This window comes from Leucopleurus acutus (assembly GCF_964270905.1).
Source record: "Leucopleurus acutus genome assembly, chromosome: 7".
Taxonomy (NCBI): domain Eukaryota; kingdom Metazoa; phylum Chordata; class Mammalia; order Artiodactyla; family Delphinidae; genus Leucopleurus; species Leucopleurus acutus.
The window spans coordinates 55,394,972-55,649,401 of NC_139150.1; the positions used below are offsets into that span (position 1 = coordinate 55,394,972).

General features: G+C 36.9%; 3 protein-coding genes across 3 annotated transcripts; 1 reads left to right on the forward strand and 2 right to left on the reverse strand.

Annotated features, from left to right (window-relative positions):
- Positions 1–991: 991 nt before the first annotated feature.
- Positions 992–164,409, forward strand: JAK2 (Janus kinase 2). The gene is made up of 25 exons (XM_082842536.1): positions 992–1,564; positions 1,874–1,952; positions 66,714–66,963; positions 92,969–93,092; positions 101,300–101,417; positions 116,732–116,877; positions 126,917–127,238; positions 128,007–128,126; positions 129,963–130,120; positions 132,190–132,301; positions 134,206–134,392; positions 135,077–135,204; positions 136,684–136,818; positions 137,938–138,025; positions 139,609–139,736; positions 140,886–141,024; positions 141,923–142,074; positions 142,223–142,373; positions 143,120–143,256; positions 145,508–145,697; positions 147,318–147,442; positions 147,614–147,786; positions 160,972–161,089; positions 162,630–162,743; positions 162,999–164,409. Exons 3-25 carry the CDS (start codon positions 66,738–66,740, stop codon positions 163,104–163,106), a joined length of 3,399 nt encoding a protein of 1,132 aa, XP_082698662.1. The 5' UTR covers positions 992–1,564; positions 1,874–1,952; positions 66,714–66,737; the 3' UTR covers positions 163,107–164,409.
- An 11,452-nt stretch (positions 164,410–175,861) lies between these two features.
- INSL6 (insulin like 6) lies at positions 175,862–189,493 on the reverse strand (the record flags this gene model as incomplete). The annotated part of the gene is given in 6 exon segments (XM_082842343.1): positions 175,862–175,930; positions 175,932–175,954; positions 175,957–176,009; positions 176,011–176,039; positions 176,043–176,284; positions 189,220–189,493. Coding segments are annotated over 6 exon segments (690 nt in total).
- A 31,094-nt stretch (positions 189,494–220,587) lies between these two features.
- Positions 220,588–226,191, reverse strand: LOC309963807 (prorelaxin-like; the record flags this gene model as incomplete). The annotated part of the gene is made up of 3 exons (XM_082842344.1): positions 220,588–220,928; positions 225,684–225,824; positions 225,981–226,191. The coding sequence occupies 3 exons, from the start codon at positions 226,189–226,191 to the stop codon at positions 220,588–220,590; spliced, it is 693 nt and encodes a 230-aa protein (XP_082698470.1).
- Positions 226,192–254,430: the final 28,239 nt, after the last annotated feature.

The window sequence follows — 254,430 nt, forward strand, 5'->3', positions numbered from 1 at the left end:
TTGCCAAGCACCTTCCCTTCTCAGGGTCTTTGCCTTTGCTAGTGTTTCTGCATGAAACTCTTTTCCCAGATAGCTCATTCTCATCCTTCGGATCTCTGCTCAAACGTTAGTTTCTCTGGGAGGTCTTTCCTGGCCACTATAACTAAAATAGCACACTGCTTCCTCACTTCCTGCTCCTTTACTTTTCCTAGCGGCAGTTATACTCTGGCACATTATACTGATAAATTAAAAGCATTTTTGTCGCGTTATCAGAATACAAGCTCCCGTGGGGCAAAGAGTATGTGGGTTGTGTTCACATATCATCCTTGGGGTCCTACAGCCTGGCACACAGTAGATGCTCTGTAAATATTTGTTGAATGAATGAATGAGGCTCTTTGGGATGGTGGAAGTTGTCTCTCCTCCTTTGCCAGGCCTTGCCGCCATTCCACAGGCATCTGGGCACCTCATTCCACCTTCAACCCTTTCCAGCAGAGGTGACTGGTGGGAATCAGACGCACGGAATTGCATTGGCGCGAAACGGTGCGTTGGGTTGCCCCAACCCTCGGCGCTACTTCTCTCGGCCTAGCGGCCTGGACTGTGGAGGGGCAGGTTTGCTGCACCCCGAAAGTGGGAGCAAAAGCAAAAAAAGACAACAGTGCGCGGGAGGGGAAAGTCTCTGTGCGGTGCCAGGCTGTGCGCCGAGGGCGCCTTCCCGGCGTGGCTTACTCATTCCCAGCCGCCTCCGGCCACGCACACGGCCATCCGCGGAGGGCCCAGCCCAGCTCAAGTCTCCCCGCCCGCTCACGCCCAGGGGCCACCGCGGGAATCTCCGCGCACGCTCGCCGACTTCCCGAGAAGCCACGGTCCTGCGTAGCCAGTCCCCGTCGGCCCCTCCGCGCGCGCCGGGGAAAGCGCAGCCTGGGTGGAGAGGCACACGCGCGCACGCGCAGACCGGGGGCGCACGCCAGGCGCCCGCGCCCGCCCCCGCCCCGCTCCGAGGAGGCCTCAGCCAGCCGTGAACCGGCCGCCGCACCCGAGGCCAACTGGGAGGCTGAGTTGGACGTAAATAGGACGTCCCAGACAGTGTCGCCTGCGGCGCTGAGAAGACGGTGTGGCTTGGGAGAGGGTGGAGACGACGACTGTGACGGGCTTCCCGGCTGCCCGAAGTGGGAGTGGTGTGGGCTGCCGGAAGGAGAGAGGAAGAGGAGCAGAAGGGGGCAAGCAGCGGCCTCCGCTAGCGGCCTCCGCTGACGGCCTCCCGGGGCGCTGAGAGGCTGGGCCGGCTCCCGGCTTGCTCGTCAGTTCGTGCCGCCGCCTCGGCCACTCGGCCCCGGGGCCCGGACTTGCGGCGCGCGTCGGGGCGGAGGGCTGCTATCGCCGCGCAGGGAGAGGCCCGGTCCTCGCCGCCGAGGGATGTGAGTGGGAGCAGAACCCGCACGGGAGGGCCCCCGAGGGCCCAGCCTGGCGGACGCTCGGACCCTTGCCCGCTCCAGGGGCTTCGAAGATCGTGGCCGGGCGGAGGCGCCGGGTAGGAGCAGTCCCTGCGGCCTCGGGGCGCGTCCTCGTCGCCTGATCCGTGCAGCGGGTGGGTGTTATTGCTGTCTGGGCTCCGGCAGCAGTTCTCTCTTCACCCTCCCTCCCACCTCCTGATCCCCGCTTTCCCCTCGCTAGTGGCAGTAAACTCGGCAAGAAAATCCTCCTCTTTAAAAGGGAACCTACAACGGAGTGTCTTGCGTTGATATTTGCATCCTTATGTGTCTGATATTCCTCCTCCCCCTTTACTTATTCCTCTTTAAAATTTTCTAGACATCTGAACAGCCTAGAAAAGAGCATCAATTTCCCTTGGATTTCTGCGTTACTAACTGCTGCTTTTTTTTTTTTTTTTTTTTTTTAGGTTTCGGAAGCAGGCAAGGCAACAAGATGTGACCTGTTTCTCTTCTGCAGAAGAGGCCCTTCCTCCCCTTCTCGCGAAGGTGGGTATGCGATCCTGGCTGCTGTCTTTTTTCGCTGCAGTAAAGACGAGGGTGTCTTGAGCTGTTGTGCGTAGGAAGTCCAATGGAAGCGTGTGTCGACGGGCAGAGCTCATTGTCGCTTACTCCTTTGAAAATGGCAGTACTGAACTTTGAATATTGCTCTGGGAGGGTAATTTTGGGGGTTATTGTTGCTCTTGGATCCTTTAAGAAACGTTAGTTGTTTGTTTCTCTGCTGATTGTACATTGTCTTTCTTTGCAGAGAAAACGTTGTCCGTTACCCTTTCTCCTCAAGCAGCCAAAGATTGTTAATCTTTGAACGAGGAACATTTTCAAGTAATAAGAGATACCTATTGAGAGGACACGTTAGCTGCTCTTGCTGGGGTTTCTGCTACCACACTGAATGCTTCGTGAATGGTTTTATCTGCTTAAGTTTGCTGTGTCGGTTGAATTTACCCATTTTGCTTTCCGGTGGTTATTAATCTTTCAGAAGAAACTCCTTTTCTCTGAATGAAAGGATAGAGGCAGCTGAGTATGTCACAGAGGGGAGGAAGAATGTGGAGAAGGAAACTACAAGTGGGAATAAGAGCGATGACGATTGCTTTTGGTTTCATAATAGGTTTGTACAAGTGAGTTGTTGGGCTATTGCAGATATTCTGATATAACACCCTATAGATATGAAGATGAATAATCAACCTTTGGCCTACCTTTGCCTACCCCCTTCACCTTTTACCACTTTAGGTATGAGAATCGCTTGCTTGTATGTGCACATATCTTTTAGTGTGTAACATATCTGCAAAGCAGATGTGTCCAACATTTGCCTTAACAAGTATTTACCTGTACAGGAAAGCTACAGTACTTGCTGACTAGTTAAGCATATAATGCTTGTTTTGGCTCTGAGTGTCCTGTGTTTGGAGTTATTTAGCATGTTTTAGGGACCTGTTAAGGAATAGTTTGTTTCATTTACTGGTTTTTCCTAGTGATTTGAGACAGGTGTCTCAGGTATAGGATGGGAACATGATCTTTTCTCTACTTCACCTGGTTATTGCTGAAAGGTGAGATACTTTTGAGGCAGAATAGGGAAGGACATTGGCTTTGGGGTCAGATCTGGGTTTGAATTCTGGTGTTCCTGCCACTTAATAGTGGTATTATTTAAAATCTCTTTGAGTCTCTCTTTCTTATAAGATTGTTGTGAGGATTGAATAAGATTATGCATGCAAAGTAGTACATTGCTTGGCTACTGTGAAAGTCATGGCTGGGCAGGCAAAGGATATTCAGAGAAGGGCACAATGACTGCATAAGGTGATCTGCCGGTGACCAGTGTTTCTTCCTCTTTAGTACAAGGAGAAAAAGGACTTTTATGTCTTGAAGTGGTTAAGGGGTCTTAGAGCCTTTTTATGGAAAGGTTTGACCCTTATCATCTCTCCGCACCCCCCTCCCCCCCACATTTGTGCCGCCCCTACCAACTGTTGTGCTGCCCTCTTGTGGTTAACCATGCTAATAATAACTTTCTTTTGCTCCTCTCCCATTATTTTTTATTCTTCTCTTTTTTAGGCCCCTTCCCTTTGCTCCCAGTTTCCCAAACTGTGTGCTGAGGTGGCCTAGAGTGCCATTGAACCCAAGCATGAACTGATAGTTAGAGGTAGTTCACAGTTTCAACATTAGATTGACACATTCCTTTCTACAATGTCATGTTTTTGCAAAGGTGTATTTTTAGAGGTTGCTCTGATAAAAAGCAACTACTGTATGAAACAGGATACTACAGTGTCATGTTGTCCAATTTGATTCCAGGTTTGAGAGTTTGTACAGTGTCCAACAAGCACTAAGTTATAAGGACATTAACACTTAAGGGGTTTGAACCCACCTACTTAAGTATTTCTTTTGGCCTAAGGGTGCTATGAAAAAATTACTAAGACTAAGAATTTCCTAAATGGAGAAAGTTTGGGAACCTTTGCCTTAGGTTTTGGTTGGCTTTTCTGATAAATTTTTTTAAATGGGAAAACTGCATTTTTTAATGTTGGTCACTAATTGATTCCCCTCCCCACCAAAATTATTCATACAATTATTGATACAGCCGGTTATCAATTTATTGATAAAGCCAGTACTAGCTGATCATAGCTTAGTATATTTACTCTCCTATTTAATATCTTTATAGCTTCTGTCTAGCTCTTTCGTTTTAGGCTAATCCTATTGATTGTCATTCTAGTTACTTTCTGGTTTTTCCAGTACTGTTTTTCTACTAGTATTTTTGACCATCTCCTTAAACATAACATACCTTAAATGAAAATCATCTTTTTATACCCCTTTGTAATTTCCTTCTCTCCTAGCCATATAGGCTTTAAATTAGATGTCATCTTTAAACTACCTCTTTCATTTACCTCATATGTTAATCCATTCAACATGTCCTATTCATATTTATTTTGTCATTCATATTTCTGCTTCCCCCACTTTTACCACCTGAATCCCGGGACTCTTATCCTCAGCCTAGAATATTGAAAGTCATATCAACCTCTTAGAATCCAGAGTAGTAAGAAATCAGGTTGAAAATGTGGATTGGAATTAGATTATGGATGGTTTTAAGTGCTAGGATGAGAAGAATGTATCAGCACTTTGCTTCGTAGGTAATAGACAAGCTTTAAAAGTTTCAGATTGGGAAGGAACTTGCTTAAAAAAGTATTTTAAGAAAATCACAGTGGCACCAGCACTGGGTAGAGTATGAGTTGTAAAGAGAAGTGATAAAGCTAGGAAAATAATCTGGGCCTGAGGTAATGAGGATTTGGCTTTAGTGAAAATAAGACTGGAGAGATGTCACACAAGGCTTAATTCTGGACTGAATAAGAAAGGAGGATGTAGTGCGGGGAGGGAGAGGAGTAATCAAAAATGACTGAAGTTTTGATCCTCAGTGACAGAGGAAATCAAAGAGTGTTGAAACTCTTAAGATATCTGAGAACATGTGCATTAGGAAACCCAGAGAGGTTTAAAAATTGGCCAAAGTTACTCACCTAGTTGGTGACAAAAAGAGAACTAGGGTTTTATTAATGACAGTACTGACAGAAATAGGTATGAGGTATTAGTAGCTGGTTGACGGGATACGGACAACTGGGCTTATATTTTGGATATGTTGAGTTTGAGGTGACAGTGGGGTAAGTAAATGAAAATAGATAGCCAGACAGTGGGACAATATGACTAGAACGTAATAGAGAAATTTAAGGCTGGAACTGTGCTTAGAGAGAAGAGCAGTGCATCTGAGATTGAGCCTTGGGAACTGCACATAATTAGAGAATGGGTGAAAGAAGAGGAATTGGCAAAGGCGACAAAGATGGAGCAGTCAGTATGTGAAGCAGGTGGGTGGGTAGGTTAAGAAGGTGGGATTGATTAACAAGTTTACCATTGTTGATCACTGCCAAGAAGTGAGAAGAATCAGAATTTTAAAAGGTCTTGGGACGTCTCTGGTGGCACAGTGGTTAAGAATCCGCCTGCCAATGTAGGGGACACGGGTTCGAGCCCTGGTCCGGGAAGATCCCACGTGCCACAGAGCAACTAAGCCCGTGCGCTACAACTACTGAGCATGTATCTAGAACCCTCGAGCCACAACTACTGAGCCCACGTGCCACAACTACTGAAGACCGTGCGCCTAGAGCCCATGCTCTGCAACAAGAGAAGCCACCACAGTGAGAAGCCTGCACACCACAACGAAGAGTAGCCCCCTTTCGCCACAACTAGAAAAAGCCTGTGCACAGCAACGAACACCCAATGCAGCCAAAAATAAATAAATTAATTAATTTTTAAAAAAAGAAAGAAAAAGTTCTTAAAAATGTGTACTGCTGTCTTTCCTAATATAAAACCTAGAAAAGCAGAAGAAAGAAGAAAATTGCCTATGGTTTCCCCATGCAGAAATAACCATTGCAAATATTTTGTTCTCTCTAGTATAACAAAAAACCGTTGAATTTGACTTTTGGTTGATCAGTGGAGACTTCTATTCAAAGCTCTCCGTCCCTGGGACTAATGATGAGAATTTTAGACACAATAAAGACTAGGAGGTATTTTTTGACAGAATGATTGTCATTCATCTGTGTCCTCTCATATCACACTACACAGGGACCCATATTCCTTATGGGCATTAGCCCTGCATTTATATTATTTGAATGAGTAGACATTCAGTGGTTAGCATTAGACATTCATTGGTCTGTCAGTTTAGACAACTAACCTCTAGGTGCAATTGTACTGGTAAGATCTGAATAAAATGATAAGGTATTAATTGCTAAAAGGAAAGAGAAATTCTTGGTTGATAACTTATAAAACTGAAGGTAGTATAATTAAGAGTATTCAGATTAGGAAAGGACAAAGGAAGTGTTATCTGTTTTTGAAGCCTGTACAGTATAGCTATTCTAAAGGTGAATGAGGTAGAGATAGTCCATGGGCTATTTGTTTTGCTTGAATGAGTATTTTGATCTTCACAAGGACACTCTTCTGCCTTTTTTGGTATCAGTCCTTGGGAATAGGGCATTCATTATTGCTTACTAGGTTATTTTAATAAATTCTGATTATGAAATATGCCAGTAGGTAATATTTTTATAATATAAAAGGTAGTGTGATGTGAGGAAGTACACTGTTTTGGAAGTCAGGGGATCAAGGACTGACTGCTGTCAATATGGTGTGTGATTTTGAGCAAGTCACATAATCAGTGAGTCTTGTTTTTTCCTCATTTGGAAAGTGAAGGAGTGGACTAAATTTTTTAAAAAACTGTGTACTTTAGGGCTTCCCTGGTGGCCCAGTGGTTGAGAGTCTGCCTGCCAATGCAGGGGACGCGGGTTCGAGCCCTGGTCTGGGAAGATCCCACATGCCGCGGAGCAACTAGGCCCGTGAGCCACAATTACTGAGCCTGTGCGTCTGGAGCCTGTGCTCCATAACAAGAGAGGCTGCGATAGTGAGAGGCCCGCGCACCACGATGAAGAGTGGCCCCTGCTTGCCGCAACTAGAGAAAGCCCTCGCACAGAAACGAAGACCCAACACAGCCATAAATAAATAAATAAATAAATTAAAAAGAAAAAAAAAAAACTGTGTACTTTAAAAAGGTGAAATCACATGGTAAAGTGTGTATAAAGTTTAAGAAGTAAATGGTTTAAATGTTTATAACAAAAAACAGCAGCCCCTTGCCTCTGCCCCCCTCCCCGCATCTCTGATTCTTGTTCTCCAGGAAACCACTTTCAAATCTTAAAACAGTGTCTTCTGGTACTTAGCTCCATATGTGTAAATAACACAATCCACCATCAATAGGCCCCTTTCCTCCAATTCTGTATCTGTACCTGTACTCTGCCCTTCCCTCCTTTACAATGTATGTACTATTCAGTGTCCCATGTAAGACTTCTTCATCTATTTGGGGAGAGGAAACCATCCCCTTTTGCCTTCAAGGACTTTAGCACTGTATTTCTCTCTCCTTTTCTTGCATTCTCAATTTTTCCCTCTACTGGATCATTTCCATTAGTATGTATTTTAGTTGCTATTACTTTGTGACAAAACCACCCCACAACTTAGTGATGAAAAATAACTACTTTATTAGACTCATATTACGAGTCAGTATTTCAGATAGGGCACACCAGAGATGACTTGTTTCCACTCTACAGTGTCTAGGACCTCAGTTGGGAAGAGTTGCTGGCTGGGGGTAATTTGGAGGTAGAGGGCTAGAATCATCTGGAGGTGTCTTCACTCACATGACTGGTAATTGACACTGGCTGCTGACTCAGATCTCAGCTGGGGCTCTTAACTGGAACATGTACATGTGGCTTGGACTTCCTTAAAATATCGGGGCCTCAGGGTAGTTGGCTTTCTTACCTGGTGAGTCAGGGTTTAAAAGTGAGTATTTCAGTGAACATGGCGAAGTGGGGGTGGGGAATAGACTGCTTCTTGTGTTACCCAACCAGGTTTCTTTGCCTGATGTGCAGGAAGCCACATGCTGAGATGCTGAGGTTTGCAGCAGAGAAAATGTTTACTCATGGGGCAGCCAAGTGAGGAGACTGGAGAACAAATCTCAAATCTGCCTTCCCGAAGGTGAAGCGCTTGGGATATTTATGGAATAAAGGAGAACGGTGGTCTGAGGCATGGGGAAAGGTGATTGGAAGCAGGAAAAAAGTGCAGTAATTGAAGTTCTGCACAGGCACAACTGAGCTACAGGCTTCTACATGGGGTGCATGTTCAGAAAATGGTGGCATTAGTATGATCTGAGGGTGGAGCTTTGGGTCTTCTGACATGAAAAGGTGATCCAATGGACAATCAGGCAGTCCCAGTTGAATGGGTGGTGGTCTCAGCTGGGTTGAGCTGGTCAAGAACTAGCTCCTGAAAAACAACTTAGGCAAGCATTATTATAGTGACTTATAGTCTAAGGTGTTATCTATGAGAAAGCTATTGGGAGTTTAGATATATTGCTTGGCTAATGACTGTTAGCTATATGGATTTTAAAATCAACTAAAGGCAGGCGATTAAAAGCAAGTGAGTCAGGTTAGGTTTGGTGGACCTAATCAGGTTAGCCCTCGGTATAAATTGGGGAGTGGCAAGGTCACATTGTGGAAGAAAACATGGGCTAGGAGATTTTGTTATGGCTATCTCTGGACAATATTATTGCCATAATTGCCATTTTGCCACACTTCACATCCCTCCTATGTCCAAAATACACTAACCCCTTCCTCAGAGACCTCTAATTCACATCCCATAATGACATCGCTCAAAATCCAGTATCTCATCATTGAAATCAGGGCCAGATGAAGATGAGGTTCCTTGGGTATGGTTTCTTGAGAATGATTCCTCTATAACTGAAGACCTGTGAAAAGACAAGTAATATGCCCCCACATAATTAAACTACAAGATTGGAAAGGCATGCATTAACTGCATTAGACATTCCTGTTCAAAAAAGAGGGAAAAAAGGAGTCACACGGCATTCTATAGCAATTCCAAAACCTGGCTATGTGCATGATGGCAGTTTCTTGATTAGAGTTCAGTCCTGTTCCCTGGAAGTTGTTCTTAGTGGGCCGTGGCATCTTCTTTTGGTCTTTGGCTTCACCTTCTGAATCATTTTTTTTTTCCCCAGAAGAACTGACCTTGTTTGCCACTGAGTAAGTTTCTGAGCTTGCTTCCTGACTGTAGTAGTTTGGGGTCCAAATGCCTCCTTTTATTTTATATTATTACTGTCCCTTTCATTCTAAGCTAATGTAACTCCAGTAAAAACTTTGTGGACTTCCTGTGTGTCAGTTCATAGTCTACTCCATCAGACAAAAGTCATACCCACAAATCTGTTTTGAGAGGAACTTTTTGCTACCTTAGGCTTCTGTGAAGCTGCTGTAGAACAATATCCTTAAGATCCTAAGGTAATCTCTTGTTTGAAAGGATCTGTGAGGTACTGATTCAGATCTTTCTGAGGTCTGAACAGTGGGCCCACTCTAGATTTGGTTTTTGCCTTGAGGCCCTTTCTTTAAGAACATTTTGCTGGCTGAAAAGACTGTTTTTAGCCCTTTACATTTCATTGAAATTCCACTCAGAAAGCGAATAGCTCATTTTTTATTTCCTCTTGCTGCTCTTTCACTTATAAAGGCAGATAGAAGAAGCTAGCTGTTTCTTCAACATTCTACCTAGAATCTTCTTAATTTATTAAGTATATGTTTTATTTTCCATGTTACCGTAGGTGATAATTTTGCTAAACTTTACTATATAACAAGGATCTCCTTTTATTTAGCTTTCAATAGTATTTTCCTCTTTTTCCTTTAAGCCCTCACTGACAGCCTCCTTGAGGCCAGTTAAGTTTCCATTAAATCTCTTCAAGGCCCTTTAAATTTGTGAACACAAACTCCAGATGGGTCCCTATCTGTTCCTGGCCTTACTAGAACCGTTCCCTTACCCAGTAGTTCTTTTTTTTTTTTTTTTTGATGTATGTGGGCCTCTCACTGTTGTGGCCTCTCCCGTTGTGGAACATAGGCTCCGGACGCGCAGGCTCAGCGGCCATGGCTCACGGGCTCAGCCACTGCGCAGCATGTGGGATCTTCCCAGACCGGGGCATGAACCCGTGTCCCCTGCATTGGCAGGCAGACTCTCAACCACTGCGCCACCAGGGAAGCCCCCCCCAGTAGTTCTTAATCAGAATTACCTAGAGGTCTTGTTTACACACAGATTGCTGGGCCCTGTGCCCAGAGTTTCTGATTCAGTAGGTCTGTAGTGGGACCTGAGAATTTGCATTTCTGATAGGTTCCCAAGTGATGCTGATGATGTTGGTTTGGGTACCAAACTGTGAGAGTTACTGATTTAAACCAGGATTTGGCAGTATTTCTCTTAAAGTACAGAGAGTAAATATTTTGGGCTTTTCAGGCAAGATTGTCTCTGATGCAACTACTCAACTCTACCATTGCGGTGCAAAAGCAGCCATAAATGAAGAGACATGTAAAGCTTTATATACAAAACAGGCAGTCTTGTAAAGCTTTCTTTACAAAAACAGGTAACTGTCTGAATTTGCCCTGTGAGCTGTAGTTTGCCAATTCCTAATTTATACCATTACTTGACTCCATGTTGTCTTCAAGCTACTGCCCCATTTCTACTGCCTTTTGGAGCAAAGCTCTTTGGAAAAGTTGTCTCTATTTGTCTCTTCTTTTTATTCTCTCTTCAAATGTTTATGTCCTGCTACCTGGCTCTTTGGTGGGACTAATGGCGGACTCTGGGAGGGCTCACGCCAAGGAGTACTTCCCAGAACTTCTGCTGCCAGTGTCCTTGACCTCACGGTGAGCCACAGCCACCTGCCACCTCTGCAGGAGACCCTCCAGCACTAGCAGGCTGCACCACAAGACTTGCAGGATCTTAGTTCCCCCACCAGGGATTGAACCTGCGCTCTCTGCAGTGGAAGTGCGGAATCTTTACTACCGGACTGCCAGATGAGGACACTACGTTAGTTAAACTGGCAAAGAAGGATTCAATCCCAGACAGTTGACTCAGCAAGGTCACCCACCATCCTAGAAGTCTTGCTCCTGGTAGCTGCCAAGCCTACATCTGACTAAATTTAATTCATCTTCTAAAATCTTTTTTAGAAACTCTGAGCCCTGGTCTTGACTATGATGGACAAGTCTTCAAGGAGGATTCCAAACAGAACTAATATGGCACTCAGTCTCAACTTAAATATAGAAATGAGCTGAAAAATGGTTCCAGTAAAAGGATTCTTCATGTTGAATAATCAAGCCATTATTATAGCATTATGACAAAATGAAGACTCATCTTGGTCTAATATTTAACTGAAGGTAAAATCAGAATATTTATGATGACTGGAAATTTATTATAGCTAATTTTTTAAGTACTGGGTTCCCAGAGTTCCTTCAGTAATTTTTCTGGGATACCCTCATCCACCAGAGGGCAGACAGCAGAAGCAAGAAGAACTACAATCCTGCAGCCTGTGGAACAAAAACCATATTCACAGAAAAATAGATAAGATGAAAAGGCAGAGGGTTATGTACCAGATGAAGGAACAAGATAAAACTCCAGAAAAACAACTTAATGAAGTGGAGATAGGCAACCTTCCAGAAAAAGAATTCAGAATAATGATAGTGAAGATGATCCAGGACCTCGGAAAAAGAATGGAGGCAAAGATCGAGAAGATGCAAAAAATGTTTAACAAAGACCTAGAAGAATTAAAGAGCAAACAATACAATAAATGAAATGAAAACTACACTAGAAGGAATCAATAGCAGAGTAACTGAGGCAGAAGAACGGATAAGTCACCTGGAAGACAGAATGGTGGAATTCACTGATGGGAACAGAATAAAGAAACAAGAATGAAAAGAAATGAAGACAGCCTAAGAGACCTCTGGGACAACATTAAACAGCAACATTCGCATTATAGGGGTCCCAGAAGGAGAAGAGAGAGAGAAAGGACCCAAGAAAATATTTGAAGAGATTATAGTGGAAAACTTCCCTAACATGGGAAAGGACATAGCCATCCATGTCCAGGAAGTGCAGAGAGTCCCATACAGGATAAACATAAGGAGGAACACGCTGAGACACATAGTAATCAAATTGGCAAAAATTAAAGACAAAAATTATTGAAAGCAGCAAGGGAAAAACAACAAATAACATACAAGGGAACTCCCATAAGGTTAACAGCTGATTTCTCAGCAGAAACTCTAGAAGCCAGAAGGGACTGTCATGACATATTTAAAGTGATGAAAGGGAAGAACCTACAACCAAGATTACTCTACCTGGCAATGATCTCATTCAGATTCGATGGAGAAATCAAAAGCTTTACAGATAAGCAAAAGCTAAGAGAATTCACCACCATCAAACCAGCTCTACGGCAAATGCTAAAGGAACTTCTCTAAGTGGGAAACACAAGAGAAGAAAAGGACGTACAAAAACAAACTGAAAACAATTAAGAAAATGGTAATAGGAACATACATATCGATAATTACCTTAAACGTGAATGGATTAAATGCTCCAGCCAAAAGACACAGGCTTGCTGAATGGATACAAAAACAAGACCCATATGTATGCTGTCTACAAGAGACCCACTTCAGACCTAGGGACACATCAGACTGAAAGTGAGGGGATGGAAGAATATATTCCATACAAATGGAAATCAAAAGAAAGCTGGAGTAGCAATACTCATATCAGATAAAATAAACTTTAAAATAAAGAATGTTACAGGAGACAAGGAAGGACACTACATAATGATCAAGGGATCAGTCCAAGAAGAAGATATAACAATTATAAATATACATGCACCCAACATAGGAGCACCTCAGTACATAAGGCAACTGCTAACTGCTCTAAAAGAGGAAATCGATGTTTAACACAATAATAGTGGGGGACTTTAACACCTCACTTACACCAATGGACAGATCATTCAAACAGAAAATTAAGAAGGAAACAAGCTTTAAATGAAACAATAGACCAGATAGATTTAACTGATATTTATAGGACATTCCATTCCAAAACAGCAGATTACACTTTCTTCTCAAGTGCGCATGGAACATTCTCCAGGATAGATCACATCTTGGGTCACAAACCAAGCCTCAGTAAATTTAAGAAAACTGATACCATATCAAGCATCTTTTCTGACCACAACGCTATGAGATTAGAAATCAATTACATGGAAAAAAATGTAAAATACACAAACACATGGAGGCTAAAAGTACGTTACTAAATAACCAAGAGATCACTGAAGACTCAAAGAGGAAATCAAAAAATACCTAGAGACAAATGACAATGAAACCACGGTGATCCAAAACCTATGGGATGCAGCAAGAGCAGTTCTAAGAGGGAAGTTTATAGCTATACAAGCCTACCTCAAGAAACAAGAAAAATCTCAAATAAACAATCTAACCTTACACCTAAAGGAACTAGGGAAAGAAGAACAAACAAATCCCAAAGTTAGCAGAAGGAAAGAAATCATAAAGATCAGAGCAGAAATAAATGAAATAGAAACAAAGAAAACAATAGCAAAGATCAATAAAAATAAAAGCTGGTTCTTTGAGAAGATAAACAAAATTGATAAACTGTTAGCCAGACCCATCAAGAAAAAGAGGGAGAAGACTCAAATCAATAAAATTAGAAATGAAAAAGGAGAAGTTACAACAGACACTGCAGAAATACAAAGCGTCCTAAGAGACTACTACAAGCAACTCTGTGCCAACAAAATGGACAACCTGGAAGAAATGGACAAATTCTTGGAAAGGTATAACCTTCCAAGACTGAACCAGGAAGAAATAGAAAATATGAACAGACCAATCACAAGTAATGAAATTGAAACTGTGATTAAAATTCTTCCAACAAACAAAAGTCCAGGATGAGATGGCTTCACAGGTGAATTCTATCAAACATGTAGAGAAGAGCTAACACCCATTCTTCTTGAACTCTTCCAGAAAATTACAGAGGAAGGAACACTCCCAAACTCATTCTATGAGGCCACTATCACCCTGATGCCAAAACCAAACAAAGATACTACAACAAAAGAAAATTACAGACCAATATCACTGATGACTATAGATGCAAAAATCCTCAAGAAAATACTAACAAACAGAATCCAGCAACACATCAAAAGGATCATACACCATGAGCAAGTGGGATTTATCCCAGAGATGCAAGGATTCTTCAATATACGCAAATCAATCAATGTGATACACCATATTAACAAATTGAAGAATAAAGACCATATGATCATCTCAATAGATGCAGAAGAAGCTTTTGACAAAATTCAACACCCATTTATGATAAAAACTCTGCAGAAAGTGGGCATAGAGGGAATTGACATCAACATAATAAAGGCCATATACCGCAAACCCACAGCAAACATCATTCTCAATGGTGAAAAACTGAAAGCATTTCCTCTTAAGATCAGGAACAAGACAAGGATGTCCACTCTCACCGCTGTTATTCCACATAGTTTTGGAAGTCCTAGCCACGGCAATCATAGAAGAAAAAGAAATAAAAGAAATACAAATTGGAAAAGAAGACGTAAAACTGTTTGCAGATAACATGATAATATACTTAGAGAATCCTAAAGATGCCACCAGAAAACTACTAGAGCTAATCAATGAATTTGGTAATGTTGCAGGATACAAAATTAATGCACATAAATCTCTTGCATTTCTATACACTAATGATGAAAAATGTGGAAGAGAAATTAAGGAAACTCTCCCATTTACCATTGCAACAAAAAGAATAAAATACCTAGGAATAAACCTACCTAGGGAGACAAAAGACCTGTATGCAGAAAACTATAAGCCACTGATGAAAGAAATTAAAGATGACATAAACAGATGGAGAGATATACCATTTTCTTGGATTGGAAGAATCAATATTGTGAAAATGACTATACTACCCGAAGCAATCTACAGATTCAATGCAATCCCTATCAAATTGCCAGTGGCATTTTTTTACAGAACTAGAACAAAAAATATTAAAATTTGTATGGAGACACAAAAGACCCCGAATAGCCAAAGCAGTCTTGAGGGAAAAAAACGGAGCTGGAGGAATCAGACTCCCTGACATCAGACTATACTACAAACCTACAGTAATCAAGCCAATATGGTACTGGCACAAAAACAGAAATAAAGATCAATGGAACAGGACAGAAAGCCCAGAGATAAACCCACGCACCTATGGTCAACTAATCTATGACAAAGGAGACAAGGATATACAATGGAGAAAAGACAGTCTCTTCAGTAAGTGGTGCTGGGAAAACTGGACAGCTATATGTAAAAGAATGAAATTAGAACACTCCCTAACACCATCCACAAAAATAAACTCAAAATGGATTAGAGACCTAAATGTAAGCCCGAGCAGTATAAAACTCTTACAGGAAAACATAGTCAGAACATTCTTTGAGATAAATCACAGCAAGATATTTTTTGATCCACCTCCTAGAGTAATGGAAAGAAAAAGAAAAATAAACAGATGGGACCTAATGAAACTTAAAAGCTTTTGCACAGCAAAGGAAGCGATGAACAAGACGAAAAGACAACCCTCAGAATGGGAGAAAATATTTGCAAATGAATCTTCAGACAAAGGATTAATCTCCAAAATATATAAACAACTCATGCAGCTCAATATTAAAAAACCAACCCAATCCAAAAATGGGCAGAAGACCTAAATAGACATTTCTCCAAAGAAGACATGTAGATAGTCAAGAAGCACATGAAAAGCTGCTCAACATCACTAATTATTAGAGAAATGCAAATCAAAACTACAATGAGGTATCACCTCACACCAGTTAGAATGGGCATCATCAGAATATCTACAAACAACAAATGCTGGAGAGGGTATGGAGAAAAGGGAACCCTCCTGTACTGTTGGTGGGAATGTAAATTGATACAGCCACTCTGGAGAACCATATGGAGGTTCCTTAAAGAACTAAAAATAGAATTACCATATTACCCAGCAATCCCACTACTGGGCATATACCCAGAGAAAACCACAATTCAAAAAGACACATGCACCCCATGTTCATTGCATCACTATTTACAATAGCCATGTCATGGAAGTAACGTTAAATGCCCTTCGACAGATGAATGGATAAAGAAGTTGTGTTACATATATACAATGGAATATTACCCAGTCATAAAAAGGAACTAAATTGGGTCATTTGTAGAGACATGGGTGGATCTAGGGATTGTCATACAGAGTGAAGTAAGTCAGAAAGAGAAGAACAAATATCGCATATTAATGCATAGATGTGGAACCTAGAAAATCGTACAGATGAACCGGTTTGCTGAGCAGAAATTGAGACACAGAAGTAGAGAAAAAACATATGGACAGCAAGTGGGGAAGTGGTGGGGGGTGGGGGTTGTGTGATGAATTGGGAGATTGACATGTATTCACTGATGTGTATAAAATGGATGACTAATAAGAAAAAAATAATTTTTCTGATCTTAAAAAAAAAGTTATGTGCTTTTTGAACAGGTAGCACATTTAAATGTTTTAAAATTCAAAAAGTAGTATTTTTGTTCATAAGTCAGTTTGTGTGTATGTGACCATAAATATAGGTTAAATAAATAGAAGAGGAATTGCTTATTTAAAAGTGGTATGTGTTATTAATTTCAATAAATATTGCCAAATTTATCTCCGTAGAAATGCCAATTTATACTTTTCTACACTTTTCAGATGGTTTGATCTTTGCCAATTTGAGATGTGAAAAATGGAATCTCATTATAATTTTAACTTTAAATTTTCTTTTTCTGGGAGCTGTTCACTCTCATCCTGGCTCATTTTCTGTTGGGTTGTTGACCTTTTACTTTGATTTGTGAGAGTTTTTTTTTATACTAGGGAAAATAGCTCTGTGTTTGGGAGATGCATTGTAAATATTTTCTCCACGTATTTTTATCTTTTTTGCCTCTCTTTATAGTGTGATTTCTTTTGCCATGCATATGTTTTTTTTCATTTTTTCAGTCCTTTCTTTCAGTTATCAGTCTTTTATTTTGTTTTTAATCTACTTCATTAGGTTCCTCTCATCCCTGAAATCATGTTTTTGAAACTTTCCCATGTTTTCTTGATTCAGCTGGTATTTATATTGGTGCATGGTATAAAGTGGAATCCAACCTTTTCCTTCAGATCATTGTCTGATTGTTCCAACACTATCTGTTGAATAATCCATCTTTTCTCTGCTGTTGTGAAATGGTAGTGTTTTAAACTGTGTATATAGTTGGGTCTATTTCCTGACTTCGTTTGTTTCAACAAAGGCTTCTGTGAAACTGTACTATGAGTTCTAGCTCAGGGAATATTTCTATTAGTTTCTTCATTTTCAGGTCCTATATAGTATTTGGCATGCAGGAGGTATTCAAATGTTTGAAAATAAAATGAAGAAGTCAACAATTTAGAGACATAAGCAGATCTTTGTGTCAATTATGCAATTTAATTATTATATTTAATTTCCCTTTTTATTGTTTTTTTTTAAAAAAATATTTATTTATTTATTTGGCTGAGCCACGCCTTAGTTGTGGCACACCAGGTGTTTGTTGTGGCATGTGGGGTCTTTAGTTGCAGCATGTGGGATCTAGTTCCCTGACCAGAGATCAAACCTGGGCCCCCTGCTTTGGGAGCGTGGAGTCTTAGCCACTGGGCCACCAGGGAAGTCCCGTTTTTCGTATTTTTAAACTTGGATCTGAGTTTGGTTTTTCCGTTTCTCTTTCACCTTTTTTTTTTGGCTTTATTGTGAGGTCTTACTTTTTGTATTTGATGAATGGATTTTTGCTAACTTAAGATCTTTTCTTCTTTTCCTAATCTATTTTTGGCCTTTAATTATTAATAATTTAACAATGGTTAAATTGTGGTTTTATCTGTATCAAATTTGCATACCAAGAGAAGTTTGTCACTTCATAATGGCAGTCCATAGCCTAGGGTGAATCATTTGAGAACTGGAATACCCAAGGAAAAATTAATGTAAGGGCTGATTATTACATCTGTGATAATTGACCAGAACAGAAAAGATAGAATTAAAGGTGAGTCTGGATTTTATAACTTAATATTTTGAAAAACTGAACTTAGAATAATGTTTTTTAAGCTTTTGTAACGGATGGATACTACTTTGTATATAAAATGTATATAAACAAGAGAATCAGAGTAGTAGCCTGTCCTGTTAAAAAATATTATTCCTGCTTTTACCCCCAACTCTCCTTCCCACAGACTTTTTTAAGGCAAATATTCAGTGATAATTGGAATATACTTATTACCTGGAACATTTTAAATTATTAATAATAAAATAAGTACGCCTTTCATTGTAATAAGTTTCACAGTGTGGCTGATTATGGTGGTCAGTAAAAATACCATTGTATTAGGAACAGTCTTCATGGTAGGAGTTATTTCTCTCCTTTGATACTACTTTCCTTCCTCTACCTCTCACCCTTTGTTTATAGGCAACCATTAGATATATTGGTTTAACAAAGGTTTAACTTGGAAAGATTTGTTTGGAGAGGATTTCAGTACTTGGGGAATGACCAGAGAAGAAAATAGTAAATTATGGTACAAGTTCGTTTGATTTATGATGGTTAATGTGGAAGTGGAAATCCATCCAAAATAGAAAATACGTAAGTGTCTAGAAAATTAAATTTCATTTCCAGGTTTATGTATTCCTGATTCTTGTTTATGCATAAGTGGTTTATTTTTTATCTGACGCATTATAATCTTTACAGAATTACTTCATTAGAATGTCTAAAATAGTATTCTTCTAAAATGGTAGTATTTTAAAAATCAGTATGAACTTAAATTCATACTGATTTAAATAACTTTAGATTTTTTGAATGTCAATAGCAAAAAATAGTGTTAAGTACTTCAGTAGTAGAATTAGTTAAGTATCCTGTGCAATTTTATTTTCTATAGGCAAACTCATCGCTTGTTAATATAAAAAAATTTCTTGGTAGTATAAGCTTGGAGTATGATGGTTTTGAAATGAAATCTTAAGGGTCACTCCTCCCCTCCCCCACGATGCACAGCACTTTCAGAGATCTATTCAAAGACTTTCCCCCATCTTTATTTTCACCTTTTCCTATGTAGTCATCATGAAGCGTGATTCTGAGGAGTGGCTCAAAATGTGTTCCTAGGACGAAAAATAGGGGAAGGAGATAAATTTGCTGAAGAATTTACATTTTCTTTGCTTTCTATTTGTATATAATCCATGGCATCAAGTTTCTTAGGAGATCTTTTAAATTATTGCTTGTCATGCATGTATTTCTGTGACTGACCCAGGGTAAAATGATGAAGTTTGACTTCATTGTCCTTTAAATGTGTACCTGTTCTCATCCTTTTCTTCTCTAAAACCTCAAAGTTGAGTAAGTATTCATCTCAAATCCCTTGCTTCTTATGTGAAAGAATCATGATGTTGTTTTAAAATACATACATTTGCATATGTTTTATATATGGTTTTAAGAGTCAATATTAGAGTAATGTACATGTGTTGAACAATATCTCTTCAAACAGAAAAAGTCAGGTGCATAAACGTGGTCATCTAAAAATTACATTCGTCAATCAAAGGGGAAAAAAAGATTACAGGTCCTTTAGTGATTGGTTTAATAAATTGCTTAATTTTAGTATCTTTCTGGATGTTTAATTTAATTTAATTTTTTTGCACTTAATGGTTTTTTAAAAAAATTTTATTGGGGATATAGTTGATTTACAGTGTTGTGTTAGTTTCAGGTGTACAGCAAGTGAATCTGTTATACATATATCCACTCTTTTTTAGATACTTTTCCCATATAGGCCATTACAGAGTATTGAGTAGAGTTCCTGTTCTATACAGTCGGTCCTTACTAGTTATCTGTTTTATATATAGTAGTGTGTATGTGTCAATCCCAATCTTTCAGTTTATCCCTCCCCCCGCCTTATCCCCTGGTAACCATAGGTTAATTTTCTACATCTGTAACTCTATTTCTGTTTTGTAGATAAGTTCATTTGTAGCCTTTTTTAGATTCCACATATAAGTACTATCATATGATATTTGTCTTTCTCTGACTTACTTCACTCAGTATGACAATCTCTAGGTCCATCCATGTTGCTGCAAATGGCATTATTTTGTTCTTTTTTATGGCTGAGTAATATTCCATTGTATATATGTACCACATCTTCTTTATCCATTCCTCTGTTGATGGACATTTAGGTTGCTTCCATGTCTTGGTGGCTATTGTAAATAGTGCTGCAATTAACATTGGAGTGTGTGTATCTTTTTGAATTATGGTTTTCTCTGGGTGTATGCCCAGGAGTGGGATTGCTGTATCATATGGTAGCTCTATTTTTAGTTTTTTAAGGAACCTCCATACTGTTCTTCATAGTGGCTGTACCAGTTTGCATTCCCACAACAGTGCAAGAGGATTCCCTTTTCTCCACACCTGCTCCAGCATTTATTGTTTGTAGATATTTTGATCATGGCCATTTTGACTGGTGTGAAGTGATACCTCATTGTAGTTTTGATTTGCATTTCTCTAATAATTAGTGATGTTGAGCATCTTATCGTGTACTTTTTAACCGCGCGTATGTCTTCTTTGGAGAAACATCTATTTAGATCTTCTGCCCATTTTTTGATTGGGTTATTTGTTTTTTTGAGCTGCCTGAGCTGTTTGTATATTTTGGAGATTAATCCTTTGTTGGTTGTTTCATTTGCAAATATTTTCTCCCATTCTGAGGGTTGTCTTTTCACTTTGTTTATGGTTTCTTTTGCTTGCTGTGCAAAAGCTTTTAATTAGGTTCCATTTGTTTATTCTTGTTTTCATTTTCTTTACTCTAGGAGGTGGATTGAAAAAGACCTTGCTGCAGTTTATGTCAGAGAGTATTCTACCTATGTTTTCCTCTAACAGTTTTGTAGTATCTGGTCTTACATTTAGGTTTTTAATCCATTTTGAGTTTATTTTTGTGTGTAGTGTTAGAGTGTGTTCCAATTTTGTTCTTTCACATGTAGCTGTCCAGTTTTCCCAGCACCACTTATTGAAGAGAGTGTCTTTTCTCCACTGTATATTCTTGCCTCGTTTGTCTTAGATTAAGTAACCGTAAGTGTGTGGGTTTATTTGTGGATTTTCTATCCTGTTCCATTGATCTGTATTTCTGTTTTTGTGCCAGTACCATACTGTCTTGATTACTGTAGCTTTGTAGTATAGTCTGAAGTCTGGGAGCCTGATTCCTCCAGCTCGTTTTTCTTTCTCAAGATTGCTTTGGCTGTTCAGGGTCTTTCATGTTTCCGTATAAATTATACAATTTTTTGTTCTAATTCTGTGAAAAATACCATTGGTAATTTGATACAGATTGCATTGAATCTGTAGATTGCTTTAGGTAGTATAGTCATTTTGACAATATTGATTCTTCCAATCCAAGAACATTGTATATTTGTCCATCTGTTTGCATCATCTTTTATTTTTTTCATCAGTATCTTACAGTTTTCTGAGTATAGGTCTTTTGCCTCCTTAGGTGGGTTTATTCCTAGGTATTTGATTTTTAATGTGTCAAGTACAGTTTTAAATTAATAGGGTCATCCCATTAATTCTGATTTGTGCCATTTTAACTCAAGAGTGTGTATTGTAGAGACTTTTCCATTTCAGTGATTAGAGATTCATTCATTAATTCATTTATTCATTTAGTCCTTTCCTTATTCAGTCAGAGGGTCACTCAACTCAGTCTGTCACTCATTTGGTTAGTTGATTACTCTCTTGGCTCATCATGCACTCACTCACACATTCATCCTATCAGTCACTTATTCAGCTGGTCAGTCAGTCATTCAAGTCACTCAGTGGGTCAGTTGGTCACTCAGTGTCAATCAGTCCCTCACCCACCTATGCACTCAACCATATCAATCAGCATTTAATCAATCATCCATTAAATAAATAATACAGTCAATCATTCAGTAGATACTTAGTGTCCATTTTAAGCTATGCACTGCATATAATGCTAAGGATAAGTCAATGGACATCATTTTTAATATCCTTACAGTATTCTCTTCGCTAAGTATACCGTAGTTAATTGATCAGATCCCTTTAAGGTCATTAAAACTTCTTTTCATTATTATAACCAGTGTTTCATAGAATTCTTAGTATGCATATTACTGCTCTTGTCCTTTTTAAATGGAAAAAATTTAAATATTATTGTTTTTTTAATATCCTTGCCAACACTGAGTATTGCAGATCTTTTTAATCTGTGCCATTGTGATAGGGAAGAAACAGTATGTCATAATTATTTACTTTTCTCTGATTATTAATCATGTTGACCATGTTTTCAGTTTAGGGAATATTTGTGTTTCTTTTGTGAAATGCCTGTTCATGTTCTTTGTCCATTTTCTTACTGATTTGTAACAGTTGGTTGTATAAATACATTAAACCTTTGTAACATGTTTTTCTTAATTTTACAAAAACTTTTGATTATGATATTTATAATTTTATGTAGTCCAATTCTGTATCAGTCTTTATTTCCTTTATTTCATTTTTTTTTTTGCTTAGATGTTGGGTTTGGAAAGGATGTACATATGTGAAAGGTTTTTTGGTAAGAAATAATTAAAGTGGTAAGGTAGATAGCTAGTGGGAAGCAGCCACATAGCACAGGGAGATCAGCTCGGTGCTTTGTGACCACGTGGAGGGGTGGGATAGGGAGGGTGGGAGGGAGGGAGATGCAAGAGGGAAGAGATATTGGAACATATGTATATATATAACTGATTCATTTTGTTGTAAAGCAGAAACTAACACACCATTGTAAAGCAATTATACTCCAATAAAGATGTTAAAAAAAAAAGTGGATGGATTTAAAATACACTAAAGAAATTAGTGGAAATGTCCAACTTAAAATGTGTAACGGTACGAAGAAGAACATGAGGAAGAGTAAACAGCAATGATTTTTTTTTTTTTTTGCGGTACAAGGGCCTCTCACTGTTGTGGCCTCTCCCATTGCGGAGCACAGGCTCTGGACGCGCAGGCTCAGCGGCCATGGCTCACGGGCTCAGCCGCTCCGCGGCATGTGGGATCTTCCCGGACTGGGGCACGAACCTGTGTCCCCTGCATCGGCAGGCGGACTCTAAACCACTGTGCCACCAGGGAAGCCCAGCAGTGATTTTTAAAGAGAGTATTTATAAGCACTTGAAAATGTTTTAAATCATTTTGAAGGAGTAGGATCCAAATATAAAGAGAAATGAAATAAAGGCATATATTCATTGCACAGATTGTTTCCTAGTGACAGTTGTAATAACTTAGAGGTAATTTTTATATTTTTTAATGCCTTTTAGGAGTTTCTTTTTTAAAAAATTTTCAAGCATACATGTATGTGTATATATATATGCTTCACTGTGGTCAGTTTTTATAAATGGTCCATATGTGCTCAAAATTATATATTTTAGGTGGAAGGCTGTAATATATTTGTCATTTTGTACTGGATTGTTTGTCTTTTTTCAGTTTGTGGAGCTCTTTGTGTATTAGAGATATTGTTTGAGAAATGAATTGCAAATATTTCCCTAAGTCTGTTTGTCTCTTGGTTTTGTTCATGGTCCCTTTTCTGTAGAGAAATTGAAATTTTAATATAATAAATCTTTTTCTTTATTGTAGAGGTAGAAAACTTGAATAATTTCAGTGTCATTAATGAGTATAAAGAGGCTTGTTATGGAAGATAGTAGGGAGAAGTGGAGACCATGGGGAACTGGAGAGTGCCTGTCCTGCCTAATGCATTGAAATTCAAGTGGGAATTAAAAAAACACTTTATTAGTCTAGGGAACTATGGACTTAGCCAATTTGTGTGACTTTTGTTATATGGATGTTGGGTTTCCCATTTTGTGTAAGAAAGTTTTTCCATTCCAGGTAAAGTCCTCTCAAAGGTTCTTCCAGTATTTTCATTGTTTTATTTTTTACATTAAACACTTAATTTTTATATAATTTATTTTTATATAAAGCATATAGTAATAGCATGTTTTTTTCCAGTTACACTATCAGTTATTCCAGTGCCTTTTGTAAAAAAAAAAAAAATCCTTTTCTACTGTATAGAAATGTCATCATTATCATATTAAGTTCCTATACGTACTTGGATTTATTTCTGGATGCTCTTTTGGTCCACTGATCTGTCTAGTGCATACCAATACTATTTTGGCTAGGGTTGTTTTATAGTAAGTTTTAATATCTGATAGGGTAAATATTTTCCTGTAATTTTCCTGACAAATATGTTAAGAGTTTTGATAAATTAATTATAAACACACAAATATGCCAAAAGACAAGAAAAAGACTGACACCGTTCATAAATCTACATGGACAACAAATATAATCATCCTTTCCAGTAATAAGGAGAATTCAATTAAAATTGAACTAACTTCCTCCCTCCCTCCCTCCCTTCCTTCCTTTTTTCCTTTGCAGTACAATATTTTTAATAGCTTGAATTACAAGCCATACAAAAAAAAATCCCATTCACAATAGTAAGAACTTTTAAATGCTTATGAAATACATTCAAACAATATAACAGGGTCTATATTTTAAAAAAAATTTCTCTTGAATTTAATCATGTTTATAGGACATAGACTTAAAATTTTTTTTTAATTGTAGTATAGTTGATTTACAGTGTTGTCCTAATCTCTGCTGTACAGCAAAGTGACTCAGTTATACACATATATGCATACTTTTCTTAAATATTCTTTTCCATTATGGTTTATCACAGGATATTCAATATAGTTCCCTGTGCTATACATTAGGACCTTGTTGTTTATCCATTCTAAATGTAATAGTTTGCATCTACCAACCCCAACCCCATTCCAGTCCATCCCTCTCCCCCTGCACCTTGGCAACCACAAGTCTGTTCTCTATGTCTGTGAGTCTGTTTCTGTTTTGCAGATAGGTTCATTTGTGCCATATTTTAGATTCCACTTATAAGTGATATCATATGATATTTGTCTTTCTTTTTTTGATTTACTTAACTTAGTATGATAATTTCTAGTTGCATCCATGTTGCTGCAAATGGCATTATTTTGTTCTTTTTTATGGCCGAGTAGTATTCCATTGTATATATATACCTCATCTTCTTTATTCATTCATCTGTTGATAGACATTTAGGTTGTTTTTATGCTTTGGCTATTGTGAAACATGCTACTATGAACATATGGTTGCATGTATATTTTTGAAGTATAGTTTTGTCTGTGTATATTCCCAGGAATGGGATTGCTGGATCATATGGTAATTCTATTTTTAGTTTTCTGCAGAACCTCCATACTGTTTTCCATAGTGGCTGTACCAACTTAACATTCCTACCAACAGTGTAGGAGGGTTCCCTTTTCTCCATATCCTGTCCAGCAGTTGTTATTTGTAGACTTTTTAATGATGGCCATTCTGACGGTGTGAGTGGTACCTCACTGTAGTTTTTTTTTTTTTTTTTTTTTGCGGTACACGGGCCTCTCACTGTTGTGGCCTCTCCCGTTGCGGAGCACAGGCTCCGGATGCGCAGGCTTAGCAGCCATGGCTCACGGGTCCAGCCGCTCCGCGGCATGTGGGATCTTCCCGGACCGGGGCATGAACCCGTGTCCCCTGCACCGGCAGGCGGACTCTCAACCACTGCGCCACCAGGGAAGCCCCCCTTCACTGTAGTTTTGATTTGCATTTCTCTAATAATTAGTGATGCTGGGCATCTTTTCATGTGCCTACTGGTGCTCTGTAGCACATACATATTTTTATGTAGTGGCATTCTTATTTCATCCTAGACACTGTTCCTCTTGATTAATCCAAAGAAGAAGTTCTTTTGCACTATTATAGCATTTTGTAGGTGAATTTCAGATGAAGAAAGAGTCTGTAAATGCACAAGTAAAGAAAGATCAGCAAATAGCCTACTGCTTTCTGTGTAGCATCTTTTGGTTTAAGGTATCACCTTCACAGAGAAACGTTTTCTTTAGCAAACACAAGTTTTGGATAATGAAGGGATATAGCATTTCCCCTCCCACAACCAAATTACTTTTGTTTTAAAGCATTAAAAACTCCTCTGTTTACAAATTTTAGCCTATGGCTTTAGACTAAATGTGCCCCTACATGTGGAGATCCTGACTCTTGATCAGTGATGCTTTCAAGGAAAGATTTTCATCAAAAGGGGAAAATGTGGAATAAATTAAAGAAACTTGAGCTAAAATTGGGGCAGGCCTTTAGGGGGAGCTCTCAGGCCCTGCCTTGCATCTACCCAGGTAAAGGGAAAATTGTATGCCCCGTTATTTACACCATTGATAACTCCAAAGACATGCCTATTTTTTTTTTTTTTTTTTTTTTGTGGTACTTGGGCCTCTCCCTGTTGTGGCCTCTCCCGTTGCAAAGCACAGGCTCCGGACGCGCAGGCTCAGCGGCCATGGCTCACGGGCCCAGCCGCTCTGCGTCATGTGGGATCTTCCCGGACTGGGGCACGAACCCGTGTCTTCTGTATCGGCAGACGAACTCTCAACCACTGCGCCACCAGGGAAGCCCAAAGACATGCCTATTTTAATGAAACCAACAACCTTAAGCTAGCTTTCATTAACTAAAATTTAATCCTAGATCATATGAACTTTTTAAAAAAAATTATTTATTTATTTTTGGCTGTGTTGGCTCTTTGTTGCTCCATGCAGGCTTTCTCTCATTGCAGTGAGCGAGGGCTATTCTTTGTTGAGGTGCGCAGGCTTCTCATTGCAGTGACTTCTCTTGTTGCAGAGCACAGGTTCTAGGTGCACGGGCTTCAGTAGTTGTGGTACATGGGTTCAGTAGTTGTGGCTCACAGGCTCTAGGGTGGAGGCTCAGTTGTTGTGGCGCATGGGTTTAGTTGCTCCGTGGCATGTGGGATCTTCCCAGACCAGGGCTTAAACCCGTGTCCCCTGCATTGGCAGGTGGATTCTTAACCGCTGCGCCACCAGGGAAGCCTGATCACGTGAATTTGAAAAGGTTTTGGGTTGGTTTCTGTAATATTTCTTTAATTCATATAAGTGCTTGTTTTTTGGGTTTTTTTTTTTAGCATCTTTATTGGAGTATAATTGCTTTACAATGGTGTGTTAGTTTCTGCTTTATAACCAAGTGAACCAGCTATACATATACATATATCCCCATATTTCTTCCCTTTTGCGTAAGCCAATTAAATAGAACTCTTTTACAAGTAAATTTTAGCAATACCTTCTGAAGGTAGAAAAGAAAAAATACAACACGTTTTACAGCATGTGTGTATATACACGTTGTAAAGATACATATTTACAATATGTATACACCCACATGAACATGCAGGCAGATGGAAACAGGGACCATGTAATTTCATTAAAAATTTTATGTGTGCTGATACAATTTGTATTTGTGTGCTGTAAGGATCTTTTTAGAGCTGTTTTTGGAGTCAATTTGTCTTTTACAAGCTTCTGCTTACCAATCAGAAAATGCATTACATTGTCTCCCAAGAGGTTTGGAATCTTCTCTTTTAAGGGTGCCTCTAAAGGTGGACTTATTTAAAACAAGTGTTTCCCCTTTTGAGCAGGTTGGGTGACTTACCAAAAGACTTTAACAAAGAGAAACAGAAAGCAAGTTTTCTTCTAGGAGTTTTGGAATATATTTGCCTATTACCAAAAATCTGGGGCAATTACTGTTTGAAATTTTTCTTCCAGTTGTTTATTTGCTCAAGTTAACTTAGAAACAGTAATTAGGAGTCTAGCATTTGGATCTTCAGAGGGTCCAATTTTAAAGGGGTAGGTTTTTGAAGAGGAAGAAAGAGAAAGATGGCATGGGGGTGGGGCTGAGCACAAGATGGCTGCTGGGGTGGAGTCTGAGACAAATGGGTGGTCAGGGAAGACACACAAGGTGGCTCCTGACACAAAGAAGTTGGGGGAGGGGAACACAAGGAGCATGAGGCTTCAGAAGCCATTTTGTTCTTTTTAATTTTTTTTTGTTTCATCCAATTTAGAAATGCTGTCTTGCAAAGTGGAAATTTTAGAGTTTTGTGCACATTTGGATATATTTTGTTTAATTTTAGAAAGGCAGTGTTCTAATTTAATCTGAAGAAAAACAAGTTTGGGGAGATTGAATGTTCCCTATACTGGCCATTGTAATTCCAATTACTTGTAGTTTGTTCAGGTTACTTAGTTAAAAATGTGCATGTTGGGGGTCCATAGTTTTTAAACATGAAACTGGCTGGAGTCCTCAGAGGGCTCTGCTCAGAGCATTTAGATAACCAGAATCCCATTTCCCTAATATGACCTGAGAACCCAAGAAGTTTGATAAGAGTCCTAGCCAAGACTCCAAAAGGAATAAAATAAATTCTTGGATCCCAGTTACCTTGATCCCGCCCTCCTCCCCCCAAAAACCCCTCACTACTACACACTGCAGAAAGCAACTGAGTACTCACCAAAGTCAGAGCCTTGAACCAGAAAGGACCAAGCCTTTCCAGATCCTGAGTAAAGTCAGAAAGCTCAAAATGCAAGAAGAGCAGAGCTTGGAATTTGAGAGGAGACTTAGCAAACTGAAAACTTGTAGCAGCTCACGACAGCGATGAGCACAAGGGGCTTGGTGTTGGTACCTCGCTTGATTCTGGGAGTCATCGTCTCTTGGGGTTCACCTTGTTTGGGTCCTACTTCTGACACCAAAAATGTCAGGTTTAGTCATACAACATCCATTTATTTTACCAGCAAAAGTTGGTTTATTTGGGAAGAGGAATTGCAGTTTGGGAAATGAAAGCTGTGGTGGCCCATGGGCAAATCCAGAGAACAAAGAAGGGGAACTTAATTTTATAAGGAAAAGGGGGAAGCTGGGAGGGACTGTGTTAACCAAAGAGTCCATTGATAGAAGCTGGGAATGCAAAGTATGATTCTCATTGGTTGGGCTGCTACAGTCTGATTCGCTGAGCTTTCGTGGAGCACAGAGTTGTTTTCTTCTTCCTGCTGGATAGTAAAGTAGAGGCACCTTTCTGTCAGAAATACAGGCATATGGCTTCCTGTTTGGAGCAGTTGATGATGCATGGCAGGGCCTCTACAGGCCTGTCCCTACTCCAATTATAGCTGAGATTTCTTTAGTTAATTGCACACTTAATATAATAGTCTATGGCATTTCTAGCAAAAAGATTTTTAATGTTTTTATTCAAACAATGTGTGCAGCATAATGGATTAGATGATGTGAGTGTAAGATAAAAACATTAAAAAACCTATCTCTTAAAAAAATTCCCTTCTAAATTTTCCTCGTATATCTAGAGTCCATTTTTCTTAGGTTGTGTGAGGAGGACATTCCATTTTTGACAAAAAAGAAATTCTCAAAATCTCTTTAATGATCACACGAAATACTTGGAATAAAAAGAAAACATATCTTTATTCAGTTTAATGTAATTAAAATGAATGTAACTCAGTGTTTAAGTGAAAAATTGAGGAAGAACAAGTTCTAGACTAATTAGCCAGTAGAGCTGAGACCATATTGCCTGCTTTTGTTCTCTTTAAATAACAGCCTAATTGTACACTATGGCACTGGTAGCTGATGCTGTTACTCTGAAACTTCCCTGGAAGTTTCACATATTACAAGGTGAGCTGGTAGATTGCTTCATTATTTCATTTCATTAATCCCTTAGTCTTGAAAATAGGTCAGTTCAGCCAAACAGTTGTGTCTCATTTTAGGAGGTGGTGATGCAGCTGGGCTCCCAAAGTTAGTCTTATATTGTGCAATAAATCAGATATTTAATAAGACATTTCTATTGAAACAAAAGAAAAACAATGGTTAATGATTAGAGCAGACTATAAATCCTGGTTCTGAAGGCAGTCATTTGAGAAGATTTCTTGATGTCTGGCTGAAGTATCTTCAGATGGAGTAAGGGTAGACAGTGGCAATGTGATAGATTTTCCTAGTTTGCAGTTTGAATGTCTCTGGTGATCTTTCTGAGTGGTCATATAGCAACAGGCATGAAGATTGTCTATGAAGATTAAGCTGTTGTGTTGATTTCTCTGAAGTTTATATCAAGTTGTCCAAATTTAGTCTGTATGGCTTTGGATGCTTCTAAGTCAGAAAGGTGGGAGAAAAAAATCAGAAATGTTAATTTGAAGCGCTGTAGCCAAATACTGGAGGAACTGAGAATTCAGGATTTAGTCCAGTTTACAGGTAGAGAACAAGACCTAAAAGACAATTAACAGAACTAGAATCTAATATCCACAAGTGTGTAATATAGTTTCTACTGAAACATAATTTTTTCTCTACAGTCACCCCTCCCAATTCTATTAAAGATAACCGTAGTAAGACTAATTTTTTTGCAAATTAAGTCTAGTTTCAATAAACTTCGCTTATTTACATAAGAGCAGCAAGAATAGCAGTCGACTATATAGGCTCTTTTAAGTCTGCTTTGCTGGAACTTTTCATAAAGAATCTGAGATTGAACTTTTAAACGTCTCTCAAGGCTAAGAAGTTGAGCTAAGAACTTGCCATGAAACTTGGCTTGCAATACCTATAGATTTGGGTGACTTTCTGTCTTCTCAAGGTCCCCCAAATATTCTGAGGTTTTTGTACCTGCCAGGAAGTGACTTTTTTACTCACCTGGTAAGGCTGCTGGGGATTGTGTAAGCAAGGTAGAAGGTTGATTTTTTTTTCCAGAGGGCTTTATTGACTCCATAAAGTCAACCATAGTTCCTTAAAGCGGTCTAGTCAAAACTTAGTCAATGTGTATCTTTCTCAAGTATGACCAAATATTACCAGTTAAAGCCTTGGTAACATGACCAATGTTTCTGATTGTATCCTGCTACAAGATCCTTGTAGACCAGATCCTTATTGAACTCATGCAGAGAACTATATTGCCATGAAAATAAGTATACTCACTGAGAGTTTCTAAATTCTGGAGGGATGAGGTAGGAAGAAAAAGGTAAGTGTGCCATCTTTGCTTACAAAGGTGTATTTTATCAAATTGTTGTAGGCCAAAATAGTTTAAGAGAAAAGAAGAAGGTTTTCTTAAACCTGAGAAAACAAAACATTAAAGAAAGAGCAATATTTTAAACAAAAAGTCATAAATATTATAATCATCCTCCTTAGTTTATTCAGTCCTATTTAATTTTTGTTGATCTTGATCTTTTGTCAGCAGTTTCATGAAGCCACCATTGTCTCTATTAGACTTATTGAAATTCTTACCCAGTTCAATGGTATGATTTTTTTAATTTTATTTATTTATTTATTAATGGTATGATTTTTTAAAAATATTTATTTATTTATTTATTTGGCTGCACCGGGTCTTAGTTGCGGCACACAGGATCTTTGTTTCAGCGCTTGGGATCCTTGTTGCTGCACACGGGATTCTTTAGTTGTGGCATGTAGGATCTTTAGTTGCGGCATGTGGACTCTTTAGTTGTGGCATGCGAACTCTTAGTTTCAGCATGCATGTAGGATCTAGTTCCCTGACCAGGGATCGAACTCGGGCCCCCTGCATTGGGAGTGCGGAGTCTCAACTGCTGGACCACCAGGGAAGTCCCAATGGTATGATTTTAAAGTTACCAGAAACTTGTATTCTAGAGTACTTGTCAGAGTCCTTTATATGAATCTCTGTGAAGGTGAAACACTTTTACAGGAACACTAAAAACGTAAAAGAGTAAAATGTTAACTGTCTGTTCATTTTAAAAAAGACTTAAAAATGCCCATGGTTAAAGATTTGATGAGAGTGTATTATGCAATTGAGAAGGAAATTTAGTCAATTTTGTGACATATGTTTTAAGATAGTAAATAGAATTACAAGTAATAACTATACGAGTACATATCAGATTCTTTTTTGAATTTCATATAGTCATTGAACACTTGTAGTAATAACATTTACACATACAATATAAGCTAAGAAGGTTTATCTTCACTTACTTGATAATGTCTCCCATGTAATTTAATAACCAAATAAGCTTAATTAGTTTAATATTTCCTTTTATAAGGAGAGAGAACAGATCTTTTGAGATGTTCCAGGGGACTCTCTGAAAAATCCCAAGTTTGTTCAAGGTCAAATAGACTATTTAGAATTTGAATTTTGGGAATTTTTCCAAAAATACTAAAAGGTTTTAAAACACTAGATTAAATAGGATCATAGGTCACTGTGAAATAATACTTAGTCATCCATCTAACTGCAGTGACAATTAAAAGATTTCAAAGGCAAATACAGAAAGTTACATAGTTGTAAAAAAGCTTAGCTCTTTTAATAGAGAAGACTCAGTTATTTTTTTAAAAGTAATCCAAGACCTGATAAAACAACAAGAAGCACAGGAAATTATTTTGATAAAACTCAGAATCTTTGTTTCCTATGCAGATTACTTAAAGGTAAAGAAAAACCTTTCTTTACCCTTTTTTTTCTTTAATTCAAGTATAGTTGATTTACAATATTGTGTTAGTTTCAGGCGTACAGCAAAGTGATTCAGTTTTATATATATATTTTCAGATTATTATCTAGTATAGATTATTACAAGATATTGAACATAGTTTCCTGTGCTATACAGTGAATCCTTGTTGCTTATCTATTTTATGTATAGTAGTTTGTATGTGTTAATCGCAAACTCCTAATTTATCCCTCACCTCCCTTTTCCTTTTTGTAGCCATAAATTTGTTTTCTATGTTTGTATGTTTCTGTTTTGTATATAGGTTCTTTTGTAATTATTATTTAGATTCCACATATAAATGACATTTATGATATTTGTCTTTTTCTTTCTGACTTAACTTATGATGTTCTCTAGGTCCATCCATATTGGTGTAAATGGCAATATTTCATTTTTTTTAAGGCTGAGTAATATTCCTCTGTGTGTGTATGTGTGTAATCTCACATCTTAAACCAGTTGTTGATGGGCACTTGAGTTGTGTTAATATATTGGCTATTGTAAATAGTGCTGCTATGAACATTGTAGTACATGTATTTTTTTGAATTAGTGTTTTCATTTTTTTCTGGGATATATACCCGGAGTGGAATTGCTGGATCATATGGTAGTACTATTTTTGGCTTTTTAAGGAACCTCCATACTCTTTTTCATAGTGGCTGCACCAATTTACATTCCCACCAACAAGCATATGAGAGTTGCCTTTTCTCTACATCCTCTCCAGTATTTGTTATTTATAGCCTTTTTGATGATAGCCATTCTGACAGGTGTGAGGTGATACCTTATTGTGGTTTTGATTTGCATTGCTCTCATAATTAGTGATGTTGAACATCTTTTCATGTGCTTATTGGCCATCTGTGTGTCTTCCATGGAGAAATGTCTATTTATGTCTTCTGCCTGCAGACCAATAGTCTAGGAAAACTTTGTTCTTTTAGAAAACCAAACCTAGTTTTTCACCAGTATACTTTTGTTATTAAAATTCATTCATTTTTTAAACTCAGTTAAATCCATCCCAATCTTAACCAGCTTGAGCACACATAAAGTTCCTTTTTCAATATTCCTTTTCCACACACCTTCTGCACCTTTCTGTACCGACTCAGCTTTTGTCCTGTCTTTTTTCTTTCTTATTCTGGAACAGTCATTTTACTTTAGTTCAAAATTGCTTTCTTTTTTCTTCTCCCTTACCAAAAATCCATCTCCATTCTTTATACTTTATATTATTGTAAACACACATTCTGCGTTTCATATACAGTCATTTTCTCTTACCCTTAGTATTTCTAGTAGTTTTGTAAAAAAAAAAAAAAAAAACTCAGGTCTTTTACAGATCAGTTTTGACAGGGGAAGTTCTATAGCAGTCTGTATTTTTTTAAAAGCCTATTTTTTTCCCTGAAAATTTAAACCTTATTAGTTCAAATATTATTTTCTCAATTTCAGAAGCTTACGAAGCTTATGTGCAAAAGAAATTATGCAAGGCAGTTGATACCGAATAATTACAGATTTAGAGGATAGCATAATTGACTATGTGCTACATTAAATGAGTATAAACTGCTTCTATATAATATAATTAAAACGAGCCGTATGCTTTTTGGAAATTACAATATGAGATTCACTCCTGTCTACAGGTTCATCCTGACATTGCTCTACTACACTGTGATATTATAGAACAGGCAGGGGCAACAGGATCCCCATATTATTGCTGAAGACAAACTCTAAGTTGAATAGGCAGAATAAACATTTGAAAGATGGGACAACAACTTCTAAACTGATGGCAGAGCTATGAATATCTGGGAAGCCACCATCAGAATTCCCAGTCTTGCAAATAGTTGTAAGAAATGGAGGAAGGTCTTTTAAGCAAAGATTGCTGCCTGATTGCAAATCTGAAAAGACAAGGTGACAAAGTATGAGCATATCAGAGAATGATAACAGCCTGGCCTTAAGGAGTTATCACTGTGTCTGTACCTAACAGGAAGGGTGATCTTGTCCTGGCCTTTCAGCTGGCTGTGTAGACCCTTTTGTTGTTCAGTTTACTGTGGTATAAGAGCAGTGGCTTTCAAACACATTGGGTCATTCCACAGTAAGAAATACACTGTATATTATGGCTCGTCACACACCTACACATGCAAAACCATGTAAGTAACTGAAGTAAAAGTTTAATAAACTGACATATATTTCCTGTTTTAAGTATGTCATGCATGCACTCTATTTTACACTTTGTGAAACTATTCTATTTGTATATAGATAATAAGGGCTTATTTTACCTATCTACAAATTATAGATAAAATTGAAGATATATATTATCCATTTATCGATATAAAATATAGATAACCTGTGCATTTTTTTCAAATGTTAATCATAACTCACCCATATTCCATGACCACAGTTTCAAAAAGTTACATTAAAATTATAGAAGTTATAGTAAATCCTTCCACAGTAGGAGAAGGCACTCACGGGTGCTCCACTGCTTCTCACCTTCCAAAGATGGCACCTACTCTGTTGCATGCACTCTTTCAGCACCAATGCACACAGTCTGTGTAGAGTTAATTTATGCTTATTACTCTGTGTTCTGACATTTTCTCTTTAGTTCACTTTGTAGTCTTAGCTCTTCTTCCAACCTTTTAAACTATTTGTAATCTTTGCTTTCCACTGAAAACTAGGAAGCAGGCAATTGTGAAGTATCCTATATTAACATCCTGTAGTAGTTTAGATTAGCAAAATTATAAATTAAAAAATTTTTAGAAGTGTATTTTTATAATAAATATTTTTCATTGTGGCCTAAAACGTATTTATTAATGGACCCAAGTATCCTTTGCCTCTGCAAAAATTAGGAAGTCAAAACTAGACAAACTATGTTTAGCAATCGATATCTCAGTATACCATCCTATCTGGAATATCCATTATTTAGTTAACTAGGTATAAACTCTTGTCTTATTTAAATTTATTTAAAACACTTGTTTGTAACAATTATGCTTGGCTTAGACATTAAATAGTTAACCATCAACTTAAGTTATTTTTCTTGACAAATTTTGAAGACATGCTTGCTTTTCTTAAACCAATAAACTTTTTTTAAAAATTAATTTATTATTTATTTATTTTTTGGCTGTGTTGGGTCTTCGTTGCTGCACGCGGGCTTTCTCTAGTTGTGGTGAGAGGGGGCTACTCCTCGTTGCGGTGCGTGGGCTTCTCACTGTGGTGGCTTCTCCTGTTGAGGAGCATGGGCTCCACTAGTTGTGGCATGCGGGCTCAGTAGTTGTGGCTCGCGGGCTCTAGAGTGCAGGCCCAGTAGTTGTGGCGCATGGGCTTAGTTGCTCTGCAGCATGTGGGATATTCCCGGACCAGGGCTGGAACCCATGTCTTCCAAATTGGCAGGCGGATTCTCAACCACTGCGCCACGAAGGAAGCCCTTAAACCAATAAATTTAAGCTAGCTTTTATTATCGAAGATTATCCCAGATCATATGAACATGAAAAACATTTGGGTTAGTTTCTGTATATCTGAGAGTATATTTGGTTTACATAAATGCTTACTTTTCTCTAAATCAATTACATAGAGCTCTTTACCAATTAATTTTGGCAGCACCATCTGGAGGTAGAAAAATATACTATAACGTACGTACATAGATCAAATATACAGACTGACACAGATCTTAGAGCTTTATTCCAAAACTTTAACCATGAATCAAGTGACTAAAACAAAACTAATTTATACATAATTGTGTCTCTTGTGGAACAAGTTCAAGTTACCTGCTTTAAAGCTTTTTGTTAATGTTTATGAAGAATACTTTTAAGATTTGTATTTGTTCTTGACAAGTGATCTTAAGGAGGCTGCGTTCTAGAGTTTGGGCAAGAGAACTCTTTTAGCAGTTTGTATTTTAAAAAGGCCTCTTTCTCTCTGTAGTCTCAGGTGAGTTTGGGCATTGTTTTATACACCTGGGATATTTCATTCCAAAGATACAGTAAGGTTTACATCTTTAAGGGACAGAGAAAGAATGCAGGTTTTCTCTTGGGAGTTTTGGAGTGTATTTGCCTCTTACCAGAACTCTAAGGTAATTACTATTTAAATTTTTACTTCTTAGTGCATAATATGACCTTAGTCCAATACACTGTAGGGGAGAAATCCTCTAATATCATTCCTATCATGCCTTGAATATTAGCCTCTAGCTGAGTCATTTCCTGGTCATTTGCAGGCAGTCCTGGGAGAGGTTCTGGCTATCTCTTTCCTCCATGAGGGGTGGTATTTAGACCATTGTCCCATAGACCCAAATGGTCTTCCAGAGGGTCAGGGATAGAGCTGGGGACAAGAGGTGTGTAAGAGGGAGAAGGGAGATTTATGTCAGATTTGATTTTTAATTTTGTTCTGAGTTTAATTTCTGTTCTTTTATATCGTTAAAGGAGTAATCTAAGGCTAGTCGTTATACTTCTTTGTATGCACTTTTAACTTTGGTCTTTCCATAGGTACCAATAAGACAGTTAAGATGAGAAAACTTAGAAGTTTTTCCAGTTCAAAGGATCTACTGTCTGGGCATTGACAAGTAGGATCTTCTTAATAGCAACTTAAACCATAAATAAGCATTTTTATGGCTTAACTATGGATGCAAGAGGTGTCCCCAAAGAGAGGACAAGAGATGCAGCTCTCACATTATTCAGAAAGTTCATACCCCCAAGATAGTCTAAGAAAGCAAAGTCCTTTGTTGCATAGGTGTAAGAATTGTGTAGTGAAAACTGTATCTCTGGTTTCCCCAAGAATGTGAGACACCTCTGATTACAGACCTGCTAAACTGTAACACTAGGCGGGTGTTACTGGAATGGGACTTTTCCAGCACTAACAAAACAACAAAGGTTAGATGACAAAGGCCCCTTATGGACTGGGACCCCTTATGACAGATTACCCTGAGATCTCACACTGCTGGACAGAGTGCTGCTTGTGACTTCATGTCTCAGTACCCCAGTATGTTTGATTGGTCACCTTGGTACACCCAGGGAAGTGTACCTTTCAGATGGTAGAGATAAGAGAGAATACTTTCACTGGACACAAAGCCAAGCTCTCAGGATGTAGAACAAGGTGAAATGAAAAAGCTCATCTGGTTTTTACATAGGGAACCCACAGCAGAGTTTGTCTAAACAAATACTGGTTTGATGAGAACTGAACTCTCTAGTCTGTGAAATCTGGTTCAAACAACAGGCTTATAGGGCTTATGCCTATGTTCTAGCCTGTGGATTTTCCTCCTTAGTACAAATGACACAACAGAGACAAATAAAAATGATGACCATCTCTGGGAGGAAAAGGATCAATAAAAACCAAAAGTACTCATATTAAATTTACCAGAGTTTCTATGCCAAAGAAACTTGTTACACAAATATTTTCTTCTGTTAATCTAAATTTAGAAAGAAAAGGGCTGTCACCACTTTTGCTTTCGTTGGAACCCTACAGACAGAGATTCAGAAGGTGGACATGGTAAGAATTCTTACCGGCTGCGAGCTCTTATCAAAGGTTTCAGGATTTCTCAGCTGTTGCAGTCCTGGGAACAGGCAGTTTTCCAGCAAATGAAGATCCTACTGACTATGCCAAAACTGTTGAGGAAGTAAAATTTCCCCTCTACTTCTCTTGGTTCTTTTGGCTGGTCTAATAATTAAATTGGCTCAAGAGGGATTAACAGGAGAAAAACAAATTTTATTTGATACATATGGAGGTCCCATAGATACGGGACCTAAGAAGTGACCAAAGAAGGCTGTTGATATACCCTTTTAGACAAAGAAACAATTATTTGTGAAGTTTTGGGACAACAAAGGGATTTGGGCTTGGGGTAGCAAATTAATGAAGTAACTGAGTTTATATAGCTTTCTCAACCTTGAATTCCCTGTCTCTGGTGATAAGGATGCCTTCTATCCTCCTAGTGTATGGAGGATACCTTCACATGGGAGATTTATTTCCCGCTTTCAAGAAATAAAGGTGGGTCAGAATGTTCTTCTTATACCAGCTGTTTCTTAAGTAACTTTAATTCAAAATAATCAGTATGCCAAAATGGCATATTTTGGGGTGGCCTGCCCTGAACCCTATTATAGATAAGAAGCAATCAAACACCCTCTCTTCTTACTCTTGTATAAAGTTTCAGTTTCACATATTTCTTGAGGTGTTTTTCCCCTTTCACTTAAAAACACCTGTCATTACCTAATACCATTCACCAATAATTTATCAATTTTGGTGCTTACTGCTGAACCTTAAGTGCTTTCTGTCTGAATTCTCTTCTTATTAAAATGTATCTTTTAATAGTTCCTTTAGTCAGAATATGTGTGTAGTTTAACATTTTATCTTTATATGGCTTTGAAATGTCTGAAAATACCTTTTTTTCACTCTTGAAAAATAGTTTCCTTGATGGTTTTCCATGTCTCTTAACTATATTTTCATTTTTATTGTCTTTATCATTGTTGCTTTCTGGTTGAATTTCTTAGTACTACCTTCCAATTTACTACTCCTCTCCTCATCTTTTTCTAGGTTATCATTATCCCACATATTCTGCTGAAATTATTTTCTTTTATAGTTCTTCTTTTCATGAATGTTAATCTTTCCCTTGTATCTTTGATCATGACTAATAATTATTGTAAAGTTTCTATGAGACCATCATATCGTTCCTTTGATCTCAGGCACTGGTATTTATAGAGTTCCCAGTGTTATTCTAACTTGTAGCCAGGGTGAGAACCATTGTTTTAAATTATTTCAGTACAATGTACAGTGATTGTATCATTATTTTAAAGATGAAGGAAGTCAAAGAAGAAATGTGGTGAACAATGTGATGAGATTAGACAAGGGACAAGAATTGGGATTAGTAATTCTTAAACTAGATTATAAATTAAATATTTAAGTATAGTCAGGGAAAAGTTTAAAAAGGTATCTTTCATAAGTTCTTACAATGCTTTTTTTCTTGCAGATTATTTAATACAAACTGGTTTTGTAAAGGAGAGTGTTAAGTTTGATCAGATATTTTAGAAATACAATGGTGATAGTAGTGAACATCTTAAAAATATCCTGTTTGGGGCTTCCCTAGTGGTGCAGTGGCTGAGAGTCTGCCTGCCGATGCAGGGGACACGGGTTCGTGCCCCGGTCCGGGAAGATCCCAGATCCCGCGAAGCGGCTGGGTCCGTGAGCCATGGCTGCTGAGCCTGCACGTCCGGAGCCTGTGCTCTGCAACGGGAGAGGCCACGACAGTGAAGAGGCCCACGTACCACTAAAAAAAAAAAAATCCTGTTTGGGATATTTTTAAGGATAATTAGAGACACTTTTTTTGTCTGAATAGAAATAAATTAAACTTTTACTGCATTTAGAGATCAGTATCTCTAAAAGATAGCTTTAGCAAATTTTACAGAGTTCTTTAACACCTGCATGAGAGGTGAATTATAAAATACAAAATAAAATCTGGGACTTTATATTCTGAAATTTTCTTATTGAATAACCTGAAAACATTCTTCTTAAGAAATGCTAGATAAAATATAAGACATCCTTTAAAAAATCTTTTTTGTTAGGGAGAATTTTAAACATAAAGAAGTAGAGATAATGTATAATGAACTCTCATACTTTTATCACTCAGCCTCAGTAGTCCTTATAACCTGTGGTCAATTCGGTTCTATCTATTTTCCCCACTACTGTGTTATTTTGAAGCACATTGTAGACATCATATTTTTTTTCCTTAATATTTCTTTACGTACCTCTAAAATATAGGAACTTTTTTAAAAATAAAGGAATCACAATTCCTTAATATCTATAGGTAGTTAGCAAGTAATTAAATTTCTAATTGATATATCATAAATGTTTTTTCTTTTTTATAGTTTTTTAAAAAATACTAAGATCCAAATAGGTCTACAGCTGTGACTTTACAGTTTCTTTTAATCTATTGATATATGTTTCCTTCATCTCTTCTCTTTTTTGCTTTTTTAAATTTTTTTCCTGTACGCGGGCCTCTCACTGTTGTAGCCTCTCCCGTTGCAGAGCACAGGCTCCGGATGCACAGGCTCAGTGGCCATGGCTCACGGGCCCAGCTGTTCCACGGCATGTGAGATCTTCCCGGACCGGGGCACGAACCCGTGTCCCCTGCATCGGCAGGCGGACTCTCAACCACTTTGCCACCAGGGAAGCCCTTTGCTTTTTTAACTATGTTGGTTCTGGTTTCTCACAATACAGGTTTTGCTGATCATATCCTCATGGTGTAATTTAATGTTTTCCTCTGTTCTCTGCATTTCCTGTAAATTGCTATTTTACAGGCTTGATTGAATTCAAAATTCTCATATACTGCCAGAAAATATTTTACGTATTATGTCTTCTTAATACTTAGTCCTTTCTATAAGGTCCTTCCAAATTCCTTATTCCCTTATAAATTGGGTTTTCTGTAGCATCATTTTTCTTCTGCTTTCTTACCTTCATTGAATGTTGCCTTGCCTAAAGATATTGCGTTACATCTACCCTCGGGTCTAGAGGAAGTATTTACACTGCTGTTTCTATAACATCTACTATGCTAATACAAAAACAAAAAATCTTGTCCTTTGAAATGATTATGATGCAGCTTATATCATCCTCAGTCTACCCTGATGTTGTCTGCTACTCTTCATTTGTCTACTCCATGTCATTAATTGAGAATTTTTGGCATCTAACTTAGTTTTTCTTTAAACCACTTCTCCTAACATTATCATAGTTCATTTCATTATCTGCTGAAGAACTCACCCAAGGACACCTTACAGTTTCTGTCTTTGACTCTGCAGTGTTGTCCATACTTTACAACAGTAGTCCATCTCTGAAGTTGTAAACTGTTAATTATACCACTCTGGTTATATCCTCCTGTTTTTAGCTTTCTTTTTGCACACTGTGCTCTTGATCTTGTTGTTCCTTTCTATCTTTTCTAGGGCTAACACCTCATTCCTTTGTTTGTTTTTCACCACTTTCTTTGGTATTATCATTATTTTCCCCCTCTAGTAGCTCAAGACTATGTTTTAGCTTATTTTTATATTCTCCTTTGATTTTTAACTATCAGCAGTTATGTATCCTTTTTCTTTTCTGCTCTTCACCCTTAAGAATAGCCTTGCCACCTTGATTTTCTTATTTCCTAATTACTCTCTTATTTTTTTCCCCTAGATGTTTCATTTACATTGGTTTAAAAAGTCAGATCACACAGAAGAGCTAATAATCCACAACAGTCCAGTTGCAATGAAAAGCTCTGTTCTTCCAACTTTAATCCTTTTCTCCAGAGGGAGACCATTTTGACTCTGTTAACTTCTGGTATTTCAATCTCTTTGTTACCTATACCACTGTGTTCCTCCTCTTTTCCTCAGATTACACATTTCACTATTTTATTTCTTATATTAACTATCATTGTAACTTAGGGTAATATATTTGTAACTTTATTTCTTGTTCCAGCAACCATTGGCAATATTTGTTGATTTCTCAATTTCTAAGGTTAACGCTTCTCTCCCAAGCTTCTGGTTAGCTTCCCTCCTTGCTTTCACCTCTCAGCCTCTAAAATTTGTACTTTTATGTTAAGACTAACATCTATGTTCTGTTCAGTAACCATACTTAACACTTTAGTGCTTTGTAGGTAATTTTAAATTTGAAAAACAACAACAATGCTTATATTGAGGATTTTTTGGTATATTATATCTTAAGAAAGTAACTTCTTAAATGCTGCTTTTGAGGTAAACTTTGAATCTTCAAATGTTTGGGAATGCCTGTATTCTTCTGGGTAAGAATTCTAAGTTGAAAGCCTTGCTTGAGATGATAAAACTCAAAATAATGAAACCAAATGAAAATAAAAAGCCATTCTTACCCTTCAGATCCTTTCCCTATAGGTAGTCTTTACTAACTTCTTAATTACCAAGTACAGTGAATTTTTTCCCTTCTGTTTCTGTCTTATTTAACCTCTTCATAATACTTGATAACTCTTCTCATAAAGCTCTCTGCTCTTCTTTTCTTTTCTAAGGGAACCTTATTTTTATTAAAATACAAAGAAAAATGCAGTAATCAATGACTTTTTACACAGTTAATTCTAGTTTTCCTCTTATTTCTGTCCGTTTCTTTTCAAGTTCTTTGTTACATTCTTTTTTATGCCCTCCATGCCTGACATTTCTGAGTAGTCCTTAAATGTGTGACCTCAAGGATTTGATCTATGACCTTCTTCTCGTCCTACCTTATACCTTATATCTGGGCATCATATATGTCTATGATTATAGCTACCTTCTTTATGCATAATGACTATGAAATCTGTAGCAAAAGCACATTATGTTCCCGTTAGCCTTCATAAATCTAGTGCCTATAGGATATCTCAGTCTGGATATATTATAGGTAACTCATTTCAGAATGTGCCAAATTGAATTCATCATTCCTCCGAAACTATCCTTGTTCTGTATGTCCTATTCTGTGAATTGTAATACTGGATACCCAGCCTCTCAAATCCCAAATCAAGAAATCCTTCCTAACTACTCATATATCAAGCTGATTACTACAAATCTTCCTTTTAATTGTCTTGTAGGTGCTTCTGACTCCAAATATCTAAAATTCATCTTTCCTTTCAAGCTTATTCTTCTTCTGTGTCTTGGTGCTTCCTATATACCTACACAGTAAGAAATCTCAGATTCAGGATGGATTCCTCAGGGATCAAGGTATGCAGTGCACAGCCCAGTCATTTTCACCATATATATTCTGTTATAGTTTCTGAAATACTTTATGTATTGTTTCATATCTGAGACCTTTTTAAAACAATAGTTACTGAAAAGTAGATCCAAATTCTTATTCACTGATGATTTCTGTTGAAAACATGATGTTCCCATTACCATTGACAAGAAGCTCAAACTGGACTGTCTCTGCCCTTGTGCAATTTATGTTATGTAATTTTCTTGGCTGTCCCCATACTTGGTTGTTTGGTTATAGTTTAGGGAGGTATTGCATTAGATATGATTGATCAAATGTGAACTGAAAAGTATGTTTGGCTAGCCAAATATGTGGTAGAAATGGACAAACTTAAAGTAGAAATGAGAAGCGATAAAGACAACAAATGTTTAGTTGTTTTGATGCTAAACAGGTATCTGGGGTAATTGTTTAACATTTCTGTTTTTCCTAAAAATACACATACTCAAAAAAAAGTTTTATTGAGACATAATTCACATACCATATGGTTCCCCCCCAGCCATACATTTTAATTTTAAATTGAAGAAGCAAAACTAGAATCTGTATGAGCATGAATAGTGAGAAATTGTATTCAGATATTATTCCCAACACCTTTAATAATAGAGTTTATATTTTTCTCAAACCATTCTCAAGGAACTTTTTAGGTTTAGTAGTTGAGGGTGAGGGATTATGGAAAAGACAACCATTTGTCTTCTAGAATGGTGTTAGGGACAAAGGAACAGAAGGAAAGGATTTTCCGTGTTACAGATTTTCCAGTCATAACTTTTTCCTCACTAGTTTCTGTGATTTTGCAGTAAATATTTCTGTGCTGTGCTTCAGCAATTTCTTTTGCTTCTGTTATCAGAAACTGCTAAAATCAGACCTCAGGATGGAAACTGGTGAGAGAATGCCTTTTTGAATAAATTTTTTTAAAAAATAAATGTACTTTTGTGTGAAATCCTTTTGATTTAATCCTGTACTATCTTGAAGATAACATATCTTCTTGACTAGGTTTGAATACAAGTAATATTTAGCATAAATGCAAGATAGAATCCTGGAAGGGCAGCAATTCAAAGAAAAGATTTACTTATTTATTGAAATGTTTTAGGTTGCATGAAGAGTTGAGAGTATATCTGGAGAAGCATATCAGTTAGGATTTGGTTTGGCTGCATATTACCGAATATACAAATAATAGTGGATTTATGTTTCTCTGAAGTAAAATAAGTTTGAAACTGTATAGATTATGCTGGACTTGGTGGCTCCCTGGTTGTCAGGAAGCTACTTACTTGTGCTCTTTCTCTTCTTCCAACCTTTGCACTGACTTCCATTCTCAGGGTCACCTATGGTTGCAAGATGGTCATTGTATAGCTTCAGCTACTGTGTCTTCATTCTAGGTAGACTGAAGGAGGAAGGGGCAAGGAAAAAGTATGCACTTTATAGCTAAATCACCAAGGAGTAGAATTGTTGGATCATAGTGTGAATGTATGTATAACTTTGTAAAAAAGTGCTGAACATTTTTGCAAAGTGGCTGTTCAGTTTAACATTCCTACCAGCAATGAGAGTTCCAGTTGCTCTACAACTTTTTAAACATTTGGTATTGTCAGTTTTTTTAAAATTTTCCATTTTAATGGGTGTGTGAAAGTATCTTTGGTTTTAATTTGTATTTCCCTAATGATTAGTGATATTCAGCTGTTATTCATAAGTGCTTTTGGGCAATTTTATATCTCCTTTTTAAGTTTGTTCAAATGTTCCCCACCTCTTTTTTTTTTTTGGCGGTACGCGGGCCTCTCACTGTTGTGGCCTCTCCGTTGCAGAGCACAGGCTCTGGACGCGCAGACTCAGCGGCCATGGCTCACGGGCCCAGCCGCTCTGCAGCATGTGAGATCTTCCCGGACCGGGGCACGAACCCGTGTCCCCTGCATCGTCAGGCAGGTGGACTCTCAACCACTGCGCCACCAGGGAAGTCCCCCACCTCTTTCTTTATTACTGAATTAGAGGAGTTTCTGTTGTCATGTAGATATTCTCCATTTTTCTCTGGAATCTTTATTCCAGAAAAATGTCTATTCCTTGTTTATTACTTGTACATATATTCATTTGTATTACTTTTTAGATTCTACATGTAAGTGATACCATACAGTATTTGTCTTTCTCTGACTTATTTCACGAAGCACAACTTTCTCTAGGTCCATCCACATTACTTTAAATGGCAGAATTTCATTTTTTTTTTTCTCGCTGAGTAACATTCCATTGTGTTATATACCACATCTTTTTTATCCATTCATCTGTTGCTGGGCATTTGAGTTGCTTCCATATCTTGACTGTTGTAAATAGTGCTGCTGTGAATGTAGGGGTGCATGTAGCTTTTTGAATTAGTCTTTGTTTTTTCTGAGTATATACCCAGGAGTGGAATTGCTGGATCATGTGGTCATTCTATTTTTAGTTTTTTGAGGAAACTCCACATTGTTTTCCATAGAGGCTGCACCAATTTACATTCCCACCAACATTGTAGGAGGGTTTTCTTTTCTCCACATCCTCTCCAACATTTATTATTGGTAGACTTTTTGATGATAGCCATTATGACAGGTGTGAGGTGATATCTCATTGTTTTGATTTGCATTTCTCTAATAATTAGCAGTGTTGAGTATCTTTTCATGTGCCTGTTAGCCGTCTCTATGTCTTCTTTAGGAAAATGTTTATTCAGGTTTTCTGGCCTTTTTTCTTTTCTAACAATGATTTAGTAGTTTTTATTGCAGAGTTCTTGTAGATATTTCAATAGATTTGTTCCTAGATATTTGAATTTTTGTTTAGTGTTGTTTACTGTTATAAATTATATTGGTTTAGAATGTTCATTTTTTAATTGTTTCTGGTATATGGTATTACAATATTTTTATATATTGATTTTGTATCTTGCGACCTTACTAAATTCACTTAGTAATTTGCATTTTTTTTAAGGGAACTTTATTTTTATTTATTTATTTATTGGGTGCATTGGGTCTTCGTTGCTGCCTGGGCTTTCTTTAGTTGCAGCGAGTGGGGGCTACTCTTCAGTTGCAGTGTGCGGGCTTCTCATTGTGGTGACTTCTCTTGCTGCAGAGCACAGGCTGTAGGTGTGTGGGCTCAGTAGTTGTGGCTCACGGACCCTAGAGTGCAGGCTCAGTAGTTGTGGCCCACAGGCTTAGTTGCTCTGCGGCATGTGGGATCTTCCCAGACCAGGGTTCAAACCTGTGTCCCCTGCCTTGTCAGGTGGATTCTTAACCACTGTGCCACCAGGGAAGCCCACTTAGTAATTTTTAGATTCTTTTAAGTTTTCTATGTACACAGTCATATCATGTGTGAATAATGATAGTTTTACTTCTTCCTTTCTAATCATTATACTTTTAATTTCTTTTTCTTGCAATATTGCACTGGCCATGACCTCCACTACAATGTTGAATAGAAGTCTGGATTTTGGACATGCATATTAAGTTTTTGAACTCAAGAAGAACCAGATATATATTTTGCCATTAAGTAATTAATTTTAGGTCTTTTGTAGTTACTGTTAATCAGAATGAAGAAGTTTGCTGTTATTTCTAGTTTGCTGAGTTTTTTATCATGAACTGTTTTATAATTTTAATAGAGGCAATTTTGGCATTTATTGAAATAATCATATGTTACTTTTCTCATTTATTCTAATAATGTGGTAAATTATATTGATCGAATTTTGATTGTTCAGTTAACCTTGCTTTTCTGTTGTAAATAACTCAGTCGAGGTTTTTTCTGTTTTTTGTTTTTTTTCCTGCACCACATGACTTGCAGGATCTTAGTTCCCTGACCAGGGATTGAACCTGGGTCCTGGAAGTGAGAGTGAGTGCCAAACCCTAACCCCTGGACCGCCAGGGAATTCCCAAACTCAGTCAAGATTTATTATTCTTTTAAAAATTACTGGATTCAGTTTGCCAGTGTTTTTTTGTTGTTGGTTTTTGTTTTGGTTTGTTTTTTTTTAGTATTTTTTCTTATATGCTTTATGAGAGTTATTTAGCCACAATTTTCTTTTCTTGTCATGTCCTTCTTACATTTTGGTATCATGTTTGTGCTCTCTTAAAATATGTAGAGAAATGTTTTTTAATTTTTGTTTACTGAGTTTGTGTAAGCTCATTGTTTATTTGTTCATCAGATGTTTGGAAAAATTCACCGAGAATGTCACTGGGCATTCATTGAATATTCTTTGTAGAAAAATTTTAAATCATACATTCAACTCATTTAACAAATATTAAAAATTTAGAATTTTATATTTTTTCCTGTGTCAGTTTTAATAAGTTGTGTTTCTAAAGAAACTTGCCCAACTGCTTAGAATTTTTCAAACTTATTGCAGAATGTTTTTGTACTCTTAAACATTTTTAATATTTAAGTTTTGGTAATGATGTCAACTTTTCAATTCCTGATTTGGGTAATTTATGTTTTCTCTCTCTTTTTTCTTTATCAGTCTTTCTAGTATTTAAAAGCAGTTTATTAATGCTTCTAAAAAGCCAGCTTTTAAAGTTTTCTTTGGTCTATTTTCCTTTTCACTGATTTCTGCTTATATATTTTTCCTTCTGTGGTCCTTAGCTGATTTGTTGTTCTTTTCCTAGCTTGTTGAAACAAAAGCTCATTAAATAATTTTGTTCAACCTTTCTTTTTAATTGCATTTCACTCATTTTTTGGTTTTCATTGAATTTAAAGTATTTTCTAACTTTTTCTTTGTCCCATGGATTATTTAAAATTACATTGCTTAATTTCTGAATATATGGGGATTTTCTAATTATTTTTCTGTTATTGATTTTTAGTTTAATCCCATTGTGATCAGAGAACATTATGGAAAATAAGTACATGTTGTGATACTTTTATCAGTGGCCATATTTTTCATAAGAAATTTTTAATTTAAGTGCCATTAGTAAGTTTACATCAGTTCAAATGCAGATCTTTATATTTTTCGGTGTTGTTTGTTCTTGTTGAAGTATTTAAAATAACACGAATTTACAGAATACTGAGTATTATTGACTTTTGAAAAATAATTTAATATAGTTTGTAACTGGAAAAATTTTCATCAAACTCTTAGGAGTGTTGATACACACTTCGCTGCACAGCAGAAATTAACACAACATTTTGAATCAACTATACTTCAATAAAAATTTTTAAAAAAGAGTGTTGATTCAGAGAATGAAAAGAAATTTTTAAAAAAGTGTTGATTCAGAGAATGAAAAGAATAGGTAGTGATAAAGCTGACTTTCACATTTTTCCGTGGTCCTCTTCAGTGTTCTTATTTCTTCAGTATTTTAAAGAATTACATAAGTTAATCATGGTCTCTAACATTTAATCAACATTATGGGTCTTAAATAGATGAAATAGTTGCTTGCTCCATTGTTTATATTTTGAATGGAAATCATATAGAGTATGATTCCTTTAGTATTTGTTGATAATTGCTTTGTGGCCTAACATGTGGTGTACTTTCATAAATATTTCAGCCACATTTGAAAAGGGTGTATGTTATCAGTTGTTAGGTGTTTCCTTTTGATTGCTTGTATTTCTCAGTGAAATGTAGGAAGTGGAAGTTAAGAATGGGGGTTGCAGTTTTGGTGATTGAGGAGACAGGAAAAGGTATGAGTTGTCTAGAATGAGAGTAAATGAACTAAGGAAATATAAAATGATAGGTGAGCAGCACTAAAGACCCATTTGAGGTTATCATTTATGAATTTAAAGAGCGATCAATCTGAATTCATGTATGTCTCCATCAGGCATAATTATATGTGTAGGTGGAAAATCTGAATAGTCAGAATTAAATTGAACTCTTTTAGAGTTTCCCCATTGTCTTTGGTGTTCTAACCCATTGCTTTGATCTGTGCAAGTGTAAGTCTTTTTAAAATTAATCTTTATCTCAGAAGATTCTTTTAATATGAGCCGAGGTATCTTTAACACCAATTAAGTTTTTTCTTTTATTAAAAATTTTTTTTCTTCACTGTGTTCTTTTTCTTTCTCTATCTAGAGGGCTTAGAGTTGTACTTTCTCTGTTGATCCTCTACATTTCTTAGTTTTTTGCCTCTCTTTCTCTCTATCTCTGATACAGTAAACTGGGAGTTTGTTTTGACTTTGTCTTCCAGATTATTACTTGTTCTCTTTAGTTGTATTCAACCCTTTCATTGAAATGTAATTGTTTAAAAAAATGTAAACTGTTTTTATTTTCTGCTCCTTTTTGATGATCATCTAATGATACTTCGTATTTTCAAAATCTTCTGCAATCTCTCTGAGGGTAACAAGTAGATTATTTTTTAAAAAGTTCTCTTCCTGTATTATCTCTGTTTCTTTTGGGATCAGTTCTCTTCATTTAAAAATTTATTTATATTATTTTTATTTTTGGCCGTGTTGGGTCTTCATTGCTGTGTGCGGGCTTTCTCTAGTTGCGGCGAGTGGGGGCTACTCTTTGTTGTGGTGCACGGGCTTCTTATTGCGGTGGCTTCTCTTGTTGCAAGGCACAGGCTCTAGGCACACGGGCTTCAGTAGTTGTGGTACATGAACTCAGCAGTTGTGACTCGTGGGCTTTAGAACACAGGCTCAGTAGTTCTGGCGCACGGGCTTAGTTGCTCAGTGGCATGTGGGATCTTCCTAGACCAGGATTGAACCCATGTCCCCTGCATAGACAGGCGGATTCTTAACCACTGTGCCTCCAGGGAAGCCCTGCTCTTCATTTTGATTTGACTTTTTTATGCTTCCTTCCTCTACCCCAGCTCGCAGTAGACGATGATCTTTGATTATCTTTGGATATTTGTGCTTTTTGTATGTGTGCAAAAAACTTTTTTTATGCTTGTTGATGCTTTCTTCTTTGTACTTTAAATAGAGTGTATTTCCTCCGCTCTCTGTCACCTGTTCCTATCTATTTTTAATCTTTCAGGAATTCTTCTACATTTCTGATTTGCTGCTGGCACCTTTTCTTCTTTTTCCAAGCTATCATGAATTTATTTGTATAAAGATTTTGTTAATTCCTTTTCATCCTGTTTAGCTATTGATGTCATCTGTTTTACTTTGACATGTATTATAAGCTACATCATACCTTATTATCATTAATGCTTTAAACAGTTGTCAGTTGTCCTTTAAAAATTTTAAGAAATGAAATAGTCTGATTATCCACATATGTATTATTTTGGGGTTCTTCATTCATTTTTGCAAATATGAATTTGTATCTGGTATCATCTCCCTTTAATCCAGAGAATTTCCTTGAGCATTTCTTGTAGTTTGGGTTTGTTGGTGGTGTGTTCATGCAGCATTCATTTATCCAAAAATAATGTTTTGCCATAAATTTTGAAGGTTATTTTTTGTGGGTCATAGAATTTTAGGCTAACAGCTTTCTTTCCTCCCTACCAGCACTTTGCCTTCTGACCTCCAGTCTTTCTGAAGAGATGTCAGTTGTATTTCTTATCTTGGTGTTACTGTATGTTTGTGGCTGCTTTAAGATGTACTCTTTGCCTTTTATTTTTAGAAGTTTGATTATGATGTAACTAGGTATGGATTTATACTGATTGGGGTTAGGTAACTTTTTGGATTAGTGGACTGTTGTTTTTTAAAGAAGTTAGAAAAAAACTGGCTAATATTTTTCAAATATTTCTTCTGTCTGTATATATTTTCTCTACATCACATTTTTCTTTTGATGTTAAGTAAGTTTCAACTGATGGTTGTCTACTGTGGGTGATATATTGTATAAGCTCTGGATAGTGTATATTTTAATTTTTCTCTAAAGTATTGAGTTTTGTTCTAGTAGGCAGTTCAGTTAAATCTACTGGCAGATTGCTTGATCCTATGGAAACTTGGTTGTAGGCTCTGTTAGGACAGGTCTCTTTCAGTTTTGCCTTTAATTCTGATGTGGTTCTTATTCCTCAAGTATGGCTTTTCTGGAAGTTTAAACGGAAAGCCTGAGGTATTTACCTTTCAACTCCATATTCTGCCTCTCCAAGGACTAAGCAGCTGTTGAAATCTCTTCACGACTCTTTCAGGTTTCCAGTTACTGCCTCTCCCTGGGCTTCTTGGATTTTCATCTCATACACAGAGGGGAGTTCAGGAATCAGCCCCCCCATGTCTCCCTTTTTTCCCCCCTGGGATGTCTGCTTTCAACTTCTACCTCTTTTAGCAGCTCCAGAGTTCATTCCCTAATACTTCTACCCAATAAGACTACAGCTTTGTACAAGAGCCCTATCCTCTTCTCCATTGCCTACATATGCATTACACAGACTGTATAGTCCCCTCAGGATAAAGATGGATAAATGTGGACCTCATTCATTGTGATTTCATTCTTTCAAGGATCAGTTCCCATCAAGTTTCTCTCTGCTTTTGTTTGCTTGCCAATGCCTTCAAACAGTGTTTTTAAAGATAGTTTTCCAGATCTTGTAATTCTTCTCAGCAGGAGCATTAGCCCAGGATAAATTACTCTGTCATTACAGGAAGTCTGTATTTTTTAAATGATTTAAAATTATCATTATTATTATTTACCATTTCACTGGTGTTTGGAGCTGAAGGGGAATGCTCATGATTGTTTCAAATTTCTCTTTAAGGGAATCAATACAGTCTTGGTCTTGAGACCTTATCCTTGAGTTTTCCACACACCAAACTCCTGTAATTGTACTGTATGAAATTAATTCATGATTATGAGCATGGTATTCATTCATTAAATATTTAGTAAGATCTACGTTTCAAGACTTTTCTAGCTGCTGAGAACCGATTGTTGAACAAGGCAGATGAGACCTTTTTAAATATTACAAGGTATCGAAGCCTATAATTCAGTGTTGAAAGGAGCACGTAAGAAGAGATACATGGTGAATTGAAGACGTAGGCAGCAGACAGGTAATGTAGGACTCGTAGAGTTTTATTCTAAGTGTAATGGAAAGCCATGAGTGCATTTACAGGACCCTCTCCCAACCCCTGCCTGTAGCTTTAGACACAGGTCTAGTGCAGCACAGGCAAAAATGCCTGTGCTCCTTTCTCCTTGGAAGGGGCTTAATACATACTTTTCCAGATGTTGCCTGAGGGTCTGGCTTCTAATCAGCCTGCATCTAGGGCCTGAATGCAGTATTCCTCTTTGAGACATGATGAGTCTTAGCACACCCTCAAGTACTGGGAACCACTAGGAACAAAGAAGGTGACTTGGACAGCCACAAAGGTTTGAGAGACATTGAGGAGCTTGGGCTGGGCTGATTGATGAGGTTCATCCCCTACACTAGATCGATCTGTCAAGACTGGGCGAGGTGGCTGTTTTATCCAGTGCACAGAAACCAACACAGAGAGTCAAGGAAAATGAAAAAAACAGAGGAATATGTTCCAAACAAAAGAACAAGATAAATCTCCAGAAACAGATCTTAATGAAACAGAGGTAAGTGATTTACCTGACAGAGAGTTCAAAATAAGTTATAAAGATGCTCACTGAGGTTGGGAGAGCAGTGCATGACTGAAGTGAAAATTTCAAATAAGAGATTGAAAATATTAAAAAGTACCAACAGAAATCACTGAGCTGAAGAATGCAATGACTGAACTGAAAAATTCAATAGAGGGATTCAACAGCAGACTAGATTGCGCAGAAGAAAGGATTAGTGAACTAGAAGACAGGGCAGTGGAATTCATCCAATCAGAGGATCAATTAAAAAAAAAGTGAATATAGCTTGCGGGCCTTATCAAGAAGACTACTATATGCATTATAGGGTTCCCAGAAGGAGAAGAGAGAGAGAGAAAGGGGCAGAAAGCTTGTTTGAAGAAAAAATGGCTGTAAACTTCTAACTTGAGGAAAGAAACAGACATCCAGATCTAGGACGCCTGAGAATATCAAATATGATGAATTTAAAGAAGCTCATACTGAGGCACATTATAATTAAATTGTTAAAAGTTAAACACAGGCAGAGAATCTTAAAAGCAGCAAGAGAAAGCAGTTACCTAAAAGGGAATCTGTATAAGGTTATCAGCAGATTTTTAGCAGAAACTTTCAGGCCAGAAGAGAGTGGTCTGATACATACCAAGTGCTGAAAGAAAAAATAAAGCCAACCAAGGATACTCTACCCAGGAAAGCTGTCCTTCAGGACTGAAGGAGAGATAAAGAGTTTTTCATACAAACAAAAACGAAAGGAATTCATTACTACTAGACCAGCCTTACAAGAAATATTAAAAGGAGTTATTTGAGCTGAAACGTAAGGATGCTAGTTAGTCACAGTAGAACATATGAAAGTATAAAACTCACTGGTTAAGATAAATACCTAGTCAAGTTCAGAATACTGTAGTGTTGCAAAGTTGGTGGGTAAATCACTTATAACTCTAGTATGAATATTGAAAGAAAAGTATTAAAATAACTAATATGTTAATGGATACGCAATGTAAAAAGATGTAAATTGTGACATTAAAAACATAAAATGTGAGAGGGGGAAAGTAAAAATGTAGAGCCTTTGTGTGCATTAGAAATTAAGCTGTTATCAGCTTAAAAGAGATTGTTACAAAAATAAGATATTTAATTTAAGCCTCATGGTAACCACACAAAAAAACCTATAGAATATAAACAAAAGAGAAAGAGATCAAAGCATTTCACTACAGAAAATCGTTAAATGTCAAAGTAAAAGAGCATGAAAGGAACAAAGGAATTAGAAAATGACCAGAAAACAATTAACAAAAGGGCAATAGTACATTCATAGTTATCAATAAATACTTTAAATGTAAATGGACTAAATTCTATAGTCAAAAGATACAGAGTGGGGCTTCCCTGGTGGCGCAGTGGTTGAGAATCCGCCTGCTGATGCAGGGGACACGGGTTCATGCCCCAGTCCAGGAAGATCCCACATGCCGCGGGGCGGCTGGGCCCGTGAGCCATGGGCACTGAGCTTGCATGTCCGGAGCCTGTACTCTGCAACGAGAGAGGCCACAACAGTGAGAGGCCTGCGTACCGGGAAAAAAAAAAAAAAAAAAAAAAGATATAGAGTGACTGCAGCAAGAGAGTGGCAACCGAGGAGCAGATCACTTCACCATTGAACTGACAGAGAACTTCCAGCAGTTCCAAGCTGAGCATGACAGACAGGCTAAGGAACTGTTCCTATTGAGGAAGACCTTGGAGGAAATGGAGCTGAGAATTGAAACACAGAAACAGACCCTCAGTGCCTGAGATGAGTCTATTAAAAAGCTTCTTGAGATGTTGCAAAGTAAAGGTTTGCTGTCCAAAAGTCGAGGATGACAGTGAATGGACACGTAGGATGGCAGAGGCTGAGTCTCAAGTCAGCCACTTGGAAGTGATTTTAGACCAGAAAAAGAAGGAAAACATACATCTTAGAGAGATGAAGAAGCCAAAGATCAGAGAGAGGAAGTAAGCTGCTCAAGGTCATGAAGTAGGAGCTGGTAGAAGAGCTGATTGACTCTAGGGTGCAAGAGCCTACAGTATGCATGGGTGTGCCCAGTGTTTTCTGTTTCCCCCTTTGCACTGACATTCCTTTAACTCAGTTGTTCTCGCCCCTGGAGCTTACGAGAACATTCCAAGAAGCTTAAAAATGCATGCAAGTTCCACCCCCAGATCTGATTAATTCAATTAGAATCACTAGAAAGGAGGCCCAGGTGATTCTCCTGTGCAGAGAAGGTTGGCCGAGCATTCCTCTCCTCTCTGCCCTTTATTCCTGGTCAGTTTTGTTTTGTTTCATTAAAATAAATAAATTTATTTATTTATTTAAAAAAGGAAACTCATTTCAGCTTTAAAGACACACCTAGACTGAAAATTAAGGGATGGGGAAAATATTACGTCAAATGGTAGCCAAAAGAAAGCACGGATAAGTATACTTATATCAAGACAAAGTAGACTCTAAACCAAAGACTGTACCAAGAGATAAAGAAAGTCATTGTGTAATGATGAAGGGGTCAGTTCATCAAGAGGAACTAGTAACTACTTATGTACCCAAAAGAGGAACACGTAAACATATGAAGCGAACATTAACTGATCTGAAGGGAAAAATATATAGCAAATACAAAACTAGTAGGGGACTTTGATACCCTACTTTGAACAATGGATAGGTCAGACAGAAAATCAATAAGGAAATACGGGAATTAAATTACAGTTAGGTTAAGTTAGATCATATGGTCATCTCAATAGAGGCAGAAAAATCATTTGACAGAATTCAACATCCATTTACAATAAAAACTCTCAACAAATTGGATATAGAAGAAGTGTTCCTTAATTATAATGTCATGTATCACAAGCTCACATCTAACATCATACTCAGTGATGAAAAGCTGAAAGCTTTCCCTCAAGATCTGGAATAAGACAAGGTTACCTATTTTCACCACTTTTATTCAAAATAGAACTGGAAGTTCTAGCCAGAACAATTATGCAAGATAAGAGAAATAAAAGACACCAATATGAGAAAGGAAGAAGTAAAAATGTCTCTATTTGTAGGTGACATGTTATTATATGTAGAAAACCCAAAAGACTCCACCAAGAAACTGTTAGAACTGATAAAGAAATTTATTATAAGTTGCAGGATATAAAGGCAGTATACAAAAATGATTTTTGTTTGTATACACTAAAAATGAACTACCAGAGAAATTAAGAAAAACAATCCCTATTACAATAGCATCAAAAATAATAAAATATTTGGGAATAAATTTAAGCAAGGAGTTAAAAAACTGTACACTGAAAACTATATGACATTGATGCAAGATGTCAAAGAAGACACATATAAACAGAAAGATATGCTGTGCTCATAGATTGGAGGAATTAATACTGTTCAAATGTCCATGCTACCCAAAGTGATCTGCAGATTCAATGCAGTCCCTATCAAAATTCCAATTGCATTTTTCACAGACGAAGAGCAAACCTAAACTGTGTATGGAACCACAGAAGATTCCAAATAGCCAAAACTGTCTTAAGAAAGAACAAAGTTGGAGTAATCATAATTCCTAATATTAAACTATGTACAAAGCTGCAGTAATCAAAACAGCATAGTATTAAACAAGCAAACAAACAGTATGGTATTGACATTAGAAACAGATGCATAGATCAGTGGAATGGAATAGGAGAGCCCTGAACTAAACCCATGCATATATGGTCAATTAATTTTTGACAAAGAAGCAAAGTCTATACATGCGGAAAAGATGGTCTCTTCAATATATGGTTTTGGAAAAACTTGGTAGTCACATGCGAAAGGGTAAAACGAACCCTTATCTTACACCATACAGAAAAATCAACTCAAAATGGATTAAAGAGTTGTACTTAAGACCTAAAACATAATGGTTATGCTCTGTTGCATTCGTCTTGGCAATGATTTTTTTTTTTTTGACTTGACACAAAAGCAAAGCAAACAAAAGTAAAAATAAGCAAGTGGGACTACATCAAACTAAAAAGCTTCTGCTTAGCAAACGAAACTATCAACAGAATGAAAAGCCAACCTGGAGAAAACATTTGTTAACTACCCATCTGTTAAGAGGATAGTATCTGAAATACATAGGAATTCAAACAACTCAATAACAACAAACCCCCAAATAACCCAATTAAAAAATGGTGGCGGCTAACAGCGTGGACCCCAGAGACGGGCATGAGATGCTAAGGCTGCTGCTGCCACCACCAAGAAGCCTGTGTGCGAGCACAGGTCACCCTCCACACCTCCCCTCCTGGGAGCCTGTGCAGCTCGCCACTGCCAGGGTCCCGGGATCCAGGGACAACTTCCCTGGGAGAACGCATGGTGCGCATCAGGCTGGTGCAACGTCACGCTAGCCTCTGCCGCCACAGGCTCACCCCGCATCGTGCCCCTCCCTCCCCCTGGCCTGAGTGAGCCAGAGCCCCCGAATCAGCTGCTCCTTTAACCCCGTCCTGTCTGAGCGAAGAACAGACGCCCTCAGGCTACATACACGCAGAGGCGCGGCCAAATCCAAAGCTGAGCCCTGGGAGCTTTGTGAACAAAGAAGAGAAAGGGAAATCTCTCCCAGCAGCCTCAGATGAAGCGGATTAAATCTCCACAATCAACTTGATGTACCCTGCATCTGTGGAATACCTGAATACACAACGAATCATCCCAAATTGCGGAGGTGGACTCTGAGAACAAGATTTATGATTTTTTCCCCTTTTCCTCTTTTTGTGAGTGTGTATGTGTATGCTTCTGTGAGAGATTTTGTCTGTATAGCTTCGCTTTCACCATTTATCCTAGGATTCTATCCATCCGTTTTTTTTTTTTTTTACTTATAAAAATTATTTTCTTAATAATTTTTATTTTAATAACTTTATTTTATTTTATCTTTATTTTATTTTCTTTTATCCTTTCTTTCCTTCTACTTTTTTTCCCTTTTATTCTGAGCTGTGTGGATGAAAGGCTCTTGGTGCTGCAGCCAGGAGTCAGTGCTGTACCTCTGAGGTGGGAGAGCCAACTTCAGGGCACTGGTCCAGAAGAGACCTCCCAGCTCCGCGTAACATCAAACAGCAATAATCACCCAGAGCTCTCCATCGCAACACCAACACCCAGCTTCACTCAACGACCAGCAAGCTACAGTGCTGCACACCCTATGCCAAACAACTAGCAAGACAGGAACACAACCCCACCCATTAGCAGAGAGGCTGCCTAAAATCATAATAAGGCCACAGACACCCCAAAACACACCAACACACGTGAACCTGCCCACCAGAAAGACGAGATCCAGCCTCATCCACCAGAACACAGGCACTAGTCCCCTCCACCAGGAAGCCTACACAACCTACTGAACCAACTTTAGCCACTGGGGACAGACACCAAAAACAACGGGAACTACGAACCTGCAGCCTGCAAAAAGGAGACCCCAAACACGGTAAGATAAGCAAAATGAGAAGACAGGAAAACACACAGCAGATGAAGGAGCAAAATAAAAACCCACCAGACCTAACAAATGAAGAGGAAATAGGCAGTCTACCTGAAAAAGAATTCAGAATAATGATAGTAAAGATGATCTAATATCTTGTAAATAGAATAGACAAAATGCAAGAAACATTTAACAAGGACCTAGAAGAACTAAAGATAAAACAAGCAACGATGAACAGCACAATAAATGAAATTAAAAATACTCTAGAAGGGATCAATAGCAGAATAACTGAGGCAGAAGAACAGATAAGTGACCTGGAAGATAAAATAGTGAAAATAACTACTGCAGAGCAGAATAAAGAAAAAAGAATGAAAAAAAACTGAGGACAGTCTCAGAGACCTCTGGGACAACATTAAACGCACGAACGTTCGAATTACAGGGGTTCCGGAAGAAGAAGAGAAAAAGAAAGGGACTGAAAAAATATTTGAAGAGATTATAGTTGAAAACTTCCCTAATATGGGAAAGGAAATAGTTAATCAAGTCCAGGAAGTGCAGAGAGTCCCATACAGGATAAATTCAAGGAGAAACATGCCAAGACATATATTAATCACTGTCAAAAATTAAATACAAAGAAAACATATTAAAAGCAGCAAGGGAAAACCAATAAATAACACACAAGGGAATCCCCATAAGGTTAACAGCTGATCGTTCGGCAGAAACTCTGCAAGCCAGAAGGGACTGGCAGGATATATTTAAAGTGATGAAGGAGAAAAACCTACAACCAAGATTACTCTACCCAGCAAGGATCTCATTCAGATTTGATGGAGAAATTAAAAACCTTACAGACAAGCAGAAGCTGAGAGAGTTTAGCACCACCAAACCAGCTTTACAGCAAATGCTAAAGGATCTCCTCTAGGCAAGAAACACGAGAGAAGGAAAAGACCTACAATAACAAACCCAAAACAATTAAGAAAATGGGAATAGGGGCATACATATCGATAATTACCTTAAATGTAAATGGATTAAATGTTCCCACAGAAAGACACAGACTCGCTGAATGGATACAAAACCAAGATCCATATATATGCTGTCTACAAGAGACCCACTTCAGACCTAGAGACACATAACAGACGGAAAGTGAGGGGATGGAAAAAGATATTCCATGCAAATGGAAACCAAAAGAAAGCTGGAGTAGCAATTCTCATATCAGACAAAATAGACTTTAAAATAAAGACTATTACAAGAGACAAAGGAGGACACTACATAATGATCAAGGGATCAATCCAAGAAGAACGTATAACAATTGTAAGAATTTATGCACCCAACATAGGAGCACTTCAATACATAAGGAAAATACTAACAGCCATAAAAGGGGAAATTGACAGTAACACATTCATAGTAGGGGACTTTAACACCCCACTTTCACCAATGGACAGATCATCGAAAATGAAAAAAAATAAGGAAACACAAGCTTTAAATGATACATTAAACAAGATGGACTTAATATTTATACAACATTCCATCCAAAAACAACAGAATACACATTTTTCTCAAGTGCTCATGGAACATTCTCCATTGTTCTCCATGGAACATCTCTCTTGATTTGGGTCACAAATCAAGCCTTGGTAAATTTAAGAAAATTGATATTGTATCAAGTATCTTTTCCGACCACAACGCTATAAGACTAAATATCACTTACAGGAAAAGATCTGTAAAATATACAAACAAATGGAGGCTAAACAATACACTACTTAATAACGAAGTGGGCACTGAAGAAATCAAAGAGGAAATCAAGAAATACCTAGAAACAAATGTCAATGGAGACACGACGCCCCAAAACCTATGGGATGCAACAAAAGCAGTTCTAAGAAGGAAGTTTATAGCAATACCATCCTACCTTAAGAAACAGGAAACAATTCGAATAAACAACCTAAACTTGAACCTTAAGCAATTAGAGAAAGAAGAACAGAAAAACCCCAAAGTTAGCAGAAGGAAAAAAATCATAAAATTCAAATCAGAAATAAATAAAAAAGAAATGAAGGAAGCGATAGCAAAGATCAATAAAACTAAAAGCTGGTTCTTTGAGAAGATAAAGAAAATTGGTAAATCATTAGCCAGTCTCATCAGGAAAGAAAGGGTGAAGACTCAAATCAATAGAATTAGAAATGAAAAAGGAGAAGTAACAATTGACACTGCAGAAATACAAAAGATCATGAGAGATTACTACAAGCAACCCTACGTCAATAAAATGGACAACCGGGAAGAATTGGACGAATTGTTAGAAATGCACATCATGCCAAGGCTGAATCAGGAAGAAATAGAAAATATGAACAGACCAAACACAAGCACTGAAATTGAAACTGTGATTAAAAATCTTCCAACAAACAAAAGCCCAGGACCAGATGGCTTCACAGGCGAATTCTATCAAACATTTAGAGAAGAGCTAACACCTATCCTTCTCAAACTCTTCCAAAATATAGCAGAGGGAGGAACACCCCCAAACTCATTTTACGAGGCCACCATCACCCTGTACCAAAACCAGACAAGGATGTCATAAAGAAAGAAAACTACAGGCTGATATCACTGATGAATATAGATGCAAAAATCCTCAACAAAATACTAGCAAACAGAATCCAACAGCACATTAAGAGGATCATACACCATGATCAAGTGGGGTTTATCACAGAAATGAAAGGATTCTTTAATATACGCAAATCAATCAATGTGATACACCATATTAACAAATTGAAGGAGAAAAACCATATGATCATCTCAATATGTGCAGAGAAAGCTTTCGACAAAGTTCAACAGCCGTTTATGATAAAAACTCTCCAGGAGCTTCCCTGGTGGTGCAGTGGTTAAGAGTCCGCCTGCAGATGCAGGGGACACGGTTTCGTGCGCTGGTCAGGGAAGATCCCACATGCCGCGGGGCAGCTGGTCCCATGAGCCATGGCCGCTGAGCCTGTGTGTCCAGAGCCTGTGCTCTGCAACGGGAGAGGCCACAACAGTGAGAGGCCCGCGTACGACCACACACACAAAAAAAACCCTCCAGAAAGTAGGCATAGAGGGAACTTTCCTCAGCATAATAAAGGCCATATATGACAAACCCACAGCCAACGTCATCCTCAATGGTGAAAACCTGAAAGCATTTCCTCTAAGATCAGGAACAAGACAAGGTTGCCCACTCTCAGCAGTCTTATTCAACATAGTTTTGGAAGTTTTAGCCACAGCAGTCAGAGAAGTAAAAGAAATAAAAGGAATCCAAATCGGAAAAGAAGTAGTAAAGCTGTCACTGTTTGCAGATGACATGATACTATACATAGAGAATCCTAAAGATGCTACCAGAAAACTACTAGAGCTAATCAATGAATTTGGTAAAGTAGCAAGATACAAAATTAATGCACAGAAATCTCTGGCATTCCTATACAGTAATGATGAAACATCTGAAAGGGAAATCAAGAAAACACTCCCATTTACCATTGCAACAAAAAGAATAAAATATCTAGGAATAAACCTACCTAAGGAGAGAAAAGACCTGTATGCAGAAAATTATGACACTGATGAAAGAAATTAAAGATGATACAAATAGATGGAGAGATATACCATGTTCTTTGATTGGAAGAATCAACATTGTGAAAATGACTCTATTACCCAAAGCAATATACAGATTCAATGCAATCCCTATCAAACTACCACTGGCATTTTTCACAGAACTAGAACAAAAAATTTCACAATATGTATGGAAACACAAAAGACCCCTAATAGCCAAAGCAATCATGAGAACGAAAAACGGAGCTGGAGGAATCAGGCTCCCTGACTTCAGACTATACTACAAAGCTACAGTAATCAAGACAGTATGGTACTGGCACAAAAACAGAAAGATAGATCAATGGAACAGGATAGAAAGCCCAGAGATAAACCCACGCACATATGGTCACCTTATTTGTGATAAAGGAGGCAGGAATGTACAGTGGAGTAAGGACAGCCTCTTCAATAAGTAGTGCTGGGAAAACTGGGCAGGTACATATAAAAGTATGAGATTAGATCACCCCCTCACACCATACACAAAAATAAGCTCAAAATGGATTAAAGACCTAAATGTAAGGCCAGAAACTATCAAACTCTTAGAGGAAAACATAGGCAGAACACTGTATGACATAAATCACAGCAAGATCCTTTTTGACCCACCTCCTCCAGAAATGGAAATAAAAACAAAAATAAACAAATGGGACCTAACGAAACTTAAAAACTTTTGCACAGCAAAGGAAACCATAAACAAGACCAAAAGGCAACCCTCAGAATGGGGGAAGATATTTGCAAATGAAGCAACTGACAAAGGATTAATCTCCAAAATTTACAAGCAGCTTATGCAGCTCAATAACAAAAAAACAAACAACCCAATCCAAAAATGGGCAGAAGACCTAAATAGACATTTTATACAGACTGCCAACTAACATATGAAAGAATGCTCAACATCATTAATCATTAGAGAAATGCAAATCAAAACTGCAATGAGATATCACCTCATACCAGTCAGAATGGCCATCATCAAAATATCTAGAAACAGTAAATGCTGGAGAGGGTGTGGAGAAAAGGGGACACTCTTGCACTGCTGGTGGGAATGTGAATTGGTACAGCCACTATGGAGAACAGTATGGAGGTTCCTTGAAAAACTACAAATAGAATTACCATATGACCCAGAAATCCCACTACTGGGCATATACCCTGAGAAAACCATAATTCAAAAAGAGTCATGTACCTAAATGTTCATTGCAGCTCTATTTACAATAGCCAGGAGTTGGAAACAACCTAATTGCCCATCATCGGATGAATGGATAAAGAAGATGTGGCACATATATACAATGGAATATTACTCAGCCATAAAAAGAAATGAAATTGAGCTATTTGTAATGAGGTGGATAGACCTAGAGTCTGTCATACAGAGTGAAGTAAGTCATAAAGCGAAAGACAAATACCGTATGCTAACACATATATATGGAATTTAAGAAAAAAAATGTCATGAAGAACCTAGGGGTAAGACAGGAATAAAGACACAGATCTACTGGAGAATGGACTTGAGGTTATGGGGAGGTGGAAGGGTAAGCTGTGCCAAAGTGAGGGAGTGGCATAGACATATATACACTACCAAACGTAAAATAGATAGCTAGTCAGAAGCAGCTGCATAGCAGAGGGAGGTCAAGTCGGTGCTTTGTGACCACCTATAAGGGTGAGATAGGGAGGGTGGGAGGGAGGGAGACGCAAGAGGGAAGAGATATGGGAACATATGTATATGTATAACTGATACACTTTGTTTTAAAGCAGAAACTAACACACCATTATAAAGCAATTATACCCTAATAAAGATGTAAAAAAACACAAGCAATGGTCAAAGGATCTGAATTTTTTCCAGAGACATACAAAAATGGCCAACAGGTACATGAAACGGTAATCAGCGTCATTAATCATCAGGGAAATGCAAATCAAGACCATAGTGAGATATCACCTCACACCTATGAGTATGTCTATCATTCAAAGGATAAAAGATAAAAAATACTGGAGAGGATGTGGAGAAAAGGATCCCTTGTTAGTTTTTGGTGGGAATGTAAACTGGAACAGCCACTATGGAGACAGTATGGCATTCCTCAAGAAATTAAAAATAAAGCTACTATATGATCCAGCAATCCCACTTCTGGGTATATGTCCCATTGAAAGTTAAACATTATTCTGAAGAGATATCTGTACTTCCACATTCATTGCAGCATCATTTGCAACAGCCGAGGTATGGAAACAACCTAAGTATCTGTCAGCAGACGAACAGATGAAGAAAACGTGGTGTATGTATATGTGTGCGTGTGCACACGCTCGAACACATACACAGAGGAATATTATTCAGCTTTTAAAAAGGAATACTTGTCATTTGTGACAACGTAGATGAGCCTGGAGTACATCATGCTAAGTGAAATAAGCCAGCGAGAACCACAAATCCTGCATGTTATTACTTATATGTGGAATCTTAAAAAGTTTAGGAAACAGTAGAAGAGTGGTTGCCAGGGTTAGTGGAAATAGAAATGGGTAAAAGGGTAGATTTTCACTTATAAATAAGTTCTGAGGATCTGTGTATAACGTGACTGTGGTTGATAGCACTGTGTTGTAGAATTGAAATTTTCTAAAGAGTAGAATTTAAATGTTCCCTCACCCACCAAAACGGTAAATTCATGAGGTTGATGGAGGTGTTGACTTAATGGGGGGAGCCTTTCACAATGTATACATATATTAAATCATCATGTTTTATACTTTAAATATTTTATTTGTTAATTATACCTTAGTATAGCTGAAAAAAATTTATTTCAAAGACTACAACAGAAAAACCCTTAATGCCTCATTGAGAGATCTACTAAAATATATATTTCAATAAGAAAATGTGAGTCCAAAAGGAAGGCATAGGATCCAAAATAATGGTAAGCACAAACTGATGAAATTCTAGCATATTTGCTCTTTAATGGCTAAGAATTCATCTGATGGCTTTCTATAGCTTAGTAATAGAGATAGTGTAATAGAGTACGAGAAATATTTTTTTAAATTTCTATTTTTGAACAAATTAAAATTGTTTAAATTTGCATATCCAAATGCAGAGGAACTTCAAAAATCTGGCAGTTTTGCTCACAATTGCCAATTTTTTGTTTTATTTTTACACACTGATAGTTTTATATTATTTGAATAAGTATTAACTCTAGTATTTTCTCTAATAGAATAAGGTTCTTGTAGTTGAATGTAGAACTGTGTTTCATATTGCAGTTCACTTAATAATCACTTTATTTATTTAATATCTGTATTTAGAACGGTGCCTGGCATATAGTAGATGTTGTGCAAGTGTGTTTGCTATTATTCCCGTCCTCTTCCTTCACGTAGCTCATGATTTAAATGATTATGTCTGTGAGGAAGGTTGTCAAATTTTCAGGTCTTCCAAATGTCAGTCTCATGTTTTAGCTGCCAGCTAGATTTTGGTCTAATTGCCCTGCTTTCGTTCCTAATAAAAGTCTGTAAAACAGTAGTCTTTATTCTCCTCACCTTCCAAAGTCAAGGGACAAAGTCCTTCTAATAATGGTATTACAGATCTCCCAAGTTTGAAATCCTCATACTATCTTTTACTTCTGGCTTCTATATTCAGTTAGTCCTCATGGTGCATCAAGTCTTCCTCTTTTATTACCTCTAACCATCCAACTGTTGCTGTTTCAGTTCAGGATCTTAGTACTGCCTAGGTTATTGTAATAGCTTTCTAACTATATCACTTCACCTTTCTGATCATTATTGACTGTGGGATAAAGTTTTAAATTCTTTGGTCTGACATTTGGACCTTCTTTTATTTCGTACTGTATCAGTTAGGATTGCACGTACTTATACGTAATAAGGTGTCTGGTGGTTGGTAGGGGATTCCTGACATTGATTCAGCTACTTAAGGTTACCAGGTCATTTATTCTCTTGGCCTTTCCTTCATGGTTACATGGTGTTAAGGTGACTGCCCTACCTATATTCATGCTTAGATTCAGACAGAAGGTGAAGGGGAAAAAGTAAAAGGAGACATGCCAGCTACGTCAGCCTTTTTTAAAGGAGTGGTCCTGAAAGTACCACCCAGCAACTTTCACGTAAATCTCATTTGCTTAAACTGGTTCACATGGCTATCCATCTGTGGGGAAGTAGAGGTTTTTTTGGGGGGTACATTGGTATACCCCCCCATTTCGGCTTTTGTATCAAGGAAGAAGGGCGAAATGCATACTGGGTATGTAGCTGCAGTTTTGTTACAAGTATCCAGGTCTTAGTTGTGGTGTGCAGGCTCTTTGTTGCAGCATGCAGGCTCCTCTCTAGTTGTGGCGTGAGGGTTTTCTCTCTCTAGTTGTGGCGCACAGGCTCCAGGGTGCGTGGGCTCTGTAGTTTGCAGCACACGGGCTCTTGTGTTGAGGCGTGGGAGCTCGGTAGTTGTGGCGCGTGGGCTTAGTTGCCCCGCGGCATGTGGGATCTTAGTTCCCTGACCAGGGATTGAACCAGCGTCCCCTGCATTGCAAGGCAGATGCTTTACCACTGGAGCACCAGGGAAGTCCCTATCCATCTGTATTTTTAATCTTTTCCTAAATGGTATAATTTCTCAAATACTTCACTCAGACCAATAAATTATTGAACATATCTTGTATCTTTCTACTCCTCAGAACAGTTCCACTCTTCCAGAACGTTCTTCCTCTTCCATCCATCAAAATCCAATCCATGCTTCAAGAACAGTTTTAAATATGACCTCCTCTGATAAAGCTCATCAGTTAATCCCAGCTTGAAATGTTATTTTTCCCTTCCAGATTCCAATAAGCAATTGTCAGAGTAATCTGTTGAGAAATCATGTCGCTTTGTGGAATCTCTTCTTCTGTTGTCTGTAACTGATTTTGTTTGTTCTGTTAGTGTTATATATTTATATTGTGGTTCCTCAGTGTATAAGCTTCAGTTTTATTGTCATTGTCCACAGGAAGTTTATAATTTTGATAACTCTCACTGTGCTTTGTATATAGTAGTATAGGCATACCTCATTTTATTGTGCTTCCCCGATACTGGTTTTTTACAATTGAAGGTTTGTGGCAGCCCCGTATTAAGCAAGTCTATCAGTGCCAATTTCCCAAAAACATTTGCTCACTTCACGTCTCTTTGTCACATTAGATACTTCTTGCAATATTTCAAACTTGTTCATTATTATTATATTTGTTATGATCTATGATCAGTGACCTTTGAAATACTATTGTGAAAAGATTACAAATCGTTGAAGGCTCAGATGATGGTTAGCAATAAAGTATTTTTAAATTAAGGTATGTACAATTTTTTTTTAGACATAATGCTATTGCATACTCAGTATACTACAGTATAGTGTAAATATAACTTTTATAGGTACTGGGAGACCAGTAAATTTGTGTGACTTTAGTGCACTGGTCTGGAACAGAACCCTCAGTATCTGTCTGAGAAATGACTGTACATGATACTTATTCAGTTAATGGATTTGACAGAGTCATTGCTGTCAGTAAAGACTTCTTTATATATGAAGGATAACTTATGAATATCACTTCCATTTGTAACTTTGGTTTCTCTTACAGGCAAATGTTCTGAAAAAAGACTGCATGGGAATGGCATGCCTTACAATGACAGAAATGGAAGGAACATCCTCATCTCCTGTACATCAGAATGGTGATATTCCTGGAAATGCTAATTCTGTGAAGCAAATAGATCCAGTCCTACAGGTCTATCTTTATCATTCCATTGGAAAAGCTGAGGGGGATTATCTGAAGTTTCCAACTGGGGAGTATGTTGCAGAAGAGATTTGTGTTGCTGCTTCTAAAGCTTGTGGTAAGTGTAAAAAAAAGCAGTGTTTTTCTTCTTATTAATATATCCATGCTTTAATTATGCTACTCTTAACACAACGTACATGTATAATGTATTTTTATGCTTCTGTGACTGACAAGTGTTTTCATATGCATATAAAATGAGAATATCACTAAAGTAGAATTTAAGGTAAATTCTGTGTTGAGCTAGTGGTATAGACTGAATGTTTGTGTTCCCCAAAATTCGTGTTGAAACTTACTCCTCTAATGTGATGAGTTTGGAAGTGGGGCTTTCGAGAGATGAATCAGTTATGAGGGTGGATTCCTCATCAGTGGGACTGGTATCTTTATTAAAGAGACCACTGAGAGTTCCTTTGCTCCTTCTACCATGTGTGGACATAGCATGAAGATGAATAAGAATATGAACTATCTATGAACCAGGAAATGGGTCCTCGTTAGACACCACATCTGCCAGCACCTTGATTTTGTACTTCCAAACCTCCAGAAATGTGAGAAATACATTTCTATTTTTTTTATAAACCACCTTGTCTATGGTATTTTTGTTACAGTATCCTGAATGAACTAAAACAAAAATTGGTACTGAGAAGTGGAGGGGTGCTGTAATAAATTCCTAAAAATGTTGAAGTGGCTTTGGAACCTGGATAATGGGTAATGGAAGAGTTTTGAGGTGCATGCTAGAAAAAGCCTACATTGTTGTGAACAGGAGATTCTGGTGTGGACTCGAAAGGAGGAGAGGTGTACAGAAAAACCTCAATCTTCTTAGAGAACACCTGTGTAATCCTGCGCAGAATATTGGTAGAATTGTGTACTGTAAAGACCATTCTGATAAGATCTCGGGTGGAAATGAGGACTGTGTTATTGGAAACGGAAAGAAAAGTGATCTTGTTGTAAAGTGTCAAAGAATTTGGCTGAGTTATGTTCATGTTTTAGTGCTTTGTAGAATGTAGAGCTTGTGAGCAGTGAAATTGGATATTTACTTGAAGTAATTTCTAAACAAAGGTTTGAAGGTGTGGCTTGAGCCCTCCTAACTGCTTATAGTTGTAAAAAGTTAATAAACAGAAACCTCAATAAAATAGAATCAGGAGACCAGAAGGGGGAGTTCTCATGCTCTGCCAGGATACCAGAGCCCAAGAGGAAGAAGACTCCTCCTCTTTGCTGGCAAGGACTCAAACAATGAAAAACCTTGGGCTTCTTGTTTACTGTAGCCCTCCCCTCTAGGACAGTGTTCTCCTTCCCTTGCCTTGGGGGAGCTTCCATGTGGCTCACCACGATTGCAGACCCCAGATTGCAGTTCTCTGCTGATCCCAAATAAATCCATCTTTTCTGGAAAAATACCTGGCAGCCTGTTTGTTTTAGGTCAACATAGTATAATTAGAGAGAAATAACTTCCAGACATAATTATAAATGTGAAAAAAGAAAGGAAGCAGGACTTAAAAATTTGGAAAATTCCCCACCTATCCACAAGATGAGAAAACCTGTTCAGTAGAGAACACTAAGGGTGTGGCCAAGCAACCATTTGTTAAGATTAGTGTGGATAAGCCATCTCAACAGGAACCAGATGCTGCTACCTAAAACAGTGGAAGAATGACCCTGAAGACAGTTCAGAAATCACCAGGGCTGCTGTCTTAGCACAGGGCCTGGAGGCAGAATGATTTCAAAGGAGGAGATGCCAGTGTTGGGAGACCTTGAGCTTGCTGCTTGGTGCTACCTCACCTTGAGGGCTCTGCTGGTGCACTGCTGGTGCTGAGCTCCTTGGCTGCCCCAGGTGTGATTCTGGCAGCCCCTGGTGCAGCAGCTGCCTCTCAGCAGGCAGCAAACTGGTGGAATAAGCCATCTCCACTAGAGGAGAATGCACAGGCCCAGGGGGCATGTCTGACTCCACCTAGATTTCAAAGAACAGGAGCCACCCAAATCCACTAGGGCAGGGCTGCCAGGAGCCTTAGGTGCCCACCCTCTGCCCAGCAAAGCTGAAGGGGCAGGAATGCTGCCCAAGTGGGTCCTGTAGGTAGGACCTCTGCTTCAGTGGGCCTGGAGGGCAGAGTATCAAGTTAGAGGATTATTCATGGACCTTAAGGTCTAATGGAATTTGCCCTGTTGGGTTTTAGACTTGCTTGAGACTTGTCACACCTTTCTTCTAAATATCTGTTCTGTGCCTGTTCTGCCATTGTATTTTGGAAGCACATAACTTGTTTAATTTCACAGGTTTACAGCTGGAGAACCTCAGGATGAATTGTACCTTGAGTCTCATCCAAATCTGCTTTAGATGATATTTAGATGAGACTTTGAACTCAGACTTTGAGTTGATGTTGGAATGAGTTAACACTTTTGGGGCTGTTGGGAATAGAATGAACATATTTTGAATGTGAGAATGATATTATTTTGGGGGGTCCAGGAACAGAATGCTGTAGATTGAATGTATCTCTTCTCCCTCAAATTCATATGTTGAAACCTCATCTCCCAGTGTGATTGTATTTGGCGGTGGGGTGATCAGGTTATAAGGTTAAGTATCACCTTATCTCAGTTGCTTTTCTACGCATTTGTGGCTCAGTTATAGAACTTGTCTCTTTGGATTATGGATATTCGTGTCTCTTTTTTTCAAGATACAGTCAGTTGTGGTATAGTGTGAAATAGGTGTTCCTAAAATGCACTATGCTCTGCAGAATTGTGCAATAAAAACCATAGGGCTTAGAGGAAAAATGAGATTAGTGGCATAACATTATAAACTTCGTGACATTAAAAAAAACAATAAAAGTAGCACATGTTAAATGGTAACAAAATATATAAAATCTGAAATATATTTGGCACTTTACCTTAAAGTCTTGAAGCTTGCTTGTGGAAGTGGGTGCTGGAAAGGTTGCATCTTGTGAGTTAGTGTGAGGCTGTAGAAGGAAAGTGTCTGAGATCACATGAGAAGTTGTAACACCACATATAGATGGCTGTGGCTCATAACATACATGGTAAACTGTATGTTCCATGTATGTTCTCAGTTTGGATGCCAGGCTGAAGGAGTACCCCCTATATGAGACACGATGTTCTCCTGGTAAAAGGCAAAAGAACATGAGGGCTGCTGGAAACGAAATACCTCCTACTGCCTCTGCTTGGAACTAACACAGTCTCAGTTCTGCTCAGATTCCATTGGCCAAACCAAGTCATATGGCCAAGCCAGTGTTAGTCAGATGGGGTGGTCCTCTCAGGGACTGGGAAGAGAAAAGTGAGTATTTGTGAGCAGTAATGTAGTCTGCTACACTTTTCCCTCTTGACCACAAATAATTTCTTTCTTCAATATTGAGAATAAATTTTCTCCTTCTCCAGTGAGGATACCCAAAGGTGTCATTGAATCAGGCTTAAAATCCAGGCTCTCCCTGTATTCTCTCAGTCATGTCCAGATGTTTTTCTGCTTGATTCAGAGAATCTGTGAACTGAAAAGACAATTATTCTGATATCATATCTACAGCCTTAACAAGTTATATTTCAAAGATATGATATGAGATAGTTTTCCCTAGCATAGAGACAGCAAGGTTTAGACAAAATAGCTATGTAGAGTTATCTTTTGGAATCCTCCCACCTCTCTCTGAGCCCTATGCCAGTTACTCTTTCTTGACTGAGGTACTCACATATCTAGTATCCTCATATTCCTTTCCATTCCCATCCCCAAATGCCCTTTATTGTATCTAGCTGCAATCAGAACTTATGTTGATAACCCTTTGTTAAGTATGGTTTTGATGATAAAATAATTTGCAGTAAGTTATAAATGACAAATAGTTTTAATATTGAGATATTTGTATTTAATGAAGTATCTTGATCTGTAGTAACCTCTAATTGTAAAAAATGTTTAGGGGAAATGTATTCCTTTAAAATGACCTTTATTCTTTTCTCAATCCCCAAAGAGTAGAATATGGAGTTAATGTTATAGCTGTACCTCATTCACCTCTTTCAGCTAGCTAAAATTTATTGACACTGTGTTAAGTGCTTTATGTGTGTTACTCAATTCTTACAGCAGCACTAGGGTGTGTAGATGTTGTAGTGTAAGCACCTGACAATAAGCTTTTTAAAAAATATTTTACTTTATATTGGAACATAGTTGATTAACAATTTGTGTTAGTTTCAGGTGTACAGCAAAGTGATTTAGTTATACATATACATGTATCTATTCTTTTAGAAATTCTTTTCCCATTTAGGTTATTACAGAATATTGAGCAGAGTTTCCTGTGCTATACAGTAGGTCCTTGTTGGTTATCTATTTTATTTTATTTTAAAAATTTATTTATTTTTATTTTTGGCTGTGTTGGGTCTTCATTGCTGTGCGCGGGCTTTCTCTAGTTGTGGCGAGCGGGGGCTACTCTTCAGCGAGGTGTGCGGGCTTCTCATTGCAGTGGCTTCTCGTTGCAGAGCATGGGCTCTAGGTGTGTGGGCTTCTGTAATTGTGGCGTGTGGGTTTCCGTAGTTGTGGCTTGTGGGCTCTAGAGCACAGGCTCAGTAATTGTGGAGCACAGGCTTAGTTGCTCTGTGGCATGTGGGATCTTCCCAGACCAGGGCTCAAACCCGTGTCCCCTGTGTTGGCAGGCGGATTCTTAATCACTGCACCACCAGGGAAGCCCGGTTATATATTTTAAATATAGCAGTGTGTACATGTCAATCCCAAACTCCCAATCTATCCGTCTCCCCCATCCTTCCCCACCGGTAGCCATAAGTTCTCTAAGTCTGTGAGTCTGTTTCTGTTTTGTAAATAAGTTCATTTGTATCATTTTTTTTTAGATTCTGCATATAAGTGATATCATATGATACTTGGCTTTCTCTGTCTGACTTACTTCACTTAGTATGATAATCTCCAGGTCCTCTATGTTGCCACAAATGGTATTATTTCATTCTTTTTTATGGCTGAGTAATATTCCACTGTATATATGTACCACATCTTCTTTATACATTCCTCTGTCAATGGACATTTAGGTTGCTTCCATGTATTAGCTATTGTAAATAGTGCTGCAATGAACATTGAGGTGCATGTATCCTTTCAAAACATGTTTTTCTCTGGATATATGCCCAGGAGTGGGATTGCTGGCTCATATGGTAGCTCTATTTTTAGATTTTTAGGGAGCCTCCAAAATGTTCTCCATAGTGGCTGTACCAATTTACATTCCCACTGTTGTTTGCACAATAGTGCAAAAGAGTTCCCTTTTCTCCACACCCTCTCCAGCATTTATGGTTTATAGATTTTTTGATGATGGACATTCTGACTGGTGTGAGGTGATAACCTTGTAGATTTGATTTGTATTTCTCTAATAATTAGCAATGTTGAGCACCTTTTCATGTGCCTCTTGGCCATCTATATGTCTTCTTTGGAGAAATGTCTATTCAGGTTTTCTGTCCGTATTTTAATTGGGTTGTTTGCTTTTTTGATATGCATGAGGTGTTTGTAAATATTGGAGACTAATCCTTTGTCAGTCACATGGTTTGTAAATATTTTCTCCCATTCTGTGGGTTGTCTTTTCGTTTTGATTATGGTTTGCTTTGCTGTGCAAAAGCTTTGAAGTTTCATTAGGTCCCATTTGTTTATTTTTGTTTTTATTTCCATTTCTGGAGGAGGTGGGTCAAAAAGGATCTTGCTGTGATTTATATCATAGAGTGTTCTGCCTATGTTTTCCTCTAAGAGTTTGATAGTTTCTGGCCTTACATTTAGGTCTTTAATCCATTTTGAGTTTATTTTTGTGTATGCTGTTAGGAAGTGTTCTAATTTCATTCTTTTACATGTAGCTGTCCAGTTTTCCCAGCACCACTTATTGAAGAGGCTGTCTTTTCTCCATTGTATATTCTTGCCTCCTTTATCAAAGATAAGGTGATATGTGCGTGGATTTATCTCTGGGCTTTCTGTCCTGCTTCCTTGATCTATATTTCTGTTTTTGTACCAGTACCATACTATCTTGATTACTGTAGCTTTGTAGTAGAGTCTGAAGTCCAGGAGCCTGATTCCTTGAGCTCCATTTTTCTTTCTCAAGATTGCTTTGGCTATTCGGGGTCTTTTGTGTTTCCATACATATTGTGAATTTTTTTGTTCTAGTTCTGTGACAAACGCCATTGGTAATTTGATAGGGATTGCATTGAATCTGTAGCTTGCCTTGGGTAGTATAGTCATTTTGATAATATTGATGGTTCCAGTCCAAGAACGTGTTATATCTTTCCATCTGCTTGTATCATCATCAATTTCTTTCATCAGCATCTTAATAGTTTTTAGAGTACAGGTCCTTTGTCTCCTTAGGTAGGTTTATTCTTAGGTATTTTATTCTTTTTGGTGTGATGGTAGATGGGATTGTTTCTTGAATTTCTCTTCCTGATCTTTCGTTGTTAGTGTATAGAATGCAACAGATTGCTATGTGTTAATTTTGTATCCTGCAACTTTACTGAATTCATTGATGAGCGCTAGTAGTTTTCTGGTAGCATCTTTAGGATTTTCCATGTATAGTATCATGTCATCTGCAAACAGTGACAGTTTTACTTCTTTTCCAACTTGGATTCCTTTTATTTCTTTTTCTTATCTCATTGCTGTGGCTAGGACTTCCAAAACTATGTTGAATAAAAGTGGTGAGAGTGGACATCCTTGTTTTATTCCTGATCTTAGAGGAAATGCTTTCAGGTTTTCACCATTGAGTATGATATTAGCTGTAGGTTTCTCATATATGGCCTTTATTATGTTGAGGTAGGTTCCTTACATGCCCACTTTCCAGAGAGTTTTTTTATCATAAATGAGTATTGAGTCAAAAGCTTTTTCTGTATCTATTGGGATTATCATATAGTTTTTATTCTTCAATTCTTTGATGTGGTGATTCACACTGATTGATTTGCGGACATTGAAAAATCTCTGCATTCCTTGGGTAAATCCCACTTTGGTCATGGTGTATGATCTTTTTAATGTATTGTCGGATTCGAATTGGTAGTATTTTGTTGAGGCTCTTTGCGTCTATGTTTATCAGTGATATTGGCATGTAATTTTCTTTTTTTGTGGTATCTTTGTCTGGTTTTGGTATCATGGTAATAGTGGCCTCATAGAATGAGTTTGAGAGTGTTCCTTCCTCTGCAGTTTTTTGGAATTGTTGCAAAAGTTTAGGTATTAACTCTTCTGTAGATGTTTGATAGAATACGCTTGTGAAGCCATCTGGTCCTGGACTTTATTAGTTGGGAGTTTTTAAATCACATTTTCAATTTTAGTACTTCTGATCCATCTGTTCATATTTTCTATTTCTTCCTGGTTTAGTTTTGGGAAATTGTACCTTTTTAAGAATTTGTCCACTTCTTCCAGGTTGTCCATTTTATTGGCGTATAGTTGCATGTAGCAGTCTCTTATGAGCCTTTGTATTTCTGTGATGTCCATTGTAACTTCTCCTTTTTCATTTTTAATTTTATTGGTTTGCGCCCTCTCCCCCTTTTTCTTGATGAATCTGGCTAAAGGTTTATCAATTTTATTTAACTTTTCAAAGAACCAACCTTTAATTTCATTGATCTTTTCTTTTTTCTTAGTTTCTATTTCATTTCTTTCTGCTCTGATCCTTATGATTTCTTTCATTCTACTAATTTTGGGTTTTGTTTGTTCTTTTTGCTTTAGGTGTAAGGTTAGGTTTTTCATTTGAGATTTTTTCTTGTTTCCTGAGGTAAGATTGTATTGCTATAAACTTCCCTCTTAGAACTGCTTTTGCTGTGTCCCGTAGGTTTTGGATTGTCGTGCTTTTGTTTCCATTTGTCTGTAGGTATTTTTTGATTTCCTCTTTGATTTCTTCAGTGATCTGTTGGTTGTTTAGTAGCACATTGTTTAGCTTCCACGTGTTTCCGTTTTTTACAGTTTTTTTGGTCTTGTAGTTAATTTCTAATCTCATAGCATTGTGGTCGGAAAAGATGCTTGATATGATTTCAGGGTTCTTAAATTTACTGAGGCTGGCTTTGTGGCCCAGCATGTGTTCACTCCTGGAGAATGTTCCATGTGCACTTGAGAAGAATGTGTATTCTGCAGCTTTTGGATGGAATGCTCTATAAAAATTAAATTCATCTGGTCTAATGTGTTATTTAAGTCATGTGTTTCCTAATTGATTTTCTGTCTGGATGATCTGTTCATTGATGAAAGTGGAGTGTTCAAGTCCCCCACTATTATTTTGTTACTGTCGATTTCTCCCGTTATGGCTGTTAGTACTTACCTCCTTTAATGAGGTGCTCCTGTGTTGGGTACGTATATATTTACAATTGTTATATCCTCTTTTTGGATTGATCCCTTGATCATTATGTAGTGTCCTTCTTTGTCTTTTGTAACAGTCTTTATTTTAATGTCTATTTTGTCTGATATGAGTATTGCTACTCCAGCTTTCTTTTGATTTCCATGTGCATGGAATACCTTTTTCCATTCCCTCAGTTTCAGTCTTTATGTGTTCCTAGATCTGAAGTGGACCTCTTGTAGTCAGCATATATACAAGTCTAGTTTTTGTATCCATTCAGCCAGTCTTTGTCTTCTGTTTGGAGCATTTAATTTGTTTACATTTAAGATAATTATCAATATGTATATTCTTATTGCCATTTTGTTAATTGTTTCGGATTTATTTTTGTAGGTTTTTTTTTCTTCCCTTACTCTTTTGTTCTCTTGAGATTTGATGACTAACTTTAGTGTTGTGTTTGGATTCCTTTCTCTTTTTTTTTTACGTGTATCTATTGTAGATTTTCAGTTTGCAGTGGCCATGAGGTTTTGATATAGCAGTCTGTATATAAACAAAATTGTTATAAGTTGCTGATCTTTTAATTTCAAATGCATTTCCAGTATCCTGCAGTCGTGCTCTCCTCTTCTCACAACTGCTGGTTTTGATATCATATTTCTGTGTTGATGACTTCCTACCTTTACTGTATGTTTGCCTTTACTGGTGAGCTTTTCCATTCGTAATTTTCTTGTTTCTAGTTGTGGACTTTTCTTTTCAGCTTTGAGACGTTCCTTTAGCATTTGTTGCAGAGCTGTTCTGGTGGTGCTGAATTGTCGTAGCTTTTGCTTGTCTGTAAAGCTTTTGATTTCTCTGTCGAATCTGAAGGAGATCCTTGCTGGGTAGAGTATTCTTGGTTGTAGGTTCTTCCCTTTCATCGCTTGAAACATATTGTGCCACTCCCTTCTGACCTGCAGAGTTTCTGCTGAGAAATCAGCTGATAACCTTATGGGAGTTTCTTTGTATGTTATTGGTTACTTTTCCCTTGTTGCTTTTAATATTTTTTCTTTGTCTTTAATATTTATCAGTTTGATTACTGTGTGTCTCGGCGTGTTCCTCCTTGAATTAATCCTGTATGGGACTCTCTGTGCTTCCTTGAGTTGGGTGGCTGTCTACTTTCCCACGTTAGGAAGTTTTCAGCTATTACTCTTCAAATATTTTCTCAGGTCTTTTCTCTCTCTCTTCTCATTATGGGACCCCTATAATGTGAATGTTGGTGCTTTCAGTGTTATTCCAGAGGTCTCTGAGGCTGTCCTCATTTCTTTCATCCTTTTTACTTTATTCTGTTGTGAGGCAGTGATTTCCACCATTCTGTCTTCCAGCTCACTTATGCATTTTTCTGCCTTAGTTATTCTGCTATTGATTCCTTCAGGTGTATTTTTCATTTCAGTTATTGTGTTGTTGATCTGTTTGTTCTTTAGTTCTAGGTCTTTGTTAAACATTTCTTGTATCTTCTTGATCTGTGCTTCCATTCTTTTTCCAAGATCTTGGTTCGTCTTCACTATCATTACTCTGAATTCGTTTTCTGGTGGATTGCCTATGTCCACTTCATTTAGCTGTTCTTCTTGGGGCTTATCTTATTCCTTCATCTGGGACATATTCCCCTGCCATCTCATTTTGTCTTTCTGTGATTGCAGTTTCTTTTTCACAGACTGCAGAATTGTAGTTATTGCTTCTGCTGTCTTCCCTCCGGTGGATGAGGGTATGTAAGAGGCTTGTGGGAGGGACTGGTTCCTGCCCATTGGTGGGTGGAACTGGGTCTTGTCCCTCTGGTGGTCAGGGCCATGCTCAGAAAGACTTTAAACCCTGTCTGGTGATGGGTGGGGCTGTGTTCCTGACCTGTTGATTGTTTGGCCTGAGGCATCCCAGCATTGGAGCCTTCAGGCTGTTGGGTGGGGCTAGGTCTTGGGGAGAAAATGGCAGCCTGCAGGAGGGCTCACATGGATGAGTACTCTCCAGAACTACTGCTGCCAACGTCTCTGTCCCCGCAGTGAGCCACAGCCACCCCTTGCTCTGCAGGAGACCCTCCAGTACTAGCAGGTAAGTCTGGCCTGGTCTCTTAATGAGGTTACTGCTTTTTTCCCTGGTCCCTGGTATGCACGAGACCTTGTGTGCACCCTTTAAGAGTGGAATTTCTGTTTCCCCTAGTCAAACCCCACTGGCCTTCAAAGCCAGATTCTCTGGGGGCTCCTCCTCCCATTGCCTGACCCCCAGATTGGGGAGTCTGACATGGGGCCCAGGAGTTTCACACCTGTGGGAGAACTTCTGTGGTATAATTATTTTCCAGTTTCTGGTTCATGCACCTGGTGGGTATGGGATTTGCTTTTATTGCGATTGTGCCCCTCCTGTCGTCTTGTTGTGGCTTCTTCTTTGTCTTTGGATGGAGGATATCTTTTTTGGTAGGATCCAGCGTTTTTTTGTCAATGGTTGTTCAGCAGCTAGTTGTGATTTTAGTGTTTTCGTAAGAAGGGGTGAGTTCACGTCTTTCTCCTCCACCATTTTGAGACTTTCCCAGGAAGATTAATTTGGAAGAGGGTTCATCTTTAGGAAACTTCTTGCATGAATGGCTACCAGCAGAGAAGAGCTTTCTGCTCACCACACTCCTAGTTAGTACTGTAGCCAGGAATTCCAGCTGTAGCTATTTCTTGGAAATCACAGTGAGGCTGAAAGTCAGGATCCTGAAGGATTGTTTGCTCCTGGAGTTATCCTACAACTAGCTTTGTTGATTGCAGTGTGTCTGGTATTAAGCTTTTGATTGTCTAGGTAGCCACTTGAAAGACATCCATTTCAAATAAACAGATTGCCAGCTATAGGACTAGATAAAGAGCCAGACCACCCCACCCATGAAGTTTCTTTTTTTAAAGAGGTCTGACTTAGATAAGTTAGATACTGACCATTTGACCTCTTGCTTTTCTCTTCTTGTGCTTCTTGTGCTTTCATTCCTGCTTTATGTTTTAAATTCATCAATAAAAAGAAACCTGTGAAACCCTAGGCACCTCACTCTCAACCCCAGTAAAGACAGAACCCCGGGTTGGCATTCACTAGCTCTCTACCTGTGACCTTGCTGTGTGGCCAGGACTTGTGAATAATAAACGTTGTTTATTTTTCACAGTTCCCTGGTGGTTGTTGCTGAAGTACGTCTTGTAATCATAGTAAGATCCATAAGGGCTAGTCCAGCCACAGTATTGATTCTGGAAGGGGAAATGTCTGTGGTGGTTGCCTTAGTTCTGGGTGGGTCTTTAGGTACTTCTGGCCAGTAGCAACGTTATTGCTAGGCTGAGACTGACACAGAACAAGGTACTATGTGTATCTCTCTTTTAAAGTGAGGAAATTGACCAAATGACTTTTATTCTTTAATTTGATCTTAGAATTCCTTTTGGAAGTAGAGTTTTCAGGGCCCTAATCTTTCTTTTTTTTTTTTTTGCGGTACGCGGGCTTCTCACTGCTGTGGCCTCTCCCGTTGCGGAGCACAGGCTCCAGCTGCACAGGCCCAGCGGCCATGGCTCACAGGCCTAGCCGCTTTGCGGCATGTGGGATCTTCCCGGACTGGGGCACAAACCTGTGTCCCCTGCATCGGCAGGCGGACTCTCAACCACTGCGCCACCAGGGAAGCCCCTGGCCCTAATCTTAAATACTGAAAAGTGTGACCAGTCACGAGGTGGTTCAGGCATTCATTCAGCCAAGCCAACACCCATGGAGCCATCAAACCCTGAATCATACCAGTGGGTGTGAAGTAGTATCTCATGTTTATTTTTTGTAAAAGCTGTATTGATATATAACTCAATATCATACATTTCAAGTAATACATTTCATATATTTTTGCAAAAGCTTTATTGATATATAATTCAATATCATACATTCCAAGTCATATATTTCATGTTTTAAATATGTACAATTCAGTAGTGTGTACTATCCTCACAGAGTTGCCCAACCATCACCACAATCAATTTTAGAACTTTTTCTTCTCCCCCAAGAAAACCCTGTGCTTATTGGGTATCACTTCCCAACTCTCCATCCCTCCCCAGTCTTAGGCAACCACTAAACTACTTTCTGTCTTAGTAAATTTGCCTTTCTGTCTCAATAAATTTGGATTATATAATATTTGGCCTTTTTTTACTGGCTTCTTAAACTCATATAATGTTTACAAGTTTCATTCATGTTGTATCATTTATCAGTACTTAATTCTTTCATGGCTGAATAATATTGTGTTGATATACTACATTGTGTTGTGTTGATATACTTCTTGTTTAACCACTGATCAGTTGATGGATATTTGGGCTATTTCCAACTTTTGGCTATCATGAATAATGTTTCTGTGAACATTTGTGTACAAGTTTTTCTGTGGACGTATGACTTCATTTCTGTTGTGTATAAATCTAGGATTGCTGGGTCAAATGGTAATCTTTTTTTTTTTTTTTTTTTTTTTGCGGTACGTGGGCCTCTCACTGTCGTGGCCTCTCCCGTTGCAGAGCACAGGCTCCGGACACGCAGGCTCAGCGGCCATGGCTACTCCGTGGCTTGATAGATCCCCTATCAAGTATATTATTTGGATATATTTTCTCCCATTTTTGTATTTTGTCTTTTCATTATCTGGATCTGGATGGTGTCCTTTGAATCAAATATTTTTAATTTTAATGAGGCCCAGTTAATCAACTTTAGTTATTGTTGCTTGTGTTTTTATGTCATATCTAAGAATCCATTTACCAAATCTAAGGTCATGACAAATTCCCCTTGCATTTTCTTTTCTAGGAATTTTACAATTTTTGCTTTGATTCATTTTGAGTTGATTTTTGCAGATGGTCTGAGGTAGGGATTCAGTGTTATTCTTTTGCATGGGAATATCCATTTATTACTGACTTATTCCATTTTGTATAGTGTTTATAAAGTTCATCCATGTTGTACCATATATTAGTACATCATTCTTCTATGGCTGAATAATATCAAATACATGGTACAACATGGATGAACCTTATAAAAATTGTGTGAAGTGTAAGATGCTAGTAACAAATAAATGTTTACATGTAGATCACAGCACTCTTTGATGAAGAGACTTTGATTTCCCCACTCAGTAGTCTCAGATCACTTGGCAAAATCTCGTTGGTCCATAGACAAATTGGCTTTTCTCTGGATTTTCAGTTCTATTCCATTGGGCTGTATTTCTCTCCTACTGCCAGTACCACACTGTTTGGATCATTATAGCTTTGTAGTAAGTTTTTTTTTTTTTTTTTTTTGCCCATTTTTGGATTGGGTTGTTTGGTTTTTTTTGATATTGAGCTGCTTGAGCTGCTTGTATATTTTGCAGATTAATCCTTTGTCAGTTGCTTCATTTGCAAATATTTTGTCCCATTCTGAGGGTTGTCTTTTTGTCTTGTTTATGGTTTCCTTTGCTGTGCAAAAGCTTTTAAGTTTCATTATGTCCCATTTGTTTATTTTTATTTCCATTTCTCTAGGAGGTGGGTCAGAAAGGATCTTGCTGTGATTTATGTCATAGAGTGTTCTGCCTGTGTCTTCTTCTAAGAGTTTTAAAGTGTCTGGCCTTACATTTAGGTCTCTAATTCATTTTGAGTTTATTTTTGTGTATGGTGTTAGGGAGTGTTCTAATTTTATTCTTTTACATGTAGCTGTCCAGTTTTCTCAGCACCACTTATTGAAGAGGCTTTCTTTTTTCCATTGTATATTCTTAGCTCCTTTATCAAAAATAAGGTAACCGTATGTGCGTGGGTTTATCTCTGGGCTTTCATCCTGTTCCATTGATCTATATTTCTGTTTTTGTGCCAGTACCGTCCTGTCTTGATTACTGTAGCTTTGTAGTGTAGTCTGAAGTCCAGGCGCCTGATTCCTCGAGCTCCGTTTTTCTTTCTCAAGATTGTTTTGGCTATTGGGGGTCTTTTTTGTTTCCATACAAATTGTGAAATTTTTTGTTCTAGTTCTGTGACAAATGCCATTGGTAATTTGATAAGGATTGCATTGAATCTGTAGATTGCTTTGGATAGTTTAGCTATTTTCACAATGTTGATTCTTCAAATCCAAGAACACGGTATATCTCTCTGTCTGTTTGTATCATCTTTAATTTCTTTCATCACCGTCTTAATACTTTTCAGAGTACAGGTCTTTCATCTCTTTAGGTGTGTTTATTCATAGGTATTTTAATGTTTTTGATGCAGTGGTAGATGGAATTGTTTCTTGAATTTCTCTTTCTGGCCTTTTGTTTTTAGTGTATAGAAATGCAACCAATTGCTGTGTGTTGTTTGTGTGTTTTTTTTTTGTGGTACGCGGACCTCTCACTGCTGTGGCCTCTCCCATTGCAGAGCACAGGCTCCGGATGCGCAGGGTCAGCAGCTGTGACTCACGGGCCCAGCCGCTGTGCGGCATGTGGGATCTTCCCGGACCGGGGCACAAACCCGTGCCCCCTGCATTGGCAGGCGGACTCTCAACCACTGCACCGCCAGGGAAGCCCTGTGTGTTAATTTTGTCTCCTGCGACTTTACCAAATTCATTCATTAGCTCTAGTAGTTTTCTGGTATCATCTTTAGGATCCTCTATAGTATCATGTCATCTGCAAACAGTGACAGCTTTACTTCTTTTCTGATTTGGATTCCTTTTATATCTTTTTCTTCTCTGATGGCTGTGGCTAAGGCTTCCAAAACTATGTTGAATAATAGTGGTGAGAGTGGACATCCTTATCTTCTTCCTGATTTTAGAGGAAATGGATTCAGCTTTTCACCATTGAGAACAATGTTAACTGTGGATTTGTCATATATGGCCTTTATTATGTTGAGGGAAGTTCCCTCTATGCCTACTGTCTGGAGAGTTTTTATCATAAATGGGTGTTGAATTTTACTGAAAGCTTTTTCTGCATCTATTGAGATTATCATGTGGTTTTTATCCTTCAGTTTTTTAATATGGTGTATCACATTGGTTGATTTGTGTATATTGAAGAATTTGGGATAAACCCCACTTGATCATGGTGTATGATCCTTTTAATGTGTTCTTGGATTCTGTTTGCTAGTATTTTGTTGAGGATTTTTGCATCTATGTTCATCAGTGATATTGGCCTGTAGTTTGCTTTTTTGTGACATCTTTGTCTGGTTTTGGTATCAGGATGATGAAGGCCTCATAGAATGAGTTTGAGAGTGTTCCTTCTGCTATATTTTGGAAGAGTTTGAGAAGGATAGGTGTAAGCTCTTCTCTAAATGTTTGATAGAATTCACCCACATGTAAAACCATCTGGTCCTGAGCTTTTGTTTGTTTTAAGATTTTTAATCACCGTTTCAATTTCAGTGCTTGTGATTGGTCTGTTATATTTTGTATTTTTTCCTGGTTCAGTCTCAGAAGGTTGTGCTTTTCTCAGCATTTGTCTATTTGTTCCAAGTTGTCCATTTTATTGGCATATATTTGCTTGTAGTAATCCCTATGATTCTTTGTATTTCTGCAGTGTCAGTTGTTACTTCTTCTTCATTTCTGATTCTGTTGATTTGAGTCTTCCTTTTTTTCTTGATGAGTCTGGGTAATGGTTTATAAATTTTGTTTATCTTCTCAGAGAACAAGTTTTTAGTTTTATTGATCTTTGCTATTGTTTCGTTCATTTATTTTCCATTTATTTCTGATCTGATCTTTATGATTTCATTCCTTCTGCTAACTTTGGGGTTTTTTAGTTCTTTTTCTCTAATTGCTTTAGGTGTAAGGTTAGGTTGTTTATTTGAGATTTTTCTTCTTTCTTGAGGGAGGATTGTATTGCTATAAACTTCCCTCTTAGAACTGCTTTTGCTGCATCGCATAGATTTTGGGTCGTTGTGTTTTCATTGTCATTTGTTTCTAGGTATTTTTTAATTTCCTCTTTGATTTCTTCAGTGATCTCTTGGTTTTTTAGTAGTGTATTGTTTGGCCTCCATGTGTTTGTATTTTGTACAGTTTTTTTCCTGTAGTTAATATCTAGTTTCATAGTGTTGTGATCAGAAAAGATACTTGATACCATTTCAGTTTTCTTAAATTTACCAAGACTTGACTTGTGACCCAAGATATGATCTATCCTGGAGAATGTACCATGAGCACTTGAGAAAAAAGTGTATTCTGTTGTTTCTGGATGGAATGTTGTCCTCTAAATATGAAGTCCATCTTGTTTAATGTATCATTTAAAGCTTGTGTTTCCTTGTTTACATTTTGGATGATCTGTCCATTGGTGAAAGTGGGGTGTTAAGTCCCCTGCTATGAATGTGTTACTGTGCATTTCCCCTTTTATGGCTGTTAGCATTTGCCTTATGTATTGAGGTGCTCCTATGTTGGGTGCATAAATATTTACAATTGTTATATCTTCTTCTTGGATTGCCCCCTTGATCATTCTGTAGTGTCCTTCTTTGTCTCTTGTAATAGTCTTTATTTGAAAGTCTATTTTGTCTGATATGAGAATTGCTACTCCAGCTTTCTTTTGATTTCCATTTGCATGGAATGTCTTTTTCCATCCCCTCACTTTCTATCTGTATGTGTCCCTAGGTCTGAAGTGGGTCTCCTGTAGACAGCATCTATACAGGTCTTGGTTTTGTATGCATTCAGCCTGTCTATCTTTTAGATGGAGCATTTAATCCATTTATATTTAAGGTAATTATCGATATGTATGTTCCTATTACCATTTTCTTAATTGTTTTGGTTTTGTTATTGTAGGTCTTTTCCTTCTCTTGTGTTTCCTGCCTAGAGAAGTTCCTTTAGCATTTGTTGTAAAGCTGGTTTGGTGGTGCTGGATTCTCTTAGCTTTTGCCTGTCTGTAAAGGTTTTTATTTCTCCATCAAATCTGAATGAGATTCTTGCTGGTTAGAGTAATCTTGGTTGTGGGTTTTTCCCTTTCATCACTTTAAATATGTTCTGCCATTCCCTTCTGGCTTGCAGGGTTTCTGCTGAAAGATCAGCTGTTAACCTTAGTGGGATTCCCTTGTATGTTATTTGTTGTTTTTCCCTTACTGCTTTTAATATTTTTTCTTTGTATTTTATTTTTCACAGTTTGATTAATATGTGTCTTGGCGTGTTTCTCCTTGGATTTATCCTGTATGGGTCTGTCTGTGCTTCCTGGACTTGATTAACTATTTCCTTTCCCATATAGGGAAGTTTTCAACTATAATCTCTTCAAATATTTTCTCAGTCCCTTTCTTTTTCTCTTCTTCTTCTGGGACCCCTATAAGTCATATGTTGGTGTGTTTAATGTCATCCCAGAAGTCTCTGAGACTGTGCTCAATTATTTTCATTCTTTTTTCTTTATTCTGCTCAGCATTAGTTATTTCCACTATTTTATCTTCCAGGTTACTTATCCATTCTTCTGCCTCAGTTATTCTGCTATTGGTTCCTTCTAGAGAATTTTTAATTTCATTTATTGTGCTGTTCATCATTCTCTGTTTTCTCTTTAGTTTTTCTAGGTCCTTGTTAAACGTTTCTTGTATTCTCTCCATTCTATTTCCAAGATTTTGGATCATCTTTACTATCATTACTCTGAATTCTTTTTGAGGTAGAGTGCTTATCACCTCATTTGTTTGGTCTGGTGGGTTTTAACCTTTCTGCTTCATCTGCTGCGTACTTCTGTCTTCTCATTTTGCTTAACTTACTGTGTTAGGGGTCTCCTTTTCGCAGGCTGCATGTTTATAGTTCCCGTTGTTTTTGGTGTCTGCCCCCAGTGGGTAAGGTTTGTTCAGTGGCTTGTGTAGGCTTTCTGGTGACGGGACTGGTACCTGTGTTCTGGTGGGTGGGGCTGGATCTAGTCTTTCTGGTGGGCAGAGGTGTGTCTGGTGGTGTGTTTTGGCATGTCTGTGAACTTATGATTTTAGGCAGCCTCTCTGCTAATGGGTGGCGTTGTGTTCCTGTCTTGCTAGATGCTTGGCATGGGGCATCGAGCACTGGAGCTTGCTGGTTGTTGGGTGGAGCTGGGTCTTAGCATTGAGACAGAGATCTCTGGGAGAGCTCTTGCCAATTGATATGACTTGAGGCTGGGATGTCTCTGGTGGTCCTATGTCCTGAACTCAGCTCTTCCACCTCAGAGGCTCAGGCCTGACACCAGGCTGGGGCACCAAGACCATTTTGGGAACTCTGAGGTCTTCTGCCAGCCTTCACTAGGTGTTCTGTAGGAGTTGTTCCACATGTAGGTGTATGTTTGATGTACTTGTGGGGAGGAAGGTGATCTCACGTCTTACTCCTCCACCATCTTGAAGGTCCCCCCGATTCTTTTTTAATATAGGTGTTTACAGCTATAATTTTCCCTCTATCCTCTGGTTTTGCTGCATCCCAGAAGTTTTGATATGTTGTGTTTTTGTTTTCAGTTGTCTCAGTGCTTTTTTCAATTTCTTTGATCCATGGTTTCTTCAGGGTGTGTTACTTAATTTCCACATATTTGTGAATTTTCCAGTTTTCCTTCTGTTATGATTTCTACTTTCATTCCATTGTTATCAGAGAAGATATTTTGGATGATTTAATTCTTTTTAAATGTGTTGAGATTTTTTTTGTGACTTAACATATGGCCTACCCTGGGAAATATTCCATGTACATTTGAGAAAAAAATGTATGTTTTGCTATTTTGTGGTCGTGTTCTGAATATGTCTGTTACATCTAGTTGATTTATAGTAATATAAATCCTCTATTTCTGTATAGTTTTTCTGTCCTTTATTGGGAATGGGGTATTGAACTCTCCAACTGTTATTGTTGAACTGTTTTTCCTTTCAGTTTTCAATTTTTAGTCCATATATTTTGGGGCTCATTTGTTAGATATGTATATGTTTATAATTGCTGTATCTTCTTGAAGGATTGAGAATTTCATCAATACATAATGCTCTTCTTTTTCTTTTTTAACAGTTCTTGACTTAAAATCTATTTTGACTGATATTAGTATAGCCATCCCAGCATTCTTTTGCCTGCTCTTTGCATGGGTTATCTTTTTCTGTGCTTTCCCTTTCAACTTAAAATGTCTTTAGATTTAAAATGAGTATCTGGTGGACAGCATATAGTTGGGTCATTTTCTATTTTTTAACCCATTCTACCAATCTCTGCCTTTAATTGGATAGTTCTATTCATTTATGTTTGTAGTAATTCCTGGTAATGAAGGCTACTTTCTGCTATTTTGCTCTGTCTTTTATATGTCTCAGATGTTTTTTACTCCTTGGTTCCTCCATTATTTCTTTCCTTTGTGTTTAATTTTTTTATTATAACATTTTGATTCCTTTCTCATTTTCCTTTCTGTGTATTTTTTAGTTATTTTCTTAGGGGTCACCCTAAGGATTTTAATTAATCTCTTGAAGTATGATAATCTATTTTTAATTAATACCACCTTAGCTTCAATAGTATGCAAAAACTGCTTACATACATACACCTCTGTCCCACCTCCTTTTTGTTGTTGTTTTACAAATTACATCCTTATATGTTACATGCCCGTTAACATAGATTTGTAATTATTGGTTTATGCATTTTTATATTAGAGCATTAAGGGTTAAAAGAGGAATTACGACTTAAAAAATACAGTAATATTGGCTTTTGTATTTATATATAGATATCTTCATAACAGTTTTAACATTTTTTCTCATGACTTTGAGTTACTGTCTGATATGTTATCATTTCCACCTGAAGAATACTTTTTAGCATTTCTTGTGGGGCAGGTCTGTTAGCAGTGAACTCCCTCAGCTTTTGTTTATCTGAGAATGTCTTCATTTCTACTTCATCTTTAAAGGATTATTTTGCCAGATGTAAAAGTCTTGTTTGACATTTTTCCCTTTGAGCCCTTTAATTATATCATCCAGTTTCCTCATGACCTCAGTGGTTTCTGATGAGAAATTGGCTGTGAGTCTTACTGAGACTGCCCAATTGAGGATTCCTTGTATGTAATGAATCATTTGTCTCTTGCTGTTTTCCAGATTCTCTTTATCTTTGGCTTTCGGTGGTTTGATTTTAATGTGTCTCAGTGTGCATCACGTTGCATTTATCATCTTGGAACTCACTGAGCTTCTTAGATTTGTGGGATTTGTGGTTCTCATCAAACTTGGGGAGTTTGGAGCCATTATTTCTTCAGATATTCTTTCTGTCCTTTTCTCTACTTTCTCTCCCTCTGGAACTCCCATAATGTATACGTTGATACACTTGAAGGTATCCTACAGGTGTGTTAGTTTTCTCCATTTTTTTTCCTTTCTATTTTCTTTTTCCCCCCTACTCTTCAGAGTAGGTAGTTCAATTGACTTGAATCAGAATCAGTTAGCTGATACTTCTGTTTAAACATGCTTTTGAACCCCTCTAGTGAATTTTCAGTTTCAGTTATTGTAGTTCTTTGCTCCAGATTTTCTCTTTTTATACTGTTCATGTCTTAGTTGATTACATCCTTCTCCTGGTTTCCTTCAGTTCTTTGTCCATGGTTTCCTTTAGCATTTTTGAGCACGTTGAAGGCAGCAAATTAAAGTCATTTTCTAGTAAAACCTACGTCTCTGTTCCTCAAGGTAGTTTCTCTTAATTTCTTCTGTGTATGGGAATTCTTTCCTCTTTCTTTGCTTGCTTCATAATTTTTGATTGAATATTCAACAAGTTGGATCTTTCAAATCTATAATGTAGTAACTGGAAATTTGAGTCTTCTCTCTTCTGTGTTTTTTGTTGCTTGCTTTAGGTGGCAGTTGTTTGTTTGCTGACTTTTCGAAACTATATTTATGAAGTCTGTATTCTTTGTCATGTGTAGTTCTGAAGTCTCTGTTCCTTTAGCTTGTGGTCAGGTTTTATTATCAGAGATTTCTTTGAATTCCAAGAACCAGAAGAAAAGAAATGAGGACCAAAAAGTCTCCCAGTCTTTGCAGATTGGCTCTCTGTTTGATCATTCGTTCAGTGTTTATTCAGTCTGTGTACAACTTTGCCTTAGCCTTTTCTTTCTGCTTGTGCTGAGACTGAAGATCAGCCTGAGGTGAAAGCTTTAAGGGTCTTCTCTTAACTGTCCTTCCTTGGGCATGAATATGGCTTTCCTCTTCTCCAGTATATAAAGGTGCTTTTCAATGCTTTAATTCCCCAAAGAAACTTTCTCCCCATCATTTTCTCTTTAGCTTTCAGCATGTCTGTTTTGGGCCGCAGCTTTAGAACTTTTGCCCCAGGTGGCAGCACATTGGTCATTTGCCTTACAACATTTTGGAGGAATTACCTCTATGAAGCTGCTTTTCTGCTCTGAGAAAGTTCCAAATTTGGTGAAACATAGGTATGTTCTTGCAACAATTCTTCTGTCAGTTTCCAGTCAGGTCAAAAGAGACAAAAATCAGTTCCTTGAGATTAAGGTTGGCTCTCTTCACTCCAGAGCCATGAACCAGAGTTTCACATTGGGAATACCAGCTGCCATCTCTAAGCCCTTCATGAGCAGAGAGGAAAGTAGAAATGCTGCCAATTTTTCCTACCATTTTAAAATTGTCTTTTTCCTGACTCAACAATTGCTTGGTTGTTGCATATCTTTGACTGTTTTCCAGAGTTCTCATGAAGTTGATTCTGACAGTTTTTACTCAGTTTTTCTTGTTGCTGTATAGGGATATTCCATTTTCACTGATGTCACTCTTCCTTTACTTCTGTAATCATGGTTTATTCTAGTACTTTGAACATATTTATAATGACTGCTTTGAAGATTTTGTTAAATCTCACATCTGGGTCTTCTCACAGGCAGTGTTTGTTGCCTTCCTTTTTTCTTGCCCAAGGATTACACTTTCCTGTTTCTTTGCATATCTCATAATCTTTTTGTTAAAAACTGGACATTTTAGGTAATATAGGAGATCTGGATTCTGATTCCCTTGGGGATTTTAAAATTATCCATCTGTTACTGATTTTTTTGTTTGTTTAATTTTCTGTGGTCATAGTGTATACTCTGTATAATTTCAATCCTTTGAAATTTTTTGAGACTTTCATTGTTACTTAGGTTATCAACTGTCTTGTTTAATATTTCACATGCATTTAAAAATGGTGTGTATTCTGCACTTGCTAGGTGTAGTGTTCTCTAAATTTGAATTGGTTAGTTTTTAAATTTTATGTCCTTTTATTTTTATTTTTTTGTCTTTTCTCAGTTTCTGAGAGATTTTGAATGTGTTTCTCCTTCTGGTTCTATGTTTTTTTGCTTCATGTATTTTGTAGCCATGTTATTAGTTGTACACACATTTAATATTATTATGTCTTCCTGTTGAACTGACCCTCTTATCACTGTGAAGTGTTCCTTTTTATCACAACTAATGCTTCTTCCTAAAGTTTATTTCATCTGATGCTAATGTTGACTCATCACGTTTGTTTTGGTTTGTGTTTGCATCATATATAATTTTCTTACTTTTTAGCTTCAGCCTATCTGTGTCTCACATTTAAAGTATCTCTTGTAAATAACACAAAGTTTTTTTTTATAATCCAGACTGATAGAGTATGCATTTTAATTGGCTCATTTACATTTATGTAATATAATCAGTAATTACTGATGTATTTGTGTTTAAATTTATTATCTTGTTTGTTTTCTGTTTATCTGTCTTCATTTTGTTTTCCTTTTCTATGTTTTTTAGGTTGATCAAGTATATTTCTTTTCTTTACTTCATCTCTTCTATTGGATTTTTTGTACTAGTTTTGGTATTTTTCTGTTGATGGCTACCCTAGATATTATAATGTACATTTTTGGCTTATTACAGTCTTAAACTAGTAGGTTATTTTTCAAACAGTTCAAGAACTTTATAACAGTTTAACTCAGTTTACTTCTTTTCACATTTGGTGCTATTGATATAGTATATTTTACTTTTGTATATATCATAAACACACAGGGCACTTATATTATTATTGCTTTAAATAGTCATTGTTCTTTTATCTTTACCCTTTCCCATGTTCTTCATTTTTCCTACAGTTCCATGCTTTCATCTGTCGTCATTTTCCTTCAGTTTAAAGAACTCCTTTTAATATTTCTTGTATTGCAGATCTGCTGGGGACAAATTCCTTCAGCTCTTGTTTATCTTTACTCCTCTTGAACCTCTTGATAAATTTTTTACCTCTGTTAAAGGAAACCAGAGCCAAACAAAAGTTAAAGTGGTAAAGATGGACTTTATTTAAACAACTATTGTAGTAGGGGAAGCTACTCCAGTAGAGGAGTGGGCTTAATTCTAGACACAGTCTGAACAAGTGGGAATTTATAGCCAAGGAGCAAGTAGGGTGGGGGCATTGGTGAATGGAACATTACTAGAGGAGACATCAAAGTCTGGGAATATTTTTGGCTGAACCAACCTAACAGAGGATTCTTGCTGAGCAGGCCAAGGTGATCATCTACCACCTGGGGGATGGTAGGGGTGAAGAATTTGATCAGATATCAAAGGTGGCGAATTCTTGCTAAAAGGACTTAAGCAGGATTCCTGCTTAAACTGGATTCTACAAGGAAATACATGGTTGGGGCTTGTTAAGGAGAGGGTTCAGAGGAGCCTGACTAAAATTTGGTCAAGCGAAGAATCTTTGTCACCTCTCTGTACTTTTGTTTTTTCTTGTTGTCTTTACTGTCATTGCACTTAATTCCTCGAATTGTAATTCTCTAATGGCTTCTCTGTGTCATCTACTACACTGTGAGATCCTTAGAGTTAGGCACTATTTTCATTTTTGTATTTTCCATACCTATCTTGTGCATATTATAGAATAGGGACTCTGTTAATATTAGTGGAATGATGACTATTCTTGGTCTAGAATGATACAGAATTGAATCACAATTCTGGTAATAGCTTGAAAAAGAAGAAACATTTGAACTAATTAATATTATTTTATTAATAAATAAAAATAATTTGGACTTGGTGTGTAGGGAAAGAAAGGGAGTTAAAAATGACTTTGAGGTTTCTTTGAGGTCCAATCTATTCAATATAATGTATATCTCAAACACAGTATCACTGCCTTTTCTTCCTTCCTAAGACAGTCCAATTAACATGAACTAGTAAGAAAACATGAAATAAGTATTAATATATAATTGCCATTTTGGAATAAGGTAGTGTGACTAAACATGACTATAATCACTGTCTTCTGCTTTTTTTTTTTTTTTGCGGTACGTGGGCCTCTCACTGTTGTGGCCTTTCCCGTCATGGAGCACAGGCTCCGGACACACGGGCTCAGCGGCCATGGCTCATGGGCCCAGCTGCTCTGCGTCATGTGGGATCTTCCCGGACTGGGGCACGAATGCGTGTCCCCTGCATCGGCAGGCAGACTCCCAACCACTGAGCCACCAGGGAAGCCCTCTCCTCAACTTTTTAAGTGCTTAGATTGTTTCTTTAATAGTTATTTTTCTTTTGAAGTTTTAAAATTCTTGAATCCATTTTTTAAAGTAATGTAGATTTTCAAAAATTGTCCAGTTGTCTACATTTTCAAATTTACTACCAAAATTTATTCTAACACTTTTTGTCTTTATAACATACACTTGTAATTATACTTTAAAAAATTCTTAATGTTTATCTATGCCTCCTTTTTTTTTTCTTGATCAGGCTGGACAAAGGCTTATTTATTTTGTTAGTAATTACAAATAATCAGATTTTATTTTGTTGATTCTCTTTATTGAATCTTTATTCTCTGTTAACTTCTACTCTATCATGTCCTTCTTTCATCTGTCTTTGGGATTAGTCTGTTGTTTTCTAATGTATTGAGTTAGATAATTTAGGTCATTATCTGTGATTTTGTAATATAAGCAGGTTAAAGCTACAATTTTCCCTCTTGAATATCACTTTAGTTATATTCCATCATTTAATACGTGGTATTGGTCATCATTCATTATAAGTGCTTTCTAATTTCTGTTATAATTTCTCCTATGACCTGTGAGATATTTAGAAGTATTTGTAAATTCAAAAATGATGCAAGGATACAGTTTCAAAGTTGTTATTGAATAATGTTTTTATATGTAACTAATTGAAATTGTTACATATTTATGAGTAGACAGTTACGTTAATAACTTAAATAAAAAATTTAAATCTTTGTTGTCAGTGTGTCAGGTTGATGTCATTTTGCCTACAGTGGAAAAGAATGAAAACATCAGTAGAGTAAACATACTTTCTGTGAGGCTTATGTTTACAAATATATAGGATTAAAATTTTTTTCCTTAGTATTCATTTCTGATTTAATTGAAGTGTGATTAGAAAACATGGTATGTATGATCATTCTCTGGCATTTTTGGAGACTTGTTTTTAGTCTCCATATGATTGGTATTTATTTGTTTGGGTGAATGTACGTGTGAATGTTCTGTATGTGCTTGGAAATAATATGCGTTATTTAATTGTGTGACTTAGGTGTTCTGTATGTTTTTTTAAAAGTCCACTGTCCTTCAGCCTTTTGTTAATGTACCTCCTAAAATATCTTTGAAAACAATTCTTGCATTTTAAGTTGATGTTTAAAGTATTTCATTGTAAGTTTAAATAGTGCAGAGGATATAATGACTGGTATATTGTGTAAAACTTGACATTTAAAAATAAAACTGTTTCACTGTTCTCTTTAAAGCATCTGATGACTCCTAAATATTTTAGTTATTTGGTACCCTCATGATTATTTAAAACACACGTAACTTTGTATCAACCTTACTGTACAGGACAACTAAAATACTAGATAAAATATATTTTATAATGTGCTTGAAAGAATCGTAGCAATCAAATTTCAAAATATAGGGGAAAAATATATTTAATTAAGAATTCAGTTGTGAGTCATGTTGAACGAGAAGATTTTGAATGCTACTGCATTTTGTGCTGATTTTAAGTGTTGTTACTTCAGCCCCATTGCAGATTATAGATGTTATGTAAATGTACTTCACTATCTAATAATTTTTTTCTGCTTCTTTCCTAGGAGTCACACCTGTGTATCATAGTATGTTTGCTCTAATGAATGAAACGGAAAGGATCTGGTATCCACCCAACCACGTCTTCCATATAGATGAATCAACCAGGCACAATGTACTCTACAGAGTCAGGTACTTTCTCCAGTAAAGTGACTAATTAACTTAATAGTAAAAGGGCAAAGTGGGAGAAATTATCAACCATATTTTTTAATTGCAAGGTCTTTAATATCAGAGACCAGAACCAATTAGCATCTAATCTTCTTCAATTAAGACTCTCTTTCCCCACTAGAGAAAGTGTTCATACATGTTCTTTAACTAGAATGCTCTGAGAATAAAGCTGTCCTGGTGAGATGCTACTTTACCACTTAAGATTATAGTTAAATTTTGAACAGGTCAAGAATGGCCTTTACTAGCAAAATCCTAAATGTTTGGAATATTGATAGTTTCCCAGGAAATTTGATGTTTTGTTCAATAATATGTAATCTCACATTTTTTCTTTTTAATAACTTTTTTTTTAAGTTGAAGTGAAGGAAAGGTAAGATTTTGCCAGTGATTATTTACAACCTCAAATTATAAGTTACTTTATTGGATAATCTTTGGTAATATGTAGTACCAATTTAGAGAAATCCAGAGGTACTTTTCCATTCAAAAGGATGAAACAAAGAAATAAGTTTGATCTCTGGTTCTTACTTATGAAATAGATCCATTCCATACAGAGTCAGTGTTGCATAGTAAAAAAGAAAATGGACTCATTCATGTTTTTAAAAAGAAAAGAAAAGGAGACCGTAATAAACTAAGACTTAAGAGAGGCATCCTTACCACGACAAAGGATATCTGCAAAAAACATGTGGCAAATAATATTCTTAAATGGTAAAATGTTAGAAGCATTCTCTTTAAAATCAGGAAAAAGATGTATAGAAAACAAAGATAGCCATGATCACTGCTTGTATATAGGATTTTGGTGGAGTTCCTAACCAGTATAGTAAGACAGGAAAAATAAATAAAATATTTCATAATTGAGAACAAAGAAGCAAAAAGTCATTATTTGGGGATGATATGATTGTTAACATAGAAAATATGAACAAATCTACAGGCATCAATAATAATCATTTAGCAGAAGTCTAGATTTATGTGATCAGTATGTTAAAAAATTAACTATTTCCATACACCACAAACAAACAGAAAGAGGTCACTTAAAATAATGACTAATAACAACAAAAAACATAAGGGACCTAGGATTAAATCTATTCAAGTTATGTAGGAGTTATGCAGATTTTAAGACTTTTCAATTTGTGTTATTTAAAGAAGCAGGTAATATGCATATGTTTCACAAAATATCAGTATCTTATTAAGAATATTTTCTTTATCACTTTCTATAATTACTGTACTTTCTGCAATCAGCAAGTAGTATATCTTTTTATTTTAAAATGTTTGTAGAGCAGTGGTCTGCAGTCTTTTTCTATAAGAAGCCAGATAGTAAATATTTTAGGCATTGCAGGCCATACTGTCTCTGTTGTAGTTATTCAACTCTATTATTATAGTGTGAAAGCAACCATAGACAGTAAGTAAATGAATGGCCATGACTGTGTTCCAGTAAAACTTTATAAAAATTGGTAGTGGACCAGATTGGGCCTGTGAGCCATAGTTTGCTGACCTCTTCTTAAGAATTAAAAAATAAGTCCCTTATCAAATTCATGACTTTCTCATATTTTTAAACTAAGGAAGCACATATCCATCGCTATCTATAATCAAAAGTTCCAAGGATAGTCTAACCAGAAACTACCCAAAAGGAGATTTTATATAATTAAAAAAATAATTCCACCTGCCTTTTTTTTTTTTTTTTTTTTTTTCCGTACGCGGGCCTCTCACTGTTGTGGCCTCTCCCGTTGCGGAGCACAGGCTCTGGACGCGCAGGCTCAGCGGCCATGGCTCACGGACCCAGCCGCTCCGCGGCATGTGGGATCTTCCCAGACCGGGGCACGAATCCGCGTCCCCTGCATCGGCAGGCGGACTCTCAACCACTGCGCCACCAGGGAAGCCCTCCACCTGCCTTTTATTCAGAGGCTATTCTTCATTTCCTTTATTACATATTTATGGGTTATTTCAAAATCAACATAAAAGAGCAACAATTATAAAACTGTGTTGGAGGGCTTATAATGTATAAAGATGTAACTTTTATGACAAATATAGAATAAAGGGAATGGAACTGAATTTCTGTATTTTATTGAAATTAAGTTGATATGAATAAGAACTAGATTGTTTAAGTTAAAATGTCTGTTGTAATCCTCTGGGAGACTCCTATGAAAATAACTCAAAAATATATAGTAAAAGATAAAACAAGAGACTTAATGTATATAATACACTAGAAAATATCTATAGCAATAATGGAGGAATATATGAACAAAAAATCGAAAAAAAGCCTAATAGAAGCAAAATGACAGACATAATAAATACTTTATTAACAGTAATTGCCTTAAATATAAACGAATTAAACACTCAGGTCAAAAGGCAGAGATTGGAGGACTGAATTAAAAAAAACATAAATTACATGCTGTCTATTAGAGGCACACGTTGCATTCAAAAACACAAATAACTTGAAAGTAAAGGATTGAAAAAGATAAAACAGGCATTCAGTAACTGAAAGAGAGCTGGAGTAGCCGTATTAATATCAGACAAAATTGTCTTTAAGATATATATTGTTGCTAGAGACAGAGGAGGGACATTTTATAATTATCAAGGAGTTAATCTGTTACGAAACATAATAACATTTGTTTAAAATTGTTATAAGTTGGATCCAACTACAGAGCTCCAAAATAAATGAAGCAGCAATGAAAGAATTAAAGGGAAAACTAGACAATTCAACAATAATAGTTGGAGACTTCAATACGTCACTTTCAGTAATGGACAGAACAACTAGACAGAAGATCAGCAAGGAAATAGAAGACTTGACCAACACTGTAAACCAGCTAGACATACATATATAGAACACTGCACCCAACCATAGCACAATACACATTCTTTTCAAGTGCATATGGAATATTCTCCAGGATAGATCATATGTTAGTCCACAAAATGAATCTCAATAAATTTACAAAGATTGAAGTCATACAAAGTATGTTCTCTGACCACAGTGGAATTAAATTAGGGATCATTAACAGAAGGAGATCTGGAAAATTCACAAATACATGGTAATTAACAACACATTTCTAAATAACTGAGGGGTCAGAGAAGAAATCACAAAGGAAAATGGAAAATACTTTGATATGACTGAAAATGAAAACGGATCATGTCAAAACTTATGGTATGCAGCTAAAACAATGCTTAAAGGAAATTCATAGCTATAAGTGCCTATATTAAAAAAGAAAAAAGTTCTCAAAGCTATTAACATTCCACTTTAACAAAGTAGAAAAAGAAGAGTATATTAAATTCAAATCAAGTTGAAGGAAGGAAATAATAAAGATCAGAGTAGAAATAAATGAAATAGAGAATAGGAGGACAACAGAGAAAATCAAGAAACCAAAAGCTGGTTCTTTGAAAAGATCAACAATATCAGTAAACCTTTAGCTAGACTGACCAAGATAAAAAGAGAGAAGCTTAAATTATTAAAATCAGGAATAAAAGAGGTAACATTACTGTGACCTTACAGAAATAAAAAGGATTATAAGGAACAACTGTATGCCAACAAACTACATAACCAAATGAAATGGACAAATGTTTAGAAAGACACAAACTGTAGAACTGACAAAGCAAGAAGTAGAATGTCTGAATAGACCTTAACAAGTAAAGAAATGGAATTCAATTAGTAATTTAAAAAAACTTTCCCGGGCTTCCCTGGTGGCGCAGTGGTTGAGAGTCCGCCTGCCGATGCAGGGGACACGGGTTCGTGCCTTGGTCCGGGAGGATCCCACATACCGCGGAGCGGCTGGGCCCGTGAGCCATGCCTGCTGAGCCTGCACGTCCAGAGCCTGTGCTCCGCAACGGGAGAGGCCACAACAGAGAGGGGCCTGCGTACCTCAAAAAAAAACAAACAAAAAACTTTTCCACAAAGGAAAGCCCAGGCCCAAGTGGCTTTACTGGTAATTCTATTAAACTTCTAAGGAAGAGTTGATACTAGTTATTCACAAAAAGTGAAAAGGAGGGAACACTTCCTAATTCATTCTGTGAGTTCACCATTACCCTGATACCAAATCCAGACAGACATCTAAAAGAAAAGAAAGCTACAGACAAATATCCCTTATAAACATAGTTGTAAAAATCATCAAGAAAATACTAGCAAACAAAATTCAGCAATATATAAAAAGGATTAAATATTGACCAGGTGGACTTTACTCCAGGAAATACAAGGTTGCTTTAACATATGAAAATCAATCAATCAATATAATGTACCATATTAGTAGAATAAAGAATCAAATCTTATTATCATCTTAATAGAGACAGAGATAAACATTTGACAAAATCCAACATTCTATCGTGATCAAAATATTAAACATAATAAGGATGGAAGGGAACTTAGTCTGATAAAGGGCATCTGTGAAAAACCCAAAGCTAACCTTATGCTTGATAGTGAAAGGCTGAATGCTTTCTTCCAAAGATCAGGAACAAGACACAAATATCTGCTGTCACCACTTCTGTTTAACACTGTACCATAGATTCTAGCCAGGGAAAATAGGCAAGAGAAAGAAATACAGGGCATCTATATTGGAAAAGAAGTGGTAAAACTCTCTGTTCACAGATGATATGATCTAGTATATGAAAAATCCTAAGGAATTAAGAAACTGTTAGAACTAATAAATGAGCTCAGCCCAGTTACAGGATAGAAATACAAAATCAGTTGTATTTCTATATGCTAGCAATTAGAGAAGAAATGTGAAATTAAGAAAATTCCATTTATCATGGCATAAAAGAATACTTAGGTATAAACCTGACTAAAGAAGTGCACAGTTTGTGTACTGAGAAATATAAAATATTATTGAAAGAAATTAGAGAAACACCTAAATAAATGGAAAGATAATATAGGAAGACTTAATATTGTTAAGATGGCAATGTTCCCATAATTAATCTGTATATTCAATGCAATCTCCACTGAAATTCTAGCTATCTTTATTGCAGAAATTGAAAAATTGGTCATAAAATTCATAAAAAATCAAAGGGACTTGGAATAGCCCAAACAGTCTTGAAAAAGAACAGTTAGAAGATTCACACTCATTTCAAAACTTCATCCACAACCACAGTAATCAAGACAGTGTACTGCTGACTTAAGGTTAGATAATAGATTAATGGAGTAAAATTGAAAGTCCAAAAATAATCTCTCATACTATGGTAATAGACTTTAGACAAGGGTGCCAAGACAATTCATGGGGAAACAATAGTCTTTTCAACAAATGGTGCTGGGACAACTGAATATCCACATGTAAAGTAATGAATTTAGACAACTCACACTGTTTACAAAAAGGTAACTTAAAATGGATCATAGACCTAAATCTAAGAGCTAAAACTGTAAATTCTTAGGAGAAAACAGGATCATGTGTTTGTGTACTTAAATTAGGCAGTGATTTCAATATGGCACCAAAAACCTAAGCAACAAAAGAAAAATAGGTTAATTGGGATTCATCAAAGTATACGTTTGTGCATCAAAGGATACTGACAAGAATGTGAAAAGACAACCTATAGAATGGAAGAAAATGTTTGTAAATTATATATCTGACAGATGTCTTATATCCAGAATATATAAGGAACTCTTACAGTTCAGTACAGTGACAACTAACACAATTAAAATAGGGGCAAAGTTTTGAATAGCCCTTTCTCTAAACAAAACATACAACTGATAAATAAGCATGTGAAAAGATACTCAAAATCTTTATTCATTAGAGAAATGTAAATCAAAACCACAATGGGATACCATTTTACCCACTAGGATGGCAAGCATTAAAAAGATGGACGATAACACATTGTTATAAATTTGTCAAATTAGGGATTTCCCTGGTGGTCCAGTGGTTAAGACTCCATGTTGCCAATGCAGGGGGCATGGGTTCAATCCCTGGTTGTGGAACTAAGATCCCACGTGCTGCGCGATGTGGCCAAAAGATTAAAAAAAAGAAATTGTCAAATTACCTCTTATTAAGTGGAACATAGGGTGCCAGATGGTGAGCCACATTTCAACAACAGACTACAAGAGGAATTGAAGTAGAAAAATGTTTATTACTCACAGGTTCTTGAGGAAGTACCCACATGCCTTAAGGGGTCACATGGAGAGGTCAAGGCACAGTGCAGATAGAGAGAGTCAGGACCTGGAGCATGTGCCTTTATTAGGGTTTAAGTGTAGAGTGCCTTGAGGTTCCTGGACTAAGGCCAGACTGGTCAATTCAAAAGAGTTGGGTTTTGGTAAGTCACGTAGGGATCTTATTGAAGAGGTGCATAGGACTAGGCACTGGGAGGCAGGGATGAGTGTTGATCACAGAGGCTGTTGGGGAAGTCGTATAAGGAACTTACATTTGCTTGTGACTCTGCAAGTTGTTCTCTAGGCCAGCGTTTGTGTGGGAGCTAATGTCAGTTTAAGGTCACTACAGGACTCTTGACGAAACAAAATGAATGCTGAGTCAGCAGCACCATAGAGTAACTTAGCTAAACTCTCCACCCAAGTGTTGGCAAGGATGTGACCTATTGGGACACTCATACATTGTTAGAAGTATAAAATAGCGCTGCTTTGAAAGACAGTTTGGCTACTCCTTTAAAAGATAAACATAGAATTATCATATGATTCAGCAGTGCCACCCTAGGTATATATGCAAGAGAAATGAAAACATACTTCCACCGGAAAGAAAACTTGTATATGATTATTCATAGCAACATTATTCACAATAGCAAAAAGATGGAAACAAACCAAATGTCCATGAAGTCATGAATGGTTAAGCAAAATGTGGTATATCCATACAATGGGAATTTAATTGGGCAATAAAAAGAAGTGAAGTACTGATACTGCTATAAATGTGGATGATCCTTGAAAACATTATGCTAAGTGAAAGAAGGTAGAAAAAGCCACATATTATATGATTCCATTTATATAAAATATGCAGAATAGACAAATTTATAGAGGTAGACTAGTGGTAACTTAGGGCTGAGGAGTAGATAAAGGTGGCTTGGGTAGGGAATTTCTTTTATGGAAGATAAAGATGTTCTAAAGTTAGGTTGTGGTGATGTCTGTACAGTGCTTTGAATATACTAAAAACATTGAATTGTATACTTTAAATGAGTGAACTTTATGTGAATTTTATCTCAGTAGAACTGTAAATAAAAAAAGCAATATAGAATTTTTTTGTTTCTCTGAAGGACAAGTTTGTAACCTCCATTTTTTTTAACTGAAGTGTAGTCGATTTACAATGTTGTGTTAGTTTCTTGTGTACAGTAAAGTGATTCAGTTATACATATTTATATATATTCTTTTTCATATTCTTTTCCATTATAGCTTATTACAGGATATTGACTATCCCTGTGCTATATAGTAGGACCTTGTTTATCCATTCTATATATAATAGTTTGCATCTGCTAACCCCAAACTCACAATCCAACCCTCCCCCACTCCCCTTCCCCTTTGGCGACCACAAGTCTTCTCTATGTCTGTGAGTCTGTTTCTGTTTCATAGATAAGTTCATTTGTGTCATATTTTAGATTCCACAGATAAGTGATATCATATGGTATTTCTCTTTCTCTTTCTGACTGGCTTCGCTTAATATGATAATCTCTAGGTCTGTCTGTGTAGCTGCAAATGGCATTATTTCATTCTTTTTTATGTAATCTCTGTTTCTTTAAAGAAGAAGCAATTATTTGTTTTCACACCAAATTAGCATTTTCACATTCCTCTACTGATGTTCCTAGAATTACATTAAAAAGTTTTTTTTGAATTTTATTTTATTTTTTTAATATAGCAGTTTCTTATTAATTATCTATTTTATACATATTAGTGTATATATGTCATTCCCAATCTCCCAATTCATCCCACCACTACCACCCCCCCTGCTTTTCCCCCTGGTGTCCATACTAAAATTTTTTTTGTTAATGTTTTATTTCTACATTTCTCTATTTTCTATTATTTGCTTCTATGTTCTGTTCATGGAAGAAGGGAGAATATGGATTTTAAACTTATGTTTCTTGTATTTTCTGGCTGTATTATTACCATGGCTTTACCCATATTTCCTTTTGTCCTCACTTTGTATTTAACACTGTTAGTTGTGTTTTCTGATTATGGGATAATACCTTTTGGTAGATCGGAAGTGGTTATATATATACAGTATGTTTATATTAGAACTGTTAGAGGCTGACTGATTGTTTTAATTGTCTTGTAGATTTTACTTTCCTTACTGGTATTGTAATGGCAGCAACAGAACCTATAGGCATGGAATATCTCGAGGTGCTGAAGCTCCTCTTCTTGATGACTTTGTCATGTCTTACCTTTTTGCTCAGGTATGTACATGTGTTAAATAATAAATATCTGGCCATGTAAATGTATCTCTTAATCAGAAAAATATTCACATATGGGAAAATTGATGTTCTGTCTGCATAGCAGGTGCAGAAAGGTAACAAAATTGAGTCTTTTATCACTAATTTTTAATCCCATGGTTTATGGATAATAGAATCTATCTTATAAAGATTCCTAGAATTGCCCCTTTTGAATTTTCTTTTTATTTTAGTGCTTTAGATCATTTTAAGGATTTCACAAGCTTAGACTGAGTTTTACAACATGATTCATGTAGACCTAAGTGGCTGGAATATAGGACAGTGAAATTTCTTTAGAGAAAAATTTTTTTAAATTCCTAAACAATTTCAGACTTAATTAGTGGGTTGTAAAATGTGAAGAATGTAAGTAATTGCATAAAAAATGAACTACAGTAGTTTGTGTAGCCCCTCATAGGAGGGTGGCTGGTTGTTGATACTTAGTCTGAGAACTGTGTTCCAGTTGTTTATTAATATTGTTAAATTTTTGTGGTGTTTTTGAACATTTTTAAATGCTTTTATCTATTGCCTTGATTAGTGCTTTTGTGTAAAGATACACTCTTGATATCCCCAAGGTATCAGATCAAGGAGTTCTAAATCAGATCTGCTAATATCATGGGAAATAACCTCACAGATCCTCATAGCTCACATTTCTAACATGTGTAGTAGGGCTAGTTCAGTTTGTGAGCAACAAATTGAAAAATACTTCTCTTTTGCAATATGAGAGCAACCAACTTTTTTGTGTGTGAGGGGGTAAAATATACTTAATAAAATTTACTATTTTAACCATTTTTAAGTGGTCAAATCAGTGGCATTAATTCAGTACCTTCATTTTTTTTTTCTTTTTTTTCGGTATGCGTGCCTCTCACTGTTGTGGCCTCTCCCGTTGTGGAGCACAGGCTCCAGACGCGCAGGCTCAGAGGCCATGGCTCATGGGCCCAGCCGCTCCGTGGCATGTGGGATCTTCCTGGACTGGGGCACGAACCCGTGTCCCCTGCATCAGCAGGTGGACTCTCAGCCACTGCGCCACCAGGGAAGCCCAGTACCTTCATATTGTTCTGCACCCATTACCACCATCCATCTCCAGAACATTTTTCATCTTCCTAAATTGAAACTTTATACCCATTAAAAAATAACTTCTCATTCCCCTCTCCTCCTGACCCCTGGCAGCCACCTTTCTACTTTCTGTCTCTATGAATTTGCTTATTCCAGGTAGCTCATATAAGTAGAATCATACAGTATTTACTCTTTTGCGACTGGCTTATTTCTCTTACCATAATGTCTTCAGGATTCAACCATGTTGTAGCATGTGTCAGAATCTCATTCCTTTTTAGGGCTGAATAATACTCTATTGTATGTACCACATTTTGTTTACCCATTCATCTCTTGTTGGATAGTTGGGTTGCTTCTGCCTTTTGGCTCTTATGAATAACACTGCAACGAACATGGGTGTACAGATATCTCTCTGAGATCTTACTTTCAATTCTTTTGGATATCTATCCAGAAGTGGGATTACTAGATGATATGGTAGTTGTATATTTAATTTTTTTGAGGAACTGCCATACTGTTTTCCATAGCAGCAGCACCGTTTTACATTATTACCAGCAGCACACAGCATTCCACATCCTCACCAACACTTACTTTCTGCTTTTCTGATGATGGCCATTCTGATAGGTGTGAAGTGGTATCTCGTTGTGTTTTTTTTTTTTTTTTTTTTTGCGGTACGCAGGCCTCTCACTGTTGTGGCCTCTCCTGTTGCGGAGCACAGGCTCCGGACGTGCAGGCTCAGTGGCCATGGCTCATGGGCCCAGCCGCTCCACGGCATGTGGGATCTTCCCGGACCAGGGCACGAACCTGTGTGCCCTGCATCGGCAGGCGGACTCTCAACCATTGCGCCACCAGGGAAGCCCTGCATGTATCTTTTTGAATTACAGTTTTTTCCAGATATATGCCAGGAGTGGGATTGCTGGATCATATGGCAACTCTATTTTTAGTTTTGAGCTACCTCCATACTGTTCTCCATAGTGGCTGCACCAACTTACATTCCCTCCAATAGTGTAGGAGGGTTCCCTTTTCTCCACATCCTCTCCAGCATTTGTTATTCATAGACTTTTTAATGATAGCTATTCTGACAAGTGTGAGGTGGTATCTTGTAGTTTCGATTTGCATTTTGCTCACAATTAATGATGTGGACCATCTGTTCATGTGCCTGTTGGCTACCTGTATGTCTTCTTTGGAGAAATGTCTATTTATATCTTCTGCCCATTTTTCAATTAGGTTATTTGTTTTGTTGTTATTGAATTGTATGAGCTATTTGTATATTTTGGAAATTAAGCCCTTGTTTGTCACATCATTTGCAGGTATTTTCTCCCATTTTGTAGATTGTCTTTTCATTGTGTTATGGTTTCCTTTGCTATGTAAAAGCTTGTAAGTTTGGACTAGGTCCCAGTTGTTCGGTTTTGCTTTTATTTCTATTGCCTTGGTAAACAGACCATTGGTATGATTTATGTCAGAGAATGTTTTGCCTATGTTCTCTTCAAGGAGTTTTCTGGTATCATGTCTTATATTTAAGTCTTTAAGCCATTTTGAGTTTATTTGTGTATACAGTGTGAGGGTGTCTTCTAATTTCATTGATTTATATGCAGCAGTCCAACTTTCCCAACACCACTTGCTGAAGAGACTTTTTTCCATTGTATATTCTTGTCTCCTTTGTTGAAGATTAATTGACTGTAAGTGTGTGGGTTTATTTCTGGGCTCTATATTCTGTTCCACTGATCCATATGTCTGTTTTTGTACCAGTACCACACTATTTTGATTACTGTAGCTTTTAATATTGTCTGAAGTCTGGAAGGATTATGCCTCCTGCTTTGCTCTTTTTCCTCAGGATTGCTCTGGCAATTCTGGGTCTTTTATGGTTTCATACAAATTTTAGGATTATTTGGGAATTCCCTGGTGGTCTAGTGGTTAGGACTTGGCACTTTCAATGCTGGGGCCCAGGTTCAATCCCTGGTCAGGAACTAAGAATCCTGCAGGCTGCACGGCACAGCCAAAACTAAAAAATGAAAATTAGGATTATTAGTTCTGTGAAAAATGTCATGGGTAATTTGAAGGGATTGCATTAAATCTGTAGATTTCTTTGGGTAGTATGGCCATTTTAACAATATTAATTCTTCCAATCCAAGAGCATGGGATATCTTTGTATTTCTTTGAATCATCTTCAGTTTCCTTTATTAATGTTTTATAGTTTTCAGCATATAAGTCTTTCACCTCCTTGATCAGCTTTATTCCTAATTATTTTATTTTCTTGGATGTGGTTTTAAAAGGGATGGTTTTTTAACGTTCCTTTTCTGATATTTCACTTTTAGTGTAAAGAAATGCAACCGTTCTGTATGTTAATCTTTTATTCTGCTACCTTGCTGAATTCGTTTATCAGTTCTAGTAGTTTTTGTGTGGAGTCTTTAGGGTTTTCTGCATCTAGTGTCATGTCACCTGCATGTAATGACAGTTTTATGTTTTGAGGTAATTTTTGTATGGTGTAAGGTAAGGGTCCATCTTCATTGTTTTGCATGTGGATATCCAGTTTTTTCAGCACCATTTGTTGAAAAGACTATCCTTTCTCTGCTGAATGGTCTTGTTGCTCTTGTCAAAAACCATTTGAAAACCAACCAACTTTTTACAGCTTCCTTTGTTTCAGTAGTCATTAAGAAAAGAGAGAGGGCTTCCCTGGTGCCTCAGAGGTTGAGAGTCTGCCTGCCGATGCAGGGGACATGGGTTCGTGCCCCGGTCCGGGAGGATCCCACATGCCGCGGAGCGGCTGGGCCCGTGAGCCATGGCCGCTGAGCCTGTGCGTCTGGAGCCTGTGCTCTGCAACAGGAGAGGCCACGGCAGTGAGAGGCCCGTGTACTGCATTAAAAAAAAAAGAAAGAAAGAAAAGAGACAGGCCTCTGAGAAGAGTGTACTATGAAGTTATGACTTTATACTGCTTTTAGAATTATATTATTTCATCTATTCTGCAGATCTGGTTTATTTTGATGGAATGCTAGTTAAGTTCCATTAATAAGGCAAGTTTTCCTAAACTATTCATTGATCTACTTTACCCTAATATTACTACTATGACATCTCATACTTCTTTTTCTTTTTTTTCTTTTTTTTTTTTAACATCTTTATTGGGGTATAATTGCTTTACAATGGTGTGTTAGTTTCTGCTTTATAACAAAGTGAATCAGTTATACATATACATATGTTCCCATATCTCTTCCCTCTTGCATCTCCCTCCCTCCCACCCTCCCTATCCCACCCCTCCAGGCGGTAACAAAGCACCTAGCTGATCTCCCTGTACCATGCGGCTGCTTCCCACTAGCTATCTACCTTACGTTTGTTACTGTGTATATGTCCATGACTCTCTCTCGCCCTGTCACAGCTCACCCTTCCCCCTCCCCATATCCTCAAGTCTGTTCTCCAGTAGGTCTGTGTCTTTATTCCTGTCTTACCCCTAGGTTCTTCATGACATTTTTTTTTCTTCTTAAATTCCATATATATGTGTTAGCATACGGTATTTGTCTTTTTCTTTCTGACTGACTTCACTCTGTATGACAGACTCTAGGTCTATCCACCTCATTACAAATAGCTCAATTTCATTTCTTTTTATGGCTGAGTAATATTCCATTGTATATATGTGCCACATTTTCTTTATCCACTCATCCGATGATGGGCACTTAGGTTGTTTCCATGTCCGGGCTATTGTAAATAGAGCTGCAGTGAACATTTTGGTACATGACTCTTTTTGAATTTTGGTTTTCTCAGGGTATATGCCAAGTAGTGGGATTGCTGGGTCATATGGTGGTTCTATTTGTAGTTTTTTAAGGAACCTCCATACTGTTCTCCATAGTGGCTGAACCAATTCACATTCCCACCAGCAGTGCAAGAGTGTTCCCTTTTCTCCACACCCTCTCCAGCATTTATTGTTTCTAGATTTTTTGATGATGGCCATTCTGACTGGTGTGAGATGATATCTCATTGTACTTTTGATTTGCATTTCTCTAATGATTAATGATGTTGAGCATTCTTTCATGTGTTTGTTGGCAGTCTGTATATCTTCTTTGGAGAAATGTCTGTTTAGGTCTTCTGCCCATTTTTGGATTGGGTTGTTTGTTTTTTTCTTATTGAACTGCATGAGCTGCTTGTAAATTTTGGAGATTAATCCTTTGTCAGTTGCTTCATTTGCAAATATTTTCTCCCATTCTGAGGGTTGTCTTTTGGTCTTGTTTATGGTTTCCTTTGCTGTGTAAAAGCTTTGAAGTTTCATTAGGTCCCATTTGTTTATTTTTGTTTTTATTTCCATTACTCTAGGAGGTGGGTCAGAAAGGATCTTGCTGTGATTTATGTCACAGAGTGTTCCGCCTTTGTTTTCCTCTAAGAGTTTGATAGTTTCTTGCCTTACATTTAGGTCTTTAATCCATTTTGAGCTTATTTTTGTGTATGGTGTGAGGGAGTGATCTAATCTCATACTTTTACATGTATCTGTCCAGTTTTCCCAGCACCACTTATTGAAGAGGCTGTCCTTGCTCCACTGTATATTCCTGCCACCTTTATCAAAGATAAGGTGTCCATATGTGCGTGGGTTTATCTCTGGGCTTTCTATCCTGTTCCATTGATCTATCTTTCTGTTTTTGTGCCAGTACCATACTGTCTTGATTACTGTAGCTTTGTCATATAGTCTGAAGTCAGGGAGCCTGATTCCTCCAGCTTCTTTTTTCGTTCTCAAGATTGCTTTGGATATTCGGGGTCTTTAGTGTTTCCATACAAATTGCAAAATTTTTTGTTCTAGTTCTGTGAAAAATGCCAGTGGTAGTTTGATAGGGATTGCATTGAATCTATAGATTGCTTTGGGTAGTAGAGTCATTTTCACAATGTTGATTCTTCCAATCCAAGAACATGGTATATCTCTCCATCTATTTGTATCATCTTTAATTTCTTTCATCAGTGTCTAATTTTCTGCATACAGGTCTTTTGTCTCCCTAGGTAGGTTTATTCCTAGATATTTTATTCTTTTTGTTGCAATGGTAAAGGGGAGTGTTTTCTTGATTTCTCTTTCAGATTTTTCATCATTAGTATATAGGAATGCCAGAGATTTCTGTGCATTAATTTTGTATCCTGCTACTTTACCAAATTCATTGATTAGCTCTAGTAGTTTTCTGGTAGCATCTTTAGGATTCTCCTTGTATAGTATCATGTCATCTGCAAACAGTGACAGCTTTACTTCTTCTTTTCTGATTTGAATTCCTTTTATTTCCTTTTCTTCTCTGATTGCTGTAGCTAAAACTTCCAAAACTGTGTTGAATAAGAGTGGTGAGAGTGGGCAACCTTGTCTTGTTCCTGATCTTAGTGGAAACACTTTCAGTTTTTCACAATTGAGGACGATGTTGGCTGTGGGCTTGTCATATATGGCCTTTATTATGTTGAGGAAAGTTCCCTCTATGCCTACTTTCTTCAGGGTTATCATAAATGGGTGTTGAATTTTGTCAAAAGCTTTCTCTGCATCTATTGAGATGATCATATGGTTTTTCTCCTTCAATTTGTTAATATGGTTTATCCCATTGATAGATTTGCGTATATTGAAGAATCCTTGCATTCCTGGAATAAACCCCACTTGATCATGGTGTATGATCCTTTTAATGTGCTGTTGGATTCTGTTTGCTAGTATTTTGTTGAGGATTTTTGCATCTATGTTCATCAGTGATATTGGCCTATAGTTTTCTTTCTTTGTGTCATCCTTGTCTGGTTTTGGTATCAAGGTGATGGTGGCCTCATAGAAGGAATTTGGGAGTGTTCCTCCCTCTGCTATATTTTGGAAGAGTTTGAGAAGGATAGGTGTTAGCTCTTCTCTAAATGTTTGATAGAATTCGCCTGTGAAGCCATCTGGTCCTGGGCTTTTGTTTGTTGGAAGAGTTTTAATCACAGTTTTAATTTCAGTGCTTGTGATTGATTTGTTCGTATTTTCTATTTCTTCCTGATTCAGTCTTGGCAGGTTGTGCATTTCTAAGAATTTGTCCATTTCTTCCAGATTGTCCATTTTATTGGCATAGAGTTGCTTGTAGTAATCTCTCATGATCTTTTGTATTTCTGCAGTGTCAGTTGTTACTTCTCCTTTTTCATTTCTAATTCTATTGATTTGAGTCTTCTCCCTTTTTTTCTTGATGAGTCTGGCTAGTGGTTTATCTATTTTGTTTATCTTCTCAAAGAACCAGCTTTTAGTTTTATTGATCTTTGCTATTGTTTCCTTCATTTCTTTTTCATTTATTTCTGATATGATTTTTATGATTTCTTTCCTTCTGCTAGCTTTGGGGTTTTTTTCTTCTTCTTTCTCTAATTGCTTGAGGTGCAAGGTTAGGTTGCTTATTTGAGATGTTTCCTGCTTCTTAAGGTGGGCTTTTATTGCTATAAACTTCCCCCTTAGAACTGCTTTTGCTGCATCCCGTAGGTTTTGGGTCGTTGTGTCTCCATTGTCATTTGTTTCTAGGTATTTTTTTATTTCCTCTTTGATTTCTTCAGTGATCACTTCATTATTAAGTAGTGTATTGTTTAGCCTCCATGTGTTTGTATTTTTTGCAGATCTTTTCCTGTAATTGATATCTAGTCTCATGGCGTTGTGGTCGGAAAAGTTACTTGATACAATTTCAATTTTCTTAAATTTACCAAGGCTTGATTTGTGACCCAAGATATGATCTATCCTGGAGAATGTTCCATGAGCACTTGAGAAAAATGTATATTCTGTTGTTTTTGGATGGAGTGTCCTATAAATATCAATTAAGTCCGTCTTGTTTAATGTATCATTTAAAGCTTGTGTTTCCTTATTTATTTTCATTTTGGATGATCTGTCCATTGGTGAAACTGGAGTGTTAAAGTCTCCTACTATTAATGTGTTACTGTCGATTTCCCCTTTTATGGCTGTTAGTATTTGCCTTATGTATTGAGATGCTCCTATGTTGGGTGCATAAATATTTACAATTGTTATATCTTCTTCTTGGATTGATCCCTTGATCATTATGTAGTGTCCTTCTTTGTCTCTTCTAATAGTCCTTATTTTAAAGTCTATTTTGTCTGATAATGAGAATTGCTACTCCAGCTTTCTTTTGGTTTCCATTTGTATGGAATATCTTTTTCCATCCCCTTACTTTCAGTCTGTATGTGTCTCTAGGTCTGAAGTGAGTCTCTTGTAAACAGCATATGTAAGGGTCTTGTTTTTGTATCCATTCAGCCAATCTGTGTCTTTTGGTGGGAGCATTTAGTCCATTTACATTTAAGGTAGTTATCGATATGTATGTTCCTATTCCCATTTTCTAAATTGTTTTGGGTTCGTTATTATAGGTCTTTTCCTTCTCTTGTGTTTCTTGTCTAGAGAAGTTCCTTTAGCATTTGTTGTAAAGCTGGTTTGGTGGTGCTGAACTCTCTCAGCTTTTGCTTGTCTGTAAAGGTTTTAATTTCTCCATCAAATCTGAATGAGATCCTTGCTCGGTAGAGTACTCTTGGTTGCAGGTTTTTCTCCTTCATCTCTTCAGTATGTCCTGCCAGTCCCTTCTGGCTTGTAGGGTTTCTGCTGAGAGATCAGCTGTTAACCTTATGGGGATTCCCTTGTGTGTTATTTGTTGTTTTTCCCTTGCTGCTTTTATTGTGCTTTCTTTGTATTTAATTTTGACAGTTTGATTAATATGTGTCTTGGAGTATTTCTCCTTGGATTTATCCTGTATGGGACTCTCTGTGCTTCCTGGACTTGATTAACTATTTCCTTTCCCATATTAGGGAAGTTTTCAACTATAATCTCTTCAAATATTTTCTCAGTCCCTTTCTTTTTCTCTTCTTCTTCTGGAACCCCTATAATTCGAATGTTGGTGTGTTTAATGTTGTCCCAGTGGTCTCTGAGACTGTCCTCAGTTCTTTTCATTCTTCTTTCTTTATTCTGCTCTGCAGTAGTTATTTCCACTATTTTATCTTCCAGGTCACTTATCCGTTCTTCTGCCTCAATTATTCTGCTATTGATCCCATCTAGAGTACTTTTAATTTCATTTATTGTGTTGTTCATCGTTGCTTGTTTCATCTTTATTTCTTCTAGGTCCTTGTTAACTGTTTCTTGCATTTTGTCCATTCTATTTCCAAGATTTTGGATCATCCTTACTCTCATTATTCTGAATTCTTTTTCAGGTAGACTGCCTATTTCCTCTTCATTTGTTAGGTCTGGTGCATTTTTATCTTGCTCCTTCATCTGGTGTTTGTTTTTCTGTCTTCTCATTTTGCTTATCTTACTGTGTTTGGGGTCTCCTTTTTGCAGGCTGCAGGTTCGTAGTTCCCGCTGTTTTTGATGTCTGTCTCCAGTGGCTAAGGTTGGTTCAGTGGGTTGTGTAGGCTTCCTGGTGGAGGGGACTAGTGCCTGTGTTGTGGTGGATGAGGCTGGATCTTGTCTCTCTAGTGGGCAGGTTCACGTGTGTTGGTGTGTTTTGGGGTGTCTGTGGCCTTATTATGATTTTAGGCAGCCTCTCTGCTAATGGGTGGGGTTGTTTTCCTGTTTTGCTAGTTGTTTGGCATAGGTTGTCCAGCACTGTAGCTTTTGGTCGTTGAGTGAAGCTGGGTGCTGGTGTTAAGATGGAGGTCTCTGGGAGATTTTCGCCATTTGATATTATGTGGAGCTGGGAGGTCTCTTGTTGACCAGTGTCCTGAAGTTGGCTCTCCTACCTCAGAGGCAGAGCCCTGACTCCTGGCTGGAGCACCAAGAGCCTTTCATCTACACGGCTCAGAATAAAAGGGAGAAAAAGTAGAATTAGTAGAAGTATGAAGAAAGAAAGAAGGAAAGGAGGGAAGGAAGGAAGGAAGGAGGGAAGAAAGAAATAAGTAAAGAAGAAAAGAAGGCAAGAAGGAAAGAAAGGGAGGGAGGGAGGGAGGAAGGAAGGAAGGAGGGAAAGAAGGAAAAACAGAAAGAAAGAAGATACAGTAAAATAAAATAAAGTATAATAAAGTTATTGAATTAAATAATACTTATTTAGAAAAAGAAAAAAAAAGGGACGGATAGAACCTTAGGACAAATGTTGGAAGCAAAGCTATACAGACAAAATCTTACACAGAAGCATACACATACACCCTCCCAAAAAGAGGTAAAGGGGAAAAAACCATAAATCTTGCTCTCAGAGACCACCTCCTCAATTTGGGATGATTCGTTGTCTAAAGGAGGGAAGGAAGGAAGGAAAGAAAGAAAGAACGAAGGTAAAGTATAATAAAGTTATTAAAATTAAAATTATTAAGAAAAAAAATTTAAAAAACCATGGACGGATAGAACCCTAGGACAAATGGTGGAAGCAAAACTATACAGAGAATAACTCACACAGAAGCATACACATACACATTCACAAAAAGAGGAAAAGGGGAAAAAAATCATAGATCTTGCTCTGGAAGCCCACCTCCTCAATTTGGGATGACTTGTCTATTCATGTATTCCACAGATGCAGGGTACATCAAGTTGATTATGGACCTTTAATCCTCTGTTCCTGAGGCTGCTGGGAGAGATTTCCCTTTCTCTTCTTTGTTCGCACAGCTGGGGGGCTCAGCTTTGTATTTGGCCCTGCCTCTGCATGTAGGTCGCTGGAGGGCGTCTTTTTTTTGCTCAGACAGGACGGGTTTAAAGGAGCCGCTGATTCGGGGGCTCTGGCGCACTCAGGCCGGGGGGTAGGGAGGGGCACTGCGTGCGGGGTGGGCCTGCGGCGGCAGAGGCCGGCATGACGTTGCACCAGCCTGAGGCCCGCCGTGCGTTCTCCCGGGGAAGTGTCCCTGGATCCCGGGAACCTGGCAGTGGCGGGCTGCACAGGCTCCAAGGAAGAGGGGTGTGGATAGTGACCTGTGCTCGCACACAGGCCCGTTGGTGGCGGCAGCAGCAGCCTTAGCGTCTCCCGCCTGTCCCTGGGGTCCGTGCTTTTAGCCGCGGCTCGCGCCCGTCTCTGGGGGTTCGCGCTTTTAGCCGCGGCTCACGCCCGTCTCTGGAGTTCCTTTAAGCAGCGCTCTTAAACCCCTCTCCTCGCGCACCAGGAAACAAAGAGGGAAGAAAAAGTCTCTTGCCTCTTCTGCAGGTGCAGACTTTTCCCCGGACTCCCTCCCGGCTAGCCGTGGTGCACAAACCCCTTCAGGCTATGTTCAAGCCGCCAACCCCAGTCCTCTCCCTGCGCTCAGTCAGATACCAAAACCCGAGCCTTAGCTCGCAGCCCCGCCCGCCCCGGTGGATGAGTAGACAAGCGTCTCGGGCTGGTGAGTGCCGGTCGGATCCTCTGTGCGGGAATCTCCCCGCTTTGCCCTCCGCACCCGTTGCTGTGCACTCCTCCACGGCTTCAAAGCTCCTCCCTCCGCCTCCCGCAGTCTCCGCCCGCGAAGGGGCTTCCTAGTGTGTGGAAACTTTTCCTCCTTCACAGCTCCCTCCCACTGGTGCAGGTGCCGTCCCTATTCTTTTGTCTCTGTTTTTTCTTTTTTTCTTTTGCCCTACCCAGGTACGTGGGGAGTTTCTTGCCTTTTGGGAGGTCTGAGGTCTGCCAGCCTTCAGTAGGTGTTCTGTAGGAGTTGTTCCACGTGTAGATGTATTTCTGGTGTATCTGTGGGGAGGAAGGTGATCTCCGCGTCTTACTCTTCCACCATCTTCAAGGTCCCCCCCTCATACTTCTAATCTAGAAAAATTATGGGTTATTTCCAGTTTTGTCTTCCTAGGAGGGATTTTCTTATTTAGGATGGCAAAATAATTTCACAGTAGAATCCTAAATTGTGTCTACACACTACCACATGCAATTTTCTATTACTTAATGTTTCTATTTCTCTAAATCCATGCCTAGAAAATAAATAAGGTAATAATTAACTTATTCTCAAATTGTATTGATATCAGGTTAGACTTTATGCATATTATAGACTAAATATAGCAGATTTGATCAGTGATATCACCAGATTGTAAGAAAACATTGACATTATAAAATAACTGAAAAAATAGTTCAGCCACTAAAGTTTTTAAAGCACAGTATAAAAGACAGTATTGTAGAAAGATAGATTTGGAAGCAGTAAGCAAATAAAAGCTAAAAGTGAGATGGTCCTTTTTGGCTGTGTTGGGTCTTCGTTGCTGCACATGGGCTTTCTCTAGTTGTGAGCGGGGGCTACTCCTCATTGCAGTGCACGAGCTTCTTATTGCAGTGGCTTCTCTTGTTGCGGAGCACGGGCTCTAGGCGTGCAGGCTTCAGTAGTTGTGGTTCACAGGTTCTAGAGCGCAGGCACAGTAGTTGTGGCTCACGGGCTTAGTTGCTCCGTGGCATGTGGGATATTCCCGGACCAGGGCTCGAACCCGTGTCCGCTGCATTGGCAGGCATATTCTTAACCATTGAGCCACCAGGGAAGTCCCGAGATGGGCCTTTTAAATTCATTTTTCTACTGAAGATTGTCTTTATATCATCAACTTTGTCTACTCAGCCAATAAATATACTGTTGCCATGTGAGTAACCTTTAATTAATTCATGTATGTTCAGCCAAAAAGTGGATATTTACTTTGTGTTCTTTCTTGGTTCATCTTTGATTCTGTGACTGTAACTGTTTTCTTATTTTTCTGGCTGAATGCAGATAAAATTTCTTGATTCAAATGTTGTTTTTAGCTACCCATATGAAAAACTACTTTTCTACAGTTTTAATTAAACAAAATTTTTATTGATACATACTGTAGGAAGTAGGAAGGCTGGTTTAAGATAATATGCTTTGGCATTTGGGACTGTATTTCATTTGTAACTTTTCTCTAATGGATATTTGGTTGATTATCTTGTTAGCACTGCTCTCACTAATTTTATCTTTGGGTCATGAGTTCCACAGAATATCCTCATAAACAGAATTTATTATCCTCTGGTCCTACATAGTATATGAAACAAAAGCAAGCTATTAAAAATAATCTACCTAGTCATTACTAATCTGTAGCTCTTTCTTAATCAGAATGACTTACTTACATATTTTCAAATATGTGGTGAAATAAGTATTTGAAATTGAGCAAAAAGAAATCTAACTCCTTCTATGAATTAATTTTGTATTGCAAACATTTAGACCTTTGTTTGGTTAATACTGGTTATTTCATGGTTTGTGTCTTTTAAGTAATATATTTTCTTATACAAAAATGTTTCTAATTTGTTAATAGAAAGTTAAATATATTAAAAAAATTGTTTTATTGGAGTATAGTTGATTTACAATGTTGTGTTAGTTTCAGGTACAGCAAAGTGAATCAGTTATACATATACATATAGCCACTCTTTTTGGATTAATCTCCCATATAGGCCATTACAGAGTATTGAGTAGAGTTCCCTGTGCTATACAGTAGGTCCTTATTAGTTATCTATTTTATATATAGTAGTGTGTATATGTCATTCCCAGTCTCCCGTATTATCCCTCCCCCACTTAGCCCCTGGTAACTGTAAGTTTGTTTTCTACATGTGTAACTCTATTTCTGTTTTTGTAGATAAGTTCATTTGTACCCTGTTTTTTAGATGCTACCTATAAGTGATATCATATTATATTAAACAAATATACTTTTAAATGCGTATTTATTTCTTTTAGTAAAATTTTTTTAATTCATGTAAAACTTTAATTTCATGAGTTGTTTTCATAGCAAAGAAGGGAGATACCTATATAAAATATAGAAGATCCTTTATTTCTCTTATTTAGTTTAAACCTTGGTTGGTATTTCAGCCAATATTATGGCTTTTACCTTTCTTATAAAGAAAATTGCTATTATTTTTAGAATATTGGTGCTTTTAACCTTCTACCCCTTTCTTTCTCCCCATTACATGTCCAGTCTGATTTTATCCATGTCCCTAAATCATCCAGATCAAAATCTTGGAACTTCTCTTTTCTTCATTCTTTATATATAATTAGGAAGTTAGCAGTTTTTTCAGACTCTTTTACTGTCTTCTGTTCTCTACATCAGATCCTTACTATCTCATATCTGAACCGTTACTGCAGCCTCTTAAAGAGTCTCCTTGAATACTTTAGTTTCTTAAAGCACTTCTGTCATTGCTACTTCTACAAATGAAACAGGCTTGATGCTTTAAGAAAAGATTCTTTAGAAACTGCTGCTTTGGGAATTCCCTGGTGGCACAGTGGTTAAGAATCTGCCTGCCAATGCAGGGGACACGGGTTCGAGCCCTGGTCCGGGAAGATCCCACATGCCGTGGAGCAGCTAAGCCCATGCGCCACAACTACTGAGCCTGCGCTCTAGAGCCTGCGAGCCACAACTACTGAGCCCGCGAGCCACAACTACTGAAGCCTGCACGCCTAGAGCCCATGCTCCACAACAAGAGAAGCCACCGCAATGAGAAGCCTGTGCACTGCAACAAAGAGTAGCCCCCGCTTACCACAACTAGAGAAAGCCCGCATGCAGCAACGAAGACCCAACACAGCCAAAAATAAATAAATAAATTTATTAAAAAAAAAAAAAAGAAACATGCTTTTAAGAAAATGGTTCTGTGTTGCTTCTAGGATCAAGTCATTGAAGGGTACCTGCAGTCTGACCCCAACTTACTTTTCCAGGTTTTAATTCACTCTGTTCCCTTACAGTTGTGTGCCCCAACCAAACTACTTCACATCTCTGAACATGCCTTGTGCTTTCTTTTTGTGTCATTTCTTCTATTTCCTCATCCTCTTTTGTGCTCATCAAAAATGTCTTCATGTTCAAAGAATACATGAAATTTAAAATTTTCTGTGAAACCTTCCCTAATTACCCCTACTGGATATAATCTCAATTTCTTTTATGTTCCTAAGGTATCTGTTGTGTGGTACTTACTATACAGTGTCTGTCATTATAATTTTTTGTTTACTTGTTTCACGTCCCTCCTACATTTTAGTCTCCTTGGAGGCTGTGGCCACATGTTACTAAGGCCAAAACAGTCCTTAGTAGAATGCTTTGAGCATATTTGGAACTCAGTACATATTTAATTAATATCTATTTTAATTTAGGTAATTTTGATGTAGAAGTTATAATTGAAAATATAAGCAGTGAATAGATTGATGTCATAAATATATTCTATAATTGGGAACCCAATTTAAATCAGTTTCAATTTGCAAAAGAACTTATACTAAAATTTTATGGCAAAATGTTTCAAAATCAAGGGAGGAGTTTTTGTTCTTTTTAAATGCATATATTCTGGAAATTACGTTATAGGTTAAAATACAACAGTAGATTAAACTGTGATAGTGAAACTAATGAGATATTTTCTTCTAAATTTCTTTTCTTTTTACTTTAGTGGAGGCATGATTTTTTGCATGGATGGATAAAAGTACCTGTTACTCATGAAACACAGGAAGAATGTCTTGGGATGGCGGTGTTAGATATGATGAGAATAGCCAAAGAAAAGGATCAGACCCCCCTGGACATCTATAGCTCTGTCAGGTAATTTCCTTATGTAAATCCATATTCATAAATATGAACAGTTACAGTTTTTATATAAGTTATTTGTGTTTTCTGTGTTTGCCCATACTTTTTTTTGGTGTGGGTTGTTTTTGTTTTTATTGAATGATTCTTTAAATTCTATAGTGCTTTACAATTTTCAGAAGTTCCAAACACATGATTTCATATAATCCCATAATCATTTTTTTCCCTCTACCCCTATAGTATCCCCTCCTCCTTTCCCTCTCCCAACTGGTAACCACTAGTTTGTTCTCCATATCTGTGAGGCTGCTTCTTTTTTGTTTCATTCACTAGTTTGTTGTATTTTTTAGATTCCACATATAAGTGAAACCATACAGTATTTGTCTTTCTCTGTCTGACTTATTTCACTTAGCATAATGCCCTCCAAGTCCATCCGTGTTGCTGCAAATGGCAAAATTTCATTCTTTTTCATGGCTGAGTAGTCTTCCATTGTGTGTATATATGTATGTACGTATGTATATACCACATCTTCTTTATTCATTGACCTGTTAGTGGACACTTACATTGCTTCCATACCTTGGCAATTGTAAATAATGCTGCTGTGAACATTGGGGTGCATGTATCTTTTTGAATTAGTGTTTTTGTTTCTTTTGGCTGTATACCCAGGAGTAGAATTGCTAGGTCCTATGGTAGTTTTAATTGTAATTTTTTGAGAAGCCTCCATACTGTTTTCCACAGTGGCAGCACCAATTTACATTCTCCCTCTCCAACATTTGTTATGTGGTTTTTTTTTTTTTGGATGATAGCCATTCTGATGGGTGTGAAGTGATATCTCATTGTGGCTTCGATTTGCATTTCCCTGATGATTTGCAATACTGAGCATCTTTTCATGTGCCTGATGGCCATCTGCATTTCCTCTTTGGAAATATGTTTATTCAGTTCTTTTGCCCATTTTTTAATTGGGTTGTTTATTTTTTGATGTTGAGTTGTGTGAGCTGTTTATATATGTTGGATGTTAATCTTTCATCAGTCATATCATTTGCAAATATCTTGTCCCATTCAGTAGGTTGTCTTTTCATTTTGTTGATGGTTTCCTGTGCTGTGCAAAAGCTTTTAAGCTTAATTAGGTCCCATTTGTTTATTTTTGCTTTTATTTCCTTTGCTTTAGGAGATGGATCCAAAAAAATATTGCTGCAATTTATGTCAGAGACTGTTCTGCCTATGTTTTCCTCTAGGAATTTTATAGTATATGGTCTTACATTTAGATCTTTAATCCATTTTAAGTTTATTTTTGTGTGTGGTGTTAGAGAATGTTCTAATTTCATTCTTTTACATCTAGCTGTCCAGTTTCCCCAGCACTGCTGAGAACTGTCTTTTCTCCATTGTATAGTTTTGCCTCCTTTGTCATAGATTAATTGACCATAAGTCTGTGGGTTTATTTCTGGGCTCTCTATTCTGTTCCATTGATCTCTGTGTGTCTGTTTTTCTACCAGTGCTATACTGTTTTGATGACTGTAGCGTTGTAGGATAGTCTGAAGTCAGGTAGAGTGATTCCTCCAGCTCCGTTTTTCTTTCTAAAGAATGTTTTGGGGGCTTCCCTGGTGGCGCAGTGGTTGAGAGTCCGCCTGCCAATGCAGGGGACACGGGTTTGTGCCTCGGTCTGGGAAGATCCCACATGCTGTGGAGTGGCTGGGCCCGTGAGCCATGGCCGCTGAGCCTGTGCGTCTGGAGCCTGTGCTTCTCAATAGGAGAGGCCACAACAGTGAGAGGCCCACGTACCGCAAAAAAAATAAAGAAATAAAATGTTTTGGGTATTTGGGGTCTTTTGTGTCTCCATACGAATTTTAAAATTATTTATTCTAGTTCTGTGAAAAATGCCATTGGTATTTTGATAGGGATTGCATTGAATCTGTAGATTGCCTTGGGTAGTATAGTCATTTTAACAATATTAATTCTTCCAGTCCAAGAACCTGGTATATCTTTTCATCTGTTTGTCATCTTCATTTTGTCTCATCAGTGTTTTATTGTTTTCTGAATACAAGTCTTTTACCTCCTTAGGTAACTTTACTCCTAGGTATTTTATTTTTTGATTTTATAATAATTAAGTATTGTATGAGTAACTTTTCTTCCTTATGTAACGTGGACTTTGTGAGATAAAAGAAATCATTATTTTTTCCTTTTTCTTTTTCCTGTTTTATTGAAATATAGTTGACATATAGCACTGTAACAATGTAAGGTGTACGGCAAAATGACTTGACTTACATAATAATGAAATTATTATCACATTAGATTTGGTTAACATCCATCATCTCATGTAGATGGAAAAAAAGAGAAAGAAAAAATATCTTTTCCTTCTGATGAGAACTCTTAGGATCTACCTTCTTAACAGCTTTCAAGTAATACCATACAGCAATGCTAACTGTAGTACATTACATTCTGAGTACTTATTTATTGTATAATTAAAAGAAATTACTGAAAGAGTTGGAGTACTACAGAAAATATCATAGTGTTAACTGAACTCGGGTTTGGCTGCTCACTGCTTGAAAGCCAATACTTGAGAGACGAGTGCTTGTAGGAATGGAAAGATTGCTTTATTCTGGAGGCCAGCAACCTGGGGAGAATGGAGATTCGTGTCCCACAACCACCTCCAAATATTCTGCTCAGCCATGAAAGTTTTTAAAGGGAGAAAGGGGAAGTAATCTCAGTCTGTCATTGAGGCAGGAGTCACATTCTTCACCATCTCCCACTGCATGTGAGTTTGTCGACTCCTAGTGATCTTTCTTTAGATGGTATCTTTTTCACACAGTTTGCTCATGAGATTACTGAAGGGGAAGCTGGGGAAAAGAGCTTATCATCTCTTAATTACTTATTCTTCATTTCTTCTTAAATCTAAGAAAAGTATCAACAGGTTAGGCGAGGCATTGGGTGATCAAAAGATTTGAAAGATGTGCTTGGGCTGGAGGCTGGTTAAAATATAGCTTTGCTAAAGTGACAAGACAAAAGGGGTCCCCTGCAGAGAGCTGCTTCCTGCAAAGGGTTGCTTCCTGCAAAGAGCTGCCTACAAATCCCCACTGTCAGACACCATTCCATTTCTATGGGATTATGGGTGAAGGTCTGTCTTCTGTAACTTCTTCATGCTGACATAGGGTGTGCTGTATTCTTAGAGTAGAAGATGTCAACATGGGTCTGTAGCATCTCTTTGCTGGCAGTTTTAGTTGCCCACTTACATATACGGGTAGAACAAGCTACAATTATTTTGAAGCCCACAAAGATACAGATTATTAAGAGCAATAGTGTTATTCCCATTCTCTTGAGGCTGGTTCTTGGAATTGTGCTAGCCATAGATTCAGTACATCTCAAGATGGAGCAGCTTATGTCATGGTCACAGTCTGGTCATCATGCAGTTAGCTCTTCCCCTCTGGTGGCAGTTATAGTATCTGTACAACTCAGGAATGTACATCAGACACTGAAAGGTTCTGTGACTCTATTGTCCTAATTATTAATTTCTTGGGCCTGCTCTTTGTGACTGAGGGAGTCCTGGGAGACTTAAGCTTTTTTATATACAAGAGGAGCCTTTGTACTTGGGTGGGAGCCCACAAGGTTCTGCTTGGTTTTAATAGGTGTTCAACACCTATTTATTATTTAGTTCATTGATTCTGAAACGACTAGGTAAATTCAAAGGAATGAAAAAAACACCTGGAGACATAATTTCTGGTAAGCACAAATTGTATGAATAATTGAGTCAGTATTTCTCCATATTTTACTTGAATTAGTATCACCTGAGGTTCCTGTTAAAACAGAAGATTCTTGGGCTCTAACCCAAGAAGTTGGAATTAGTAAATCTGAGGTGATGCCTACAAATATGAATTTTTACAAGTGTTGTAGGAGATTTTTAAAAATTTCAGCTTTATTGAGGTGTATTTGACATATAAAATTGTTAAGATATTTAAAGTGTACATCATGGTATATATACATATGCATTGTAAAACGATTCCCTCTATCTAGTTTATTAACACATCCATCACCTCACATATTTTTCTTTTTTTTTTTCTTTTTGGTGAGAACATTTAAGTTCTACTCTCTTATTAGCAAATTTCAATAATAGACTACAGTATTATCAGTTATAGTCACCATGTTTTACATTAGCTCCTCAGACCTTATTCATCTTATAACAGATCCAGCAGATTCTTATACAAGTGATCCACATTCTCCAAATTATTCTTCTGCAAATTGAATTCTGACAGTCAAGCCTATATGATTTTTTGAAACACTACTCCTACAGCCCAGCTTTAATGGCTATAAAACTTCCACTCTTTTTAAAGGTATATATGACTATTATAAGAATGCTTTGACTTTTTTTTTGAAGTTTGAAGACTAAACATTTGTTTTACATATTATATGCTTACCTGATTAGAAGTTTGAGGACGTCATGATCTGGTTAAAATTCCTTTTATTCCTAGAAATCCTTTTCTCAATAACTGGCTTCAGTCCCTCCTTTGCTGAGTGCCCTCAAAACAGTTAAATACCCAATTTACAGGTTATCAGTTTCTGTGTTTCCCTCTTTGGTTTTAGGTATTCTTGTTTTATTTTCAGATGTCTGGTAGTCCTTAACCTGAGGGTGCAGGCCATAGGGTATGATTTCAGGAACTCAATGAGGTGTCTTGAAGATTCCAACATCTAAAGGAAAAACGAAAACATTTCTGTTTTCCACTAATGCCTTGATCTTTATTAAAATACAAACACCTCTTAGGATAGTAACTTATTCATTTGTTCATTCATTCATTCATTTAACAACTTTTTATTGAATACCAGCTACAGCAAGACCATAGTAGAATGGAGTGAGGGAAGGAGTATCTTAGATGTCGTTAATAGAAACTGAAGGGGCTTTGCTGGTGGTGCAGTGGTTGAGAGTCCGCCTGCCAATGCAGGGGACATGGGTTCGTGCCCCGGTCCGGGAAGATCCCACATGCCGCGGAGCGGCTGGGCCCGTGAGCCATGGCCGCCGGGCCTGCGCGTCTGCAGCCTGTGCTCCGCAAATGGGAGAGGCCACAACAGTGAGAGGCCCGCATACCGCAAAAAAAAATAAATAAATAAATAGAAACTGAAGGAATTGAAAGGAATACAGTTGAAGAACAGAAACTTTGAGCCACTGAAAATGAGTTTTTAAATATGAAGCCATCTCTAGGCTTAAGCTATGATAGAACACTTATGCTTTGGAGACCATAATATTGTCCAAAATCAGTGTCCTAAAACAAGTGAATGTTTAAAAATTGTATTTCTCTGATTATCTTTACCAGGATATAAATGCATCTGCAAAATTCTGCATCATTTTTCCTTTATTTTACTTTTAAAACTGTGAAGATATTCATTATATTGATAAGATTTCATGATATTTTAAAACAGTTTTATTCAGGTATAATTTACATATCATAAAGTTCACTCATTTTAATTGTACAGTTCAATTTTTTTATTGAGTTGTAAAGGTTCTTTATATATTATGAATACAGGTCTCCAGATATAGGTTCTCCTATTTATGATTTGCAAATATTTTTCCCATCCTGTGGATTCTTTTCACTTTCTTGAAAGTATTATTTGCAGCACAAGAGTTTAAATTTTGAAGTAATCTAATTTATCTGTATTTTCCTTTGTCTTTGGTACCATGATATTTTAATATTAGATAAATAATTTATGCCTCTACTGAGGGAAAAACATGCCTGATTTGCTTGACTTCTTAATGTAATTTAACTCACTGATGTTCTCTGAATTTTCACTTCCAGCTCATTTCTGAGAAATAATCAAGGAACTCTACTCATTTTTAAAATTTTCAGGAATAATGGAAGAACAGATGAATGATTAGTTCTTGGCAGAATGAAATAAGCTTCTTTGTTCCTAGAAATATCCAGTAGAGTATGGATCTCTGACTAGTATAACTAAAAACATATTCTTTCCCAGACTTAAAAAAAAATACGTGTAAGATAACATCTCTGTGTGTCTGTGCCTGTGTGTTAGGTGCATCTGTGTCTGTGAGCACATGCCTCTGTGTGTACATATGTACCTGTATATATCAATATGTCTTTGTACATCTCTTTGTGCATGTGTATGTATAAGATACTTACTCTTTTGTATGCCAGTTCCTAATTGGACATTGTGGCTTAGGTATTGGAGTGCAGAAAATAAAGGAAACAAATAAGATTTTTCTGTTTTCATTCTCCATCTGCTCTTTAAAATCCTAGGTTTGCTAAAGGGTGGGAAGAAGAGAGCTGGGAAATGGAAAGAGTTTGAAGGAGACCCTGCTGAATTTGCAAACACTAGGCCAGGGCCAAGGCCACTTACATAGCAACTGAGGTATATTATATACCTCATATCACTAGACTCCCTTTCTAGACAACTAAGCAAATATTAGAGTTTCCAGTGGCCTACTCCAATTGTAATAATAAGATGCAGGTTTCATTTTATGGTACAAAAATAGTATAATAAGGCAAGGCTTAATTTCAGAACTTTTAGAGCCTGAATTTTAGGCTACTTTAAAAATTCAATATAAGAAAAACATCAGGAAAAATGTTTTTATGCTTCAAAAGTTAACAACTATGTCTCTTGAAAAATTTTAGTGTTTCTAACAAGTCTGGTTCGGATAGCATGACATCAAAGTGGATTCACTATATTTAAGAAATCATACATTACTGTGGTGTTAGCAAAGGATGTATGTCTGGTCCTTTATTCCAGGGATCAAAGTGGAAAGACTTGTAGTTTGTTATCTTAAACTCTTCTTTTTATGTCCAGATAAGCTTTCAAAGCCTTGTTAAATCAAGTAGCCATTGGTGTTTATGTAAATTGTAATCCAAATTTATTAAGCCTCTTGGTATAACTAAAGTTTTTGACAGAAGTAGATAAAGTAGGAATCATTTGTATTCTGATTGTATTTTTAAACCTTTTCAGTTTTTTTCCCCTACACTTACTGAGGCTCTCCTATATCCTATCAAGACTTTAATTAAATTTTATATATCTGTTTATCTACAAGTATATAATTGCCATGAAAAGGAAAGGAGTGTGACTTTTGATATCTGAAAAATGAGTAGAATTTAGTGGGTGGAGAGAGGTAAGTGTTGGAGGTGGAGAGTAGATGCTCATGGAAGAGGCCTTGTAGCAGAAGGGACCATAGGAAGAATGAAGAGAGTCAGTATGGCTAGAGCTCAAAGAGTTAGTAGGTGATGAGGCAGGGACTAGACTATGTAGAACCTTAGCAACGTGTTGATAAGGGTAAGAACACTAAGAAACTATTTAAGAGTATTAAGCAAGGGTAAAAAGATTAGATTTGTGTTTTTAAAAGATCCCCATGACTCCACACCAGTGTAGAAAACAAATCAGAGGGTTGGAAGAGAAAATGGAAATGTGGGTCAACCAGAGAGTAAGGCCACTGCAGTAGTTCCTCCAGGAGATGCAGTTGATTGGGTTAATAATGAGGAAAATGGGCAAATTAGAGAAATATTTAGAAGGTAAAAAATCAAAGGAAAATGGTGATGGATTGAATAGTGGGGGTTGATAGAGAGGTGGTATGAGGGTGATTCCTGAGTTTCTAGGGCTTGTGGAAATAGGGGAACTGTAGTGCTGTGTACTCGGATAGGGAATGCTGTAAGAGGATCTTTCAGGGGAGGATGTTAGGGGGACTCATGAGTTTGGTTTGACACATTGTTTGAGGCACTTTTGAGACATCCATGTTATAAGGGTAAATTGACTTGACTGTGGAAGATATGGGTCTGGAGCTTAGAGATCTGGGCTACAGCTAGAGATATCACAGTCATTTGCATATAGAGTGTCTAGTGCGAAAGAAAATGTAGATAAGAAGAGAAGAGGGCCCATAATTAAGTCTTGAGGAACTCCAACAATTATCACCAGCTAAAGGGGATTGAACCTGTAAAGAAGATTGACGAGTAGCCAAAGAGATGGGAAGAAAATCAGGAAAGCTAAGGGGAGACAGTTTCAAGGAGAGCATGATCAACAGTGTTGGATGCTGCTGAAAAATGACAAGTAAAATGAACAAGGAATTTGGTTTTAGCAACATGGAAGTTTTTCTTGATTTTAGCAAGAGAAGTTTCTACGGAATGATGGAACAGAAGCCAGATTGGGGTGAGTTAAGGAGTAAATGGAAGGAAGGAAAATAGAAATGGCTATATAAACTTCAAAAAGAAGCCAGATAGGCTGTAGCTGGAGGAAGATGAGGGATAAGGAAATTTTACATTTAAGATAGGAAGAACATTAGTATTTTTAAAACTTGTGGATAGAAGAGAAATAATATATAGGGTAAAATTCCCCAGAGGGTGGATATATATTAGAGGAAAAGAGGGGGTATAGGTAAGTACATGTCAAAGGAATGGCTTTAACAGATTTATACCTTATTTATTGTAACAGGTGGGAAGGAGGAGAGAATGAGTGCAGATGTATGAAAGTTTGCTAGCAAGATACTGAGGGATCTCTGCTTAGAGAAGCTTTTTTTACTTTTTCTCCCTAAGAAAGAGGTGAAGTCATTTGCCGAAAGTGAAGAGAAATGTAGCTGAGGTTTAAGGCAAAAGAAAGCTAGGAGGTTTGAGGATTTTGGAGAGGGTTTGACATAGTTGTGGGACTTGGGAAAATTAATTAAACAGAGAAATGTCATAAAAGTGATGGCAGTGATAAAAGCCTATTTGAAATTGGTGATTACGAATTTATGATGCAACCTATCTACCTTGTCAAATGACTTTCTCCAGCAGCTTTGGCTACTTGAGTACAAAACTGAGAGTTCCTTAAGTGGATTAGGGTAGAGAGGGAAAGGGAGTAAGTAAGCAGTGGTGTGCTGGTAAATGTTTAACAACCAGTTCTTAAAAAAAAAAAAAAAGGTCTGATTTGTTTGTAATTTTTGCTGATATCCATGGTTTAAAAACCCTCTCTGTGGCCAGTTTCAGAGTATCAACCTGACATTACTGAATACGGAATTGAAAAGAGATGAGGAATAGCAAACCTTTTCCACCACTCGGATATGATAGACATTTATACCTCAAAAGCATAGATAGTAGCAAAATGTAAAATAAAATTAAAAATGTAAAATAATTAGGAAGTGATGCCTTTTGAGTAATCGTTACCTATATTTTAAATATACTTAATTTGTAAGTTTATTTAAGTTAAATTTTAATGATCACTGTTTAATAATCAGTGCTATTTAACAAATAATCCTTAAAATGTAACAATAATCTCTAAACATTAGCCAGCTCCATCACTCAGGTACGGTAGAATGTGGTAAGTGATATTATGGAATGGTGCACAGAATGCTGTCATACAAAGGGAGTAGCATCTAACGAGGTTATAGAGGTCCAGAAAGGTTTCCTGGATTTGATGATGCTTGAGCTGAGACTTGTAGAATGAGTAAGAGCTAACCAGATAAGAGATGGGTGATGGGAAGGAGGATTAGCATATGTGAAGGCATGGAAATTTAATATAGTTGTACCTTCAGAAATAAAATGTTTTTCATTTGTGAGACATTGGAGCAGGAGAGAAATAAGTTATCTACCTTCCTTAGGATATTTTACATAGAGATGGAAGTACAAAAGATTCAGAACATTTCCAAATGGAATGTTTTGATTGCAAAGGAATTATTAGGAGTTATTGAAGCTTGCCTGAGAAAAATAATGCATACAAAAGAAGTGTGTTTACCTAATGTATATCGGTAGCATCTAACAAAATGTAACAATTTCCAGAATTCAGATACATTTTAGAGTACAGCCAAAAACTGGTATATAAGATAATCAGAGAAAATAAATTTTTAGACTCCAATGTTAACTAGACTATGTCTTCATTTCATTATGGAAGAAAATTAATCTCTTGCTCTAAAAATTTATGGTGACTCAGAATTTGTAAAGGCATTCACATCATCAAACAAAACCTTAAGGTTTTATACTATATGGATGGTGGCTGTGTCACTTTTTTCCATTTGACTACTGTGCTGTTTACTTATTATGGAGAAAGTTGGTGACTTCTCTTTTAATTTTGTTTTCCAATTTGTTCTGCTCTCGTGTGTGCTCTTTACCCCTAGCTACAAGACATTTTTACCAAAATGTGTTCGAGCAAAGATCCAAGACTATCATATTTTGACAAGGAAGCGAATAAGGTACAGATTTCGCAGATTTATTGAGCAATTCAGCCATTGCAAAGCCACTGCCAGAAACTTGAAACTTAAGTATCTTATAAATCTGGAAACTCTTCAGTCTGCCTTCTACACAGAGCAATTTGAAGTAAAAGAACCTGGAAGAGGTCCTTCAGGTGAGGAGATTTTTGCAACCATTATAATAACTGGAAACGGTGGAATTCAGTGGTCAAGAGGGAAACATAAAGAAAGTGAGACACTGACAGAACAGGTAATCCTCAATGATATGTTCTCATTCTTTGTTAATTTAAGTAGAATGGCAGTAGAAGCAAAGTACTTTTAGTCATTTGAAACATGGTCTTGCACTTCTCTTCTCCCATTGATACAAATGGAAGTTTTTAATAACGTGATGCCAACAAGGTCATACCCTATTGTTCTTTTCCCATTGTTCTTAAATGGCATTTTATTTAATTTTTTATGACTAAATAATTAGTAATGGTGTTCTTGTAGTTTCACTCTTGAATTCTAAGAGTGATGTTTACGGTAGTTTTGCTTCCTTTTTTCCTTTTACTATTATGAAATCATGAAATTTAATTAGTTCGAAAAGATTAATTTTCATTGATTTTATGATGTATACTTGTTAAATAATTTAGTTTTTGTTTGCATTACAAATTTTAAGTTTGTTCATATCTATGTGGTTCTTAGGATGTTATCTGATATATATACATTTTTTATCTTCATTCTTTGGTAAACTCAATTTTCTGGCAATGGTTTCTATTAATGTTGATTGGATTGAAGGGTACTATAGCACTCTTTAGATTCCTGGCACCCTTTAATGCTCTCATTTTTAAGTGAAAGCAAGATACAGTGTAGTTTTAGGGTTACATTATTGGGGGAGAGAATCCCATTTAATGCTTAATCTATTGGTATCAATATTTTTTAAAAAGAATTTGGAATGAAATCTCCTTCATAAGAGTCTTGTTTTAAAATGGCTCCATAAATTCTACCTGTTTTTAATATCAACTGCTCTTAATTACAGGATTTACAGTTATATTGTGATTTTCCTGATATTATTGATGTCAGTATTAAACAAGCAAACCAAGAAGGCTCAAATGAAAGCAGAATTGTAACTATTCATAAGCAAGATGGTAAAAGTCTAGTAAGTTTGCTTTATCATTAATAATGGTTATGTCTTACAGTTGTCAGAAATAAGTATTTCAGAATCTTAATACCAAAGTTACTTTCTTGTAGGGATGTTGATTATAGTTTTAAATAGAGCTGTAAACATAAACAACAATTTAGTAAGCTTTTTGATTACATCTATCTTTTTGTATCACTACCAACACTATCTTCCCATAGAGTATCTTGTACATTAATGTATTTTTCAGTCATTTTCATAATTAGAAAAAGCACCAGTTACCTCCTGCCTTCTCCTCCCCCACCCCCAGCCTCAGTTGTGCTAGTTCCCTGTTGTAATGCTCATTCCTCACTACAGTCAACCCTCTGTATCTGTGGGTTCCATATCCACAGATTCAACCAACCGCAGATTGAAAATATTCAGGAAAAAAAATTCCAGAAAGTTCCAAAAAGCAAAACTTGAATTTACTATGTGCAGGCAACTATTTACATAGCATTTACATTGTACTTACAACTATTCATATAGCATTTACATTATATTATGTATTATAAGTAATCTAGAGATGATTTAAAGTATATGGGAGGATGTAAGTAGGTTTTATGCAGATAATATGTCATTTTATATAAGAGACTTAAGGATCCACGGATTTTGGTATCTGTGGAGGGAGAGATAGATACAGAGGGATGGAGGAACAACTGTATAATCTTTTTTACCAATAGAGATGTACGTAATTCTGGTCATACCACCTTTTTATATAACAAAATGTAAACCAATCCCAAGTGATCCCTACCCAAACTGTGAGACATGTTTGACTCTAAAAGATTAACCCCTTCTCTTTTTTAAAATAGCTTCAGAGGGAATTCCCTGGCAGTCCATGGTTAGGACTCTGTGCTTCCACTGCAGGGGGCATGGGTTCAATACCTGGTTGGGGAACTAAGATGCCCCATGCTGCATGGCGTAGTCAAAAAAAAATAATAAAATAAAACAGAATAGCTTCAGACACCCCACTTACTTTAATTGAAAGGGAAGAAATGAATTCCTTTATACTCTGCTCTTAAATTGCTTATTTTTCTGGCTCTGTTTTCTTTCTAACTCAGATATTTCTTGTACTTGGGGCTTAAACGTCATATTAATGTTATTTGTTTATTTAACTTAAGTATCTATATGACTTACCTACCAGGCCATTTCAGGGTTTTATGACCAAAATTATAAAACTTGCAACTCACTTTCGTCAGCATGCCTTCCTTTTCTTAGGTATTAATCCTTTGTTGTACAGGTTTGCAGTTTGCCAAGTCTTTTAATATTGTTTATGGTATCTTTTATAGTACCTATTTTTATGGCCTATTTGTGTTAGCTAGATACCTTTTATAGTTCAGATACCTCACACAGTTCTCTCCTTATTATAATTTTTGATATAAGTCCATACTCTGTGTTCTCATTGTGACTAAATATTGCTGAGCCAAGCATTATATCGTGATCACATGTCCATTCTTGTACATACAACTTTTTGTTTTTCTGGGAGTTGATCATACCTTCAACTTTTTTCAGTATTTCTAATTAATACAAACTTTTATATCAGATTAGATAGATTTATAATTAAGATGACTAGCACAATTGTCTAATAGGTGTATTGGAAAATACAATAAAATTATGGGTGTAGAGTGAACTATAACTAGAAAGGCATGATAAACTCATATTTGAGAGGGCCTTAAATATCAGACACAAGAATTTGTAATTCACTTTGGGTAATTGGGAGCCTTAAAAGACATTTGAGCAATTTAGAAGAAACCAATTTAGAAGAACTATCTAACAACATGGAGTGAAAATAATTTTCTTCTTTTTCTTTTCTCCACTTAGGAAATTGAACTTATGTCATTAAGAGAAGCTTTGTCTTTTGTGTCATTAATTGATGGATATTACAGGTTAACTGCAGATGCACATCATTATCTTTGTAAAGAAATAGCACCTCCAATGGTGCTTGAAAATATACAAAGCAACTGTCATGGCCCAATTTCGTGAGTAATACAGACTTTAAAAGTAAAATTTTTTTAAAGTAAATGAGGTATTTACATAGAAGAGTTTACACAACAGAATGATATACCTAGGTTTAGGAAGTTTAGGAAAGAAATATTATCTTAATCTGACAGAAATTGTTTTTCTTTTAATGAAAGCCTATTTCCAATCAGACTACATAATAATTAGAATTATTTAGAATATAACTTACCATCTGTATCCCAATCTATAATACTAACTTGCTGTATAAGTTTGATATTTAGTTCCCTAGGTGTGTTTAATTAATTCTTCAGTGTTAATTTTTTTTAAAACCTTCCAATTTATGTTTCATTAATTTGGAAATACTGCAGAGGAGCCACAGTGCAAAATTTGATAATCATCATTATTTTTGGATAATCCATCTCCTTCTACTGAAAGCTTTGAACACAAAATGTATATGATGTCCATATTTCTAGACTAGTTCTGTGCAGTATGTTCCACAGTGATGAAAATGAAAATGTTCTATATCTGTGCTGTTTAATAATTGCTGCTAGCCACATGTGGCTATTTAGTATTTAAAATGTGGCTAGTGCAACTAAGGAACTGAATTTTTAATTTAATTTAATTTTAATAACTTTACATTTACAGTTGACCCTTAAACAACACAAGGTGTTAATCCACATATAATTTATAGTCCATCCTCTGTATCAGTGGTTCCTCTGCATCCTTGGATTCAAACAACCACAGACTGTGCAGTACTGTAGTATTTACTATTGAAAAATCTGCGAATAAGTGGACCCTCACAGTTCAAACCCACGTTGTTCAAGGGTCAACTGTAAATAGCTTCATGTGGCTACTAGCTACCGTGTTGATACACACAGTTGTAAACCTTTACTTTAACACTGATAAAGCCAACTATCATGCACAACATCTATTTACCCCAAGTCCTAGTTATATTTCAGCAAGGATGTGCTTTATGATTGGCACCAGGTCTGAAGGACTTGAGCAGAAGAAACAATCTGGGATTTTGAGCATACGTTTTTTACCTTAACCTATCCTTAACTATTTGAGAAATCATGTCCTGACTGGTATTTAAGACTGATTTGGCCTATACCTAATGTCTATTTAAGAAGTACGGTTGATATGAAAAAGTTGCACTACTTGAACATTCTATAATTTACATATTCAGTATTTTAAAAAATCCTACATCCATTCATTCATTATCCATTCATTCATTATCCATCCATCCATTCTTTCATTTATTTGTAGAACATTTACTGAGTACCTGATATGCACCAGGCACTGGTTTAGGTATGAGAAATACAGTGATAAGTGAAACAGATAACTCTTGCTTTCATGTAGATTGCACTTCTTTCAAGATGTGCAGCTTCAGTTAAACATGTAGCAAATTTTAAAAATTTGTAGTCTTTGTTGCTTGCCATGGGTCTTCTGTTAGACTTTGGTATTATATTAAATATTAAAGATGCACAAATTTTTATATTAGCAATTGCTGTGGTAGAAGAGACATGAGTGTTTTATGACATATTGTTTGTATAGTTTATGGTTTTTTTTTTGTGGTACGCGGGCCTCTCACTGTTGTGGCCTCTCCCGCTGTGGAGCACAGGCTCCGGACGCGCAGGCTCAGCGGCCATGGCTCACGGGCCCAGCCGCTCCGCGGCATGTGGGATCTTCCCGGACTGGGGCACGAACCCGTGTTCCCTTCATCGGCAGGCGGACTCTCAACCACTGCAACACCAAGGAAGCCCGAGATTATGGTTTTTAAAATACTAAATTTGAAATCAGAAGGCAGAAAATTCATATGAATGAATTGTTCTTTGTGATTTTGTATGTCTTATAATACCTTTTGTTTTTAAAGCAATATAATTGGCCCTTGAATCGGCTTGAATTTATTGCAGAATAGCTTGGTACTTTAATATTTTTCCTTGTAAGATTATTGATAAAAATATAAAGTAGAGGAGACTTCTAAAAATTCTGAGAGTTTCAGATTTGACTTTCGCCTTTTAGATGACATTTTGGTCATAATGTCATGGTTCTTGCTACATTATCATGCAAATTACTTCTTCACCTTTAGAATGGATTTTGCCATCAGTAAACTGAAGAAAACTGGTAATCAGACTGGACTCTATGTACTTCGATGCAGTCCTAAGGACTTTAATAAATATTTTCTGACTTTTGCTGTTGAGGTTAGTATGTCACACTAATTAATGGTAACATCTTTATTTAGTGCATATAATTTCCCTTTTGTAATATCTACCATATTTCCTTTTTAATACTCAGAATGATGGCTTTGGATATGATGGCTTTGGATATGATAACTAGCAATTAAGTAAACTTAATTTACCTCAGCTATTCTTCATAAACAAGATATAATTTCTAGGACTTATGTTAAAAATTATTTGTAATATCTTACTATCTTCTGGAATTTGTTTTTTTGATGTTTGGGTGTTACCAGTGTGTTAACTTTCATCAAGTCTCTTGAAGTCTCTTTTTTCACAAAAATGCATATCTTTACCAAAACATGTAGAACTAAATAAATCAGAAGTAAACTTTCCTTTTACAGATAATGGTTATAGGATTAGAGTGAAATAGGGTAATAACAAAGAAAGAGCCATTATTGCACTTTTAACTAGTGGTTTTCCAATATTAAGAATAATGATCTACAATGTATGTTTTAAATGTAAAACTGCAAGGAAATCTCACTGTTAATACAGATCATTTTGGATCTCAGCTAAGATTGTTTACTATCCAAAATTATCTAAAAAGATACTATCACTTATAAGGCAGTTTCATGGTATAAATCTTGAGAAACTTTGTAGCTGCTTACAAAATTTATCTTTTTAAAATTAGAGAATGTAAGGATTGTGTTATTAATTTTTATAAAAAGCAGTCATCTTATATTTAGCATATGTAAAGTGGAGTAATTGTCCGTAAATACAATACATAAAGTAGGTTGCTCCATGACTTTAACGTTGTAAAATACTGATAATCTATCCTAATTTCACAGTATCTTTACTGTCATATATGACAGTCTATTATATTCAATTATCATATCAAAATGCATATATTTTTTATATTTACTGTCTTTGCCCAGCATAATATGAGGGCTAAATATCAGGGAGTCTATGCTATAACCCTGCTTCAAGAAATTTATCTTTTGGAAAAACAAAAATAAAGTATACCAGAAAATACTAAATCGAGTATTGTTTATTACCCAGTATATCCAGTGTAAGCAAATATTGACAATAAGAGAAGGGATTACAATTATTAAGAAAGGTCCTTTGGAGTAGGAAGCACTTGAGACTGACTGGAGATAATGAGTCAGTTTTATAAAAATGGTTCTAAGTCGGTTGAATATGTTTATAAGAAGCAGTTCAAAAAATAGATGGTTGAGCAAGTTCATAATAGAGCACATAAGACAAACATTGAAAAACTGAAAAATATTAAAATTGCCATATTAGACATCATTAACAAATACAGTAGAGGCACAATAGGTAGTCACCTTTGCTTATGGAATGGGGTCAGAGTTAGGGAGGACTTCACAGAAAAAGTGGAAATTGAACTGAGTTTTAAGGATTGAATAAAAACTACATTGCTCAAAAGGAAAGGATGTACATTCTGTAGAGAGCACGTACAGTTATCAAGGCATGAAACGGCATGGCATTTGCTTGAAAAATTTTAGGTCACCTAGTGTAGCTAGAGCATGGGTTGTATGTTGAGAGTGGCAGGAGTTGAGGTTGGGGATGGAGGCAGAAGCCAGCTTATGGAAGGCCTTATATGCTAAAATAGTTTTAGACTTTATTCTGTAAATGGTGGAATGCTGTTAAGGATAGTATTATTATTGTTTATTGTTATTGCTTTCTTCCTTGCCTTTCAATAAAATAACCTTTAAGCCATTTCTGTAGGCTAGGCAGTTGTAATTAGATGCCTTTTTGAGGAACCAAACACCTCTCTCACCTTATGCTGGTATTCATGGTTCAAATGTCTAAATGTTCTTTTGGTTGTTTTGTGATATCATTTTTGTCACAGTAATCACTATTATGTCTGTTGTGATTTTTCCTTCCCTCTCTTTATAATTAAACTTACATAGAGAGAAAACGTCATTGAATATAAGCACTGTTTGATTACAAAAAATGAGAATGGAGAATACAACCTCACTGGTACTAAGAAGAACTTCAGTAATCTTAAAGATCTTTTGAATTGCTATCAGATGGAAACTGTTCGCTCAGACAGTATAATTTTCCAGTTTACTAAATGCTGCCCCCCAAAGCCAAAAGGTAAAATAGATTTCTAGTTATTTTTAAAATATTGGCCATGGATGGTGTATATGGTGGGAGCTATTTTCAGCATGTTGATTTCAAAAGAAATAGGAAAGAAGAAGCTCCAAAAACAAATTAATTTTTTCCTGATATGTTGTATAGGCATCCTCTAATAGAATTGTTCAGTTTGGTTTGTGTTTTCTAGAAGTGACTTAAAGTTTTGTAATTCTAAAATGTACTTAAAAAAAATAATTTCATGGTATCAATAAGTCACTTATTTATTGAACTGAAAGACCTCAGTACCAAATTCTCATATGTTATTCTAAGTAAAAACTTTCAGATTCTTTTAGAATTTTAATTTCTTTTAAATTATCTTTTAAAATAAAAATAGTAAGGTTGGAAATCCTTTAAAGTAACAGGCATATTAAAATTATTATTAAAATTCCTGAAAAATTATACTAGTTAAGGAAGGGATTATAATTTTGAATATATAAAATAACTGGTTAGAGTACATCAAAGTTCAATGAATAAACTCCTAAAATAATTTTCTATGAAAAAAAATGAACAATAAGAGGCTGTTAAGCATTTCTTTTATATAGAACACATTTTATTTTATCCCTTTGGAGCAATTTATATCCTCAGTGTGTTTTGATTTTATATATATATATTCTTTTCATTCATTCTGTCCTTTTTTTTAAACAGATAAATCAAACCTTCTAGTCTTCAGAACCAATGGTATTTCTGATGTACCAACCTCACCAACATTACAGAGGCATAATAATGTGAACCAAATGGTGTTCCACAAAATCAGAAATGAAGATTTGATATTTGTAAGTCATTAGATGCTGATTATTGTCTTTTTGTCTTTTTAAAACAACAACTGTTTTCTTCATTTTCTAACCCACATTACATTCATATGACATTTGGAACTCTTTTATTATAACCTATGTTATAAAAATTTTATAGCAGTTCACATATTTTTATTTCTTGTGAAAAGGTGATACCGAACTTAAGTTAATTATTTTAAGAATGGAATTGTATTCTCTTTTCAGGAATTAAAAAATTTTTTAATAAATTAAAAGTCTTCCTCTAAAAAAGTATCTTAATTCTCAAGTTCTCAAGAAAGTAAGGGAAGTTCAAAGAAGATACTGAAAACAAAGTAGTACATAAGAGCTGATGTTTGGCCACAGAACATTTTGGGGGATCAGGATTACCAGGACCCTCACGTAAATACATCCTCAGTGAAAAATAATTGGATTGTGAAAAATTCACCTGCTAGCAAAAAGAGAAGAGTGTTGTATGTTTTAGTTGAGCTCTTAGTTATGAAAAAGTCTGTCCTGAGAATTTGTAATTATAAACTTTTGAGTTTGGGTTTCTTTATATCACCTGCATGGTTTGAGAAACCCTAAGCCAATAAATTAAATTAACAAGTAGTATTCCCCGAGTAACACCCTGTGGTGGTTGGCAGAGCAAATATAAAATCTTTTTGGAAGAATATACTCTTAATCTAGGCCACCGAAGATTCCCAGTTAAAATGACTCCAAACATGAGCTTTTAATTGAAAATTTTAAAACATACAGAGAAATAATCCCAGATTAAGCAAGAGTCAGAAGACTGACAAATATCAAATTATACTTCAAGAGCTTCATATAACAGACTTTTCAGATAGAGATTATAAAATACATATATATATGTGTGTGTGTGTGTGTGTGTGTGTGTGTGTATATGTATGTTTAAAAATAAAAAAGGAGTTGAAAACATGGGAAAAACCAAGACATCAAAACAGCCCAAAAAGATTTGGTGTGGGGGGAAGTATAGAAATGAAAAATACACTCATTGACATTAAAAAAATGAACAAATTAAAAAGCAGTTACTCATAGCTGAAGAGAAAACTAGTGAATTGAAAGTTAGATCTGAAAATTATTCAAAGGCAGCAGAGAGGGAGAAAGAAATGGAAGTTATGAAACAGAACTTAAGGGACATGGAGAGTAGAATGAGCAAAACCAACTAATGTCTGAGTTCCTTAAGGAGACAATAGATAGAATTATCCAGAATTATAAAGATATGAATCCTTATGTGAGTAACAAGAAGCAGAGAGTTGCCAGGTAACCTGACTAACGTTACAAAACTAATAATAATAGATTGCAGGCAGCCCTGCTTCAGAGTACAGTCTTTCAACAATTATTCTGTAAAGATATGCAAGAAGTACTAGTGGATTTTTTAAGACTGTTTGTCATTGAACATATTTCCTTATTCCCACTTCTTTCTCCATCTTTATTCATTCTTTCTTTCCATTTTTTCTGTTAAAGCATGAAAGCCTTGGCCAAGGAACTTTTACCAAAATTTTTAAAGGTGTAAGAAGAGAAGTAGGAGACTATGGTCAACTGCATGAAACAGAAGTTCTTTTAAAAGTTCTGGATAAAGCACATAGAAACTATTCAGAGGTTTGTATATTCCTTTTGTAGTTCATATAGTTTATGATATTTAAAGATATGCTCTCATATGTACACAACACATTCATGTATGCAGCTTTTCAAAATTGTAATTTTTATGAGTATATATGTCAAGAACCTTTCTGAGGATGTATTCTGGTGGGTCTAAAAAAATATGGAATTTTTTCATAATAACTAATTTCCAAACTAAATATTAAGCATTGTGTTATGTGTATTATTACATCTTTGTATATACTAAAGCAGTGGCTTTTAAATTTGGCTCCCCAGAGCTTCATGGGTTCCACAGGTTTCCTCTATAATTTCGCCTACTTAAAAAAAGTTTGAAAGGCAGTGTACGTGAGGAGCACTCTAGGTGAAATGTTGTTACCTCTGGGCATCATCCAAAGATGCTAGCCAGCAGAAACCCAGCTGCCAGTTGCCAAAGTCCTTAGTATAGTAAGATATCACCAAACATGATGTAACAAACATTTATGATACTTAAAATGTCTTAAAGGATGTTAGTAGAAGATAATGTGAAACATAGAAGCCGAAGAGTTGTTCTAATCCAGAACACCACAGTGTTGGTGATTGTGATCTTCAACAGCCATACCCAGAAGTTCAAGGCATAGTTTAGTTGAGTTAGAGTGATGTTAATACCATGCCAGTTTCCTGACATAGTTGTTACACTATTTTATCTGCACAGCGATCATTCTTAATTTTTTAGGAAGTGTTACTTGAAGCTCCCATCCATTTACTGCAGTCCCACGTCACTGTCTTTGGTGTCTGTCTCTGTTCGTACCTCTGTTCTCTATTCTAGGTGCTATGGGTCTAAGCCTGTTAATCTTGCATCATTCATGTTGCTCTGTACCAACCACTATTGTTCTTTCACATTGCTGTGTGCTTGAACCAAGCTTACTCAAGGTTTTCCTGAGAATGAATTCTAACATCAAGGTTGATGGCAGTTGTAACTCCATCTGAAGGGACTAAAGCACATTGTAACCTTATCTATAGTCCTGCTAATAGGAGAAAGTGCATTTCTCTTATGGCAGAGAGAATCTTTCTGAACTATGAATGCTTTTAGACACAAAAAATAATTCTTTTGCATCTTCTGTATATTTTTCTTTTCCTTAGTCTTTCTTTGAAGCAGCAAGCATGATGAGCCAGCTTTCTCACAAACATCTGGTTTTAAATTATGGAGTATGTGTCTGTGGGGAGGAGAGTAAGTAAAACGACTGGCTTCCTTATGTTAATGTTATGCCTTTCTCAGAACATCCATTTTTATTTATATAGAAAATTCAATTTCAGGATAATAGATATCAATATAAACTATAACAGGAATTAAATATTGTTGAAACCAAAAACACTGTGGAACTGTTCAGTTATATCTTCTTATAAAGGAAACCAATGAATGAAATTAAAATACAGTAAACAGTTTAATATGGCTTATGTTAAAATGCCAGAACAGTACAGTATTATAGTAAACAAAAGCAACCTTTTCTGTTAACCATAGCAATACAGATTATGGCTGGTTCAACATAACATTGTCATAACTGGCCATTTCAGTACAGATCTCTTTGAAATTATTAAGACAAAGCATATAAATGTTAGATTGAATTGTAATGGAACTGACTGAAATGATTGGATGTTGATATAGATATAATTTATGGCTAAATTTAAACTGTTCATAAAAACCCTCAAAAGTTTACATTCAGAAATTACTTATGTAATTAATTTCCCATTTTCCATTAGTAATGTGATTAAATATGCATCCATACTTATATAACATTTTTTCATGTTTTTGAAAATTGATAGTCTTTTCAGAGGCAGTGGTTTTCAAATCTGTTCTGTAGAGGTATCTCAGGGGACTGATGAAATGGGAGTAAATCTAAATGCAGAGTGGAGAGTTCTGCCTCTCACCGCCAACTAAAGTGGTTCTGTATTTCTCTTTTTTATTTATTGATGTTTCCCATAAATTTTCATCTAGGGGAAAAAAAGAATATACTTCTTTACAAAGTTTGAAAACAATGTTTTATAGCAAATAATCCCAGATCTTACATTTGCTTTTATACTTATTTCATTGATTCTGTGATACATTTTTTTCACATTAAAAATATCTGAAATTAGGAAGTGTGATATAATTGATGGCATTTCATAATTTAATTGGCAATTTTTAAAATTTTATGACACATAATAATGGGACATATGACAGTCAGTGGTATCTGTGAAATATAGTAGGTCTTACATGCCACATAAAAAAGTTTTACTAAGCTCTTGCTCATTGTAACTCTTAGATCTTTTTTTTGACACTTGCCCTGATGTAAATTTCCCTGCAGTCAGTTCTTTATTATTGACATGTTGACTGTTCTCCAAATTAACTATAGGCATAAAAACTTTCATAACATTTGTTTTAGTTACCCAGCAAGGTCCAAAGGTAGTTTTGTCACCAAAAGTTGTTGTATATCATATGAAAACTAATTTTAATATTAGATGAAGCGGAATCACAATTTGGGATTCAATCTACATACATCTACATATTATTATACATAATGTACAATTATATATAATATTGTGTTTATATGTAATTGTTTAGACTTTACCTCTTTCTGTTGTGAATAAACTAAAACCCCAATATACATTTTATATAGCTGTTAACCTTTCTTTAAATTAGTGAATTTTACGTAGTTTAATCTCTTTACCTGTATCATCACATATAACTATAAATATAATTATAAAAGTTTAAAATTATATATATTTTACTGTACTGTACGTGAGCCTTATTATTATCATTATATTTTAATGCAGATATTCTGGTTCAGGAGTTTGTAAAATTTGGATCACTAGATATATATCTGAAAAAGAATAAAAATTCTATAAATATATTATGGAAACTTGAAGTGGCTAAACAGCTGGCATGGGCCATGCATTTTCTAGTAAGTAATTATTATATTCTTTTGTCAACTTACTGTTTTAGATTATGAAGCAATGTGAAAGGATCTTGACGTGGGACCAAGAAATAAATCTGTAAATGGATGCTGAGTCAGTTAAAATAATCTGTGTTAGTTGATGAAAGGGATTATTTTAGGCGTATATTTATGTGAAATCAATTTTGAAAGAAATAGTTTTGTCATCCCATCAATCTCTTAGAACTGCTGATAGACAGTCTGTAGTTTGTGTATCTTGGCTTCAGAGAATTTAACGAAAAATTATCAAAAAAATGTTGTGCTAACTATGAATAGCAAAAAATCCCTGCAGAAAATCCCTTGTTATGGTATTTGTGGGTAATTGGACATTATGTCCATTGAGAAAGCAGTTTTGCCAGAGAAGCAGAACACCAGAGGGCCAGCTAGTGATCAGATCCTTAAGAATGCACCTACTGAACAGAAACAGTATTTCTTGCTGTTAACTACCACCTACAAATATATACTATTTAAAATCTCAGCTTAATAAAGTGAACTGGCATTAAGTAGTTTTAAAAAGTATTCGTGGGACTTCCCTGGTGGCGCAGTGGTTGAGAACCTGCCTGCCAATGCAGGGAACATGGGTTCGATCCCTGGTCCAGGAAGATCCCACATGCCCCGCGGAGCAGCTAAGCCCATGCCACACAACTACTGAGCCTGCGCTCTAGAGCCCGCGAGCCACAACTACTGAGCCCATGTGCCACAACTACTGAAACCTGTGCACCTAGAGCCTGTGCTCTGCAACAAGAGAAGCCACCGCAATGAGAAGCCCACTCACTGCAATGAAGAGTAGCCCCCGCTCGCCGCAACTAGAGAAAAGCCTGCACGCAGCAACGAAGACCCAACGCAGCCAAAAATAAATAATAAATAAATAAATAATTTTTTTTTAAGTAGTTGTTTCTTCGTGGGTATAGAGCATTGTTTCACTTAAAATGTAAAACACAAAGTATGGTGATGCCATAAAATTTCGTTTTATTTTCTCAAAGTGCGCCTCCAATTAATGTTTATTAGTACTGTTTTCTTATTTTTACTTTTTAAATCCATTTTGGGGTCTTGGACATATTAAGTGCTCAAATTATTTGTGGATTAATATTTGAATGTATATGCATTTAACTTTAATAGGAAGAAAAAACCCTTATTCATGGGAATGTGTGCACCAAAAATATTCTTCTTATCAGAGAAGAAGACAGGAAGACAGGAAATCCTCCTTTCATCAAACTTAGTGATCCTGGCATTAGTATTACAGTTTTGCCAAAGGACAGTAAGTTCTACAAGGATCGAATTTAACTTTATTAAGCTTTGCTTAGAAAGAGGCATAAAGATCAGGCTGTTAATTTTTCTCAAATTCTATTTTATTGACATGTTCTTGATTAATAATAAAATTTAGTTACCATTTTTAGCAATCTAAATTAAGTTATAGTTACATCCTAGTCTCTGTTTCTCCTTTCTTATAAGCATGTTTCTATGTACTGTAAGATGATTTTTTTAAAACAGTGTTAATCCCTAATTATATATGGAATATTGGATTTTATCCAGTTTTATTGTGAAATTTTTAAATATCATTCTTTGAGCCACAAGTAAATTCTTCTAAATTTTTCTTCCCTTTAGTCGTTAAATAAAAATTTGAGAAGATATATTATCAAGTTTGAATTTTTTATTTAGTTTAATTATTCAGCTAATTATGACTTCTTAAAACTTTTGTGTTGATAACCTTCTCCTTAACACAATTAATTAAAGTAAAAAATTCAGTCAGATAACTGAGAGGCATTTTTTTGATCCAAATAGTGTTGTAATTGTATTTCATTACATTAGCTAATTTCTCTAATTGAATGTCTAAACTTAGAATCCAAATTTATCAACTTTTGTACACTGATGGCATGGTTTCCTATTTCAGCCAGTAGTACTTAAACTTGGTGCCTTTATATGAAGTGAAGACAGAGACTGTAGGGCAGAAAATGTTATAGGATCTTAGTTAGATCTGATACTCAGGGGGACTTTACCCTTTGGAATGGGATGTGAAGAAAGAGAATATATATTCATATGGTGAAGGAGAAAGGACTCTGTACTCTCTTAATTATACAGCAAAAATTATTAACATATATAAGAATTGTTTAATTGTGGGAACTCTTTAACCATACTTTGTTCCTATCATTTGAAAGTTCTGCAGGAGAGAATACCATGGGTACCACCTGAATGCATTGAAAATCCTAAAAATCTAAATTTGGCAACAGACAAATGGAGTTTTGGTACCACTTTGTGGGAAATCTGCAGTGGAGGAGATAAGCCCCTGAGTGCTTTGGATTCTCAAAGAGTAAGTTCATGTAAACGGTGAAGTTGGAATTACCTTGTGATCCCTGATATTTTTTGCACATGATTTGATATTCTTTAGCCCATTTTATGTAAAAAAGGTTGATACGGCATTTATAATTTATTATCAACATGTGGTTCTTTAATTATAGAAACTACAGTTTTATGAAAATAGGCACCAGCTTCCTGCACCAAAATGGACAGAATTAGCAAATCTTATTAATAATTGTATGGATTACGAACCAGATTTTAGACCTTCTTTCAGAGCCATCATACGAGATCTTAATAGTTTGTTTACTCCAGGTACGTATTGATGGAGCAATCTTAATGAGTCTCCAGCTATCTTTCTATCTTTGTTGTATTTAATAAATCCTTACTAATTTTGTAATCCCCTCTGGAAAGTTCCCTGATATCTTTTTGACCCTCTTAATTTCTTACGTTCATTTGACTTCCTACTTTATACATTTTCTGGTCTCACTGATTGTGAAGTATTTCCATTTTTAAAAAAGGCTTTTTCCCTTTTAATAACCTCATTTTAGTTTGCCAGTTAATGAGTAGTAAACTATAGAAGTTTATTTGACTTATTTGACTTTTTAAAAACAATCTTTGTTTTTTTTAACTAGTTCTCATATATTCTGTTATTAATTTTGTAAACATGAAGTAGATTTGTTTTTGTTTGTCCTCTCCTCCTTTAAAATACACAGCTAAATATACATGTGTCTGACCTATAAGTATTTCCTGTTCCAATATTATTTGCTCTTCTCACCACAAAAATCGGCATATAATCTTACTTTATAACTATTAAAACTACCTATTTTGGAAAGTATTCATTTATCCTTTGCAAAAATCTTTACTGAAAACATGTTAGATTATGGGTTATAATTCAAGGCTTCCATTAACATAATCAAAACTATTAGAGTTGCCCTGTATTGATTTGTATTTAGTATTTCTAACTCATTCTGATTATTTTGGTCAGCTTGAATATGTATTATTTTAACCTAGAGAATGGATTTGCCAGGTTATGGTAGAAATATTCTTTATTTCTCCAGATTACGAACTATTAACAGAAAATGACATGTTACCTAATATGAGAATAGGTGCCCTAGGGTTTTCTGGTGCTTTTGAAGACCGAGACCCTACACAATTTGAAGAGAGACACTTGAAATTTCTACAGCAACTTGGCAAGGTAAGATGTCAGAAGATTTTTAAATAGTTGAAATATAATCGTAAAACATTTTATTTAGGGAAAAAAAGGCTTAAGAGATTCTCTAAAGTTCACTTTCCACAAAATTTTAAAGACTGTTTGTATAAGCAACAAGGATCTACTCTATACCACAGGGAACTCTGCTCAATATTATGTAACAACCTAAATGGGAAAATAATTTGAAAAAGAACAGATACATGTATATGTATAACTGAATCACTTTACTCTACACCTGAAACTAACAAACATTGTTAATCAACTATACTCCAATATAAAATAAAAAGTTAAAACAAAGTGTTTGTAGAAAAAAGGTTTAGTTGTCAGATGTTGAAGAAATGCTGTGTTAAATAAACAGCTGTCTTTACTGAAGAACTTCTCAGAACCTTTAACATGTACTGTGCATTGAACATTTTCAAGAGATGGATAAATTAGGCAGTATTTTCCCCAATTAATTTGACCATGAGACTCTTGGTAGAGGGCGCTTTGGTTATGAGATACAGAAAGGAACAATTAATTAAGCCTCTCCACCGATGTCCTTTTTCAGTCATCTCAGAGAGAAATAATTAATCTGCTTGTTCAGAGTCTAGATGTTGACTGGACCATGTTTACTAGCAGACAGTCTCTCCCTGTTGAAAGGTCACACAGTCATGCATAGCCTACATATTTTAAGTAAGACCAAGAAAACCTTAGTTCTTAGCAGGTCCAATCATAGTGGTAAAGCCCTCTTTCTTCCTCTAAGCTTGCTAGTATAGGGCTCTGTACCATGTAGCTTTATGAACTGGATTTTGGCTTGGATGTATTATGAAGGCCTCACTTAGGTATTGAATCTAAACTAAATGTTCTGATCCAGCTTTACCAGAGCTAAACATTGGGTGTTATATTATGTATTGGCTTAGTTATATTAATACTTTGCTGTCATTCCTGGTTTGTAAAATAGTCTCGGGAATGTTTCAAAGTATGTAGCAATGACAAAAAAAAAAGTATGTATTTGGGTGTATTAGTTATCTATTGCTGTGCAACAGATCACCCTAAAACGTAACAGCTGAAAACAAAAAAGCATTTATTATCACACAGGTTAGGCGAGTCAGGAATCTGGGAGTAACTTAGCTGGGTGCTTATAGCTCAAGGTCTCTCACTAGACTGTAATCAAGGTGTCAGCCAGGTCTTGCAGTCTTCTCTGAAGGCTTGACTAGGGGAAGGCTTACTTCCAAGCTTACCACATGGCTATTGACAAGGCCTCAGAATATCTGCTTCCAAGCTCACTTACACGGGCCTCTCCACAGGCTGCCTCACAACACGGGAGCTGAGAGCAAATACCCAAGATCGAAGCCATTGTGTTTTCATATCCTAATCTCAGGAGTGGCATCTTATCACTCCTGCCATATTCTGTTCATTAAAAATGAGTTAATAAATCCAGCCTACACTCAAGGGGAGGGGATTTTAAAAGAGCTTGAATGTCAGAATGTAGAGAACATTGGGAGATAATCACAGAAGCTGCCAACCACACAGGCTGACCTTGGCTTAAACAGCAGACATTTATTTCTCATAATTCTAGAGGCTGAAAAGTCTAAGATCAAGGTTCCGGTAGGATTCAGTTTCTGATGAGGGCTCTTTTCTTGGCTTGCACATGACCACCTTCTCACTGTGTCCTTATATGGCAGAGAGAACTGGTGTCTCTTCCTCTTCTTATAAAGGCACCAGCCCTACTGGATGAAGGACTCACCCTTGTGACCTTATTTAATCTTTATCACCTCTTCACAGGCCTTATCTCCAAATACACTCACATTCAGGGTTAGGGCTTTATCATATGAATTGGGGGGGGATGGGCATGGACATTCAGTCTGTAACATACCCTTATTCCATATAGCTCACTGACAGTGACATCAAAGGCTATATTGTGAAGAAGAAAAGTTCTTTCTGGAAGTTAGTGATAGAAATTTAGGAATTCCCTGGCATGTCCCTTGGCTTATCTTAAAAATTAATGTTAATGATTTGTTTAAATGCTTTTTTGAAGTTTTTATATTTCAGCCTGTAATTCCTTTTGAAGAAATTAAATATTTAAGTTTACTACTCACCTATTGAAATATTATCTCCTTTTCTTGTTCTGAAAGTTGTTTAATGTGAGTTTCGAGATACATCTTCTAGCTGCTGAAAATTGCCTGTATAATCAGAATTTATTAGTACTTTTTCTAGAAAACTTGCGATTTCTATCTTAATGTGATGTATTATTTAGGGTAATTTTGGCAGTGTGGAGATGTGCCGGTATGACCCTCTACAAGACAACACTGGAGAGGTGGTGGCTGTGAAGAAGCTCCAGCACAGTACTGAAGAGCACCTCAGAGACTTTGAAAGGGAAATTGAAATCCTTAAATCCTTGCAACATGACAACATTGTAAAGTACAAGGGAGTGTGCTACAGTGCTGGTATGTTGCCCATTGATACCTTTTTTGAACTCAGGGTATGTCTTTGACATCCTGGGTAATATTGTAGAAACTTATAATGCCTCCAGATCTGGACTTAAAATATTCCAGTACCCAGAGAAAGAAGCATTCTGTATGACTGGAGATTGTACTTGGTGTTAGGAAGTCCTTGACTACTTGATTGATCATTCTCTTCACTGAGGATGGTGGTTACCATTCTTGCTTAAACTTACCAAGGGAATGTCATTTTTAAAGAAAGAAATTTTCTGTGAAAATATTACTTTTTAAATTAGATGCTTTTTATTCAGTATAGATGAAGAGAAAGGAAGTTTTCTCATCAGCTTATTTTGGTTTGCATAATGGGTTACAGAAGATTAAAACATAACTATTTTTAAAACTTCTATTCAAATCTTTTTGATTCAAAAAGTCATTGTTCTTGGGCTTCCCTGGTGGCGCAGTGGTTGAGAGTCCGCCTGCCGAGGCAAGGGACACGGGTTCGTGCCCCGGTCCGGGAAGATCCCACACGCCGCGGAGCGGCTGGGCCCGTGAGCCATGGCCGCTGAGCCTGCACGTCCAGAGCATGTGCTCCGCAATGGGAGAGGCCACAACAGCGAGAGGCCCGTGTACTGCAAAAAAAAAAAAAAAAGTCATTGTTCTTAACTACTACATCACCTTTAATTTTATAATCAGGTTTTGTCATCTTAGACTCAGATTTTTTTTTATTAATAACTCCAGGACTTCCCTGATGGCACAGTGGTTGAGAATCCACCTGCCAGTGCAGGGGACGTGGGTTCGATACCTGGTCCAGGATGATCCCACATGCTGCGGAGCACCTAAACCCGTTTACCACAACTACTGAGCCTGTGCTTTAGAGTCCGTGAGCCACAACCACTGAGCCCACACACCACAACTACTGAAGCCTGCACACCTAAAGCCCGTGCTCCACAACAAGAGAAGCCACCGCAGTGAGAAGCCCATGCACTGCAACGAAGAGTAGCCCCCGCTCGCTGCAACTAGAGAAAGCTCCTATGCAGCAATGAAGACCCAACGCAGCCAAAAAAAACCTCCAGTCATGCTTTATTACTATTATTATTTTTTTTTTAGGTTGCACTGGGTGTTAGTTGCGGCTCCAGGGCTCCTTAGTTGTGGCACACAGGCTCCTTAGTTGTGGCATGCTAACTCTTAGTTGCAGCATGCATATGGGATCTAGTTCCCTGACCAGGGATCAAACCCGGGCCCCCTGCATTGGGAGTGTGGAATCTTATCCAGTGCACCACAAGGGAAGTCTCTTAGACTCAGATTTTATATATCTTTTAAATCTTTTTTTTTTTTTTTTTTTTTGCGGTACGCAGGCCTCCCACTGTTGTGGCCTCTCCTGTTGCGGAGCACAGGCTCCGGACGCATAGGCTCAGCGGCCATGGCTCACGGGCCCAGCCGCTCCACGGCATGTGGGATCTTCCCGGACCGGGGCACGAACCCGTGTCCCCTGCATCAGCAGGCGGACTCTCAACCACTGCGCCACCAGGGAAGCCCTTTAAGTCATTTTTATATGGTTGTTTTCTAATAGTTCATCAGTAAAGTATAGCAGAGTAAAACGTTATGTTCTCATTTGTGTGTTAATAGGCCGGCGTAATCTAAGATTAATTATGGAATATTTACCATATGGAAGTTTACGAGACTATCTCCAAAAACATAAAGAACGGATAGATCATAAAAAACTTCTTCAGTACACATCTCAGATATGCAAGGTACCTAATACCCTGGCTGTTTGTTGTAGATGAAGAGAATATGTTGAAGTAATTATTAAGAAATCCTCTAAGGTTTTTCTTAGATAATTAAGGGAGTAGAAAGATACAAGACTATTTAAATTGTTTATGTTTATAAAGCTAGCTGAAAGAAAAATGTTATTTTATTCATAGGGTATGGAGTATCTTGGTACAAAAAGGTATATCCACAGGGATCTGGCAACGAGGAATATATTGGTGGAGAATGAAAACAGAGTTAAAATAGGAGATTTTGGCTTAACCAAAGTGTTGCCACAAGGCAAAGAATACTACAAAGTGAAAGAACCTGGTGAAAGTCCCATATTCTGGTGAGTATATTTCAGTGCAGTAAAATGAAGTTTTGGAGCACAAACTTCAAACTTTATTTTTACTATTAATAGTTTGTCATTTATATATTTATAGTAATAATCAATGAAGTTATTTCCTATGTTTTCCTCTGGGAAATTTATGGTTTTAGGTCATACATTCAAGTCTTTAATCTATTTTGAGTTAATTTTTGTATGTGGTATAAAATAGTGGTCTAATTTCATTCTTTTGCACATGTCTGTCCAGTTTTCCCAACACCCTTTATTGAAGAGACTGTCCTTTCTCCATTGTATGTTCTTTGTTCCTTTATTATAATTTAATTGTCCATATATATATGGGTTTATTTCTGGGCTCTCAATTCTGTTTGGTTGATCTGGGTGCCTGTTTTTATGCCAGTACCAACCTGTTTTGATCACTGTGGCTTTGTAGCATATCTCGAAATCAGGGAGCGTGCTACCTCCAGCTTTGTTCTTCTTTCTCAAGGTTGTTCCCTTTCTCAAGGGATCTTTTGTGGTTTCGTACAAATTCTAGAATTTGTTCTAGTTCTGTGAAATATGTCATTGGAATTTTGATAAGAATTGCATTAAATCTGTAGATTGCTTTGGGTAGTATGGACATTTTAACTATTAATTCTTCCAATCCATGAGCATGGACTGTCTTCCCATTTAATTGTGCCTTCTTTGATTTCTTTTATCAGTGTCTTAAACAGTTTTCACTGTACAGGTCATTCACCTCCTTGGTTGAATTTATTCCTAGATATTTTATTCTTTTTGATACAGTGGTAAATGGGATTGCTTTAATTTCTCTTTCTGTTAGTTTGCTATTAGTGTATAGAAATGTCACTGGCTTGTGTATATTGATTTTTTTGTTTTTGGTATCCTGTGACTTTACTGAATTTATTAGTTCTAAAAGTTTTGTTTTTTTTTTATTTCGTGGAGTCTTTAGGGTTTTCTCTATATAGTATAATGCCATCTGCAAAAAGTGACAGTTTTACTTCCTCCTTTCCAATTTGGATGCCTTTTCTTTCTTTTTCTTGCTTAATTGCTGTGACTAGAATTTCCAATACTGTGTTGAATAAAAGTGGTGAGAGTGGGCATCCTTGTCTTGTTACTGATCTTAGAGGAAAGGCTTTCAGGTTTTCATTGTTGAGTATGATGTTAACTGTGGGTTTGTCATATATGGCCTTTATTATGTTGAGGTAGGTTCCCTCTATACCCACTTTGTTGAGAGTTTTTATCATAAGTGGATGTTAGAATCTTATCAGTTGCTTTTTCTGCATCTGTTGAGACAATCGTATGGTATTTATCCTTCATTTTGTTCATGCAGATGTTGAACCATCCTTACAGCCTTGGAATAAATCCCACTTGATCATGGGATATGATCCTTTTGATGTATTGTTGAATTCAGTTTGCTAATATTTTGTTGAGGATTTTTGCATCTATATTCATCCAGGTATTGGCCTGTAATTTATTTTTTTGCGGTGTCCTTGTCTGGTTTTGGTATTAGGATAATGTTGGCCTCATAACATGTTTAGATGTGTTCCCTCCTCTTCAGTTTTTTTGGAAGAATTGAGAAGGAAAAGTATTGAATCTTATTTGAATGTTTGGAAGAATTCATCAGTGAAGCTGTCTGTTTCCTGGACTTGGCGTTTGTTGGAAGTTTTTTGATTACTGACTCAGTCTCCTTACTATTCAGGACTATTCAGGCTTTCTATTTCTGTTTCTTCACGATTCAGTCCTGGTAGATTATATGTTTCTAGGAATTTGTTCTTTCTGGGTTGTTCACTTTGTTGGCATATAATTGTTTGTGGTATTCTCTTATTATCCTTCGTATTTCTGTGGTATCAGTTGTGACTTGTCCTCTTTCGTTTCTAATTTTATTTATTTGAGCCCTCTCCTTTTTTTTCTTGGTTAGTCTAGCTAAAGGCTTCTTGATTTGTTTATCTTCTCAGAGAACCAGCTCTTGCTTTTATTGATCTGTTCTATTCTATTGTCTTTTTAGTCTCTATTTCTGCCCTCATCTTATTATTTCCTTCCTTCTACTACCTTTGGGCTTTGGTCTTTTTCTAGTTCCTTTAGGTGCAAATTCAGGTTGTTTATTTGAGACTTTACTTGTTTCTTGAGGTAGGCCTGTATTGCTATGAACTTCCTTCCTAGAACCACTTTTGCTGCATTCCATAGATTTTGGTGTGCTTTATTTTTGTTTTTATTTGTCCCTAGGCTTTTTTTCTTTTTTCTCCTTTGATTTCTTCATTGACCCATTAGTTGTTTAGTCGCATGTTGTTTAATCTTCATGTTTTTGTGGTTTTCCAGTTTTCTTATTGTGATTCCTAGTTTCATACCATTATAGTTGGAAAACATGCTTGATATGATTTCAGTCTTCTTGAATTACTGGGACATGTTGTGGGCTAACACATGATCTATCCTGGAGAATGTTCCATGTGTACCTTAGAAGAATGTGTATTCTGCTGCTTCTGGATAGAGTATTCTGAACATATCTGTGAACTCCATCTTATCTAATGTGTCATTTAAGGCCAAATGTTTCTTTTTTGATTGATTTTTTTGTGAATGATCTATCCATTGCTGTAAGCGGGGTGTTAAAATCCCCTACTATTATTATATTGCTTTTAATTTCTCCCTTTAGGGCCAGTAATATTTGCTTTATATATTTTGGTGTTCCTACGTAGTGTGCATATATATTTATAAATGTTTTATCTTCTTGCTGGATTGACCCCTTTATCATTGTATAGTGCCTTTCTTTATCTTTTATTACAGGCTTTGTTTTAAAGTCTGTGTTATCTGCTGTGAGTATAGCTACACCAGCTTTCTTTTCATTACTTTTTCCTCACATCCAGTCTGTGTGTGTCTTTACTTCTGAAATAAATCTCTAGGCAGCATATAGATGGGTCTTGTTGTTTTTTATTTTTTTAATCTATTAGCCATATATGTCTTTATATTGGCTAATTTAGTCCATTTACATTTAAAGTAATTGATAGGTATGTACTTATTGCCATTTTGTTTATTGTTTTCTGGCTGTTTTTATAGTTCCTCTCTGTTCCTTTCTTCTTTCTGTCTTCCCTTTGGTTTGCTGGATTTTTTACAGGCCAATACCTGGATGAACATATATGCAAAAATCCCATGTGGTTTGCTGGATTTTTTTAATATTATGTTTAGATTCCATTCTCATTTTCTTTTCTGTGTGTACTGTAAGGTTTTTCTTTGTGGTTACTGTGGTGTTCACATATAACATTGTATGTATATAGCAGTGTCTTCTAAGTTGATAACAACTTAAAATGTAAAGCAAAGCTTTACATTTTTACTCTCCCCCCTGCCACATTTTATATTTTTGATGATGCCTTTTTATTTTATTTTATTTTATTTATTTTCCAGTACGCGGGCCCCTCACTGTTGTGGCCTCTCTCGTTGCGGAGCACAGGCTCCGGACGTGCAGGCTCAGCGGCCATGGCGCATGGGCCCAGCTGCTCCACGGCATGTGGGATCTTCCCAGACCAGGGTGCGAACCCGTGTTCCCTGCATTGGCAGGCGAACTCTCAACCGCTGCGCCACCAGGGAAGCCCTGATGATGCCTTTTGCATATTCTTATTTTATGCTTCCCTTAAGTATTACTGTAATTTGAGTTAACTTTACTACTTTTGTCTTCATACTTGCTTTATAAGTGACTGAGCCACTACCTTTACTATATGTTTTCCACTGAGATTTTTATTTTCATATATTTTCTTATTATTAATTAGTGCCATTTCTTTTTTAGCCTAGAGAAGTCCCTTTAACATTTCTTATAAGGCCAGTTTAGTGGTGATGAAATCCTTTAGCTTTTGCTTATTTGTAAAATTCTGCATCTCTTCTTCAGTTCTGACTGATAATCTTGACTGGTAGAATTGGTAGAGAATTCTTGGTTGGAAAGTTTTTCCTTTCAGCATTTTGAATAGGTCATCCACTTCTTTCTGGCTGATAAAGTTTCTGCTGAAAAATCTGCTGATTTAGGGATTTCCCTTGTACTTAATAGGTAGTGTTTTGGGGGTTTGGGGGGCTTTTTGTTTGTTTGTTTTTGCTGCTTTTAAGATTCTTTATCCTTAACTTTTACCATCTTAATTGTAATGTGTCTTGGTATGGTTCTCTCTGGGTTCATCTTACTTGGAACTTTCTGAAATTCTTAGACCCAGAATGTCTGCTTTCTTCCCCAGATTAGGGAAGTTTTCATTCATTATTTCTTCAAAATTTTCTGACCTTTTCTCTCTTTCTCTTTTCCTCTGGGACCCCTATAATGTGAATGCTGTTCTGCTTGATGTTGTTCCAGAAGTCCCTTAAGGTACATTCACTTTTTTAAATTCTTTTTTCATTTTGCAACTGTGTCTGGGTGATTTCTATTTGTTTCATTTTCCAGCTTGCTGATTCGTTCTTCTGCTTCATCAAGTCTTCTGTTGAAACCCTCAAGTGTATTTTTCAGTTTAGTTATAACTTCTATTTAGTACTTTCTTATATTGTCTACCTCTTTGTTTAAGTTCTTGCTGTGTTTATCCAATCTTCTTCTGAGTTCAATGAGCATTTTTATGACGATTGCTTTGAACTCTTTGTTGAGTGAGTTGCTTAGCTCCATTTCATTAATGTCTTTTGTCTTTTTCTTTGGTTTGGAACATATTCCTCTGCCTTCTCATGGTGCATAACTTTCTCTATTTGTCTAAATTCATTAGGTGAAACAGCTACCTCTTCCAGTCTTGTTCTTGTGTAGGAGATAATCCATAGGGCCCAGAAGCACAATCTCCCTGGCCACCAGACCCAGGCACTCACGGGTGTTCTTCACGTGGACTGTGCACACCTACAAGCTGTGGTGGGGCTGCTGCTATGATGTAGGATGTGTGGGATTTGGGGTGCTCACCTGCTGGTTGTAGTGAGCTGTTGCATAGTGTGGACTGGGTTTGGGGAACTTGCTCATCCCAGTTATGGTGCAGCTAGTGTGTGGGGAGGGTGGGGTATCATGTGTTTGTCCAGCCCAATTGTGGTGTGACATCTGCACTGGGTAGGCAGGGCACTCAAGGTACTCGCTTTGGCTCAGTTGTGGTTCAGGGTGGGAGGAGCACACCTACTGGTGCTGGGAGGCTAGAAGAAGGGCACCAAAAATAGTGCCCACTAGCTGTATCACCAGCAAGTTAGAATGAGATTTCAAAGATGTCATCTACCAGTGCTTTTGTCTCCAGAGAAAGTCCCGTTAGGTTCCTGCCTCTCTAGCAGCTGCTCTAAGATCAGTAAGTAGGTCTCCCTCTCTTATGGTGTAGGTGTTTTCACACTGTTGCTTTTGTGCTGTTTCTCATGGTAGATGGGTCTGTGTGAACTCTTTAAGAGTGGGTTCTTTGTTCCCTACAGTTATGTGGTTCTCCTGGACTTAATCCCCATTGATTTTCAAAAACAGATGTTTTAGGGGCTCGTGTTCCCAGTGCTGCACTCAAGGGTTGAGGTACGTTATTTGGAGCTCAATCCCTTTACTCCTTCTTTTTTTTACTCCAAAAAGTTAAATATTTTTGTTATCCTTCTGATTTGCTCCTGGGATGGGGTCCTGGGTGGGACTGTCTCTCTGCCTCTCCTGCCTGTTTCAATGAGTCTCTTTTATCTTTTGTTGTGGAGGTGCTGTTCATCTAGTTATCATATACTTTTCAGAGGAAAATTACTTCATGTGTAGCTGTAAATTTGATGTGTCTATGGGAGGAGGTGAGCTCAGAGTCTTCTTAGGCTGCCATCTTGAACCCCTTACACAGGAGAATGATTTATAATGTCATTGTGAATGTGTTTTAAAGAAGACTGCTTATGTTTTAGAGATGCATACTGGGATAGTTATGGTATGAAATATGGTTGAAATACTGTCATATCCAGAACTCATTTCATATAAATACTGTTGTGTGCTGGTCGGGAGGAGTAGATAAAACCAGGTGGGCAATGAATTTAGCTAAGTGACAGGTACATGGTTGTTCATTGTTCTCTAATTTGTATATGTTTGAAGTTTTTTATAATACTAAAAACATTTTAAAGGAATATCCTGATGATAATTATGAGCATTAGCATTATCTAATTATTTTTAGGGTTTAAGTGAAACTAGAAAATAAAACTTATCAAACTTGGCTGTCTTATTTTGGTCATGTCCCCAGTGATACATGAATTTCATTCTGTTTTTCCAGAATGAGAAATTAGAGAAGTTAAATGGAATTAACTAGCAATCCATAATGATTAGTTATATGGATTTCCAGTGATTTTGGCATACTTAGTGAATACAATTTAATAAATACTTATTAAGCACCTACTTATAAAGCACCTACTGTGTTCCAAACATCATACAAGGAAATTGGAATAAGAAGATAGGATCAGCATCAGAAAAAAAAGAACTGTCCCTTACAAGGAAGGCTGAACTAAGTGGAAAAGTTTGATACGGCGTGGAAATTCAGCTGACAGGTCCACTATCCATAATCCTTTGCCTTTTAAGGTCTCTTAGTTTAGGAAAAATCAAATGTGTAATCCAGTCATTGCAATGCAGTATGTAAGTGCAATAATGAAGAAGATGATGCAAAAACATTAGAGTGCAGTAATTCTGCTGAGGGTTTAAATTAATCAGAGAAAACCACAACTAAAAGATGACATTTCAACTATTGATTAATAGTTCACCAGATGGACAAGAGGAAGGGTATTCCATGAGGAGGATGACAAGAACAACAGGATAAGCAGGGTTGTAAGTGAATGGTGTTAACACAGAACAAACGGAATAATACTGCGTTGTGTGTGCCATGTTAGTGCGTTCAGACATTATTCATTAGACAGTGTGCAGGTGGGATATTAGAGGCTTTATCCAGGGATAATGGTGAGATTCATATTTTAGGAAGGTAGCTCTACTTTTGGTGGAGAACAGCAGTTCTCAAAGTTTGGGGACCTCTGGTACACCCTTTAGGGAGTCTGTGAGGTCAGAAGTATTTTTATAATAATACTAAGATGTTATTCCCCTTTTTCACTCTCATTTTACACATACAATGGAATACTACTCAGCCTTAAAAAATAATGAAATTTTGCCATTTGCAGCAACATGGATGGACTTAGAGGGTATTGTGCTGAGTGAACTAAGTCAGAGAAAGACAAATACCGTATGACACCACTTATATGTAGAATCTAAAAATTACAACAAACTAGTGAACATAACAAAAAAAGAAGCATACTTACAGATATAGAGAACAAACTAGTGGTTACCAGTAGGGAGGGGCAATATAGGGATGGAGGAATGGGAGGTACAAACCATTGGGTATAAGATAGGCCAGCAGTCCCCAACCTTTTTGGCACCAAGGACCGATTTTGTGGAAGACAGTTCTTCCATGGTGGGGGGAGGGCAGTGGATGGTTCAGGCAGTAATGGGAGCAATGGTGGGGATGGTTCAGGCAGTAACGCTAGTGATGGGGGATGGTGGGGAGCGGCAGATGAAGCTTCACTCACTCACCTGCCGCTCACCTCCTGCTGTGTGGTCCGGTTCCTAACAGGCTGCAGACCGGTAGTGGTCCACAGCCCGGGAGTTAGGGCCCTTTGAGATAGGCTACAAGGATGTATTGTTCAACATGGGGAATATAGCCAGTATTTTGTAATAACTGTAAATGAAGTATAACCTTTAAAAATTGTATAAAAACTTTTTTAAAAAAACCACTCACAGAAAATGTCTTCTATTAAACCAACATTAAACTTACAAAAATGTAAAACATACTACTCTAAATACAAAATTTTTTGTTTTGGAAAATAGTTATTTTTTTATAAAAATGTTATTTATGCTACATTACTGGGTTTATACTTATACATTTCCTTAATTTTGAAATCTAATATGGTAAATATTGGTAAATACAACCCACATAAATGAAAGCTTTTGGGGCACTTCAATAACTTTTAAGAGTATGGGGACTTCAGACCAAAAGTTTTGAGAACTAGAGGTATAGAGGGTACATTGTATTGAGAAGAGGCTAACAGCAGAGAGAAGACTAGTTAGGCAACTTTTGCAGGAATCTAGGTCATTGATTTTCAAACCCTTTGTGCATATATACCCATTGAAAGAATTATCAAAAGCTATATTCTTTCTGGCACATTTTTAAATTGATAGCTAATTTTTTTCCTTTGTAAATTTAGATGGTTGTAAATAATATATTTTATAAAGTATTGTACATAATGACACTGAAGTATGGTATATCAATCTTTTAGATGTATACAAGGAAATCCAGACACCACAGCAATTTGATACCCATTGTCACCCACTTAAAAATGTATAGGAACAGACGTTCTTCTTGATAGAAACTTTGCATTATTCCTTTTTCTTCTTAAAATTATATTTCCACTTCCCATCTCAAAATTTTGTATAATGTATTATATTTTGTACTTGGAAAATCTTTTGATTACCTATCTCCGTTGTAACCAAAATAAATATATAAATTTAAATTAATTTTAAAATTTCCTATGACCACAAAAAAAGTATTCACCTTTTTATTCCAGATTAAGTTATCATCGAAGTTACTGCCAGGATGAAATTTTCAAAGCAATATAAATGAATTACTAATTTGAATAATTCTTTAAAATTTTTTATTGGAGACATTTCTTTTTAAAAAAAATTTTTTAACATCTTTATTGGAGTATAATTGCTTTACAATGGTGTGTTAGTTTCTGCTTTATAACAAAGTGAATCAGCTATACGTATACATATATCCCCATATCCCCTCCCTCTTGCATTGGAGACATTTCTTAATAAATGGAGCTTTTCTTTCCCCTCCAACTAGTCCATATATCCTTAGATAAATATTATTTACTTCAATAATGGGACCAGATTCAACATAAATTCTAATTTTATTTCTGTATTTGTAAACATGGAGAAAACTTTTTTGTATAAATAAGGAGATGGGAAAGAAAGAAAGGAGTTTTGTCATAACAATGTCACTCATTTCTGTGACTCCTGATACGTACGTAGCAAAACAGTATATAGTGATCTACCAGTAAAATTTGTTAGCTGGCAATTTCATTAGATCCATTCTTTTTTCAGTTTCACTGAAAACAAAGAATTAAACCCACTTGATTTTCAAAAGTGGATTTACTACCAAATCATTAGAGTCATTCATTTTCTGTTTCTGGGAAGTATACCAAATATCTTTTAAAATTAGTTCAAATTATGATATTACTCTCATTTAGAGGCATCTTGTTTAAACTGATACATTTGTAAAATAGAATATTGTTAGTTTAAATACGGTAGTTTTTAATAACATCTTTTATCACATTTTAAATATGTGATTTAAATATGGCAAACGCTTGCACTGCCTCAAAGATAGAGTCACTTAATGAAGAGTGTCCTTCATTACAATCTATTTGGCAATGCCAGGCCTCATAAACAAATATACTTAATTTCCAACAGAAAAGGTCTTACTTCGTTTTCAATTCAAAAATATTATTTTAAAAAACAGATATAAACTGCAGAACACATGTGCCAGAGGCATGTTTACAATGAAGCTAACAAAGCATATCCACCAGAGTGCCTTCCTTTCAAGATTCCTTCTTTTCTAATTTTAAATATTCGCTTTCACACCTCATTTTATATTTTTTGTCATAAAGAAAGCCCCTAAAACTTTGGGCCCAGTATTTCTCCCTGCATATCTGTAAAGATTAACCACAAGGGCAGTCAGGATAAGCTTAAGATGATATATATCTAATATAAATAATTTCATAATTAAGTTATGAAAATAAGAGAAACCACTTCTCATTACTTAATTTCTAATAAATAATACAGAATAAAATATAGTTAAGATTATAATTTATGAAGTAAGGAATATGGTAAAAGGCCTGTTATTCTTTCAGTAAATGTTTTGGGGAGATTGAACTCTGATGTTTGACTTTGGGGAATCACTAATAAGCTTGTATAAAAATCAGAAAGAACATTTTCATCTTGGTCAAAATTTTCTTATGTATTTAATGAAAAAAGAAAGCTATATACTGCTAAAAACTTATCAGATGGAGAGTTGACATACAGTTTTATTTTTATATTAGCAAGTAAAAAAATATGTTTTATATAATGAAATGAGGTTAACTAATTTTTATATAAATATTTCAGAATGAGTTGATAGATTTTACCTAACTTGTTGAGTAACAAACACTAAATCTGTAGTCTGAAAGAAGTCACATAATTTTTATCCATAGGATTTAGCCATCATATCTTTAAAAAAATACAGTTTCACTTAAAAGAATCACTGTCATCTATATTGCTTTTATTGTTCAAAAGTATTCTTTGTTTAGCTAACAGCATGTCCTGTGGGGTGGTATTAAGAAGAACTGCAGGGAAAATGCTTCTGCTAACGTATTTTTTTAATTGTTCAGGCAGGGTTTTGGACTCATGGAGAATCCTTATACGGTTCTTGCTGTAGAGCCCCTTGGAAAATCTTTGTATATCCTTGGGCTTATTACTCTTCACCTGGTTTGAAGATCTCTGTACTAGTCATGAGATAAGGATCTAACCTAAGACTGTAATAGCAGTATTGGTTAGGAGACTGATTTGAGACTTTTTTTTTTTTTTTTTTTTTTTTGCTGTACACAGGCCTCTCACTGCTGTGGCCTCTCCCGTTGCAGAGCACAGGTTCCAGACACACAGGCTCAGAGGCCATGGCTCACAGGCCTAGCCGCTCCACGGCATGTGGGATCTTCCCGGACCGGGGCACGAACCCGTGTCCCCTGCATCGGCAGGTGGACTCTCAACCACTGCGCCACCAGGGAAGCCCTGATTTGAGACATTTTTAAGACATACTTTAGTGGCTCAGTAGACTTGGGAGTGAAAGATGAGTCAAAAATAATTCTTAAGATTTCCATTTTGGGGAGTTAGATAGATTGTGATACCATTCATTGCATAGAGAAAATAAAATAATCAGCAAGTGTCAGAGAGGTGGGGATGGAGTTCTTTTTGCCTGTGCAGAACTTTAATATGGAAGTGTTCAATAAGTCTGAAACACAAAAGAAAGGTCAAAGATAGGGTGGTTATAAATTTGGGAGACTGTAGTATATAAGTGAATGATACTACCTAAGAGAAATTTTTTTACAGAGAGGAAGAGATCTGGTGATGGAACCTTCGGGGAAAGGTTAACACAGGAAATGAACCTCTCCACAAAAGCAGAATAGAAAGAAAACAGTTTCATTACTGAATAAGCAGTAATCCAGAAAGTAATGTGCATCATAAGCAATCTGCTAAGAGATTTCAAAAACAGAAAGAAATCTCACCCTTTTATAAAATGGCCAAACAGATTCAACCCGTTACATACATGTTCTCAGCATAAACAGTAACTAGTCCTCAAGTAAGAGGACTTGACAGCACCATCTGTCATACATTGTTCATCCTAAATTCACTTAGTAATAGGAGTGCCCATCTGTGTTAGCTAATTGGCTTTATCCAAAAGAAAAATAAACTTCTCATATCTTTATGATAGGAGATAGTTTTGCAACTTGAAGGATACACCTGCCCAAGTTAGGCTCCTGCCCTGCCATTGAAACTGGGAGGTAAGGGCATGATAATCCTTAATGATTACATTCCAAAGAGGTAGTTCCCAGGTTCTTGAGAAAGACATTCCTGTATGTAAACCTGGCAAGAGGCTTTTAAGCAAAAGCTTTTAAAAAGATTTTTACATAAATTTCAAAGAGACAGAGAATTCACAATTTTAAATTTTCTAAAGTAAATGCTCTAAGAAAAGAGCATTTTCTCTCCTTTTCTCTCCTTTTCCACATGGACTTTTTTTTTTTTAACTTTGTATTTATCCTTACTTAAGTAATGGGAAAGAGAAAAACAGCCTTGGAGATGAAGGGGGAAATTACAAAGAGTGCTTTCATGAAAGCCACAGCAAGAGAATATTTTTCAAGGGTTGAGGGAGTAGTACTGCCTTCAAGGAGGTTATATTCCATTTGTGGGGTAACACTAGCATATATTTTAAAATAACATAAATATGTAACTTTTTAAAAAAACTAAATATAAAAAGAATATAACATTACATGGTTAATTGTGTAAGTATAGACTATAAGTACTTTAGAATTTCAGTAGCATGAGGTCATTATGACCTTAAGTAGTCAGAGGAGGATTTCTGGAAGTTGGATTTTGAAGGAGAGGTTCATTTTATGTAATTCATATTTTAAACCTCAGTCTAAAACAGATCTCCATTGCAATTCTCTATAATAGGATAAATTTAGCAATGGTACCATGATATTCATAATCCATTGGCCAAAATTCTCAGTTGGGTAGTGTTGATACTTGAGTAGAGGATGACACCATTTTCCCCTATGACTTTCTATTTTCTGTGCTCCCTCTCAAAATCACCCCCTTTCAGATTAACAGGTTATTTCTTTTATATGTTAGTAGCTTCAAGTCTTCTCCAGCTTAAAAGGTACTTTTTCTCTAGGATTCTTATCTGGATTCATTTTAAGCTTAACTTGCAAAGATCAGCTATTTTTCAGTTCTTGGAAGGTACTTTGCAGTTAACCCTGATGTTACTGAGATAAACATTATTTTTTTTTTGGATTTTAGTTATCTTTGTGTTTTGGAGGTTCCGAAGCCCACCCTCAGGTTTGATGATTCACTAGGAGGACTCATAGGACTCAGCATACAGCCATAAGCATGGCTATGACTCATTATAGGAAAAGGATGCAAAGCAAAATCAGCAAAGAGAAAAGAAAAGGCGTCTGGGGGAACACCTGGAAGAAACCAAGCACAAGTTTCTAAGTGTCCTCTCCGAGTAAAGTCATATGGGACACACTTAATTCCCCCAGCAATAAACTGTGACAACATGTGTGAAATGTCATCTACTAAGGAAGCTCATTAGAGACTCAGTGCCCACAGTTTTTATTGGGACTGGCCATGTAGACATTCTCTGCCTGGCACATTAACAAGATTCTAGACTCATTTGTTTGCAGAAATGGTTTAGGTACAGTGAGCCACTTTTATTATCATTTAGGGAATTGTGGAAACCCTCCTGAAATCTTAAGATCCCAGGTACCGGTCAAGTGTCAACATTGCAAACAGACCTTTTTGAAGATGGCAGCCTCAGGCCTGCTGTGTTAACCCTTTTCTCTACAGCTTTTTTTTTTTAATCCAGTGATTTGCAAATAAAATCAAGAATTGACACATCAAGTAACTGTCTTTTAAATATACTACAGGTATGCGCCAGAATCACTGACAGAGAGCAAGTTTTCTGTGGCCTCAGATGTTTGGAGCTTTGGAGTGGTTCTGTATGAACTTTTCACATATATTGAGAAGAGTAAAAGCCCACCAGCGGTCAGTTTGCTTTTTATTTACTCTCAAGGTTTTTTTTTAACATGAGAAAAGCTTTTTCCAAAGAATAATATAGTAAGCTTAGGGTTATTTTAGAGCTCCTATTGCTTATTTGTAAGACAGCATCCAACAAAATAATCCCAAACTTACTCATTAAATTAACTTGATGTTTTAAAAAGTGGGGATTGGAGTACTATTTAGTATATTCTCTTAATATTATCTTCAGTAAATCCGATAAACTCATTCATTCCAGGAATTATTGCAAAAGTTAAACCTTTTAAAGTAATATTTTTTCTGTTCATTGTATAATTTTAATATAGGAAAGTATAAAAAAGAAAATAAAAATAATCTCTAATTCAACTACTCAGAAATAACCACTTTAATACCACTTTAATAACCACTTTAATGTTTTCTTACAGGCTTCTTTTAATTTTATATATAAAAGCAAAATTTTATTAAAAAGATTTCTTTTATAACAGGTCATACTGTACAGTTTGCTATCCTGCTTTTTCATTACATATCATAGCATGGATATTTTCTTATATTAGTAAATATTTACTGCAAATATGACTTCTAATTCCTTGGTAGCATTTCATCATAAGGATATAATTTCTGGACAATTATTTTTCAGTCTTTTAAGTAACACTTCATTGAACATAATGCACATCCTTATATATATTTATGTTCATCTCTGGTTGTCATCTTAGAGAGTAAAAGTATAATTATAGGTGAAACTTTATGAACTCTTTTATAGGATTTTCATTATTTCAAAATACTTTCCAGGAAAGCTGTACCAGATTAGACTCTCAGTAGCTGTGCATAGGGGTATACGTTTTATCATTTGCCAGTGTTGACTATTATATTTCTACACAGTTTTGCCAAATTGATGGGAGAGAAGTTGTACCTGTTGGATTTTAATTTGCATTTCTGCTATTAGTGTGATTGAATACATATTTATTGGGTATTTGGGGTGAGTCTGTGCGTGTGTGCATTGTATCTTCATGTACTTTGCCCATTTTTATATTGGTAATTTTTCTTACAAGTATATAAGAGCTCTCTGTGTTTAAATAAACGATGTGTTCATTGTAAATACTTCTCTAGCTTATGGTTCAGACTTCAATTTTATGAATTTTAAACATAGAACTTTTTCTCTCCGTTCCATTTATGCTTAAATATTCATTCTGTATTTTCTTTTTATTATGTCTTCTTTTACATTCAACTTTTTATTTCACCTGACATGTAATATGATGTGTTAAAACAAAGTAAGTGTTTTTAGTTCACTGGTTTTGAACCTTTTCAGGGAATTTGTGCTGAGTATGTTACAGTTATGGAAATGGCATTATAGACGTTCCACATTTAACAATCTTTTCTGAACTGTGACTGAAAACAAAGTTTTTGAAGTTAAAATAGTCTGTTTTTAAAATGTTTCAAGGTAAGGAAACATACAGGATTTTTCCCATTTACTGGAAGAAGTTGAGAAAGAATTCTGATTCAAATTAAATGTACCAAAAATGTGTCATTGAAAAGTGGGTTTGTGTTTCAGGAATTTATGCGTATGATTGGCAATGACAAACAAGGACAGATGATTGTGTTTCATTTGATAGAACTCCTGAAGAATAATGGAAGATTACCAAGACCAGATGGATGCCCAGATGAGGTAACAAAAAATTTTTTTTATCCACAGTAATCATGCATTTTCTTTCTCTCTTTACTCAAGGATTTCAGGTCAGTTTATGTAATTTAACTTGCTGAGGTTGTAGAAAAATAGCATAATCATGACTGTGGATATAGGTATATCCATGATACATGCCTGTACAGGCAAATTAAGTGGGAGTTCTGAATTTATGTCTTCACCAATTAAAAGATGGCACTTTGTGCTCATTGTAAGTTTGGTTTATTTTCCCTTTTACAGATTTATGTAATCATGACAGAATGCTGGAACAATAATGTAAACCAACGCCCCTCTTTCAGAGACCTAGCTCTTCGAGTTGATCAAATAAGAGACAGCATGGCTGGATGAAAGAAATGAACTTCACTCTGAGACCAAAATAGACTTACAGAACAAAGTGTTGTATTTCACATTACTGTGGACTGTTACTACATGTATCATTATTATGTATATCATGACTTTAGCCAGCAAAGGTGTGGAAATATCCGCTCAGAGCTTTCAAAAGTTTAGTGAGTTTTTCTTCATGAGGACACCAGCCAAAGACACTGATGAAAAGTCCTTAGCAAAGAGTTTTGTAAAAAGTTTCGTGAACCTAATCAGTCAGTTAATATCACCTTTGGCAAAAGAAGAAACAGACTTTTTTCAACTCAGAATTATGAGAGATGAAAAAATTGTAAATGTTAAATATGCACAGAATACGTATGTACAGTTTTTACCACAGTGAATGTATAATACCTTGGCATCTTGTGTGATGTTTTACACAAGAGCTGGTATTCATAAATAATGTTTTCTAATTTTTCCATAGTTGATCTGTAATAACTTCACTGTATAAATTAAGATGCTCAGATAATTGAATAAGCACCTTTGTGTCCTTGTTCATCTATATCACTGGCCAGCAATATAAGCAGGTGTATACTTTTAGCTTGTTGTTCTATGTACTGTAAATATTTTTCAAAGCAAAGGGAACAAATGTTTAGTTTTATTTGTATAGGGAATTTCCCTGACTCTAAAGAATACATTTTGAGATGGAACAAGTTTACAAAGATATAACACAATCTATTTTCTTATTTCTCTCCCTTGTATCTGTTTGTGGCGAGTATGTTTTTTAAATAGAACTGTCTCCAGGCTTTTCTAAGACTACAGTGAACAGTTTTCTTTTAAAATTTTGAGATGACGAATGCCAGGAATATTGTCATCCCTTGAGCTACTGGCTGCCAATAAGACTCTTCAATCCCTGGAACCTATAGTCATGGATTAAATTTAAGTGTAAGCCATAAAATAGATTGTTTTTCATATATATATGCCTATTAAGATGCACAGTGGGTTAGGAATTTTTTCTAAAGAATTTATATTTTAGGGATTTCAGAAATCTATTGCCGTTATAAAAGAGATTTTCTTTTGTTAGATTCTTACAAGGGGGAAATGAGAGTAAATTGGTAAAAAAAAAAGTATGCTTGTTAATTTTATTCAAGAATGCCAGTAGAAAATTCATAATGTCTTGAAGAAAAATCAGCATTTTTCAACTGAGTATACAGGGTCATTTGTTACTGTTGTCGTTTGTTTTAGTGCTACTCCATTTTAGACACCATACCTAAAATTTGGTGGGGTTTTTTGTCTGTGTGTTATTTATACAAAGTTTAAAATACTTGGCATTTTGGTTAAAAAGAAAATAGTTTCTTTATTTTCAATGCTATATGCTTTTTTTCTTTTAACTTGAACTTAAGACTTTTGATTATCTTTCTATTTTTTGGAGCTGGTTTTAAAATGAATATTATATAAGAAAAAAATGCCTCACATATAAAGTTTGAGGTTTTTTTGGGAAGGAAAGAGAAGAAATGCTTTTTATGCTATCTTTAAAGCATTTTACCAAATAGTAGTTACACCAAATGCACAAATCATCTAAAATAATATATTAGATTTTAAAAGATTTCTAGTAAACATTATATTTTGATGAAAGTTGAATATATTTTTTGTTTAATTTGTAAAGACTCCTCCAGGATCTCTGTATGTAATGCATTTAAGAGATCTTCTGTTCTGCTACTTTTCATGTCAAAAGTAGCATATCATATAATATGGTTGATTGCAAATTTTTGTACTAAAACTTAAGTACCTAAAAGTAGATTCTTAAAGGTTGATAACATTTTGTTTATAAAAACGAGGATGTTAACTAGGTTTCTTTTTTAAAAGTTTTTCTTTTAATGTTTCCATTTTTAGTTTTAGGAGAAAAATCCCACATAAACATCTTAAGTTTTTAGAATGGGATGACAGCCTTATTGTAAAATTCTAAGTTTTCAAGAAAATTATTATTTATTGAGGGTTTGTGATGTTTTAAATTTTGATTCTGACCATACATAAAAGGAAATTAACCATGCAGCTGTTTAGTTGGTTCTGCACAAGACACAGGTAAGTCAGTATTGTACCAGTTAATGCCAAAATGTTTCTTCAAAGTAATACTCTTCAGAAATGAGCGTAAAGATTTTCTTAAAATTCTGCAATTCTGTAAATATTCCAGTATTTTAAGTTACACAGTCTTTATATAAATAATTCCCTGTATCCATGACTACCTGCTTTGGGAAATAGTCACTTTTTCATGTTATTTATGTATGCTGCCAGTAGCACTATAATTTGCTATGGAAGAGTGCTTTCTTACAACCCAAGACTTCTGCTTTAAAGTCAAGTGAAATTTTTATCAAAACCATAACTCCTGATATTTAAATTTTATTTAAAGAGTTTTGTTATAGAGTAGACTTTAGAAAATACCTATAGTTCTATACCTGGGGAGCCATTCTTTTTGGGGTGGCATGATGTGGTCAGATTGAGACTGTATTATTTTCTTCATTGTGCCTTTAGCATGTTCAGTTCACAAAACTGAAATACTCATGTAATAAATATTCCGAAGTTATTTTCTTTTGTATTGTCACCTAACCAAGGAACTGCAGGTACACACATTGATTTAGGGATATGCAGAGAAAGACTTTTATAAAGTAAACTTACCTTTCAGTTTAAAAGAAATGCTTCCTAAGAGTGCTATCAACTACTTTGTGCTGCTTATGAACACTGCTATATCCACCCTAGGTCTGGTATGTAAATTATTTCTAATGAAAGTTTCTCTAATTTTCCAGTACAACTTACTAAAGATCTTTAATCTCCTATATTAGAATAAATAATAACAGTAAGTCAGCAGAATTATCCAAACAAAAGACTAGGTTATATGAGATAATCTTCATTTTATTTAAGAAAAAAAAAGTATAAATATCAGAAAATACTTTATATTGACACCCTGATTTGGGTTGGTTGTACTTAATTTCAAGATAACTAGCTGCTAACTGTTTTATGATACTGACAGTAACATTAGAGAGATTTCAGAATGACAGTGAGAGAATTTTTAAACTTTCACATTAGTCAAATGCATATGATATGCACATCACATTATATACCTAAATATTAAAATTACCAATTTTGTTTTACTTTATTACAGTATGTTCTCCATAGGTTAAGAAATTAACTTCTACTGTGCTTATGCTAGATGGCATTGCTTAGTGCAGGCCCTAAATATTGTTCTTTTCCAGTCTTACAAAATTTATAAGGAATATCCTTATCTCCAACTGAAACACCAATTGTTATTAATATATCTTTAAAAGTTTTTAATTATCATTTTCTATTATAAGGCCTTTCTTTGCATAGCAAATTGCTTAACATCTTATTTTGAACTGGAACAGATATATAACATGAGATCATTAAAAGAGCTTCTAGGAGTCTCTGTTCCAGTTATCCGTATTCTTAGTTTTTGTGAGTATGTGTTATGTTTTTAATACCTGTACTAGGAAGCACTCCTATAGATGCTATTTATTGGGGTCAAGCAAGTCAACTTTGAGCAGTGTAAACAGACAGTAGCATAGCTTTTAAGTCTGACAACAGGTAAATAGCATTAATAAACAAAACAAGGTGGTAAGGAAAAGGCATATAGCAGGATTTTATAGAGACAGCAGGCAGCTGGAAAGGCAACTTACCAGTTCCAGATGATAAGCAGAACAAGTACACTAAAAACACAAATGAAAGTATGCAATAGAAAGGTTTGTTCATCAATTATCCTTTCAAGATCATAGTTGAAAATGTTTAGGTGCTTTTCACACACAAAAAAGATAATTAAGTATTTTTAATGAAAAAGTTTAGGGTGTTTCAAATGCTTGGAATATATGTGAATCTCAGAGCGTGAATTTTCTAGTAGCATGGAGTATAAGCTTGTGAGTTGCAATTTATTTACTGAAACTACAAACGTTAGAGATTAAGAAAGTCATAGATACTAAAGAAAATGGAAATAAAATGAGAAAGATAAACCTACACTCAATTATGAAAATATCTACTTGAAATTTCTTTCAACTTCAACAACTTGAAATACACATATGATACTTTCTTCTTCTGCAATAATAGTTTTGTTGAAGGTTGCTGTAATGAACCTTTATAACTATCCCAAATTTTAAGTATATAAGAACAAAATTTATTTTATGTCCTTAGTAACATTTAGGATGTTGGATTAATTTTGGTTGGAGAGGAATGAAAAGAAAGTTGTTTGTAGAATCAAAGACTTCACCTTGATTCTTAAGAGCAAATAACTGAATTCTCCAACAGTACTGATTAAAATACTTTTAATCTGCATAACCAAGGTAGCCCAAGCCCTTGAGTGCAAGCTGCAGGTAGCGCAGATCTAAATGACAAATTTGAAGTAGTTTGTGTCAAATGATAGCACTTATTGTCTACTGTTTACAAAGCATTTTAAAAACAAGTCACTGTTTCCCACAAATTCTGCCAGAATATTGTTTTTCTTCTTTCTTTCTTTTAAAAAGTGTTGTAAATCCTTGTTTCTATCAGTAATTTGAGGATAGCGTGAATCCCATGGTACCACTTCTTTTCCTTCCTGTTACTAGTTTTGTAACATTATCATGCAGCTTACTGAATAGGAATTCTTGATAATAGAGTAAAGGTATTGGTGACAAAGAAAAAAAAATTGAAACAAAGTCTTACCTTTTTATTGAAGGACTTTGAGAAATGCTGAAGTTGAATTCTAAAACTCTTGAGTATACCATTGTAATTCTTTACGGTGGCCCAGTTTACTTCCAAAGCTACTATTACAGAGGAAGAAATTTCCAAAACTTGAGAAATAGAGGAGAGTCTTTTTCCTAAAAATGATTTGGAAATCTGAGACCTAAGGAACAATGAGTGTGGTGATGGGAAAAGGGAATTTTTAAACTTCTGTCAGATCTCAGATTAAACTCACACTTAATGGGAATTTTTTTCTAACATCTTGAATTTCTCTTATTTTAGGATTACTATGATAAATGTAGATGGTTAGAGTATGGATAGCTCAGTCAAATGCCAACTACTATGGGTCTAGTAATTCTCTAGGTCATTTTCTTATAGTTGCTCCAACTTGGCCACTTAAGGGTCAGATTCTTAGTAGAGTCATTTTTCTTTTCTAAACTTAAAAAAAAAAAAAAAATGACCATATCCACATTGTATACCACTTCAGACCTTTCTATATATGCACTCACTTACCAATGCTGACAAATGCAAGCTCCCTACGACTTTCAAGTTGCATCAGATAATTCATGTTAATGGTTGTAGTAATGAAGCCATCACCTCTTGATAAAATCCTAAATCCCATTCACATATTCAGAATAAAGAAGAGTAGATAGTGCAGTTGTGGATATAGACAAAGGAATCCTGGGTAATCTTATGGGAGGGTTAATCCTGAAGGTATTTCACCTTAGAATTTCCTGTTAAGTAAACATTCAGAGAAAACCAAAAGATTTAAACTTTCAGTTCTGCTGCAGCTTTGAGGATATGAGCCCTAATCATGGTGTTTTCAGGGAATCTAGTTTGGTGTGGCCCCAAATGATCTCAAATATAAAGGATCCACAGAAAGGATATCTTGGACCTGGGCCTAATATGAGAGTTGGAGTTTCGTGTATTACTTCTCTTTAGAGCATGCTTTTTCAGCAGAGGTGATATCAACTCTCGGGGTGAGTACTGATGAAAAACCTCGTTCTTTTTATGTATAAAGCACAGAAATACATACAGTACATAAACAGGTATGCAATGATATGAAAATTTCATGGTGAAAGAGATTAGGAGAAAATGTCTAAAAACCTCCTTCCAAGGATGGGGGATAATGCAAAAAAAGTAGAGAAACACTGCTCTGAAGTGTACTCATGTGGACATGGGCCAAACCAGCACTACCTCAGAAGTGACTTCAGTAAGAGAGGGAAGATATGTCAGTGTGAGGACACTGAGAGTATTATATCTTTTTGTTTTTTATTTATTTATTATTTTTATTATTTTTTTTTGGGGGGGGCTGTGTTGGGTTTTCATTGCTGCACACGGGCTTTCTCTAGTTGCAGCGAGTAGGGGCTACTCTTTGCAGTGCGCAGGCTTCTCATTGCAGTGGCTTCTCTTGTTTTGGAGCACGGGCTCTAGGTGTGTGGGCTTCAGTAGTTGTAGCACGCGGGCTCAGTAGTTGTGGCCCATGGGCTCTAGAGCACAGGCTCAGTAGTTGTGGCATACAGGCTTAGTTGCTCCAGGACATGTGGGATCTTCCTGGACCAGGACTCGAACCTGTGTCCCCTGCTTTGACAGGTGGATTCTTTTTTTTTTTTTTTTGCTGTACGTGGGCCTCCCACTGCTGCAGCCTCTCCCGCCGCGAAGCACAGGCCCTGGACGCGCAGGCCCAGTGGCCACAGCTCACGGGCCCAGCCGCTCTGCGGCACGTGGGATCTTCCCGGACTGGGGCACAAACCTGTGTCCCCTGCATCAGCAGGCAGACCCTCAACCTCTGTGCTTGGGAAGCCCAAGCATCTTTTAATATGCAATTTTATTGGCCATTTTTTTAATCTTTGGAGAAATGTTTAAGTCATTTGCCCATTTTAAAATTGGGTTCTTTTTTTGTTAAGCTGTAGAAGTTCTTTCTGTATTCTGGATATTAATCCCTTATCATATATATAATTTGCAAATATTTTTCCCATTCTGTGGGTTGCCATTTTATTCTGTTGATTGTATCCTCTTATGCACAAAAGTTTTTAATTTTGATAATTCCAACTTATCTACTTTTACTTTTGCTGTCATATTCAAGAAATCATTGCCAAATCCATTGTTAGAAGAAAACATTGGGAAAAAGCTTCAGAAGTGTTTTATGTCTCTAACTCTTGACGTTTAGGTCTTTGATCCATTTTGGGTTAATTTTTCTGTATGTTGAAAGGTAAGGGTCCATTTTTTTGCATGTAGATTTATAGTTTTCCCAACGCCGCTTCTTGAAAAGAGTGTCTTTCTCCCATTGAATGATTTTGGGGTACCCTTGTTGAAAACTGTTTGACTATATACATTAGTGATTATTTCTGAGCTTTCTGTTTTATGCCATTAGTCTTTATGTTTGTCTTTATGCCAGTACCACACTGTTTTGATTACTGTAGCTTTTGTAGTAAGTTTTGAAATCAGGAAGTGTGAGACCTCCAATTTTGTTGTTCTTTTTAAAAATTGTTTTGGCTATTTGGTGTCCCTTGAGATTGCATATGAATTTTAGGATGGGCTTTTCTATTTCTGCAAAAAAAATCATTGGGACTTTGATAGGGATTGCATTAAATCTGTAGATTGTACTTAGGGTCGGGGTAGTATCCTCCTACATAGATTACCTCATTTTATCCTCACAACTCTGAGGTAGGTACTATTATTTTTCTCATTTTAAGCATGTAGACATTGAAATTTAGCAAGATACAAATTTCCAAGTCCCACGTTTAGAAAGAAGGGATGTTGGAATTTGAATTTAGGCAGTCTGAGTCCAATGCCAGAGTTCATAACCACTTCACTATGCTGCCTTTCACAGCTTTGGCAGCATGCATATAAAGCAGCAATAAACTAGATAAGCTTTCTGCAGTGATCCGTGATTGTATTTCCCAGGTGGCAAGATGACAGAATCAATCATTTCAGTTCCCAGTGAAAATTATTTGAATATATTTTTACATGTACTCTCACATCCTATCCTCCAAAAAAGATTTAAGTGCACGACAATTTGATAAAATGTAGAAAAGTAAATCTTTGTAGAAGGAGCAATGTAAGGGATAATAATACCTTTTGCTAGATGACAAGAGAAAGTTGAAAGTAAATAAACTTAAAAAAAAAAAAAGGTTTGGGAGGTACAACATGACTGAGCTAAACAGGAAGGAGCAGGTGTAGCAGATGCCAGGACGGCGCACAGAAGGTCTCTGGGACCCAGGGTACCAGCACCCAGGGCAAAAGCAGTGACTTCATAGGAGCCTGGGCCAGACATACTTGCTGGTATTGGATGGTCTCCTGGGGAGGCAGGGGGTGTCTGTGGCTCTCTCTGGGGTCATAAAAGCTGGTGGTGGAAATATTTGGGGAGAGTTCATCTACTGGAACTCTTGCTGAAGGCAGATATTTTGCTTGGGTCTATAGCACCAAGACCTGGCACCACTCAACAGCCTGTAGACTCTAGTGCTGGGATGCATCAGGCCAAACAACCAACAGGGCAGAAGCACAGCCCCACCCATTAGCAGACAGTCTGCCTAAAAACTTCCTGAGCCCACCTCAGACATGGCCACCTCGAGACATGGCCCCTGACACGGCCCAGCCCAGCAGAGGGCCAAGACCCAGCTCTATCCACCAGTGGGCAGGCATTGGCCCGTCCCACAAGGAAGCCTGCACAAGCTTCTAAACCAGACATCTGCCAGGTGGCAGACAGCAGAAGCAAGAAAACTGAAATCCTGCAGCCTGTGGAACTGAGTCTGCAAACACAGGTCAGAACCTACCCTGGGACCAGGTGGTCCCTGGCCCTTGGGCAACAAGAGTGGAATCAACTGCTAGGACACATGGGACATCCCCTACAGAGGGCCACTTATTCAAGGTTGAGAAACATAACTAACCTTCCATATACATAAGAATACAAATATAAATTTAGATAATGAGACAGCAGAGGAATATGTTCCAGATGAAGGAACAAGATAAAACCCCAAAGCAACAACTAAGTAACATGGAGATAGGCAGTACACTCAAAAGAACTTAGAATAATGATCGTAAAGATGATCCAAGAACACGAAAAAGAATGGATGCACAGAGCAAGAAGTTACAAGAAGTTTTTAACAAAGAGAAAATATAAAGGACAAAAAGAGATGAACAATAAAATGAAAAATATACTAGAAGGAATCAGCAGACTAACTGAGGCAGAGGAATGCATAAGTGAGATGGAAGACATAATGGTGGAAATCACTGCATGGAACAGAATACAGTAAAAAGAATGAAAAGAAATGAGGATGGTCTAAGAGACCTCTGGGATAACATTAAATGCACCAACATTCGTATTATAGGGGTCCCAGAAGGAGAAAAGAGAGAGGCGACCTGAGAAAACATTTGAAGAGATAATAGCTGAAAACTTCCCTAACATGGGAAAGGAAACAGTCACCCAAATTCAGGAAGCACAGAGAGTCCCACACAGGATTAATGCAAGGAGGAACACACCGAGAGTAATCAAATTGACAAAAATTATAGACAATAAATAAATAAATAAAAGCAACAAGGGAAAAGCAACAAATAACAGACAAGGGAACTCCCATAGGTTATCAGCTGATTTCTCAGCAGAAACTCTGCAGGCCAGAAGGGAGTGGCACAATATATTTAAAGTGATGAAAGGGAAGAACCTATAACCAAGAATACTCTACCCAGCAAGGGTTTCATTCAGATTCTAAGGAAATCAAAAGGTTTACAGACAAAAGCTAAGAGAATTTATCACCACCAGACCAGCTTTGCAACAAATGCTAAAGGAACTTCTCTAGGGGGAAAAGAAAAGGCCACAACTAGAAACAAGAAACTTACGAATGGGAAACCTCACCAGTAAAGGCAAACATACAGTAAAGGTAGGAAATCATCTGCACACGAATATAACAAAATGGGCAATCGTGAGAAGAGGAGAGCACAAATGCAAGATATTGGAAATGCATTTGAAATTAAAAGACCAGCAACTTAATCTTGCTTATATATAGACTGCTATATCAAAACCTCAGGTTAACTGAAAACTGAAAATCTACAAGATATACACAAAAAAGAAAATGGAATCCAAACCCACACTAAAGATAGTCATCAAATCACAAGGGGGAAAAAAAATCACAAGAGAACAAAAGAGGAAGGGAAAAAAAGCCTACAAAAACAAATCCAAAACAACAAAATGGCAATAAGAACATACATATTGATAATTACCTTAAATGTAAATGGATTAAATGCTCCAACCAAAAGACACTGGCTGAATGGATACAAAAACAACACCCATATGTCTGCTGTCTACAAGATCTGGATCTGAAGACCCACTTCAGATCCAGGGACACATACAGACTGAAAGTGAAGGGATGGAAAAATGTATTCCATGCAAATGGAAATCAAAAGAAAGCTGGAGTAGCAATACTCATATCAGACAAAATAGACTTTAAAATAAAGACTATAAGACTGTTAAAGAAATAAGACTGTTACAAGAGACAAAGAAAGACACTACATAATGATCAACAGATCAATCCAAAAAGAAGATATAACAATTGTAAATATATATGCACCCAACATAGGAACATCTCAACATACGAGGTAAATACTAACAGCCATAAAGGGAGAAATCAATAGTAACACAATAATAGTGGGGGACTTTAACACTCCACTTATATCAATGGACAGATCATACAGACAAATCAATAAGGAAAAACAAGCCTTAAATGACACATTAGACCAGATGGACTTAACTGATATTTATAGAGCATCCCATCCAAAAGCAGCAGAATACACATCTCAAGTGTACATGGAACAGTCTGCAGGATTGATCACATGCTGGCCAACAAAGTGAGCCTTGATAAATTTAAGAAAGTTGAATCACATCAAGCATCTTTTCTGACCACAACACCATGAGATTAGAAGTCAACTACAAGAAAAAAATTGTAAGAAAACACAAACACATGAAGGCTAAAAAATATGCTACTAAACAGTCAATGAATCACTAAAGAAAGAGGAAATTGAAAAGTACCTAGAGACAAATTAAAACAAAAGCACGATGATCCAAAACCTATGGGATGCAGCAAAAGCAGTTCTAAGATGAAGTTTATAGCAATCAGTCTTACCTTAGGAAACAAGAAAAATATGAAATAAATGACCTAAACTTACACCTAAAGCAACTACAGAAAGAAGAACAAAAAAACCCAAGTTTAGTATAATGAAAGAAATCATAAGGATCAGAGCAGCAATGAATGAAATAGAGACTAAGGAAACAATAGAAAAGACCAATGAAACTAAAAGCTGATCCTTTGAAAAGATAAACAAAATTGATGAACCTTTAGTCAGACTCATAAACTAAAAGAGGGAGAGGGCTCAAAACAATAAAACTAGAAATGAAAAAGGAGAAGTTAGAGTAGACATCACAGAAACACAAGGAATCATAAGAGACTACTACAAGCAACTATATGCCAATAAAATGGACAACCTGGAAGAAATGGACAAATTCCTAGAAAAGCACAACCTTCCAAGACTGAACCGGGAAGAAATAGAAAATATAAACAGCAATCACAAGCACTGAAATTGAGACTGTGATTTAAAATCTTCCAACAAACAAAAGCCCAGGACCAGATGGCTTCACAGGCGAATTCTATCAAACATTTAGAGAAGAGCTAACACCTATCCTTCTCAAACTCTTCCAAAATATAGCAGAGGCAGGCACACTCCCAAACTCATTCGACGAGGCCACCATCACCCTGATACCAAGACCAGACAAAGATGTCACAAAGGAAGAAAACTACAGGCCAATATAACTGATGAACATAGATGCAAAAATCCTCAACAAAATCTGGCAAACAGAATCCAACAGCACATTAAAAGGATCATACACCATGATCAAGTGGGGTTTATCCCAGGAATGCAAGGATTCAATATACGCAAAAAAACTCAAACATATTAATGCACTGTAAGTGTATATTATATAGATATAGATATGTGGAAAAGAACCTTTGTCCTAAGAAATAACAGAGCCAAATAGGAATTTAAAAATTTAACTGAAAAGAACATTACAGTACATATTTGGGAAAGAAACTAGAAAAAGATTTCAAATGATACTTACCCCCTAATTAATGGCAGAAAAGTAGGAAATTCCACTTTTGATTCTATGTATAAACTTTATATGTAGCATTAATATGTAGCATTAAAAAAGTTTCACATGTGGACATAAAGTGGAAAAACACACCAAAAACTTAAGTGTTATAACATCTATATTGAGTTGAGATACGAAAGCACATAAATAGCAGAATTTCTACAATATTCATATAGTGACTCTATTACCAGTGGTTCTCAACCTTTAAGCTACTTCAGAATGACCCAGAAGGCCTATAAAAACACAGACCACTGAGCCCTATACCCAGAGTTTCTGATTCAGTAGATCTGGGGGAGGACATTAGAACTATATTTCTAACAAGTTCCCAGGTGATGCTGACACTGCTAACCTGGTCAGCCCTCTATTCTGACCAAGGCAGAATAAAATTTCACATTATATCAGTACCTTCAAAGCAAAGACAGAGGATCCTGGAGAGAGATTACAACCTAAAGAAAGTCACTGAACTCTAAGTCCTCAATAGAAACTGAAAAAACTTCTGACTGACCAGTTACTATTATAAAACACAAAGAATTTTAAATGTACCTACTATTACAGTATAAGAGCTCCTACTAGGAGTAGTAGTTGATTAGTTAGTTTTAAATTGGTAGGACAGATGTATTAGCATACTAGAGTGAGCGTAATAGTCATGGGCACCAGTCTGTATATCATACACATGGAATGCAGAACATTCCGTAATCCATTTAAATGTAGCTTAAGAGAGTTTCAATCATACTGACAAGAATAAACAGGTTAATTCTTAGATGTCTACAATGATCATGCCATGTCCGGTAACATCTTCTTCAAATATAAAAATATATGAAAAATAGGGCACCAAAGAAAATAGTAAGATTCCTATTACCACCATAAAATATTGTCAAGTGCTTGCAAGTACATTCAGATGTTGTTCACAGTAGAGAACTTACAAGGACAATCACCAAAAAAATAAAATAAAAGTAAAATATAAGCTTTTTATTAAGTTAGTATAATTCCTATGATGGTTAGTACATCTCAGTCACAACTGCTGATGCTTCTTTAAGTTTTTATAATCAATATATGGAAGGCATGCAATAATAAGTTCTTTTTGTACATCCCTTCAGACAACATTTTTCTCAGTATCCTCTGCACTTTCTTTGGGGATGATTCCCCCAAAACAAATTGCTTAAGGTTTTAATTTTGTTTGTATTTTTCTTCTGAAATTCTACAATCTCATGAATATATGGACTGGTATCTTGTGATGAGGAAAATATCTCTTGTCTTGTCTTAAAAGGCAAGTTGGCCTTTTTGTACTGATGCTCAGACAGTGACTGCATCTTCAAATTGTTTAATGCTTCTTCCTGAGAGGCAAAAGTAGAGACTGTTGAGAGACAAGAAAAAAATCCTACTTTATTAAAATCTTCGTTTAGCTGAAAATTTAATCATAATGCTGTAATACTAGAGTCAGCTAATTTTGAAAACACAAGTAATCACATTTTAACTAGTAAAATGGTTATTTGAAAGCAATGTATATTTTTAACTAAAATAGTTGTAGGTATTGTTTTCCTATAAAAAAGGCCTAGAAACATTTGCACATTTTTATGCAAAAAATATTGAGATATAACTCATATGCCATAAAATTGAGCATTTTAAAATATACAATATATTCACAAGTTTGTGCAAACATCACCACTACCTAATTCCAGAACATTTCTATCACCCACAAAAGAAACCCCCACCCATTAGCAGTCACTCCCATTTCCCTCTTCCTCCAGCCCCTGGCACCTACTAATCTACTTTCTATTCTATGGATCTGCCTAAATCATACCATATGTGGCCACCTGTGTCTGGTTTCTTTCACTGAGCATATTTTCAAGGTTCAACCATGTTGTAGCATCTCTAGCAATACTTTATTCTTTTTATGGCTGAAAAATTTTCCACTGTATGGATATATCACATTTTGTTTAGCTGTTTATCAGTTGATGAACATTTGGGTTGTTTCTACTTTTTGACTATTATGAATAGCACTGCTCTGAACACCCACATACAAGTTTTTGTGTGAACACATTTTCAGTTTTCTTGGATATATACCTAGGAGTAGAACTGCTGGATCATATGGTAAATTTGTTTAACTTTTTTAGGAACCGCCAAACTATTTTCCACAGTGGTTGTACCATTTTACAATCCCACCACTAGGCTTCCAACTGCTACACATCTTCACCAACATTTGATATTTTTCATATTTTGATGAGAGCCATCCTAATGGATGTGAAGTGGTATCCCATTGTGGTTTTAATTTGCAATGACCTTGCAACTAATGATGTTGAGCATTTTTCATGTGCTTATTATATATCCTCCTTGTAGAAATGTCTATTCAAATCCTTTGCCAATTTCTAATTGAGTTATTTGTCTTTTACGCACATTTTTAACTAAGTGGTTAGTAGAAGCCATTTTGGTTTTTGTTGAAATATAAAGAAATGGAGAAGTAGTGATACACTCAATGAACTGATTATTTCTATTATACTGCTCTTACTCAATATTACTGATAATAAATTAAAATAAGACCAGAAGGTAATTAATTGGCGGCTTGTTGGATTTCCATCATTGCCCTTGCCCATCTACAGTCCCTTTTGGGAGATATATTTGCCTCTAGCCATTGCTGTAGAGTCACCCTTAGGCAGTCATAGGGTGATTCCACCTTATATCCACAGATGAATAGTCAGGAGGTTGGCACCTGACCCCAAACAAACCAATCTACTACAGTGGCCAGCAATCCATGCCATGTGAAAAATAAGTTGGCTCAATCAGATTTCCTCTCTTTAAAATTAGAACTAAGAAGTAATGAGAACAAGATGAGTTAGAACCAAAACTGAGAGGATACTATGAAGCTTATCATGACAAGCTAAAGTTATAAAGGAACATAGATATTAGAGGAGAAAAGATTCAGAGAGAGAAAGAGAGAAGGTGATTTTTAGCACTGACTTGATTCCTTAGGCTTTCCAGGGCCTTTCCAGATCCATTTACAGATCTTGTTTTTATAATAACTATCCTCTGCTTTTTTCTTGAGGGTATTTAGGAGAAACTCTGTCTCTTGCAGTGACAGTCCTATTAGAATATTCTGTAATAACTTTGTATTTAATAAATGCCTAAGACAAAATGTGGAGTAGTAAAACTTTAGGACAGATATTAATCTATTCTAAGGTAGCAAATAATGTCATCTAAGACAGATAAATATGTGATCAATTAAAGTGTGTCACAATGAACAGAGTACACTGAAGGGAAAAGTGAATTAGGTTGTCTACGCAGGTTGAAGAAAGACCTTCTTGGATGAGATGTGCCATGTTCTGCCACTTAAAGGGAAAAAAAAAAGGCAGACAATAAGAAGGAAACTTGTTCATGAATGAAGGCAACTAGGGACTAGTTAATGAAAAGTACATGTCAAATTGGAGAGGGAACTTAAAAGGGAAACAAGCTGTACTCATCAGGAAACAAGAAAGGTTAAAAATGAGTATTCAAATCAATGAATTTGAAAAAGAGCAACAGAGATAACCCAAATAAGTAATAAGGAAAGAAATCAATGAATTATAGAAAGAAAACAATATAAAGATTTAGAAAACCAAAAGTTGGCTCTTTTAAAGGATTAATAAAATATAACTTTAGCCAGACTAATCAAGAAAAAAAGATGAATGTGAACAAAATACACTAGGAAAAAAAGGACTACAATACAGATACAACTGTGGTTCATACAAATCAACATCAAAAAAACAAAACAACCCAATCAAAAAATGTACAGAAGAACTGAACAGACATTTTTCCAGAGAGGAAATGCAGATGGCCAACAGGCACAGGAAAAGATGCTCAACATCGCTAATCATCAAGGAAATGAGTCAAATCAAAACCACAGTGAAATATCACCTCATACCTACCAGAATGGCTATCATCAAAACTAACACAACCAATGTTGGCAAGGATGAGGGGAAAAGGGAACCCTCGTACTGTTGGTGAGAATGTAAACTGGTGCAGCCACTCTAGAAAACAGTCTGGAGGTTTCTCAAAAAACTAAAACTAGAACTACCATATGACCCAGCAATTTCACTTCTACGTATATATCGAAAAGAAACAATACACTAATTCGAAAAGATACAGGCACCCCAATGTTCATAGCAGCATATTTACAATTGCCAAGATATGGAAGCAACCTAAGTGTCCATCAACATATGAATGGATAGAAAAAGTTGTGAGATATATATATATATGTATGTATGTATATGTAATGGAATCTTACTCAGCCATAAAAAAGAACGAGATTTTGCCTTCTGCAGCAACATGGATAGACTTGGAGGGTATTATGCTAAGTGAAGTAAGTCAGACAGAGAAAGACAAATACTGTATGATATCACTATATGTGGAATCTAAAAAATACAACAAATAGTGAATATAACAAAAAAGAAGCAGTCTCACAGATACAGAGAAGAAATGAGTGGTTACCAGGGAGGAGAGGGAAGGGAGGAGAGGTAAGATAGGGGTGGGGGATTATGAGGTAAAACAATTATGTATAAAATAAGCTACAAGGATATATTGTACAATACCAGTAATATAGCCAATATTTTATAATAGCCAATATTTTATAATAACTATAAATGGAGTATAAAAATTGTACACCTGTAACATATAATATTGTACACCAACTATACTTCAATTAAAAACATTTTTTTAAACCATAAGCCCATTTCACTTACAAATGTTTGTTTGAAAGTCCCAAATAAGGTATTAGTTAACTGAATCCATGAACGTATTTTACAAATATATTAAGAAAGTGTTTATCCCAGAAATGCAAGATCACAAAATCTATCAATGCAATTTACTATATTAATAGACTCCCATCCTCACTCAGCTGGTTTTGCTTTCTACTTTATAAGAAAATTGAAGGAATCAGAAGGGAACCTGTATTTGCTCCCTTCACTGTCTTTTTACTCATCTCTTAACATCTGTACCCATAATTCTGCCTTCCTAAGTATTTCCATAGGTGAATTATCCACTCTAAAACCAATTCCTCCACTTATGGACTAGATCTATTTCCTCCTGCCCACTCTGGGATATCACTCCAGCAGTGCTTCTCTTTATCTTTCTTTCATCATTATTTTTTCACTTCTAGCAAACCACTCCTATCAGCAAATGTGCTATTTCTCCCACTTAAAAAAAAAACAAGAAACACTTCTCTTGGCCCTGCTTACCATCCAATTTCTTTTCTCTCCTCTGTAGCAAAACTCCTTCTGTATTTATTAATTCACTTCTCTTACTCTGTCTGATACGCATTCTATACAGGCTTTTACTGCATCACTCCACCAAAACTTCTCTTATCAAGCTCACAAACAACCTCTATATTGCTAAATTCAACAGCCAACTCTCATCTTATTTAACTAATAAAAACCACTCCTTCTTGATATGCTTTCTTCACTTGGTTTCCAGGATACCACATTCTCTCTCCTTCCCACCTAACTATTTGCCCCTTTCTACCTCCTTTGCAAGTACTTCCTCTCAGTTTTTTTTAATGTTGATGTCTCCCAGAGCTCAGTCCTTGGTACTCTTTTCAATCTATACTTACTCTCTTCATGATCTCATCCAGTCTTATGGCTTAAAAAATTATCTATATACCTATGGCTCCTTAATTTCTTTCTTCAAGCAATTTTTTTCTTCCAAACTCCAGATTCATATGTCCTACTTGCTACTCAACATCTCCACTCTGATGTCTCAAACTCAACATGTTTAAAACTCCACCTGAACTTTTCAAACTCAAAATGTCCAAAGATGAACTACTAATACTGTTTTCCAAACCTGTTCCACTTGAGACCTTTCCTATTTCAGTTGATTTGATAGTAACCCTATCCTTCCAGGTGTTCAAAGCAAAAGCTCTGAAATCACATATTTTTTTTAACATATTGGAGTAATTCCTGATTTTTCTTTTTTCTCATATCTTACATCATATCTGCCCAAATATATCTAGATTATAACAGTTATCACTGCTTCCACTCACTGCTACCATCCTTATCCAGATGCTATCCTCTCTAATACCTTCCTAACAGGTCTCTCTGTTTCTACTCTTGCTTCCCTACAGTCTATCCTTAACACAGTTGTCAAAGTGATCCCTTTAAAATGTCAATTATGTCACTCCTCTGCTCAAAAACCTGTAATGACTCCTTGCAAATGCTATAAGAATAAAAAAAAGAAGAGTGGTATAAAGTTTAGAAAGTAAGTGACAAAAAACTATTAAGATAGTTCCACATAATTACTGGATTAAAATCAACCTGTAAAACTCAACTGCATTTCTCTAACCAATGATCACTAACTAGAAATATAATTAACAAGTATTTACAATAGCAACAAAATTAAAGTATTAAGCATTAACTTAACCAACAATACAGAAAGTCTCTATAGAGAAAACTTTAAAATTCTAATGACAGAATACAAAGATATTCCATGTTTTTGGCTGAGATGACTTTTTGTTAAAAAGATGTCAATTCTCTTCAAATTATTCTCTGTAATTCCATGCATCCCATTTAAATTCCAGATGGGTTTTTATAAAATAAATTCAATAAGCTTACTCTTAAATGCATATATAAGGATAAAGGCAGAGGATTAGTTCAGTCAACCTTAAGGGAAAAAAATAAACATTGGAGACTTGCTCTCCAAGATAAATGACATCCTACAGAGTCATAGTACTAAAACAGTGTAGTAATAATACAAAGTCAAACAAAAAGACCAATTAAATAAGAATCTCAGACAAACTTAATAAACAATAAAAGTGGCTCTACAATCAATGGGAAAAAACCGATTGTTCAGTAGATGGTATTCAGAAAATTATATCTTCATGTAGAGAAAAGTAAGACACTGAGAAAACTAAGATAGTATCCCTAGCAGAACAGAACCAAAAATGGGCCCCAGAATTAAGGACCTAATGAGAACAGTAAAACTATAAAATTAACAGAAGAACAGAAAAGGAACCTCTAAAACTTTTGAAAGTTTTGTTCATACTTTTGAAAGTATGAACAATAAGGCAAAACACTTATCGTCTACTTGTATAAAAATTAAGACTTTCTGTCAAACACCAGTAGACAGATGACAGAATAGGAGAACATATTTGTAATATCTAAAACCTACAGCTGATTACTATTGTATCTAGATTTTGAATAACTCTTACAAATCAACTGGAAGATGACAATTCCAACAAAAAGTGAGCAAAATGTATAAACAGGAAATTTTCAGAAAAAAGGAACCCAAGAGGCTAATATGTATATGAAGAGGTGCTCAAATTCAGAGCAAATTAAGACAAAAATGAGACACTATTTCACGCCTGTGGCACTGGCAAAAGTTAAAAATTGTATAATGTTAATTCTTGACAGGGATACAAGAACACAGGAATCCTCATGTACTAGTGGTGCAACTATAAATTGGTGTAGCCATTCTGCAAAGCAATCTGAATGCACCTCAAGTAAATTAAGCATAATATATTTTATGATACATCAATTCTACCCCTAGGTATATATCCCAGAGAAATGTCCACACAGATCCATAAGGGGGCATATACAATGATGCTCACTGCAGTGTTATTTATAGTGGCAGGGAGTTGAAGGCTATATAGGTTAGATGTTCATCACTAGAAGAAAGAATAAGTAAAATGTGAGGAATGCGTATGAATATTATGCAGCAGTTTGAAGCAATGACTAAAAGTTCACATAGCAATAATAAGATATAGATCTCAAATACCATTTAGATATATTTTTAAAATACATGCACAGGAAATAATGCACAATTTGCAATAAAACATATAAAAACAAAAATACATAATAAAACATTAGAATGGCTGCCTATGGGAGGAGGAGAATGGGCATGAAGAAAGGAGATATGTGGAGACTAATTATCTTCTAACATACCATATAATTTATTTATGTTTATTGTCTATCTTCACTATTCTGTAAGCTTCATGAAGGCAAGAACCTTCACTGCCTCCTGAGTGAAAATGTTCACTCTTATATCCCAAGCAGCATGAATACTAACTAATATACAACAGGCACACAAATTTTGTTGAATTAATATATAAATAGAGAGGTTCTGCATAGCCAGTTGTGATAATGATATCTAAAGAAACAAGAAAATAAACAAAAAAACAAGAACAAATGAATGAAGACCAAGAATGGGGGAATACAGCCTATCTAACTGGAATAGGGGTTATTGATTATGAAAAACTGGTGATGAAACTTTGATGATTTCACCTGGCACTAAGAGTTAGGCAGCACCATACTCAGCCAGAATTTAGAAATATGACGTTAGCTTCATGGTGCCACACTATGAGGTAAGCATGAGACATGGCCCATACATTCAGGATCCACTAACAAGGAGCACACATCTCAAATTCAAGTTATGCATGAGTAGTCCTGAAAAAAAGCATTTTTGAATATGAGTGTATCAAACTATCTTTTCCTGTGTCAGACTCAAATAGATCATCAGAAGATTAAAATTGTTGATAACTGACTTGATCTAATATAGAAATATATTCTGCTGATATAAGCTAAATAAAAATCAATCAACTTTACAGCAACATTCACATGTAAAAGAAATTGCATACTTGTATATTCTACATTGGAATTCTATATTGGAAACACATACCTCTCTACAACTTCTAAATTAGTCACTAGAAATTAATAGGACTACATGTCGTCTTTCCTTATAGATTAAGAATTCTTTAAATTTTAATACACATTCATATTGATAACCTAAATCCATTTTTTGTTCTTCCATATATTTTAAAACAACCATGGTTTTATTGCCACATGATATTTCCACTTCAGCAAACTGTCCTTTATATAGCTCCCATAGTAACAAGTTTAATGGGTATGAGAACTCTGAAATATTATCAGATGTATTTTCATTTCCTACGAATCCTGTTTCATTGCAGATCCCTCCTCATTGAATTAGTGACATGTTCTCCTTCAGGGGATTGTGAATAATACCTGAGACAAAGGAGTGATTAATCAGCTCTGAGTTTTAAAGTTGACTTTTTATTAATGAGAAAAGAGTTTCCTCCAGAGTAGGCTTTGTCGAGAAAAAGGATTCTAAACTCTTTTTCAATAATAAACTCAAGCTTGGATGACTGAAGGTAAAATTTTGACTAGGTTATAGGTAATGAGAGCACAGTATTTGATGTGAGAGAAATGCCCACTGAACATGAAGTAGAAAGGGTAGGTCCACCTTGCATTTCTGGGAGAAAAGAGTAACGAAGAAATAGAGAAGTGAACTATTCCCTTGTTACTCAAAGAGCAGTGTCCAACTAACAGAATAAGCATCACCTGGGAGCTTATAAAACTGTAGACTCTCAGGCCCCACCCCAGACCTACTGAATCAGAATCTGTATATTAACAGTATTCCCCAGGTGATTCATATACACATTAAAGTGCGAATATCAACTGAACTAAGGTACAATTTAGAGACTGGTGAGAAACAATTCCTTCTTTATAAGAGCAGGATAAAGTGAGTTTATATGTAGGTGGTTTTGATGGTGGAAAATGATTAAGATTCAGTCTGATCCTTTCTACTGTTTCTGTCTTTAAAAGTTTCATTCCCCTTATATGCAGATGGCATGATACTCTATATAGAAAACCCTAAAGACTCCACACAAAAACTACTAGAACTGCTAAACAAATTTAGCAAGGTAGTAGGATACAAGATTAACATACAGAAATCTGTTGCATTTCTTTCCACTAACAATGAGATATGAGAAACAGATAGTAAAAAAAAAAAAAATCCCTTTTAAAATCACATCAAAAAAAACCACAAAAAAAACCTAGAAATAAACCTGACCAAGGAGTGAAAGACTTATACCCTGAGAACTATAAAACATTGATAAATGAAACTGAAGATGATTCAAAGAAACGGAAAGATATCCCATGCTCTTGGATTGGAAGAAATCTACAGATTTAATGCGATCCCTGTCAAATGACCCACGACATTTTTCACAGAACTAGAACAAATAATCCTAAAATTAATATGGACCCACAAAAGACCCAGAATTGCCAAAGCAATCCTAAGGAAAAAGAACAAAGCTGGAGACACAACCCTCTCAGACTTTAGACAATACTACAAAGCTACAGTCATCAAAACAGTGTGATATTGGCACAAAAACAGACATAAGGATCAACTGAACAGAATAGAGAGCCCAGAAATAAACCCACACACCTATGGTCAATTAATCTTCAACAAAGGAGACAAGAATATACAATGGAGAAAAGACAGTCTCTTCAGCAAGTGGTGCTGGGAAAGCTGGACAGCCCCATGTAAATCAATGAGGGTAGAACACTCCCTCACACCATACACAAAAATAAACTCAAAATGGCTTAAAGTCTTAAATATAAGACATGACACCATATAACTCCTAGTAGAGAACATAGGCAAAACATTCTCTGACATAAATCATACCAATGTTTTCTTAGGTCAGTCTCCCAAGGCAATAGAAATAAAAGCAAAAATGAGCAAAGGGGACCTAATCAAACTTATAAGCTTTTGCACAGCAAAGGAAACCATAAACGAAATGAAAAGACAACCTACAGAATGGGAGAAAATATTTGCAAATGATGTGACCAACAAGGGCTTAATTTCCAAAATATACAAACAGCTCATATAGCTCAATATAAAACAAAACAAAACAAACAACCCGGTCAAAACTGGGCAGAAGAACTAAATAGACACTTCTCCAAAGAAGACTACAGATGGTCAATGGGCACATGAAAAGGTGCTCAACATTACTAGTTATTAGAGAAATGCAAATCAAAACTACAATGAGGTATTACTTCACACCGGTCAGAATGGCCATCATCAAAAAGTCTACAAATAATAAATGCTGGAGAGGGTGTGGAGAAAAGGGAACCCTCCTACACTGTTGGTGGGAATGTAAATTGGTACAGCCACTATGAAGAACAGTATGGAGGTTCCTTTAAAAATTATTGGGTTGGCCAAAATGTTCATTTGTTTTTGTTTTTGTTTTCCGTAAGATGGCTCTGGTAGCGTTTAGGTGTCTTTAACTTCATTCGAAACGATTTTGTTAGTTTGTATTGTGACAGCTGTCATATCAGCATATTAAAAAAAAAAAAAACTTATTAGGGACTTCCCTGGCGGTCCAGTGGTTAAGACTTCACCTTCCAATGCAGGGGTTTGGGTTCAATCCCTGGTCAGGGAGCTAAGATCCCACATGCCTCTTGGCCAAAAAACGAAAACGTAAAACAGAAGCAATATTGTAACAAATTCAATAAAGACTTTATAAATGGTCCCCACCAAAAAAAATCTAAAAAGAAAAAAAACCTTATCAAAATTGGTGAATTTTTGTGTAGCCATTTTAATACTGAAGATGGAAGAAAAATAGCAACATTTTCGGTTTATTATGCTTCGTTAATATTCCAAGAAAGGTAAAAATGCAACTGAAACGCAACAAAAAATTGTGCAGTGTATGGAGAAGGTGCTGTGACTGATCGAATGTGTCAAAAGTTATTTGTGAAGTTTTGTGCTGGAGGTTGCTCACTGGACGATGCTCCATAGTCGGGCAGACCAGTTGAAGTTGATAGTGATCAAATCGAGACATTAATTGAGAACAATCAAACGTTATACCATGCAGGAGATAGCCAACATACTTAAAATATCCAAATCAAGCAATGAAAATTATTTGCACTAGCTTGGTTATATTAATCACTTTGATGTTTGGGTTCCACATAAGTTAAGCAAAAACCTTCTTGACCATATTTCCACATGTGATTCTCTACTGAAATGTAATGAAAACATTCCGTTTTTAAAACAAATTGTGACAGGCAATGAAAAGTGGACACTGTACAATAAAGTGGAATGGAAGAGATCATGGGGCAAGCGAAATGAACCACCACCAACCACACCAAAGGCCGGTCTTCAGCCAAAGAAGGGGATGTTGTGTATATGGTGGGACTGGAAGGGAATCCTCTACTATGAGCTTCTTCCTGAAAACCAAACGATTAATTCCAACAAGCACTGCTCCCAATTAGACCAACTGAAAGCAGCACTCAGTGAAAAGCATCTGGAATTAGTCAACAGAAAACACATAATCTTCCATCAGGATAACACAAGACCACATGTTCCTTTGATGGCCAGGCAAAAACTGTTACAGCTTGGCTGGGAAGTTCTGATTCATCTGCCGTATTAACCAGACACTGCACCTTCAGATTTCCACTTATTTTGGTCTTTACAAAATTCTCTTAATGGAAAAAATGTCAATTCCCTGGAAGATTGTAAAAGGCACCTGGAACAGTTCTTTGCTCAAAAAGATATAAAGTTTTGGGAAGATGGAATTATGAAGTTGCCTGGAAAATGGCAGAGGGTAGTGGAACAAAATGGTGAATACATTGTTCAACAGTTATTGGTGAAAATGAAAAATGTGTCTTTTATTTTTACTTAAAAACCAAAGGAACACACACAATGGAATATTACTCATCCATAAAAAAGAATGAAATAATGCCATTTGCAGCAACATGGTGCAACCTAGAGATTATCATATTAAATGAAGTAAGTCAGACAGAGAAAGACAAATATCATGATTATCACTTATATGTGGAATCTAAAAAAATGATACAAATGAACTTATTTACAAAACAGAAATAGACATAGGAAACAAACTTATGGTTACTAAAGGGGAAAGGGGGGAGGGACAAATTAGAAGTATGGGACTAACAGATACACACTACTATATATACAATAAATTAAAAAAGGACTTTCTGTGTAGCACAGGGAACTATATTCAATATCTTGTAATAACCTATAATGGAAAAAATCTGAAAAAGAATATATACAAATATACATATATAACTAATCTAATAACTAAACTAATATTATATATAAATACAACTGAGTCAATTTGCTGTACACCCGAAACTAACACAACATTGTAAATCAAATACACGTCAATAAAAACAATTTTATTCTCTTAGCAACAATAATCTTATAAGATTTATTCATTCATTCATTAAAGAAGAATAAGTGCTTATCAGAATATAGCCAATTCTTTATAACTTTAAATGGAATATAATCTATAGAAATTTTGAATCACCATGTTATACACCTGAGACTAATATTGTAAACCAACTATACCTCAAAACAAAAAAAAAGAATAAGTGTTTATAATGTGCTAGGCAATGTTTTAGCTTGTTTCAGTCATCTACATTAGGGTCTCTCTTTTGGCACGATAGTCTAACTCCTTTCCTTAATTTCAGAAATCTTGACTTTTGCAAAATTTGTCCAAATAGAATCAATTGGATTACTATAAAAGGCAATAACTTCAATGACACTACACTCTATAGACCACAGTCTACAAATAAAGTGCATTTTCTTTTAAAATGGCAAACATATTGGGACTAAAATGTGTTAGTCACAAAATGTAAAAACAGAAGAATGGATCTGAAACAAAAATATTCTTCCTAAAGACTGCTTAAAAGCATTAAGTATAAATTCAATACATATTAAGCACATACCCTGTGCTCAGCCCTCTGCTAGACATTTCAGATAAAAACATACATGAGCAATCCCTATAACATGGTATGGCATACAGGGCTGGCATTAAGAGATTGAGACTTGCCAGTAGCACAAGCCTAGTGCTTAGAAAGACCCTGCATTTTGTTTAATGCTCTGTTGTCCCAGTCTTGAAATTCTCAATAATTTTATCTTTTGACTTGTATGTGAAGTCTGATGGGACAGAGGACCATGTGTTTGAGCAGAGGAGATAGGCACAAGAAAGGTAAAAAGCTTTATATTTTAGTACCTTTAACAGTTTTTCCTGCTTTTTGAACAAGGGGCCCTGCATTTTTATTTGCACTAGGCAGGGCCAGTTATGTAGCAGGTCCTGATTATAGTTAAATATTACAGTTAAATATAAATAGTTAAATAGAATTATGTGTTAGATATTGCGGTAGAATGGAGAATGGAGTGAGTAGCTATGAAATGGTCAGTGATGAGTTCACAGGGAAAATGATACCTAAATCAGGCTTTGAAGGGCAAAATAGTTTGCCAAGTGACAAGGGCACTGCAGAAAGGGAAAGCGAGGGAAACAGCATTATTCTTATACAAATGTGTAGACTTACATGTGTACGCTTCTTTCCTCCAAGTTACAACAAACAAAAACAACGACTTCATGGCTTTTGTATATGTATTAGGCACAAATTCCATTTCCTGCAGAAGTTCCATGCCTGGCAGGGCAAATTCGGGAATAAGAAATGTACAAAGATGAAAAAACATGCCTCTGGTTTAGATTTTTACCTGGGTTCGTCGCTCTCCTCCAGACCGGGAAAGTGGTTTGCGAGCTTTCTAACCGGTCAGGGATAAAGGTTTCGACCTTCTCCGAGGCCTGGGAAAGCAGCTGTGTGAAAGGCTTTTCCTCCTCAATGTGGCTCCAGTTAACAGTGCCACAGAGTTTTACTATTTCTTGCAGCAGATGCCTGCCGCACAATCTCCTGGCTCGACTAATGTTGTTCAGCTCACGGGAGACCCGAACTAGCAGGAGCCCGACACACAAGCAGAAGAGCCACGGCATCCCTGGACACCCAACACAGACAGATCCGCCGAGGGCCCTAACTGCCGTCTGTCCCACGACTGCGCGTGCGCACCTGGCGACCTTCTGATTTTCGCGTGCAGACCTCGCGAGAACTTCAAGACTAGGTGAGCGGCGCCGGCGCCTAAACTTCCCGTGTTACGCGGGGCTCTCAGGCCATCCCAGGTGGCTGCCTGTTAATTTTTAAAATGATTGATTAGTTTTTCTTGCCATCCTCACTAGGGAGACTCATCAAATGAAATATGGGGCCGTAGTTAACGCATCCCTCTAGTGGAATGCGTTTCCCGCCTCTTTTGCCTGTTGGGACGTCGCTTCCTTCGAGAAACCTCTCATTTTCTTCATGGCGTTTATCTCGGTAGGTTTCCTCACATTTATTTTTGCGCCTGTTTGATAATTTCTTCCCCTAATCCCCGGGTTTCACGAAGGCAATGCCGGCGTCTGTTCTTGCTTCCCATTGTACCTCAGGGCCTGACGCATAGTTGGCAATCAAATATGTGGAAACATGTGTGCACGTTTTAAAGTCAGATGCAAAGCTTTCTGAGGAAATTCCTACCAGTTCTGCAGGGAGAAATGGGCCTTAGCCTCAATCTCCAGAACAAAGAGAGGATTTGGGATAATCTAGTATTTTTGTTTATAGATTATAGAGGATTGCCCATTGCCAAATTATTAGTGCCAAGTTTAGTACTAGCTGGTTATTTTATCAGCAGAAGTGAGTTTATTCAGGAATAGCCAGAGGAATGCAATTCAGGACATGTGAACCTTGACAGGCCGTATGCAAATCCAGAGAACGAGGAAGAGAACTTGCTTTTATAGAGAAAAGTGGTGGAAGGTGGGAGGGGGTGTGATAACCAAAGAGTCCACTGAGGAAGCTGGGAGTCCAAAGTATGGGGTTTTCTCCTTGGCTGGACTGCTTAGTTTCCGATTGGCAGGGATATGTGGGCCGGAGAGAAGCTTTTTTTCTTCCTGCTGTATTATAAGTAGAGGTGCCGTCCTCTTGGTTATGTAGGCAACTGTCTCTTCCTGTGTGGAGCAATTGATGATGCATGGCAGGGCCTGAGTGCCCCCTTCAGGTCTATCTTGGCTACAATATTAGTTGATGGTGTGACAGGGCCTTGTAGAGGATTTGTCTTGTAAGAATATCAGCATTTCGCTAAACTAAGAGGGAAGGGGCAGGGAAGTGCAGCATAATCGGTATAGGTTGCCTTGTCATTTTCAATGAAATTTTATTTTATTAGTGTGTGTCGGCGCTGAAGGATGTGCTAGTAGCCACAAGGGGGCAGTCAGGGGCCGTCTCAGGAGTAGTCAACTTCAGGATGCCAAAGCTTCAGAGGCTCCAGCAATTGTCAACGCTATCCTCACCTCTTTGCTTTAAAATGTTATTTTTTTCCCCTTCTCCTTTCTGCCTTCTGCCTCTATGCCTTTTTCTCCATTTTCTGTTCGCCCAGCTTTGCCCTGCTTCCCAGGGGCATCCGTGAGTGCTGTTACATTAACTGGCAGTCGGATTTTTTTAAAGATTGATGTAATTTGATTAGCACAATTTCATCACCTACTTTGAGAAACAGTTCATGTCCAAACTATAGTGGCCATGAGTCCTAGGCAGAACTTTATCTGGGAAACCCTGTGAGAAAGGAAAATTATCATTATACTGAGAGGAAGATTTTTTTTAAAGCAAAAAAAACCCAAAACCAAACAAAAAAACACCTCTCAAGCAATGTATGTCAGAACCAAGCAAATTTATACTCCCATTCTCTTTGTACTCTCTATATTCTCACCCTCCTTTGTACTTCTTCATACCATTCATTAAAGACTGACGTAACTATATATTTTACTTCTCCATATTTTTTGTCTCCTCCTACCGATTGTAAGCTCCATGCAGACAGGGATTTTTGTTTATTTTGTTTACTTTGGTATCATCTTTGCCTTTAAAGACAAAGACATTGTTAACAGTGTCATAGTAAGTTCTCAGTAATAATTTAATGTAAATAATTATAGTGATTAATATGAACAAATAATAAGTAAAATGTTAATATCAATAATCATATAATATTTGGTAAATGAATATAAACTCCCTGAGAATTGACTACTTGTTCCTTTATACCCTATTTCATACTTATGTCATAATTATTCTTTATTGCACTATGGTGAATTTTTAAAAAAATCACGTAATTATCTCTTCTCTACTAGTTGTAAGCTCATTAAGGGCTGGAACTATTTTTGTTTCATATTTATTGATAATATCCAGTGCCTGGGACAATACCTGCTAAGTAGACCCTTAATAAACATTTATTGAATGAATGAACACATTCTTAACTACTGCTACTACTTGTTATCAAGAGTCAATTAATTTATTGAAATGAACAAATTATTAGTGAAATGGCTTATTTTGAATGAATAAGTTACTATTAGTACTGAATGAATTCCTGACTTATTTGTTAGTATCCTATCCTAGCTACCTTATTCCAGAACATTGTCATAAAATTGGAGCTGCCCAATAAACCATATTTGAGTATTTATAAATGAAAATTCCATTTATGCAAGAAAAATATGGAATTGTTAGTAATTATACTGGAATATTTGTTTTTCAAGTTATTTTAGCATTTTATGTTGATATGGGAACTAGGATTCCCGTGATTGAGTCCCTAAAATTTTTAGCTTAACGATATTAATTGTGGGTACAATTAATTATAGTAACTATAATTAATGCTTGATTATAAAACAGCTAATAGGTAATATCTTTTTTATTTACTTTTCTGCTTTCTGTTCAATTTGTTGTCTGTCTTCCCCACTATAATGTTGGTCTTGTTAACACTTTATTCTTGGTGTTTACACCAAGTCTGTACATACAGGTAGTACAGAAATAGTAATAATAGTACTATTGCTTTTGAAAGAGCGATAATAATAACACATCATTTGTTGTGTGATTACTGTATGTCAAGCATTACTCTAAGTGCTTGTACACATTTTACCCTATTTAATCCTGTAGTAATCATATCAAATAGTATTGAAATTATTTCTAGTTTATAGATGAGGGAGCTCATCTTAGATAGATTAAGAAGCTTGCCTGAAATTAGAGGGCAAGTAAGGGGCAGAAGGCTGATTAAAAATAGTCAGTCTGGGGCTTCCCTGGTGGCGCAGTGGTTGAGAGTCCGCCTGCCGATGCAGGGGACACGGGTTCGTGCCCCGGTCCGGGAAGATCCCACATGCCGCGGAGTGGCTGGGCCCGTGAGCCATGGCCGCTGAGCCTGCACGTGCAGAGCACAGATAGTCTGTCTCTGGAGACCAAACTCTTAACCTACTTTATATAACCATAATTTGTCAAAAAAATTACAAAAACAAAGAATCTGGTTTGGTGATGGCAGTACATGGCAGCATAATATCAGAGCAAATCTTTTTAGACCAAAACCTTAAATTAGAGGAAATAATAATTTGGACACACACACACACAAAAAAGCGTACACACACACTAAAGTAATTGCCTCAGAATGAGTTTAAAAGTTCACTCCATTGGTAATAAAGACACTTAGAGGCTGGTCCCAGGCACAAGAGTAGGTAGCTGTACAAACTTTTACAGACATCTTATACCCCAGTTTACTTATGTGTGTCATGAATATAAGAACATGTGGTATATGTTGAAGGTAGATCATAATAGTACCTTCTGACAGTGCTGTTAAAGGATTATATGAGATAATATATTAAATAACACATGAGATAATAAATGAGAAAATACAATGCCTGACACATAATAATAAGTATTAGCTGTTATAATTATTGCCATCTCTATTTTGTTGGAATGTGAGAATCAAGTGAGATAATAGGTTCAATGTTCTTTAAAATAAATGTTGTATTCTTTTGTATATCAGATACCAGACTGTTAATTTGGCAAGAGCTTGAGAAATGCATTTAAAATCATTTTTCATCTTTTTATTTCTAGTACATAAAGGATAGTATGCAGTCAATATAGGCATGGTCCAGTCCTACAAGAAGAGGTTTTCCATTAAGTCAGTTGGGGAAAAAAGTCTTTTGTGTTTAGGAGTTATAAATGAAATAAGTGAAATATCTTTAAGCACCAGAAGCTTAGACTTCTTATTCTAATTATGTTGAAAACATATTGGAGTAAAAACATCATTGGTTAATTGTTGAAATGAATTGTGGAAAATTTAAGTAAAATAATTTATAGAAGGGGGAGACTGGTATGAGCTGCAGTGGTCTTGGAAGACTTCATCTAGGAGACAGAACTTAACCAGGCTTTGATGGCAAGATACGTAGTACAAAAGTGGGGCTGAAATTTCAGGAAGAAGAGAGGATGGCAGGTGCAAACGCATGGAAACAAGTGAGCAAGGCATATTCTAGGGAAAAGAACCTATAATAGTGATGTTAGGGATTAGTAGAAGATGGAATATTGCTAGCAGACAAAGGGGACTTTAAAATTCAGACTAAGGAGTATGGATTTTATTGTTTTTATCCTATGGAGAGTAGAAGGTTATAAAATAGTTTGTGGATAATGTATGGACAAGATGGAAATTGAAGCTTAAAGTAAGTAACTTGACTCTAGTGTATACAGAAGTGGAAGGAGAAGAATTGAAAATGGAGAAACCAACTAGAAGTCCACATTTTTGATCCGTGAATTGTCAGGAGCCAGCAGTAGTATGGAAGGAGTGGGAATAAACAAAAAGGACCCATAAAAGTGATTTTTAAATGAACTGTCATTGGATTTGGTGACTCATTATGTGTAAGCTATATGTGGGAGAGAGAAAAAAATTTAAGAAGACCAGGACTTTTTTAAAATTGAAGTACAGTTGACTTACAATGTTGTGTTAATTTCTGCTGTACAGCAAAGTGACTCAGTTATACATATATATAAAAATATATATACATTCTTTCTTATATTCTTTTCCATTATGGTTTATCTCAGGATATCAAATATAATTCCCTGTGCTATACAGTAGGACCTTGTTGTTTATCCATTCTATACATAATAGTTTGCATCTCCTAACCCCAAACTCCCAGTCCATCCCCTCCCCACCTCTCTTCCCCTTTGGCAACCACGAGTCTGTTCTCTATGTCTGTGAGTCTGTCTCTGTTTCATAGATAGGTTCATTTGTGTCATATTTTAGATTCCACATATGAGTGATATTATATGGCATTTGTCTTTCTCTTTCTGACTTACTTCACTTAGTACGATAATCTCTAGTTGCATCCATGTTGCTGCAAATGGCATTATTTAGTTCTTTTTTATGGCTGAGTAGTATTCCATTGTATATATGTACGACATCTTCTTTATCCATTCATGGATGGACATTTAGGTTGTTTCTAGGTCTTGGCTATTGTAAATACTGCTGCTCTGAACATAGGGGTACATGTATCTTTTTGAATTATAGATTTGTCTAGATATCTGCCCAGGAGTGGGATTTCTGGATCGTATGGTAATTCTATTTTTAGTTTTCTGAGGAACCTCCATACTATTTTCCATAGTGGCTGCACCAACTTACTTTCCCACCAACAGTGTTGGCGGGTTCCCTTTTCTCCACACCCTCTCCGGCATTTGTTATTTGTAGACTTTTTAATGGTGGCCATTCTGATTGGTGTGAGGTGGTACCTCCTTGTACTTTTGATTGGCATTTCTCTAATAATTAGCAACGTTGAAAATCTTTTCATGTGCCTATTGGCCATCTGTATGTCAGGGAGACCAGGGCTTTGAGTTGTAGAGAATGAAAAGCTGATGACACTGAGGAAAATCATGAGGGGAATTTAATCCCACAGTAAAGTTTTAGACATGATGAATTTTAGATAACAGTTGAATATTCAAGGAATTCCCTTAATAAAGCAAATGGAAATGTGGGGCTGGAAATATGCTAAGATGTCTAACCTGGAGGTCCAGATTTGGAAGTCAACAGCAAAAGAGTTGTGAGTTAAAGAAATAAAATTAAATCAACTCTCTGACTGATGGACAGGCATACAGTTTCAAGGCAGCAAAGAAGAGGGAATTTCATGTGGTAAGAAGCAAGAAAAGAGATAAAGAAGGAGAAAAGATAAGCATTAAAGAGGATGTAATCAGAATAATGTCATTTCAGAAAAGCAAAAAGGGAAGAGAATTTTTAGAAGATGGGGTCATCAATGGAGCAAAATATGAAAGAGAAGTAAAAGAGAAAAGAATTAAGATTAAATTTTGTGATTGGAGGCCAGTGTGGACTCTAACAGGATAAGAGTCAATTAGGGAACAGTTCTTAGTGGGTCCCAGAGGGAATGAGGGGTGAAGAACTAGGAGCAGTTCTATTGATTTGGCAGAGGAAGAGTTGATGCAAAGACAGTTTTATTTGTTTATTGAAAAATATTAGAAACAGAGGAAGATTCCCATGCAGAAGGAAAGGTTGATAATATGCAAGGTCAAAGAGTGTGGCAAAATAATTAATTGAGACATTACATTTTCTCAGTATATTTTTCCGTTTGGCCTCTCACACCATCACCCCACAAATTTAAACCAGTATCCAGAGCCTAAGTGTTTCCCTACCTGATGGACTTTTTCAGGGCAGAAAGCAGAAGTTGCTTAAAGTTGCTCTTACCATGACCCCTAAATACGGGAAGAGGCCAAAATTATGCAGGTGTCCCCAGTGGACAAGTAAGAGAGAAATGGAGATGGGGAGGGAGAGGGAGAGATGGTGGGGGGTGGGAGGGGAGATTTTCCTTATACTGGAAAGAGGTTGAAGGTCTGGAGTCCTGAAATAAAGGATTATTTCCGTTCAGTGCTCAGTGGCAGTGACCAGGAGAGGAGAAGCATCAGAAGGGATGGCCGTATGGTATACCTAGGGAAACAGGACACTGAGTAGAAGAATAACTACACTTGGCAAAGTTCTGCTGACCCCCAGCGAGGGAGGCAAGACCTGAATTGAGGGGACAATGCAGGCTAGGATAGTAGGTGTCATGGTGGTAGCCATTGAAACTATGGGTCCTGGAGACTTAATGCTTTGGTGCTAAGACCGTGAGTTTCAAGTACAGCTTAAGGGGAAAGTTCCATTAGAATAATGTCTGATGCTAAATTCCAAATTCAGTGACAGAATTTAAACATATCAATTTGTTAAGAATAAAGTAGTTGGGTATTTGTTTCACACTAGAGACTGTGCTTGCAAATTCATACCTGTTACACATAGACACAGTCTTTTAGGAATAAGAAAGGCATGGGTCATAACTTATGCAGGCAGGTGAAGAGGTTACATTTGGGGGATACTTTTCCATCTAAAATGGAGGAAGAGATAGGCTAGGAGTAGTGGTATATACTGGAAGATGAAACTTAACTGGGTCACCAGATAATGGTGAAAGACTTCAGTGTTATTCAAGTATGATGTGAGAACTAGTCAGGTGGGGAGCAGACCTCAGAGCAAATGGAGTTCTGGAATTGACAATGAGCAATGTGCTGGGGAGTAAGTAAGATATGAATGGGAGTGTTAAAATCAGCAACAAAGATTTCATGATGAAAGTGTAACTCTTGGAAAATGTTGACTTTCTCCCTGAAGAGTTACATTCTTTTGGTCTCTGCTTCCCTAATGAGAAGGAGCTCTTTGGGAGGTGGCCTTGGGGAGGACATGATGAACTTCAGAGTTTTGGTTATGATTAGCCATGTCTGGGGATTTGTAGTATAGGAAATGCTGTCTTCATCTTCTGTAATTCTTCATCTCCAGACATTTGATGGAGGATATTAACTTGTTATAAGTACATTTTCTCTACAAATGCTAGCTAACAACGTATTGATATGTAGGTTAAAGAAACTGACTAAATACTAAGATGATACTGCGCTGGTTTACCATTCTAACAAATGTTCATATCATTTCACAGTTTATTTTGCTTACGTAAATGTTCCGTAAATTCTAAAATGGTGAACCGGAATGCATTATTTTTTTACCAATCTAGTTCTTTTCTAAAAAAAAAACCATTGACTTATTTTTTCAGTTCTCTATATGACTGTTCATTTATGTCATTTAAAAATATTTACTTGAATCTCTTAGAAGCATGAAAGTACTGTAACTTGAAAAACAATTGAGTTCATTTGGGCGCAAAAATCCAAATGTATCTGGTGTTGAATCTGACTGTTTTCAAACATTATTTCAACAAGACAAAAAACAAAAGAAAACACCTGCCATGGCTCAAGTAGAAAATTGCTAGTTTTGTGGTTTAATGTTCACATAGTGTATATTGACAAGATCAATTAAATTTTTTTATTACTTTTGTTGGTACCTGGTGTTAGGTGTGTATAAAATGAGTTATTATGTCAGTTAAATAATAAAGCTTTTAAAATCATTATAAAGTTAATAGGATACAAAAGTAATTGATGCAATGATACCATTAATAAAAAAGACAAAGACTTCTTTAGCAGGAAAAGGATTAATTTTTGAGAGAAATTATGATGTGGGAAGACAATACTGTTCCAGGACACTTGAAAAATGTAAACACTAGTAATGATTACTCATATTCTAATAATCAGTGGTGACTGATTTGGACATTGGTAAACGCATCATTGAGAATATACATGAAGGTAAATGAAAAATCAATAATTACTCTATATTGTGCATATTTTAAGAAAAGGTTTTTGTTGTCGTTGTTGTTACAACATTTTTCACAACATAAGTTAATTATATTGATTGCTTCCTTTTCCTTTTGTTCGGAAAGTAGTACCTCCATCAAAGACGGCTGCCTTTCAGACAGTGTTGTCTTCAGCTCCTGTGGCAAATTAGGAATACTTTCTGACATTGTATTTAAGGTTTCTGCATGTTTATTGATGGAGGATAACAAGATTTCTGTTAAATTAAAAAAGAGAGGTGGGAGGTGTGGAAAAATATTCATGTCAAGCAGAATCAGGAAAACTATAAAATTTTGCATAGACCAAAAGGTAACCATTGCTTCAGTGTAATTAAATATGAAACAGAATCAGCAAGTGTCCCAATAGCTAAACTTAGCTTACTTAGAGTTGAAGCATTACATTACCAACTTCTGCCTCCTCCACCCAGTCCCCCTCTGGACTCATCCCAAGACTGCATTAATGCTGGTCTCGTGGTACTTTTGACTCTCCCTCAGATTATTTGATAGATTACTTCCATCTGCATCAGCAGGGTGGAGCTGAGCGCAGGCAGCTAATGAGCTTTTGAGCTGGTGGTGCATATTGCCATTCCAGTTGGTTGGCAGCCTGATGGCAACCAATGGGAGTTATGGACCAGCAGGGGCAACAGCGTTCACCTGCAGGGGTTTCAGGTCCCAGTAGCAGCTCTTCCTGGATGTTGGAAATTCTCTTGTGGCATTTCTCACACATAACCATCACAGATTCTAGGAATTTGATGTCACATAACTTTACCTTTCATCACTCACCTACTGGGTCGTGCTTTCTCTAGAGAGTTGGCTCAGCATCAGCCAGATTCCTAGCAGGTGAAAAAAAATAGGCTCCACATCCTGGATCTGGTCTCTCCTGCTCTGCCAGTTCAGTTTTTTCTGGTGACTGCAGCTGCCATTGCTATGGCCTTCGCCCTGTATGCCTGTCCTGAGCTTCCGAATATTTTTCCTCCCTGACTCCAGGTAGCTTTTAAAACCCTTGGGCTATCACTCAGCTCTTGAGTCAGTGGTCCCAACCCTTTCCGAAACAGCTTCCAAAGAATTTTCTCTCTCAGATCTTGTTCACCCTCTACCCCTCTCCTCCCCACATCCCATTTCCTTCCATGCTCTCAGTGTTTTTCTACTTCTGGCTTGTTTTAAAATTTTAATTTACCTCTTCTTCTTCCTTTCCTCCTCCACAACTATTTTTGTACTTACTTAAATATTTGTAATTTTTAATGTCATTTTCTCATGTAAAGGTATGGCATGGTCATTATAGAAAATATAGTTAAAATAAAAATAAAGCTGACCTGTAAACTCATCAGCTTGAGATTATCTCAGTTGGCACTTGCTGTATAACTTATTATTTTTCCAAAGTATCCCTGAATTTATTTGTATTTCTTCTGCAAAGCATTAAAAGACTATAATTAGATTGATTTCTGTAGTGCCTTGTGTATCCATCTATAGTATTATGATGGGTGGATGGAAAATTGTTCACAAAAGAAAGAAAACTGATTATGTTTGAACCAAGTTATGTGAAAAGTATTAAAATTTCCTAAATATCACTTTTAGTTTGTACAGTGTTTAAAGGTTACCCAGATTTTCTTATTCATTATTGCAGAGGACCAGAATCTTAAGGCTGGAGGGAACTTCAGCTCTCTAGCGATTCTGACAAGGATTAAGAAAACACATGGACCTCTAGGGTTGCCTTTTTTTTTTTTTAACATGTATATACTGCAGTTTTATTTCAATTGCACAAACAAAGTTCGTGTGTAGGAAATTTAAATGAAACAGTACAGTAAAAAAAGCAGAGAACCAAAAACTCTAAAAAGGAAGTACACCTAAAGCATGAGAATTTAACATTCAATAGTGTTTCATCTTCAGTTTTGATTGACACTTGATGCTTGCAAATTTTGAAACAAACTTTGAGATCATAATGACTATCCTGAAGAGATTTCAGCACCAGCACTAAGATTTGTATGTTCAGTTGGTTTGCAATTGACTTGTTAGCCATTTACATAGTGTATAGTACAGATTTGTCACAGGTAGGGTTTCCTTTTAAGTCTTGGAAGAGCACCGGATTGGAAGATCTTCTTACCATGGTAGGTAATCAGACTCTCACTTTATACCAATTTTTTATTTTCTTCTAACTTCCCTAGGTGATTGGTAAATTGTTACCAGCTATCTGAACTTTTTAATTTGAAATTGTTATCTCTAGAGACTGGAGGACATATACACACACACACACACACACACACACACACACACACACACACAAACACACTCAAAACCAAAAGGCAAGGAAAAGCAATAGAATTTCACAATCCCAGGAAGAATAGGTTGGTAACACATGTTCGTGTGCAAAAACTTATATCTTTATGATGGATTTATGGTATTCTATGTTTGTTGTATTTTGTGATCCGAAGTTTGTATCACTGTTTAAATTTTTAAGCAAGTCAATAGGGTTTGGGGTGCAATGAGCTCACTAAATGACTCTCAAAGTATACATAAACTTTTAAATGCAAATAGGCCCACATATCTATAAACCTGATTAATTTGTGTTCAAAATCTAGTCAAAATCCACTGAGGTAAGCCTGAGGGCTTGATGGAAGTTATGATATTTTGGGGTTTTTTTTAATGTTTTGTAATTTTTTAAAAAATAAACTTATTTATTTTTGGCTGCATTGGGTCTTTGTTGCTGTGTGCGGGCTTTCTCTAGTTGCGGCGAGCGGGAGCTGCTCTTCATTGCAGTGTATAGGCTTCTCACTGTGGTGGCTTCTCTTGTTGTGGAGCACGGGCTCTAGGCGTGTGGGCTTCAGTAGTTGCAGCACGTGGGCTCAGTAGTTGTGGCTTGCAGGCTCTAGACGCAGGCTCAGTAATTGTGGCGCATGGGCTTAGTTGCTCCGCAGCATGTGAGATCTTCCCAGACCGGAGCTCAAACCTGTGTCCCCTGCATCGGCAGGTGCATTTTTAACCACTCTGCCATGAGGGAAGTCCAGAAGTTATGGTACTTTTGAAATAAACTAGTAAATACTCTTAGATTCCAATAAAAAAGATATGATCTAGGTCCCTCATAATTGGAGGAAGACGTAGTCATCATTCATCAAATACTGGGCATTGTGTAAGTCCACATAATACCTGTCTAGAGCTACAGAATGGGGTGGTCGTAGTAGTCATTCTAGGTGCATTTTTCATTAAGACAAGCAGTTTGGGAGGGTCTTTTCAAAACTGAGGTTTTGAAGGTATTTTATGGGTTAACTGATTTTGGAGAACATTCCACGTGCAATACTGTTCTACAAAGTAATTGATTATTTTAAAAATGAATTTCCAGGTGTCTGTTCATGTCATGCTAAAAATTCTTTCTAAACATTGTTTTCTATTTTATATGTTCTGGATATTAAACTTTTATCTTGTATTTGATTTGAAATTGTTTTCTCCCATGTTGTGAGTTTCCTTTCACTCTTATGATAGTGTCTTTTTTTCCTTAATATTTTATTTTATTTATTTACTTATTTTTGGCTGCATTGGGTCTTTGTTGCTGCACATGGGCTTTCTCTAGTTGCAGAGAGTGGGGGCTACTCTTCATTGCAGTGCACGGGCTTCTCATTGTGGTGGCTTCTCTTGTTGCGGAGCATGGGCTCTAGGTGCGCAGGCTTCAGCAGTTGTGGCACGTGGGCTCCGTAGTTGTGGCTCACAGGCTCTAGAGCACAGGCTCAGTAGTTGTGGCACATGGGCTTAGTTGCTCTACGGCATGTGCGATCTTTCTGGACCAGGGCTTGAACCTGTGTACCCTGCATTGGCAGGTGAATTCTTAACCACTGCACCACCAGGGAAGTCCCTTATGATAATGTCTTTTGATATACAAATGTTTTAAATTTTGACGAAGCCCATTATATCTTTCTTTTGTTGCCTGTGCTTTTGGTGTCATATTTATTAAATCATTGCCTCATCTGATGTCAAGAAGATTTTCCCTATGTTTTCTTCTAAGAATTAGAAGAAAGATTAGAAGAACTAATTAGAAGATTATTTTTAGCTCTTACATTTAGAGTTAAATTTTGATACATTTAGTTAACTTTTGCATATCCTGTGATGTCAGCATCCAAGTCCTTCTTTTGCAGGTGGGTAATCAGTTTTCTCAGCACCACTTGTTGAAAAGATTGTCCTTTCCCCATTAAATGTCTTGACACTGTTGTCAAAAACCATTTGACCAAAAATGCAAGTTTTTTTCTGGGCACTTTGTTCTGTTCCACTGATTTACATGACTGTCCTTATGCCAATACCTCACTGTTTTTATTACTGTAGCTAGAGCTTTGTAGAAGGTTCAAAATCAGGAAGTCGAGTCTGCCCACTTTCTTCTTTTTTAAGGAAAAAAAAATTTTTTTCTGATTGATCCTTGTTCTATTTCTGCAAAACAAAAAAAAAAGTCATTGGCATTTAAATAGGAATGACATTGAAAATGTAGATTGCTTTGAGTAGTATTTACCTTGTAACAATATTAAATCTTCCAATCATGCATGTAGTATGTGTTTCCATTTATTTATGCCTTCTTTAATTGCTTTTTACCAATGTGTTGTAGGTTTCTCCTAATTTAACTCTACTCCTAAGTATTTTATTGTTTTTGATGCTCTTGTAGATGCTCCATTTCATTTATGGATGTTCATTGTTAGTATATATAAATACACCCAATTTTTACATGTTAATTTGGTATCCTACTTTACTGAAATTGTTTATTAGTTCTAAAAGTTGTTTTGTGGAATCTCTAGGTGTTTCTACATGTAAGAGTATATCATCTTCAGGCAGAGAATATTTTACTTCTTTTACAGTTTGCATGCCTTTTAAAATTTTCTTGTCTAATTTCTCTGGCTACTACATTGAATTGAAGGTGTGAAAGCGAGCATCTTTGTCTTGTTACTGATCTTAAGGAATAAGCTTTCAGTCCTTCATCACTGAGGATGATGTTAAGTGTGGGTTTTCCATACACAGACTATCATGTTGAAGAAGAGTATTTCTATTCCTAGTTTTTTGGTTGTTTTTTAATCATGAAATGGTGTTGAATTTTGTTGTTCTTTTATTACATGTTTTTTCTTCCTTCATTCTATTAATGTGGTGTAATACATTAATTGATATTTGTATGTTAACCTATCCTTGCATTCCAAGAATAAATCTCACTTAGTCACGGTGTATCATCCTTTTAATATTCTGTTGAATTCAGTTTGCTGTTTTGTCAAGGATTTTGGCATCAATATTCATAAAGGATATTGGCCTGTAGTTTTCTTTTCTATGTAGTGTCTTTGTCTGGCTTTGGTATTACGGTAATTTTGGCCCTGAGAATAACTTAGGAAGTGTTCTGCCTCTTCAGTTTTTTCTATAAGTTTGAGAAGGATTGTTTTTAATTCTTCTTTAAATATTTGGTAGAATTCACCAGTGAAACCATCTTGTCCTGGGCTTTTCTTTGTTGGCAGGTGTTTGATTATTGATTCAATCTCCTTACTAAGTACAGTTATTTAGATTTTCTATTTCTTCATGATTCATTCTTGGTATAGTTTCTTTCTAAGAATATATCCATTTCATCTCCTTACTCCTTTTGTATACATACAATAGTTAATAGTATTCTGTTATAATACCTTTTACTTCTTTACAGTCAGCAGTATTGTCCCTGGTTTCATTTCTGATTTTAGTCAATAGAGTCTTCTCTGTCTTCATTAATTAACCAGCTAAATGTTTGTCAATTTTGTTGATCTTTTCAAAAAAAATGGAAATCTCCAACTTGTGTGGTAGAGCTGTATACTTCTCCATTGAATTCTATCCATGTTTGCTTCATATATTTTGGAGCTCTGGAGAATGTTATATATATGTTTGTAACTGTCATATATTCTGAACGAATATGCCTGTTTATTAATATATAACATTCTCATTGTCACTTGTAACAGCTTTTGACTAGGGGGTCTATTTAATCTGATATTAGTATAGAGTCTCAGTCTGTTCAGTCTGCCATAACAAAATACTATAGGCTGGGTGGCTTATAAACAACAAACATTTCTTTCTCGCAGTTTCAGAGGCTAGAAGTCTGAGATCAGGGTGCTAGTATCGCTGAATTCTGGTGAAGGCTGTCTTCTGGGTTTCAGACTGTCAACTCCTCGCTGTGTCCTCATATAGTGGAAGGTAATGGAGAGCTCTCTGGGGTCTCTTTTATAAAAACGTTAATTCCCATTCATGAAGGCTCCCCCATCATGACCTAAGCACCTACTAAAGGCCTTACCTCCTAATACCATTACATAGGGCATCAAGCTTTCAACATATCAATTTTGAGGGCACGCAAACATTCAGACCATAGCATAACGCTTTTATTTCAACCTTAAGGACTCCCTTTACTATTTCTTTTAGGGCAGACGTGGTGGTAAACTCCCTCAACTTTTGCTTATCTGAGATGTCTTTTATTTTTGAAGGACAGTTTGCTAGATATAGAATTCTTAGTTGGTGACTTTTATCTTTCAGCACTTTAAATATGTCATCCCACTGCCTTCTGGACTCCATGGTTGTCACTGAGAAATCAGATGATAAAGTAATTGAGGAGCCCTTTTATATGATAAATAGCTTCTCTCTTGCTTATTTAAAGGTTCTTTCCTCACCTTTGTCTTTTGTTATTTGCTTTGCTTATAATGTGTCTGTTTGGTTTACTTTGTATTTATCCAACTTGGAGTTTGTTGAGCTTCTTGGGTTATACATTTTTGTCTTTCATCAAATTTAGGAAGTTTTGGCCATTATTTTTTCAAGTAATTTATCTTCCCCATCTCCCTCTTTCTCCTCCTTGTGAGATTCCCATAATGTGTATAATGGCCAGTTAATGGTGCCCCAAAAGTCCCTTGGGGTCTATTTATTTTGCTTCATTTTTAATAGTTCTGTTTCTCAGACTTAGTTATTTCAATTGTCCTTTCTTCAAGTTTCCTAATTATCTCTTCTGACTGTTCAAATCTGCTGTTGATCCCCTCTAGTAACTTTTCAATTTAGTAATTTATTTTTCAGCTCCAGAATAATAAATTCATCTTCATTAATATATTTGTTTGGCTCCTTTTAATAATTTCTATTTCTTTGTTGATATTCTCATTTTGTTCACATATCAATTTATTAATTTCCTTTAGATCTTTGCACATATATTCCTTTAGTTCTTTCAGCATACTTAAGAGTTTTATTAAAGTGTTTGCCTAGTACATCCAATGTCTGGGCTTCCTTGGGGTTGTTTTTTGTCTATATTGTTCCCTTGAATGGTCTGTTTTCCTCTTTCTTTATATGCATTGTGATTTCTGGTTGGAAATGAGACAGTTGGAATTACAGTCACCTCTACCACTTTTTGCAGGTTGTCTCCATACTGGTGCAGTCCTTCACCAATGAGTTAGACTTGCTCTGAGCCTAGAGATCAGCCAAAGATGAAAGGTTGTTCTTTTCAGGTCTCTTCTAAGCCTATGTCTTGCTTTGGTCTTCCTGTACTTTACTTAATTCCTTTGTATACACAGCTGCTTTGAAATTTACTAATTTCCTAAACAGTCTTGTCCCACTCTTGTCAGGGCCTGAGTTTGTCTGTTGTGTGTCTGTGCTCATAATCTTTTGCCCCACTTGTCTGTGGGTCTGTAGTGTCATTGCACCTTTCTTGAGCAGTGCCTTCTATTTTCCCACCTGAGATCTGAGTTTGGTTAAACAAATGTCAGTCCTTCAGATAGCTGTCAGACATACATGATAATTTATAAATAATGTCTGCTCTTCACTCTGGTTCAAGAGAGGGAAAGGGTTACTGGACTGCCTCCTTTTCCAGACCAACACTAGCACTCCATGTAAGGGTGGGGTAAGGGCAATTAAAACATCACAAATCTTCCCTACTGTTCTGAAGGTGGCTTTATCTTTTGGGGCTTTTGTTAAGTTACTCTAATCCAGTTTTTTTCACGGTTTTCCAGAATTATTCTGAAGTTCTACCAATTTCCACACAGGGGAACAAGATCTTGTAGCTTCCAACTCTGCCATTTTGCTCTGTTTTCTATTATTCAAGGACATTTTGTAAAATATCCTTAATCTTCCTTAGCTGAAATAATGCAGTGCAAAAATAGAAAAATACTTTACAAATATACTGAAGTCCTTAAATTGAAAACAACATGATAGCTATAACTTATTTCATGTTTTTACACATTTTATGTTTTTTCATGTATATTTCATGTATTTTTTCACATCTTTATCTGAAGACACATCTTGTTTCTTCTGCAACGCGGAAAGATAATGCTCATTATTTTCTTTTCAATGTAGCATAAATTTTTTCAGGTACTTTTACTTTTTCTTTGAAATTCTTTCAACTCTGGCAAGAGAAACTAGTATCAACTCATCTGTGTAAGAAATAATTGAGCAAAGCAGCAAAGAATTATTTGTTCAGACTATCATTTGTGGTGTACCTAGTACATAATAGGCACTGTCATAGGAGATTCAAAGAATATGAATATAAGATTTTCAACTCAAGGGGCTCATAAACTGTTTAGACATATTTCCTGAGGCCTGACTGCCTTGATGAATGAGAGTTAAATGGATCATAAAGCATCCTAAGCAGACCATAGATTGGAATTGAGAAGAGGAAAAGAACACATATAATGAGTGCTTAAGTGGTTTGCGGTTACCCTACAAGGGTGGTATTATGGAGTCCTCACCACTGACCACTGATATGTTCATTTTTCCTACTTTACAAAGACAGGAATCAAGTTAAGAGGGATGAAGGAACTTTCCAGTGTAACTTTGACTTGTACATGTGCAATATATGTGCTTACCTTCTAGTTAAGGGTCACTGAGAAATTCAGGATTCATGGCCCTTTGGGGTACAGCTAAAGTGCTTTGCATGTACTTAAATACTAATATGTATAAAACAGATAATGAGAACCTGCTGTATAGCACAGGGAACTCCACTTCGTTGTACAGTAGAAACTAACACAACATTGTAAAACAACTATACCCCAATTAAAATAAATAAATAAATAAATAAAAGATTTGTAGTAAAAAAAAGAAACCAAAAAACTATTTAAAGAGAAAGTATAAATGTGCCAATGAATATAGCTGGTGAGTTCTGGACCTGGGATTACTGCATGTCTATTGGATTCCAAAACCCCTTTTTTGTTGCCATTGTATCCCTTGAATCCAGTTCCAGTTGGAGTTAACCATAACAGTGAAGGTAAGTAGATGCAGATTAATGTCTTTGAATGGGTAATTGGTGGTATCAGAGCAGCAAGCATGAGCAAAATTTTAGTTAGGTTGGCTGACCCAATCTCCTTTTTAGCCTCTTCTCCCCTGATTATTTCAACTCTTGAGGCTGTTGGTGATAGAAGTGATTTCCCAATGTCTCTTGCAGTGTTAATGGACTTAATTGTGTTCACCCCGTCCCAGATTCATTTGTTGTAGCCCCAACCCCCAATACCTTACGATGTGATTGTTTTGGGAGATGGGGCTTATCAGGAGGTAATTAAGTTTAAATGAGGTCATAAAGGTGGGTTCTTAATCCAGTATGACTGATGTCCTTACAAGAAGAGAAAGGGTCACAGAGATGTGTGCAAACAGAGAAAAAGCCATGGATATAGCAAGGAGGCAGCTTTCAGGAAGTCAAAGAGAGAGGTCCCAGGAGAAATTAAGCCTGCCAGCACCTCCAGCTTCAGAACTGTGAGAAAATAAATTACTGTTGTTCAAGCCACTCAGACTGTGCTGCTTTAATATGGCAGCCCTAGCAAACTAACAGATTTTGGTACTGAGAAGTGAGTTGCTGCTGTAACAAAAACCTAAAAATGTGCAAGTGGCTTTAAAACTGGGTCATGGTTAGAGGCTGGATGAGTTTTGAAAGTACGCTAAAACAAGCCTAGATTGCCTTGAAGAGATTGTTGGTAGGAATATGAATGGTAATGGTGTTTCTGTGTGAGATCTCAGACAGAAATGAGGAATGTGTTATTGAAACTATAGGGAAGGTGATCCCTTATTATAAAGTGGCAAAGAACTTGTCTGATTGTGTTTTAGTGTTGTGTAGAAAGTAGAAGTTAAAAGTGATTAATGTAGATAATTAGCTGAGGAGATTTCTAAGTAAATTATTCAAGGTACAACCTGTTTTCTCCTTACTGCTTAAAGTAAAATGCTAGGGGAGAGAGATAAAGTGAAGGAATTGTTAAGTAAAAGGGACCCAGAATTTGAAGATTTGGAAAATTCTCAGCCTATCCATATTGAAAAAAATGGAAAATGTATTCTGGAGAGGACACTAAGAATGTCTCCATAAAGAGATTACCCGTGGATCTAGGCACCCATCTCAGCAGAAACCAGGAATAAAGATGGGTCTATAGTAGCAGAAATACATGCAGCTTGGACAAAAAGGACAAACACAAAACAAAATGAAGGAAGACTCTCAGACTTCTAGGAGTCTACAAAATGGAACAATAGAGCTACTCAGCTGTGAATATACATTATTCTTCAGGAAAATGGAAGAATGATCCCATGGGTGATTCAGGGATTGGCAGGGCCGACCCCCTGCACCACAGGTCCAGGGACAAGACTGTCTCTTCTCTGGTTTCAAAAGACCAGGCTGCTACTTCCCATTGCCTTGGGGGCAAGCCTGATGTTCACAGTTGTGGGGCAGTCCACTGCCCAAAGTAGAGCCCCAGTGGGCCTGAAACAGCATTGAGCCAAAGAGGATTATACTCTAACATTAAAATCTAATGGAATTTACCTTGACATGTTATAGACTTGCTTGGGACCTATCACCTTTCTTTTTCTTTCTTTTTTCTTTTCTCCCCTCCCTCCCTCCCTCCCTCCCTCCCAACCTCCCAACCTCCCAACCTCCCAACCTCCCAACCTCCCTCCCTCCCTCCCTTCCTTCCCTCCCTCCCTCCCTCCCTCCCTCCCTCCCTCCCTCCTTCCTCTGTTCCTTTTGGAATGAGCATGTCTATTCTATGCCTGTCCCATTGTTTTCCACCATTATATTTTGGAGGCATACGAATTATGTGGTTTCACAGGTTGTCAGCTGGAGAGGAATTTTGCCTCAGGCTGAATCATACCTCAAGTCTCACCCATACATGATTTAGAAGATATTTTAGATGAAACTTTGGAACTAGAATTGAGGCTAGAATGCGTTAAGAATTGGGGGCTGTTGTGATGGGAGTGAATGTATTTTGCATGTGAGGATGACATGAATTTTGGGGGTCTAGGGGGTGGAATTTTACAGACTGAATTGTGTTCCCTCAAAATTCATATGTGGAAGACCTAAGACCTAAACCCTAGAACTTTAGAATATGACTGTATTTGGAGATAGAGCTTTTCAAGAAGTAATTAGGGTTAAATGTCATATAGTGAGGCCCTAATTTAAATGACTGGTTGCCTTATAAGAAGAAGAAGAGACACATAGAATGTGAGCACACAGAGCAAACAACACATGAGGACGCGGGAAGAAAGCAGCTGTCTGCAAGCCAAGGAGAAAGGCCTCAGGAGAAACTAATTCTGCAAGCACCTTAATCTTGTGCTTCCAGCATCTAAAACTATGGGAAAATACAGTTCTATTCTTTAAACGATCCAGTCTGTGGTATTGTGTTATGGCAGCCGTAGCAAACTGATATATGCAGGTAGCAGTATTTGTGTGACACAGTTCTGCCCAATACAACATAAGTACATATATGGAAGTTTCTGGCAAAGCCTTTGCTTTCCTGATCCAGGCACTAAGCCTTCTTGTGTCTTCGTCTTTCCCTGCTTATAATGCACACTGATACTTGAAAATGCAGCGGTCATCTTGGAAGCATGAGGTGGGAGCATATGGAGGAATGCCTATATGGTAAGCATAGCTGATAGGAAAAGTGAGAGGAACCTGCTGGCATCACTGAATTGCTGGACCAGGGTTGGATGTTTACTACTTAGGCTTATTTAAGTCACTGTGGTATGGTATTCTATTATTTACAGAGAACACAATCCTAACCAATACAAATATATAAGTGGTGTCAATTTTTTATGTGAAATAAATTAAGCATACATTCATCAGTTTCTCATGAGAGTTTTAGGCAAACTTTAGTAGAACTTGAAATAGATATCTAAAGAGTGAATCTCTTGTTCTTTTATATTTCACAACCAATATCTTTCCAACTGCTTTATATCTTCCATGGATTCCTACCCTTTTGCCTGAGTGTCCACAGCAAACAATTCACAATGAATCCCTATGAGTCTTAGGGCTTTGAGGAATTTTTTAAATTAATTTTTAAATTTTGGGATAATATAAATTCACACATGTGAATGAATGTAAGAAATCATGCAGAGAGATCCCTTTTCTCCAGTGGTAACATCTTGTAAAATTATAGTACAATATCACAACTAGGATGCTGACATTGTTATAGTCAAGATATAGAACCATTCTAATACCACAAAGTTCCTTATAGTCATACCAACTTCCCTCCCAAACAACTCCTCCTGGCCTTAACCTTTGGTGAAATGGTTCTCCCTTTGCATAACTTTGTCATTTCAAGAATGTTTATAAAGAAGTCATACAGTATGTAAACTTTAGGACTGGCGTTTTTCACTCACCCTAGTTCTGTGGATTTTCACCTAGGTTATTATATTCATCAATACTTGATTGCTTTTACTTGCTGACTATTATTCCATAATATGTACCATGGTACCAACAATCTAACTTTATACCTTAATAAACTAGAAAAAGAACGAACAACTCAAAGCTAGCAAAAGGAGGAAAATAATATTAGCAGAGATAAATAAAATAAGGAATAGAAAAACAATAAGAAAAAATTTTAAGGTAGATCTTTGTAAAGATCAACAAAACTGACAAAATGCTACTAGCTATATTGACAATGATAAAGAGAAGACAGATTACTAAAATCAAAAATGACATTGGAGACATTACTACTGATTTTACAGAAATGAATTATAATAGTGTACCATGAACAATTGTATGTTATCAAATTGCATAACTTACAGGAAATGGACAAATTTCTAGAAAAACAAAACCTCCCTTAATGTATCATGAAGACATAGAAGATCTGAATAGACTTATAAACTAGTAAAGAGATTGCATCAGTAATCAAAAACCTCCTAACAAAGAGAAGCCCTAGACCAGTTAATTTCATTGGTGAATTCTACCTGACATTTAGGGAAGAATTATCAATAACCTTTCTCAAACTCTTCCAAAAAATTGAGGAAGAAGGCACTCTTCCTAACTCATTCTATGAGGTCAACATTACCCTGATACCAAAACCACACAAAGACACTACAAGAAAAACTACAGACCAAAGCCACTTATGAATATGGAGGCAAAAATGCTCAACAAGGGCTTCCCTGGTGGCGCAGTGGTTGAGAGTCTGCCTGCCGATGCAGGGGACGCGGGATCATGCCCTGGTCCGGGAGGATCCCACATGCCGCGGAGCCGCTGAGCCTGCGCGTCCAGAGCCTGTGCTCAGCAACACGAGAGGCCACAACAGTGAGAGGCCCGCGTACCGCAAAAAAAAAAAAAAAAAAAATGCTCAACAAAATATTAACAAACAAAATTGAGCAGCATATTCTAAGGACCATATACCAGGACCAAGTGGGATTTATTCATGGAATGCTAGAATGGTTCAACATCTGAAAATCAGTGTAGTATACCACATAAACAGAAATGACAGAAGAAAATCCACATGATCATCTCAATTGATGCAAAAAAGCTTTGACAATATTCAACACCTTTTCATGAGAAAATACTCAACAAACAAGAAATAAAAGGAATACTTCAACATAATAAAGGCTATGTATGAAAAACCCACAGCTAATATCATGCTCAATGGTGAAACACTGAAAGCTTTTCCTCTAAGATGAGGAGCAAGACAACAATGCCCATTTTTGCAACTTCTTTTCAACATAGTATTGGTAGTTTTACCCAGAACAATTCAGCAAGAAAAAGAAATAAAAGGCATCCAAATTGGATGCCTATTTCATATGCCTATTTCATATGCCTATTTCATATCATCTATTTCTAGATGATATGATGTAGAAAACCCTAAAGATCTCACACACACACACACACATACACACATACACACATACACACAAACTGCTGGACTAATAAATGAATTCAGTGAAATGGCAGTATAAAAAATCAATGCGAAAAAATGAGTTAAATTTCTATACACCAACAGTGAACAATCTGAAAGGGATATTTTAAAAACTAGTCAATTTAAAATAGCATCAAAAAGAATAATATTTAGGAATAAACTTAATAAAGGATGTCAACGATTTGTACACTGAAAACTACAAAATATTGCTGAAAGAAACTAAAGAAGGCATAACTATGTGGAAAGACATCTGATGTTCATAGGTTGAAAGACTTAATATTGTTAAGATGTCAGTACTGCCCAAAGCAATATGCAGATTCAGTGCGATCCCTATCAAAATCCCAATGATTTTTTTGCAGAAATAGAAAAACACATCCTGAAATTCATATGAGATCACAAGGGACCCTGAATAGCCAAAACAATCTTGAGAAAAAGAATAGAGTTGGAGGTCTGATACTTCCTGATTTCAAAACTTACTACAAAGATACAGTAATCAAAGCATTGTTGTAGTGGCATTAGAAAGGACATATAGATCAAAGGAATAGAATACAGAGCCTAGAAATAAACACTTACACATATGTTCAAATTACTTCTGACAAGGTGCCAAGACCATTCAATGGGGAAATGACTTTTTTTCAATAAATAATGCAGGAAATCTGGATATCCACATGAACATGGATGAAGTTTAACCCTTAGCTTATATCATATAAAAAATTAACTCAAATGGATCAAAGACCTAAATGTAATAGCTAAAACTATAAATCTCTCAGAAGACAACACAGGGGAAAAACTTCATGACAAATGATTTGGGAATCATTTTGGATGTGACACCAAAAGCATAGGAAACAAAGAAAAAATAGATAAATTTAACTGGAGAACTGTCAACCCTCTGAAACCTGGTGCAGATGCTACTAGACTATCTGTGTGTTTTGAAGTTTCTGCCAAATCCAAATTGGAAAGAACACTTTTCATACAAATAATGCACAACATTGAAAGTTAGGCAACTGGTAAGTTAGAGCTGCTTTCCTGGGGAGGAGGTTTGACTTCATTAAAAATGGTGGTTGTCGGGCTTCCCTGGTGGCGCAGTGGTTGAGAGTCAGCCTGCCGATGCAGGGGACACAGGTTCGTGCCCTGGTCCGGGAAGATCCCACATGCCGCCGCTGGGCCTGCGCGTCCGGAGCCTGTACTCCGCAATGGGAGAGGCCACACCAGTGAGAGGCCCGCGTACCACAAAAAAAAAAAAAAAAAAAAAAAAAAAAATGGTGGTTGTCATAAAGAGAACATAGGCAAAATATTCTCTGACATAAATCGTACCAATGTTTTCTTAGGTCAGTCTCCCAAGGCAATAGAAATAAAAGCAAGAAGTTTAAATTGGACCTTGTCAAACTTACAAGCTTCTGTACAGTAAAGGAAACCATAAACAAAATGAAAAGCAACCTACAGACTGGGAGAAAATCTTTGCAAGTGATAAGACCTACAAGGGCTTAATTTCCAAAATATACAAACAACTCAACGAGAAAAAAACAGACAGCCCAATAGAAAAATGGGCAGAGGATCTAAATAGACATTTCTCCAAAGAGGACATATAGATGGCCAACAAGTACATGAAAAGATGCTCAACATCCCTAATTATTAGAGAAATATAAATCAAAACTTCAATGAGGTACCACCTCACACCAGTCAGAATGGCCATCATTAAAAAGTCTGCAAACATGTGATACAGCAGAAACTAACACAACATTGTAAAGCAATTTTACTCCAATAAAAAATAAATAAATATTAACAAAAGGTCTGCAAATAAAAATGGTCATTATTATGGGTTGAACTGTGTGTTCCCACACCCCCCTTTCATATGTTGAAGTTCTAACCTGTAATGTGACTGTATTTGGAGATGAGGCACTTAATGGAGATAGTTAAGGTTCAAGGAAATTGTAAGGGTGGAGGTGTGATCCTTGTAAGAAGACGAAGAGACACCAAAGATCTCCCTCTCTCCATGCACTTGCAGAGAAGAGGCCATGTGAAAACATGTGTGAAGGTGGCATCTACAAGCCAGGAAGAGAGGCCTCACCAGAAACCAACCCTGATAGCAACTTGATCTTGGACTTCTAGCCTCCAGAATTGTAAGAAAATAAATTTTGTTGTTTAAGCCAAAAAAAAAAAAAGACTATCAATAGAGTGAAAGGCAACTCATGGAATGGAAGAAAATATTTTCAAATTACATATTGAAAAGGTATTAACATCTAGAATATATAAAGAACTCCTACAACTCAACAACATAAAAACAAATAAACCAATTAAAATAGGTGAAGGACTTGAATAGACATTTTTCCAAAGAAGATGGCCAATAAGCACATGAAATGATGCTCAATATCACAGGTTGTTAGGGAAATGCAAATCAGCACAATGAGATTTCACTTCACATCCATTAGGATGGCTATTAACAAAACAAAAATAAGTGTTGGCAAGCATGTGGAGAAATTGGAACTCGTGGGCACTGCTAGTGGGAATGTAAGATGGTACAGCTGTGGAAGACAGTATGATGGTTCCTCAAAAAGTTAAGAATAGAATGATCATAGGCTCCAGCAATTTTATTCCGCGGTATGTACTGAAAAGAACTCAAAGCAGGAACTTAAATATTTATACACCCGTGTTCATAGCATTATTCTCGAAAGCCAAAAGGTGGAAACAACCCAAATGTCCATCAATGGATGAATGGATAAAGAAAATGTGGTACATACATACAGTGAAACATTATTCCCCCATAAAAAGGAATGAATTTCTGATATGTGCTATAAGATGGATGAACCTTAAAACATTATGCTAAGTGAAATAAGCCACACACAAAAGGACAAATATTGTATGATCCTACTTATATGAGGATCTAGAGAAGCAGTTTCATAGAGACAGAAAGTAGAATAGTGGTTACCAGAGGCTTGCAGGGGTGGAATGTGGAGTTTCTATTTTGTGGGTACTGAGGTTCTGTGTGAGATAATAAAAAAGCTCCAGACATGAATAGTGATAATTGCACAACAGTGTGAATGTACTTAATACCAGTGAACTGTACACTTAAAAATGGTTTTGAAATGGGGGACTTCCCTGGTGGTCCAGTGGTTAAGATTCCACGCTCCCAATGCAGGGGGCCCAGGTTCAATCTCTGGTCAGGGAACTAGATCCCGCATGCCGCAACTAAAAGATCCCGCATGCCGCAACTAAAAGATCCCACATGCCGCAACTAAGACCCAGCACAGCCAAAAAAAAAACACCTCCCACAGAGGTGGATGCTATTTTAAAAAAATCGTTAAAGTGGTAAATTTTATGGTATATGTATTTTATCACAATAAAAAGAAATGCAAAGCTATAAACCTCCTAGAAGATACCATTGGAGAAAATCTGAATGATGTTGGGTTTGTCAATGACTTTTTAGATATAATACCAGAAGCATGATTTATGAAAATATAAATTGGTAAATTGGACTTAATTAAAATTAGAACCTTCTCTACGAAACACACTCTTGAGAGAATGAAACAATAATCCATAGACTGGACAAAATATTTGTAAAACACATATCTAATAAATGACTGGTATCCAAAATATAGAGAACTCTTAAAACTCAACAATAAGAGAACAAACATCCCAATATAAAAATGGACAAAAGATCTAAACAGACACCTCACCAAATAAGATATACAGATAGCTAATAAGATGGATTTGAAAAGATGCTCAACATCATACATCATTAGGCAATTGCAAATTAAACAACAATGAGATACCACTACCTATTTGTTTGGCCTAAATCCAGAACACTGACAGCAACAAATGCTGGTGAGTTGTGGAGTAAAAGGAACTCTCATTCATTGCTGGTGGAAATGCGAAATGGTTCAGCCACTTTGGAAAACAGTTTAGCAGTTTTTTCAAAATTAAACATATTCGGGCTTCCCTGGTGGCTCAGTGGTTGTGAGTCTGCCTGCTGATGCAGGAGACGCGGGTTCGTGCCCCGGTCCGGTCCGGGAGGATCCCACATGCCGCGGAGCGGCTGGGCCCTTGAGCCATGGCCGCTGAGCCTGCGCGTCTGGAGCCTGTGCTCCGCAACGGGAGAGGCCACAACAGTGAGAGGCCCGCGTACCAAAAAAAAAAAAAAACTAAACATCTTCTTACCATATGACCTAGCAATTATGTTCCTTGGTATTTACACAAATGAGTTGAAAACTTATGTCCTGCACAAAAAAACCTGCACACGAAAGTTTATAGCAGATTTATTTATAACTGCCAAAACTTGGATGCAACCAAGACGTTCTTTAATAGGTGAATGGATAAACAAGCTGTGGTATATCCATATAATGGAGTGTTATTCAGTGCTATCAAGAAATGAACTATCAAGCCTTGAAAAGACATGGAGGAATGTTAAACTCATATTACTAGGTGAAAGAAGACAATCTGAAAAGGCTATATACTGAGTGATAACTATATGAGTTTCTGGAAAGGCAAAACTGTGGAGACTAAAAAGATTGGTGGTTGCCAGGGTCTGGGGGGAAGGAGGGAGTACAGGGGATTTTTAGGGCAATGAAACTGTTCTGTATGATACTATAAGGATGGATACATGTCATTAAACACTTGTCAAAATCTGTAGAATGTACAACACCAAGTTTGAACCACAATGTAAACTATGGGCTTTGGCTGATAATGATATGTCAGTGTGGTTCATCAATCCTAACAGATATACCACATGAAACAAATATACAAATGTTGGGGGGAAGCTGGGAAGATGAACCTTCTGTACTTATCACTCAAATTTTCTGTGAACTTAAAAACTGATCTAAAAACAAATGATTATTTTAAAAAAACACAGAATGTACAACAAAGAATGAACCCTAATATAAACCACAGATCTTAGTTAGTAATAATATATCAATATTGGTTCATCAGTTGATGCAATTTTACCACACTAATACAAGATGTTAATATTGGGGAAACTGTATTTGTGGATGAGAGGGCAAATTGGAACTCTATACTTTTCACTATATTTTTCTGTAAACTAAAACTGCTTTAAAAAATAACGTCTATTAAAGAGAACCCTCAAACACTGTTGGTGGGAATGTAAATTGGTACAGCCACTGTGGAAAACAGTGTGGAAGTTTCTCAAAAAATTAGAAATAGAACTACCATATTACCCAGCAATTCCACTCCTGGGTATATATCTGAAGAAAACAAAAACACTAATTCAAAAAGATACATGCACTCCAATGTTCATAGCAGCGTTATTTAAAATTGGAAGCAACCTAAGTGTCCATTAACAGATGAATAGATAAAGAAGATGTTGTATAATACACACACACACACACACACACACACACACACACACACACACTAACACACATACTACAGGAATACTGCTCAGCCATAAAAAAGAATGAAATTTTGCCATTTGCAGCAACATGGATGGACTTGGAGGGTATTATGCTGTGAAAAGTCAGAGAAAGACAAATACTGTATGATATCACTCCTATGTAGAATCTAAAAAATGCAGCAAACCAGTGAATGTAACAAAAAAGAAGCAGACTCACAGATATAGAGAAGAAACTAGTAGTTACCAGAGGGGAGAGCGAAGTGGGGAGGTGCACTGTAGGGGTAGGGGAGTAAGAGGTACAAACTATTATGCATAGGATAAGCTATATAGAAATATTGTACAACACAGGGAATATAATCAATATTTTATAATAACTATAAGTGGAGTATAACCTTTAAAAATTATGAATCACTGTATTGTACACCTGTAACATAATGTACAGCAACTATAGTTCAAATAAAAAATAATGTCTGTTAGAAATTAAAATGTTTTCAGTCCAAACAAAAGAAAGACAGCTTTTTAAAGAGATATATTAAATGTGCCCATGCATGTAGCTGATAAGTGCTAGAGCATTCCTACCCATGTCTACTGGATTCCAAAGACTTCTTTCTTTTTCTCATACCATTTGGATCCAACTCCAGTTGGAGTTCATCTTAATGGTGAAAGTTAATAAATAAAGATTAATGTATTTGAAACAGACATTGTAGGTACAAGAACAGCAAGTATGAGCAAAGCTGTAGGTTGACTGATCCAATCTCCTTGCTAGACCCTTCTCCCTTGCCTACCTCAACTCTCTAGTCTCTAAGTGGTAGAAATGATTTCCCAATGTCTCTTGCTGGTAATAGTATCCATGTGACACAGTTCTGGCTAATTTGAAATAAGCACACATGTGGAGGTTTCTGGCAAAGCATTTGCTTTTCTGATCCAGGCACTAAGCCTTCTTATGTCCTAAAATGTACACAGATCTAGATGTGCAGCAGCCATCTTGGGCTCATGAGGAGAAAGAAGTGTATAAGGAGGAAGGCCTATGTGTTAAGCAGAACTGACTGGAAAGGTGGTAGGTGCCTGCTGGCATCATTCAGTGTTGGATGTTCACTCCACAGTCTTCTTTGAAGCCACTGTTGTAGGGCTTTCTGTTATTTACAGGGAACACAATCCTCACTGATACATATATATAAACAGTGGGTTTTTTGGGCTGCATTGGGTCTTCGCTGCTACGCACGGGCTTCTCATTGTGGTGACTTCTCTTGTTACGGAGCACGGGCTCTAGGCACGTAGGCTTCAGTAATTGCAGTACGTGGGCTCAGTAGTTGTGGCTTGCGGGTTCTGGACGCAGGCTCAGTAATTGTGGCGCATGGGCTTAGTTGCTCCGCAGCATGTGGGATCTTCCCAGACCAGGGCTCGAACCCGTGCCCCCTGCGTTGGCAGGTGGATTCTTAACCACTGTGCTACTGGGGAAGCCCCCTGAGTAAATTTTTTATATGAGAAATAAATTAAGCATACAATCATCAGCTTCTCATGAGAGTTTTAGGAGGACTTTAGCAGCCCAAGAATTAGATATCTTAAAGATGTTAACTGATTATCGTAGTATTTATAGTAGATGGTTAACCACAGACGGTCTTTGTAGCACTTAAAAAGTGATATCATCAGAGTTAGCGAATACAGATTCTTGGGCTAGGAGCCCTGTTTTCAGGGCTTTTGTGGAGAAGCAGATGAGGGACATGGGCCAGGGCAGGGTCTGGGGAGATGCCTCTTGTGTCTGGGGATGCCTCTTTGTCCTTTCTGGGCTGTAAGCTTCCTGGTCACTGCCCTTGTTCTCCTGTGTTGGGTTTTCCATTTCAGACAGCACTCTTCCAGGCTTTGTCCAAGGTGGCTTATGGCCTCTGAGGTTCCACAGCCTTTTATGAAGTTTTACAAGGTGGCCTTAGTTGGAGGCCTGATTATGATTAATCATGTATGGGAATTTGAAATATGGGAGTTGCTGTTTTAATCCTTTTAAATTCTATTTACAGACATATGATGGAGATTAAATTACTATTTAAGTGTAGTTTTTTCTATAAATGCTGCCTAAAAATTTAAGTGTATGTAAATCAAAGGAACTGGCTAAACACTAAGATGATAACTCTGTTAATTTACTATACTAATAAGTTTTCATATCATTTCACAGTTATTTTGTTATAGAAATGGTTTGTAAATTCTAAAATAGCAAACAAAGTATGTTTCCTTGCTAATACAGTTTTTCTATAATATATGACACTAAATTGTTTATTCTCTTTTATATGTATTATATATTCATTTTTCTCCTTAAAAAGTTATAATTTACTTTTTAGTGTTTTAGACAGTAGAATTAAGGTAAGAACCCTAGTTTGAAAAATACTTGAGTTTGTATGGCCTCAACTAAATTAAATTGATTTAGGGTCCAATCTGATTTTTTTGCAATTAATAGTTCAGTAAGACACAAAAAATATTTTAAAATCTACTAGAAAAGTTCAAATCTTGTGACTGCATATTCGAACTAAGAGTTAATTTCAATAAAAAAGTTTTGGTCCATTTTATGTACCTGGTGTTAGGTATTGTGTAAGTTATTTTTAAATTTTTATTTATTTTTTTGCTATTAAAATAATTCATTTGATATTAAGTTGTGAAAGAACATTTGGGCATTATGTTTGGACGGAAAATGGTGACAGATTATAATTTATCAAATACAGATTTCAAAAATAGACTTGTCCATTCTCACTTATGCAAGACATAGCATTTTACTAAGCTATCTAGTTCTAAAATTTTCTTTGAGTTATTGTGCGTGGCTAAAGTGATAAAGATTTTATTGTCATTTTAAGTTAATAGCATTAAAAAAGCAATAACATAATTATATCATTAATAAAAACCAAAAATATCTTCTCACATAAAAAGTATTATTATCAGAAACTACAATAATGCAAGGGACATTTTCTTACACATCAACTGAAAAACCTAAACACTAAAAATAATTTCTCATATTCTAGTAATCAGTGGGGCGACAGAGGCATCGGTGAATGTGTCAGTGAGAATACATGTGAACATTAGATGAAATACACAGCTTCCTCTCAGCATAATCTAGCAATATCTTTTCTGATACAACCTACTTGACAACATTTCTCACTCAGTGTCATACGGAACAGTCTCTTTTTTCGGGAATGTTTATCTAAGCCTAAGTTTTTTAATTCTGAAAGACTTTTGTCTTCTGCTTCATTTTGTCTATTAAGAATAATTTTCTTAAATTCTTCAAAGTTAAAATTTGAATCCTTTAATGCAGATTGTTGTAGCTCTCTCAGTGATGGTTGCCTCTCAGACAGTGTTGCCTTCAGCTCCTGTGGCAAATTAGGAACGAATTCCAACAGCATCTTTAAGGTTTCTGCATCTTTGGTGATGGAGGGTGGCATGATTTCTAATTTAAAAAAGAGGGGGAAGAGAAAAAATATTCATGTTAAAGTACATCAGGAAAACTATAAAATTTTGCATAGACACAAAGGAAAGCATTGCCTCAATAGAATTCAACAATAAAACAGAATCAGCAAGTGTCCTGATATCTAAAAAGCTTAGTTTATTATAGTTGGGCAGGTTAAACAACATTACCAAAGTTCTGCTTTACTCCACTCGTACCCTTGTCATCTCTCCTCATGTCCCTTTAATGCTTTCACCATAGCACTTTTTTATCTCTGACACTTCTGAAGTCATCTTGATCCTCAAAAACACTCAGTTTGACCACAGATGAATTTTTATTACCTGAGTAATTTATTTCCATGACTAAGCAACTTCTGAGTTATGATAGTAATCCTTGAAAAGTATATTAATTATTTTAAACTATCAACTGTTCCATGGTGGCAAGTTACTGCTTCAGGATAAAGTTAAAAAGCAGAATTTCCAACTGCTCTGATCTAGCAGGCAGGAGATACCAGTCTCTGATGCTCCTCATACATGTATTAATAATTTCTCTTCCCTAGAGTATTTACTGCAAATCAGTAATGTTTTACTTTATGGAGAAATGGGTTAAAAGAACACTAACCAACAAATCACTGACTATAGGAGATTTTTAATCTGTTGTGGTGTGTGTCTACTGACTACTGTGTATGGTTTTTGTTCCAATGTTGTAGATCATAAACTATGCAAGTTCTGTGTGTTCCCTAGGAAGGGAGCCTGGTCTTAAGTAGCATCCCAGGATTGGGTATACATGAAGGTTGAGAATTGGGCTGGCAACTTTCAGGGACCAGCTGACATCTTCCTTCTTTACACCCATTCAGTTCAGTTGAACATCCTTTGATAGTTTCCATGTCTCTGGCTCTGCCAGATTAGAGATATAAATAAAAAGAAAACATCTTTCCTGCCCTCAAAAAACTTCCAGGTAAATTCTATCCTAACCTTACCTATCCCCATTACACAATTTTGAGAGTTACAGCACCAAAAAAAAGTTGAAACACAGATGAAGTTTAAATTATAGTGTAAACCTGGATCACTACTTGTTGTTTTTCATGGACAGCAAAACTGTCCATTTCAGCTTATAATAAGACATTCCTCCTGAAATAGTGGAAACAATGAGGTCAAGAGATATAAATCTAAACATGGAAAGTGGATTCCTGGGCAACCACTGATGCTTACAGATCAGAGAAAACCATGCCCCCTCACCCAGGCAGGAATGGTCTCAGCTTGTTCACTTCCTATGAGTTCTGTAGCAAGGATCTCAGCCAACAACAAACTTCAACGATTGGAGTTTTCAGTGGAAAGAAAACAATATTCTAACATTTTATTTTTCCTCCCAATGTTTTCTCTCATTCAAGTTCCAAACTGGCAATGACAGATGAGAATTTATACCATTTTTTGGTAGTCAGAAATGTTCACATTTTCCCTCAGTAAGACATCCTAAGTTCAATTCAATCTCTTCATAAAAACTCTCCTTGCTCTAACTTAAACCTTTTCTAATTATTGAATACAAAGAAAAGCTGATTGTAACTTTCCATATACTTGAAGCCAGTTAATGAATCAGGCAAAACATTTGTAGTTTCTATTACATTTATTCATAGGTTGTTGTTTTTGGCACTTTTTATTTTCAATTTAAAAACTTGTTATTTTGAAATACTTTTAAAGTTACAGAAAATTCACAAAAATGTGACAGAGTTCCCAGAGTTCTTTTTTTTTTTTTTTTTGTTAAGAACATTTAACGTGAGATCTACCCTTTTAACAGAATTTTAAGTGCCCAATACACCATGATTATCTATAGGTACAGTGTTATAAATCAGATTTCTAGAACCAATTCATCTTGCATAATTGAAATTTTATACATGATAATTAGCAGCTCCCCATTTTTCCCTCCTCCCAATCCTGGTAACCACCATTTATTCTTTGCTTCTATGAGTCTGACTATTTTAGATACTTATAATAGTGGAATCAAGTAGTATTTGTCCTTCTGAGACAGGCATTTTTCACTTAGCATAATGTCCTCCAGGTTCATCCATGTTGTTGCATATTTTAGGATTTCCTTTTTTAAGGCCAAATAATACTCCATTGTATGTATATACCACCTTTTCTTTATTCATTCGTCTGTGGATGGACATTTAAGTTGTTTCCACATCTTGGCTATTGTGAATATTGCTGCAGTGATTATGGGAGTGGTAATGTCTCTTCAAGATACTGATTTCAGTTCTGTTGAATAAATACCAGAAGTGGAATTGCTGATCATATGGTAGTTCTTTTTTTTTTTTTTTTTTTTTTGAGGAACCTCCACACTCGTTTCCATAGTGAATGCACAAATTTGCTTTCCCACCAACAGTATACTATACATGGGTTTCAATTTCTCCACATTCTTAACCACACTTCTCCTTTGTTTTTTGATAATAGCCATCCTGACAGGTGTGAAGTGATAGCTCATTTTGGTTTTGATTTCAATTTCCCTGATGATTAGTGATATACAGCATTGCTTCTTATACCTGTTGGCCATTTGTATGTCTTCTTTGGAGAAATGTCTATTCAAGTCTTTAGCCCATTTTAAAACCAGGTTATTAGTTTTTTTGCTATTGAGTTGTAGGAGTTCTTTATATATTTTGGAAATTAACTCCTTATCAGGTACATGGCTTGCAAATATTTTCTCCTATTTCATAAGTTGCCCCTTCGTTATTGAGTATGTCCTTTGCTGTGCAGAAGTTTTGTCTATTGATGTAGCCTCACTTGTCTAATTTTGCTTTTGTTGCCTGCATTGTACTCTTTATTAAAATTATTTTTTAAATTTATTTTGAAACATTTTGCAATTCACAACAACTTTAGGTTCTGGAGTCTAAAAGATAATATCCTAATCAACCTGAATTCATACAAATGCCTCCTAGTCAGTATATTTTGGACTAAACTCTTACTAACATAGACTTCTTCTAATTAAAAATATCTATCTTGTTTTTAAAACGGTACAGTGAGTATTATTTCTGCACGCATTGTGGGAAAATAATTTAATAATGTACAAACAGATAGAAACTATCGAACAATAGAGGTTTTAAACCTCATGAATCACAGATTATTGACATGTACTTCCAAAGTGATTCTTAATTAGTAATTTAAACACTTCCCTTGATCCTCACTTGCAGGCAATAGTTTGTTAGATTATTTCCAGTTAAATTATGTACTGAGCAGTGACAAAGACAGTTCTTTAAAAATATTTTAAAATCACTATCCTTTTCTACAGAAATAGAAATTTGGCCAAATATCTAGATAGGTATAAATGTAGTCAGAAAACCATTTTTAAGCAACAATCTGGAGACAACCTAAATGTCTGCTAAGAATGGTTAAATATATATGGTAGATTTATGACGTGGAATACCAGAAAGAAATTTTAAATTATCTTTTTGGAGTCTAACAATGTGAGAAGATGCTCACAATATAATGCTAAATGAAAATGCAGGAGATACACATACCTATTGCCAAATATTAATATTGCTTTCCATTTCCTCATTTAATATAGATATTTTCATTTTATCATTAAATTCACAGATGTTTTTCAGTCTTTAATATCTAATGGTGCTTTTCATTGTTGTATTTAGGTACATTTTTCAGTCTTTAATATGAGCATATTATTTATTCAGAAAAAGTGAAACAATGAAGCAAATGCAATCTGGTCTTGCCTACTTTGAATCAGTGAATTCCTAAACTCTGTGGTACTCTTCTATTAATATTATACAAGAAGTATGTAAAAACTTGCATTAAATAAATCAGTCTCTGACCAACAATGTAGAAAAGTTAGGTAAAAAACTTTATAATCATATTTTAAGTCCCATAAAAGGACAGTAAATGTACTTAGTGTGCACAATGATTTTACATGAGGGTCACTTATATAGAGGATATGCATATAGCCTATAAATATAGTTGTGATTTATCATAAATTGCATGTGTTATGAAATATAAAACAATTATTCATAATTGAGCTTGCCCTCTCTGATTTTAACATGACCCATTACAGTGATTAGATTAGGCTATACCTCAGTGAAAGTTTCCATTGTTACTTAAACTTAGCTTCCAATTTATCTTTATAAATGCTTTATAACTTAACAGTGATTTTTTAAAAAAAATTCCAGATTTGATTCTGAGATCTTGGTTTTTTAAAGGAAATCCATTGCAGCTTCTAAATGCTTGAAGCATCAATCACGTTTTCTGCTTTGTTTGGCTGAAGGGCAAACTTCCCTTGACTCTTGTTCCCCTTCAGTTTCTCTTGTAGACCATCAGGTCCTTTTCTTTCTCTTTAATCCCTTCTCTCACACATGAACTTCAAGACTCAGTTCAAAGAAGTGGGAGGCTAGGTCCTCCCCTTTGGTGAAGTTAACAAATAAAAATAAAAGAGTAAGTTTTCGATGGCATGGGCCACAGCCGAGATTGCTTTTTTTTAAAAAAAAAAAACAAAGGAGGGTCGTTAAATTTAAGGCCCCCTTTTATGTTTACATTTCAGGACCCTATCATAGGTCTCTGCCCTATGCCCTTTGGTGCGCAAATACGCGTGATAACCAGCTCACACCTCACTGTTTGCCCCCTGTCATCTCAAGTTAAGATGCCCTGTCCAGTTGCCCCATCCATCAGCAAGCCTTCAGTCCTGCCCTCGGACTGATCCTCTGGCCTGAGTACGGATCCTCCGGGCTGAGTACGCCCCGCCTACTGTGGGTCTTTGAGCACTTACCTCCCTCTGTAGCTTCCTCCTTCTCCCTCCCTGCCCCGCCACCCGGACTGCCAGGAGGTGAAGGCACCAAGTGCCTCTCAGGTAAGGCCACTTGCTGTTCCCGCTGCTTTCTCTCCCTGTGGTGAAATCCCGGGTGAAATCCTGACTAGAAAGCAAGTTACGAGGCAAAATCCCAAACTTTTAGGCACCGGCAGCTTCAGAGTCATGTGGGCAGCCCTTCCCATTGCTCGGCAGCCGGACAGCAACCAATGGGAAGTGCAGAGCGGCTGGTCGGGGGCGGGGGTTGGGTGCTCTCACCTGCGGGCGGTCCGGATCCCAGCCAAGGCTCCTCCAGGCTCAGAGCCGTTCTCCCCCAGGAGACCGAGCCACAGATCTCGACCCAGAGGCGGACTAATTCTCGGCCGCATGCCTTAATAAGGTCGTTCGTCCTCTGGCCTGAAATCTCTCTGGGAAGTTGACTCAGTAGCAGCCAGACCCCTAGCAGGTGGGACAAGAACTGGCGCGGCATCCTGGACCTGATCTCGTCTGCTCTGAGCGTTTTAGCCTTTCTCGAGATACTGCACCTGCTGTAGCCTACCGGCCTCCGTCAGCGTGCCAATCCTGGCCTTTAGGTTGCTTTCCCTGCCTGGCTCCACCAAGCTTTTATAGCCCTCTGGCTACCGCTTAGACCTTGAGTCAAGGGTCCAAGCTCCACCCCTTTCCCCACCCACCTGTTTGAAATACCCGCTTCCCCCACCAGCTCTGGTTTACCCTTACCAACTTTTCTCCATTTGTCCATCCTTTTGTTCGTGGCCCTTTTACAGTTGTTTGGGGTTTTTTTCCTCTCTTTTTTCTTTCCCTCAAACCATTTTGTATACTTGGGTAGGGTTAGTCAATATTTGAAGTCTTTATTATAAAGCTAGGCATGGCCACTGTGCTAAATTATATCAAGAATAAAATTGAAATCACCCATATTCTCACAACCCAGCGTGAGCCTTCAAATCTAAATAAGATTATAGTTAGATTAATTAATATTGTGTCTGGTATATCAGTAAATAAAAATATGATGAATGAATGGATATATCATTGACAAGAGAGGGAGAACTGATGACTTTTTATCTAAATTCTGGTGAAAACATTAAAATCCTCAATGCATCGCTTTAGGCTTGTACAGTGTCCTAAGTTTACAATGCACTTTCTCCACTGACTTTCCTTGGACTCCTCTGGAACATAGCTTGATTGTAACCAGTTACTTGAGTATTTTAATTTGAGATTGTATTCTGTGTCTCGAGAGAGACCAAAAAAGAAAAGAAAAAAAGCAATGGAATCCCACAGTTCCAGAAAGAATATTTTGGAATATAATGCAGATTACAGCACAAAAATAATATGATTATTTTATTTTTGCTGTACTCTATGTTTGCTGTATTTGGTGAGGTAATTTTTAACACCTTCTAATTTAACTTTTAAAGAATTCAGTATAATTTGAGCTGATATGTTCATTAAGGTTTTCTAGATGGACAGTAAACTTGTAAGTTCAAATAGGTTCATTTTTCAATAATTTATTTGCTTGTTTTCATAATGTACTCAGATTACCTCAGCTCCACCAGGTAAATCAGAGACCTGGAAGAAGTTAGGGTAGCTCTGAATTTGAGTAAAAAGTCAACAATCACTTAGTTACAAATATAGCTATGGAATAGAATAGTTCTAATTTGTAGATTGCTGCTAATTTTAACAGGGTGCACTCAGCACTGGTCATATGCTATGCATTGCATAATTGCTCAAAAAAATCTGACCAAAGCTGTGGAATGATCACGATAGTGCTTTTAGATGGGTTTCTGCTAAGACAAGCAATTTGGGACAGGCTTCTCAAAACTGAGGTTTGACGGTATTTTTGTGGGTTCACAGTTATTGCAAAAAATAATCCATTTACAGGGCTGTCCTCCAAAGTAACTGCTCATTTAAAATATAAATTTCCAGGGGAGTGTAATTTTTTACCTTTCTTAGGTAATCTTATAGAGTCCTCACAACTGTCCAGTGAAGTGGCCATTTTCTCATTTTACAGAGAGAGGAAGCAAGCTGAGAGTAGTCAAGTTAACTTGTGCAACCTTGTCTAGCACATGTGCCAGATGTGGGCTTGCCGTACTGTTAAGGGTAACAGGCAAATTCAGGATTCATAGCCTTTATAAACACAACTAAACGGTATTTCATATTCTTAAAACAAACGCAACAACAAAACCCAAAGAAACCTCTTTAAAGAGAAAAACCAAATGTGTGCCATGCACACACCTGGAAAGTGCTGGAGCTGGGATTCCTACCCATGTCTACTGGATTCCAAAGCCCCCTTTCTTTGATTCCACTGTATCCCTTGGATCTAGCTCCAGTTAGCATTAATCTACATGGTGAAAGTTAATGGATAAACAGTAATGTCTTTAAAACAGCTGTTGGAGGTACAAAGCAGTAAGCAAACCTATAGTAACAGTAAGTGAAATTGCCTCAATCTCCTTTTTAGACCCTTCACCCTTAACTACCTCAAGTCTGTCTACCAAGCTCAAGCTGTAAGTGGTAGAAATGATTTTCTAATGTCTCCTGCAGGTAACAGTGTCCATGTGACACAGTTCTGGCCAGTAGAACATAAGCACACGGGTGGAGGTTTCTGGCAAAGCCTTTGCTTTTCTGATCCAGGCACTAAGTCTTCTTCTGTCCCCTTCTTTTCCTATCTGAAACACGTACACTGAGCAGCTATCTTGGAACCAAGAGGTGGGGAAAATAGGAGGTAGCAACAGGAAAAGTGTGAGGAGCCTACTGGCATCATTCAGATGCTAAACAGGGTTGGATGTTTACCCCACAGACTTCTTTGAAGCTACTCTTTTAGCATTTTCTGTTATTTACATTTCTAATTGATACATATATATAAGTGGAGGAAATATTTTATACAAGAAATAAATTAAGTTTACATTCATCAGTTTCTCATGAGAGTTTTAGGTATGCTTTAGTAGTGATTGAATTAGATATTTTAAAGATTGCAGTAATTATTTAAGTGCTTATGCTAGATGGTTTACCACAGATTATTTTTGTACCACTTAAAAACCCGTCATATAATAAGCAGTGAATGCAGATTCTGGGACCAGGAACACTGCCTCCAGGGATTTTGTGGAGGAGGGGATGAGAGACATAGGTCGGGGCAGGGTTTGGGGAGCTGGTTTTTGTCTCTGGGGCTGCATCTTTGTCCTGCCCAGGGTATAAGTTTCCTGGGCACTGCCACTGTTCTTCTGGGTTAGAATCTCCATTTCCAATAAACTTTGTCCTGGGTGGCAGACACCCTCTGAGGTTCTATAGTCCTTTATTGAATTCCCTTGCTGGTGGCCTTCTATCTGCATTACCTTCCAGCCTCCACTATATCCAGTTGGTGTTGGCCAGTGGTTCTCAGAGAAACTCACTTTTTAAAAGATATGAGACTCTGCTCTTTTATATTTCACCACTAATATCTTTCTACAAGCTTTATGTCTTATAATAAATTTTCATTGTTTTCTCTGATCTGTCAATAGCAGATAACCCCACTCAATCCCCATGATAATCAGGACTGCACTGGATCTATTTTTGCTTGTATATTTCTTCTGTCATTTAACTGGGATTTGGGGAAGGAGGAGAGGTAAACCTTTGTAATTTTTCGAGCATCCTGGTCAGAAGTCATTGCTGACTCTATATCTCATAGAGATAAGATGTTTTGTGCTTTCACTTCAGGTTATCATGCTGCTTTATCAAGAAGACTGAAACAAAAAGTAAAGGGAAATTGAGGTCTTCAAAAAGTCCTCTGGTCATCAAACCTTTGGAAATCTCTTGGTTAAGAGATTAGAAAAGATAAATAACTTCATTTTTTTCTTTCTTCTTATTTCTACACAAATAATAATACATGTGCTAAGGGAATGTTCAGAAAGAATCATGCCACCTGATGGAAACTCCATGTGAATAGGGATCTTAGTTCTGTTCACTGATGATACATGCTTGTCATGTGGTAGGCACTCAATAGGTCTGCAAATATGCTAGTTTTTAAAATCAACATAAATGTTAATATACTGAGTCTAAAATTAAGGCCTGATATTATATGTTGCCTTAATATCTGGTGAAACTAGGAGGGACTTAAATGGCTTAACCACAAGTTCCCCTCCCTATTCTGCTCCCACAGATGGAGTCCACTAGTCCCTCCTCAGCAAGAGGACCAGGCACAATTCCTGCTTATCTCTGAGTAATGGGTTTCATTTCCCTGCTAGCCAATGGAATTATTCAAAGCCAATTACATTTTCTCACAGTAACCAGGGTTACCTCTCTCTCTTGATACTACAAGGCCTGTCTCCCACAGCCCCTGGTTGTTCATTCTGTTCTGAATACAGCTCCCATGTCACCTTGTGTGGCATGCAGTGTCTTCCTACCCTGGGCTGTGAGTATATGACTAATAAACTGCTGCCCATCTCATCTCCCCATTGTCAGGTGTTTAATGTTGTATGTGGCCATCCTATAACTCTGGGGTGGAATTCCCTCCTTACCAACTGGATAAAAAGGAGGCAATTAAAACAATGGCATCATGAACAAGATGGCCAGTCATCACCAAGGATACTTGTTCAGCTTTAATGAACTTCTCTTGGCTAACTAATTGGTTCCATGTTATGGCAAAGGCCACCTGAGACAGAACTACCAGTTGCTGTAGTCCTATGGTTTGGGTATACTTTTTGTCTTTGTCGGTATTGCCAACTCTTTCTACCCTAAAATACTCTCATTCCCAAGACAAGAATTGTCATTAATTTACTGTACCACAGCTTGATATGTTGTTGGGTTTGGCCCGTTTTTAGCAGGTGGTCTCCGAGGCTCCTACCTGTTAAGGTGGGGACAGCTAACCTTAACTGATTGGCTCTTGAGTTCCAATTTTCAAGGATCCAGCTAGAATGATCTGGTCACTGCATCTAGCCTGGTGATCGTAACTGGCAGCTTGGGGGCAGCCATATGGATATTGTTTGTGATTTTGCTCCTCTGAGACAGGCTCAGGGATGGACCTCTGTGAGGTTTGTGAAAAGGAAGGACACCACCATCCCCGGGAGAATTAAGCATGGCACCCCAGTTGCTTAAGAAGAATTGTTGCTCAGGCAAAGGTAGTGCCTGTCTCCTGTGCTGCTGCTTCCCTTGCTTCTGTCATATGTACTCTTTTGACCTCCAAGTGTATCAAGGTGTAAAGCCATAAAGGCCTGTGGCCAGGGGCTGAGGAGAAAAGAAAAGCAGGGGAGCATTTGGTACCAGCCCCTCCCAAAACACCAGAGGATGTAACTCAACTGCTCTCCTATTGCAAAATCCCTGTCCAGTGTACCTCAGCTTTGCTCAGTGTTGCTGATTACCAGGATGCCAAAGGGCTAATCTGACAATCCCAGAGCTTGATGGCCCTCAAACAAGCCATAGACAAAATTACCTTCTTGGATGTGGACCCTGACTCCTGGGAGATTGACTGGTATTCCCTGAAGGAAGAGGTGGCCACCCACAAGGCTTACTGCTCAGCTCCTGAACTTTTCCCACAATCACCCAGAAGATCTGCAATCTAGGTGATTGGATGGAGACAGAAACTGAAAGCCATGACTTTTTGTAGCTAGAAATACAAAATGTTCTGAGGGAAATTGAACAGAGAGAGAGAGAAGCCAACAGGTTTGGTGCTGTAGTTCACATACCTAACAGCAGACAGCGCAGCAGGACCCTTAAATACCTCTTCTGTTGCTGCTGCTGCCTATGCTTCTGTCACAACAAACATCCTGCGCCTCAGGGTTATAGGGAAAAATATCCATAGCATCCCTGTGGCACAGCAAAGGAGTTAATTCAAACCTGACTTAAGCCTGGGGTCCTTAAACCCTAAAAAGCAACCGCTGCCATGGAAGTGGCCCCTAAGCCTGATGATTTGAGACTCTGGAGGAAGAAATTTATAAATAAGTGCAGGGTAGAGAGCACCCCCTCCCCGAAAAAAAACTGTATCTAGTGACCAACCAAAAAAAGGGAGAGGGAGAAAGAAAAAAATGGAGACGGGGAGAGAGGGAGGAAGGAAGAAAGGAAGGAAGGGAGGAAGGAAGGAGGGAGGGCAGGAACCTAGGTATAGGGGAAGGAAAAAAAGAAAAGAAAAAGAAAACAGAAGCAAAGATCCATAATTTGACCTAATTAGAAATCCAAATTTACTCAAATAATGTGTATAGCAAAGATATACAGGTGTGCTGGTTGGCTCTTGAACCTCTTACAACATCTGCTGAAATGCAACTGTTGGCAAACTTTCATGGACTTAATCAATACTGGATCTCACATTACAGTTATACCTGGGGATCCCACTAAATATTAACATGGCACCGCCTATGATCATAAGGGAGTTACTACATATGAAATAGAGAACCAATAGGTATGACTTGACCATTGGAACTATTGTTTTGCCTAAATTCCCCATTGCACCCATTGGCCTAAAATAGACCATAGTAAGCATAGATGCTCTGACCTAATGAGTGATAAATTAAAATTAAGTCTTTGGCACTTACAAATTGCCTTCACAAAATGGGACCCCACTGACCACCTCCCTCCCCAATTAAAATAGCTAATATGGCCCAATGTAAATTAAAACAGGGCCTTCAAGAATTGAAGCTTATAAGATCTAATGAGGGAAGGGGTGATTATTCCCCCTACTTCTCCATTTAATAGCCCAATTTGGCCTGTTCTTAAACCCAGAATGAATGAATGAACGCACCTCATTGTAAATTATCGCAACCTTAATGTAGTACCATCCATTAAGGCCCCAATAGCCAGTACCCAATATTTTTGAAATTACTAATTCCATCTAATCAGCAACTGGTAAATATTTCACTATTATAGATTTAGCTAATATGTCTTATTCAGTGTTTATTTCAACAGCCTTTCAGCTGTAGTTTGCCTTCACCTCTGAAGGGATACAATGCATATTTACCTATGAGGTACCTCAGCAGCCTTGCTATCATACACAATCTTTGCAGGCAAAATCTTAACATCTCCTTCCTCCAAGAGCACAGGTATGACATCACCTTGATGACATTCTCCTCTGAGGAGACTTATTTGACATACTCATTAAGAACATAACAAATACAAAGGAGCTCATGAAAGGGATGGGCTGTTGCTGCACACATAATGAAGGCCCTTCCACCTCTTTTAAATCCCTGAAAATTATTTAGTAAACGGAGGGCTTCTCCACCCCTGACACTGTCAAGAAACAGCTGTTGACATTCTTAGCACCCACAGTGTTGATACAAATCCATCATGTTTTAGTCCTTGTTGGGTTATGGAGTAAACATATTCCTTATTTACAACTTTTACTTAATCACACTGATACTGTAACTTACAAATCATCCCACCTGGAATGGGCCACGCCCCATAAAATGTCTCCAGAATTGGTCCAATTTGAAGTCAAAGGGTACTCCAGTTAGTGCCTTACAAGATGCCTTCACTGTACAGGCTTTAATAACCTCCTTTTGTGCCTTCTGGAGTCTCTGGACCACCTATGTTGGTAAATTGCCCATGGGCTTCTGATGCAAGAAACTGCCCTCCTAGGCCTTATACTATACACCATTAGAGCAACAGTTGCTGGCCACATACTTTCCTCTCCTGGAAACAGAGGTTCTTAGAGCCCCTGGTCCTGTGACCCTCCATACCCAGCTGCCCATTATGTCTTGGGTCATGGAAGCAGCACCCCACAAGCTGTAGAATGTCGCCATATCTGGACCTGAAGAAAGAGATGGCCTTCCGTGTCCTCAAACCCTCGCAAGATGGCATGATGCTGGAGGAGGGCACCCCTCTCCCAGACCCCTTGGGTACCTGGGGAGTCCTTTGGGATCAACTGAGTGAACAACAATGGAGTTAGTATACTTTATGGATGATACGATCTCCGTATATGGGCTGAAGCAACATTCAGTGGAATCCCTTAACTTGGATTTCCCTCATAAAGGGAATCCAACAATCAGCACAGCTGGCCAGACTTCAGGTAGTCATCTTAGCACTGGATGCCTTGGCCAATAAATGGCTCCATCTGCACATTTTTACAGACTATTCAGAAATTGTGTAAGAGTTGCCCCAGGACACTACTTATCCCCATCCCCCTACTTATCCCCATTCCCCATAATGTAGAATTTTTTCTTGAATAGGATGACTGATCCTTCAGATTAGCCAATGGTCCGTGGCTCCCACTCCCAACCTGGGCCCTTACCTCACCCCAAAGTTTCACCAACATTGTAGCACATTAGAATCACCTGGGGAGCTTTAAGAACCCCCCCCCCCACTAATACTTATGTTGCATGCCAAAACAATTAAACAGGATAGCCTGGTGTGGGAACCAGGCATCAGCACTTTTAAAGATCCCTAGTTAAAAAAAAAAAAAAAGATCCCTAGTTGTCTACAGTGCACCATGTAGCCACTGGCCAAAGACTCTGGTGAATGATTTTGGGAATAATTTCATTGAATTTGTTACTTAATGAAATCCTGAAGAAATTAATAGAGTTAAAATTCCTAAATACAGCAGTCTTCAGCATAAATGGGTTATGCAGTACTTTAAATGTGTTATAAAGAGCTAATGTCAGTAATACAAGGATATGCTAATTAATATGGTGAAAAACAAAAACAAATGTGTATGTATGGAAAGGGAAATATATTTTGTAACTAGAACTTCTAAGGTTCTAGCCAGTGTTTTATAGAAACACATTAATTACTCTACTTCAATCTTACAGCAGTGGAATACATGAAAATTTAGTATGAAAATGTTTACTCATGAATGTAGAACCTGAACAATCATACTTCATTCCTTCCTCCTTGACTTTCAACATTAACATTTTATTATGCAGGGGCGTCAAATGTCATTTATAATTTGGATATATTTGAAGAAATTAACAAGTTATATTTGTACCTGGCTCAACATACCAACCTTGAAAGATCTCAGAATAATCCTTATTAATTGTTCTCAAACAATTCTCAAGCACTTATTAGCATGCCAGAGATGACATTTTAAGGCTTTAGAAAAACATACAATTCTGTTGCTATTCAAAAAGTATTGTTTTCATAGCAGCATTTGAACAGAATTGTAAGTTGTGAATTGCCCTTCTTATAAATGAAGTTTAATTCTACTTTTTATATTGACATTGAGTGATAGGTGTGATTGGCTATATATGTAATTTTTTAAGTAAGGGGGCTACCCAAAAACATTTGACAAACGAAAATCATTCTGAACTAAGCTGACCAGTGGAGAAGAAAATTGATTAAGAATCTAGGGAAAGTTGTATGCATTTATATGATTATGAACTCTCTTCATCTATGATTCAGTGGTTTCTAACAAGTGATTTATTAATTTTTGATGAGGGTGATCTTCCTACTGTTTGCTGTGTGTGCATAATATCTGCTCATTTCATCACAATGAATGGAGATACCTTCTTCTCACTTCTAGGGTTTGAGTCTATTGGTCTGAAAAACCAGCTGTTTTAAATGCCTAGGACTGCTTCCCTAAAAGACTATTTTCTCTGAACACCCCATTTTCCTGTTTTCAGGTTTTTTTTCGTCCACAGGGCCAGATACCTCACATTCTGGATTTTCCAAGACAGCTGTGATTTCAGTTTTATTCTTTTCTGTAAATATCATTTGTTTAGTGCACATCTAAATATTAGTTGAATTTATACCTTTTTTGTGGTTTCATCTAGATGTGTCAGTCAAATATGGTCCCCTGTCACATCACTTACTGTAGTTTTAATGATCAAATATGTTCACTGTTTCCATAGCATAGTCATTTTCTGAGAAATAAGGTATACAGTCAACTGCTTAACAGAGAAGGGTTTGCAGTCAGCTATCAGTTTCTCCTGTGTAAAGTAGAACTCATCAAGTTGTAGGGTGGAGTGAAAATAGCAATAGACATGGAATATGTCTATTTTGGAGAATGTCAATAAACATAGCACAATACTAAGAAATATTGAGTTCTTATCATCTGCCAAACACTATGCATTATTTCATTTTTATCCCTCTCAGCAGCCCTCTGACCTGAGGAATATTTATATCATCAAACTACAAATGAGGTGATAGAGGAACACAGATTCAGTCACATGTTCAGGTCTTATGAGCTGAGAGAGGGGTGAGGGTTTAAACAGACTGTCTGCCTGCAGAGCTTGGGCTCTTAACACTTGGCTGTCAGGTGCAGTTTCCTGAGAAATTTTACAAACATGATTTAATTTTGCCCATACAACAATCATGTTACATGGGTATTTGGTCCATTTTACAGGTAAAATTCAGAGTTGCTTTGCCAGAGATCACACAATTAGTAAGAGTGTATGGTAGGACTCAAGCAAAGACTTCAGACATCAAGTTCAATGCCTTTTCTGACACACCAAAGTGTCATCTCCCCTTAGTGCCTACTTGGCAGTCAACACAGCAATGACATGTTGATTTGATTTTGAAAATTAACTATAGTTTGGATTTTTATAATTAACATACGCACCTATATAACACACACCTTCATCCTTTGAAGCTGAAGGATGTTTTCTAACCCTTTAATTCCTTCACCCACTTAAAGCAAATCAACAAGTTTAAAATACCAGTTATAAAACTCTGCCCTACTTAAGATCCCAGTGGAGGGACATGGGCTCTTCCTGTTTACCCTCTGAAAATTTGGAGCTTGAGAAATGAATTAATAAAGAGAATAGATCATAAAGAAAAATGCCTATAATATTAAAATAATAGCAAGAATATTTTAATTTAGTATATAGCAAAGTACCAGTCAAATGTTGGTACATTGCACGTATGAGACATGAACATTGCCAAAACAATTTAAAGTACAATCTTTTCTTCCAAAATGATTTTGAGGTTAGAACCTTTCATATGACTCCAAGCTAAGTAAATAAATGAGGATCTGAAGCACCAGTGAAATAGTTTTTAAATTAAATAATTTGTTTCAGAAAGTGTTGACAACTTGAGTTTGACAGATAAACTTTCTCCCTGGAATATATTTTTAAAATCCAATTCCTTTTTGTTGCTCAGTTTTTGCTTTCAGCCACCTTTTAATATGGTTACTTAAAAACCTGTGAAATAGGAAGTCTTAGAACTTGAAGAGGAGATAATAGTGGAAATTAACATAAGCTGAGTACCTTTTAAATTAGCATTTTATGTTGCTACCATCAATAGCAATCTTTCAATAATCATCTGTTAATTTTGTGTAGCTGGGAAGCTAAAAAGCAATGGTTGTTCATCACTTTTGGGGGAAAAATACATTTTGAACAAAAATAGAAGGGAGTCTAAATGATTAAAGTATAAATTCAAAGCAGTGGTTCTCACCTAGGGATGATTTGGAGACATCTTTGATTATCCAACTGGGATAGAGGGGGGGTTGCTATTGACATCTTGTGGATAGAGCCCAGGAATGGTGCTAAACATCCTACAATGCACAGGACAGCACCCCCCCACCCCCGCCAAAGAATTATCTGGCCCCAAATGTGCTGAGGTTGAAAAATCCTGGATTAAAGGAACAGAATAGTTTCATTTACACTATTAAAATTTTACACTGATGCACACTATTAGAATTATTCAAGTAATTACAAATGCTGAAATGGTGATGCATTTAATAAGTAAATTTATGAGGCTAATGATTGGGCATTTTGAGTATAATAGCATATTTTAGTGAGTTCTAAAATATGTTGCTTTAAGGCTAGTGTTTAGACTTCAGTTCTCAATTAATTGCCAGAGTACTGGATATTCAAATATTTCAAGGGCCAGCACGCTTCCTGAGAGTATTTGCATCCCATACAGAATCTGGTCAATGGCTCAAGACTCAGTCCTCTTTTGTTGAGGAGGGGCTTCCTTGGTTGCTTTGCCCTTGAAATCCAGCTCTCTGCTCTCTGGCATTGCTAGAACTGGAGTACTTTTCTCCAGTTAGCTTGAGTACTCGTTAATGAAAACCTCTATATCTGACTTCTAAATAAAAGGAGCTGGCCTGTAAAATCAATACCATTAACATATAATTTTAAAGTAATTTTTTTGTTTCAAAAATTCTAAAGTATATATATATTAGGTGACAAATGTTAAAATTCAGTTATTTTACTCTTCCTCTTCCCTTTTCTTTCTGAATAATTCCATGCTAAAGACTTTAGGAAGGGCAGAACAAAGGACATGTCCATGCTGGTAGGGGTTGGGGAAGGCTGTGGTGGTTCAGAGGTGGGTGTTGGAACCTGAGAAGAGTGAGGAGGGCATTCACACTGGGGTCAGAGAGAAAGGGAAGGTGGTCCGGTGAGACCACCTCCGGGTCTGAGCTGGTTAAGGAGGGCTTCTGCACAGTGGGGCTAGTGTGTCAGCATGTGAGTGGGATGAGGAAAACATCTGTCTGTGTGATGGGTAGCCAGAGTGAGTGGCTAGAGCTCAAGCAGGGTAAGGAGGGGGATCTGTGTAGGAGGGCTTCCTGGCAAGGGTGCTGACAAGCAGGCTGAGAAATGCGAAAAGAAAATGAGATAATATCTTAGAAATCCTGATGGAAAATTATTAATAACCAGAAATTTTGTACCCAACCAAACTATCAAGTGTCAGAAGAGAATAAAGTTACTTTTAGGTATGTAAGGTCTCAACGTTTTTCTTCCATTCATTTTTTTCTCACGAAGCTATAGGAAGATAAGTTCCAGCAAATGAGGGAGCGCAACATAGAATGTAGGAAGCAAAAGGCCCAACACAGGGATAACCTCCACCATGGTGGTGAAGGGAGAACTCAGGATGAGAGCTAAGTACCAGATGTAGAGGGAAAACAGTCCAGGTGAGAGCATGTCAGAAGTCTCCAAATTTCTTCAAGAAGATATTGATTAAATAACTGATTTGAATGAATATCTTGGGAGGAGATTTAGAAACGAATGAAGAGTTAGAGGTTAAGGAAGTGATAAATGCATAGAACATTAAGCACACAAAACAGGAACAAGACTAACTCCAGAGAAAGCAGGAAGCTGAGCAAGAAAGGAAAAGTAATTATACTTTATTTCATGGCACAGCTGTGAAAAGTGTTGTCATCATCATTATAATGTGAACATTGAATATTTATCTAACTAAAATGATTATCTACCAGCACTTGAAGGATGGGGGAATGGGAAGGATGCAAGTGTGTGGCAGTTGTGGTGGAGTTGGTGTGGTGGGAAAGCTAAGAGAGCAACTTCTTCATGATCAAAATAGTATGTCAAGAAATAGTATCAAAAAAATATTTTGAAACATTAAGAAGTAACTACAGGGACCTCCCTGGTGGTCCAGTGGGTAAGACTCTGTGCTCCCAATGCAGGGGGCCCGGGTTCGATCCCTGGTCAGGGAACTAGATCCCGCATGCATGCTGCAACTAAGAATTCGCATGCCACAACTAAAGAGTCCGCATGCTGCAACTAAGAAGTCCGCATGCTGCAACTAAGACGCATCACAGCCAAAATAAATAAATAAATATTAAAAAATAAATAAAAGCATTTTAAAAAAAGAAGTAACTACACTGGAGTGTTACTTAAAGAGGTAAAGTTACATGAAGTAACACAGTCATTAACTAAAATATGAGTGCTTTCCACCAAAGGAAACCATAAACAAGACGAAAAGACAACCCTCAGAATGGGAGAAAATATTTGCAAATGAAACAACCAACAGAGGATTAATCTCCAAAATATACAAATAGCTCATGCAGCTCAATATCAAAAAAACAAAAAACCCAATCAAAAAATGGGTGGAAGACCTAAATAGACATTTCTCCAAAGAAGACATACAGATGGCGAACAAACACATGAAAAGATGCTTAACATCACTAATTACTAGAGAAATGCAAATCAGAACTACAATGAGGTATGACCTCACACCTGTCAAAATGGCCATCATCAAAACATCTACAAACAATAAATGCTGGGGAAGGTGGGAGAAAAGGGAACCCTTGTGCACTGTTGGTGGGAATGTAAATTGATACAGCCACTATGGAGAACAGTATGGAGGTTCCTTAAAATACTAAAAATTAAACTACCATACAACCCAGCAATCCCACTACTGGGCATATACCCTGAGAAAAACATAATTCAAAAAGAATCATGTACCACAGTGTTCATTCCAGCTCTATTTACAATAGCCATGACATGGAAGCAACCTAAATGTCCATCAACAAAGGAATGGATAAAGAAGTTGTGGTACATATATACAATGGAATATTACACAGCCATAAAAAGGAATGAAATTGGGTCATTTGTAGAGACATCGATGGACCTAGAGTGTGTCATACAGAGTGAAATAAGTCAGAAAGAGAAAAACAAATATCGTACATTAACACATATACATGGAATCTGAAAAAATTGGTATAGATGATCTTATTTACAAAGCAGAAATAGAGATACAGATGTAGAGAACAAACATATGGATACCAAGGGAGAAGGGGGGTGGGATGAATTGAGAGATTGGGATTGACATATATACACTACTGATACAATGTATAAAATAGATAACTAATGAGAACCTACTGTACAACACAGGGAACTCTACTCAATGCTCTGTGGTAACCTAAATGAGAAGGAAAACCAAAAAAGAGGGGATATCTGTGTACACATAGCTGATTCACTTTGCTGTATAGTATAAACTAACACAATATTGTAAAGCAACTATACTCCAATAAAATTTTTATAAATATTATGACATAGTATGAGTCTGTTTTGTGTTTGGTAATTGCAATCATTGTTGCTTTTGTTGTGGTCATCCATTTACAGTGCTTGGTGTCAGTTTATTATCTCTTGTAAAAATAAAATACAGTGTGTGTGTGTGTGTGTGTGTGTGTGAAAAAAATTTTTACAAATAGATAGATAAATAAATAAATATGAGTGCTTTCAACTACTTCCCATTGGCCCTTACCATTTCAGTTTGACTGGATCTGACTTTCAACTTCTGGCACCTGCAATCTTTTTATTTTAACGTCTCTATTGGAGTATAATTGCTTTACAACGTTGTGTTAGTTTCTGCTTTAAAACAAAGTGAATCAGCTCTATGTATACATATATCCCCTCCCTCTTGCATCTCCCTCCCACCCTCCCTATCCAACCCTTCTAGGTGGTCACACAACACCAAGCTGATCTCCTTGTGCTAATGCAGCTGCTTCCCACTAGCTATCTGTTTTACATCTGGGAATGTATACATGTCCATGCTACACTCTCACTTTGTCCCAGCTTACCCTTCCCCCTCCCCGTGTCCTCAAGTCCATTCTCTATGTCTGCATGTTTATTCCTGTCCTGCCCCTAGGTTCTTCAGAGCCACATTTTTTTTTAGATTCCATATATATGTGTTAGCGTATGGTATTTGTTTTACTCTTTCAGACTTACTCCACTCTATGACAGACTCTAGGTCCATCCACCTCACTACAAATAACTCAATTTTGTTTCTTTTTATGGCTGAGTAATATTCCATTGTATATGTGTGCCACATCTTTATCCATTCATCTGTCGATGGACACTTAGGTTGCTTCCGTGTCCTGTCTGTTGTAAACAGAGCTGCAGTGAACATTGTGGTACATGACTCTATTTGAATTATGGTTTTCACAGGGTATATGCCCAGTAGTGGGATTGCTGGGTCATATGGTAGTTCTATTTGTAGTTTTTTAAGGAAACTCCATACTGTTCTCCATAGTGGCTGTATCAATTTACATTCCCATCAATAGTGCAAGAGGGTTCCCTTTTCTCCACACCCTCTCCAGCATTTATTGTTTGTAGATTTTTTGATGATGGCCATTCTGATTGGTGTGAGGTGATATCTCACTGTAGCTTTGATTTGCATTTCTCTAATGATTAGTGATGTTGAGCATCCTTTCATGGGTTTCTTGGGAATCTGTATATCTTTGGAGAAATGTCTATTTAGGTCTTCTGCCCATTTTTTGATTAGGTTGCTTGGTTTTTTTCTTTTTTTTTAATTTTATTTATTTATTTATTTTTGGCTGTGTTGGGTCTTCGTTTCTGTGCATGGGCTTTCTCTAGTTGCAGCGAGCGGGGGGGGCCACTCTTCATCGCGGTGTGCGGGCCTCTCACTGTCGCGGCCTCTCTTGTTGTGGAGCACAGGCTCCAGACGCGCAGGCTCAGTAGTTGTGGCACACGGGCCTAGTTGCTCCGCGGTATGTGTGATCTTCCCAGACCAGGGCTCAAACCCGTGTCCCCTGCATTGGCAGGCAGATTCTCAACCACTGCACCACCAGGGAAGCCCGGTTGCTTGGTTTTTTCATATTGAGCTACATGACCTGCTTGTATATTTTGGAGATTAAACCTTTGTCAGTTCTTTTGTTTGCAAATATTTCTCCCATTCTGAGGGTTGTCTTTTCTTCTTGTTTATGGTTTCCTTTGCTGTGCAAAAGCTTTTAAGTTTCATTAGGTCCCATTTATTTATTTTTGTTTTTATTTTCATTTCTCTAGGAGGTGGGTCTAAAAGGATCTTGCTGTGATTTATGTCAAAGTGTTCTGCCTATGTTTTCCTCTAAGAATTTTATAGTGTCTGGCCTTACATTTAGGTCTTTAATCCATTTTGAGTTTATTTTTGTGTATGGTGTTAGGGAATGTTCTAATTTCATTCTGTTACAGGTAGCTGTGCAGTTTTCCCAGCACCACTTATTGAAGAGGCTGTCTTTTCTCCATTGTACATTCTTGCCTCCTTTATCAAAGATAAGTTGACCATATGTGCATGGGTTTATCTCTGGGCTTTCTATCTTGTTCCATTGATCTATATTTCTGTTTTTGTGCCAGTACCATACTGTCTTGATTACTGTAGCTTTGTAGTAGAGTCTGAAGTCAGGGAGCCTGATTCCTCCAGCTCCCTTTTTCTTTCTCAGGATTGCTTTGGCTATTTGGGGTCTTTTGTGTTTCCATACAAATTGTGCAATTTTTTGTTCTAGTTCTGTGAAAAATGCCATTGGTAGTTTGATAGAGATTGCATTGAATCTGTAGATTGCTTTGGGTAGTATAGTCATTTTCACAATGTTGATTCTTCCAATCCAAGAACATGGTATATCTCTCCATCTGTTTGTATCATCTTTAATTACTTTCATCAGTGTCCTGTAGTTTTCTGCATACAGGTCTTTTGTGTCCTTAGATAGGTTTATTCCTAGGTATTTTATTCTTTATGTTGCAGTGGTAAATGCGAGTGTTTCCTTAATTTCTCTTTCAGATTTTTCATCATTAGTGTCTAGGAATGCAAGAGATTTCTGTGCATTACTTTTGTATCCTGCTACTTTACCAAATTCATTGATTAGCTCTAGTAGTTTTCTGGTAGTATCTTTAGGATTCTCTATGTATACTGTCATGTCATCTGCAAACAGTGACAGCATTACTTCTCCTTTTCCGATTTGGATTCCTTTTATTTCTTTTTCTTCTCTGATTGCTGTGGTTAAAACTTCCACAACTGTGTTGAATAATAGGGGTGAGAGTGGACAACCTTGTCTTGTTCCTGATCTTTGAAGAAATGGTTTCAGTTTTTCACCATTGAGGATGATGTTGGCTGTGGGTTTGTCATATATGGCCTTTATTATGTTGAGATAAGTTCTCTTTAGGCCTACTTTCTGGAGAGTTTTTATCATAAATGGATGTTGAATTTTGTCAAAAGCTTTTTCTGCATCTGTTGAAATGGTCATATGGTTTTTCTCCTTCAATTTGTTAATATGGTTTATCACATTGATTTCCGTATATTGAAGAATCCTTGCATTCCTGGGAAAACCCCACTTGATCATGGTGTATGATCCTTTTAATGTGCTGTTGGATTCTGTTTGCTAGTATTTTGTTGAGGATTTTTGCATCTATGTTCATCAGTGATATTGGCCTGTAGTTTTCTTTTTTTGTGACATCTTTGTCTGGTTTTGTTATCAGGGTGATGGTGGCCTCGTAAAATGAGTTTGGGAGTGTTCCTCCCTCTGCTATATTTTGGAAGAGTTTGAGAAGGATAGGTGTTAGCTTTTCTCTAAATGTTTGATAGAATTTGCCTGTGAAGCCATCTGGTCCTGGGCTTGTTTATTGGAAGATTTTTTTTTTATGGTTCTGGCAGCTTTATTGAGGTATAATTATCATACAATCAATGTAAATATTTAAATGTATAATTTGATAAGTTTTGACATATGTATATACCCATGAAATGACAGCCACAATCAGGATAATATTCATCATCTCCCAAAGTTTCCTTGTCCCCTTGGTAATTCTTACACCTGCCCTTCCCTGCCTTGCCCCTTCCCTGTTCCTATGTAACCACTAATCTACTTTCTGTCATTATAGATTTTATGAATTTTCTAGAATTTAAAAATATGGATTCATATGGTAGGTACTATTTTGTCTGGCTTATTTCACTGTCTGGGCTAATTACTTTGAAGTCGTGTGCACCAATAGTTCACTAATTTTTATTGTTGAGTGGTATTTCATTGTGTGTGTATCCCATAATTTGTTTATCCACTCACCTGCTGAGGGACATTTGGTTTGTTTTCAGATTTTGTCTGTCACAAATAAATCTGCTATAAACATTCATGAAGAAGTCTTGGGACTTCCCTGGCAGTACAGTGGCCAAGAATCCACACTTCCAATGCAGAGGGCATGGGCTCGATCCCTGGTCAGAGAACCAAAACCCCATGTGCTGTGCGGCATGGCCAAAAAAACAAAAACCAAACCAAATAGTTTCAATTTCACTGGTTGTGATTGGTCAGTTTATATTTTCTGTTTCTTCCTGGTTCAGTCTTGGAAGGTTGTGCTTTTCTAAGCATTTGTCCATTTCTTCCAGGTTGTCCATTTTATTGGCATATAGTTGCTTGTAGTAATCTCTCATGATCTTTTGTATTTCTGCAGTGTCAGTTGTTACTTCTCCTTTTTCATTTCTAATTCTGTTGCTTTGAGTCTTCTCCCTTTTTTTCTTTCTTCTTTTTATTAATTAATTATTTTTGCTGTGTTGGGTCTTCGTTTCTGTGAGAGGGCTTTCTCTAGTTGTGGCAAGCGGGGGCCACTCTTCATCACGGTGCACGGGCCTCGCACTATCGCGACCTCTCTTGTTGCAGAGCACAGGCTCCAGACGCACAGGCTCAGTAGTTGTGGCTCACAGGCCTAGTTGCTCCGTGGCATGTGGGATCCTCCCAGACCAGGGCTCAAACCCATGTCCCTTGCATTAGCAGGCAGATTCTCAAGCACTGCACCACCAGGGAAGCCCTCCCTTTTTTTCTTGATGAGCCTGGCTAATGGTTTATCAATTTTGTTTATCTTCTCGGAGAAGCAGCTTTTAGTTTTATTGATCTTTCCTATTGTTTCCTTCATTTCCCATCTTATCTTTATAATTTGTTTCCTTTTGCTAACTGGGATTTTTTTTGTTCTTCTTTCTCTAGTTGCTTTAGGTGTAAGGTTAGGTTGTTTATTTGAGATGTTTCCTGTTTCTTAAGGTAGGATTGTATTGCTATAAACTTCCCTCTTAAAACTGCTTTTGCTGCATCCCATAGGTTTTGTGTCATTGTGTTTTCATTGTCATTTGTTTCTAGGTATTTTTTGATTTCCTCTTTGATTTCTTTAGTGATCTCTTGGTTATTTAGTAGCGTATTGTTTAGCCTCCATGTGTTTGCATTTTCTACAGGTTTTTTTCCTGTAATTGATATCTAATCTCATAGAGTTGTGGTTGGAAAAGATACTTGATACAATTTCCTTAAGTTTAGCAAGGCTTGATTTGTGACCCAAGATATGATCTGTCCTGGAGAATGTTCCGGGAGCACTTGAGAAGAAAGTGTATTCTGTTGTTTTTGGATGGAATGTCCTGTAAATATCAATTAAGTCCATCTTGTTTAATGTGTCATTTAAAGATTGTGTTTCCTTTTTTATTTTAATTTTGGATGATCTCTCCATTGGTGAAAGTAGGGTGTTAAAGTCCCCAGTATGATTGTGTTACTGTCCATTTCCCCTTTTATGGCTGTTAGCATTTGCCTTATGTATCGAGGTACTCCTATATTGGATGTATAAATGTTTACAATTGTTATATCTTCTTCTTTGATTGATCCCCTGATCATTCCGTAGTGTCCTTCTTTGTCTCTTGTAATAGTCTTTATTTTAAAGTCTGTTTTGTCTGATATGAGAATTGCTACTCCAGCTTTCTTTTGATTTCCATTTGCATGGAATATCTTTTTCCATCCCCTCACTTTCCATCTGTATGTGTCCCTAGGTCTGAAGTGGATCTCTTGTAGACAGCATATATATGGGTCTTGTTTTTGTATCCATTCAGCCAGTCTATGTCTTTTGGTTGGAGCATTTAATCCATTTACATTTAAGGTAATTATGGATATGTATGTCCCTATTACCATTTTCTTAATTGGTTTGGGTTTGTTTTTGTAGGTCTTTTCCTTCTCTTTTGTTTTCTGCCTAGAGAGGTTCCTTTAGCATTTGTTGTAAAGCTGGTTTGGTGGTGCTGAATTCTCTTAACTTTTGCTTGTCTGTAAAGGTTTTAATTTCTCTTTCGAATCTGAATGAGATCCTTGCTGGGTAGAGTAATCTTGGTTGTAGAGTTTTCCCTTTCATCACTTTAAATATGTCCTGCCCTCCCGTCAGGCTTGCAGAGTTTCTGCTGAAAGATCAGCTGTTAACCTTATGGGGATTCCCTTGTATGATATTTATTACTTTTCCCTTGCTGCTTTTAATGTTTTTTCTTTGTATTTAATTTTTGATAGTTTGATTAATATGTGTCTTTGCATGTTTCTCCTTGGATTTATCCTGTATGGGACTCCCTGTGCTTCCTGGACTTGACTATTTCCTTTCCCATGTTAGGGAAGTTTTCAACTATAATCTCTTCAAATATTTTCTCAGACCCTTTCTTTTTCTCTTCTTCTTCTGGGACCCCTATAAGTCAAATGTTGGTGCGTTTAATGTTGTTCCAGAGGTCTCTGAGACTGTCCTCAATTCTTTTCATTCTTTATTCTGCTCTGTGGTAGTTATTTCCACTATTTTACCTTCCAGGTCTCTTATCCATTCTTCTGCCTCCATTATTCTGCTATTGAGTCCTTTTAGAGAATTTTAATTTCATTTATTGTGTTGTTGATCATTGTTTGCTCTTTAGTTCTTCTAGGTCCTTGTTAAACATTTCTTGTGTTTTCTCTGTTCTATTTCCAAGATTTTGGATCATCTTTACTATCATTACTCTGAATTCTTTTTCAGGTAGACTGCCTATTTCCTCTTCGTTTTTAACTTACTGTGTTTGGGGTCTCCTTATCGCAGGCTGCTGGTTCATAGTTCCCATTGTTTTTGCTTTCTGCCCCCAGTAGGTAAGGTTGGTTCATTGGGTTGTGTAGGCTTCCTGGTGGAGGGGACTGGCCTGTGTTCTGGTGGGTGGGGCTGAATCTTGTCTTTCTGCTGGGCAGGGCCAAGTCTGGTGGTGTGTTTTGGGATGTCTGTGAACTTAGTATGATTTTAGGCAGTCTCTCTGCTCATGGGTGGGGTGTGTTCCTCTCTTCCTAGTTGTTTGGCATGGGGCGTTCAGCACTGGAGCTTGCTGGCTGTTGAGTGGATCTGGGTCTTAGCGTTGAGATGGAGACCTCTGGGAGAGCTCTCATCGAATGATATTATGTGGCGCCGGGAGGTCTCTTGTGGTCCAATGTCCTGAACTCGGCTCTCCCACCTCAGTAGCTCAGGCCTGACACCTGAGCACCAAGACCCTGTCAGCCACGTGGCTCAGAAGACAAGGGAGAAAAAAAGAAAGAAAAATAAATAATAAATAAGTAAAAAAAATTTAATTATTAAAATTAAAAAGTAATAATAATTTTTTTAAAAAAAGAAGGGAGCAACAAAACCAATAAACAAGTCCACCAATGATAACAAGTGCTAAAAACTATACTAAGATAAACATAAAAATCAAAAACGAATTAGTCACATACAGCAAGCCCCAAGTCCACAGTTGCTCCCAAAGTCCCTTGACTCAATTTTGGGATGATTCATTGTCTATTCAGGTATTCCACAGATGCAGCGTACATCAAGTTGATTGTGGAGATTTAATCCACTGCTCCTGAGGCTGCTGGGAGAGATTTCCCTTTCTCTTCTTCTTTTTGCACAGCTTCTTCTTTTCGCACAGCACAACCAAAGCAGGTCCCGTCCCTATTCTTTTGTCTCTGTTTTTCCTTTTTTCTTTTGCCCTACCCAGGTACGTGGGGATTTTCTTGCCTTTTGGGAAGCCTGAGGTCTTCTGCCAGTGTACAGTAGGTGTTCTGTAGGAGTTGTTCCACATGTAGATGTATTTTTGATGTATTTGTGTGGAGGAAGGTGATCTCCACGTCTTACTCCTCTGCCATCTTGAAAGTCCCCCCACCTGCACTCTTGTCTGATGGTTTTCTTTGGCCTCTAGATCCCATTTTGCCTGAACACCATTTGTGCTGGAGAAATAACATACCAGGAACTGCCCTCCACCAATTAACTCAAGAGTGGGTTATAAATACCCCAGCTCTTTCACTCCTTGGGTGGGATAACTCTGGCCTGAGGGGAGGGTGTGTTCTAAATCATTTCTCAGAGTTCCCCAGCAGGATTAAGCTCCAGTTGCCCACAGAGGTAATTTCCTGGGTCAGACTTCATTTACTGGCTTCCTTTTCTTCCCCAATTCCCCACAGTGTTTTTATGAGCATCTCCCAAATAAATGCCTTGATCAAGTCATTATTGCAAAATTTGCTTCAAGGAGAACCTACACTGAGACAGCTAAAAGAGATAAAAGTGAACATATCTGAGGAAAAGAAAATGGGAAGGAGAACGGAATGCCTTTTAACTATGACCCATGAGCCTGTTTGAATTTTTCCTTTTCCTAAAATACTCCTGTTCTAGTAGGAAATTTATGTCTCTGCTTGAATTGCTGAAAAGAACTTACGAAAAGTCAGAACCTGAACAGAACCTCCTTTGCCTGCCTAGTTAGACTTTCAGGCTGTTTCAGAGGTAGTGGGCTTGTCCTAAGTCTGCAGTTCAGAAAAGGAAACTGGCTGGAAGGTCAGTCCAGCACCCTGTGTTTTCCATGGCTATTGAATTCAGAGAAGTAACTATCCATAGGCACAAACTGTATTCAAACCCCAGGTATCTTTTTATTATTGCTAGTTTGAAATAGGTAGCATTAGTTGGACTCTTTTCAAAAATTTTAGTTCTTTGAAGATGAAAAGAAAAGCATTCCAGAGGCCAGTTTTTCTCTCTGTTATTTTAGGAAGATGTAAAATTGTCAATATCTCAGAATCCATATTGGGTTCCTAGCGCTCTCTCTGCCTCTGTCTCTCTTTCTTTTACAAAATCACCTTGGTGGATAGAGTTGGTGCTACCTTCTACTCAAGTCAGATCTTCATCAGCAGTACTTTAATGGTGTGGGGATGGTGGGAAGAGAAGGAAAAATAGTCACCTATATTCCTCAAAGCCCAACCATATTATCCTGACATCCTGACAGCTTTTCACAGACTTCCCTTATCACATTTCAGTGTCTACTAATATCTCTAGTCTGTTGACTTTCACATACATTCAATAGCTGAGTCCTTACAGTTTTTTGAAACCTTCAAGCTATGATAGATCTCTGATTGTCAGTCTTCCATGGGACTTAACTTCATTTGGGCACATTCTTAACTCTGTTCTCCTAACACCAAATGAAATGCCAAAACCAACTTGGGTTCAGGGTCTGTCTGTCCCTTATGTCCAGGCAGGGCAGAAAACACCCACAAAGTGCCGCTGACCATAGATGAAGTCCTCCAAAAAAAACCCAGGTAAACTGAGGTTAGCATTACATCATTCAACCCTGTGACACTTGTGGATTAAGAAATTGTATACCAAAAATGTCATCCAAACCTCAGACTCAGCAATACTACTGAGTCGTTATCAGTGGGGTACAGATTTCCATTTGCTTTTATCTGTGGTCATGATGAATTTGTGCTGCCCCAGGCACACTTCTTACTGTCTTCCAAGTAGCCAGAGGAACAAGTTAGCACAGCAAAATAAACTGGCTTGTGAGGGGATCCCATGGGTGACTTTGGTCCCTGGGGGGCTCAGCTCCCCCAAACAAGCTAGTAACTGAACCCTGGCAGCCATTCTTGAGCTGTTTACTGTGAAAGGCATTTGAGTCAGCTCTATTCCTTCATGATACTACACTTCCTTGGTCCTATTCTTATTTTCTAGGCCTTTCTCACTTCCCCTTCTCTGCCCCTGGCCATTCTGGGCTTCCTGGTGCACCTGTAGCCCAAGTACTGCTCCAACCTTCATAAACTCCAAGACTGACACAAAGTTACTGTAGAAAAATCATCAGAGATGCTAAATAGTTAGCCCTGAATGTTAGAAACAACTCTCTACAAATTGACAGTGGGTAGTATGCAGGGTATTCCTGAAATCTCCTGTAGGCATCCACAAGGCCAAACCTAAGGAAACATTTCCAACCCTCATGCAAAACAGACACACTCGAAGGCCAAGAGAAACCACACCGCCTGAGTTACAGGCTTTATTTAAAAATATTTTCTCAAAAAAAATTAATATTAAAAAAATATTTTCTCAGTAAGAGTTTGTTCCTTTCCCAGAATAATGGAGCACAATAGGTTCTGGCAAGGGTCTCTAGAATATCCCATTTGAACATGTGAATATTAAAATTGTTGAAGTCTATAAAAATGTTTTCAATTTCTTATTGCTCATATTCCTATTACATTGTTGTAGATTATTTTTGCAATCTGAGTCTGATTCCTCCCCATCCTCTTCTAACTCATGCCCTTTTAACCTCACTTTAGGACACTTTCTAAGGCTCTGAGACTGAGCATATGTGATAGTTTTTAAAAATTATTTCTGATTTTGACTTTGTCATTGTCCTCTTAGAGTCAGGCAGCATGTTGCATTGGAAAAACTCCTGCCAGCGGGGCTTCCCTGGTGGCACAGTGGTTGAGAGTTCGCCTGCCAATGCAGGGAACACGGGTTCGTGCCCCGGTCCGGGAAGATCCCACATGCCGCAGAGCGACTGGGCCCGTGAGCCAGGGCCGCTGAGCCTATGCGTCCGGAGCCTGTGCTCCGCAACGGGAGAGGACACAACAGTGAGAGGCTCGCGTACCAAAAAAGAATGTATCCTTCTAAAAAAACTCAAGAGTTCTATTACAGTTCAAATAAACATTTCCAAATTTAAAAAAAAAAAAAAACTCCTGCCAGTGATACCAAACACCAAAGTTCTAGTACAAACTACCATTACCAGATGTGAAACTTTAGGTAAATCACTAAGGGCCTCCATTTTCTCAACGGTAAAAATGAGGACTTAGACTAGACCACTTCTAAGGGTCTTCCCTCCCTCTTTAACATCTTGACAATAATTTCAGTATTTGTCATTAAAACTGTTTTGAGTAGATTTGGGACACTGCTATAATCTTTACAAAGTGCAGTTAAGTACTGCGCCACTAAGGACCATTCACCATTACCCCCAAACACAAACTGAATTGGGTGGAACACCATATAAACTTTATTTATTTGTAATTTTAGTCCCCAGTTGTCTCATTTAAATATGAATTTAAAACATTCAAAACACTTAGGTACTGTGATGTCATAAATTGCATTTTTAATATTACAATATTATTTACTATTGTAAAGTGATTTCCAAAAAGGGTCATTCTGCTGTAGAGAATTTCTGGACCCGTATTTATTTCCTTTAAACTATGACAACCTCCACATACACTAAGAGAGTCTCTGTGTTGCTTTAGTTGAACCAACAATGTTTGGGGAGAAATGGGTAGCCACATGGACTGAAGATGAGATTTTTCCCCCCAACTTTGTTCCTAATCACTGACAAAGACACTGGATGAGGCTACCATTATTTTAATCTCTAAATCTTTGCTCATAATCAGACAATAGTTTCTCATCCTTCTTATACACTTTCTCAGAATAATTTCCTTATTCTTCTTGTAATATCACAAAACTTTGTGGTTATAAGCTAGCTGAACAAAGACCCTATCAGGCTCAGTATTTGGAAATGTCAGATGTCTAGTTGTTAATCAGGGCTTATTATTAATGCAAGTTTTAATTAACATAAATGACTAAGGAACAGCTCAAGAATCAGGGCATAAATGTTTGTCTTTTCAATTAAATGATACTGTAAATAATAAATTAGGGGGAAAGCTTTGGATAATCAGTAATACCAAAGACAATTGGGATATATTTTAATATAGTCGAGTTGCAAAACCATTAGTTAATAGCTCTGCTTTGATTTTTGCCTCACCACACAATTGGGAGCAAACAGAAGTGTGAGTATGTGCATGTGTTTAGCAGAGGCTCTATTCAGTAACAATTATTAACTCACGGTCAATGCCAAGAAGCCAAGACAAATGAATGGCCTGGTGGTTCAGAGGGGGCTCAGGGCCTGGATATGTTTCACAGCAACACAAATCCCATGTAAGTTATTTAGCCAGTCAACCCTTGCAGGGGACTCAAACCCACTCTTGGTAAGCCCTGGCTAGACTATGTCAGGAATATTTGGACAGCATGATTGAACTTAGGGGATAGAAAGACTTACAATTCCAGATTCTGACATGGTCTACAAACCAATGCTAGATATTAGATATACAGTAGACTACCAGTATGCCTCCCAATCACTTCTTTCCCATGTTCTCCAGAGGCCCCAGATAATCCATGTGGATTAAATGAAAGGAAATCACCTTCTCCCTCTACAACCTCAAACTGGTTTCCTAGTCCTGTTATTATTCCTTTTCATTTTCCTGAATCCATCCCCAAAGCCACGCCTTAGCCATATTTGGGCCCTGGTGAATGCTCAGGTGGACCATTGCAGCAATTGATTGGGCACTGGGATCTTCCCCCTGCAATGGACTAATCCCGATCCCAATTCAGATTCTTTCACGCCCATCACCCTGAAGATAGAGTGCAAACTATAGACTGTTACACCCAAGGTCCTTCAGGAGTTGAGCTGTGCCTCCAGGCTCACTTCTTAAAAAGTACCCCATGTAAGGAACCTCTTGCTCGCGGCAAACTGAACAACCAGCAGCCGATCCCCGGACTTGACACACATGGACGTGCCTTTAATCAGTCTTCTGACCAAGATGCCCTTCCTCTTCACTTCCTTATCTTCCTGGAGAAATTCAGTGGATCCTTCAAGATTTGGCCCAAGTTCTCTACAGCTTTGTTTTTTTTTTTTTTACATCTTTATTGGAGTATAATTGCTTTCCAATGGTTAGTTTCTACTTTATAACAAAGTGAATCAGTTATACATATGTTCCCATATCTCTTCCCTCTTGCGCCTCCCTCCCTCCCACCCCTCTAGGTGGTCACAAAGCACCGAGCTGATCTCCCTGTGCTATGCGGCTGCTTCCCACTAGCTATCTATTTTACGTTTGGTAGTGTATATATGTCCATGACACTCTCTCACTTTGTCACAGCTTACCCTTCCCCCTCCGCATATCCTCAAGTCCATTCTCTAGTAGGTCTGTGTCTTTATCCCTGTCTTACCCCTAGGTTCTTTATGACTTTTTTTTTTCTTAAATTTCATATATATGTGTTAGCATACGGTATTTGTCTTTCTGACTTACTTCACTCTGTATGACAGACTCTAGGTCCATCCACCTTTAATTGTTTCAAAACCGTATCTTGCTATGCTTGAGGGTAGTGGCCATTATATTCATAATTGTTTCCCCCCTTCAGATTTCATCTTCCACTATTCTCTCTGGCCTTCTTTCTATTCTCTGGCCATGCCAAGTCTCAGAGCTTTTCCTCTGGCTCTTCCCTTTGCCTAGAGATCTCTTCCCTGTCCCCATATGTGCTCTTCACAGGACTGCCTCATTCAAGTCTTAGCTCAAATGTCACCTCTGCAGAGAGGCAGTCCCTACTGTCCCACATCTAAAGTAGCCTCCCCCAATATTCTTCTAATCATTCTTTTATTATCCTGTTTGCATTTGTCTCCATCAGAAATGAACTTGTTTATCTTCATGTTTATTTGTTCTCTCCCCAGCTCTCCCACTCCTCACTGGAACATATTTATCTGCCTAAGATATAGCAACCTTGTCTATGCATTCACTCATGTAGCCCCAGTGCCTACAACAGTGGCTGACACATAGCAGGTATTAATAAATATCTTTGGAATTAGTGTATGTAGGGTTTGCAACTGTAGGAATGGATATAAATAGGATTATTTTATGAGTATAGGTTTCCTGGTGAGTGGAAATAAAAAGGTGGACATCCTAATCAACCTTCCCCTCCTTCCCACTTCTCTAGAAACTGTGCCCTGAGTCATTATTTGAATGTTTTTACCTTTTGTCTTTCACAATTGTCTTTGCATGTCAAGAATGCATTAAGGCATAACTTTTTCAAGACCTTTTAGAGTATAGACTCTGGAGCCAAACCATTTAGGGTTATGTCCCAGTTCTGTCTGTGTATGACCTTAGGCAAGCAATTCAATCTCTTTATGCTACAGTTTCCACATCTATAAAAATGATGGGGGGCTTCCCTGGTGGCGCAGTGGTTGAGAGTCCGCCTGCCGATGCAGGGGACAGGGGTTTGTGCCCCAGTCCGGGAGGATCCCGTGTGCCGCGGAGCGGCTGGGCCCGTGAGCCATGGCCGCTGAGCCTGCGCGTCCGGAGCCTGTGCTCCGCAACGGGAGAGGCCACAACAGTGAGAGGCCCGCGTACCACAAAAAAAAAAAAAAAAAAAAAATGATGGGGTCTTCCCTGGTGGTACAGTGGTTAAGAATCTGCCAATGCAGGGGTCACGGGTCCGGGAAAATCCCACATTGCTGCAGAGCAACTAAGCCCATGCACCACAACTACTGAGCCTGCATTCTA

What these genes read in the sequence shown, in the direction of transcription:
- JAK2 (XM_082842536.1), top strand. Translation starts at nt 66,738, where the DNA reads ATGGGAATGGCATGCCTTACAATGACAGAAATGGAAGGAACATCCTCA. An exon ending in GTGAGACACTGACAGAACAG is followed by an intron (nt 127,239 to 128,006) that starts GTAATCCTCAAT and finishes TCTTAATTACAG; the next exon opens with GATTTACAGTTATATTGTGA. An exon ending in CATGGGCCATGCATTTTCTA is followed by an intron (nt 139,737 to 140,885) that starts GTAAGTAATTAT and finishes TAACTTTAATAG; the next exon opens with GAAGAAAAAACCCTTATTCA.